Raw genomic sequence first — 285,919 nt, forward strand, 5'->3', positions numbered from 1 at the left:
CGTAAACCAGACACAGGACAAACACTGTGAGTTCACTTATATGAGGTACCTAGGATAAGCAAATTCTTCGGGAGGGAAAGTAGAGTTACCAAGAGCTGGGGGAAGGATTAAGATTTCTATTCAATGAGAATAAGCCACAGTATCCTGAGAGCCATATATTAAAAAGGAATTATAAACTTCTGGAGAAAAGGAGAGGAAGGAACGTTGGGGGCCCTGGCGATCCATTGCTTGGAGCTCGGCTTAGCCAGGCTGGGGGTCCTCCGGGGACCGGTGAATAGGCGCTCGGCTCTGAGGGCCGGCGGGGAGGGGAGAGCGGGCAGCTGGGACGCCAGCTGGCGAAGGTGGGGATTGGGCCCAGTTGCGTCTCACAGGGAGGAAGGGACGGGAGAACGGGGACCCCGCGGGGAGAGGGGTCAGGGTGGCGTGGGGAAGTGGTTGAGCTTCCCAGCCGAGTGTCGGGCGACAGCGGACGGGCGCAGCGAGGTGTAGCACCGCCGGCGCGACCCCGACCGCGACTTCAGCCTGCGCGGCTCCTTAGCCGCCTTCGCGTCAGAAGCGGCTGGCGAGGCCTGAGGCGGCTCCGCCTCTTGAGGGGTCGGCTGGCGCACTACTGTTTTGCTTTGATGGCTCCTGGAGCCCCGCGTGTTTATTTCCAAGTGTGTTTCCCTACCGGGGCGGGAGCTGGTGGCCGGCGCGCGTGTAGCCGCATGTCCACAGCGACGCGACCTGCAACTCCGCGGGCCCGCTACCAGCGCCCGCGCTCGTGTCTCGGCCACTCACCCGGCCGGAAGTCTTCCGCCCTGCGCCCGCGAGTCTGGGGTGGGTTTTCTCGGATTTAGGGAACATCACGGGGGTATTTTTTCTTCAGACCCAGATTCGGTTCCTGCTGGAACTTCCCGGCCCCGTGGGTCCCCGGGGACGTGGTGGAGATCAGTCGCCTCGATTGTAAGGACCTCTCGGCCTAGTCTCAGGGTATTAATTTGTTCCCACGTTCATTCTTTTACTTTGTCAAATTCCCTGCAGTCATTTGTGATGGTTGGTTTTTCCAATGAATGTTGGTCTGAGTCTTCACTGATTACCGGTTTCTAGCAAATCAATATTTCTATCTGGGTTTGTGCACTTTTGAAATAAGTATATTTCTGAGAGTAAAAATTGTAAGAGATAACTAATAGATCTGAACATCTTATACAATAAGGATTATAGAAGGTAAGAAGATGCTAAATTGTCACTAAAATAATTAGGTAAGGTGCAGGTCATTTCAACAATAACAAATTATGTAGTTACAGAAACAGTTTAAATATTTTAAGAGTGATTAGCTAGAGCAGAAGCAAGCACTTAAAAAAAGAAAACATAATTTTATACCACATGCTGAAACTAGAACTTTGTAAAGAGTAATCTAATGTGGAAACTTAGAAAATCTGACTCTAAACCTAAAACTTAAAATTAATTAATCCAAAATCTATCATCTCCTACAATAACAAACTCATATTGAAATATGGTAACGTCCCTTGTAGAACCTATGTTTAGAAAAATATATTTATTTACATAAGTCAAGTGCGGAATCCCACAGTCTTTTAGAACCTTCATGATTTGATTACGTGAATCCTGAATTAGGAAAACAAATCACATTTTTAAACTGAGTATTAAAGATTGGGGGGTAAAATTTTAAGCCTCAGAATTGACGGAAAATTATTTTTATTTAAAATTATTTTTATAAACTGAACATTGCTAATGTATTTATTCCACAGTGAATTGTTATGGACCATCTGCTATGTATCAGGCACTGTTCTGGGTTATAGGAATACATTAATGAGTAAAAAGTCCCTGCTTCCTCTACAGGGAGAAAGATAAACAACTGAACAGTTATAAATTAGTGCTGTGAAGAAAAATAATGCAAAGTATGGGGATGGAGTATTTTAGATAAAGGAGATTTTCTTTCGTAGGACTGCATCAGAACTAAAATATATACATAATGTTTTTATTCTGGACCCAAACAAGTTATATTCTCTTTTATGCCAGAACTAGGAGTCAAATCAAAAGTTCTCTTGAAAATATTTGCTGTTTATATAGGAGGTTTTTAGATTAATTTATGAAATAATTTTTTTCGGAAACATTTTTAATTTGCAGTTTTATTGTTTTGTTTGCAGCTTCTTTTAGAATAAAGAGTTCCAACATGTGTGTGTCAGCCTTAAGAGTTTCTACTTAAATTCTGAGGTACCATATAAAAGTGGTCTGGTATGTTTTAATTTGGAAAACGCTTTTTGTTGTTTACAATTATATAATTTTCCTAAGACTAGAAAGGGAATGTTTTATCAGTTACTTTTTGGATAATATAGAAACATGATTGGCATTTTTATTTATACTTTATCGGGTAATTGTTTTCAACTTCTGAAATTCTTTACTTAAATAAGTTGTTAGAGACTCCAGTTAGGAATTTCTGAGTGACTCCCTTCTGCCTCCCACCCTGTTATCCTAGGCTTCTATTGTCCACGTAATTAAATTGTTTTAGACATTTATATAACCATGCTAATTTGTTTCAACGTTACTGTTTCTTTTTGTTGGTGACTACGCGATTAATAAATTGAGAAAAATGAAGAGGACAACTAAGCTCAACAGGTGGAAAGGGGAAAAGCCCAATAACTAAACCAATGAAAAACCCCATAGTATTCTGATAAAGTAATAACAGTCCTAATGTAAACAAATTTAGCCTTCTTGTTAGTAGCATTTTGTCAAGGGGTGCATGTGGAAGCGTTCCGCTTTCCCCCACATACTTCCACATGTGTTTCACGATCACATCAGGGAGGACTCAAAATTGAAGGGACTGGACTTCGCTGGTGCAGCAATCAGTCAGTCAGTCAATAAATAGGTACATACTTACATATATACAAACAGACACACTGCTCTGACTTGGTAATACGGATTTCTCCACGAGATGGCGCTCATATAGTGTCTGATTTTAGTTTCCATCCTAAGGAAAGCTTTGCAATGTATTAACTATCACAGAATAAATAGAAATGTGATTTTATATTTTATGGTATGTGCGTCTGATTTCATGTTTTGTCATATAGAATCTTATATCACGTTTCAGAAATTAGAAAAAAGTTGAGATGTAGTGTTGATGTGCAGGGGGAAGAATTGCAATGTATGCATCTGTAGAAATAATTCTACTGTCTCCTGTTAAATTTGAGGCTTTGTTCAGCCCTAGATTTTTGCTATATTCCCAGGTAGCCAATGCTGAATGTTTTTATCCTTTACATTTAGATAACGTCTTTGGATGTAAAAATTATCTGTTTAAAGAGGAATGTAAACATATATATGTTATGTAATATAATGTAAACATACATATATATGTTAAACTAGTAAAGTTGTTTATTTTGATAAATTCAAACATATATAAAAATAAACATTGAGGAACTCCACGTCCGTATTACGTAGCTTTAGCAGTTATCAACTCATTGCCAATCTTGTTTATCAATAACACTCAACATTTCTCTCTTTATTTTGAAGCAAATCTACTCTATCCCTTGATTTTGAAGGAAATCCCTGCATATGTACACAGTATATTGTTAGAAACACACACATTCACAATAAAATGCACTATCCTAACGCAAAAATAATGGTATGAACAAAGTATTTTAGGAGCCCGAAAGGAGCCATTAATTCTGCTTTTGGGTAATTCAGAGAAACCTTTGAAGAAGAAATGGCATTTGACCTGTGCCATTAAGAATGGGTAGGAATTTGCCAGGTGGAGAATGGAAGAAAACACACTCTTAAGCATTGGTGCAGAATGAAGAGAGGGTTACATATGTGAATATGTATGAATGAGTGGAGAACAGAGAATAATGTATTTGAATATTTAAGCACTTTGGAGGAAGTTACAAAAGATGTTGCTGAAAGGCTATCTGTGGTTATTTTGGGAAATTAATGATTATAGTTTATGGATCCAGAAATTTTGTTTCTACATCTTTGTAAATAGAATATAAACTACTTTTTTGCGGGGTATTTTTTAGATTTGTGACAAAGTCCAGTTTTTAACAATGCTGAAATCAGATGACTCCTTGTTTTCCTTGGATAATTTGTTTTTTGAAAAAACAGATGAAGCTGAAAAGTAAGTCTGCTTTAAAGAATGATAACAGTATATTGCTTAGGGGTTTTTCATTTTTAAGGCATTTTAGTTTTCTCTCTGGTAAATTTATAAATAAAAAATGAGGGATCAACAGAATGACATTTCAGGTATATGCTTGGTAAACATGGAATTCAGATATAAGGGAGTAACAAGTTTAACATGTTACATGTTACAATTTTAAAAACAGTAGATTCTTGTCTATTTGACTTTCATTCATTTGCATTTCTGGTTTGTTCAAATTATTTTTGGCTAAAGTAAAGACTGAAGGTAATGGTCAGAGAGGAGCTCAGGACAAGGAGTGATGATGGCACCTTTTGGAAACAGAAAGGACAGTGTGCCAAAGGCCAAGTGTGATAGGCAGATTCAGTGCAGGCAGGACGTAGGGGTGGAAATAAAGATATGGTACCAAAGGAAATACGAATGGGGAATAGGGTGTCTGTTAAATACTGGCTTTTATGGATTTTCACATGTGAATCACTTTAATTCTAAGTTTTCTATGTATTTGTTCTATTTTATTACCTTTTTTAATGAAGCATTGAGTAACTTATTTACTGCTTCATTTATTCTTCCATTCATTCAAATATTAATTCAAATATTGACTGAATGCTGAAAGGGATATAAAAAGAGTGAAACAGACTTTTACTTTAAAAAACTTAAAGCCTATTTGAGGTTAAATACACATATAGAAAGGTCATTCATAAATAATGTGACCATGTAATTCAGACTGGGACACTTGAGAGTGAAAGAGTGCATCCAAATGAAGCAACAGGTGTTAATCAAGACCGGCCTGGGCAAATTTGGAACATATGGTTGCTCTTCTAACAATACAAAAAAAAAGTGCAAAGCAAATTATAAGTATATATACATGCAAAGAAATTTCAGATTTGGAGAGAGACTTGGGCCAGACTGTTTAGGTCAGGCTTTATGGTAGTTGGGGGAGACTTCAGGCTTTGAAGGACTGGATAATTCTTTTTTTTAAAAAAATATTTATTTATTTATTTGGTTGCACTGGGTCTTAGTTGCGGCAGGCAGGCTCCTTGATTGCGGCACGTGGGCTCCTTTGCTGTGGTATATGGACTCTTAGTTGCGGCATGCATGTGGGATCTAGTTCTCTGATTTTGTGAATGTAAGATTAGAAATGGATTTTGAATGAGCATATGCTCTGCTGCCTAAAACAATGCCTGGCACATTGTACTAAGTAAATAATTGTTGAATTGATTAATGAATGAAAAAAAACAGTTGAACTTCTATAGTTGGATATAGGGGTAGTGTCGGGTAGCCAAATAAAGAAAATAGTTTTGAACAAAGATAAGGAGGGACAGAATGTATTATCTGTTTGGTATACAAGTAGTTCACTTTCGTCTGTACTATAAGGGACATGTAGGAGAATTGAAACTGTAACGTGACCTAAGGCCTCTAGGACGTTTGGTGTTATTTAGAAGCCACTGAAGGATTTTGAATGGAATAACATGAAAACAATTCCAAATTAATGTGATAGGAGTATATGAGATATAGAGAGAAAGCCCAGAGGCGGTGAGGTCAATTAAAACACTATTGTTCTCAATCAGACATAAGTTGCTTAGAGCCTTGGTTAGGATAGTGCTAATGGAAATACAAGGAAGCGAGGTATTCAAGAAGCTTTATAAGGAAGATGCAATAAGAGACAGTATGTGTCTGGATATAGTGGGTAAAAGACTGTACTATGGTTTGGATTCTGAGTGATGGGGAGAATGATGACACCTCTGGAATATACGGAAATCAAGGAAGATTTGATTTTATGGGGAGTCTGAATAGAGAGCTAATGCTTTTTGTATCTTGTTAACATCTTTCTTGGATTTTCAGGAATAGTCTCTGTGCAGAAAAGAGTTAATATACCAGGCCCAAACCACTATCTTTGAAAAGGCCTAATTGTAAGGTTGGCCTCTGGCTGGAGTCTGGGAACTTGGATTTTAGGAAGATTCCTACCGTTAACTGATAAATTGGCTCACTGTGTAAAAACTGTTTATAAAAATAATGTGGCTTATAATGAACATCTGCTCTTCTGGGAATCTGGAATTTAGGTATGTGCCAGAGAGGGATGCCTACATGAGTAGCCCTCAGTAAAAACCCTGGGCATTAAGTCTCTGATGACTTCCCTTGTTGGCGACATTTCACGTGTGTTGTCACAACTTGTTGCTGGGGGAACTAAGCACATCTTGTGTTACTCTAGTGGGAGAGGACCTTTGGAAGCTTGTGCCTGGTTTCCCCTGGACTTCACCCCACAGTCATGAGTAGGACTATATGCTGAGTCCTGTAAGTCGTCCTAGGGAATCATTGACCCTGGCGGTGATCTTGGGGACTCTGTGACATAGTCCTAAATTTCAGTTGCTTTGGTGTATTGTCAGACAATCTGTCAGACATTGTCAGGTGATGTGTTGCAAATTTTTGATTTAGAAAATAGAGCTGTAGTAGCTATGTTTGAGGTGCTGTGAGAGGCAGAAAATTGAAAGACTGGGCCTCTCACTTCTGGGAGTTTAAATTCCTAAATAAAGAGAGAAGAAAAAAATCATAAAATCCTTGGGACTTAGCTTAGACAGTTTATGCGGTATTCTTCTCAACTTTATTTTGTTACCTAAGGCTTATCTTTTTCTTCTAATGAAGGACAAGCCAACTTTGGTTGGAAAGGAAACATTAAAACATTATATGTTAATAGGATCGCAGCTGAAAGATAAGGAACAGTAGTTAACAATGCAAACAGGGTGACAAAAATCTCATCAATTACTGTAGGTTTACAAAGTGATTGTCAGTTTCAACTGTTTTCTTGGATTTTCCGTGGTTATAGATGGTTCTGGACCAAGAATATTTGGGTTAAGACATTAATTAGTAATAATGTTTTAGGCGTACTCTAGAATACCAGTACTGGTGTCATTTACACACTTGTGACCCATGATTAGATGTCAGGTGTATCATCAGTACTTTGTTACTTGTATTGGTTAAGATGCTAAAGTTTCAGAATGATTTACTACTTTCTTTTTTACATTAGAGCAGATTTAAGATTCCTGTCACAAGCATTGGAATTGGAGAAAAGAAAATGGAGTTACAGCCATTATTTAGGTAGCATATCTCACATAGCAGTGTCATTAATCCCATGACACACAAGGAAAAAAAGAATGCTGCTATATAGGGATAAGTCAAAAGTCACCGCATAAAGGTAGTATATTAAGTTTAAGAGTCTGTAATTGAGTAATATTTCATTAATAAATACACTTTCTTTTTTTCTTAAATAAAATTATTTTATTTTTTATAGCTCTGAAAATTCACATTTTAAAAAACACATATGGGGAAGTATTACAAAACATTTAAGGTAGTCCATGATTACATTTATTTGTTCTTAGGCTGTGTAAATCTTTTTTTTTTGAATTTTTAAATTTTATTAATTTTTTTATACAGCAGGTTCTTATTCATCATCCATTTTATGCACATCAGTGTATACATGTCAATCCCAATCTCCCAGTTCATCCCACCACAACCCCCATCCCCCCGCCACTTTCCCCCCTTGGTGTCCATACGTTTATTCTCTACATCTGTGTCTCAATTTCTGCCCTGCAAACTGGTTCATCTGTACCATTTTTCTAGGTTCCACATATATATGTTAATATATGATATTTGTTTTTCTCTTTCTGACTTACTTCACTCTGTATGACAGTCTCTAGATTCATCCATGTCTCTACAAATGACCCAGTTTCATTCCTTTTTTATGGCCGTGTAATATTCCATTGTATATATTGACCACATCTTCTTTATCCATTCATCTGTCGATGGGCATTTAGATTGCTTCCATGACCTGGCTATTGTAAATAGTGCTGCAATGAACATTGGGGTGCATGTGTCTTTTTGAATTATGGTTTTCTCTGGGTATATGCCCAGTAGTGGGATTGCTGGGTCATAAAGTAATTTTATTTTTAGTTTTTTAAGAAAACTCCATACTGTTCTCCATAGTGGCTGTATCAATTTACATTCCCACCAACAGTGCAAGAGGGTTCCCTTTTCTCCACACCCTCTCCAGCATTTGTTGTTTGTAGATTTTCTGATGATGCCCATTCTAACTGGTGTGAGGTTATACCTCATTGTAGTTTTGATTTGCATTTCTCTAATAATTAGTGATGTTGAGCAGCTTTTCATATGCTTCTTGGCTATCTGTATGTCTTCTTTGGAGATATGTCTATTTAGGTCTTTGGCCCATTTATGGATTGGGTTGTTTGTTTTTTTAATATTGAGCTGCAGGAGCTGTTTATATATTTTGGAGATTAATCCTTTGTCCGTTGATTTTTTTGCAAATATTTTCTCCCATTCTGAGGGTTGTTTTTTCGTCCTGTTTATGGTTTCCTTTGCTGTGCAAAAGCATTTAAGTTTCATTAGATCCCATTTGTTTATTTTTGTTTTTATTTCCATTACTCTAGGAGGTGGATCAAAAAAGATCTTGCTGTGATTTGTGTCCGAGTATTCTTCCTGTGTATTCCTCTAAGAGTTTTATACTGTCCGGTCTTACACTTAGGTCTTTAATCCATTTTGAGTTTATTTTTGTGTAGGGTGTTAGGGAGTGTTGTAATTTCATTCTTTTACATGTAGCTGTCCAGTTTTCCCAGCACCACTTATTGAAGAGACTGTCTTTACTCTGTTGTATATCCTTGCATCCTTTGTCAAAGATTAGTTGACCATAGGTGCGTGGGTTTATCTCTGGGCTCTCTATCCTGTTCCATTGATCTATATTTCTGTTTTTGTGCCAGTACCATATTGTCTTGATTACTGTAGCTTTTTAGTATAGTCTAAAGTCAGGGAGTCTGATTCCTCCAGCTCCATTTTTTTTCCCTCAAGACTGCTTTGGCTATTCAGTGTCTTTTGTGTCTCCATACAAATTTTAAGATTTTTTGTTCTAGTTCTGTAAAAATGCCATTGGTAATTTGATAGGGATTGCATTGAATCTGTAGATTGCTTTGGGTAGTATAGTCGTTTTCACAATATTGATTCTTCCAATCCAAGAACATGGTATATCTCTCCATCTGTTTATATCATCTTTAATTTCTTTCATCAGTGTCTTATAATTTTCTGCATACAGGTCTTTTGACTCCCTAGGAAGGTTTATTCCTAGGTAGTTTATTTTTTTTTTGTTGCAATGGTAATTGGGAGTGTTTCCTTAATTTTTCTTTCAGATTTTTCATCATAGTGTATAGGAATGCAAGAGATTTCTGTGCATTAATTTTGTATCCTGCAACTTTACCAAATTCGTTGATTAGTTCTAGTATATTTCTGGTAGCATCTTTATGATTCTCTATGTATAGTATTATGTCATCTGCAAACAGTGACAGCTTTACATCTTCTTTTCCAGTTTGGATTCCTTTTATTTCTTTTTCTTCTCTTATTGCCGTGGCTAGGACTTCCAAAACTATGTTCAATAATAGCGGTGAGAGTGGACATCCTTGTCTTGTTCCTGATTTTAGAGGAAATGCTTTTAGTTTTTCTCCATTGAGAATGATGTTTGCTGTGGGTTTGTCGTATGTGGCCTTTATTATGTTGAGGTAGGTTCCCTCTGTGCCCATTTTCTGGAGAGTTTTTATCATAAATGGTGTTGAATTTTGTGAAAAGCTTTTTCTGCATCTATTGAGATGATCATATGGTTTTTCTTCTTCACTTTGTTAATGTGTGTATCACATTGATTGATTTGTGTGTATTGAGGAATACTTGCATCCCTGGGATAAATCCCACTTGATCGTGATGTGTGATCCTTTTAACGTGTTGTTGGATTCTCTTTGCTAGTATTTTGTTGAGGATTTTTTGCATCTATATTCATCAGTGATATTGGTCTGTAATTTTTTTGTAGTATCTTTGTCTGGTTTTGGTATCAAGGTGTCCTTCCTTGTCTCTTGTAACATTCTTTATTTTAAAGTCTGTTTTATCTGATATGAGTATTGCTACTCCACCTTAATTTTGATGTCCATTTGCATGGAATATCTTTTTCCATCCCCTCACTTTCAGTCTGTATGTGTTCCTAGGTCTGAAGTGGGTCTCTTGTAGACAGCATATGTATGGGTCTTGTTTTTGTATCTATTCAGCGAGCCTATATTTTTTGGTTGGAGCATTTAATCCATTCACGTTTAAGGTAATTATTGATATGTATGTCCCTATGGCCATTTTCTTAAATGTTTTGGGTTTGTTTTCGTAGGTCCTTTTCTTCTCGTGTTTCCCACTTAGAGTAGTTCCTTTAGCATTTGTTGTAGAGCTGGTTTGGTGGTGCTGAATTCTCTTAGCTTTTGCTTGTCTGTAAAGCTTTTGATTTCTCCATCGAATCTGAATGAGATCCTTGCCAGGTAGAGTAATCTTGGTTTTAGGTTCTTCCCTTTCATCACTTTAAATATGTCTTGCGACTCCCTTCTGGCTTATTAAGTTTCTGCTGGGAAATCAGCTGTTAACCTTATGGGAGTTCCTTTGCATGTTATTTATCATTTTTCCCTTGCTACTTTCAGTAATTTTTCTTTGTCTTTAATTTTTGCCAGTTTGATTACTGTGTGTCTTGGCATGTTTCTCCTTGGGTTTCTCCTGAATGGGACTCACTGCATTTCATGGACTTGGGTGGCTATTTCCTTTCCCAATTTAGGGAAGTTTCGACTATAATCACTTCAGATATTTTCTCAGATCCGTTCTCTGTCTCTTCTCTTTCTGGGACCCCTATAACGCAAATGTTGTGTTTAATGTTGTCTCAGAGGTCTCTTGGCTGTCTTCATTTCTTTTCATTCATTTTTCTTTGTTCTGCAGCAGTGAATTCCACCTTTCTGTCTTCCAGGTCACTTATCTGTTCTTCTGCCTTAGTTATTCTGCTATTGATTCCTTCTAGTGTATTTTTCATTTCAGTTATTGTATCTTTCATCTCTGTTTGTTTTTTCTTTAATTCTTCTAGTTCTTTGTTAAACATTTCTTGCATCTTCTCAATGTTTGCCTCCATTCTTTTTCCGAGGTCCTGGATCATCTTCACTATCATTTTTCTGAATTCTTTTTCTGGAAGGTTGCCTATCTCCACTTCATTTAGTTGTTTTTCTGGGGTTTTATCTTGTTACTTCATCTGGTACATATCCCTCTGCCTTTTCTTCTTGTCTGTCTTTCTGTGAATGTGGTTTTTGTTCCACAAGATTGTAGTTCTTCTTGCTTTAAGGCTGTCTGTAGTTCTTCAAGCCTGCAAGATTGTAATTCTTCTTGCTTCTGCTGTCTGCCTCTCAATAAATACATAGTTTCTGATGTTATATCTTTATTAACATATATTCATACTTTTATATTTTATATAGCCATCCAGACAATGAAAAATCTTTGGATTGGTTTCTGCCACCTGCTCCATTGATTTCGGAAATTCCAGATACTCAAGAATTAGAGGAAGAAATAGAAAGTCATAAACTGTTAGGTAAATTGTCACATATTTTTTGGGAAGCCAAACCCATTCAGTTTGTGTCAATGTAAAAAAATCTAATATTGAAATATTAATTCTTTTATTTTAATGGAATACAATGGAAGAGACCCATTCAAAATAGTGCTCAGCAAATCTTAAAATCTGAAACATTTTCCCTCTCCATACTTACATATACACACGTGTATATTATATGCATAAAATATACTATCACACACACCTGTCATATTGTTCTGTGAATTTGTTTCCTCTTACCATTAAAATGTCAGTGCTATTTAGCTTTTGCCTTACCCTTTACTAAAGGTAGGATCCTCTCATTTAGGAAACCACATTCATGAAATACATTCAGTGAAAAAAATAAGATGCAGATTATATATAGTTTGTTACCGTCTTTACAAAGCTAGAAAACAAGCACACTCAAACAGTATATGTGGTCTAATGTGATATTGTTGGTAAAACTGATTTTTAAATTGAGTGGTAGGTTCATGCATGTACATTTTATTATTAAGCTTCATAATTTTTATATATTTTATATATGAAAATACATGTTATATACTCTTGTATGTACGAAATAATATGTAGAATTATTACATATATAGAATATGATAATTCTCTTATATGTTATAATAGAACACACACACATATATAATATGTATTTGTAGTAGTATAGTATGTACACATAACTGATAAAGCAAATTTAAGCCCTAATGAGGCCTCCAGACTCCTTCCAAACCTTTCAAAGGTGCTTATAAAGTCTGTAGAGACACTTAAAATTCTTTCACCTTGATGAAAGCATTCCTTTGTCTTGATTTTTGAAGCAAGATTACAAATTTAAAAACATTGTGTCATGTATTTTAATACTGAATCTATTCAGTAACATTTTATATGATTGGTCACTGTATTGTGTATAAATTATTTATATAAATTTTTAAATCTTCATAATTATATAATTATATCATTTGTAGTAGATAAATACTTAAACATTATAATTATGGTTATTTCTGTGTGTCAGAAATTAAACCTATTTTATAATGTAGGTTTAATATAAATTTCAAATTTAATTTCATTAATTCTTAACTAATTTCTGAGTATCCTGTAGTGTTATGATATACCATAAGAGTAACAACTACCTGTATTTCAAAATCACATATAGTATTGCAGATTATCTTGTTGTTTTCATATTTACCTAGTAAGCTGTTTTGAAAAATTTTATTAAATTTTTCTATCATCATTTTGAAAATTTGTTTTCAAGGAGAACATGTAGTAATTAAAATATTCCATTTTTGTAGGTCAGAGAAAGAGGTCAAAAATGTTACCATCAAATTTGAAGATCACTAATGAAGACACAAATTATATTTCACAAACACAAAAATTCCAATTTGCTTTCCCTTCTAATGAATATGAAGAAGATGATCTAAGTTTTGGAGGGGCAGGTAACAAGGACTTACGTGTTGCTGGCAAGCTAACATATGGTTCTTCTCAGAAATGGAAAAATCACACTGGCACTGAGATAGCACTTGAGAAGAATGTTCCAGATGATACAAAGTTATTTAATTTTGCACAAGATAAAGGAGAGAGCATGTCAGCCTTCTGCAAGAGGTAATTAATTAAATGAAATAAATAATATTCAGTGATAAAGTTGAAAATTTATGTGTCTGTCCAGACGTATGAAGTATGGTAGAATCTGAATGAGAAAAATATCAACAACAAATAGAGTCTACCAGGGACTTCCCTGGTTGTCCAGTGGGTAAGATTCCGTGCTCCCAATGCAGGGGGCTGGGGTTCGATTCCTGGTTGGGGAACTAGATCCCGCATGCATGCTGCAACTAAGAGTTCACACGCTACAACTAAGAAGTCCACACGCCACAACTAAAAGATCCCTCACACTGCAACTAAAGATCCCGCATGCCCCAACTGAGACCCGGTGAAACCAAAATAAAAAAATAAATATTAAAAAGCAAACAGAAAAACAGAGTCTACTATGTACTAGACACTCTGTTAACTGTGGGATTCTAGCCATAGGTTCTTGCCTTCAGAGAACTTACAGTTTATTGAGGGAAAGGCAGATAGTAAATAAAAATAATTGATTGAATACTTTTTGCACCACAATTATTTTGATGAGATATATGGTTAGAGCAGAGGTTCTCATACTTTTTGTTTTCAGGACCCCTTTACCCTTAAAAATTACTGAGGATTCCCATAGAGCTTTTGCTTATTTGGGTTATATCTATTGATATTTAACCTTATTATAAATTAAAATTATGGAAAAAAATGTTATGGAAATTGTTTTGATCATATGAACTCTCTGAATCTTGACCATCGTTTGAGAACTACTGTTAATATGAGGTCCTAATCTGCTCTGCACAATCAGGGAAGACTTTCCTGAGGAAATGGTATTTAAGCTTAACATTAAGGAGGAATAGAATCAAGTTGAATGCAAATAAAGAAGGAGAGTGTGCCAGGCAGAAGGAATAGTATGTGCAAAAGTACTAAGGTAATGCAGAGCTTGGCTTATTCTTAGAAAGTTTTCTTTAGTTTAAAGTAAGAGAGAATGCTAAGATATAAGGTATGGAAGGGCCAAGTCATTCAGAGTCTTGTAGGCCATGAAACACTTTGTGCTTTTAAGGCAGTGCTTATTAAACTGTGGCCTGTGAACGCTCTGCATCAGAATAACCTGGAGTGCTTGTTAAAAATTTGGATTCCTGGGCTTCCCTGGTGGCGCAGTGGTTGAGAATCCGCCTGCCGATGCAGGAGACACGGGTTCGTGCCCCGGTCCGGGAAGACCCACATGCCGCGGAGCGGCTAGGCCCGTGAGCCATGGCCGCTGGGCCTGCGCGTCCGGAGCCTGTGTTCCGCAACGGGAGAGGCCACAACAGTGAGAGGCCCGCATACCGCAAAAAAAAAAAAAAAAAAAAAAAAAAAAAAAAAAAAAAAAAAAAAAATTTGGATTCCTGGTTTCTACCTTAGACCTATTGAATCACAGTCTGGATAAAGGTTGAAAGGTTGGGATGGGACCCAGGAATCCAAATTTTTAACAAATTTTCTAGATGATTGTTATGCACACTAAAGTTTGAGAACCTTAAACTTTAAACTTAAACCTTAAACCGTTGTTCTAAGGTCCTGGGTTTTAAGCAGAGGAATAAAATTAGATTTTCTTTTTAATTTAATGTTCATTTTGGCCCCAGTATGATAAATTAGAAGAGAGCTAGAATACATTGTGAAGGGTCACCTTAGGCTGTTTTATTAGTGTAGATGAGAGAGGATGGTAGCCTGACCTAGGACTGAGATAACAGGAATGAGAAAGTTCAAAGTTATTTAGGAGATAGAATTTCCACAGGACTTAAATGACATTTGGATACGAGACCTGACTCCTAGGTTTCTGGCTTGAGCCAGAATGATGAAGGATGATAGTGTTCTTTCATGATACAGAAAACTGTAAAGGAAGAATAGGGGAAGGTGGTGAGTACAGATTTGGACATGTTGATTTTGGGTACTTACAAATTGTCCAAATAGACAATTGGATGTATGGGTTAAGGATTCAGAAGAGATCTAGTTGACAGTTTTTGTTTTCTCTGTGACATAAGAGACCAAGTCATATGTGGAGTTTGAGGGGAAAAGTGGGGGTATTGAGCAACTATGAGAAGAGTGGAAGAAATTGTGGAGAATGGGAAAGCAACTAATTAGAATAATGGTAGGATTTTTGGACACTGTAAAGAGCCCAGTTGAGGTTGATGTCTATGAATTATAAAATAAATTTTATTAACATGAAATTCACATATCATAAAATTCATTATTTTGAAGTGTACAGTTTGTGGTTTTTCGTGTAGTCACAGAGTTGTGCAACCATCACTACTCTCCAATTTTAAAATATTTTTGCTGCCCCCAAAGAAACTCTATACTCATTAACAGTCCCTCCCCATTCCTCCTTCCCCCATCTAGCCCCTGACAACCACTAATCATTTTCTGTTTCTGTGGGTTTACCTATTCTAGACATTTCATGTAAGTGGAGTCATACAATATCTGACCTTTTGTGTCTGGCTTCTTTCACTTAGCATAACATTTTCAAGTTTCATCCATGTTATGTCATGTATCAGTATTTTATTCTTTTTTTATGGCCAAATAATATTTCATCGAATGGGTATATCACATTTTGTTTAATGATCTATCAATTGATGGACATTTGAGTTGTTTCCACTTTTTGGCTATTATGAATAATGTTGCTATGAACACTCATGTATACATTTTTGTGTGAATATATGCATTTGACCTTTGAACAACACAGAGGTTAGGGGTGTTGACTTCCTGAGAAGTCAAAAAATGAAGTATAACTTTATAGTTGGCCCTCTCTATCCGCAGTTCTTTATCAGTGGATTCAGCCAACCTCAGATCTTGTAGTACTGTAGTAGTATTTATTGAAGAAAAAAAATCCGAGTATAAGTGGACTGGTGCAGTTTAAACCTATGTTGTTCAAGGGTCAAATGTATTTTAATTCTTTTGGATTTATACTTAGAAGTGGAATTGCTGGGTCATACGGTAACTCTATATTTATCTTTTGTGAGAAACTGCCAAATTGTTTTACAAAGTAACTATACCACTGAACAATCCCACTAGTAATATATGAGGATTCCGATTTCTCCACGTCCTTGCCAGCACTTGTTGTCTGTCTTTTTTATTATAGCCATACTAGTGGGTGTGACATGTACCACTGTGGTTTTGATTTGCATATTCCTGCTGACTAAAGATGTTGGGCAACTTTTCATGTGATTATTGGTTATTTTTATATCTTCTTTGGAGTAATGTCTATTCAAATCCTTTGTCTGTTTTTTTAATTGCATTGTCTTTTTCTTGTTGAGTTGTAAGTGTTCTTTATTCTGGATAAAAATCCCTCATCAGTTATATGATTTACAAATATTTACTCACATTCTGTGTGTTGTTTTTCACTTTTTTGTTCGTATCCTTAGCAGCCCAAAAGTTTTTAATTTTAATGAAGTTAAGTCCAATTTTTCTAATTTGACTGGACTTTTGGTGTCCTATGTTGATTGGACTTTTGGTGTCCTATCTAAGAAACCATTGCCTAATCCAAGTTTGCAGAGACTTAATCCCACATTTTCTTCTAAGAGTTTTGTAAATTTAGCTCTTAAATTTAGATCTATGATCCGTTGTGAGTTAACTTTTCAATATGGTGCAAGGTAGGAGTCCAACTACATTCTTTCGCACATATATATCCAGTTGTTCCAGCACCATTTGTTAAAAAAACCATTTGTTAAAAAAAACACTTGTTAAAAAACAAAAACAAAAACTATTCTTTCCCCATGGAATGTCATGGCACCCTCACTGACAATCAGTCAACCATAAATGGAAGGTCTGGGGGTTTTCTTACACCATTCAATTATCTGATTCATCAACACCAACGGGTATCCAACAATTCAATTTTCATACTAGCTCCTGGAGTTAGCATCAGACCACATGGGCTAAGGGTTCAGTCCCTTGCCCTTCTTGAAATGCCAGCCACAAATAGGGTGCCAGGCTACTGACATTTCTGCCTTGCAGACTACAAATTTGGGAGTTCCCACTACCCCACATTAGGTGTAATAATTTGCTAGAATTACTCACAGAATTAGAAAAGTGCTTTACACCAGTTCATTATAAAGGATATAACTTAGGAACAGCCAAATGGAGGAGATGCATAAGTCAAGGTATGGAGAGGAAGAGTGTGCAGAGCTTCCATACCCTCTCTGAGTGTCACTCTCTCAGCACCTTGATGTGTTACCAGTCTAGAAGCTCTCCGAACCCCCTGTAATTTAGGAATTTTTCATTCACAGAGGTTTCATTATGTAAGCGTGATTGATTAAATCATTGGCTATTGGTGATTGAACTCAATCTCCAGCCTTTCTCCCCTCCTTGGATGTTGGGAGTGGAGCTGAAAATCTCAACCCTCTAATCAAGTTTAGTTCTTTGTGGTGATTGGTCCTCATCCTGAAACCGTCTAGGTGACAAGAGTCACCTCATTAGCATAAACTCAGGTATGATTGAAAGGGGCTTATTATGAATAACAAAAGATGCTTCTATCACTTCTATCAAGCAGGGAATTCCAAAGGTTTCAGGAGCTCTGTGCCAGGAACTGGGAACAAAAACCAAATATATATTTTCTATTATACCACATAAAGGTTTTTTTCCATGCTCTCAATTCTATTCTATTGATCTGTATGTCTGTCCTTATGCCTGGCATAAGGATATTTTTCACAATGGCATACCTACATTTTCTTGATTACTGTTGCTTTGTATTGATAGTAAAGTTTTACATCAGGAAGTGTGAGTCCTCCAACTTTGTTCCTTTTTTTTCAAGATTATTTTGCTATTCTGATTTATGTGCATTTTCATATGAATTTTAGGATAAGCTGGTCAATTTCTGCAGAGAAGCCAGCTGGGATTTTGATAAGGATTGTATTGAATCTGTAGGTAACCTGATGACTATTGCTGTCTTAATATCATTAAATCTTCCAATCTATGAACTGGGATATCTTTCCATTTATTTAGGTTTTCTTTAACTTCTTTCAAAGATGTTTTGTGGTTTTCTGTGGACAAGTCTTATACTTACTTTGTTAAATTTACTCATAAGTACTTTATTCTTTTTGATGTTATTGTAAATGGAATTTCAGATTGTCCATTGAAAGTGTATAGAAATACAGTTGATTTTTGTATATTGATTTTGTTTCTTCAGTCTTGCTAATGATGACATTGAATTTTAATATAACTCATCTACCTAACAGTTGTACTTTTTCCAGTAGTGTTCCACCACCCGGCTGCAATTATAAAAAACAATAGATAGTTAGATTCATCTAGAATTGCAAATTTGCAAGATAGTATGATAAAAGGCTAAAGGGGAAGAGGAGTTTAGAATAGTGGTAAGAGAGTGGTCGAAAGATAGGTCATGGTCTTAAGTTCATTAAAGGTACGTGAGAAAAATGAAGAGGAAGATGGTTTGGGAAAAAATAAGGAGATTAATTATAGTAATTTTGTTCTTTGACCTCATTGGTACCTTGAGCAAACAAGCTAAAAGGATAGGAGATTGTGTTCAGAGAATGATACGTCGGAATCGTTGATTTGAAAGGAGGAGCAGTTCTGGATAATGATAATGTCTAAGTTGAGAGAGTAGGTGACTGAGATCATGTGAGGGAGAAAGCCACTGAAGATAAAAGCCTAAGAAACTGAGAGGGTAGGATTTCGAATGGGTCGTCTACATGAATATTGAAGTAACCCAGATGATGGCAGAGTTTGGGATTGAGAGGAAAAGATTCTAAAGTGACCAGAGGTTGATATATATGCCATGAGGAGGGTTACAAGGTGGTATAGCTAGACAGCACACATACTTCTGTGAGAGAGTGGAAAAGTAATGATGTAGATTTGGGGTGGAGAAGACTCTCAACCATCAATACACTGGATGTGGGAGAGTTAGCAGTTTTTTCCACTTAAGAGTTTTTTAAGGAGCAAGAGTTTTCCAGGCAAATAAATATTTTTGTTAATACCAGGAAGTAAATATAAAATTCAGTAAAGAAGCTGAGGATATGGAGAGTGTGGAGTGGGAGTTCCAGAGGACCTAGGAAGAATCTGAGGTTCAGAGAATTTAGATAACTAGTATGTGGATAATATTTTTATGGTTTGGAAAACCTATTTCAAAGTCTAAAGTCATGCAGCTAGGAAGTGGAGGAGCTTTGGATTTATATCCAGGTTTGTCTGATTCCAAAGTCTGTCTTTTTAACTGATATCACAGCATGTAGCAAGGAGTCATCTTGTGGCATAAGTGTTTTCCTTGTCTTCAATACCATTTCATAATGGGATTCTGTTATATTATCTAAGACTAACCATCTGCTTTTGAATTTTCTGTCTTCAAAAACAGAACTGCTGGCATTGGAGGATGCAATTCCACAGTTTGTTCTAAAATACATTTCTCTCTCTAGTTTTTTGAAAGATTGGTCTTTCTCATACAAAAACCTGTCATTAAGATTAATAGTCAAAATAATTTAGAAAGTATTCTGTATTTGTACAGTACTTATTTGGGTGTCATTCCTTACAGAATTCTGTAAGACTGATAACCTGGCATCACCCTTTTACTTATTCTATAAGGTGCTAGTGTTGTATTAGGAACCCTATTGGTCACTTCTTTCCTTAGGGCTATTGTGAACAAATTACTTTGATGGGTTGTCTTTGAATCAGTCAAATATAGTAAATTATAATCATAAGATGGCCTTTTTTGTTTTCTAGAACTTTACAAAGAACTATTTCTTACACTAAAATGGTTATTGAACAGTGTTTGGAAAGTTGGTGCTCGATACTGACAAGAAGTCTCAGTACCTGTCCACATGGGCCTCTCTATCCTCTCTATAGGGTTGCTTCAGTGGTCTCATGATATAGTGGCTAGCTCCCCTTAGAGTGAGTGATCCAAGAGACCATGTGGAAGTGACAATCTTTTATGACCTAGCCTTAGATGTCACACGTTTGTCCTTCCACAGTACTCTGCTAGTCTCATAGACCAGTCCTGATTCAAGGAAGGTGACTAATAGTGAGCACCAGGAAACAGGGATCATTGGAACTGTCTCAGAGGCTGGCTACCACAGATGGATTTATCTGAGTGTTAGGAAAGTGAAAAGAAATAATTCAGTGGTAAATTTAGCAAATTATACTTTAGGAGAATGATTAGCTTTTGTGTTCTAATAAACCAAAATCTGTAGGTATTTTTAAAGGGACCAATTTTATGCTAGTTTTTCACATTCTAAGTATTACAAATGCAAATATGGTTTTTTTTTTGCAGATTATTTAAAATATCTGACAATATACATGGAAGTGCTTATTCCAATGACAGAGTAAACTTGGACTCTCATATTGGCACAGTGAAAATTGTCCAAATGGAAATGAGCAAAGGGAAATCATGGAAATATAGCAATAGTAAGAAGAAACCTCAATATTCAGACATTAATATGTTTAGAGCCAGTGATACTTTTTCTGCTTCTGAAATCAGAGAAGGCATAATCAAAGGACCATCTTTTTCAGTTGCCTCCCAGTCTCATGAAGTTCAAGGTAATTCCTTGCTTTTTCAGTTGGTTTTCTAAAAGTACAGTCTAGTCTGTATTTCTTAGCATAGGTAAGGATACAAAAATTTGAGTAGGCTGTCTCTCTATGTACAATTTCTTTACTATATTGCATTGTTTTTTTAAACTGTGATCTAATATTGTTTTAACTGTGCTCTCAATAAAAAGACAAATTTTACTAAAGTAGCTTTTATGGAAAAGGTTAAAAATATGCATAAGTATGTAGGTTTTTTTTTTAGGGGTAACAGAAAATGGTTTCAAATCCTTGAAGGCTGTCACAGAAATCCGTATCCTTTAAATTATTTTACTACAGCAGCATTATATTTGAAGTCATAATTTTAAAACATTTTGTTTCATTGTGTTTCTGTTTGTTTGTTTTGGTTGACAAAGAAGAAGAGGGAAAAGTGAATCTTTTGGGTCATGTAAGAGTCCCAATATGTGTGATAGTTAGTGCTACTGAAAGTGTGGTCTGTGGACTGGTACCGGTTGTGAACTGTTTGTTACCAGTCTGTGACAAGTACAGATATGAGATTTGTATTACTGAATGAACTGTGAGCATATTTACTTACAAATTGATACAGATAATTTCCTATATTTTGTGTAAGGACAGCTCATTGGTATAAACATGGGTAGGGGAAATGACTGAGAATGGGATGTTCTATGGACTGGGGACATTTTTACAAATCTAGTAATTTTTGAAAGAACCTAATTTGCAGATTATACCTATTTACATGTCTGGGTGTTTCCAACGTAATTATTTTGAGTATATATGTGTGTTCTGGAGGTAACATTCTCTTTGCTTCTTTGGTACTTTGTATATGTCTGTAACAGTGTACTTATTCTATTTTATTATAATTCATCAGCTGTTTCTGTAACTATTTCCCTATGACCTATGAACTCCTTGAAGGCAAGGACCAAGCCTTATGTATCTTCTTATCTCCAAATTCATTGAAAGCCATATAAAGAGGAGAAGTTGTTCTGGCAAAAGAGTAGCCATGAGCAAGGGCAAGGGTAAGAAAGTATGGAATATGTTTGGAAAGAACAAGCATTCCAGTTTGGGTGAAAAAAAGACATGATTAAAGGAGTTGTAGGGGGACTTCTCTGGTGGCGCAGTGGTTAAGAATCCGCCTGCCAATTCAGGGGACATGAGTTCAAGCCCTGGTCTGGGAAGATCCTACATGCCGCAGAGCAACTAAGCCCGTGTGCCACGACTACTGAACCTGCACTCTAGGGCCCATAAGCCACGACTACTGAGCCTGTGTGCCACAACTGCTGAAGCCTGCATGCCTAGAGCCCGTGCTCTGCAACAAGAGAAGCCACCATTATGAGAAACCTGCACACCACAATGAAGAGTAGCCCCCACTTGCTGCAACTAGCGATAGCCCACGCACAGCAACGAAGACCCAACGCAGCCAAAAAAATAAATTAAATAAAATAAATAATTTTTTAAAAAATGCAGTAAAAAGGAATTGTTTTTTTTTTTTTACAAAAAGGAGTAGAAGGAAATAATGATGGATAGGCATTTTAGGTTTTGATCATTTAATGCCATGAATACCAAGAAAAAGGTTTTATTTTTAATATATTTACTAAACCGTGAAGAGAAACCATGCAATATTTTTGAGCAGGTCAAGTTACATTACCTAAGCTATGCTTTAGGATTATGGAATTAGTGATTCAAAGCTGGGGAGGCTCTAGAATCCACAAAAGTTATGATCTAGTTGGCAAAACAGTGAATTCCAGATATGGGACCGTTGAGCTAGAGAAATCTAGGGATGAGTGATTCTAATCTTGGGTATTCTGGGGACTGGGAATTCTGAAGTATAGTTAGAAAATGTTTGCTTGACCACTTGTGAAAAACTGCCTCCAGTTCATATAACTGAACTGAATTAGAATGGGAAGAGGGGACAATAAAAGGATTATATATGATATAATAATGTCAGAAATGGCCAGCCATTAGTACTCCTCTTCATCATGGTGTCTCAATCTTGTTGCACTTCCTTCGCTCTGGTGATCTAAATAGTGTGGGAATGTAGGAAATAGGTTAGCAGTAAACAGTTAAAAGTAGTTTCATTATCTGTATGATGGGAAATTCTTATCCCATACCTAAACTTGCCACAGTGTGACTAATTTTTGAAGAGTTTTAAAGATTTTCTTGCTATCTTAGCATAGCTGAAGTGATTCTATTGTTTAGGTCTCTTTGTTAGCTAGACTACTGCCTACTCTTGTGTCCATTGATTTATTGTCCAAAAAATTCATTTGCTGTCAAACTTGATGAACTTGCTGTACTTTATTGTCTCCAAGTGTATATTTAAAGTGGAAGACTGAATGCTAGTCATGATAATTGGAGAGTTTGGGGATTACTTGAACTTATTTTCTGATTATTTTACAATATTTTACTGTATTTGAATCCTCAGGACAATAGAAGTTTGGTCAGATTGATCCTGCTACAGTACTGTTGTCATTTTCAGTTCTGCATACATTCTGCTCCTCCCGCCCCGCATCCTGTTATAACATGTAATTGCAGTGAGACTGCTGAGAATTTTTTGGACAAAAGGAAAAATTTGATATCAAGTGTTGATAATGATGATAAATGGTATACTTAGTAGCCGAGTTTTCTCATGAGCTAGAAACTGATTTTACATCTACTCTGAATCATAGATTCTTTTTTGTGAGCGTAAATTGATGTGGAATTACTTGATGAGAGAAAAACCAGCATGATGACCCACTTGTGGGCTTGTTACAAATAAATATTTTAAAGGAAGAGATATATTTTGAAGGAAAAATGAGATTCGTTCAAAAACTGATGGATTGACAAACGAAGTATTACATTTTTGTTTTGGAATGAGTATTCTGACACAGTGCACAATTGAAAGTAAAATGAAGGTTTATAAATTATCTGCTTGATTTAATAAATGCAAGCCTGTATTAATTGAGTTCTTAATGTGTGCCAGGCATTTGGGATGTGTCGGTTAGTAAAACAGACAATGAATTCTTGCCCTTGAGAAGTTAACATTCTTGGAATGGGGGTGGGGAAGAGGATAGATCAGAACAATTGTAACAGTATATAAATAAGTCATATAGTATTTTAGAAGGTGATGAGTAATATGAAAAATAAAAGTGGGGCAGAGTAAAGGAGATTAAATTGGGAATACTGGAATGGGGGCTGAGGATTAGAATTAAATAGAGTAATTAGGGTATGTCTTCTTTAGAAATTGAGATGTAAGCACATGAAGGAAGTGAAAGAGCCAAGGAAATATGGAGGGAAGAGCAATCTAGGCAGAGGGAAGGCTTTACAGCAAAAACATGGCTGATGTTTTTGAAAAACATAAAAGAGTCCAATAAAGCCAGAGGAAATGAGTCAGAAGCAAGAGTAGTAGGACATGAGGTCAGAAACACAAAGGTGGAGTGGGGAGGCAAGATTATGTAGGGCCTTGTGGCCATATACTTTGAGAGAAATGGGGGAATTTGAGCAGAGAAGTAATATGCTCTGATTTAACTTCTTTCAGGATCACTTAACACAATCCATCAATTTTTAAATATCTTCATAAAAATATAATTGCTTAAATAACTATGTATTTGTATTCTGAGATATATTATCTGTTTTATATCTCCTAATTGATTGTAACAGCCTCAGTTGCAGGAACTCATTTTCTTCTTTATTTACAACTTCCTGCAGCTTTCTGAATCTAGTATTCTACACAGTGTTTCATAAATGTAGTTGACAAATGTGACTCAGACTAATAAGAATCCATGCAAGTACAAATATCTCCCAAACTGGCAATAGACTCTTAACTTGGAGAGGGGAAAGTTTATTCTTTATATCTATTAATATTTTTGAGCTTTCTTAGAGGAAGGACGATTTAAGTCCTTGTTGAGCCAGTATGCTGATAATTGCAATTAAATCCACCACTTAGCACAGCGAAATTACCAAAAACAAAGGAATTCAGGGTTAGGTGACCAGCAGCAACACACATCAGCTAATGAAATATAATCAACAGTTAAAGAATGAAATTTGGAATTTTAAAGAAGAGATAAATATCAAATGATCTCATCAAGTTGAATAAGAAAAAAATACCACTCTGGAAAAGATAAACTACATTCTTAGTTCTGATATACTTTTACATATGTATTTGCATCTCTTCTATCAGATCTAATTGTCAAAGTATAACCCTTATATAACTTGTTTCTCCATAAGGACTTTACAAATATGGAAGGTGACTGGGGACTGGAATAATTTTAATTCCTTCCCCACCCCAGCTTTATTGAGGTATAATTGACAAATAAAATTATAATACATTTAAAGTGTTCAATATGATAGTTTGATAAATATATACATTACAAAATGTTCCCACCATCGAGTTAGTTAACACATCCATCACCTCACATATTTACCTGTTTTTTTTTTTTTTTATTTTTGGATGAGAACACTTAACACTTAAGTTCAGCTCTCTTAGCAAATTTCAGTTATACAATACAGTATTTTCAACTCTACTCACCATTTTATACATTAGATCCTCAGATCTTACTCATCTTATAGCTGAAAGTTTGCTCTCTTTTACCAGCCTCTGTCTCTCCCATAGCCCCAGCCCCTGATTCATTGTACTATTTTAATGTTTGACCTTTTTTTTTTTTTTTAAGATTCCACTTATAAGTGATATAATGCAGGATCTGTCTTTCTCTGTCTGGCTTAATTCACTTTGTATAATGCCCTCTAGTTTCATCCATGTTGTCATAAAAGGCATAATTTCCTTCTTTCTAAATGCTGAATAATATTCTGTTGTATACATATTTTCTTTATCCATTAATTTCTTAATGGTTATGTTGTTTCCATACTTTGGCTACTGTGAGTAGTGCTGAAATGAACGTGGCTATACAGATATTTCTTTGAGATACTGTTTTTGTTTCCTTTGGATATAATCCAGGGATTGCTGGACCATGTAGTACTTCTATTTCTAATTTTTTGAGGACATTCTGTAATGTTTTCCATAAGGACTGCACCAGTTTATATCCTTACCGGTAGTGTACAAGGGTTCCTTTCATCCATATCCTTGCCAGCATTTATCTCTTATCTTTTTGATTATAGCCATTCTAACAGGTGTTAGGTGCCAACTCACTGTGGTTTTGATTGGCATTTCCCTAATGATTACTGATGATAAGCACCTTTTCATATGCTGTTAGCCATTTGTATGTCTTCTTTGGGAAAATGTCTATTCAGGTCCTTTGCCTATTTTTAAACTGCGTTATTTGTTTTTTGAGTTTTATAAGTTCCTTGTATATTTTGGATATTAATGCCTTATTGGATGTTTGGTTTGCAAATATTTTCTCATATTCCATAGGTTACCTTTTCATTTTGTTGATGGTTTCTTCTGCAGTGCAAAAGCTTTGTAGTTTGATGTAGTCACACTTGTTTATTTTTGCATTTGTTGCCTTCACTTTTGGTTTCAAATCCAAAATATCATTGCTAAGACCAGTGTCAAGAAGCATTTCCTCTTTGTTTTCCTCTAGGACTTTTATGACTTCAAGTCTTATGTTTAAATCTTTAAACCATTTTGAGTTTATTTTTGTGTATGGTGTGAGATAGGGGTCCAGTTTCATTCTTTTGCATGTGGATATACAGTTTTCCCATCACCATTTACTGAAATGATTATGCTTCCCCAATTCTTGACTCCTTTGTTGAAAATTAATTGACCATATATGCATGGGTTTATTTCTGGGCTGGATATTTTGTTGCATTGATCTATGTGTCTGTTTTTAATGTCAGTACCATACTACTTTGATTACCATAGCTTTGTAATATAGTTTGAAATCAAGAAGTGTGTTACCTCCAGCTTTGTTCTTCTTTCTTAGTAATGCTTTAGCTGTTTTTTTTTTTTTTTTTGTGTGTGTGTGTGTGGTTTCATATGATTTTTAGGATTGTTTTTTCTATTTCTGTGAAGAATGCAATTGGAGTTTGTATAGGGATTGCATTGAATTTGTAGATCATTTAGGGTAGTGTGGACATTCAGCAATATTAATCCTTTGAATCCATGAATATGAAATATCTTTCCATTTATTTGTGTCTTCAATTTCTTTCATCAATGTCTTATAGTTTTCAGTTTACAGATCTTTTACATCCTTGGTTAAATTTATTCCTCAGTATTTATTCTTTTTGATGCTGTTGTTAATGAGATTATTTGCTTCATTTTTCTTTCTAATACTTCATTGTTAGTGTATAGAAATACAACTGATTTTTGTATATAGATTTTGTATTCTGCAACTTAACTAAATTTGTTTATTAATTGTAACAATTTTTAAAATTTGTTTATTTGTTTTGTTTTTTGGGTTTTTTTGGTCTGTGTGTGTGGAGTCTTGGGTTTTCTATATATAGTTTCTTGTCGCCTGCAAATAGAAGCAGTTATACTTCTTCATTTCCAATTTGGATTCCTTTTCTTTTTTTTTTTTTTTTTGGTCTGATTGCTGTGTCTAGGATATCTAATACTGTGCTAAATAAAAGTGGCAAGAATGGACATCCTTGTCTTGTTCCTGACCTCAGAGGAAAAACTCAGTTTTTCATAATTGGGTATGAATGTTAGCTGTGAGCTTGTTATATACAGCCTTTATTATGTTGAAGTGTATTCCTTCTGTACCCAGTTTCTTGAGAGTTTTTATCATGAAAAGATGATGTACTTTGTTATATGCTTTTTCCTCATCTATTGAGATATGATATTCTTTGCTTTGTTAAAGCAGTATATCACGTTGATTGATTTGTGGATGTTGAACCATCCTATATCCCAGGAATAAATTCCATTTGATCATGGTATGATCCTTTTATTTGTTGGGTAATTTTTGATTACTGATTCAATCTCCTTACTAGTAATTGATCTATTCAGATTTTCTATTCTTCATGATTCAGCCTTGAATCATGTTTCAGGTTCTTGTTTCTAGGAATTTTCCTTTTCTTCTAGATTATCTACTTTTTGGCATATAATTGTTCATAGTAGTCTCTTACGATCCTTAGTATTTCTGTCTTATCAGTTGTGTTTTCTCTTTCATTTCTGATTTTATTTATTTGAATCATCTCTACTTTTTTCTTAGTTATCTTAGCTAAAGTTTTGTCAATTTTGTTTATCTTTTCAAAAAGACCCAGCTCATCATTTCATTGATCTTTTCTGTTGTTTTTCTGGTCTCTTATTTATTTCTGCTCCAGTCTGTTATTTTTACCTTCTACTAACTGTGGGCTTATTTTGTTCCTCCTTTTCCAGTCCCTTGAGGTGTAAAGTTAGGTTGTTTATTTGTGATATTTCTTTTTTCTTCATTTTGGTACTTATCACTATAAACTTCCCTCTTAGAACAGCTTTTTATTGCATCCCAAAAGTTTTGGTATGTTGTGTTTCCATTTTCATTTGTCCCAACGTATGTTTTTGATTTCCCTTTTGATTTTTTCTTTGACCCTAATAGTTGTTCAGGAGCATGTTGTTTAGTCTCCATATATTTGTGAATTTTCCAGTTTTCTTCTTTTAATTGATTTTTAGTTTCATGCTATTGTGGTTGGAAAAGGTGCTTTATATGATTTTAGTCTTCTTTTAAAACTTAAGACTTGTTTTGTGCCTTAACACATGATATTTTCTGGAGAATGTTCCATGTGCACTTAAGAAGAATGTGTATTCTGTTGCTGCTGAAGGGAATGCTCTGTGTATATCTGTTAGAGCCATCTGGTGTAAGGTATAGTTTAAGTCTGATGTTTCCTTATTGATTTTCTTTCTGGATGATCTATCCATTATTGAAAGTGGGGTCTTGAAGCCCCCTACTATTATTGTATTGCTATCTATTTCTCTGTTCAGATCTGTTAATATTTGTTTTACATATTTAGGTGCTCCAATGTTGGTACATAAGTATTTACAGTTGCTGTATCCTCCCAATGAATTGACCCCTTTATCATTATATAATGACCTCTTTGTCTCTTATTACAGTTTTTGGCTTCAAGTCTATTTTGTCTGATGTAAGCAGAGCTACCTCTACTTTCTGCTGATTTCCACTTGTATAGAATATCTTTTTCCATCCCTTTACTTTGTGGGTCTGTAAAGCTGAAAGGGGTCTCATAGGCAGCAAATAATTTAGTCCTGTTTTTTAAAATCCATTCAGCCACTTTATGACTTTTGATTAGAAAATTTATTCCATTTACATTTAAAGTATTTATTGATAGGTTGGACTTATTATTATTGTCATTTTATTGTTTTCTGATGTTTTGTAGTTCTGTTGCTCCTTTCTTCTCCTCTTGCTCTTTTCCTTTGTGATTTGATGATTTTCTGTAGTGGTATGTTCTTACTCTTTTCTATTTATCTTTGTGTATCAACTGTAGAGTTTTGCTTTGTAGTTACCTTGAGACTCGCATAAAAAAATCTTACAGTTTTAACAGTCTCTTTTGAGCTGATAAAACAAATTTTGAATGCATACAAAAGCTCTACAATTTTACATTCACTTTCTCACATTTTATGTTTTTAATGTCACAATTTATATCTTTTAATATTGTGTCTCCATTAATAAATTACTATAGATACAGTACTTTTGTCTTTTAACATTTATACTACAGTTATAAGTGATTAACTACCACCATTACAATATTAGAGTATTCTGAATGCAACTATGTATCAACCTTTATCAGTGAGTTTTGTACTTTCATATGTTTTCCTGTTAACTAATTAGCATCCTTTCATTTCAGCTTGAAAGAACTTCCTTTAGCATTTCTTGTAAAGCTGGTCTAGTGGTGATGAACACTTTCAGTTTTTGTTTGTCTAGAAAACTCTTTATTTTTCCTTCAATTCTGAAGGACAGCTTTGCCAGGTAAAATATTCTTGGTTGGCAGTTTTTTCTTTCAGCACCCAGAATATATCATTCCACAGTCTGGCCTACAAGGTTTTTGCTGAAATATTCACTCAATCTTATGAGAATTCCTTTGTAGCAAGTTGCTTTTCTCTTGCTGCTTTTAAGGTTCTCTCTTTGTCTTTAACTTCTGCCAATTTAATTACTGTGAGTTTCAGTGTGGGTCTCTTGAGATTCACCTTCTTTAGTAATTTCTTGGATTTTTGGATCTGGATGTCTGTTTCTTTCCCCAGGCTAGGATAGTTTTCAGCCATTATTTCTTTAAATAAGCTTTCTTCCCCTTTATCTCTTTTTCTTCTGGAACCCTTATAATGTGTATATTGGTCCACTTGATGGTGTCCCATAAGTTCCTTAAGCTGATTTCACTCTTCTCACTCTTTTTTTTTTGTTTTGCTCCCATGATTGCATTAATTCCACTGCCCTGTCTTCAAGTTCACTGATCCTTTCTTTCAGTTGATCTGTCTTCTGTTGAAACCTTCTATTGAAATTTTCAGTTCAGTTATTATATTCATTAGCTCTATGATTTCTGTTTTTTACTTTTTAATATTTTATATGACTTTGTTGGAATTCTCACTTTGCTCATGCATTGCTTTCCTGACCTTGATGGGCATCTTTATGTGTTATTTTGAACTATCAGGTAAATTACTTGTCTCTGTTTCGTTAAATTCAGTTTCTGGAGATTTATTTATTTATTAAACATATTCCCCTGTTTCTTCATTTTCCTTGACTTTCTGTCTTGGTCTCTGAATGTTAGATAAAACAGGTACCTCCCCAGTCTTGAGAGACTGGTCTGGTATAAGAGATGAACCTTGTCAATCAACCTGGCCTGGGCTCCTAGTTACCTGTCAAACCTTTGTGATTGTCCAAGCCTCTGCCTTTGTTTTTAGTGGCTCACAGAAGTTAAGGGTGTGCCAAGATCCATCAGTGTCCCAAAGGGGAGGATTGCAGTCAGTCAGCACCAAGATGCAGGTTGATTACAAGCCAGAACCTCAGGCAGCAGCTGAGAAAGTATGCAATTAAATTCCTTTCAGGGAGAAACTGAAGATGGGCATTTTTGCCTGTCCCCTCTGCACTGAGCCTGGATGTATACCTGCTGGGGTAGTGGGATGTTCCTGTGCCCATTTAAAAGCTGCTTATTTTCTTTGCTTGTAAATGCAAGCCCTTTTGGCTTCCAGAACTGGGTGTTCTGAGAGCCCATCCCTCAGGCAGGAGCCTTAAAAATTGGGGCACTAGATGTGTGGTCCAAACCCTCTGCTCCTCAGGGAGGATCCGGGAGTTGGGGGTTTCTTCCCAATTGTATGGTGATGTGCCAGGAGTGGGATTTTTTTTTTTTTTTTTTTGCGGTATGCGGGCCTCTCACTGTTGTGGCCTCTCCCGTTGTGGAGCATAGGCTCCGGACACGCAGGCTCAGCGGCCATGGCTCACAGGCCCAGCCGCTCCATGGCATGTGGGATCTTCCCGGACCGGCACACGAACCCACGTCCCCTGCATCGGCAGGCGGACTCTCAACCACTGTGCCACCAGGGAAGCCCCAGGAGTGGGATTTATGGCAAGAGTTTCTCAGTCTTTCCCACCCATTTTGATGTAGGTATTTTCTCATTCATCTGTTGTAAAGGAATCATTCAGCTAGTTTGGGGATTTCTCTCATAGGGAATTGCTCCACGTGTAGCTGTTTGTTCAGTGGATCCATGGGACGATGGAAGTTCAGGAGCATCCTATGTTGCCATCTCGGTCCTTCCCTCTATATCTGTTAATTCCTTTCTTATGATAAAATAGCAAGTATTAAGTGTCATCATTAAATATTGTCAAAGTCAATATTAACTTAATTTTTAAATTGAGAGTAACCGATTTTTAAAATTCTGAAATATTTAACTCCTTAATGTTATTCTCAGCGGCAAAATTTAGAAGTATTTTCAAAGAATTCCCATATTTCAACTATATACAGTCCAAAGCCTTTGATGATGTAAGTATTTTGTTTAATTATTTACTTATCTGCCTTTTCTTACTAGATTGTATGCTCTCTAAGGGCAGAGACTAGATCACATTGATCGTTTTGTCTTCGGTGCTACACTGAGTTACTGGTACATTATTGGAGCTCAAAAAATGTTTGTTAAATGAATGCATGTAATTTTCATAGGTGGGTTGTTTATATTTATTAGATTTATAACAATTTTTCTGGAAGCTAAAGAAATTATTTTCTTCCAGGTCTATCTAGCATATTACTTTGACCAAACAAGATGATAAATTATTAATAGTTTTATTTTTTGAGGGTGATGGATCTAGAGCCAGTTTATAATTTTAATAAGTTTAGAGGTAAAGATGTTTGAACTATTATTCCATAGTCTTTTTAAGGCATATTTTCTAACAAATTGAGAATTGAAAATTTCTGTATATTCTATGGTTGATTAAATTTTATTTTTTAGCTTCTTTATACAGATAGGAATTTTGTGATTTGTGCTCCAACTGGTTCGGGGAAAACTGTATTGTTTGAGCTAGCTATAACAAGATTGTTAATGGAAGTACCATTGCCATGGTCGAACATTAAAATTGTTTACAGTAAGTATTTATATATTGAAAGAGTGATAATTATATAATAATGATAAACCATTGAGGTAAAAGTAAGAAATAAGTTCTAATTCAAGACATAAGAATTATTATTTGGTTTTCCATAATTTTAAAATAAAGACATGTCACATTTGGTCTTATCTGTTAACATTAAATTCAAAACACATTTCCCAGATTTATAAGTAAAAATAGTATTAGAATTGAGAATTTGGCCTTTACATGTTTATTTTTAAAAGGACAGGGAAGATGAACAAATAGAATCAAGCATTTTGTAATTTGAGAAATTTCCATAGGAACCTCTATTCTCTTTTTTTAGGTATATATTAAAATTTTTTTCTTCAAAGTAATTTATACACATGGTTAAAAAAATCAGTGATCACAAAGAGTGATAATTTCCACCTTACCTTTCTTCATTCTTAGTTACAATTTCCTGAGCAATCACTTCTTTTTCTATTTTTAGTTCTGTTTGATGATTACTTTTATAGTTCTAAATAATATGTTTATATTGTTAACTTTTAATTCATAAATACTAGGCAACACCTTGATGTGTGCTAACTTTATTAACTATTTGTGAAAATAATTTTTAAATTGCACTGATATTTAAAATAAATATCTTACATTGTTGCAGTGGCACCAATAAAAGCCCTGTGTAGTCAGCGTTTTGATGATTGGAAAGAAAAATTTGGACCAATAGGATTGAACTGTAAAGAACTCACTGGAGATACAGTAATGGATGACCTATTTGAGATTCAGCAAGCCCATATTATTATGACAACTCCAGTAGGTGTTGCGTATACTTTATAATTTCCTTGGTTTATCAGCAAATATCTCTTTCTCTTTACCGTGGAAAAAAGTTAAAAGAAAATACAAAGTAGAAGACTATATTTGCAATGTGAAGCAAACAAACAATACGTACTAGTATTCAGGGTACATACGGAATACTAACAAGTCAATTAAGCAAAAGACAACCAAATGGAGTAAATAGGCAAAAGATATGAATAGGCGGTTTGTTATTGTGGATGATTTGTAATCATACTTAATGCTTGTATTCTTTATCCAAATATTACGTATTGTGGCAGGAGGACCTTAGTAGAGCTTAGAAAGGGTAATTAGACTATACTTTTGAATATTTTTGATTAAACTTAAAAACTAAATGGGGGTTCAATTTTTAAAACACATGATTATCAAAATTCTTTAAAATTTTAAAAATCTTTAAGTATCTTTTGGGATACTTTTAAGACATCAACTAAAATATTGCCCATCATTCGTAACAAGTCATGTTAAAAATTTTATCAACATCTTAATAATACTTATTATAAATCCTTATCATGTTAAACCACTTGCATTTTTTCTCTAGGAAAAATGGGATAGCATGACTAGAAAATGGAGAGACAACTCTTTGGTCCAACTGGTTCGATTGTTTCTCATTGATGAGGTAGTGAACACGTTATTCACTTTCAGAGATAAACATGAAGAGATGATTTGAATGGATATAAAGAAACAAGACATTTTCAACCAAACTCTATGTTTGCTTTATCCCTTCAAGTGGAAAATGCTTATTTTCTTAAGGAAGAGTGTTCAATATTGTTTTACATTTTAATTGACTAGATAGATTTTTATTTTTATAGCTAATGAGTCTTATTTTTTTTCTCAGATACACGTTGTAAAAGATGAAAATCGTGGACCAACTCTTGAAGTTGTAGTCAGCAGAATGAAAACTGTGCAGTTTTTATCTCATGCTGTAGAAAATACCAGCAGTATTATTCCAATGAGATTTGTAGCTGTATCTGCAACAATTCCAAATGCTGAGGATGTAAGTTAGAATTTTAGTCTATCAGATTTTTTTTTATGACTTAGTGAAATATTTAATCTTAATGAAAAGTGAGGTTGTTTTTTTTTTCTGTAAATCACCTAACCAATTTAATAGGAAAGTTATATCATGGAAAGTTATGGTTAGATCTCATAGGTATGACAGCATTAAGGCCATAAAATTTGGTTGATTGGGTTTAATAAAATATGTTTGGTGCAAGTCTATTGTTTAATAGTATCTAAAAGTCATACTTTCATGGGTTTTAGACACTTCACAATATGAGGTGTTATGTTACCTCCAATTCTATGTGCCTGGAATTGTGGTAAGCACTAATGATAGATGCAAAAGTGAAAACATATAGACCCTGCTCTTGAAGAGGATGTCATGGTTAATAGGGTACATGAACATGTAAAGAAATAATTGTACAATATTATACTTTCTATAACAAACACATGTCCTAATTTTCTTCTTCAGTTTTTTGGCAAACTTGAAAAGTAGTACAATTTCACTCTGCTTTCTTACTCCTATTTACTTCTTAGCCTACTGTAATATGACTTTTCCCCCAGCTAATTCTTAGAAATTGTTTCCACAAAAGCTGCTGTACAGTATTCTCTAATCCAATGTAGAATTTTTTTTTTTTTTTTTTTTTGTGGTACGCGGGCCTCTCACTGTTGTGGCCTCTCCCGTTGTGGAGCGCAGGCTCCGGACGCACAGGCTCAGCGGCCATGGCTCACGGGCCCAGACGCTCCGCGGCATGTGGGATCTTCCCGGACCGGGGCATGAACCCGTGTCCCCTGCATCGGCAGGCGGACTCTCAACCACTGCGCCACCAGGGAAGCCCTCCAATGTAGAATTTTGCCTTTATCTTTAGTTTAGCATAGTTAATCCTTTTTGTTCTTAAAATGACAACTTGTTTTGTTTATATTCAAGAATAATAGAGAAAATTTTAAAGTATGTGTAAATAAAAAAGAAACAGCATTTGTCCTTCTAGATGTATTGATGGAATCATAATATACATACACTTTTATGATTTGCATGTTACCTACAAATGTTTCCATGTTATTAAATACTCTTCTTTAATACAATTTTTTTGTGGTTTTATTGTAATTTATTTAATACCTTAATGGTGGAAGATTGTTTCCATTTTTTGCTATTGTAAATAGTGCTGAAATTATATCTAAGAAAACATCACAAATATTTCCTTAGGATGGTCTGCTAAAGTAGAATAACTGAGTCAAAGGGTATATAGAACTCTAAGGACACAGTGCTTTCAATAAATGTTATATTCATTTATACCTCTAACATCAGCCATTTCTCTGTATTCTAATGCTGGATAGTATAGTAATGAAATTATTATTGTTATTATTACTTTTAAAAAGTTCTCAAATTTGTTATTTGAAATGGTACCTTATTTTGAAATTTTGTACTGCTTTGATTACTACCTAAGTAAATATTTTTAATATATTTGTCAACTATTTTAAGTTCTATTTTTGCAACCTGCAAGGTCATAGACTTAACCCTTTTTTCACATTGGGATACTATACTTATTGATTTGTAAGCAGTTACAAAATATCAATTCTCTGTAATTCTTGAAACTCTCTTCCCCTTTGTGATAATCACTACTTCTGTGAATGTTATCTCTCTGTCTCTTTCAACAAGTCTTCTACCTCAGTTTTCCCCTGAGTTAGGCCTTCATCCTTTGCCTTCTGCTCTGCTCAAACTGTAAATTCTTGTTCTCATCCCTACCCATGAGAGCCTTGAAAATGTTTTAATATTTCCTTCCTGTGCCATTAAAAACTCATTGATTTATCTTCCTGTCAAAGAAACAATCAGTTTCATAGCAGGGCAGGAAGCCTGATTACTAACCAGGCTATGTGAAGTTAAGGATTGCTCTCCACAACTCCAGAAATTAACTAAGGACTCTAGCATTGAGTCTGAAATGTGCTTTTGGCACTGCCATCTCTCAGTGTTTATTTGTTCTTTGTTTAAAAAAGTTGTCAGCCTTTGCCAATCTAAGCCAATCATTACTTTGCTACTCTTCAGCTAATATTTAGGATAACACAAAAGAAGTGTCAGCCATATCTGGGCACTGTTCTGAAAAATAGCAAAGAAGTCACAGTGCTAGTGAGAAATTTGACTTCTCTGTTGAAATTAATTTTACTTTAGACTCTTAGGAGAAAAATAAAACAAAATAATAATAATTAACTGGAGGTTTACCATGTTAAAAGTGGGTATAATCTTGAAACACTGTTATTGAAAATATTTACCAATATATCAATAGAACAGTGTCAGTAGAATATGTAATGTTGAAAAAGACTACTTGACTATTTTAAAACTTGACTTTAAAGTGAACTATAATTGGGCTTTTTAGCCATAAAACTTTACTAGAAAAAAATTTAATGTGTATGTTTTTGTCATTTAAAGATTGCAGAATGGCTTTCAGATGGTGAAAGATCTGCTGTATGTCTGAAAATGGATGAGAGACATAGACCAGTGAAACTTGAGAAAGTGGTCCTTGGATTTCCCTGCAGTAATAACCAAACTGAATTTAAGTTTGATTTAACCCTCAACTACAAAATTGCCAGTGTTATACAAACGTACTCTGATCAGAAACCCACGCTTGTGGTATGGTTTGTTGGTTGCTTATTTTTTAGTGTAATGTTCAGTTTTTAATATGATTAATACAAAAATTATTCATTCATTTTTAGTTTTGTGCAACAAGGAGAGGTGTGCAACAGGCTGCTTCTGTTCTTGTGAAAGATGCGAAATTTATTATGACTGTGGAACAGAAACAGAGGTATATTTTAAAATTTTTTCTTGGAGGTAGAAAGACTTTTAGGGATAAGATGAGAAAACTGGGTTGACCTTTTCAAGTTACTTGACCTCTCTAAGCCTCAGTTTCCTCATCTGTAAAATAAGGATAAAAGTAAGTTGGAAGATTAAGTAAGACAATGAATCTTGATGCAACTATGATCCTGTCTTCTTTATTTCATAGCCAGATTTGAAAGATTATTCATATTGCTGTCTTCAATTTTTTACTCACTTTCAATCCAGTATCTGTTGTAATCTTTTACTAAAGCTGATCTTGTTAATTGATCTCTCAGGAGCTTCTAACACATTTGACCACTCTCACCTAATTTAAAAATTCCAGACTCTGTGTTTCCATGATCATTTCTACTATGTTTCTTGCTATTTTGCTTTCTACTCATTCTCAGTCCCTTTTCACTTTATAATACCTGATTCTTAAATGTTAACATTCTAGGGGTTCTATCCAAGGTTCATTCTTTCTAATGCCACACTCCTAGGTATTTGAGTCTCATTATCACATGGGTTCAAAGAATATATGTATACACATATTTATATATGTCTGTGAATTTAGAAATTTACAGCTCCAACACAGACCTCCATTCTGAGCTCCAGGTCTACCGTCCAGCTTCCTGACATCTCCGATTGTATATCTGTGGGCATGTCAAACTCAGTCCAAAAGAGAACCTTGGTTCTTTCTCTCAAATCAGTTCCTCCTCCAGTGTTCCGCATCCTGATTATTTATCATCTCCCTAGTTGCTCATGCAGAAACCTGTCATTGACATCTCCTTCACCTTCTTCCCCATAGGCAATCAATTACCAAGTCCTGTCTATTCTTACTTATAAATATATCTCAAATATATAATTTTATCTTCATCAGCACTGCCACCTCCCCCATTCAAGTAATTATTAACCTCTTGCCTTTTATCTGATGACAACAAACACACTCTTATCCCACTTTAATCTGTTATATTCATAGCAGAGTGATTGTTTAAAATTACAAATCTAAACGTCATTTTTCTCCCTAAAACACTTCGATAGTTTCTTGTTGTCATTAGGCTAAAATCCTAAATACTTAATATCGCCTGCAGTACCCTGTATAATGTGTTCGGTGAATACACCAAACTGTTATCCTACACAGAGCTTTCCTGAATCATATTTTCCTTGCCCAGAATTGTTTTTTACCTCTTATTCATCCTTCAAGTCTCACCTTTAGTATCAGTTTCTTAAGAAGTTTTCCATGATTCTTAGTGTCCCTTTATTTGCTTTTACAGGCACCCTATATTTTTATTTCATAAAACTTACTGTAATTATAATAAATATGCTTTTGTTTAATTGTTATTTAATATCTGTTCTATTCCTTAGATTGTAAACATCTTGAGGAAAGAAGGACTCATGTCATCTTATTTACCCCTCAATCTTAGCAAGACTCAGCAGAGTGCCAGCACATGCTTACTACTAATATTAGCTTATTATTAATAACAACTTTTGGAAATAAATAAATAAGTTTAGTGGTAGACCTCAAACCAAAATTGGATTAGATCATTACATGTGGATACAAGCAGCTACTGATTTTTCTGACTAATTTTCTATGGCAGGGGATGTACTTTTCTTCACTTTGGATCAGATCAGCTTTCCAATTACAGTCTACCCTATGGCTACACCTCTGGTTACTTTTCAACCAAAGATGTGTACCAAACCTAGAGGATACCACTTTAGCTTTCTGACATTTCACTTTCTATCCACTAAAAGGGTGTATCTCTAGTCATTTAGTGCATTAAAGAATTACCTATGCAGCCACCTATCCATGCTGTATAAACTATTTTCATAATTTTACTTCTGCTTTAAGGATTTAACTTGATCTCCTTAGTTACTGCCATAAGATAAAAACTCTATGGTGCAGCTTTTGTTACAAACATCAGCAAAGTATGATTAAACAATAAGATACAGTAGAGAGCCAGAGAAAGAGAAACTGAAATAGAGCTTATAGCCAAAAAAGTACATGAGGTCTAAGAGGTAGACAGAAAGGGAAAATGTGAAATTAATGCTATCAAAATAACAATAACATAGATTTCTTTCTAGCTACCTCTTTGTTTTATACTCTAGAGACTATTTATCATATATCACAGTCAGTCTGTTACTCAGGAATAGATTGAGTAGATTCTCATTTGTATGTTCAGCTTTTACTTCATTCCCTGAGAAAAGCATTAGTGAAAAGGAGTGGAATACCATTTTGAGTTGCTATAGACTAGGGGAGGAGACCGCTGCTTATGTCAATTTCCCTTTAACCAGTCACATTCTAGCAGCTCCCACAAGATTTCTTTTTGCCCATAAACCCCAGATTCTGTTACTAAGATTTCTAAACTTGTCTAACATGCCCAACTTTTTGTGTACTCTGGTCTCTTTAGCTTTCTTTTCTTTCTTTCTTTTTTTTTTTTTTTTTTTTTTGGTACGCGGGCCTCTCCCGTTGTGGAGCACAGGCTCCGGACACGCAGGCTCAGCGGCCATGGCTCGCGGGTCTAGCTGCTCCACGGCATGTGGGATCTTCCCAGACCGGGGCACGAACCTATGTCCCCTGCATTGGCAGGCGGACTCTCAACCACTGCACCACCAGAGAAGCCCCTCTTTAGCTTTTTTAAAAATAATTTTTCTGTTGTATCATGCATTTAACTTTAAAAATATTTCTATATTTTGAAAAATTTTAGTTAACTTCAGGAAGTTAATTGGTAATATTCTCATAGTGAAAATGTTTCCTGAGCCTTTGGGGGTATTTCTCTCTCTTTTTTTTTTTGGTGATTTTATTTATAATTATTTATTTCTTTATTTTCCCCAGTGTTGTTGAGATATAATTGACATATAGCACTCTATAAGTTTAGGGTGTACAGAGTAAAGATTTGACTTACATATAGCATGAAATGATTACCACAATAAGTTTAGTGCATATTCATCATCCATACATATAGATACAAAATTAAAGAAATAGAAATGTTTTTCACTTGTGATGAGAACTGTTAGGCTTTACTCTCTTAACAACTTTTATATGTAACATGCAGTAGTGTTAATTATATTTATCATGGTGTACATTATATCCCTAGTACCTATTTATTTTATAACTGGAAGTTTGTGCCTTTTGATTCCTTCATCCAGTTGCCCCTCCCCATCCCCCAAACTCTCACCTCTGTTAACCACAAATCTGATCTCTTTTTCCATGAATTTGTTCGTTTTTGAAGTATAATTGACCTTCAACACTGTGTTAGTTCCTATTACACAACACAGTGATTTAGTATTTCCATACATTTCAAAATGATCACCATGATAAGTCTAGTTACAGTCTGTCACTATGCAAGGTATTACATAATTATTGACTATATTCCCACACTCTATATTTTGTACCCATGACTCATTTATTTCATAACTGGAAGTTTGTTCCTTTTAATCTCCCTCACCCATTTCTTTCCTCCACCCACCTCTCTCCCCTCTGGCAACCACCTGTTTGTTTTCTGTATCTATGACGCTGTTTTTATTTTATGTTTGTTCATTTGTTTTGTTTTTTAGATTCCACACGAGTGAAATCATATGATATTTGTCTTTCTCTGTCTGACTTATTTCACTTTAGCATAATACCCTGTAGGTTCATCCATGTTGTCACAAATGGCAAGATTTCATTCTTTTTTATGGCTGAGTAATATTTTATATACACACACACACACACACAAGTACCACATCTTCTTTATCCATTCATCTATTGTTGGACACTTAGGTTGCTTTCATATCATGGCTATTGTAAATAATGCTGCAATGAACATAGGAGTGTATATGTCTTTTTGAATTGGTGGTTTTGTTTTTGTTGGATAAATACCTAGGAGTGAAATTGCTGGATCATATGGTAGTTCTATTTTAAAATTTTTGTGGAATCTCCATACTGTTTTCCATAGTGGCTGCATTGATTTACATTCCCACCAATAGTGCATGAGGATTCCTTTTTCTCCACATCCTCACCAACACTTATTTGTTGTCTTTTTGATAATAGCCATTCTGACAGGTGTGAGGTTATATCTCATTGTGGTTTTGATTTCCATTTCCCTGATGATTAGTGATGTTGAGCACCTTTTCTTGTTCTGCTGTCCATTTGGTTGTAATCTTTGAAAAAAATGTCTATTCAGATCCTCTGCCCTTTTAAAAATTGGATTATTTAGGTTTTTTTTTCTTAGTTGTAAAATTAAGGACTTCTCAGTATGAAAGTTAGATATTCTCTACTTCTTAAAGATGGTTTTCAAAAAATGATGTTGTGAAAATATTTTGATATCTGTAATCTTCAAAATAATTAACTAATACACTAAGAGTTTTGATGTTAATGGGAATAACTCAATAATTTTGTGTTTTTTAAAATAGGTTACATAAGTGTGCATATTCCATAAGAGATTCAAAACTCAGAGGTAGGTTTAGAGATAATTTTTGAATAGTATTTTCAGCTATAGATAAAAAGAGCCAAATACTGATGAAATATCAACAGTACATAACAGATGATATATTTCTTTTATAGATTTCTTAATACATGGCGTTGCTTATCATCATGCTGGTATGGAGCTGTCAGATAGAAAAGTAGTTGAAGGAGCTTTTACTGTTGGAGATCTACCAGTTCTTTGTAAGTAAAATGTATTCTTGTGAATATTATAAGATCTTTTGGAAAAAGGAAAAGATCGGGTATTCTGACTTATTTCTGCTTTTCTTCCAAGAATCTAAAATTATATAACTATCCATACATATACGTGTTATAGTAAACTCTGGCAATTTTAGTTCTTTATCATCTTACTGAACATAGTGCAATTTGAAAAGTAAGAATTAGTAGCTTTTTCGTTTTAAGATATATTATTTTACATTGTAATGTTATTTTCTTTTTCCTTTTTATTCTAAATTTCCTATGTATGAGTTTTATTACATTTATAAGAATATATCTTTTATAAGAAAATATTTACTTGAAGCAATAAAGTTATATGACTTAAAAGTAATATTTCTTGGGCTTCCCTGGTGGCGCAGTGGTTGAGAATCCGCCTGCCGATGCAGGAGACACGGGTTCGTGCCCTGGTCCGGGAAGATCCCACATGCCGCGGAGCAACTAAGCCCGTGAGCCATGGCCGCTGAGCCTGTGCGTCCGGAGCCTGTGCTCCGCAACGTCAGAGGCCACAACAGTGAGAGGCCCGCATACCGCAAAAAAAAAAAAAAAAAAGTAATATTTCTTAATTTGATGCAGTTACTACCAGTACCTTAGCCATGGGAGTAAATTTGCCTGCTCACCTAGTAGTTATAAAATCTACAATGCATTATGCTGGAGGAATGTTTGAAGAGTACAGTGAAACAGATATTCTACAGATGATTGGTAGAGCTGGTCGACCTCAAGTAAGTGACAGTGTTTCACTTTTTGTAATTTATTTTAAAGACAAGATAAAAAGCAAAAAAAAAGTGTATTTTGTGTTAAACAAAAGATTAACATTTCATGTTTAGATTAGTTTAAAACATAAATGTAACTAAGAAAATCTACTTTAATGGAGGAGTAGAAGTAAAACAAGTCTCACCAAAGGAGATATACTCCCTTCATTCCCTCTAAGTTCCCACTGGTTGATGAATGGTTGGGTTGATAAATGGTTGGGTTTATTAATGTATATGCTGTTAGAGGGTTTTTTTGGTTTTGAGTTTTGTTGTTTCTGTTTGTTTTTTATTCTGAATAGGGATGCTACTGGCATTTTCGATGGGACACTTTTTCATTGTGTAGGACTGTCATACATTGCAGAACATGTACCATCCCTGGATCCTAGCACAAAATGCCAATAGTGGTCCCAAGATATTGTGACAATTAAAAATCAGCCCATACACATTACAAAACATGGCCTAATCTGACAAATTCTTGAATAAACAAGTCATTCATATAGGTTCTAAGGGAAAACTTAGGAAGAATATCTTTTCAAAGAATATCAAAATATTATGTCATACAAATTTATAATTATTATAGGATAAATTAGATTATATGTAAATTGCACCAAATCTTACAGCTTTTAACTAGTTACCTAAGTTTGTGTTGATTTTACTACTGCCAAAATTATGTTACATTGAAACCAAAGTGGTACTTTTACATCTATACTCTTGGAAGGTTTTTAAGTCAAATTTTCAGTTAACATTCAAATTCAGAAGCATTTTTAAGGCCTTTATGACCTGTTGTTTAAGACAGGGAACTGTTTAATATAAAATGAAAATCTTGAGTTATTGAAGAAGACTGGTATCAACATGTGCTTTTCTTTACTAAATTTCTCTGTTTTATTTTATTTTTTTTTCTTCCAGTTTGACACTACAGCTACTGCAGTTATTATGACTAGGTTAAGTACAAAAGAGAAGTATATTCAGATGCTAGCTTGTAGTGACACTGTAGAAAGCAGGTAACATGGAAAATATTCCTAAAAGATGTTAATATGTTAATGTTAATATAGGCTACATTTTTCCTTTTAATGTATTAGGGGATTTTCTAAGGCCATTTTCTTGAAACTTTTCAATAATCTAATTATAAAGTTTGTGTACTTTTAAGAAATTTAATAGTTAAAAAAGAGACAGTGTAATATCTTTGTTCAGCAATGCTTCTTAGCATGCAGTTGCATGTAACCTTGTTATAAAAGGCCAAATTATTAATGGGAGGAATGTAATTTTCACATCTTTTTACATCTTTAAAATTTGTATAATAGTAGGAGACAGGCAACCTGAGACTTTTTAATAAAGTGTTTGATTATAATACTTTTGGGGAAAATAGGATGTAATCCACTCCCCACCCTTTTTTTAATCAATAATGTCTTCTAGATCCATGGAGTAGAGAGAAATCTATAATCTTTTTAAAAGTTAAACTGACATTTTAAGGTTTTGTTATATTTTTGAAAATTAAGTTAACTTTCATGAATTATTAAAGTAACAATATTATTCAATTATATTATTGAATTATTGAAATATTATTCTAAACAAGGAAGAGTTGTATGGCACTGAAACATATATTACTAATGAAAAGTTTTTTTTTTCCATTAGTTTGCACAGACATCTTATTGAGCATTTAAATGCGGAGATAGTATTGCATACCATCACAGATGTGAATATTGCTTTGGAATGGATACGATCAACCTTGCTTTATATCAGAGCCTTGAAAAATCCATCTCATTATGGTTTGTTACTTTGATTTTGAAGAGTAGTAATTTTATCAAGCCAATTGGGCCTACTTTACACTAATAAGTCACACAATAGATTATAGAAACTAATAGGTAGCAGAAGTAAAAACAATTATAACAAATACAGTTAGAGCAAGAGTAGAGAAACGTGAGAAATCTTTATCTGTTTTACTTCTAGTCTTTTAATAAGGCTTGAAATGAACACCATTAAAAATAGATCTTTTAGAAAAAAATTATCTCAATAAAAATTTTTTAAATGCCTAAAATTATTTAAAATAAGTTAAAGTCAAAAAGAAGTTTTGAATTTTGTCTGAACTGGTGTTCAAATCAAAGTATATAGTAATACTGTTGCTGCTGGAATTTTCTTCTTCTAAAGCTAGCACACATATGGTTATGTTACTTCTAGAGGGTTCTTTCATGTGGTACATGTTATAAAATAAAAATGCTTGGGATTGCAGAATATCAAATTAAAACTTGATGTGTCATAATACCATTCTAATACACACAGGTTCAAAACTTTCACACCTCTAAGGAAAAACAATACATGTTGTATTCCTGGTCACTGTTGTACAATAAAATGAACAAGAGATAGCCAATTGATATTGAAAGGATTTCACAACAGTGGTTATTTTCTATAGATGTTTAAGCATTGTTTTAACTTTAAGCTACTTTTTTCTTCTATTTAAGATTGAGTTTGATTACTCTTTTCTAGTTAACTGGTATAAAGTGAGCCTATAAAGATGAATTCATCTCATTCTATTTTATTTTTAATAAATTGTCATAACTTATATAGGTTTTGCATCTGGATTGAGCAAAGATGGAATTGAATCAAAATTACAAGGTTAGATGCATTTCCTTCTAAAAAATTATATTTTATAAATTTTAATGAAAAAGTCTAGTTATGAAAGTAAGAATGTTCTGGTAAAGTATTTTTTAAAGTAACCTTGTTTGCAGAAAAGAAAATATGGATTTCTTTTTCACAGATAAATAAAGCTTGGCACATGTACTTTTTTTCTGAATTAATCTATTTATTAATTCTATCAGAATATCTTCCTCTGTATAACATGTTAACTTGGTTTGTTTTTATTTTAAAAATGATCCTGGTCTTTGGAAATGTTGCCTATAGATACTCAACTCTTTATGTTCCTTTTCTAGTTTAATTTTAATTGAAAATATAAGCCAAGCTTGATTATGGCCTTTTATCCTAATCTGTGCTAATGAAGTATTCCTATCAAATCTCAGTTTTAGTTTTCAGTTAATCACTCAGTATTTCATTACCTATCTTTTAAAATATCAAAAGATTGTTAAGCATTTGTTAGGAGTAGAAATTGCTGCCTCTTCATTGTATTGAGACTGTCTTCCAGGAAAAGAAAATATGTTAGAACCCTAAAAATATTTAGCCAATTTAAATTTATTCTCTACCTGGATATACACATATGGCAAATAAAAATGCAGAGATAAGGATGAAGCAGTAGAATTGTCTTTCTTAAAGAATAAATATATTGTTAAAACATGCTGATTAGCAATAGCTTATGTTCGTGATGCAGCTGTTGAGAAACAGATCTATAATATAGTTGTATTATTCTTTATGTATTGACCAAATTTGTAATGGAGTTTTAAAAGCATATATTTTTTATCATAATGATCAAATACACAAAATGAGACAGACCAAGAAATATCTTGCTATATTCTGGTAACTGTAAAGATTAAACTTTTCTTAAATGTTCTTAACAATTCATATTTGTCTTATTTTCAGTTATTATAAGTGGCTAAGTTTAGCCTATAAAGAATAGCCAAATTTATTATATAACTTGATAGAATGTTTTGGTTTCCTTGGAGGTCTGCCTTAAATTTCTTAGGACGAGTCTTTAGCATAGAATATGCTGTTTCCTAAATTTGGTTATACTTTCTTACTCAGTATCCTCCAGTAGCTGTCCCATCACTCTTAGAATAAAATGCAAACTTTCACCAGAACCCACAAAGTCCTATTTGGTATCCCCATGCCTATTTCTCTAACTTCATCTCTTGTCACTTTCCCCTAATTTATTCCACTCTGTCCAAATTGTCTATCTTTCTGTTCCTTAACCACATCAAGCTTGTTTGCACTTCAGGTCCTTGGCACTCTCTTTATTCTTGAAACACTTCTTGCATATTTTACGTGTCCTGAACCTTCATTTCATTCAGGTCTTTGTTTACATATCAACTCCTCAGAGAGACCTTCCTGGACTACCTTATTTAAACCCACATTTGCAGAGACAAAAGAAAAACAGTTTCCATATTGTTACTGCTGTTTTCCTGCTCTTGGAAAAGGTGATGTGTTTATTTTGAAAATTAGGATGACTACATCCTAGTAAGCTGTGTATCTGAAATACACTTAAGCTTAATTAAATAAAAGCTTAAAAAACTCTGTTATTCTTTAGTTCCTTTCTCAGCTTTATTTTCCTTCATAATACCTTTCTTTTTTTTAATTTTTATTTTATATTGGAGTATAGTTGAGTAACAATGTTGTGTTAGTTTCAGGTGTACAGCACACTGGTTCAGTTATACATATACATGTATCTATTCTTTTTCATATTCTTTTCCCATTTAGGTTATTACAGAATATTGAGCAAAGTTCCTTGTGCTATACAGTAGGTCCTTGTTGGTTATCTGTTTTAAATATAGTGGTGTGTACATGTCATTCCCAAACTCCCAATCTTTCCCTCCCTTGTAATGCTTTTCAATACCTGAAATTATATTATTTATTTGTTATTGATTGCTTTCTTCAGTAAAATACAAGTTTTATAGAGGAAGAACCTTGCCTTGTTCAATACTATAAACTTATTTAAGCTTAGAATAGTGCTCAGCATATAGTAAGCTTCTTGTTTGATTAACTTACTGAATATTAATTTTTTTGAAGTTGAAACTTGAGAGCATTGGTTTTTTTAAATTTAAGTGTAGTTGATTTACAATGTCGTGTCAGTTTCAGGTGTACAGTATAGTGATACAATTTTATATATATGTATATATTTTTTCAGATTCTTTTCCCTTATAGGTTATTACAAAATATTGAGTATAGTTTCCTGTGCTTATACAGTAGGTCCTTGTTGGTTATCTATTTTATGTATAGTAGTGTGTACATGTTAATTCCAACCTCCTAATTTATCCCTCCCCCTCTTTCCCCTTTGGTAACCATAAGTTTGTTTTCTATGTCTGTGAGTCTCTTCCTGTTTTGTAAATAAGTTCATTTGTATTATTTATTTATTTTTTAGATTCTACATATAAGTGATATCATGTGATATTTGTCTTTCTCTGTCTTGCTTACTTCACTTAGTATGATAATCTCTGGGTCCATCGCATCCATCCATCCATGTTGCCACAAATGGCATTATTTCATTCTTTTTTATGTCTGAGTAATATTCCATTTTGTGTGTGTGTGTGTGTGTGTGTGTGTGTGTGTGTGTGTGTATCACATCTTCTTTATCCATTCATCTGCTGATGGACATTTAGATTGCTTCCATGTCTTGATTATTGTAAATAGTGCTGCAGTAAACATTGGGGTGCATGTATCTTTTCAAATTATAGTTTTCTCTGGATTTATGCCCAGGAGTGGGATTGCAGGGTCATATGGTAACTCTGTTTTTAGTTTTTTAAGGAACCTCCATACTGTTCTCCCTAGTGGCTCTACCAATTTACATTCCCACCAACAGTGTAGGAAGGTTCCTTTTTCTCCACACCCTCTCCAGCATTTATTATGTGTAGACTTTTGTTGATGGCTGCTGAATGTTAATTTAATAGTGGGTAATTAAGAAAATTAGCAAAGACTTCAAAAGCCTTACTTAACCAAAGACTTAAAATTATCAAGCTGCCTTAGCAATGTTGCTTAAATTAAAGTATTTTTCAAAGAACCCTGCTTTCTAAGGGCTATGTTTTTGTGAGTGGCTATTCTATATAACATTGAATAGGTTGTGGTATTCCTACTTTCTGCTGTTAACTGCCTCCAGTCTCCTGGGCTTTTTTTTTTTTTTTAACATCTTTATTGGAGTATAATTGCTTTACAATGGTGTGTTAGTTTCTGCTTTATAACAGAGTGAATCAGTTATACATATACAAATGTTCCCATATCTCTTCCCTCTTGCGTCTCCCTCCCTCCCACCCTCCCTATCCCACCCCTCTAGGTGGTCACAAGCCACGGAGCTGATCTCCCTGTGCTATGCTGCTTCCCACTCGCTATCTATTTTACGTTTGGTAGTGCATATATGTCCATGCCACTCTCTCACTTTGTCATAGCTTACCCTTCCCCCTCCCAATATCCTCAAGTACATTCTCTAGTAGGTATGTGTCTTTATAGCAGGGAACAGAGAGAACACTGAATGCAACAGGTTACTACAATTGCTCTGATCCCCATCAATTAGTGAGAGTGAACTTACATTGCTTCCTATTCAGAGCTTCCTTCCAGGTGCACTAGTGTCATATTCAGAGATGCTGAAGTAAATACTAGAAACATCAGCTAAAATAGTCATAATGGTTACCTTAAGAGAGTGTGGCAAACTAGGAGGAGGGGAAAGACTGGTGTTTTTTGAAAAATCTCTGTAGAACTATTTCACTCTTTATACTTTGTGTATATATCTTAAAGCATTTTTAAAAAGAAAAACTACTGCCATATTGGAAGTCAAATGGCAAAACAGTTATTTAAACCTGGAGCAAGTCACTTAGCTTCTCTATTCTTTAATTTCCTAACTTGTATATGAAATAATATTAATACCCGCCATGTTGTGTTTTGAGGATTAAATGAGATAGTACAAATATATCATTTTAAAAGCTCCAAGTTGTAAATGTTATCACTTGAGTGTTATTTTTATTATTTGTATTATTTTTACTGTTATAAAATTTTTTCAGCATATTAGTCAGCTCTTTTGTTTAAATGAGTTGGTTTTTTTTTAACCACTTAAATAGGGACTACAGTTCTTCCCAGAACAATTACACAGAAATACACCTTCAGGATATTTTATAATAAATTCTATTTTGTGTTGCTTCTTTATTTTACTAAAGTAAAAAATATGTTTTCTGTAATTGAACAGAATTATGTTTGAAGAATCTGAATGATTTATCTTCTCTGGACCTGATAAAGATGGATGAAGATGTTAATTTCAAGCCAACTGGTAATTTTTCCATCATTGTTAGTAAATTTAACAATTACTTAAGGCTAAATTAAAAATTTTTTTCTACTAAAATTTAGATGATGGTTAAATTAAATTGTGTTTTCAGTTCTCAACAGGGTATCATCATTATTAGCATGGTCAATTTATACAAGTCCTATTTCTAAAATTATAGAGCTTCTTTTTGACAGGCACGGAATTTGTGTTCACTAACTCCTGTGACTTTTAGCAGAGGATTAAAATGCTCAAATCTTTGGGTTGCTTCAGTCCTGTCATAACTCTTGTAGCTATCCTTTTGCCAATTCTTAATTATTCAAACATTGCTTATCTGGATGGTTACTTAGGCTCCTTTTCTCTCTGTCTCTCTCTCTTTTTTTTTTTTTTTTTTTTTTTTTTTTTTTTTGCGGTATGCGGGCCTCTCCTGCATCGGCAGGCGGACTCTCAACCACTGCGCCACCAGGGAAGCCCTGTCTCTCTCTTTTTGATTCCATATAGGGTATAACAGAAGCAAGAAAGAATGTTTTGTAGTTTTTACCACTCATGATTAGAAGTTTCTTGGGGGAAAATATTGACTTCATTATAACAAATTAAACTTTTTAAGAAGAGATACTTTACTGAATAAAAATTGGGAAGTATAGGAAAGTTTAAAAAAAGCAGAATCTGACTATCTGTTAACATTTTATGTATCCTTCCATTTTTAAATGCATTTTCACATACTTGCAACTGTACTATAGAAATGTATGATTTTGTATTATGTTTTTATTTGTATTTTTTTTGTATAAGGTTTTTTGAAACAATTTACCTCCCTAACTCTCAGCCCTAGATTTATAACATTTTTTTCGTCTCCCATGGTTCTCATTCTGATAAACCTAATTTGTTTGTGAGAATTACCTTCTTTGTATTCTAGGATGTCTCACTAAAGGGGGCATGAGAATCACTAATATAACTTTTTCATCTATTCTTCAGATACTTTAATTCTCAAGAATCTTATTCCCACTATCATTCTTTCCCTGTGGAACTTCTTGAATCCACTGATAACATTCCTTCTGCCTTTAAACATACCTAATAAATGATATGTGTAATATTTGTCCTCTTTCTCAATCATCAGTGAATACTACCTGCTTAATTTTCTTCTTTTTAACATTCTTTTGATTCTCTTTCTGCTTCTTTAATCAATTTCTCTTTGCTGACCTTTTTTTGCTTTACTATGGGCTTCTTAAATATGCAGATGTTGGACCTTTATTCCCAGTTTATGATAATCTCTTTGAAAACATAATTTATCTTCACAGCTTAAGCTATGGTCATTATGTAAATGAACTGTAGTTTTGATCCTGGTTTCTCACCTTTGCTATGATATTTGAACATTAGTTTTCTATTGGAAATCTTTTCTTACATATATGACATGAAACTTGACATCCAGAGCATGTAACAGTTAATTTGACCTGGAATATTATACAGTGGAATGAACATAAAACTTGTGTTCCAAATGCCTGGATTTCAGTCCCAGTTCTGCCACTATGCTAGCTGTGACCTTATGCTCACTGAGCCTTAGTTTATTTATCTGTAAAACAAGAATATATTACATGTCCTACTTACCTTACTGGATTGTTGTGGTGATGAAATGGGATAATGAACATTTACAGCAAAAAAAGTTCCTCTGAAAACATGAGTCATTGCTCTTTTTTGTCCAAGGTTAGGAAAATGTATCTCTACTTGCCTCTTATTCTCAATAGTGTAACCAGTTTGTTAAGCCTATTATAAAATGTTTGATGTCTTTGGTTTCTCTTTCATTCTTCACTCATTTCATGTCCAGGCAGGAATGTCCAAAAGGACAATCCAATCTTGGAGCTGAAAATATTCCTTATCATGTAGCAGGGTAATGTTTCCTAAAGTGCGGTTGGGTTAACTACTTCCTCTCAAAGTCAACTGAGGGTGCTGTTATGTTAAAAATGAAATTAATGAACCCTACTCCAGACCTACAAACCTCACCTTCTAGGATTAAAACCTAGTAATTTAGATTTTAAGCTTGTTCCCTGGATGCTTCTTTTGCACATTAAAATTGAGACCTGCCTTGGGATTGATGTTTCAATAAATGGTATAGTGAAAATCTATTTAGATCTTCATGTCATACACCAATTTATCTTAGTGAGTGTTCTGGAGGTGGGGGGAGAGAGATTCCAAATTAAAATAGAGAATGCAGTTTTACTCTAAACTATCTTCTCTAGGAGATTCATGGGGTTCAGTAGCATATTAAAGGTGCTAAGAAGAAAGTTAGTAAAAAAAGAGCTGAAATTGATTAGCCTAAGATTTTTACATTCTTATTTGCCCACAGAAATCTTTTAAATGGAAATCCATTAATATTGCAAAGAGCACTAATGTTCTATCAGTGTTCAGTCTATCAATTTAAATGTTAATATCATCCAAAACACCTTTACAGACATACCCAGAATAATATTTGACCAAATATCTGGGGACCCTGTGGCCCAGTTAAGTTGACACATAAAATTAACCATCACAGCAGCTTAACATAAAATATACATTCTAGCTGAATGTAGCTGAGTTTTCAGAGGAATACAGTATTGTACATGATGCTGTTTTACCTGTTTCTCCTCTGGACCCAGGTTGGTCCTGTACTCTGCTTTGAAAGCACATATTATGCAATGCCCAATCATTGGACATTTTGTCCTTTGTCTTTTTTAACTCAGCAGCCTCAACTCTTGTTACACCTTACACCATCAAGCTACTTAAAACACACACACATAAAGTGTTACATACACGTATGTATATATAACTTTATGAGGAATTTAACATGTCTTTTTAACTGTGCTAGTATTTTTATTAGGATCATTTAGGTTAGTGCTCTTGTTATAAGGTTGTATGAATTTTTTAGTTGTTTGCCTCAATACTTTTTCCCATAAGCCTTGTTATTTTTGGTATGCAGTTTATAGAATACAAAATTTTATAGGAATGCATATACTATATATTTACAGGAGATAAATGTTTATGTAAATGTATAGGAATACTATATATTTATTTAAGGCTAAGAATTTTTATTAGCTCTGATTTGTAATAGTTTCATTATCAATCAGTTTGTTGTATTTTCTAATTTCCATTATTTTTTCTTTGACCTATGGATTATTTGGAAATCTAGTTCTTAATTTCTGTACATATGATGGTTTTCTAGTTATTTTTCTTTTCAGTTTTGTTGTTGTTGCTGTTGTTTTTGATATTTGATACAGTTGCTTTGTATCAGATAATATTTTCAGTATGATTTCAATCTTTTGAGAATTGTTGAGATTTGTTTTATGGCCCAGTATGTGGTTTTTATAAATATTTTGTGTGTGCTTATCCCTTTGGTTTTAAGCCCTCTCCCAGATAAATATCTTGTTAGTTCTTTGCTGCCTTATAAAAGATATTTCATGTTTCATTTATCTGACTTAGTTGCCCTCAGTAGGGCGGTTGGTTCATAATTACTTAGCCTGCTGTTAATGTAGATGGAAGCTCCTTACATATTATTTCTAATTAATTCTTTCTTTATGACCTCTTGTTCCTTTGTGTTACCATTACTTCTTTTATCTCTTTGAATATTTATTTATTTATTTATTTATTTATTATTTTATTTTGTGGTACACGAGCCTCTCACTGTTGTGGCCTCTCCCGTTGCGGAGCACAGGCTCCAGACGTGCAGGCTCAGTGGCCATGGCTCATGGGCCTAGCCGCTCCGCGGCATGTGGGATCTTCCCGGACCAGGGCACTCTGTGGCATGTGGGATCTTCCTGGATCGGGGCATGAACCCACATCCCCTGCATGAGCAGGCGGACTCTCAACCACTGTGCCACCAGGGAAGCCCTGAATATTTATTTTTTGTATTTAAATTTTTAGTCTGTATGTTCCAGTAATTCTGCTTCATATAGTTTTTGCTTTTTCAGTTTGTGGTTGTAATACTCAAGTATCTAGGTATTTTTATCTGTATGCTTGTGTTCTTGTCCGGGTTTTTAGCTATTCTGCCTGCTAATGTGTATAGAAGAAGGGCTCAAAAGGCCAAGTCTTAGTTTGTGCAAATTTATGAAGGATTAACAACCTTATGAAAATGGGCAGTAATTGCAAAAGGCATGGAAAGTCATTAAACTGGGATGCAAATCTTACTCTGTGAAGGAGAATGAAGGAAGGAAGGAGAAAAGGAAGGAAAGAGAGAAGGAAGGAGAATTTTATCTTGCAGTGCAGTCCTAAGACCATTTGGCAAAGTTGATGGGGAATCTTCAAGTCAAAGTTGCCCATCCAAAGAGTCCCTTGGGTTATAGGTCTTCCTTAATATTCCTGCCATGCTCAGTTATTTGTTTGTATCTCATGAGAACTGTGATCTTGGTGTGTACATAGTGATAGATTCAGAACATAGCAGCTGGGGCCATCCATCAGAGCACTTCTTGCAGTAGGATACGTGAGAGGTGCATTCTCATGACCTCTGCTTCCACTCCCCTTACCCCAACTCTATAACTTTTACTTTGAAATACCCTGTATTTGCTACTATGAGAACATTCATTTTTCAAAAGCTATATTGATAGCAAGTTGCCTCTTTATTTTCTCTCTTCACTTGCAAATTTAAAAAAATTCTTTCCATTCCTTCTGCCTTGACTCATTTTCTTTATAGCTTTCTTTCTAGTTTATTTTTATACCTTACCTAGGTAAGTTACCTTCGTCCTTACTAATAAGCCAGCAAATATCAAGCCTTTTCTCAAAACCTTTCATTTTCACTAGCAGGGAGATACCCTATATTAATTTATAAACATCTAGGATAAGAGGAGCATCTTTAAATATACCCTAAATATAACATATACTAGTTCCCTTGGTAACCATATTCTCGCTATCTCACCCTGCTCTTAGAATCTCCCTTTGATGAACCACTACATTACTCACGTTTTGGCTGAACATATTCACTAGACTCCTAATTGAGAAAGTGGCTATTCCTGAGTCTAAGTTCTGTCCACTGTACCTTATTCTTGATGCCTATAAGTGATGGAATGTCAGATTCTTTCCTCTTCAGCAAAACCTGTAACACATACTTAAATATTAGCCTTTTCCTTGAGCAACAGTATGCTGTTTTCCTCTTCTCAGCTGTTTTGTGTGTGTGTTCACAAGACTTGAAATTCTTTGTAATGTTCTTGACAACTTATAATTGAAGCCAGTAACCTTTTAAATGAATTACATTTTATCAATTACTTATCCTCACTCTACACATCCTCCTACCCACAGCCTACCTGATGTTTTATTTCCAAAACAATTTAGTTTCAAATTCCAATTTAATTGAAATATTGCTCAAGAATTTTAAGTGGTCCTCTGTTATTTTACAAATCAAAACCAAAATCCTTTATAGCATTTAAAGTCTATTTCAGGGCCTCTGTATTCTATCTTTCATCATGTTTTGATAATAAAAGTAGGCAACATTTATTTAATGTTGGGCACTATGCTAAGTACTATGCATATATTATTGCATTTAATCTTCTTCACAACAAACATATGAGATGCATACTTTTATTATTCCCACATTACATTAAGAAACTGGTAAACTAACCTGCACATGATCACCTAGTAAGTGGTGGCCCAAAGATTCTAAGCAGGTCAGTTTGGCCTGAATTTTAGTCTTATGTTTATCAAGCCATATCTCTCATTACATTATTCTAAAGATAGTCTTTTAAACTTTACTCTTTTGATAAACAAGTTTTGTTTTTTCCTGAGGTCATAATGGCTATATTTCCTTTCTGCCAAGGCCTATTGTTTGCTTTAAAATACTGCTCAAGACCCATTTTCTCTGGAAGGTAATGCCCCACAGACCATTCTCTTAGGCTTAATTTCCTCTGTACTTAAGTTTGTTTATGTAAACATTATCATTAACTGGATTTTGTACTCTAGTCTAGCTATTTCACGTGTGGCTATCTCCCTAGCTAACCTTTAGGTCTTCTAGATTTTTTGGTGTCTTTTATACCTGATGCTGTTAAAGACACAGCAGAGATGCTAAGGAAATGTTTGTTAAACTGATGAAAATTCAAGTTGTTTCAGCTGATGGGGAATGTTTATTTTTCCATCTTTTCCCACAGAGGCAGGAAGATTGATGGCTTGGTATTATATTACATTTGAGACAGTGAAGAAATTTTGTACAATCAGTGGAAAAGAAACTTTATTGGATCTGGTAAATTAATTTTCACAAGAAAATAAATATATAATGATACAGTATAAAATAATATTGGGGGAAATAATTTGTGTATCTCATACAATTTAAGAATAAATGAACAGAAAAGAAAGCATTTCTAATAGTGCTAATGTTTTTCCTCCTCATATGCCTTTGATTGTAAGATATAGAATAATACTCCTTAGAATATATTTCTAATTGTATCTCTGTGTTAGGGCTAAGAAAATTCATATACATACTCAAAGTCGGGATGGCAACTGCCTTTCAACTTATGTGATAATGCTGATTACCTTGGTAGTGGTTATCAAGTGTAATATGTTGAGAAAGAATGTGCTGAGAAAGATTCCAAGATGGTGTGGCATGGTATATTAGGAAAGTCTGCCATGAATGAGGGACACTGAAGGATGCATGTGCCTCCTACTTGCAACTCTTCCTTAAATCCTTTGCATCAGAATAATGATAACAGTAGAAAGAGAATAGTATTGGTGATAGACCAGGAAAAAGAACTGATTTTGGAGAAAATGGGAGTAAAAACAGGCTATACTAAGATATCACTAGTGGGGGCAACTTTGTAGCTATAGCAGTGAATAGAACCATAGTCATGTTTTTGGCATCTGGTAACTGTATTGGTCCTTTCTTCCATTACTGGGGATATGAACATGAAACATGACATTTATATTTATTCTCAAATCCAAACTATTTTTATTTAAAATACCTAAGTTGATTATTGTGATAAGGTTATTATACTAAAAATTGCACAAAAATTGACGAGAAGGCTTGTATTTTTCATGTAAATATTATTCTTTTTTAATTTATTGAAGTATAGTTGACTTACAATGTTGTGTTGAATATTATTCTTAACTGAGAAGAAATCAAGAATAGAAACTCCCTAATGTTAACATTAACTCATCTGATTTTGAGTTCAGTAAGTGTGAAAGAGAATTAGAAAAGGTGTTTCATTTTACAGGTGTGAGAAACCAAAGCAGAGTACTTTGCTCAAAGTCATCTGGCAGAATTAGGCTCTAGAATACAGATTTCTTACTACCTACAGCATTGTTTTCATTACAAAATAATCCTCAATAGGAACAATAATTTGCAAACTATAGAAGGGTGAATAATAATAGTAGTAATAGCGGTAATAATGAAATCTTCATTTATTGAGTGCTTATTATGTGTTAGGTGCTAGGCTGAATATTTTTAATTTTATCTTGTTAATCTTTACAATCTTACTGATATAGCACCAGTGTGTAACACAGTGTCTGACATATAACAAGTGTTTGTAAACTTTCGTTAGTGAATGAACGAATCCTTAAAGAAGCAAAATGTATAAGGCAGGTTTTTAACTCTATTATGCTAAATGTGATGTCCCAAGGCAGCAATAAAAATAAATAAATACAGAAAAATAAATGAGAGAAAAGAAGTAAGGAGTGAACATAACTAAATGAACAAATGCTGTAATTTTATAGGTCACAATGATAGCCAGCTGCAAGGAATTTCTAGATATACAATTAAGAATAAATGAAAAGAAAACACTGAATACTTTGAACAAAGATCCAAATCGGATAACTATCAGGTACAGAAATTAAATATGTTTTAAGGAATTTTAAAAAGGTTTCATTCAGTTAAAATAAATAATAATAATAAAAGTTTTGCCTTGTTTATTTACAGATTTCCAATGGGAGGAAGAATTAAAACAAGAGAAATGAAAGTAAATTGGTAAAGAAAATCAATTTTTAAATGTCTTAAAATACTGATTACCTGTCCCTGATTCATATTTATGAAGGCTTTTTTTAAACTTATTTTAAATGTTTTCCTTAATACAAAAAAGAACATATTTACATAAGAATGAGGAGTCAGAATGTAGGTGCGAATTTATTTTCCCAAAACTCTCAGACTTTAATTAAAAGAGATAATTTGTGAATTTTTAAATCAACAAACGTTGAGAGTATAATCTGTTGAGGGAAGTTAGACAATAGAAAGAAGATATGCTTCTCATCCACAGGGACTTTCAAGTTGGCTTGAATGAGAACCATGTGTATAAATATAATGGACAATTTGAAGACACATGCAGTAAATGTCTGTTGAATGATAGTGGTATTCTGAGAAAGACATACTAAATGCAATATCAGTGAAGGAATATATTTGTGACAATGGGATGACTGTTCTCCCCAGAAAGGGAAGTTTGTATAGAGGAGTAGTAACTGGAAGAGTAAACTAAAGTTACATTGTATTGTAATGACTTTACCCAGTTTCCAATCACAAATGCAAAGGTATTCTTTTCTGCTATGCCAAGTGCTTGGTTTTCTGAGTATTTAGGTCTTAGTGTTAAACCATTTGATGTAGACCATTTCAGGTAAAAATGATTTTTTTTATGTGGCTCAATAAAACCAGTTGGCCAAAGAATTTCCTTTTTCTGCATAGCTAAAGGAGGTCACTCGTTCTCTGGGATACTTCCTAATGTCTCATTGAATTTTATCTCCCAAATACCATGACATCTCAGAAACAAACTTCCACTGCTGTATACACCTCATCAGGCAGATCTAAAGCTTGGACAACAGAAGTTAATGTTCTGTTTCTTAGATGTTATTTCTTTAGAAATTTAAATATCCTTAGAGATCATATAGAACTTAGAGATCCTGTACCCAGGTCCTCTCATTTTACAAATGAAGTAAATGATGCCCAGATAAGTTGTGACTTGCTTGAGGTTATGTTGCTATACTGGGGGCTGATCTAGAACTAGAATCTAGATCTCTTGATTCTCACAATGTTTTTTCAATATACTCTGTTGTATCGACTACTGAGTCAAATTAAATCAAGGTATTTTTCCACAAGCATCTTGTTGGGAACACTCTGCAATTTTAATGCTTTCATTTACCTTACCTTGGATTGGGTCATACATTCTTTTGATTGTGACTGTCAGATTTTAAAATTGATGACTTTATAATTGTTTTTATATGTATCATAATTTAGCTTCCCATTATAATTTCCCACCTTTATGCAACTACTTGAGTGTGGCTAGGAAGAGTGAATGTGTGTGGGGTATTTTCTTAATCCAAAATGTACAGTCTATTGGTGGGTGATGATGGCTAATAGTTACTTTTATGTCTCTCTCATATTTCTGTTACTTTGCTGAATTTCAGATCAGTTCTTTTTCAGGTAGGTGTTAATCCTCTTAATTTAAAAATTTTATCCTTCAACTTTCTGCCCTTTAAGGCTGTTTTTAAATTTTTCATAATTCCTGGGTCTTTCATCTTCAACACTAGCTCTGTTTTCTTTAACTGGTATTTTTCAATGAACTTATAGGGTGTATTTCCAAGTCAGTGATTTCTTTTCACATTTGTTTGTTTCTTCTTATTATATAAGTAACGCATGGATTCATTTTTAAAGATTCAAAAATAAAATTTATAAAGCAAAAAGTCAGGTCTCCCTTGACCCCCAGAAGTAACTGTTATCAGTGGTTTGCTGTGGGTCCTTCCAATTTCCTTTCTATTTATTTAGTACATATATATGGGCTAATAAACATATGTTATGTCTACATATTTAAAAAGTCATACTATAATTATTGCTCCTGTCATGAAGTTCTTCTATATCAGTACATGTCAACCTCATTCATTTTGATACCAATGTTTTGTTGTTTTTTTTTTTTGCGGTACGCGGGCCTCTCACTGTTGTGGCCTCTTGCGTTGCGGAGCACAGGCTCCGGACACACAGGCTCAGTGGCCATGGCTTATGGGCCTAGCCACTCCGTGGCATGTGAGATCTTCCCAGACCGGGGCACGAACCCGTGTCCCCCGCATCGGCAGGCGGATCTCAACCACTGCACCACCAGAGAAGCCCCACCAATGTGTGTTTTAATAGCAGTGTATTCTATAGTATGAACATATTGTAATTTTTAACCACTCCTTTACTGATGAAGAGTTAGATGGCTTACAAACTTTTGTTATTACGAATAGTACTGAAATGAACTTCCTTTTATTTACACCATATTTTTCAAGAATTTCTGAGTGAAAAGGTATATACGTGAAAAGATTTAATATTTAATACCAAATTGCTTTCTAAAAAGCTTATCTTATTTAGTTTCCACCCACAGTGTAAAAAGAATGACCATTTCCATAAATCCTCCCAATACTTGTTTTTTTATCTTGAACTTTTGTCAATCTAATGAGTGAAAAATTTAAAAATTTTCAAATCCCTAATTATTAGGAGGGAATATACATATTCTTTGGTTTTATACAGAAATTTTAAATTGTTATAAAATCATACATGTCAGTCATGTCCTATGACTTCTAGGTTTTGTGTTTTGCTTATTTAGGAAGGCCTTTCCCATCCTGTATTTCTTTTTTTTTTTTCCATCCTGTATTTCTTAAGATTAGGTTCAACTACATAAAATGGTAATAAAGTGAATTAACAGTAGATTAAACTAAATAGGCTACTTTTCTCTCACAGAATATACAACTCAAGGTAGATAGTCTAAGGTAAATATAGTGGCTTCAAGGTGTCATGAATACTATGTTCCTATCTTTCTGCTCTGCTATGCCACACATGACTTCTATTTTAAGGTCACCTCTTCATCCAAAATTACTACTAGAGCTTCAGCCATTACACTTGAGTATCCTCTCTCTTTTCAGTAGGTTTCTTGGAAGTCCCAGATAACCCTTTCTCACCTAATACAGCTAAGTGCAAAAGAGACTGGGAAATGTCTTGTTGATAGTGTGCCTGTATTAAAATTAGGATTCTGCTATTAATAAGGAAGTAAAGAATGAATGTTGGGTAGGTAAAGCAGTCTCTGCCACATATCCTAAGATCATAGGACTTTTTCTATCGTTTCTTCTAATACATTAAAATCATTTTATTTTTACCTAAAGGCTTTTCATAGGCATCTGGAGTTAATTTTTATATGTGGTATGAGTTAAGAATTTAATTATATTTTGTCCCTGAAAGATAGTCAGGAGTGTTTGATAACTATGTTGTCTTTCTCTCTTTGCCTGTTGATTTGGAATGCCACCTTCTCATAAACTAAATTCCTAAGGATCTGATTCTGGACATTTACTGTTAGCCTGTTTATTTTGTTGCCATGACAATACCACATTGTTTTACTTGCTATTCTTCTATTGCATGTTTTGTTATCTGGTAAGGCAAGTCCGTTCTTACTGTTATTTAAAAAATGTTTTTGGATATTCCTGCGTTTTTCCTCCCTGTGAACTTTAGAATCAGTTTGTCAAGATTTATAAAAAGTCCTATTGAAGTTGGCTTTATAGATTAGTTTGTGGAAGAATTCTTCCTTTAACAGTTCTGAAATCTTTCTATCTAGAATATGGTATCTCTTTCCATCTATTCAGATCTTTATGTCTTTCTGTGATATTTTATAACTCATCATTTAGGTTTTATATTTCTTGATAGGTCTATTTCTTGGTATTTTATGGAGTTTGATATTGTGAGTCCTTCTTTACATTGCATACCATTAAATTTTATGGTCAGTTATTGATGGTATATAGGAAGGCTATCAATTTTTAAAATTTTGATTTTTTTATCTGGCTATCTCACTGAACTCTCTTAACAGTATGAGTTGTCCTTTAGTTGGTTTGCTGGGATTACCTAGATAGACAATCATATTATCTGTAAATAGTGATAGTTTTATCTCTTGATTTCTAATAGTTGCAACTCTATTTTTGTTAACTTCTTGTAGATAGAACCTTTAGTATATGTTCTCTAGTTTTAGCGAGAGCAAACATCTTTGTCTTGTTATTGTTTTTAATTGTCAAGTTTCCAGTGTTTCACCATCAGGGAATTTCTCACACTTTTTGGATTCGATTGTGGAATCATTAACCTCCTTCTCACTTATTTGTAAAAACAGATTTGAATTCAGAGAGAAGAGCGAGCAACCCATTTTAGCTCACCATTGTCTCTGGATCTAAAGTTGGGTGTCTCTAGGATTTCTTTCATTTTTTGTTCTTTGCAGGGTTACTAACTTTTTTTGAATCAATTTTTCTTACTTTATATGTTCCTGAGCTATTCATTTCACCCAGCTTGTCAGTTTTTATGGCATAAAGTATTTTGTTCTCTAATAAGTTAAAACTTTCCTCTAAATATATAATGTCTTTTCTAATATTATTTGTATCATCTCCTTTTTTCTTAATCAGATTTGCTAGAGGTTTCTATATTTTGATCTTTTCAGGCCATTTATTTTTGACTTATTGATCATGTTTAATAGTCCTATTAATTTTACATTTTTAATCTTTCTATTATTTTCTATTTCATTAATTTCCCATTTTTTCTTTATTTTTTTCCTTCTACTTCTTTTTGTAATCTTTTTAATTGTATTTTTCTCCATTTATTTTGTTTTTTAAAATTTTCTATAAAATATGTAAGACTACAAATTTTCCAGTGAATACCACTTTGACATTGTTCTATAGATTTTCTAAATCTATTGCTATTCTTTCTAAATAGTTTGTAATTTCAGTTTTAGTTTCCTTTTAAGAATTATTTAAAATTATGTTTAAAATTTTTTAAGTAATACTTTTAAAAAATTGTCATTCTTTTATTGTTAATTTCTAATTTTATTGAATTGTAACGAGAGAATGTGGCCTGTCAGAGTTCTGCTTTATGATAGATATTGTGGTTTTACTTGTGGCTTAATACATGGTTAATTTTTATCATTGTTCCATGTGGATGGTAAATGAATAAATGAATGATGTGTTCCTTAGGCACTAAATTGCATATTTTGCCATTAGGAAGAGTTTGCTAATTGTGTTACTCACAGTGAAGTATCACTCATTTTTCTTGTAAAGTTTTATTAATCAAGAGAGTAATTTATTGTTTTGGAAAAGGAAAATATATTGAAAATATAGCAAGATTATATAATGGATCTAAAGATGTAATGTCAGATAGTTCAAGGGAATATATATATACCACCAATATATTTGGAAAAGCAAACAGAAAAGGAACAAGTACATAGTAAACAGAAGAGTGACATATTGTCTAATCAGCTGTGGCTTGTGGAAATGACTATAAAAGTATAGGATGGATTATGCAATAAAGGAACAAATCATAAGGAAATTGTCTTCTTAGGATTGTACATAAAAGGAGTTCTACTTAACCTGTGTATTTAGACATTTGTTAGGTACTGCAGGCCTGTTGGCCCATTTGTCCATGTTGCCTTTCTTGTCCTGTCTCGTCGTTTCTGCTGATGGAAAGATGCAGGTTAGATGAGTCAACTAACTGTCCTATTGAATACTTTTTGCTTTTAATTCCGTTTTGTCTACTATTAATAATATTGCCATACTTGTTTTATTTCGTATATCATTTAATCTTTTTCTTCTTAACGTTTTCTTCATTTTATAATTTGTATAGATTGAATATAGTTAGATTTTATCACTCTTCTTTTTACCTGATCTCAGAATTCTTTTAATTGAGAATAAGTTCATTCACATTTATTATAATTACAGTAGTACCCCCCTTATCCACGGTTTTGCTTTCCATGGTTTCAGTTACCAGTGGTCAACTGTGGTCCGAAAATATTAAATGGAAAATTCCAGAAATAAACAATTCATAAGTTTAAAATTGTGCGCTGTTCTGAGTAGCAATTCATAAGTTTAAAATCTCATGTCATCCTGCTCTGTCCCACCTGGGACATGAATCATCCCTTTGTCCAGTGTATCCTGCCTGTTCTTCACTTAGTAGCCATCTCAGTTATCAGATGACAGTTGCCATATTGCCGTGCTTGTGTTCAACTAACCCTTATTTTACTTAACAATGGCCCTGCGGAATTAAAGAAACCTCAGCTAAAATTGGAATCAGGACAGACCTGTAGGGGAAGCTCTCACACTCTGCCATGTGTCGTCAATTGCTCCAAACAGAAAGAGGTATACACCTACCTCTCTGATAGGAAAATCCCTCTACTTTACTATCCAGCAGGAAAAAGAAAACTCCTCTCTGACCAGCCAGTCGGAGACTGTACCAGCCCAACTAATGAGAAGCCTGCATACTTTGTACTACCAGCTTCCTCCAATGGACTCTGGTTTTCACAGCCCCTCATATCTCGCCCCCTTTTCCCTGTAAAGCACATTCCGTGTTCTCTTGATTTGCCTATGCTTTGCCATAGTTTGCATATCCTGAATTGCAGTTCTTTTGGCTCTTCCTGAATAAACTTGCTTTTGCTATAAAGTTATAAAATAACTGGCTACTGTATTATTAAAGTTGACAGCTCCAAAGCGCAAGAGTAGTGATGCTGACGATTCAGATATGCCACAGAGAAGCTGTCAGGTCCTTCCTTTAAGTGAAAAGGTGAAAGTTCTAGATTTAATAAGTTCTAGATTTAATAATTTAGAGGTTGCTATGCTGGTTAATAAGAGGTTAATATGCTGAGGTTGCTAAGATCTACAGTACGAATGAGTCTTCTACCTGTGAAATTGTGAAGAAGGAAAAAGAAAGGAAACTGTAAAGAAGGAAAAAGAAATTTCATGCTGGTTTTGCTGTCACACCTCAAGCTGCAAAAGTTACAGCCACAGTGCATGTCAAGTGTTTAGTTAAGATGGAAAAGGCATTATATTTGTACAATAACATTATTCTGAGAGAGATAGAGACCACACTCACATGACACTTATTAACACTATATAATTGTTCTATTATATTATTAGTTATTGTTGTTATCTTTTAGTGTGCCTAATTTATAAGTTGAACTTTATTCTGGGTGTGTATAGGAAAAAATAGTATATGTAGAGTTTCATACTATCTTTGGTTTCAGACATCCACTGGGGAGTCTTGAAATGTATCTCCTGAGGATACTGTGTTTGGACTTAATCTTATTGTATGTTTTCTAATTTGCACGATTATTGCTTGTTTCTTTTTTCCTCACTTATTTCTTTTGCCTTTTCTGCCTCTTTTTGGATATGTCAAGTTTCGTTTGTTTTTGTTCTTCTAACGAGCTCTTCTTTTAAATTTTTATATTTTTTTAACCAATGTCTATAGAAAATGAACATTTAAAAACTTCCCATATGAGATAAAACTTTTATCATATTTTCAATTTCCTGTTGCCTCTTGCTCTCTCCCATGTTCAGATCATCTTAGATTTTAGTTCCAGATTGTTAAATTTAAAATATTTTGCTGCACATTAAAAATTGTAGACTTAACCTAATTTCTTTTTTTACTGATTGCTTTGCTTACTTTCTACTTTTTAAAATCTCTATCTTCCTTTTCCTTAGATATATAATTTATTTTTTTGGATACATTCTCAAATAATTTTCTGAGTCCTTCTGAGTCTTTGTAAGCCTGAAATGTATTTTGCCCTATCATTTGAATAAGTTTGGCTAAATCATTCTTCAGATGTTTATACTGCTCTTCTTGCATCCATTGTTGGTGATCTAATCTGTTTTCAGTACTTTTTTAAAAAAAATTAACTTATTTATTTATGGCTGCGTTGGGTCTAAGACACAGGCTTTCTCTAGTTCTGGTGAGTGGGACTACTCTTCCTTGCGGTGCACAGGCTTCTCATTGCAGTGGCTTCTCTTGTTGCAGAGCACAGTCTCTAGCCATGCGGGCTTCAGTAGTTGCAGCACGTGGGTTCAGTAGTTGTGGCTCATGGGCTCTAGAGCGCAGGCTCAGTAGTTGTGGCACACAGGCTTAGTTGCTCCGCGGCATGAGGGATCTTCCCGGACCAGGGCTCAAACCTATGTCCCCTGCATTGGCAGGTGGATTCTTAACCACTGCACCACCAGGGAAGTCCCCATGTTTTCAGTTCTTTATTAATAACTTCTTTCTTTATCTGATTTAGGAAATTCACCAGAAAGTCTGGGTGTGTCTTTATTCTTTATTTTGCACAGCATTCTGTGGACCCTCTTAATATGTAGACTTATATCTTTCTTCAGCTCTGGGAAATCTTCTTCTATAATTTAATTACTTCTTCTCTATTCTCTCTGTTCACTCTTGGAACTCCTACTGGATGAATGTTGGAACTTCTGACCATCTCCTCCACATATTATACTTATTCTTTCATATTTTTTATCTGTTTGTGCTTGGCTTTTAGGAGAATGCCTTAGCTCAGTTAGCCATCTCAGCTAACTTAGCTCATCTTCAGCTTTATCTATTGAGTTTTTTCAGTGATAAATTTTTTTTCTTTTTTTGCAATAAAGCATATCAGGGATTTATTAGAATTCTTCAAGGAACTCTAGGTGAAATTTTAAAGCATTGATATTTTGAAAGCTCCTACAACATTGCAAAGAAAATAACTGATAAAATTTGTACTTTACTGTATCTCCACTTGGCTTTCTAAAATATACACGGTATTTCTTTGTGTGTGTGTGTGTGTGTGTGTGTGTGATTTTAAAAGTTTCTTTTGACAGCAATACAAAACAAATCGCATGAGTAAGATTAAAGGTAAGGTCAGGGTTAAGAAATAAGTTTCTTTCTTTTAAAAAAATTTTTTTTTTTATTTTTAAAAATTTAATTTTTTTATACAGCAGGTTCTTATTAGTCATCAGTTTTATACACATAAGTGTATACATGTCAATCCCAATCTCCCAATTCATCACACCCCCACCCCCACCCCCACCCCCACCACTTTCCCCCCTTGGTGTCCATACGTTTGTTCTCTACATCTGTGTCTCTATTTCTGCCCTGCAGACTGGTTCATCTGTACCATTTTTCTAGGTTCCACATATATACGTTAATATACGATATTTGTTTTTCTCTTTCTGACTTACTTCACTCTGTATGACAATCTCTAGATCCATCCACGTCTCTACAAATGACCCAATTTCATCCCTTTTTATGGCTGAGTAATAGTCCATTGTATATATGTACCACATATTCTTTATCCATTTGTCTGTTGATGGGCATTTAGATTGCTTCCATGACCTGGCTATTGTAAATAGTGCTGCAATGTACATTGGAGTGCATGTGTCTTTTTGAATTATGGTTTTCTCAGAGTATATGCCCAGTAGTGGGAATGCTGGGTCATATGGCAATTCTATTTTTAGTTTTTTAAGGAACCTCCATACTGTTCTCCATAGTGGTTGTATCAATTTACATTCCCACCAACAGTGCAAGAGGGTTCCCTTTTCTCCACACCCTCTCCAGCATTTGTTGTCTGTAGATTTTCTGATGCCCATTCTAACTGGTGTGAGGTGATACCTCATTGTACTTTTGATTTGCATTTCTCTAATAACTAGTGATGTTGAGCAGCTTTTCATGTGCTTCTTGGCCATCTGTATGTCTTCTTTGGAGAAATGTTATACATGGTATTTCTAATCTCTCTGAAAAATTTTAAATTATATAAATCAATTATACTTATTTTGAAACTCTTTTTCTGTGCACTTAACTCTGTTTCCTCAATTGTTATTTCATTTATTAATATTGTGTCTTTTTAAATTTTTTTCTCAAATATTAGGTAGTTCTTCATTGTTTGCTTTTGTATTTGTAAATATATTTTTGCCTACCTATTCTGTTACTTACTATCTCTAATGACTGGGGAGAAGTAATTAGATTGACTGCCATAAAAGTGTGGAAATACCTTGCAATTTAAGAGTAAAGTCTTTCTACCTCTACTGGGGTTTTCGTTCCTACCTGTACAACTGTCCTGCCTCTCTGGCCTCAGTGTCTACACTCCCTGCTTTAGCTTCTCAATACATACCACAACTGCTTAATGTTTTCCACAAATGAGAGAGAGTGACAGGGGTAGACTAAACTACCTGCTCAGAATACAGCATTCCAGTGAATTGCTCCAACAAATACCCCAGGACCCTCTCTCCTTCTTGATCTATTAATTCTTTTGCATGTACTATGGATAATCTCCAGTTTTGTTTTTCTCATAGATTTGATCTTTTTCATAGACATGATTTCTAGCATTCAACTTTCTGGCCCACCAATGACATGCTTTCTTGCTTTCCTGTAGTTTTGTGGATGGAGACTAACACACAAAAACACACCTATATAGTTGTCCATCATTTTATGGAATTTGAAGAGGAGTTATATGTATAGAAGGCTCCATGTGCCACCCTGATTTTTTTCTTCATTTGATTCTTTGGGCATTCCTATTCTATGTTTAGGCAGAAAAAGATGACTTCAGAATAACTTTTTCTCCTCTCAAGAGAGTTGTACAGCTTTATAGTACATCTTTAACTCATCTTCATACGAAGGATTTCTACTCTTTCTATACCTTCCTTTACTAAGTTGGCCAGTATACAGAAGTCTTTTGGGAAGTTATGGTATCATTTTTATTAGTTGGCTAACTGTGGAAGCTGAGAGCAAGTTATAAATGCCTCAACCATTGATAATAATAATAGTAGTAACCATTTCTTGAATATTTGGTGAGTTCCAGGCACTGCATTAGATACTTTACAGGCATACCTTGGAAATATTGTGGGTTCAGTTCCAGACCACCACAATAACATAACTATCTCAATAAAGCAAGTCACACAATTTTTTTTCCCAGTCCAGTGCATATAAAAGTTATGTTTACACTAGACTGTAGTCTGTTAAGTGTGTAGTAGCACTGTCAAAAACACAGTGTACACACCTTAATTTAAAAATTCAAAACAATTACAACAGTAACATCAAAGATCACTGATCATAGATCACCATGAAAAATATAATAATAATGAAAAGGCTTGAAATATTTCAGCACTTAACAAAATATGACACAGAGACATGAAATGAGGAAATGCGTTGGAAAAATGGTGCTGATAGACTTGCTTGATGCAGGGTTGCCATAAATCTTCAGTTTGCAAAAACCCCACAATATCTGCAAAGTGCAATGAAGTGAAGTGCAATAAAATGTAGTATACTTGTACATACCTATAGCTGAAACTGCTGGCTGACTGTCCCAGTATTCTTAACCTTCACAGGGAAAAGATTACATTTCCCAGTCAACTTTATAGCTAAATAGTGCCCTGTGACTAAGTTTGTCCAATTAATGAGATGTAAGCAGAAGATATGTCTTCCTAGAAGGCTGCTTAAAGGAAATGGAGTCTGGTGGTAAACAGGGCATCAATTGTTGTCTCCCACCACTTCCTCCAGCATGTTGTATGGAGTGAATGTGTAATGGCTGGAAATCCAACAGTCATCTTAGACCATGAGATGGCCTGAGAATGGAAGCCATACATGGCAGAATAGAAATATAGTAGGATCCTAGGTCTCTGGTGATTCGTTGAACCACCATACCAAGCCCTAGACTGCCTAACTCTGGAGTTCTTTTACATAAGAGAAGAAACCATTTATATTTAAGCCTCTATAGTCTGGTCATGGTTGAACCTAATTCAAACTGCATCATTACTTTATTTCATTTAATCCTTACAATAACCCTGATTTAGTCATTACTTAACTATTATGCAAGTCTGACCCCATTAGTTGAGATGGCAGAGGTGCCATCTCACCTGAAGCTGTGAGACTTTTATTTCTACTGAGGATAAGCTCAGGCTGGCCTTATCTGGTGGAGAGAGACAGACAGCCCTGCCAAGGTTCTGTACCTACTAGAATAAATCCCTGTTCTCCCTTCCATTCCTGCTTATTGTCACTGAGTTCAAGCTCGTACTGCTTGCCACATGACAAGCCAGTAAAATGAGAGACAGGTGTTGGGGCAAGGAAAAGCCACTTATTTGGAAAGCCAGCAGACCAAGAAGATGGTGGACTCATGTCCCAAAGAACCATCTTACCCGAGTTAGAATTCAGGCTTCTTTTATACTAAAAGGGGAGAGGGTGTAGCTGGTTGTTGTTTCAGACTTGTTGGTGCCAGAATCCTTTGTTCTTGCAGCTGTCCACGTAGGTTTGGTCCCAATGTTCCTGTAAACCTCCAACATGACAATCAACAATCATTATTTTCTGTTCTGCAACTTTTTATCTTTATGTGAATGTAAACATGTTATACCTTTAAAGGTCAAGCCTTGGAGGCAGAGCATTGAGAAAGGGCTGTTATGTATGTTTGAAGCCATAGGCAACATTTTTACAAAGGTGCAGAACCAGCATGACTAAGTATAGGCAACAGAACACAAGGTTAGAGCTAAAGGAATAGATCCAATATGGAGTCAGGTTTGTTCTTCTCTGTTACATACTGCTTTTTGTGGTAAAGTTTCTGACAGGGAAGTATGATGTTGAAAAGTGTCCTATTTATTAAGGTATATTGATGTTAAACATAAATAAATATTACCTTAAAAGTCTTATTTTTACTCTATAATTTTTTATATATTCTGCATTTGTGAATTCCAGGATAGTTTCACAAGAAGTTTTATTTATCCAGCACTTGAAAGCACCCCATCCACATTTTCCCATCAGTTCCTTCTTTGTTAACAAACCATGTAACTTTATAACCATTTCTTTCTTTTTGTTTTAGTTTCCAACTTTCTTTAGTGCTAATCTTAATGCTAATAGGTTGTGAGATATGTTTTTTTAACTGAATGAAATATTCTTTAAATTCTATAGTGCTTTACAATTTTCAGAAGTTTCACACACATGATTTCATATAATCCCATAATCTATATTTCCCCACCCTTGTATTGCCCCTCCCCCTTCCCTCTTCCCATGGGTAACCACTAATTTGTTCTCTATATCTGTGAGTCTGCTTCTTTTTTTGCTTTATTCATTAGTTTGTTGTATTTTTTAGATTACACATGTAAGTGATATCATATAGTACTTGTCTTTCTCTGACTTATTTCACTTAGCATAATGCCCTCCAAGTCCATCCATGTTGCTGCAAATGGCAAAATTTCATTCTTTTTTATGGCTGGGTAGTAGTCTACTGTGTGTGTATGTATATATATATATACCACATCTTCTTTATCCATCTGTTGATGGACACTTAGGTTGCTTCCATACTTTGGCAATTGTGAATAATGTTGCTATGAACATGGGGTGTACAATCATTTCTAAATAGATGATATAAAATAGTTTTCAGAAGCATATGTTATAGCCAAAATCATTCTGTAGTTTCAGCTGTATGCACCCATTCTGTGAAGTTAGTTGCTTCTTTCTATTTTCATATATTGTTTGCCAAAACTAAACGATAAAATATAACTATTCTACCCTTTCTCTTTGTGTACCTGTTTTTGGTCTTACAAGAGATCCTCCCAGAGAGTAATACAAGTCTAATAATTTTAGTTAGAATCATAGAGGGACTTGCATATCAAGGTCCAGTTAGATAAACAGACGAAAGAGGTAGCAAAGACCTGGGAGATAGTAGGCACAATAGATGGTAACTTCTTTTCTTCCCTCGTTTCACCCCTCAAATTTTTTAGCCAAGCAACTACTTGTTGCTAATAATCAACTAATAAGCTACCAACCTTCAAATGTTGAACAGAATCTTCATCACTTAACAGTGTGCTTTTTACTCAGTAGGTACTTAATAAATATATGTTGATTATATAAATTGTGTTGTTTTCTATAATACCTATATATAGTAAAGCCCAAAGTCAGAGCTGCATTGGAGAAGAATATGATAACAAATTTTAGATGTGTTGAGATGAAAAAAAAACAGTCTAAGTGCAAGTGCCCTGTGATCATTTGAAATTTATCAATCTAGAGATTATAACAAAAATCTTGAGAAGAAATGAGATTTTTGAGAGAAAGAGAGGTTGAGTGAATAGAGAAGAGTAGAAAAATGAGAACTGACCTTTTAGAGGCTGGGAAGAGGAAGTCAACAGTGACTTGCAGTAATGATGATACAAGATACAGAGTCATGTAGTGTCACAGAAATCAAGGCAGAGAGGAATTTTAAGAAGAGATACTTCAGTCACTGATGTCAAACACTGTGAGATAGTAATTTTTAAAAAGAAATAATAAAATTTCTTCTTTCCCCAGTCTTATTCAGGCTCAGCTAGGATGCATTCCCATACATGACTTTGCTTTGACGCAAGATACCTCGAAGATTTTCAGAAATGGCTCGCGAATTACAAGATGTATGTTATAGGATTAATGGATTTTCAATATTTTTCCAGTAAAATAGTATATTAGATTTAATATTGGAAACTTTTTTTTAGGGTTGTCAGATTTTGTGGCTATTCAAGAAAAGTTTGCTGTACTGTTGAACAGTTTGATTTTAGCTAAGTGTTTTAGATGTAAACTTTGGGAAAACTCTCTGCATGTATCCAAACAGCTGGAAAAAATCGGTAGGTACTGAATACAGGTAGGCAATGTGTTAATGTCTGCAATTTATTTTGTATTTCACTGTTAGAAAAATTGTTCTAAGATGGTTATAGACCTTTAAGGAAAAATGTGTTCATGGGCCTAAATAAGTTACTATACTTTCCTTCTCTTGAAAATCTGATTTTCATATGCTTATGCTTAAAGGATTCTATTTGAAAACAATTTGGAAACCTAATAAAAATTAATGTTCTTATTTTTAAATTTGTTCTCAAACCAAGAGTGAAATTTTGTTTTAGTAATTAGGTAACTATGTGTTGTTCTCTCTTTTACTTTTATGACCGTTTTGTTTTGATCTCAATGACAAGGTACAGAGCTAGCAGTCCTGGTCATTCCTAATTCATTACAGAAAGTTGTCACTTATTTATATCTTAACTTTTTCCTCTTTTTTTTAGTAACATTTCAATATTAGTAATGATTTTCATAGAGATTCTATAGACAAGTTTCTTTCCTGTCTGTTGGGATCTAGCTCAGGATGTGAACTGAAAAACTACATGGTGCCATTTACAAAGACTGGGATATGCCTAAAGCACTTGGAATTTTTCACTTTGGTGTCTTTGGCTTTGTGACCCTGCTCCTTCTTAGATAGCTAGAACTCCAAAACGAGAGTTATTTCATGGCTGACAGTCTTATTAGCTTTATAATTTTATATGCATCTTGGGAACATTAAAAAATTAGGTAATGGGTCACTGGGGATTGTCTAATTATTCCTTAGAACAAAGATTTCCAACTATTTTGTGAGGAAGTTTGAAATTTGAAAGTTTGAAATTCTTGAAGTTTGAAATCAGTGGGGGAAATCAGTCAGAGAGCTGCCCAGTCCTGGGAACTGGGGTGAAAGCAAGGTCAAAGTAGAAGAAAGATTCCTGATTAAAGGCTCACCTTCCTATCAATACATAAGTCCTGGCAAACCAAGTGCCATGCCCATCCCACAGAGATAAGAGTTCTGAATTGGGAAGAAGGTTACATACAATATTTAGGAGATTTCAACTTACAGAAAAATTTGAAATTATATAGAATGATTATTAATAGTATAGCACTAAAACACTTATATTAGAAAAGTAGAAAGTTCTCAAGAGTGATTTCAGTTTCCATGTGATAAGATGAGAAAAAGAACAAATTAAACAAATTAAAGTGGGCAGAAGAAAAGAAATAATTTTAAAAGAGCATAAATAAATTGAAAACAGAAAAAATCAACAAAACAAAAAGGTGATTATTTTGAAATATCAATGAAATTGATAACACTCTAATCAGACTGATCAAACAATAAAGAGAAAAGACACAAATTTCCAAAAACAAAAATGAGATATAACTATAGTTCTTCTAGATGGCAAAATGATAGGGAATGTTATAAACATCTTATGTCAATAAATGCCACAACTTTGATGAAATGGGAAAATTCCTTAAAAAACACACACTGTCAGGGGTCCACTCAGGAAGAAATAGACACATGAGTAGGCTTATATTTATTAAAGAAATTAAATTTGTAGTTTAAAACCTTACAAAGAAAATCCCAGGCACAGAGGTTACACTGGTGAATTCTACTGAACCTTTAAATAAGAAGCAATATCAGTTCTACACAAACATTTTCAGAAAATTTAAAAGGGGGGGTAATACTTCCCAACTCATTCTATGAGGCCAACATTGCCTTGCTATCACAACCTGACAAAGACATTCAAGAAAAAGACAGACCAATATCCCTCAGTAATATAAATACAGTAAATCTTTATAAACTTTTAACAAATTGAACACAATGGTAGATAAAAGGGCTAACATGGCCAAATGTGGTTTATTCTAGCAATACAAGATTAGTTTACCACTTGATGTCAATCAATGTAATTCATCATATTAACAAACTAAAATAGACCATATGGTCATCTCAATAATGCCAAAAAAAGTTGACAAGATCCAAAATCCATTTCTAATAAAAACTCTCAACAAATTTAAAATAGAAGGAAATTTCTCAAATTGATAAAGGACATCTATGAAAAACCTACAGCTAACATCATATTTAATAGTGAGAGACTGAATGCTTTCCTTCTAAGATCAGGAACAAAAAAGATGCTCACTCTAACTACTTCCAGTAAACATTGTACTAGGGGTTCTAACCAGTACAGTAAAGCAAGGAAATGAAACTAAAAGCATACAGATTGGAGAGGAAAGAAGTAAAATGTTTTTATTCATACATGATCACATGATCATCTATGTAGAAAATTCCATGGAAGGTAGGAAATGTTTAGCATGGTTGAAGGATGTAAGGTCAATATATAAAAATTAATTTTATTTCTACATACTAGTAAGGAAAATCAGAAACTAAAATTAGAAAAACTATGCTATATTAGTTTTCTATTGCCATTGTAACAAATTACCACAAACTTTGTGGCTTAAAACAACACAAATTTATTATCTTAAAGTTCTGTAGATTAGAAATCTGATGTGGGTCTCACTGGGATAAAATCAAGGTTCGGCAAGGCTGTTTTCCTTTCTAGAAACACTAGGGATGAATCCATTTTCCTGCCTTCAACTTCTAGAGAATACTTGATTCCTTGATCATAGCCCTCTTCCTCTACCTTCAAAGTCAGCAGGTGATCTTGGATTTGGCAAAGAATTTCTTAGATACAACACAAAAGCATGAACTATAAAAGAAAATAAAGTGGATTTAATCAAAACTTAAAACGTTTGCTTTTCATAGAATACTATTAAAGGAGGAGGAGGAGAAAACAAGCCACTAGACTGGAAGAAAATATTTGCAAAACATATAACTGATGGAGGACTTGTACCTACAATGTATAAAAAATCCTTATAACTCAGTAATAAGAGAAACCACTGAATAAAACGATGAGCAAAAGATTCAAACAGACACATCACCAAAGAAGATATGTGTATGGCAGATAAGCACCTGAGAAGATGTTCAACATCATTAGTCATTAGAGAAATGCAAATTAAAATGACAGTGCAATACCAGTACACATCCACTAAAATAATTAATTTTTCTTTTTTTTTAAATTTATTTTTGGCTGTGTGCAGGCTTTCTCTAGTCATGGTGAGCAGGGGTACTCTTTGTTGTGTTGCGTGGGGTTCTCATTGTGGTAGCTTCTCTTGTTATGGAGCACAGGCTCTAGGTACATGGGCTTCAGTAGTTGCAGCGCATGGGCTTCAGTAGTTATGGTGCATGGGCTTCAGTAGTTGCAGCGTGTGGGCTCAGTCGTTGCAGCACGTGGGCTCTAGGACACGCAGGCCTCAGTAGTTGTGGAGTGCAGGCTTCAGTAGTTGTGGCTCATGGGCTCTAGAGAGCAGGCTCAGTAGTTGTGGCACATGGGCTTAGTTGCTCTGTGGCATGTGGGATCTTCCAGGACCAGGGGTCGAACCCATGTCCCCTAGCATTGGCAGATTTAACCACTGCGCCACCAGGGAAGTCACCACTAAAATGATTAAAACTTGACAGAGTGCTGGAGAGGATGTGGTTCAACTGGAACTCTCACTGTGGGAATGTAAAATGTTACAGCCACTTTGGAAAAGCATTTGATTGTTTCTTTAAAAGTTCATCTTAAACCTACCATGCAACCGGCCCTTTCATGCTTAAGTACCCAAAAGAAATAAAAGCATGTAGACACACAATTCTAATAACCAAGACATTTGAAAACAGCCTAAATATCCATGAACAGGCAAATGGAAAATAAATTGTGGTATATCCCATAGTAAGGATATATATACTCAGCAATAAAAAGGCATGAAGTGTTGATGCAAACAACAACATAGATGAATCTTACAATAATTATACAGAGTAGAAGAAGCCAGACTAAAAAGAAAACTATTTAATTCCATTTAAATAAAAGACTAGAAAATAGAATAGTGATAGAAAGCAGATCAGTGGTTGCTCGGGGACCGTGTGGGGAGGGGACAGAAGAGGTAGTGAAGAATTACAAAGAGGCACAAGGAAACTTTTAGAGGCAATAGAAATGTTTATTAGCTTGCTTGTGGTGATAGTTTCTCATACACACACACACATAAACAGACAAAATCACATGTCAAGTATATTGTATGTGAATTATACTTCAGTCAATAAAATTGTAAAAATAAATAAATAAATCCAAAGGAAACTATATTCACCCACCAAATGAGCAAAAACTAAGTCTTGTAGTGGAGATAGTATAAGGTTATGAATATTCTCATGCAGTGTTGGTTGGAGCCTAAGTCTCATGATATCTACCAATTAAAATGCACAATCTCTTTAAAACAGCAATTTCACTTTAACAATTAAATTTATAGAAATATTTCCACATGGATACAAATATAAACATTGTTTGTAATCGCATAATCTTAAATGTCCATCAATAGCAGAATGATTAAATGAAGTATGAATTATCCATTAAAAATGATTAATAAAATTTCACTATACTGGGAGAAGCCAGTCTTTCTGACTTTCTAGAATATTGTCAGTCTGGGCATCAGTTGCATTCTATCCCTTCCAAATTGTTGAACATGAACATGTTTTTCACACTTAGTACAGCTGAACAAAAAGAAACAAATATTGACCAGCAAAATTCATGTAATAGAAAAGTGAGAGAATCCAAACAAAAAAGAAATCTAAGTTCTTATTGAGCACCAGGAAAAAATAATGAATGCAAATTGATTTTCAACAATGTTTATAAACTAAAAATTAAAAATCAGGAAAGGTTATAAGGGAAAATGGAAATGAACATTAACGAATTAAGAATACTAGGAGTTGTGTCTAAAGATTGAGTAAGAGAAATTCTCAAGAATAGTTAAAGATATGAGTAAGGAAAGGAGTATCATACCCTCATCAGTAATATGTGTGCCTTAAACAAGGTGGTACTACTTTAGAATTTTATGCTTCTGACAATGTCTTCTATCTGGGGATTTGGTTAAATTCATTCATATGAGTGTAAGAATTAAAAGTTACAATTTCTCAAAGCATGAAGAAACAGAAAAGGTCCAAAGGTGGAAGAGCACTTGACGTATTTAAGGAGCAAAATTAAAGCCGGTGTGGCTGGAGAGTAGTCAGCAAGAGGGGAATGGTAGGAAATTAAATGGGAGAGGTAGGCTGTGTTCAAGTCATATAGGTAAGGGAGTTTGGCCATAGTAAGGAAATTGCCATTTTATTCTAAATGCAATGGAAAGGCATTGGAAATTTTAGGCAGAAGAGTAAAATTATCTGAATTAGTACAGAAACAGAGAGAGAACTCAATTTGAGTTCCTGTTTCTTTGAAAGTTCAACATAAACCTACCATGAACTCATTTCAAGACAAATGCTCAGAGAGCCATGGCTTCATGAAACAATATTTCCATCCCTGAATAATGTTGCCTTTTTTAAAAACACGAGTGTAACCATAGATGTTTCTTGGTACTTGCTCTATGACATAAAGTAAAACTAAGGGTTGAGACATCATGTGGACCAAAGAATTCCTCTTTCTTTTATAAAGCACATGAGTGTTTTATTTGAGTATGAAAAAATAAATATGAACAATCAAATAATGTCTCAGCCCAATTAATCCAATTGAGAACATTTTTTAACAACTTTAAAAATAAGTCATTAGTCTGGCTCTTTAAATTTTTCTTTTTTACTAATGTAGTTGTTAAATATTTAAGTGTAGATTTAGTTTTAAATGGATTGTTTAAAAACTATTTGATTAATTTTCCACAGGTGTAACATTATCAAATGCTATGGTAAATGCAGGTTTGACTACCTTTAAAAAGATAGAAGAAACAGATGCAAGGAAACTTGAACTGGTATTTAATATTTACTTATTCCTAATGTTACCTGAATTTTGTATAAATTCTAAAGCCTGACTTTTGTATCTTTATTTCTACCAAAAAATGATTTCCCTCTCATAGTCATATATATTTTTAACTTAAGATTTTAGGTAATAAGCATGTTAAAACTATTGACTCTAAAAAATATTTTACTAAAAGGGTTTTTAGTGTTGTAATAAGAACATAATGACATAAATATGTTTTTAGATTTTAAATAGACATCCCCCTTTTGGAACTCAGATAAAAGAAACAGTGATGTGTCTACCAAAATATGAACTTGAAGTGGAACAGGTAAATATTTTCTATTTTTCATATATTTTGATTTTCAGGAGTAAAGCTACCCATAACTGACTTGGAGGTGAGTATGAGTAGTAAGGTTATTTTTAACACTTTTTATGCCTATCCTTTTTTAAAGATTGCAAGATATAGTGATACCATGGCAGAAATATTAGTGACTGTTACATTAAGAAACTTTGAACAGCTACAAACTAAAAGAACAGCACCAGATTCTCACTACGTTACCTTAATCATAGGTGATGCAGATAATCAACTGGTTTCTAAGCACAAAATTATGTAAGTGTGAAATTTCTATTTGTTTTATTTCTAAGCATATACTATAAAAGAAAAATTCTGCTGAGGTTTTAAAAGAGTAATAAAATCATGGTGGGATCAATTAAATTACATTTTCCTGATTCTATAATGGGATAGTTTGTCTATTAAAGAAGATACTAATATTGGGTCTGTTTTAGATTATATTTAGTACTCAAATGAACAAAGTGTAAAGTCTGTCACCATGGTTTGAAACAAGTAATAGATGACCTTTAGGAGTAGCTCTAATTCACTGTTGCTGAACTTTCTTATTTTGTTGCTTTTCTCCTATCATTCATGACCTTACTACTCTTTGATTGCAAACTTTCTCCTACTTACTTCAAAATATATCTTCTATTTCCAAATTAAAATCTGACAAACTACTACCACCATTGTAGGATCCAGGCAACCAGATCCAATAGATAAAGGAGGTACCTTGCCTTATATCTAGTTCTCTACATATCATTCTATAATTTCTACTTCAGCCTTTTCTCCAATACTATTACATATTGATATTTTCTCCCAGGATGTCATAAGCGAACTCTAAAGATAATAGTTATAGCTACAGCTAATATTTTTTGAGCACTTAGTAGGTTCCAGGTATTGAATTGTTTAATCTTTGTATGAGATAGGTGCTATCATTATATATACTTTATAGAGGAGAAATTTGATACCAAGGTTATATAGGTAGTTTATAGCAAAAACTAGTTTTGAAGCCAAGCATTCTTACTCCAGAGCCTATACTCCTAGCATATAACTGTACCTGTAAGTTCAGGATGGCAGTGATTCTGAAATGGAAATCTCCTAATTTTTGCCAGTGTACTGGAATATGGCTTCCTAAAACATCCTGTGCAAGGTTCCTAATGGGACTGCAGTGACTGATAAGGATATCCTTTTCACTGATAATTACTCCCTTGCAACTAGCCATGATACACATACAGAGAATATATAATTATACAAATCTTTATTCTCTGTGACAACTAAATCTAATGACAGCCTTGACTATAGGAGGCTAAAATAAGTTCAATCACAAAATTGGTTGCTGGTGATGTGTTGTTATTAGATACAAACTATTTCATATCATTTAAAAAAATACTGTTGAAGTTCTCACAAATCCACATAACTTATGTATAGTCACTTTAAAGTGATAGTGATTTAAGGTCAAGGTCATAGGTTATTGATAACAATTATATATTCACACAGGTCTGAAATGATTCAGTGCAACTTAGAACCAGCTGTTGGGTGAACATATAGTTAAGAAAATTATGGTAACGATAGCTCCATTGACACTCCATTTCCCTATCCTCAGAACTTGGGGAAGGCAGTTTTCAGTAACTGACTTCAGTTTACTACCAGATAGGACCTATCTTAGAATCAGTTAGCCCTTGAACATTAATTTATTATTTCATTTCATTTAGTATTCAAGATCACTATTAAATGATGCATTATTCTTTTTCAGGGATTCTGTTTTGCTAAAAGCTGGAAATTGGGCTAAAAAGATTGATGTGAGGCGAGCTCTTAAATCTGAAGATCTTAGCATAAATCTAATTAGTTCTGAATATGGTAAGTTCATTGAAGTAATGAAGATATGAATGTAAAAAATATGATAACATTTAGGCTTCCCTAGTGGCACAGTGGTTGGGAGTCTGCCTGCCAATGCAGGGGACGCAGGTTTGTGCCCTGGTCTGGGAAGATCCCACATGCCGCGGTGTGGCTGGGCCCGTGAGCCATGGCCGCTGAGCCTACGCGTCTGGAGCCTGTGCTCTGCAAGGGGAGAGGCCACAACAGTGAGAGGCCCGCGTACCACAAAACAAAAAAAAACAGCAACAATATGATAGCGTTTAAAAATTATTTCCTTTATGTAAAACAGAAAAACAACATAAGCGATATTGTGTAAAAATAATTTATTTAAGTAAAATGAATAATTTTAAAGGAAGCTTCATATATTTGGATATGTAAAAGATAGCAGAGACTAGGATAATAAAATTAAAATTTTATCTGTTCATTTATAGACATTTTATTTTTAAGATAAATTTCAATTACTGTAGGAACATTGATTTTTATTTTTATGACAGATGTATAAATTTTCATTTGTTATACTTTTTAAAGTATCTTTAAAACATTTTTATTTCCTGGACTTGTTAAGACTTTCCAGTTCAAAAAGGTATAAAATATAACAGGTATAAAAACAAATAAATGGTCTCATGTGTATTTATATGACTTAAATAAGCATTTGTGTGCTATTTTTTTCTTTTTTCAGTTGGACTTGATATACAGCAGAAATTTACAGTCTTTTACTTAGGACCCAAGAGATTTGGAAATCAAATAATTATGCGAAAAAAACCAGAAACAGAGATGTCCCATTTTAAACATTCAATGGCAGGGCCCAGTAAAGGTAAATAGCTGTATTTAGTACTGTTTTGCATTAAAGCAAAGATATGGCTGAGGATAATATCATCAGTATAGTACTGCTTCATTCAGATTGTGGATACTCTGGAATTAGATGTTTAGACTTTCTAATAATTGCATTAATAATGTACAGTAGGAATTCTTAGTGTTAATATTTGTCAAAATTGGGGTGATTTTTGGAGCAAAGAATTATTTGACTAGTTTTTTATATGCATTGCCCCCTTTTCATACCCACTCCATTCTTATGGCCATGTCAGGGGGAGAGCAAGTGATGTACAAGAATTAATGGATTTGATAAGGCAAAGCAGGTGACAAACATTTTTTTAAAAAATTATGGGACATTCAAATAAAGACGAAAGTAGAAAGAGTGTATATTGAACCTACATGTACTCATCACCCACCTTAAACAATTATCAACTCAGGGCTAATATAGTTTCATCTATACCTCTGTTTAGATTCCCCCTTGTATTTTTTGAAGAAAATCAGATATATTATTTCCTCTGTAAATGTTTCAGTATATATTTGTAAATGGTAAGGATTTAAGAAAAAAAATACTGCATTACTCTTAGACATAAAAAGCTAATAGTAACTAATAATTATCCAATATTGAGTTAATGTTCAAACCGCTGATTACTCATAAATGTTGTAGATATATCATCTTGATACCATCTAGATATACCAGATTGGCTCCTGAATCCTTTTGCTATGTCCCTAGTAGTCTTGACAACTTCCTTGCTGTGTGAGGTGATATGATGTTCTAGGCTTACCTTTTATAATTCCAGACCCAGACCTATAATAAGCCTTTTTTCCAAAGATACCTGGTTTCTTTTCATGATAAATAGTTTTCTGTGTGCTTGAAGACCTCATTGCCATTGACTGATTATTATCTCTTGCCTTTTCCATGCACAGATTTAGGAAATATGTGATTTTTTTTCTTTTTAAAGATAAAATACATAATTGATTCAGAGTTAAATGTCCAAATCAAATTCAGGGCTATAGTATTTATCCTTAAACTAAATGATCTGTACTCAATAATATGTATCTCCTTTCTGCCATGCTGAGAGATTTGTTTTGCAATAACTGCAAAAATGATAGAATGTCACTATTTTTCATTTTTTTTAACATCTTTATTGGAGTATAATTGCTTTACAATGGTGTGTTAGTTTCTGCTTTATAACAAAGTGAGTCAGCTATACATATACATATATCCCCATATCTCCTCCCTGTTGTGTCTCCCTCCCACCCTCCCTATCACACCCCTCTAGATGGTCAAAAAGCACCGAACTGATCTCCCTGTGCTATGCGGCTGCTTCCCACTAGCTATCTATTTTACATTTATTGTATCTAAGTACATGTCACTCTCTCACTTTGTCCCAGCTTACCACTCCCACTTCCTGTGTCCTCAAGTCCATTCTCTACGTTTGTGTGTTTATTCCTATCCTGACCCTAGGTTCTTTAGGACCTTTTTTTTTTTTTTTTTACATTCCATATATATGTGTTAGCATACAGTATTTATTTTTCTCTTTCTGACTTACTTCACTCTGTATGACAGTCTCTAGGTCCATCCACCTTACTACCAATAACTCAATTTCATTTCTTTTTATGGCTGAGTAATATTCCATTGTATATATATGCCATATCTTCTTAATCCATTCATCTGTGGTGGACACTTAGGTTGCTTCCATGTCCTGACTATTCTAAATAGAGCTGCAATGAACATTGTGGTACATGACTCTTCTTGAATTATGTTTTTTTCAGGGTATATATGCCCAGTAGTGGGATTCCTGGGTCGTATGGTATTTCTATTTTTAGCTTTTTAAGGAACCTCTATACTGTTCTCCATAGTGACTGTATCAATTTACATTCCCACCAACAGTTCAAGAGTGTTCCCTTTTCTCCACACCCTCTCCAGCATTTATTTTTTGATGATGGCCATTCTGACTGGTGTGAGGTGACACCTCATTGCAGTTTTGATTTGCATTTCTCTAATGATTAGTGATGTGAAGCATCCTTTCATGTGTTTGTAGGCAACCTGTAAGTCTTCTTTGGAGAAATGTCTATTTAGGCCTTCTGCCCATTTTTGGATTGGGTTGTTTGTTTTTTTGACATCGAGCTGCATGAGCTGCTTGTAAATTTTGGAAATTAGTCTTTTCTCAGTTGCTTCATTTGGAAATATTTTCTCCCATTCTGAGGGTTGTCTTTTCGTCTTGTTTATGGTTTCCTTTGCTGTGCACAAGCTTTTAAGTTTCATTAGGTCCCATTTGTTTATTTTTGTTTTTATTTCCATTTCTCTAGGAGGTGGGTCAAAAAGGATCTTGCTGTGATTTATGTCATAGAGTGTTCTGCCTATCTTTTCCTCTAAGAGTTTTATAGTGTCAGGTCTTACATTTAGGTCTTTAATCCATTTTGAGTTTATTTTTGTGTATGGTGTTAGGGAGTGTTCTAATTTCATTCTTTTACATGTAGTGGTCCAGTTTTCCCAGCACCACTTATTGAAGAGGCTGTCTTTACTGTATATTCTTGCCTCCTTTATTAAAAATGAGGTGACTGTATGTGCGTGGGTTTATCTCTGAGCATTCTATCCTGTTCCGTTGATCTATATTTCTGTTTTTGTGCCAGTACTATACTGTCTTGCTTACTGTAGCTTTGTAGTATAGTCTGAAGTCAGGGAACCTGATTCCTCCAACTCCGTTTTTCTTTCTCAAGATTGCTTTGGCTATTCGGGGTCTTTTGTGTTTCCATACAAATTGTGAAATTTTTTCTTGTAGTTCTGTGAAAAATGCCAGTGGTAGTTTGATAGGGATTGCATTGAATCTGTAGATTGCTTTGGGCAGTATAGTCATTTTCACAATGTTGATTCTTCCAACCCAAGAACATGGTGTATCTCTACATCTGTTTGTATTATCTTTAATTTCTTTTATCAGTGTCTTATAGTTTTCTGCATACAGGTCTTTTGTCTCCTTAGGTTTATTCCTAGGTATTTTATTCTTTTGTTGCAATGGTAAATGGGAGTGTTTCCTTAATTTCTCTTTCAGATTTTTCATCATTAGTGTATAGGAATGCAAGAGATTTCTGGGCATTAATTTTGTATCCTTCTAGTTTACCAAATTCATTGATTAGCTCTAGTCGTTTTCTGGTAGCATCTTTAGGATTCTCTATGTATAGTATCATGTCATTGCAAACAGTGACAGCTTTACTTCTTCTTTTCTGATTTGGATTCCTTTTATTTCTTTTTCACTTTGAATGCTGTTGCTAAAACTTCCAAAACTATGTTGAATAATAGTGGTGAGAGTGGACAACTTTGTCTTGTTCCTGATCTTAGAGGAAATGTTTTCAGTTTTTCACCATTGAGAACAATGTTTGCTGTGGGTTTGTCGTATATGGCCTTTATTATGTAGAGGAAAGTTCCCTCTATGCCGACTTTTGAGTGGGTTTTTATCATAAATGGGTGTTGAATTTTGTGAAAAGCTTTTTCTGCATCTATTGAGATGATCATATGGTTTTTCTCCTTCAATTTGTTAATATGGTCTATCACATTGATTGATTTGCATATATTAAAGAATCCTTGCATTCCTGCGATAAACTCCACTTGACCATGGTGTGTGATCCTTTTAATGTGCTGTTGGCTTTTGTTTGCTAGTATTTTGTGGAGGATTTTTGCATCTATGTTCATCAGTGAAATTGGCCTGTAGTTTTCTTTCTTTTTTTTCTTTTTTTTTTTTTTTTTTGTGGCCTCTCCCATGGCGGAGCACAGGCTCTGGATGCACAGGCTCAGCGGCCATGGTCCACAGTCCCAGCCACTCTGCAGCATGTGGGATCCTCACGGACCAGAACATGAACCCGTGTCCCCTGCATCAGCAGGTGGACTCTCAACCACTGTGCCACCACGGAAGCCCTAGTTTTCTTTCTTTGTGACATCTTTGTCTGGTTTTAGTATCAGGGTGATGATGGCCTTATAGAATGAGTTTGGGAGTTTTCCCTCTCTGCTATATTTTGGAAGAGTTTGAGAAGGATAGGTGTTAACTCTTCTCTAAATGTTTGATATAATTCTCCTGTGAAGCCATCTGGTCTTGAGCTTTTGTTTGTTGGAATATTTTTGATTACAGTCTCAATTTCAGTGCTTGTGATTGGTCTGTTTATATTTTCTATTTCTTCCTGGGTTAGTCTCAGAAGGTTGTGCTTTTCTAAGAATTTGTCCATATTTTCCAGTTTGTCCATTTTATTGGCATATAGTTGCTTGTAGTAATCTCTCTTGATCCTTTGTATTTCTGCAGTGTCAGTTGTTACTTCTTTTTCATTTCTGGTTCTATTGATTTGAGACTTCTCCCTTTTTTTTTCTTGATGAATCTGGCTAATGGTTTATCAATTTTGTTTATCTTCTCAAAGAACCAGCTTTTAGTTTTATTGATCTTTGCTATTGTTTCCTTCATTTCGCTTTCATTTATTTCTGATCTGATCTTTATGATTTCTTTTCTCCTCACTTTGGGAATTTTTTTGTTCTTCTTCTTCTAATTGCTTTAGGTGTAAGGTTAGGTTGTTTATTTGAGTTATTTCTTGTTTCCTGAGGTAGGATTTTATTGCTATAAATTTCCCTCTTAGAACTGCTTTTGCTGCATCCCATAGGTTTTGGGTTGTCATGTTTTCATTGTCATTTGTTTCTAGTTATTTATGATTTCCTCTTTGATTTCTTCAGTGATCTCTTGGTTATTAAGTAGCGTATAGTTTAGCCTCCATGTGTTTCTATTTTTTACCAGTTTTTTCCTGTAATTGATATCTAGTCTCATAGCGTTGTGGTCGGAAAAGATACTTGGTATGATTTCAGTTTTCTTAACTTTACCAAGTGATTTGTGACCCAAGATATGGTCTATCCTGGGGAATATTTCATGAGCACTTGAAAAGAACGTGTATTCTGTTGTTTTTGCATGGAATGTCCTATAATTATCAATTTAGTACATCCTGTCTAATGTATCATTTAAAGCTTGTGTTTCCTTATTTATTTTCATTTTGGATGATCTGTCCATTGGTGAAAGTGGGGTGTTAAAGCCCCCTACTATGATTGTGTTACTGTTGATTTCCCCTTTTATGGCTGTTAGCATTTGCCTTATGTATTGAGGTGCTTCTGTGTTGGGTGCGTAAATATTTACAATTGTTATATCTTCTTCTTGGATTGATCCCTTTATCATTATGTAGTGTCCTTCTTTGTCTCTTGTAATAGTCTTTATTTTAAAGTCTATTTTGTCTGATATGAATATTGCTACTCCAGCTTTCTTTTGATTTCCTTTTGCATGGAATAGCTTTTTCCATCTCCTCACTTTCAGTCTGTATGTATCCCTAGGTCTGAAATGGGTCTCTTGTAGACTGTATATATATGGGTCTTGTCTTTGTATCTGTTCAGCCAGTCTGTGTCTTTTGGTTGGAACATTTAATCCATTTACATTTAAGGTAGTCATCAATATGTATGTTCCTATTACCATTTGTTTTGGGTTTGTTATTGCATGTCTTTTCCTTCTCTTGTGTTTCCTGCCTAGAGAAGTTCCTTTAGCATTTGTTGTAGAGCTGGTTTGGTGGTGCTGAACTCTGTCAGCTTTTGCTTGTCTGTAAAGGTTTTAATTTCTCCATCAAATCTGTATGAGATCCTTGCTGGGTAGAGTAATCTTGGTTGTAGGTTTTTCCCTTTCATCACTTTAAATATGTCTTGCCACTCCCATCTGGCTTGCAGAGTTTCTACTGAAAGATTAGCTCTTGGGTATTCCCTTGTATATTATTTGTTGTTTTCCCCTTGCTGCTTTTAATATTTGTTCTTTGTATTTAATTTTTGATAGTTGATTAATGTGTGTCTTGGCATGTTTCTCCTTGGATTTATCCTGTGTGGGACTCTCTGTGCTGCCTGGACTTGATTGACTATTTCCTTTCCCATATTAGGGAATTTTTCAACTATAATCTCTTCAAATATTTTCTCGGTCCCTTTCCTTTTCTATTCTTCTTCTGGGACCCTATAATTTGAATGTTGGTGCATTTAATGTTGTCCCAGAGGTCTCTGAGACTGTTCTCAATTCTTTTCATTCTTTTTCCTTTTTTTTTGCTCTGTGGTAGTGATTTCCACTATTTTATCTTCCAGGTCACTTATCCGTTCTGCCTCAGTTATTCTGTTATTGATTCCTTCTAGAGAATTTTTAATTTCATTTATTGTGCTGTTCATCATTGTTTGTTTGCTCTTTAGTTCTTCTAGATCTTTGTTATTTTCTCCATTCTATTTTCAAGATTTTGGATCATCTTTACTATCATTACTGTGAATTCTTTTTCAGGTAGACTGCCTATTTCCTCTTCACTTGTTTGGTCTGGTGCATTTTTACCTTGCTCCTTCATCTACTGTGTGTTTCTCTGTCTTCTCATTTTGCTTAACTTACTGTGTTTGTGGTCTCCTGTTTGCAGTCTGCAGGTTTGTAGTTCCCATTGTTTTTGGTGTCTGCCCCCAGTGGCTAAGGTTGGTTCAGTGGGTTGTGCAGGCTTCCTGGTGAAAGGGACTAGTGCCTGTGTTCTAGTGGATGAGGCTGGATCTTGTCTTTCTGGTAGGCAGGACTGCATCCGGTGTTGTGTTTTGGGGTGTTTGTGACCTTATTATTATTTTAGGTAGCCTTTCTGCTAATGCATGGGGTTGTGTTCCTGTCTTGATAGTTGTTTGGCATAGGGTGTCCAGCACTGTAGATCGCTGGTTGTTGATTGGAGCTATGTCTTAGTGTTGAGATAGAGACCTTTCGCCGTTTGATATTACGTGGAGCCGAGAGGTCTCTGGTGGATTAAAGTCCTGAACTCGGCTCTCCCTCCTCAGAGACACAGGCCTGACACCCAGCTGAGGCACCAAGACCCTGTCAGCCACATGGCCAGGTTCATGGGGAGTTTCTTGCCTTTTGGGAGTCTGAGATTCTGCCAGCGTTCAGTAGGTGTTCTGTGAGAGTTTTTCCACATGTAGTTGTATTTCTGATGTATTTGTTGGGAGGAAGGTGATCTCCACGTCTTACTCCTCTGCCATCTTGAAGGTCTCCCCACTAATTTTCTTTATCGTACATTATACACACAACAAAGTCTCAGGACAACAACACCAAAGTGCACTTTTTTTTTTTTTTTTGGTCACACTGTGCAGCTTGTGGGATCTTAGTTCCCTGACCAGGGATCGAACCCATGCCCCCTGCTGTGGAAGCACAGAATCCTAACCACTGGACTGCCATGGAATTCCCCAAAGTGCACTCTTAATGTCATTAATTAAAATAGTTTAAGGTTTTTATGGTAAATATTTTTATTCTTAGACTATATCTCACTAGGCATGTGTAATCAAATTACTGTGTTTTAACATCACTTGGAATAGATCTTCTGTGTGTGGGTATCCCACCAACTGGATACGCATGTACTATTTTATTTATTTTATTTTATTTTCTGTTGTTAGAATAGTTTTTAAGAATTAATTCTGATTGATAGTAATGTAAAACATTTGCATTGTTCCATAGCCAAATCTACAAAACAAACACTAAATGTTGTTAATACTTGAGGCATAGGCAGTCTACCATACAGCTTCGTTATTCACTTGGTTCTATTTTCACTGCTTTGTGAAAAGCCCAGTAAAGGGAGCAATTAAAAGGTACTGGGGAATGTGAGAGCAGCAGCTACCTACCAAAGTAATCTAAACAGTCACATTCTCTTAATAGTATAGGTAGTTATAATAAACAGTAATTGCAGTGAATGATGGCAAAAGAGGACATAAACAGTAATTGCAGTGAATGATGGCAAAAGAGGACATACAGAACTACTCTGTGAGCCGAGGAGCACTCATCCTCCTCTTTAAAGAATTCAGAGGAGCTTCCACTTCTGGGTAGGATGCAGTAATTTGGGGCAGGCCAATGCTCTGATAGCAGCAATTATAAAAGTCTACATAAGTTATAAAAATTGCAGTTTTTAGGACATCTATGAAAGCAAACTAAAGGGACTAAAATTCCAGAGAGGGAGAGCCATTCCAGGGCTGAGGAGTCAAGGATCCATAGGCTCTTAATTAAAAGGCCGGGTAAGCCATGCCTTACAAAGAATTTTATATGATCAGCTACTCACCATGTTTGCCTGACAGAGAAAAAAAGAAACCCTCTCTGGTGGAATATAACATAATCTGGAATCTGTAGATATGATGTCTGCCATACAATAAAAAATTATGAGACCTGCAAAGAGGAAGGGCCATATGACTCATAATTAACTATATAAGAAAATGAAGCAACTTTGATGATTCAAATGGTGGAGTTGTCATTTAAAGATTGTAAAACAACTATGATTAATATTTTCAAGAAAATAGAGGGAAAAAAAGACAAAATGAATGAAATTATGGAAATTTTAACCAGAAAATTGGAATCCATATAGAGATTTAAGTGAACTTCCTAGAACTGAAAAATAAAATATCTGAAGTGAAGAACTCTTTGGGTAGGTTTAATAATAGATTGGATATGGCCAAACACAGGATTTGTGAACTGTTAGACATATCAATAGAAAATATCTAAATGGAAGCCCAGAGATAAGAGAACAGAAAGAAAAGAAAAGAGCATAATACTCAAAGTGCTAACATATGTGTAAAGTCTGAGAAGCAGTGTAGAGAAAGAATGGGACAAATACAATATTTAAAGAGACGATGGCTGAGAACATTCCAAAATAATGAAAGACATCAACTCACAGAATTCAGAATTTCAGCAAACCCAAGCAGAGACAAGTACATAGAAAACCACACTGGGACACAGTATAGCAGAACTGCTGAAAATCTTAAAAAGTAAACACAGAAAAAGCACACACTACCCTCAAAGGGCAACAGTGAAACTGACAGCTAACTTCTCAGTAGTGATGATGGAAACCAGAAGATAATCGAATAATAGCTTCAGAATGTTGCCAGCCTAGATTTCCATGTGCAGTGAAAAATATCCTTCAAAAATGAAAGTGAAATAGAGACATTTTGAGAAAAAAAATAACTGAAGGAATTAATTATTACTGCTAAATTTATCAGCCAAATTTATTGGACTTGGTTCTTTGAAAAGATGAATAAATTTAAGAAGTCCCTACCAAGACTGATAAAGAAGAGATAAAACATGAATTAACAATATCAGACTTCCCTGGTGGCACGGTGGTTAAGACTCCGCCTGCCAATGCAGGGAACATGGGTTCAGGCTGTGGTCCGGGAGGATCCCCCGTGCCGCAGAGCAACTGGACCCATGTGCCACAACTGCTGAGCCTGCGCTCTAGAGCCTGTGAGGCACAACTGCTGAGCTGTGTGCCACAACTACTGAAGCCTGCGTGCCTGGAGCCCGTGCTCCGCAAGGGGAGAGGCCACTGCAGTGAGAGGCCTGCGCACTGCGGTGAGGAGTGGCCCCCACTTGCCACAGCTGGAGGGGGCCTGCATGCAGCAATGAAGACCCAATGCACCCCAAACTAAATAAAACTAATTAACTAATTTTAAAAAAATATCAAGAATGAAAAAGGTGATATAATTACAGATCCTACAGGCATAAAAAAGACCCCAACAAGATATTATGAATAACTTTATACCAATAAATTTGACATCATTTGGATAAAAAGGAACAAATACCTTGAGGAGAAATCTTACCAAAACTGACAGAAGAAATAAGAAATCTGAGTAGTCTTAACACTAATAATGAACTTGAAGCAATTAAAAAAAATATTTCCATAAAGAAACCCTGAGGCTTGGATAACTTCACTGGTAAAATTTCCCAAATATTTAGGAAGAAATAACATCAAGCTTACCCAAACTTTTCCAGAAAAAAAGAAAGAATATTTTCTAATGTTTTAATTTTTTTTGAAGGCCAGCATGACTTTGATTTCAAATCCTGACAAGGACATTAAAAGAAAGAGAAATTATTCATCAGTCTATTCATGAATATAAATCCAAATGTTCTTAACAAAATATTAGCAAGTGGAATCCAGCCACATATTTTAAAAGCATAATATAGCACAATTAAGTATGGCTTATTCCATACATGCAAGAGAGCCTTAGCATTTGGATAGCAAATGCTATCCAAATATGGATATGCATATGGATCAATATAATCCTTACATTAACAAGGCAAAGAAAAAAAGGAAAAAAAACTTGTGATCCTCTTGATAGATGTCAAAAATTCAATGTTAATTTTTCATTAAAAATATATAGCAAATGTCATACACAATAGTGAAATATTTTTAAACTTTCCTATTTAAATGGAGAATGATGAATGTTCTCTTTTACTATTCAGTACTTCTTTTCAACATTGTGCGAGAAGTCCTAGTCAGTACAATTATATAGAAAAAGAAATATAAGGGATAAGGATTAGGAAGAAAGAAATAAACTGTCATTACTTGAAAGCAACATGATTATGTACCTAGAAAATATAAAAGACTCTATGGACACACTATTAGAATTAATATATAAATTTAGAAACCACTGGATAAAGAGTCAATATTAAAAATTGTACAGTAACATCAAAAAAGAATAAAATACTTAATAAATTTAACAAAATAAGTGCAAGATGTGAACACTGCAAACTTCAAAACACCATTGTAAGAAATCAAAGAAGACCTAAATAAATGGAAAGATATGCCATGTTCATGGGTTGGAAGTCTGAATATCATTAAGGTGGCAACATTTCCCAAATTAATTCACAGATTCAATACAGTCCCTATCAAAATTACAGCTTTTTTTTTTGGCAGAAATTCACAAGCTGATTCTAAAATTCATATGCAAATGTAAGGGACTCAAAATAGCCAAATCAATCTTTTAAAAAAAGAACAAACATGGAGACTCACAATTCCTGATTTCAAAACTTACTATAAAACTACAGTAATCAAGGCAGTGTTGTACTGGCATACTAATATACATATAGATCAATAGAATATAATTGAAAGTACAGAAATAAATCCATACATCAATGGCCAATTGATTTTGAACAAAGATGCCAAAACAATTCAGTGGGGAAAGGATAGTATTTCAACAAATAGGGCTGGGCATCTGGATAGCCAGTTGAATTAGTTTGAACCTCTACTTCATACTGTATATAAAAATTTTCTCAAAGTGGATCAATGACCTAAAGATAAGAATTAAAACTGTAAAACTCTTAGAAGAGCACATGGGTGTATATTTTCTTGACATTGGATTAGTCAGTAGTTTATTAGATATGACTTCTGAAGCTCAAGCAACCAAAGAAAGAAAAACAGATGAATTGGACTTTATCAAGGTTAAAAATTTTTGTGCTTCAACTGACACTATCAAGAAAGTGAAAGACAACCCACAAGATGAGAAAATATTTGCAAATCATATATCTAATAAAGGACTAGAATCTAGTATATATAAAGAAATCTTACAACTCAACAACCCAATTAAAACTGGTCAAAGAATTTAAGTAGACATTTTTCAAAGAAGAGCTACAAATGGCCAATATACAACATGAAAAGATGTCCAACATCATTAATCAATACAGAAATTCAAATCAAAACCACAGTGTGGTATCACCCAGTAGGATGGCTTTAATAAAAAAGATGGACAGTAACAAGTGTTGGCAAAGATGCAGAGAAATTGAAACCCTCATGCTTTGGTAGTGGGGATATGAAATTGTGCAGCTGCTTTGGAAAACATTTTGTCAGTTCCTCAAGAAGTTAAACATAGAATTACCCAGGAATTCCTCCTCTAGGTATATATCCAAACAAATTGAAAAATATTCATACAAAAACTTGTACATGAATGTTTATAGCAGCATTATTCATAACAGCCAAAAAGTAGAAACAACCCAAATATCCATCAACTAATAGATAAGTAAAATCTGGTATATTCATTCAATGGAATATTATTCAGCCATAAAGATGAATAAACTACTGATACATGCTACAAATGGATGAACCTTGAAAACATTATGCTAATGAGAGAAGCCAGTCACAAAAGATCAGATATTGTATGATTCCATTTATGTGAATGTCTAGGATAGGCATATACATAATGACAGGAAGTAGATTAGTGATTCCAGGGGCAAAGGGTAGGAAGAAATGAGGAGTGACTACTAGTGGGTTCATGATTTCTTTTTGTGGTGATGACAGTGTTCTGGAATTAGGTAATTATGATGGTTGTACGACCTTGGAAATATACTAAAAACCCACTGAATCATGTACTTTAAAAAGGTCTTTGTGGTATGAATTCTATTTCAATTAAAAAATTTAAACAACTGTTGTATTACTACTTATCAGCAAAAAAATGATAGAAATCATAATTCTGAAAATACCATTTACAATAGCATTAGAAATCTCAAATATCTCGTAATACAGTAGCAAAAGATATGAAAGACCACACTACAGGAAAATTAGAAATCTCATGGTGTACATGTTTAGATATAAAAAAGGAAGAAGGTTTCTGCCTATCTTTCAATGACTCCCTTTTTCTTAGAACTGACTGCCACATCACAGAAGTAAGTTGTTTTGTCTTGTTTGTACTGCATTCTCCTCGGACCCCCGTTTTAGCCACTATTTTTCTGACAGCAAAATTATCAGGAACCAGGGTGACCTTCTTTCATTCAGTTCAAAGTCCAAATTCCTAGAAGAAAAGAAATACCTCAGTTTAAGAAAGACAATTTAGAATTAGCACTGCACTTTGAATATAAAATCAGAACTGTCGGTGGCCATCCTTTACCATGTACAGAAATAATCAAAGATAGCTGGACCATGTAAGAGAAGACTAAAGCAGAGGTATAGAAAAAAGCAAAGGTGAGAAGGCCAGAGCTGAAGTTCTGATGACTTTCCATTTCTTGGTTTCAGTCCCTCGAGATGCCTAGCTGCATTGCTGCTTTTGGATTCTGTGAGATAGCTATGTTCATGTAATACATTTCCACCACCCACCACATGGGTTTTTTTTAAATAGCTTGAATTGTTTCTGTTGCTTCCAACTGTAGTGAAAATTAGGATGTTTACTATACTTCCTACTAGCATGAGACTTTTATGAGAGCAAAAGTCCCCCACATTTTCAGCATAACCCTGTGGAAAACAGATAAAAGATGCTTCCTATCAGGCAAATGTTTTATTATACACATACCCCCTTCACATACATATATTATATATACAACCATCCCAAATCTTATGAACATTATGATTATATAATTCAGTTCTTATATGCAAATTCAAGTATCCCCAAATAAAGGTATATAATTATACCTTTATACATAACATACATACACTATCTGCACTTTCTTTCTCAGTAACTTACACAATGAAGGGGTCATAGATTTACCCTACTTAGGTTGTGACAACAGCCTTTTCAAAACAATACAAATTTCAGTTTTTCTGACCTCTTGTCAGACCATTTTATTAAATGATAAAAACTGATATTTAGTTCAGAGAATATAGTTGCTAAATGATTGTTTCCAAATGTGCTTGTAGGTTCAACAAATATTTTAATATTTTATATTGTCAAATTGTAGGACCATATTTAAAAACAGAAGTATGCACCTTAGAGTACAAATATAATTAGAAATTTTTTATGCTTCCTACAACTCTTTCAAAAAATTTTTTTTTAGTCTCTCACAGTTATAGTCCAAGAGATAAAATTTTTGGAAAAATATTTTTGCTATTTTTAAGATTAGGCAGTGTGAAAAATACACCTTTTTAGTTGTAAAAGTTTTTTTTAACTTTTATTTTTAGCATTTAAACTTATCCTTTAAATGCATTCTCAATAAGAAGTTGGGCTTTGTTTACTTTGAAGAAAATTTATTTGATATTAATAAGTTCATCTGCATTTGCTATGCCATTTTGAGTGTGAAAATTTGATGTACGTGAAGAATGCAAGGATAAAACCAGTGCCCGAGCACTTTGGAAGTGTGCACATTTAAATACTAGTCAAAAGGCAATCTGCTTTTCTTTGTACTCTTTGGTGTATACATGCATTAAATTGCAAAATCAAGGACTCCAATTCATTAGTGCTATCCTTTCTTGATAAATAACAAAATGATAGTGTAATATTTGACAAAAACATTGAAAGGAGATTTGCTTTCTCATTTAAAAAGTAAAATTATAAAGTGCATAAATATGATTAGCATATATCAGGAACTGCAAAATAAAAAGTAATATTCTTTAAAAAAATATTAATTCCAGTAACTTATGCATAGACCACATTATTTGAATTTATAGTTAGGATGTGAAGCTGTGTCAGTAATGCCTCCTATTTTTAATTTGTTTTTTTCTGGATTTTTTTTTAAGCAACTGACCCTTACCCCACTGGTCATTATGGATCCTATTAAAGTAATTTTAAGTATTTACTTCAAATACATTTCTAGTTCACATTAATGATTTATTTTGCTTTAAATACTTGGAAACTGGAACTTTAAAACCATGTAAATTAATATATTATGTGACAGAACTAAGAAAATATGTGCATTTCAGATTATGATAGTGATGGAGTATGGGATCTGTTAATTTTATACCTAAGTGTACAGTTTAGGTCAGTTTTCTCCCAGAACCTGTTTTTTCCAATTGACAATCTCTGTAAACTTGTGTTTGTTAATAAGACAAATTCAGACAGTTTTCAGGACCTAGGGAGTGGAGTTGGGGTGAAGGAGCACTTATATTTTCTAAGTATCGTTTCTAACGGAAATATAGTAGAAGTTTTTGTCACTTAGGTAGTAATAGCCGTATGCTAGTATTCTGTAAACAAGCATGTATATAGTTCTAATTCCTAGCAAGACTTGCCAACACTGCCTTGAAATTTTGGGGTGTCCCCAGAATCTCTATAATTAGATTTCCAGATCCTAGTTAGTTTCCACCACTGGGAACAAATGTGTATATTCATTGTGCACCATCTTGTGGTAATGTTTAGAAGTTCATCTATTAGAAATTGTTGGATAGGGGACAAAGTGACTCCTTATCACTTACTTCAAAACAACAACCTTCAAGGCGTTTCCTCCTATTCTTCCCACCCCACAAACAGTAGATTCCTTCCCTAATTAAATTAAATGCATTATATGGGGAGAACTAAGGCAGCTAGTATAATTAGTAAAGCAGGGTGGTTGAGAGATCAGGCTCTGGAATTAGACCACCTGAATTAGAATCTCAAATTTGCTACTTATTATTTCATAGTTTTGAACATGTTACTTAACCTCTTTATGAATTAATTTTCTCATCTGTGGAGATATAATAGGACTGCTCTATAGGCAGACAACCAAGGATGAAGAGACATTTGAGGAAAATTTGGAACATGTGAAAGAAAGCCCAAAATAAGTAAACAGAAAGTGGATGAAAGAACAACAGGATAATTCAGAGATGTAATAAAATGTAATATAAACTAATCAGTAACATCAGAGAAATTAAAGACTAAATTGAAACCATAAAACAGAATAGCATGCTGTGAAAAAGAGAACAATTAAAGAAGAAGAGTGAGCACAGGGAAGTAAAAATTATGATTCAAAAAAAAAAAAAATAGCTTAGCTGGAGGGCCAGAAAATAAAATAAGTATAATCTGAATGGAAGCAAAAAGACAAGGAGACAGAAAACATGAGACAAGAGGGCAATCTGGGGTCTGATACCTGACTAATAAAGTTCCAGAAAGACAGAACAAACAAATCAGAATAAATAATTTGAGAAGATTCACTAGACTTAAAGTGAGATATATATCTGCATATCAAAAAGGCTTACTTAGTGCTGGTTAGGATGAATGAAAGTAGATCTACAAAGGAAGCAACGTTTCAGAACATCATAGATAGAGAGAAAATCATAAATGCTTCCAAGGAACAAAAATTGAAGTAGTTTTAATGTTTTTATCAACAACACTGGATGGTAGAAGACAGTGGACTTAAAAATCCAGGGGGAAAATGATTTCCAACCCCATGTTCTATACCCAAGAAAACTATTAATTAAATGTGAAAGTAAAATAAAGACATCTTAATACATTCAAGGATTCAGAAAGTTTAACTCTCATACATTCTTTCTCAGGCAGTTGTTCTAGGATAAGCACAGTCAAACAAAGCAGTTAACCAATAAAGAAAAAGCCAAAGAATCCAGCAATAGTGGATTCATCCCAGAAGCTTAATGAAAGGAGGTTCCAGGATGACAACTATAGCACAGGCCTAGATTGCATTGGGAGGAAGATGGAGGGCTCAAGAAAGGAGATATATATTGGGGGAGTAAATGGGTGAGGTGTTTTCATATAGTTGCCTTTATCTTTGAAATATTGAATGAACTAAAGAAATTTTAGGTAGATATAGCTAGACTAAAAGGAAGGCAGTAAAACTTCAGGGAAAATAATATGTTGCTCAAGAAAGAAAAGCACTCCACTTGATTCTGCATTAAAAATATTTTTACCTTCTATGTATCTCTCAAATTAGTCCATTCTCTTTAAATCTACTAATACTACCACTCTACACTGTTACTGTAATTTTCTTTAATCTGCTCCGTCCTCTCTCAAATCCATTCTCCTACAGTAGCCTCTTAACTAGTTTTCTTGCATTTACTCTGTCCTCTCTCAAATCTGTTCTCCATACTACACTCCATAGATTGCTTTTTTCAAAATGCAAATTCAGTTATGTCCCTTCTTTGGTTAAAACACTTCAGTGGCTCCCCATAGCTCTTAGAATAAAAGATCCACATCATTAACATCCCCTACAAGTTTCCATACTATCACTTAGTCAATCAGTTCCTAAATAGCAGTGGGGTGCCAGCTGCTATGTAGTCTTGCCTCACCTCCATAGGATTGACTGGTAAGGACACAAGAGACCCAAATATATTTAGACAGTTTATTACTTACACAGACAGCAAAACATGATCAGCATGGTATCAGCTGCATGCATCCATAATCCCAGAGGATGACACTGAACTGGAGGGACCAGATGACGAGAATGATGGGTTGCTTTGTTTTTGAGGAGTCAACTCTAGGCTGCAGCTAAGCAACTTTATAGCCTACAGCTGTACCTGAAAGGGTCAAGGTGGAAAGTCCTATGCCTTATTAGAACCAGGAGACAGATGAGAAACTGCCTCATGGCAGCCTTATTCAGGATAGGCAACTTCCTACATGCTAAGGAGGAAGATGAGAAATAGCCTTTAACAGTTCCTCGCAAGACTGCCTATGTTGACATGTCCCAGGGAGGATCAGAGGGCATTCTGTAACTAACTGAGTCTTGCCTAGGTGGAGACATGCAATCACCAGGGTGCCATGGTGGAGCTGTTTCCCTAGGAATATAGGCTGATCTTTCTACCACTATAGTCTCATCTCATGCACTCTCATTTTCTGAGCATCAGCCACATTGACCTTCTTTTAATTTCTCCACGTGCCATGCTTTCTCTTGTTTAAAGCTTTTTAATATGCTATCCCTTTCTTTCTCCTACCCCTTTGCCTTGTTAATGCCATTCTTTTTTCAGTCCTCAGTCCAATTATCACTTCCTTAAGAAAGTCTTTCAAGACATCCCCGACCAGGACCATTCCCCCTGTTATATAGCATTGTGCCCCTCTCCTTCATAGCACTCAGAACAATTTTATATTTACTTGTATAATCTTTAATTAATGTAACAGTAGAGATAATATACTAATATATTAGTTTATTACTTAATTTTAAAATGCTATCACATACGTAATTTCATTTTATCTTTTTACCTCTGAGGTAACTAAACAGGTAGTTTTTTTTTTTAAATAAATAAATTTATTTATTTATTTATTTTTGGCTGCTTTGGGTCTTCATTTCTGCTCGCGGGCTTTCTCTAGTTGGGGCGAGTGGAGGCTACTCTTTGTTGCGGTGCGCGGGCGGTGGCTTCTCTTGTTGTGGAGCACGGGCTCTAGGTGCACAGGCTTCAGTAGTTGCAGCACACGGGCTCAGTAGTTGTGGCGCACGGGCTTAGCTGCTCCGCAGCATGTGGGATTTTTCCAGCCCAGGGCTCAAACCCGTGTCCCCTGCATTGGCAGGCGGATTCTTAACCACTGCACCACCAGGGAAGTCCAAAACAGGTAGTATTATTTTTAATTTATTTTTAATTTTAATTTTTATTTTTTTTTTGCGGTATGCGGGCCTCTCTCTGTTGTGGCCTCTCCCATTTCAGAGCACAGGCTCCGGACGCGCAGGCCCAGCTGCCATGGCTCATGGGCCCAGCCGCTCCGCGGCACGCGGGATCCTCCCGGACCGGGGCACGAACCCGCGTCCCCTGCATCGGCAGGCGGACTCTCAACCACTGCACCACCAGGGAAGCCCGGTAGTATTATTTTTAATCCCTGTTGTTGTTTTTAACAGAGAACAATCCATATTAGAACTCATGTTTTCTTACTCTAGCTTAGGGTCCCCTGTACTTCACCACTGTGTTTTTCATGTAAATACATTAAATATAAAGCAGCATACAGTAGGTGAGAGGGGCAAAGAAAATGCCATAAAGGCTTGAAGGAGAGAGAAATCACTTCCAATTTAGGTGATCAGTATAGATCTCCATGATAGACGTGCCGTTTGAGTTGGTCTTGAAAGCTGATAGATAGGCTTCTGGTAGACAAAGGGTCTTCTAAGACAAGAGGTAATATCAAAGGTACAGTCATAGAAAGGCTTGGGACTATTTGAACACTAATGGCAAGTGAATGTATTCTTTTGGATGTAGGGTTAATAAGGGTGCTAGAAGGGAGGCTAGAATTACATTGTGGAGGACCTTAAATGTGGAATTAATTTTGTTGGCAGCAGGAAGTAACTAACGTTTCTAAGTGGGCAAATGATCTGATCAGAGTTGAATTTTGGGAGGATTAATTAAGCAACAGCATATAGATAAATTGTAGCATGGTAGGACTGGATTCAAGGAAAACAGAGATCATGAACTGGGGCAAAACTTCTCAACCAGTAAGCCGTGACATACCTTGTAAAGTATAACGTTGAAACCTTTCAGAGAAGGATCACTAGGAGCATACCTGTATTTGAGGAAAGTTAGGTATTTTTTAATTTGCTGCAGCAAAGGAGAGCACAGCACCTGCAGAACTGTGGGTCATCTCAGGGAATTGGGTGGAGCCTATTATAGGAGTTCAGCTTGTGCCAGGTGATTCTTAGAAGGGTTTGGGAGAAGCAGAGGTCAATTCTAGATTGGGTGCTATCAGCACGTGGGAAATTGGATATTTTGGTATATCTTATCTTGGAGATGGGAGAATTAAAAAAATAGTAGTCATTTGTGTTAGCCAGAAGAGGGAGATGTTTAGTTATTTTTGTGATTCTTCAGCATCCTTGTCTCTACTTTCAGAAATAATTACACACTAGTCTTATATCTGTCTTCTACTACGATCATAGAGTGGCCTTATCTGAGTATTGTTTATATTCTGCCGAAATTGTTTATGTTCAGTTGGGAACACTATGGTTCAGCTGTCAGCTACCAGCTGCCAGGGATATTTTATTACTTTTTCAGTACCCAGTACATTGATCTGCTCAGCTCTCAAGGCATCTAACCAGTTGCCTCATATGGTGAACAGCCTTATTCATTTACCCCTAGGTGCTATACGTATATTATCATTGTTTAGATGTGCCATGCCTTGAAAAAGTTCATTGAGCAACACACTGAAAATGAAGAGTAAAGGACCAAGAAAGATTACAAAGGTTTTCAAAGCTCTTCACTACCTCCAACATTTCTAATTCATTTAAAATCTGTGCTCCAGCAAAAATAAACTGATTTGTTTCTTTAGTCTGTGGTTTGCTGCCTTTGGATATTATGCTCTCTTCCTGGAACATATTCCTCTGGTCCCCTTCTCATGTCCAGATCCTGTCTGTCCTTCAAGGACCACTTCAAATGTCTCTCTCTTCTCCCATGTTACTCAGAGAGTTAAAATCAAGAAAAAAACCTACTTAAATATAATAAATGAAGAATAGATTATATATTTGGATATATTAATTCTAGCTTAGAAGGGTCAAGCTGGAAGCAATCTCTCCTTTCTATGAATTCATATAGCAAATTTGTTTATATCCCTAAAGCACTTATTTCTAACATTTATTAAATATGCATGGTATCCTATCTACTAGCTGCTGTCAGTGGTACCATCAAAATGCCATGAGGTTTCCTTCTTTCCAGGTTCTTCAGGCTTAAGTATAAAGTAGAAAAAAAAGTTTCAAAACTCCACCCTCATTCTTATCTCATTCAGCAGGAGTTAACTGATGTTCAGTGATATTTGGTTCTGTTTATATCAGGGAGGTTAAGAGAAGCTTATAGGTGACTCAGTGCTCCTTGTGAAAAGCTGGGATGGGCCTCATAGTGGGCAGGGACTGATTGTTATCAGAATATTTTTTTAAAAATACATATTAAAGGGGTTAACTTTTGAGGGAGTGTGAAAATCATAATCTTTTTGTACTGCCAGAAAGGACAGAGCTGGATAAAAATTAATTATAATTAGTCACATTAATAGATGTAGTGAAAAAGAGGCTTTCTTTTCTTATATTAATTTAGGAATGACTGCCTGCAAAAAACCTGGGAACCGAGAATGTAAACATCACTGTAAAAATAAACATACATGTGGACATGACTGCTGTGAGTTCCATAAAACAAGTTTATTTCAGGTTTTAAAAATTGAAAGGTCATTGAAGAATAATAATATCCTAATTATCTATGTATGATATTTATATTATGCAGCTTATAACTCAAATAATTTTCTTTCTTTTGTGGTTAACAGTTTTAAAAAGTAAATATTAGATTAGAAATTTTGAAGAAATTTGGCTTTTTATGAACAATACATAAAGTTTAACTTAAAGAATCTAGAATTTCTTTTCATAGGTAAAAATGGAGTTGCACAGAAGTCAGAAATGAAAGAGTCAGCAGTTTCTTCATATTTATCTGATTTAAGAAACAGAAATGCCATTTCATCTCTTCCTCCAGTAAAACGTCTAAAGGTTAGTTTTAATAACATTTATCCCTTGTTCTGTAATTAAATGTATATGAATATCCCTTTATTCTGGGTATCAATTAGGTAGGTATCCGCAGAGTACTTTATTTTTTTTTTTATTATTATTTTTTTTTTTTGCGGTATGCGGGCCTCTCACTGTTGTGGCCTCTCCCGTTGCGGAGCACAGGCTCCGGACGCGCAGGCCTCGCGGCCATGGCTCACGGGCTTAGTTGCTCCGCGGCATGTGGGATCTTCCCGGACCAGGGCACGAACCCGTGTCTCCTGCATCGGCAGGCGGATTCTCAACCACTGCGCCACCAGGGAAGCCCCGCAGAGTACTTTAGAGTTACATAAAGGCTTGAGTAGGAAAATGACTATTATTCATAATACTGTTTCTATAAGAAAAGATACTATAGTTTTTAATAATTAATCTATAAATACACTTTTGGCACATAGGGGCATAGTTATACATCCCTTTGCTTCATTAGCCTCTTTTTTTTTTTAAACCAGAGAAGAGGGATATGTAGCTTGCTTTGCTTCAGCAATTGAAACTAGAAACTCTTGCCCTTTTGTGTCTCCATCTGTGGTGGACTGCGCTGGAAAGTCTGAAGTTGATTTTGATTGATGCACATAGATGAGTACTGAGCAAGAGTCTCCCTTTCAAGTGATGAAGAAATGGGAGTCCCTACTGGTTGATAGGCTAGGCACTAGCAGACTTACTCTAGGCCTAAGTCATCATATCCATGGCAAAATAATAGATGAGGCCACAAAACAGAGCCAAGAAAATGGCAGAGTGCCTGATTCTTTTCTAGGTTTTTTTTTTTAACATTTTTATTGGAGTATAATTGCTTTACAATAGTGTGTTAGTTTCTGCTTTATAACAAAGTGAATCAGCTATACATATACATATCCCCATATCTCCTCCCTCTTGAGTCTCCCTCCCACCCTCCCTATCCCACCCCGTAGGTGGTCACAAAGCACTGAGCTGATCTCCCTGTGCTATGCGGCTGCTTCCCACTAGCTATCTATTTTACACTTGGTAGTATATATAAGTCCCTGCCACTCTCTCACTTCATCCCCGCTTACCCTTCCCCCTCCCTGTGTCCTCAAGTCCATTCTCCACATCTCCGTCTTTATTCCTGTCCTGCCCCTAGGTTCTTCATAACCATTTTTTTCTTTCTTTCTTTCTTTTTTTAGATTCCATATATATGTGTTAGCATACGGTATTTGTTTTTCTCTTTCTGACTTACTTCACTCTGTATGACAGACTCTAGGTCCAACCACCTCACTACAAATAACTCAATTTCATTTCTTTTTATGGCTGAGTAATATTCCATTGTATATATGAGCCATGTCTTCTTTATCCATTCATCTGTCATTGAACACTTAGGTTGCTTCCATGTCCTTGCTATTGTAAATAGAGCTGCAATGAACATTGTGGTACATGACTCTTTTGGAATTATGGTTTTCTGAGGGTATACACAATGCCAAATAGTGGGATTACTGGGTCGCGTCGTAGTTCTATTTTTAAATTTTTAAGGAACCTCCATACTGTTCTCTATGGTGGCTATATCAATTTACATTCCCTCCAACAGTGCAAGGGGGTTCCCTTTTCTCGACACCCTCTCCAGCATTTATTGTTTGTAGATTTTTTTGATGATGGCCATTCTGACTGGTGTGAGGTAATACCTCATTGAACTTTTGATGTGCATTTCTGTAATGATTAGTGATGCAGAGCATCCTTTCATGTGTTTGTTGGCAATCTGTATATCTTCTTTGGAGAAATGTCTATTTAGATCTTGTGCCCGTTTTTGGATTGGGTTGTTTATTTTTTGATATTGAGTTTCATGAGCTGCTTGTAAATTTTGGAGATTAATCGTTTGTCAGTTGCTTCATTTGCAAATATTTTCTCCCATTCTGAGGGTTGTTTTTTTGTCTTGTTTATGGTTTCCTTTGCTGTGCAAAAGCTTTTTTTTTTTTTTTTTTTTTTTTGCGGGCCTCTCACTGTTGTGGCCTCTCCCACTGCGGAGCACAGGCTCCGGACGCCCAGGCTCAGCGGCCATGGCTCACGGGCCCAGCCGCTCAGCAGCATGTGGGATCTTCCCGGACCGGGGCATGAACCCATGTCCCCTGCATCGGCAGGTGGACTCTCAACCACTGCGCCACCAGGAAAGCCCTGCAAAAGCTTTTAAATTTCATTAGGTCCCATTTATTTATTTTTGTTTTTATTTCCATTTCTCTAGGAGGTGGGTCAAAAAGGATCTTGCAGTGATTTATGTCATAGAGTGTTCTGCCTATGTTTTCCTCTAAGGATTTTATAGTGTCTTTAATTTAGTTCTTTATTTAGGTCTTTAATCCATTTTGAGTTTATTATTGTGTATGGCATTAGGGAGTGTTCTAATTTCATTCTTTTACATGTAGCTGTCCAGTTTTCCCAGCACCACTTATTGAAGAGGCTGTCTTTTCTCCATTGTATATTCTTGCCTCCTGTATCAAAAATAAGGTGACCATATGTGCATGGGTTTATCTCTGGGCTTTGTATCCTGTTCCATTGAACTATATTTCTGTTTCTGTGCTAGTACCATATTGTCTTGATTACTGTAGCTTTGTAGTATAGTCTGAAGTCAGGGAGCCTGATTCCTCCAGCTCCATTTTTCTTTCTCAGGATTGCTTTGGCTTATCGGGGTCTTTTTTGTTTCCATACAAATTGTGAAATTTTTGGTTCTAGTTCTGTGAGAAATGCCATTGGTACTTTCATAGGGATTGAATTGAATCTGTAGATTGCTTTGGGTAGTAGAGTCATTTTCACAATGTTGATTCTTCCAACCCCAGAACATGGCATATCTCTCCATCTATTTGTATCAACTTTAATTTCTTTCATTAGTGTCTTATAGTTTTCTGCATATAGGTCCATGTCTCCTTTGGTAGGTTTATTCCTAGGTATTTTATTCATTTTGTTACAATGGTAAATGGGAGTGTTTCCTTAATTTCTCTTTCAGAGTTTTCATCATTAGTGTATAGGAAGACAAGAAATTTCTGTACATTAATTTTATACCTGGCTACTTTACTAAAAATTCATTGATTAGCTCTAGTAGTTTTGTGATAGAGTCTTTAGGATTCTCTATGTGTAGTATCATGTCATCTGCAAACAGTGACAGCTTTACTTCTTCTTTTCTGATTTAGATTACTTTTATTTCTTTTTCTTCTCTGATTGCTGTGGCTAAGACTTCCAAAACTATGTTGAATAATAGTGGTGAGAGAGGACAACCTTGTCTTGTTCCTGATCTTACTGGAAATGGTCTAAGTTTTTCACAATTGAGATTGATGTTGGCTGTGGGTTGGTCATATATGGCCTTTATTATATAGAGGTAAGTTCCTTCTATGCCTACTTTCTGCAGGGTTTTTATCATAAATGGGTGTTGAATTTTGTCAAAATCTTTTTCTGCATCTATTGAGATGATCCTATGGTTTTTCTCCTTCAATTTGTTAATATAGTGTATCACGTTGATTGATATGCATATATTGAAGTATCCTTGCATTCCTGGGATAAACCCCACTTGATCATGGTGTATGATCCTTTTAATGTGCTGTTGGATACTGTTTGCTAGTATTTTGTTGAGGATTTTTGCATCTATGTTCATCAGTGATATTGGCCTGTAGTTTTCTTTCTTTGTGACATCTTTGTCTGGTTTTGGTATCAGGGTGATGGTGGCCTCATAGAATGAGTTTGGGAGTGTTCCTTCCTCTGCTAAATTTTGGAAGAGTTTGAGAAGGATAGGTGTTAGCTCTTCTCTAAATGTTTGATAGAATTCTCCTGTGAAGGCATCTGGTCCTGGGCTTTTGTTTGTTGGAAGATTTTTAATCACAGTCTCAATTTCAGTGCTTGTGATTGGTCTGTTCATATTTTCTATTTCTTCCTGGTTCAGTCTCAGAAGGTTGTGCTTTTCTAAGAATTTGTCCGTGTCTTCCAGGTTGTCCATTTTATTGGCATAGAGTTGCTTGTAGTAATCTCTCTTGATCCTTTGTATTTCTGCAGTGTCAGTTGTTACTTGTCCTTTTTCATGTCTGATTCTATTGATTTGAGTCTTTTCCCTTTTTTTTTTTGATGAGTCTGGCTAATGGTTTATCAATTTTGTTTATCTTCTCAAAGAACCAGCTTTTAGTTTTATTGATCTTTGCTATTGTTTTCTTCATTTGTTTTTCATTTATTTCTGATCAGATCTTCATAATTTCTGTTCTTCTGCTAACTTTGGGGGTTTTTTGTTCTTCTTTCTCTAATTGCATTAGGTGTAAGATTAGGTCGTTTATTTGAGATGTTTCCTGAGGTAGGATTTTATTGCTATAAATTTCCCTCTTAGAACTGCTTTTGCTGCATCCCATAGGTTTTGGGTCATCGTGTTTTCATTGTCATTTGTTTCTAGGTATTTTTTGATTTCCTCTTTGATTTCTTCAGTGATCTCTTGGTTATTAAGTAGTGTATTGTTTAGTCTCCATGTGTTTGTATTTTTTACCAATTTTTTCCTGTAATTGATATCTAGTCTCATAGCTTTGTGGTCGGAAAAGATACTTGATATGATTTCAATTTTCTTAACTTTACCAAGGCTTGATTTGTGACCCAAGATATGATCTATCCTGGAGAATGTTCCATGACCACTTGAGAAGAAGTGTATTGAGAAGAAGTGTATTCTGTTGTTTTTTTATGGAATGTCCTATAAATCTCAATTTAGTCCATCCTGTTTAACGTATCATTTACATCTTGTCTTTCCTTATTTATTTTCATTTTGGATGATCTGTCCATTGGTGAAAGTGAGGTGTTAAAGTCCCCTACTATGATTGTGTTACTGTCCATTTCCCCTTTTATGGCTGTTAGTATTTGCCATATGTATTGAGGTGCTCCTATGTTGGGTGCATAAATATTTACAATTGTTATATCTTCTTGCATTGATCCCTTGATCATTATGTAGTGTCCTTCTTTGTCTCTTGTAATACTTTTTATTTTAAAGTCTATTTTGTCTGATATGAGAATTGCTACTCCAGCTTTCTTTTGATTTCCATTTACATGGAATATCTTTTTCCATCCCCTCACTTTCAGTCTGTATGTGTTGCTATGTCTGAAGTGGGTCTCTTGTAGACAGCATATATATAGGTCTTATTTTTGTATCCATTCAGCCATTGTATGTCTTTTGGTTGGAGCATTGAATCCATTTACATTTAAGGTAATTATCAATATGTGTGTTCCTATTACCATTTTCTTAATTGTTTTGGTTTTGTTATTGTAGGTCTTTTCCTTCTCTTGTGTTTCCTGGCTAGAGAAGTTCCTTTAGCATTTGTTGTAAAGCTGGTTTGGCGGTGCTGAATTCTCTTAGCTTTTGTTTGTCTATAAAGTTTTTAATTTCTCTGTCAAAGCTGAATGAGATCCTTGCTGGGTAGAGTAATCTTGGTTGTAAGTTTTTCCCTTTCATCACTTTAAATATGTCTTGCCACTCCCTTCTGACTTGCAGAGTTTTTGCTGAAAGATCAGCTGTTAACCTTATAAGGATTCCCTTGTATGTTGTTTTTCCCTTGCTGCTTTTCATATTTGTTCTTTGTATTTAATTTTTGATAGTTTGATTAATATGTGTCTTGGCGTGTTTCTCCTTGGATTTATCCTGTATGTGACTGTCTGTGCTTCCTGGACTTGATTGACTATTTCCTTTCCCATTTTAGGGAAATTTTCAAGTATAATCTCTTCAAATATTTTCTCAATCCCTTTCTTTTTCTCTTCTTCTGGGACCCCTATAATTCGAATGTTGGTGCGTTTTATGTTGTCCCAGAGGTCTCTGAGACTGTCCTTAAATCTTTTTTCTTTATTCTGCTCTGTGGTAGTTATTTCCACTATTTTATCTTCCAGGTCACTTATCCGTTCTTCTGCCTCAGTTATTCTGCTACTGATCCCTTCTAGAGAATTTTTAATCTCATTTATTGTATTGTTCATCACTGTTTGTTTTCTCTTTAGTTCTTTAGGTCCTTTTTAAATGTTTCTTGTATTTTCTGAATTCTATTTCCAAGATTTTGGATCATCTTGAGTATCATTACTCTGAATTCTTTTTCAGGTAGACTGCCTATTTCCTCTTCATTTGTTAGGTCTGATGGGTTTTTGCCTTGCTCCTTCATCTGCTGTGTGTTTCTCTGTCTTCTCATTTTGCTTAACTTACTGTGTTTGGGGTCTCCTTCTCACAGGCTGCAGATTTGTAGTACCGGTTGTTTTTGGTGTCTGCCCCCAGTGGCTATGGTTGGTTCAGTGGGTTGTGTCAGCTTCCTGGTGGAGGGGACTAGTGCCTGTGTTCTGGTGGATGAGGCTGGATATTGTCTTTCTGGTGGGTAGGACCGTGTCTGTTGGTGTGTTTTGGGGTGTCGATGACCTTATGATTTTAGGCAGCCTCTCTGCTAAGGGGTTGGGTTTTGTTCCTGTCTTGCTAGTTGTTTGGCATAGGGTGTCCAGCACTGTAGCTTGCTTGTCGTTGAGTGGAGCTGGGCTTTAGCGTTGAGATGGAGATCTCTGGAAGAGCTTTTGCCATTAGATATTATGTGGAGCTGAGAGGTCTCTGGTGGACCAATGTCCAGAAGTCAGCTGTCCCACCTCAGAGGCACAGGCTGACACCCGGCCAGAGCACCAAGACCCTCTCAGCCATAGAGCTCAGAAAAAAAGGAAGAAGAAAAGAAAGAAAGGAAGAAAAAAGTAAAATAGTTATTAAAATAAGAAATAATTATTAAAAATAACAAAATTGGGGGGCTTCCCTGGTGGCGCAGTGGTTGAGAGTCCGCCTGCCGATGCATGGGACACGGGTTCATGCCCCGGTCCGGGAGGATCCCACATGCCACAGAGCAGCTGGGCCCGTGAGCCATGGCCGCTGAGCCTGCGCATCTGGAGCCTGTGCTCTGCAACGGGAGAGGCCACAACAGTGAGAGGCCCATGTACTGTAAAAAAATAAATAAAAATAAAAATAAAGTTTAAAGTAATAAAAAAGTAAAAGAAATAAAAGAAAGAAAGAAAGAGGAGATCAACGAAACCAAAATACAAATCCACCAATGATTACAAGCGCTAAAAGCTATACTAAAAAAGAAAAAAACAAAAAACAAACAAAAAAACCCAGACAGGCAGAACCCTAGGACAAATGGTGAAAGCAAAGCTATACAGACAACATCACACAAAGAAGCATACACATGCACACTCACAAAAAGAGAAAAAGGAAAAATACATATATATCTTTGTTCCCAAAGTCCATGGCCTCAATTTTGGGATGATTCGTTGTGTCTTCAGGTATTCCACAGATGCAAGGTACATCAAGTTGATTGTGGAGATTTAATCCCCTGCTCCTGAGGCTGCTGGGAGAGATTTCCCTTTCTCTTCTTTGTTCGCACAGCTCCCAGGGTTCATCTTTGGATTTGGCCCCACCTCTGCATAAAGGTCGCCTGAGGGCATCTGTTCTTTACTCAGACAGGACGGGGTTAAAGGAGAGGCTGATTCGGGGGCTCTGGCTCACTCAGGGCATGGGAAGGAGGGGTATGGAATGCGGGGCGAGCCTGCAGCAGCAGAGGCCAACATGATGTTGCAACAGCCTGAGGCATGCTGTGCATTCTCCCAGGGAAGTTGGCCCTGGATCACAGGACCCTGGTAGTGGTGGGCTGCACAGGCTCCCGGAGGGGAGGTGTGGATAGTGACCTGTGCTTGTACACAGGCTTCCTGGTTGCTGCAGCAGCAGCAGCCTTAGTATTTTATGCCGGTCTCATGTGTCTGCAGTAATAGCCTCAGCTCGTGCCTGTCTCTGGAGCTCGTTAAAGTGGTGTTCTGAATCCCCTCTCCTCACGAACCCCGAAACAATGGTCTCTTGCCTCTTAGGCAGTTCCAGACTTTTTCCTGAACTCCCTCATGGCTAGCTGTGGTGCACTAGCCCCCTTCAGGCTGTGTTCATGCAGCCAACGCCAGTCCTCTCCTTGGGACCTGACCTCCGAGGCCCAAGCCTCAGCTCCCAGCCCCCACCCTCCCCGGTGCGTGAGCAGACAAGCCTCCCAGGCTGGTGAGTGCTGGTCAGCACCGAACCTCTGTGCGGGAATCTCTCCACTTTGCCCTCCGCAACCCTGTTGCTGCGCTCTCCTCTGTGGCCCTGAAGCTCCCCCCATACCACCACCCCCAGTCTCCTGCAGTGAAGGGTCTTCCTACTATGTGGAAACTTTTCCTCCTTCACAGCTCCCTCCCAGTGGTGCAGGTCCTGTCCCTATTCTTTTGTCTCTGTTTTTTCTTTTTTCTTTTGCCCCACCCAGGTACGTGGGGAGTTTCTTGCCTTTTGGGAAGTTTGAGGTCTTCTGCCAATGCTCAGTAGGTGTTCTATAGGGGTTGTTCCACATGTAGATGTATTTCTGATGTATTTGTGGGGAAGAAGGTGATCTCCAAGTCTTACTCTTCTGCCATCTCGAAGGTCTCCTCTCTAGGTCTTTTATAAGAAAGAAGATTCTCAGTCATGAGGCTAAAACAAGGAGAATATTGGGAAACATGGAGAGGTTTACAGTTTGAAATGGCAACCACCTTTTCTGAGACAATTATTTTTTAGTATCCCAAGCTTTTCCTACCTTCTTTTTGTACTTATTCCATATCATCCATCCCTCACTTCCTCTCTCCCTCCCTCCTTCCCTTCCTTCCTTCCTTCCTTTCATCCTTTCCTTTCCTTCCTTCCTTCCTTATTCATTGAGCACCAAGAATGTGCCAAGCAAGGTGTGGAAGATCCAGTGATAAGACCCTTTTAGTTCCAGACCTCATAAAACTTACAGTTGAGTGAAGGATACAAATAAGTAAATAGGCCTTTTCAATACAGTGTGATGAGTGATTCCATGACAGAAGTGTAAGATAACTTGAACTTATATAGAAAATGCATTCACTCCACATTTGATAGGCCAGGAAAGGATTCCTAATAAACATGATTGAGACCTGAAGGATATATGGGTATAAACAAGTATGGAGAGGTGAGTACCAGAGTGGTGGTAAAGAGGGATAGAAAAGCATTTCAGATATAGAGAATATGCAGTGGTTCAGAGCTAAGAGATAGAGATCTTTTTAAAAACTGAAGTAATACGGTATATATGGAGTTCTTTTACAAGTAGGAGGGTGGAGAAAGATAAGGCTGAAGAAATAGGAGCTAGATCATGAAAACATTTTTGCTATTTTAAGGATTTGGATTTTATCCTGAAAGTACTGGGAAATCACTGAAGGGCTTTAATCAGTGGCATGATTGGAACCACATTTTATAAATTTCACTCTGGATGCAATGTAGAGAATGCATTAGAGGATAATAGAAAAGGAACATAAGCACTCATTAGGGAGATTTTGCAGTAGTCCAGGCAAGACGATGGCCTAGTCTAGTGTAGTGGCAGTAGCAATGGAGAGAAGTGGCTGGGTTTAAGATATTTTTCAGAGGTAGAAACAACTACCTTGTTACTTATTGGTTATAAGGGGTGAAGTAGCAGGAATAAAGATGATGCCCTTCTGGCTTGAGCAACTGGGAAAAAAGTGGGGCCTCACTAGGGTAGAAACTCTAAATGGAAAACAAGTTTGGAGGAGTAGAGACATGATAAGTTAATTTGGGAAATACTGAATTTAGAGGCCTACAAGATGTCTAGGTAAAGATGTTCTATAGACAGTTGGATAATAGCTTTTTGAAAGTCAGGAGAGAGCTGAGCTAGAAAATCAAGAAAGAGAGCTAAGGGCTTCCCTGGTGGCACAGTGGTTGAGAGTCCGCCTGCCGATGCAGGGGATACGGGTTCGTGTCCCGGTCCGGGAAGATCCCACATGCTGCGGAGCGGCTGGGCCCGTGAGCCATGGCCGCTGAGCCTGTGCGTACAGAGCCTGTGCTCCGCAACGGGAGAGGCCACGACAGTAAGAGGCCCGTGTACAGGAAAAAAAAAAAAAAAAAAAGAAAGAGAGCTAAGCTCAAATCTACAAAGAGCTATAGATTTGAGAGTCATTCATGTGTAGATGGTAATTGAAGCCATGGGAGTAAATGAGATCTATGATTGAGAATGAGTGAGAGTGAGAAGAGAAGAAGGCATTGTGAGGAAGAACCATGAAGAATATCAGCATTTAAGAAGGGCCTGAGAAGGAGATTTGAGTTGAAAACTAGCTTGAGTTTCTCACAATTTATTGGTTTGGGGACTATATGTATCAGTAGGAATTTTGCTGTTTGGCTTATTTGTTAAAAGGCGTATTGATATGAAATTGATAGTTGAACTTGTTAATTTTTCATTAATAGATGCAGATGAATAAATCTCAAAGTGTGGACTTTAAAGAGTTTGGTTTTACTCCAAAACCTTCTCTTCCCAGTATATCAAGGTACAAATATAATGTTAATATCTGAGGTAAAATATTCATCATAAACTCTCTGTTCCTCCCAATAGTCATTTATTCAGAGAAAGATGGTTACTGGCTCCTTTGAATCACAGTAATCATTTAGTTCCATAATGAGGTAATTACATTGGGAGAGTTTTGTTATCTTTTACACCTCAAATTTACTTAGAACTCTGCAGTCATAAGGATACTTTAACATTGATCTAATCTACTCTTTCCTGGAAAACTATCCATCCTATGTGTCATGCCCCCAGGCTCTCTCTGCCTTCTAAACTTAACAGATGACAAGAGTATACTTTAAAAAGAGAAGTCACGTTGGTGTATAAAGTCTAATATTTTCCATTTAGGGGCCCACTCTATATTAATAATACCTCAGATTTGTAAAATACTTTATATTTTAAAAATTGCACTTTTGTTCATTCTTTCTTTTGACCTTAACAACAACCTGGCTCATAAACCAAGGTATTTTTATCCTGTTACGTAGATGAAATAACCAAAGCTCATATTCAGAGGGCCCTAGATGATAACTCAGCATTCTTTTCCTATTATGATACCTAAAAGGTAACAGTATATGTAATTTCCCTTCCAGATAAGGGTATTCTATATGCTGGGATGACATTTAATATACTTAACAACCAGTACAGAACAGCCGCTGACCAATCAGAATAGATGCCAACACTACTTCAAGTGATCCTAACTTTTGTTATCTAACTGAAAGAAGCATTACAAATAAATTTTTAAGGCTACACACAAATAGCAGAAATCTACCCAATGGGGGAATGTAAAGATGACTAAGTGACCTAAGTAGTTGTCACTTCCATTAAACACCTATTTTTTTACCTTTTACTACTCAGGCTAGTACAGTTTATCATAGAAGTGTTGAGTGGCTGAACCAATTTTTTCCGATTTATATGAATAAGTAGTTTTCAAAGTCAGATTAATTTTAATATTTTCTTTAACATTTTTATGGTTTTATTTATCTTTATAAAGGTCAGAATATTTAAACATACCCGAATTGCCTATAATGGAGCAGAGGTATCAGCATGAGATCTACACAAAAGGTCAACAACCAGAACCATCTGCATATCAAGACAAAGGTAAATTACTGTTGATATTGACTTGAGAGAGAAAATGATTTCTCACTACTTTGGATTGACAAGCAATGTTATTGAAAAACCAAAATCTAAAATTATGATTATTAGCTTGGCAACATTTTTCTCTTCAATTATTGAAGCAGTTTCAAATTCTTAGGTCTGTTATTTCAGATCTTGTTGTGTCTATCATAGATTCCTAAAAAATCTTTTCCTACATAGCACTGACTATTTTAATTTAAAGATAATATGAGGAAAAGCTGAGAATATAAGGGATCTTAGGATATGCAAAGTGTTAAAATGCTGAACTATTACTTTTATATGTCTTTAGACTTATTTGAAATAATTTTTTATTTATAAAATTAGTCCATTTTACAAAATAGCTGTGTGACCTTGGGAAAATTATTTAACCTCTCTGGGCGTTAGCCTTGTCTTTAAAATTAAGGGATTAAATTGGGTGACCTTTAATATCTCTCCATTTCTTAAACCTATGATTCTTACAATCTCTATGATATGTGAGACTATAACCTAGTTTGTGGGATATAGCTGGTTTGTAATATAGATTTTGCTTTTTATCTGTGTCTGTCATTAAATTAAAGAGATAATGCATATAAATTCTTCAACTTTGGGCCTGGTTCATCATTTCTCCAAGTCCTGCCATTAATAGCACCATTTCTCTGGGTCATGCTACTATACTAATAGCAGTCTGTTAAAATGTGTGAGAAATAATTCTGGCCACAGAGTTGTTTGTTCAAGTGGCTGTATGTAGAAATGGTAAACTTGGGATTTTCTAAAAACAATTTCATGTGTGTGTTGTTTTTGACTTCTATTGCCACTCTTTCCTTCATTCTTTCACTCTATTGCTTTCTCTGGCCATAATTTAAGATCTTAGGTAGGCAAGGGCTGGAGTACCCATCACCCCTTATGACACCGTGGCAGCCATTAGGCCCAATATCAGATCAAGAAAAATCCCCTGATCTTACCTAGACTATCAGAACGTTTATCCAGTTTGTTCAAAGCCTGAAAATATTACAACATGAATAGAAGGTGTAAGAGTGTCAACCCTCTTATTTTTATCTCTCTTTAACCTGTAACCTTCTAACTTATTCCTTGTATGGCTGCTCTATTCCCTGCCCTTCTCCACACCAGTTTTTCCTTCCCTCTGTCTACTTTCATGTTGTCTTTACATAGTTTTTCTACTTTTATTTCTTTCCCACCTACTATTCCAAATGTGATTTGTATTATGATATAAAAGTCTCATCTAGATACTTTAAACCCCAATAATAACTGTATCCCTCTTTTACTGAAAGCCCCCCCACCTTTTTTAAAGAAGCTGTGTAATATAGTAGTTCAGCTTACAGGATCTAGAGATTATCTGTCTAGGTTTAAATCCTAGCTCATTTAGTAGTTGTATGACTTTTCATAGTACACTTACCCAGTTCATCTCAATTCCCTCATCTGGTTATATTTTAGGGATTTTAGGGTTAAATGAGATAATGTATGTAAAGCTCTTAGCATAGTATCTGTTACTGTTATTAATAGTAATTGAGTATATTCATTATACTTTTTACACATTAGTCTTTGGTGGCAAAACATACTTTAAATGTATTCAAATACTGCTCTTAAGAATGTTTTAAGAAAAACATGGCAATTTTTATCATCTGTATTCCAGGTGCAAAAAGAGAAGAAGAAAAAATGTAAGAAATTATGAGAAAGCATGTTGAATTGTAAAATTTAAATTGTAAGGGACCTTTGTGCAATTTCTCATTTTACAATGAAAGAAGCCAAGACTCGGAGATTAAATGACTTGCCCAAAATCACATATCTAATTAATAGCAGGGCTAGAAATAGATTCCATATCTCTTGATTCCCAGGCAATGCCATTTCTATAAAATGAAATTGACTTTTAGTTATCAGTGGAGAATTGAAAATCAAACCTGTAATATATGAACTCTTTCAACTTTCACCCCCCCCAACTATTATATTTCTCTGTTTCTGCACCCATCCTTAACTCTCTATTTATTTTGAAAGAAGAATTATCTTTTCTTCTATTCAAAGTTTATCTCTCCACCTATAATTGTAATCTTTCTAATTCTGCCCCCCTCTGGGTCTTTAGGAGACCAGCTATCTCTCTCCTTTTGCCCTTACTTTCAGTATCTTCTCCCTGTGGCCTTTTTCTTTTCAGCATATAAATATGCCCAAGTCTCTTCCTTCTTTAGCTGCCAGTCCCCATCTAGCCAGATGGTCTTCTTCTCTTTAATTTCCACTGCACTTTGTACCTACTTCTCTTTTCAGGACATAGCATACTGTGTATGTGTATCAAGGCACAAAAGTAGAATAATGTGTACTGGAGTTGTAGGTACAGTTGAAGGATAGAGAAGGATTTGGATAGTGAAGATAAGGATAGAGGTTATTTAAAGTGAAGGAAACTCACTTTAAATTTTACTGGAGCATTTTACTGGAGCAAGCTTGTACTAGCTTGTGAGATGATTATTAAATTTTGGAGAATCTTTCAGGCATTATTAAAGTTTAATTATATAAACTTTCAATTAAATTATATTAAACACAAAGACTATAAATATTAAAAACTAACCATTTCCTAATTATTCTACTACATTTTACTGTTATCTGTATTCTTGAGATTATTTGCATCTATATTTGTATCTGTATGATGGAAATACTGTATAAAGGGGTGCTACTGTGCATTTCTTCCCAACTTTGCATTCAGTTATGTCACATTGGTAGCTTGAAATCAGTAATGGTGCGAGTACTTATAGAATGGAAATCAGCAAACACTACATATCAGGGCTTAACTTATTGTTTTGTTTATTGTTTATACTTAAGAAAGTGATGGAGGAAATGATAGTATGCAGATTTAATTTATCAGTGTGTCATGTCTGTAGCCCTTACATTGTGGATAGCAAGAAAAATTGAAGGAATATTCTTCTGGCATTTGAAAATTATTATCTAATTCAACAAGGAAATTGCTTAAGGCTATGGGTGAATGAGTGAAGTCCCAACATATGTCTTCATTGATTTACCTTTATTAAAGTCAACAAAAATATCAAACAACATTCGAATTGACAAATGAATGTGAGAACTACATTCATTTATCAATTGCAACCATAGGTTGATACAGATAAAAGAGTTTGGCAAAGTTCAATGAAAATGTTCAGTGATAATCAATTAGATATATGGAATTTACAGTTAAGCATGCTATATATTTTATCATTATTTGTAAATTGTGTGCTATACATCCTTTAAATATAATACATATATATGCATAAAATTTTTTGGAGAAGCAAATTATTAAATATTTATGAACCACTGCTATGGAAAACTGCACAAGTAAAGGCATTTAGTCCCCATAACAATCATATGTATTAGGTACTATTATTTATTTATTTATTTATTTATTTGATTGTGTTGGGTCTTAGTTGCGGCAGGCAGGCTCCTTAGTTGTGGCTTGCCGGCTCCTTAGTTGTGGCACGCGAACTCTTAGTTGCGGCATGCATGTGGCATCTAGTTCGTGGACCAGGGATTGAACCCGGGCCCCCTGCATTGGGAGCGGGGAGTCTTAACCACCATGCCACCAGGGAAGTTCCATGTTAGGTACTATTATTATCCCCATTTTGCAGAGGAGAAAACTAGGCTCAGAGTTTAAATTCGTTGTCTAAGATCATCCAACTAGTAAATGATAGAGGTGGAATTTTCACCCAGGTAGTCTGGCTCTAAACCCAGGCTATAAACAATGGATAACACTGAGGATATTTTAGCAGGAGAAAAATAACGATATATTTTCATAACAATACTCAAAATTAACTACTTGTAGGGAGAAGAGATGGGGGAGGAAGCCCATTTTAGAAGCTATTACAATCCAATCTTGGAGTAAGATTATTCTTATGTAGGAATTAAGAGAGAAAATTAATTCTGTCTAGAAGAATACCTTGAAAATTAAATTTAGTGCAGCAATCACTACATGTAATACAGTAAATAGAATTGTTAAATACAATACTCAGCAATGCTTTAGAACACTACTACTCAAGACCTCTGTTTATTAGTTGAAAGATGTGTTTGATATGTCAATAGATAATGATGCTTAAGGTTTAAAAAGTGCCTATACTCATTTATACATACACATGACAGATTTTTCTAGACGGACCTATTCTACAACTTCAAATGAGAAAGCCCCTCAAACAATGCTGTTCAACAAAAATCTTAATGCATCTGAAAACCAGAATTTGACAGATGTGGTTAAAAGTAATTCTTCATTTTCAGAAGTTTTGAATGTGAACTTTGAGTTGGGAAATGAAGTTTGGGATGATTTTGATGATGAAAGCTTAATAGAAGTTACTAGCTTTTCAGCTGATACCGAGAAGACAAAAACATCAGGTAAATAGCATGAAATATATTTCATTTGTATGTATGTATTTTTGTATACATGTGTGTATTGTATTTGAAATATATTTAGAATGAAATAATTTCATGAGAAATTATTTGAATATTTTTTAGTTAAGCTTTTGGGACTAATTTTCTTTGTCTTTTTTGTGTGCTTGCTTAATTAGTTTCAGTTTGTTAAGATTATGATTTTTAGCAAAAGTAATTTTGACCCTCCCACAAATAACATTTCCTATCCCTAAGGACAGAGGTCAAGGTTATTCCATGATGACGATATAGCAAATGAGCTTTTTCTATTCTATTGCTCCTTATCTTGTTAAAGGCTCTATTCAAATTCAGATTGTTTATCGAATTTTCCCTCATAAAGCAGACTATCCTGCTCTCCATTTTAAGATCTCACGTAGTCTGGTAATGTTTGTGAAAAACAAAAATGTTCAAATTTTTAAAATATTATTTTTTCACATGCTAGCAAAGAACATAAAAAGATAATTGTTATTTCTAGTAGAAATATTGACTTTTCAGGTATAATATTAGTTTCTCTTGTATTAGATATTGTGTTTAAATCATATACAATCCAAAAATAATGGGACTAGGCCTTTGAGTTACTGGTGAATTCACTCTATTTCACCAAAACAGAGAAGTGAAAATCTTGTTAAGTATAAGACAAGATAGGGAGATGGAGATACTCTTTCCCAGGATGGCTAACAGATGGAAATCAGTCCCTTGCAGACCATTGAAAATATTGAATGAACTTTGACTTGATCATTTACATGGCTTAAAAATAAATAAATAAATAAATAAATAAATAAATAAATAAATAAATAAATAAATGATAGTGGTTGGGGACCTTTTAATATAGTGACTAATAAGCTAACCTATGTGTTTTGTAGTTTTACTCTCAATTAGCTTCGCTCCTTTGTTTTGTCTATGCACATTAAATTTTATTATTGAGAAGAATTTTTCATTCTCTCCTTAACTAGATCATATCTATTTGGAGAGATATTCTACTCTAGAATAGAATACAGATATTCTATTCAATTTATTTCAAAATGTTATCTCTTTACCTAGGATTTGGAAACACTTTGAGTTCAAGAACCAGGGCAAGTAAGCTACCCATCCAAGAATCAAAAAGCAAATTCCAAACAGAAATGTCAAACAGGCAAGTTTTAGAACTTTATTTTCAAATACCTACAACTTTATATCCTCCTGACATGTAAGTGGAGATGGGGATCAAGTCATTAGATGTCAGAGAAGCAATAGGGTATTAGCCAACTTAAAGCCTCTTAATCTTAGAGCTGTGTTTCTCAAAGTGCTGTTGTCAGACCACCCAAAAATCAAAATTACCCAGGGGTGCACAATAAAAATGCACATTCCTGGGCCCCATGCTAGACTTACTGAATCATGGTCTCTGGGGCTGGAGCTGAGGAATCTTCACTTTTTATAAGATGTGAAAACTGAATAGGAGTTTGACAGGTAGAAAAGAGGAGACTAAGGCATTCCAGGTAGAAGAGTACATGTAAAGGAATAAGGCTTGAAAAGGCATCCTATGCTCAAGGGTCAGTACAGTGTGGTCTATGTAGCCATACAATTAAGGCTGAGATTGCTGAGGTCTGTGAGGGGCCATGAATGCCATATTTAGATACCTGTGCTGTATCCAGTAGGTCAGGGGTCACAAGCTCAAACTGCCTTTGGGATTTCATGGGCCAAGGTTAACTGTAGAGTGTCCCATCTAAACGGAATAACAACTACTCAGCTCCAACCAGTTGTTGCTGTACAGGAAATGTGAGTCAAGTGTTGTCAAATATCCTGATTTTTCAAAAAAGCTAAGATCTAAAATTTATGTGACATCTCCTGACTTTGAAATTTTTCTAACATCTTTATTGGAGTATAATTGCTTTACAATGGTGTGTTAGTTTCTGGTTTTATAACAAAGTGAATCAGTTATACATATATATATGTCCCATATCTCTTCCCTCTTGCATCTCCGTCCCTCCCACCCTCCCTATCTCACCCCTCTAGATGGTCACAGAGCACCGAGCTGATCTCCCTGTGCTATGCGGCAGCTTCCCACTAGCTATCTGTTTTACATCTGGTAGTGTATATATGTCCATGCCACTCTCTCACTTGGTCCCAGCTTACCCATCTCCCTCTGCATGTCCTCAAGTCCATTCTCTAGTAGGTCTGCATCTTTATTCCATCTTGCCCCTAGGTTCTTCATGACCATTTTTTTTTTAGATTCCATAAATATGTGTTAGCATACAGTATTTGTTTTTCTCTTTCTGACTTACTTCACTCTGTATGACAGTCTCTGGGTCCATCCACTTCACTACAAATAACTCAGTTCCCTTCCTTTTTATGGCTGAGTAATATCCCATTGCATATATGTGCCACACCTTCTTTATCCATTCATCTATTGATGGACACTTTGGTTGCTTCCATGTCCTGGCTACTGTAAACAGAGCTGCAATGAACATTTTGGTACATGACTCTTTTTGAATTATGGTTTATTCAGGGTATATACCCAGTAGTGAGATTGCTGAGTCATATGGTAGTTCTATATTTAGTTTTTTAAGGAACGTCCATACTGCTCTCCACAGTGGCTGTATCAATTTACATTCCAACCAACAGTACAAGAGGGTTCCCTTTTCTGCACACCCTGTCCAGCATTTATTGTTTGTATATTTTTTGATGATCACCATTCTGACCGGCGTGAGATGATATCTCATTGTAGTTTTGATTTGCATTTCTCTAATGATTAATGATGTTGAGCATTCTTTCATGTGTCTGTTGGGAATCTTTATATCTTCTTTGGAGAAATGTCTGTTTAGGTCTTCTGCCCATTTTTGGATTGGGTTGATTGTTTTTTTTATGATGAGCTGCATAAGCTGCTTGTAAAATTTGGAGATTAATCCTTTGTCAGTTACTTCATTTGCAGATATTTCTCCCATTCTGAGGGTTGTCTGTTCATCTTGTTTATGGTTTCCTTTGCTGTGCAAAATCTTTTAAGTTTCATTAGGTCCCATTTGTTTATTTTTATTTTTATTTCCATTTCTCTAGGAGATGGGTCAAAAAGGATCTTGCTGTGATTTATGTCATAGAGTGTTCTGCCTATGTTTTCCTCCAAGATTTTGATGGTGTCTGGCTTTACATTTAGGTCTTTAATCCATTTTGAGTTTATTTTTGTGTATGGTGTTAGGGAGTGTTCTAATTTCATTCTTTTACATGTAGCTGTCCAGTTACCCCAGCACCACTTATTGAAGAGGCTGTCTTTTCTCCACTGTATATTCTTGCCTCCTTTATGAAAGATAAGGTGACCATATGTGTGTGGGTTTATCTCTGGGCTTTCTATCCTGTTCCACTCATCTATATTTCTGTTTTTGTGCCAGTACCATACTGTCTTGATTACTGTAGCTTTGTAGTATAGTCTGAAGTCAGGGAGCCTGTTTCCTCCAGCTCCGTTTTTCTGTCTCAAGATTGCTTTGGCTATTCAGGGTCATTTGTGTTTCCACACAAATTTTGAAATTTTTTGCTGTAGTTCTGTGAAAAATGCCAGCTGTAGCTTGATACGGATTTCATTGAATCTGTAGATTCCTTTGTGTAGTAGAGTCATTTTCACAATGTTGACTCTTCTGATCCAAGAACACGGTATATCTCACCATCTGTTTGTATCATCTTTAATTTCTTTCACCAGTGTCTTATAGTTTTCTGCATACAGGTCTTTTGTCTCCTTAGGTAGGTTTATTCCTTGGTATTTTATTCTTTTTGTTTCAGTGGTAAATGGGAGTGTTTCCTTAATTTCTCTTTCAGATTTTTCATCATTAGTGTATAAGAATGCAAGAGATTTCTGTGCATTAATTTTGTACCCTTCTAGTTTACCAAATTCATTGATTAGCTCTGGTAGTTTTCTGGTAGCATCTTTAGGATTCTCTGTATTTCGTATCATGTCATCTGCAAACAGTGACAGCAATAGTTCTTCTTTTCCAATTTGGATTCCTTTTATTTCTTTTTCTTCTCTGATTGCTGTGGCTAAAACTTCCAATACTATGTTGAATAATAGTGGTGAGAGTCGGCAACCTTGGTCTTGTTCCTGATCTTAGAGGAAATGGTTTCAGTTTTTCACCATTGAGGATGATGTTGGCTGTGGGTTTGTCATATATGGCCTTTATTATGTTGAGGAAAGTTCCCTCTATGCCGACTTTCTGGTGAGTTTTTATCATAAATGGGTGTTGAAATTTGTCGAAAGCTTTCTCTGCATCTATTGAGATGATCATATGGTTTTTCTCCTTCAATTTGTTAATACGGTGTATCACGTTGACTGATTTGCATATATTGAAGAATCCTTGCATTCCTGGGGTAAACCCCACTTGATCATAGTGTATTATCCTTTCAATATGCTCTTGGATTCTGTTTGCTGGTATTTTGTTGAGGAGTGTTGCATCTATGTTCATCAGTGATATTGGCCTGTAGTTTTCTTTCTTTGTGAACATCCTTGTCTGGTTATGGTACCGGAGTGATGGTGGCCTCGTAGAATGAGTTTGGGAGTGTTCCTCCCACTGCTATATTTTGGAAGAGTTTGAGAAAGATAGGTGTTAGCTCTTCTCTAAATGTTTGATAGAATTCTCCTGTGAAGGCATCTGGTCCTGGGCTTTTGTTTGTTGGAAAATTTTTAATCACTGTTTCAATTTCAGTGCTTGTGATTGGTCTGTTCATATTTTCTATTTCTTCCTGGTTCAGTCTCGGAAGGTTGTGCCTTTCTAAGAATTTGTTCATTTCTTCTAGGCTGTCCATTTTATTGGCATAGAGTTGCTTGTAGTAATCTCTCATGATCCTTTGTATTTCTGCAGTGTCAGTTGTTATTTGTCCTTTTTCATTTCTAATTCTATGATTTGTGTCTTCTCCCTTTTTTTCTTGATAAGTCTGGCTAATGTTTTATCAATTTTGTTTATCTTCTCAAAGAAGCAGCTTTTAGTTTTATTGATTTTTGCTATCATTTCCTTTGTTTCTTTTTCATTTATTTCTGATTTGATCTTTATGATTTCTTTCTCTGCTAACTTTGGGGGTTTTTTGTGCTTTCTCTAATTGCTTTAGGTGTAAGGTTAGGTTGTCTATTTGAGATGTTTCTTGTTTCTTAAGGTAAGATTGTATTGCTATAAACTTTCCTCTTAGAACTGCTTTTGTTGCATCCCTTAGGTTTTGGGTCATCGTGTTTTCATTGTCATTTGTTTCTAGGTATTTTTTGATTTCCTCTTTGATTTCTTCAGTGATCTCTTGGTTATTAAGTAGTGTGTTGTTTAGCCTCCATGTCTTTGTATTTCTTACAGATTTTTTCCTATAATTGATATCTAGTCTCATAGCTTTGTGGTCAGAAAGGTTACTTGATACAATTTCAATTTTATTAAATTTACCAAGGCTTGATTTTGTGACCCAAGATATGATCTGTCCTGGAGAATGTTCCATGAGCACTTGAGAGCAATGTGTATTCCATTGTTTTTGGATGGAATGTCCTATAAATATCAATTAAGTCCATCTTGTTTAATTTATCATTTAAAGCTTGTGTTTCCTTATTTATTTTCATTTTAGATGATGTCCATTGGTGAAAGTGAGGTCTTAAAGTACCCTACTATGATTGTGTTACTGTCGATTTCCCCTTTTATGGCTGTTAGTATTTGCTGTATGTATTGAGGTGCTCCTATGTTGGGTGCATAAATATTTACAATTGTTATATATTCTTCTTGGATTGATCCCTTGATCATTATGTAGTGTCCTTCTTTGTCTCTTGTAATAGTCTTTAAAGTCTGTTTTGTCTGATATGAGAATTGCTACTCCAGCTTTCTTTTGATTTCCATTTGCATGGAATATCTTTTTCCATCCCCTCAACTTTCAGTGTGTATGTGTTCCTAGGTTTGAAGTGTGTCTCTTGTAGACAGCATATATAGGGCCTTGTTTTTGTATCCATTCAGCCAATCTATGTCTTTTGGTTGGAGCATTTATTCCTTTACATTTAAGGTAATTATTGATACATATGTTCCTATTACGATTTTCTTAATTGTTTTGGGTTTACTATTGTATGTCTTTTCCTTCTCTTGTGTTTCCTGCCTGGACTAGTTCCTTTAGCATTTGTTGTAGAGCTGGTTTGGTGGTGCTGAATTCTCTCAGCTTTTGCTTGTCTGTAAAGGTTTTAATTTCTCCATCAAATCTGAATGAGATCCTTGCTGGGTAGAGTAATCTTGGTTGTAAGTTTTTCTCCTTTATCACTTTAAATATGTCCTGCCACTCCCTTCTGGCTTGCAGAGTTTCTGCTGAAAGTTCAGCTGTTAACCTTATGGGGATTCCCTTATGTGTTATTTGCTGTTTTTTCCTTGCTGCTTTTAATATTTTAATATTTGTTCTTTGTATTTAATTTTTGATAGTTTGATTAATATGTGTCTTGGTGTGTTTCTCCTTGGATTTATCCTGTATGTTACTGTCTGTGCTTCCTGGACTTGATTGTCTATTTCCTTTCCCATTTTAGGGAAATTTTCAAGTATAATCTCTTCAAATATTTTCTCAATCCCTTTCTTTTTCTCTTCTTCTGGGACCCCTATAATTTGAATGTTGGTGTGTTTTATGTTGTCCCAGAGGTCTCTGAGACTGTCCTCAATTTTTTTCATTCTTTTTTCTTTATTCTGCTCTGTGGTAGTTATTTCCACTATTTTATCTTCCAGGTCACTTATCCGTTCTTCTGCCTCAGTTATTCTGCTACTGATCCCTTCTAGAGAATTTTTAATCTCATTTATTGTGTTGTTCATCACTGTTTGTTTTCTCTTTAGTTCTTTAGGTCCTTTTTAAATGTTTCTTGTATTTTCTGAATTCTATTTCCAAGATTTTGGATCATCTTGAGTATCATTACTCTGAATTCTTTTTCAGGTAGACTGCCTATTTCCTCTTCATTTGTTAGGTCTGATGGGTTTTTGCTTTGCTCCTTCATCTGCTGTGTGTTTCTCTGTCTTCTCATTTTGCTTAACTTACTGTGTTTGGGGTCTCCTTTTCACAGGCTGCAGGCTTGTAGTTCCTGTTGTTTTTTGGTGTCTGTCCCCAGTGGCTAAGGTTGGTTCAGTGGGTTGTGTCAGCTTCCTGGTGGAGGGGACTAGTGCCTGTGTTCTGGTGGCTGAGGCTGGATCTTGTCTTTCTGTTGAGCAGCTCCATGTCTGGTGGTGTGTTTTGGGATGTCTGTGGCCTTATTATGATTTTAGGTAGCCTCTCTGCTAATAGATGGGGTTTTGTTCCTGTCTTGCTAGTTGTTTGGCATAGGGTGTCCAGCATTGTAGCTTGCTGGTTGTTGAGTGGAGCTGGGTCTTGGCGTTGAGATGGAGATCTTTGGGAGATTTTCACCATCTGATATTACTTGGAGCTGGGAGGTCTCTTGTGGAGCAATGTCCTGAACTCGGCTCTCCCACCTTGGTGGCACAGCCCTGACACCTGGCTGGAGCAACAAGAGCCTGTCCTCCACATGGCTCAGAATAAAAGGGAGGAAAAAAAGAAAGAAAGAAATAAGATAAAATAAAATAAAGTTATTAAAATTAAAAATAATTATTAAGAAAAAAATTTTAAGTATTAAAAAAAAATAAAAATGGACAGACAGAACCCCAAGACAAATGGGAAAAGCAAAGCTATACAGACAAAATTACACACAGAAGCATAAACATCCACACTCACAAAAAGAGAAAATGGGAAAAATATATATATATCGTTGCTCCCAAAGTCCACCTCCTCAATTTGGGATGATTCGTTGTCTATTCAGGTATTCCACAGACGCAGGATACATGAAGTTGATTGTGGAGATTTAATCTGCTGCTCCTGAGGCTGCTGGGAGAGATTTCCCTTTCTCTTTATTCACACAGCTCCTGGGGTTCAGCTTTGGATTTGGACCTGCCTCTGCATGTAGGTTCCCTGAGGGCAGCTGTTCTTGGCTCAGACAGGACGGGGTTAAAGGAGTAGCTGATTCGGAGGCTCTGGCTCACTCAGGCCGGAGGGAGGGAGGGATGCGGGGCGAGCTTGCGTTGGCAGAGGCCGGTGTGACGTTGCAGCAGCCTGAGGAGCGCCGTGCATTCTCCCGGGGAAGTTGTCCCTGGATCATGGGACCCTGGCAGTGGTGGGCTGCACAGCCTCCCGGGAGGAGACGTGTGGAGAGTGACCTGTGCTTGCACACAGGCTTCTTGGTGGCGCAGCAGCAGCCTTAGTGTCTCATGCCCATCTCTGGGGTCCGTGCTGATAGCCGCGGCTCGTGCCTGTCTCTGGAGCTCCTTTAAGCGCTGCTCTTAATCCCCTCTCCTCGTGCACCAGGAAGCAAAGAGGCAAGAAAAAGTCTCTTGTCTCTTTGGCAGTTCCAGACCTTTTCCTGGACTCCCTCCCGGCTAACCATGGCTCACTAGCCCTCTCAGGCTGTGTTCATGCAGCCAACCCCTAGTCCTCTCCCTGGATTCCAACCTCCGACGTGGAGCCTCAGCTCCCAGCCCCCACCCTCCCCGGCAGGTGAGGAGACAAGCCTCTCAGGCTGGTGAGTGCAGGTTGGCACTGATCCTCTGTGCGGGAATCTTTCCGCTTTGCCCTCCGCACCACTGTTACTGCGCTCTCCTCCGTGGCTCCGAAGCTTCCCCCGCTCTGACACTCGCAGTCTCTGCCCGCAAAGGTGCTTCCTAGTGTGTAGAAACCTTTCCTCCTTCACAGCTCCCTCCCACTGGTGCAGGTCCCATCCCTATTCTTTTGTCTCTGTTTTTTCTTTTTCCTCTTGCCCCACCCAGGTACGTGAGGAGTTTCTTGCCTTTTGGGAGGTCTGAGGTCTTCTGCCAGCATTCAGTAGGTGTTCTGTAGGAATTGTTCCACATGTAGATGTATTTCTGATGTATTTGTGGGGAGGAAGGTGATCTCCGCGTCTTACTCTTCCACCATCTTGAAGCTCTCCAGACTTTTAAATTTTGACAACTAATTTTTTTAAATGTGATATGGTCTGCAGCAGGCTCTCTCCAAAAAATAATAATAATGCTTGTAGACCGTATGTACCCTAGAGGCCTCTAGTTTTTGATCTCCATAGTAAGCAGTGAGGGCCCATCCAAAATATTTAAGCACAGTTTATATAACTTAATCAGAAAAAATCATTCTAGCAGTGATATCTAGAATGATTTGTAGAGGGTGGGAACAGCAGGGACATGGTGAGCAATGAGAAAGGCAGGCTATGATGAGGCCTCAACTAGGGCAGAGGTGATAGATACTGAGAGGTAGAATTAGATTTTTGAAATATTTCATAGATAACACAGATTAGATTTAGCAATTGCTAGAATATGGTACTAAAGGAAGAGGGAAGAATAAATGGCAAGTGGGTAGATTGAGGAATTATCTGAGAATATAGAACATAGACGTTTGGGAAAAAAACAATAATAATTTTAGAAGTGTTCAACTTAAAGTATCATTTAAATTTTATTTTTTATACAGCAAGTTCTTATTATAAAATACTAATATGCATTTTATACATATTAGTGTATATATGTCAATTCCAATCTCCCAATTCATAACACCAGCACCACCTCCCATCCCCACAACTTACAGTATCTTTGTAGAAATGTAAAATGCATTTGGATATTGGACCTGATTAGAGCTCAAGGGAGAGAAATTATAGCCAGAGCCAAAACTTTCCCACAGAGAAGAAACATTGGTAACTTTTTGTTCATGGTCCAATTTTCTACTTAAGGATTATTTATGTCTCCTGCTTTTAAAAAGTTATAAATTTGTGGTGTCTTTTGATATTTTTGCTATTATTTAGTCATTTTACTGAATATTAGTATCAACATCACAGAATCATAGATTTCAGAGAATTCCAGAGTTGAAGCAGGCTTAACTTAAATATCATTTAGTCTCCCCACCACTGGATCCTTGAATAACCATTCAACAGCACTGGCAAGTAATCATGCTATTTCTACCAAGACAACTCCAGTGTCCAGGAGCTTATTCACTCTTCAGTGCTTGTTCCATGTTTGGATCTCTCAGATCACCACTCAATAGCTTTTAAAAATATTTGCCTAAAATTTGTCTTTTTATCATTTCCATTCATTGCTTCTAACTCTGAGTCATACGGAATAAACAGAAACATCAAAGTGGAACAAAGCTGGGGGTATAGAGAAAATAGGCAAATCACAAGTAGGAAGATAGCAAGGCATATGAACAGTTTTGTGCACCACACTTTTAGAAAACTACAAATAATTTTGGGAGAGTTTAGAAGTGACCAACAGAATATAAGTGGGTTTAAAAAGGAGTCCTATCAAGAAACCTCTGAGAAAACGGTGCCAGAAGTTGCTGCTAAGAAGAAGGCCTGTGGGATCTGAGGGTCTGAGATGAAAAGGAAACACATGCTTTTCCTTTCATACCCTTTTTACTATTTTAATTCCTTGCCATTAATCAGAGATAAAGAGATTCAGTTCTTATCAATATATGTGATTCTTCCCTACCCATATCTACTGTTTATTGCTCCTTGTATGACTGTCACATTTTAGCTTGTGTCAGCTTAAATTGTCTTCTCCTCATAGCGGCATCCTGACCACCTTTTTAAAGTGGGTTTGTGCCTCCACACTGTTATTTCCTATAATATTACTTATTTCATTTCTTTCATATAACTTCAGGATGTATAATTATATTTATTGTTTATTCATTGTCTGTCCATCTATAGATGATAACCACCTGAGGATGTGTTTACTATTTCATACTTAGCTCCTAGTATAATGTCTGGCATACAGTAGTGAATAATAAATGTTTTTTAATGAATTAATTTAATACAAAAGATTAAAAGTGAATTCAAGTATACAGTTATACATGAACAAATAGTTAGAGATGTCTGTCTACAGTGAGACCAGAAAGGGAAAGGAGACTAAAAGTTAAACAAGTGGGATTTAGAAAAGATTTACAAACAGCTAAATGATAGATGATTAAGCATAAGACAATTTCAATGAAAATTGTTGAATGATTATTTCTGTAGGCCTTTAAAAGTAGTATTCTTATTTTATTTGGACTATATAAGTTGTTGTTTTGTCTAAAAGAAAGGAGATACACCAAGTTCTCCATGAGTCTAAGAAATGGAGCATCAATTTTGGGGTTGATAAATATGATAAACTCTAATCATATTTTCCAAAGGATCACTGTTGATCTAAATTAGAATGGTTTGTTTCTCTTATTTGCTGTATTTTATAAATAATTCATTTTGATTTTTAGTTTTGTTTCATCACATGAGAAGCCAGATATTTATTTATCAGATTCTGCTATGTCCAAGTTTGCTGCATCCTCCATGACAAAATTACCTCAACAAGCTGGAAATGCAAGTATTATAAGAAGCACTTCTTTGTTTTTCTTTTAAATACCACCTGAATAGTTAAATATTCAATGATTGCTAATTTTTTTAACCTCAAAATATAGGTCCATTTACAAGAAATAAAACAACAAAGTCTGTCGCCAGAGATTGAAAGGCTGTGCTTTACTCACTCTGAAAAAATATCAAGCTCTTCAAATTTTGTTAAGAAAGTGGATTGCTTTATTAGAAACAGTGAACATAAAAAGGAGATTGATTTCAGGTAAGAACTTTAAAAATATTTTGAAACTACACTACTAAAAACTTTTTACAAAGAAGTTCAGTATTCCTTTTCCCTTGTTTCATTTTAAAGATCAGGACCTAAATGTTTTATTTACTTAAAGACATTAAAATTTTAGACCACTGGTGAGCTAAGCTCCTTAAGATAATTCAAAATATCAAATATCTCAATTTTTGAGAACCCATATATTTGATGCTAGTAATTAAAACATTATATTATGTTGATAAACTTTTTTTTACTGATTTGAATACACTATGTTGATAATATGAAGTGTAAGGTCACTTGAGAAATGAGATCAGCTAATTTTTTTAACATTCAAGTTGTATTTTAGCCACTAACTTCTGTTACAATTCTACAGATTCAAAGAGAAAGTCAGACTAAGTCTAATCAGTGCCCCAACTGCTGGTCATTTTTATGGGTAACTCTAGCAGTTTCCCTCTCCTTGAATAGTCAAGGTTTATAGACCTGTTGACACTGATTAAATGGCATTACTTTCCAGTATGTTTAAAGAAATACCTAAGATACTTGTCTCTACCTTTCACAGTTTATGAACTCTAATTTGCCCCAGACTTTCTACAAGGTTATGCACATTGAAGTTTGTTTAATAAATTAACCTCTCAGCAATCTTCAAGTTTATCCATTTTATATTTATTATTATATTATTTATTGTAAATTTTAAAATAAATTGTGCTACAAAAATAGTTATTTTTACGTTTGCTTTTTCCTCCAGTTGGTTTCATCCTGATGATGAAGCTGATGAAATGAAGTCTCTTCTGGGAATATTTGATGGTATTTTCTAAAACAATCAGACAAAAATTCTTTTTATATTAATAAGAAAAAGTATTAAAGACACCTAATCACAATGCATGATTTTTATTTTTAAAAAGTAGTTCATACTTGTTCAGATTTTTTTTCTCTTGGATTTGACTAGCTTTGTTGACTCTTTTGCAACAAAATATTTCGACTGATTTTTTTTCCCCATCATATTGTAACTTCATGAAAAGCACTTTTGCAATGGCTTTGTTTCATAAGTTGATAATCATTTCATTTAGAAATAATTATTGGTTACTAATTGGTTTTTGACGGGAACCAATTTTATATTTTCTTAACAAGAAGAAATGTATTCTGTGAAAGCAAAATGATGGTAGGTCAGTGAATCTATTTACTCTATCGATTTTTCACCATTATTGTTTTGTTTTACTAAAGATTTTTAAGAATCCAGTGGCTGTCTGAACCTATTGTTATATCATTTCAAGCAACAATAAATGAAACAATATAGACTGTTTAACTTGTTTCTCAATGTGACAAATTCTAAAACTTTGTTATGTTGACTTTTACTATAGCAAAAGCTATTTTCCAGTGAGATATATCTCAAATTTCTTTACTGTTAAGTAGTATATAGGCACTGTAAGCAATGTTTGTTTTTTTATAGTTGGGTTTTGCTTTCTAATCCAGTCTGACCATCTTTGACTATTTAGATCATTTACATTTTTAAAATTTTCCCATGAATCCATAAGTATGGGTTAATTTTATCTTTTTTCATATTAGTTACTTATTTTATACATATTAGTGTATATATGTCATCCCTATCTCCCAATTTATCCCATTACCACCACCACCCACCTCCCACTTTCCACCATTGGTGTCCATATGTTTGTTCTCTACATCAGTGTCTCTATTTCTGCCTTGCAAACTGGTTCATCAGTACCATTTTTCTAGATTCCACATATATGCATTAATATACAATATTTGTTTTTCTCTTTCTGACTTACTTCACTCTGTATGACAGTCTCTAGGTCCATCCACATCTCTACAAATGCCCCAATTTCATTCGTTTTTATGGGTCAGTAATATTCCATTGTATATATGTACCACATCTTCTTTATCCATTCGTCTGTCGATGAGCATTTAGGTTGCTTCCATGACCTGGCTATTGTAAATAGTGCTGCAATGAACATTGGGATGCCTGTGTCTTTTTGAATTACGGTTTTCTCTGGGTATATGCCCAGTAGTGGAATTGCTGGGTCATATAGTAACTCTATTTTTGGTTTTTTTAAGAAGCTGCATACTGTTCTCCATAGTGGCTGTTTCAATTTACATTCCCACCAACAGTGCAAAAGGGTTCCCTTTTCTCCACACCCTCTCCAGCGTTTGTTGTTTGTAGATTTTCTGATGATGCCCATTCTAACTGGTGTGAGGTGATACCTTATTGTAGCTTTGATTTGCATTTCTCTAATAATTAGTGATATTGAGCAACTTTTCATGTGCTTCTTGGCCATCTGCATGTCTTCTTTGGAGAAATGTCTATTTAGGTCTTGTGCCCATTTTTTGATTGGGTTGTTTGTTTTATTAATATTGAGCTGCATGAACTGTTTATATAATTTGGAGATTAATCCTTTGTCTCTTGATTCATTTGCAAATATTTTCTCCCATTCTGAGGGTTGTTTTTTCGTCCTGTTTATAGTTTCCTTTGCGTGCAAAAGCTTTTAAGTTTCATTAGGTCCCATTTGTTTATTTTTGTTTTTATTTCCGTTACTCTAGGAGGTGGATCAAAAAAGATCTTGCTGTGATTTTTGTCAAAAATGTTCTTCCTATGTTTTCCTCTAAGAGTTTTATAGTGTCCGGTCTTACACTTAGGTCTTTAATCCATTTTGAGTTTATTTTTGTGTATAGTGTTAGGGAGTGTTCTAATTTCATTCTTCTACATGTAGCTGTCCCGTTTTCCCAGCACCACTTACTGAAGAGACTGTCTTTTCTCCATTGTATATCCTTCCATCCTTTGTCATAGATTAGTTGACCATAGGTGTGTGCATTTATCTCTGGGCTTTCTATCCTGTTCCATTGATCTATATTTCTGTTTTTGGGGCCAGTACCATATTGTTTCGATTACAGTAGCTTTGTAATATAGTCTGAAGTCAGTGAGTCTGATTCCTGCAGCTCTGTTTTTTTCCTCAAGATTGCTCTGACTACTCAGGGTCTTTTATGTTTCCGTACAAATTTGAAGATTTTTTGTTCTAGTTCTGTAAAAAATGCCATTGGTAATTTGATAGGGATTGCATTGAATCTGTAGATTACTTTGGGTAGTATAGTCATTTTCACAATATTCGTTCTTCCAATCCAAGAACATGGCATATCTCTCCATCAGTTTGTGTCATCTTTGATTTCTTTCATCAGTGTTTTATACTTTTCTGAGTACAGGTCTTTTGTCTCCCTAGGTAGGTTTATTCCTAGGTATTTTATTCTTTTTGTTGCAATGGTGAATGGGATAGTTTCCTTAATTTCTCTTTCTGATCTTTTGTTGTTAGTGTATAGGAATGCAAGAGATTTCTGTGCATTAATTTTATATCCTGCGACTTTACCAAATTCATTGATTAGTTCTAGTAATTTTCTGGTGGCATCTTTAGGATTCTCTATGTATAGTATCATGTCATCTGCAAACAGTGACAGTTTTACTTCTTTTTTTCCAATTTGGATTCCTGTTATTTCTTTTTCTTCTCTGACTGCTGTGGCTAGGACTTCCAAAACTATGTTGAATAATAGTGGCGAGACTGGACGTCCTTGTCTTGTTCCTGATCTTAGAGGAAATGGTTTCAGTTTTTCACCATTGAGAATGATGTTTACTGTAAGTTTGTCATATATGACCTTTATTATGTTGAGGTAGGTTCCTTCTATGCTCACTTTCTGAAGAGTTTTTATCATATATGGGTGTTGAATTTTGTCAAAAGCTTTTTCTGCATCTATTGAGATGATCATATGGCTTTTATTCTTCAATTTATCAATATGGTGTATCACATTGATTGATTTGCATATACTGAAGAATCCTTGCATCCCTGGGGTAAATCCACTTGATTGTGGTATATAATCCTTTTAATGTGTTGTTGAATTCTGTCTGCTAGTACTTTGTTGAGAATTTTTGTGTCTATGTTCATCAGTGATATTGGTTTTTAATTTTCTTTTTTTGTAGTGTCTTTGACTGGTTTTGGTATCAGGGTGATAGTGGCCTCGTAGAATGAGTTTGAGAGTGTTCCTTCCTCTGCAAATTTTTGTAAGAGTTTGAGAAGGATGGGTGTTAGCTCTTCTTTAAATGTTTGATAGAATTCACCTGTGAAGCCATCTGGTCCTGGGCTTTTGTTTGTTGGGAGATTTTTAATCCCAGTTTCAATTTCACTAGTTGTGATTCATCTGTTCATATTTTCTGTTTCTTCCTGGTTCAGTCTTGGAAGATTTTACCTTTCTAAGAATTTCTCCATTTCTTCCAGGTTGTCCATTTTATTGCCATAGAGTTGCTTGTAGTAGTCTCTTATGATGCTTTGTATTTCTGCAGTGTCCATTGTGACTTCTCCTTTTTCATTTCTAATTTTATTGATTTGAATCCCTCTCCATGTTTTTCTTGATGAGTCTGGCTAAAGGTTTATCAATTGTGTTTATCTTCTCAAGGAACCAAGTTTTAGTTTTATTGATCTTTGCTATTGTTTTCTTTGTTTCTATTTATTTCTGCTCTGGTCTTTATGATTTCTTTCCCTCTACTAACTTTGGATTTTGTTTGTTCTTCTTTCTCTAGTTTCTTTAGGTGCAAGTTTAGACTGTTTATTTGAGATTTCCATGTTTCTTGAGGTAGGTTTGTATTGCTATAGACTTCCCTCTTACAACTGCTTTAGCTGCATCCCACAGGTTTTGGATCATTGTGTGTTTGTTGTCATTTGTCTCTAGGTATTTTTTAATTTCCTCTTTGATTTATTTTGTGTGTGTGTGTGTGTGTGTGGTACGTGGTCCTCTCACTGCTGTGGCCTCTCCCATTGAGGAGCACAGGCTCTGGACGTGCAGGCTCAGCGGCCATGACTCACGGGCCCAGCTGCTGAGCAGCATGTGGGATCCTCCCTGACCGGGACACGAACCCGTGTCCCCCGCATCGGCAGGCGGACTCTTAACCACTGCGCCACCAGGGAAGCCCTCCTCTCTGTTTTCGTAAGTGATCTCTTAGTTATTTAGTAAAGTATTGTTTAGCCTCCATGTGTTTGTGTTTTTTCCCCTGTAATTTATTTCTAATCTCATAGTGTTGTGGTCGGAAAAGATGCTTGATATGATTTCAGTTTTCTTAAATGTACCGAGGGTTGATTTGTGACCCAAGATGTGATCTATCCTGGAGAATGTTGCATGTTCTTCTTCACTTGAGAAGAAAGTATAATTTGCTGTTTGGGGATGGAATGTCCTATAAATATCAATTAAACCTATCTGGTCTATTGTGTCATTTAAAGCTTGTGTTTTCTTATTAGTTTTCTGTCTGGATGATCTGTCCATTGGTGTAAGTGAGGTGTTAAATTCCCCCACTATTATTGTGTTACTGTCAATTTTCTCTTTTATAGCTGTTAGCATTTGCCTTATGTATTGAGGTGCTTCTACGTTGGGTGCATATATATTTATAACTGCTAGATCTTCTTTGATTGATCCCTTGATCATATGTAGTGTCCTTCCTTGTCTCTTGCAACATTATTTATTTTAAAGTCTATTTTATTTGATATGAGTTTTGCTACTCCAGCTTTCTTTTGACTTCCATTTGCATGGAAAATCTTTTTCCATCCCCTCACTTTTGGTCTGTATGTGTTCCTAGGTCTGAAGTGGGTCTCTTGTGGACAGCATATATATGGGTCTTGTTTTTGTATCCATTCAGCAAGCCTGTGTCTTTTGGTTAGAGCATTTAATCCATTCACATTTAAGGTAATTATTGATATGTGTGTTCCTATTTTCATTTTCTTAATTGTTTTGGGTTTGTTTTTACAGATCCTTTTCTTCTCTTTTGTTTCCCACTTAGAGAAGTTCCTTTAGCATTTGCTGTAGAGCTGGTTTGGTGGTGCTGAATTCTCTTAGCTTTTGCTTGTCTGTAAAGGTTTTAATTTCTCTGTCAAATCTGGATGAGATCCTTGCTGAATACAGTAATCTTGGTTGTAGGTTCTTCCCTTTCATCACTTTAAATATATCATGCCATTCCCTTTTGGCCTGTAGATTTTCTGATGAGAAATCAGCTGTTAACCTTATGGGAGTTCCCTTGTATGTTATTTGTTGTTTTTCCCTTGTTGCTTTTAATAATTTTTCTTTGTCTTTAATGTTTGTCAATTTGATTACTGTGTGTCTTGGTGTGTTTCTCCTTGGGTTTATCCTGCCTTGGACTCTGCACTTCCTGGCCTTCGGTGGCTATTTCCTTTCCCATGTTAGGGAAGTTTTCAACTATAACCTCTTCAAATATTGTCTCAGGTCCTTTTTCTCTCTCTTCTCTTCTGGGACCCCTATAATGCAAATGTTGGTGTGTTTAATGTTTTCCCAGAGTCTCTAAAGCTGTCTTCATGTCTTTTCATTCTTTTTTCTTTGTTCTTTTTGATGGCAATGAATTCCACCATTCTGTCTTCCAGGTCACATATCCATTCTTCTGCCTCAGTTATTCTGCTATTGATTCCTTCTAGTGTATTTTTCATTTCAGTTATTGAATTGTTCATCTCTGTTTGTTTGTTCTTTCATTCTTCTAGGTGTTTGTTCTTTCATTCTTCTAGGTCTTTGTTAAACATTTCTTGCATCTTCTCCATCTTAGCCTCCATTCTTTTTCTGAGGTCCTGGATCATCTTCACTATCATTATTCTGAATTATTTTTCTGCAAGGTTGCCTATCTCCACTTCATTTAATTATTTATCTGGGGTTTTATCTTGTTCCTTCATCTGGTACATAGTCCTCTTCCTTTTCATTTTGTCTGTCTTTCTGTGAATGTGGTTTTTGCTCCACAGGCTGCAGGATTGTAGCTCTTCTTGCTTCTGCTGTCTGCCTTCTGGTGGATGAGGCTATTTAAGAGGCTTGTGCAAGCTTCCTGATGTGAGGGACTGGGTGGTGGGTAGAGGTGGGTGTTGCTCTGGTGGGCAGAGCTCAGTAAAACTTTAATCCACTTGTCTGCTGATGGGTGGGGCTGGGTTCCCTCCCTGTTGGTTGTTTGGCCTGAGGCCACCCAACACTGGAGGCTGTGGGCTCTTTGGTGGGGCTAATGGGGGACTCCAGGAGGGCTCGTGCCAAGGAGTACTTCCCAGAACTTTTTCTGCCAGTGTCCTTGATCCCAGGCTGAGCCACAGCCACCCCCACCTCTGCAGACCCTCCAATACTAGCAGGTAAGTCTGGTTCAGTCTCTTACGGGGTCACTGCCTCTTCCCCCTGGGTCCTGATGTGCACACTACTTTGTGTGTGCCCTCCAAGAGTGGAGTCTCTGTTTTCCCCAGTCCTGTAGAAGTCCTGCAATCAAATCCCACTAGCCTTCAAAGCCTGATTCTCTGGGAATTCCTCCTCCTGTTGCCAGACCTCCAGGTCGGGAAGCCTGACGTGCGGCTCAGAACCTTCACTCCAGTGGGTAGACTTCTGTGGTATAATTGTTCTCCAGTTTGTGAGTCACCCACCCAGTGGTTATGGGATTTGATTTTACTGTGATTGCGCCCCTTCTACCATCTCACTGTGGCTTCTCCTTTGTTTTTGGATGTGAGGTATCTTTTTTGGTGAGTTCCAGTGTCTTTCTATGGAAGATTGTTCAGCAGTTAGTTGTGATTCTGGTTCTCTCACAAGAGGGAGTGAGTGCACGTTCTTCTACTCTGCTATCATGTACCAATCTCAGCAATGTTTATTATCTAATTTATTTATAGATACAGTGTGAAGTTGAAGCCACTTAAGATATTTTAGGAATTTTTCTTTAGATATAAAAGTCTTAGAGACAAGAGAAGCAAAGAAAAAGATGAGGTTGTTTGTTATTATTAGTAAATATTTATGAGGCATCATATGTATTAAACTTAGAACAAATCTAAGAGGCTTTGTCTCTGTTGAAAAATAAGAGCAACCAGCCCTTATTTTAGTCATCTTTACAATTGGTGTTTCTTCATCTGAATCAATCATACTACAACCTTTAAAGGTTATTAAACATTATTAAAATGAAAAATTGGTACACTACAATCTGCTCATCTAGCATACATAGACTTTGATACTAAGGAAATAACAATTTAGCTCAGTAAGACTTATTGTGATCTGCTAAGTGAAAAGTACTGTGCTTGGTAATTCAAAGGACACCAGTGATGAAAACACTGTTTTTGCTCTCATAGAGCTTTCTCTACATTCTGGTAGAGAAATTAAGACCTATAATAAAGCAATAATAAAATAGAGAATACATTAGAGAAGTAGTTCTCAAGTTTTAGTGTGTGTTGGAATACTCTAGAGAGTATGTCTGAAAACAGATTGCTGGGCATAATACCCAGTTTCTGACTCAATAGTCTGGAGTGGGGGCTGAGAATTTGCATTTCTAACAAATTTCCAAGTGATGCTGATGCTGCTGTTCCAGGGATCACACTTTGAGGATCACTGCAATAGAAATTTAAAGAATTATGGGAGTTCATAAGAGGGAGAATATAATCCTGACTGTGGGGTCAGGGAAGCCTTTACAGAGAAGTTAAAATTTGAGCTGAGCCTTGAAAGATGAATAAGATTTTGATGGGAAAATACATGAGAAAAGGACATTGTAGGCAGAGGGGACAGCTTGAGCAAAGCTCCGAGGGAGGAAAGTATCTATCTGGGGCATAATGAATAGATAATTCTAAACATAGGTTAATGTTGTAGGAGATGTTTGAACTGTACCTAAGGTCACTCTGTGGAGGACTTTAGATGTTAAAATAAGAAACCTGAGCTTTACTCAGCAAACTAATGTTTCCCAAACTTGCCTCATCATAGAAAACATATGGATAATATGTTAAGTATACAAACTCCCAGACTTCATCTCAGAGCTACTGACTCAGAATCTCCAGTGGACAAAACTGGGAGTTCTATAGTTTTAACAAGCACTCTAGGTCATTCTTTATGATCAGGCCAATTTTAGAAACACTTGGGTAGATAATTTACCATTTGCACAAGTGCTTACCTGGAAAATTACATGTATGTTAAATGTATTAATTGAAAATCCTGTTACGTATACTGATCACTTAAAGGAGTAGTCACTGGGTATTCTTTCCATGAAGTGAATAGTAACCCTAAGTTTTCCTATTTATTAGTTATGTTCTAAGTATATTGGGTTTATTTATTCTTATAGAATGAACCATACAACAGAGCTTTCACAAAAATCTTCATTGGGTTAAATTTTTTCAGAAGTTGTTTTCAATTAAAAATGTCCTTGGGGGCTTCCCTGGTGGCGCAGTGGTTGAGAGTCCACCTGCTGATGCAGGGGACGCGAGTTCGTGCCCTGGTCCGGGAGGACCCCACGTGCCGCGGAGCGGCTGGGCCCGTGAGCCATGGCCGCTGAGCCTGCGCTTCCGGAGCCTGTGCTCCACAACGGGAGAGGCCACAACAGTGAGAGGCCCGCCTAGCACACACACACACAAAAATGTCCTTAATTGGCTGTATTTTTCTCATCCATGATGTTAGCATAATGGCAGCTACCTCATAGGTATGGAGTGAGAATTTAATAAGCCACTGCATAGGAAGTTTTTAGTTTAAGGACTGATACATAGTATGTGCTCAGTGAATGGTACCTGTTTGTGCTAAAAACAGTGTCCTTAATGGCACTTTAAATAACCCATTGGGAAGGGGTGAAATAATACAATATTCAGTTGTCATATTTGAGTTGCATTAAATTGCATAGGACTTGAAAAATGAACTCTTGACTTCCACAGATTATCATCCATAGAAAAACATTAATCTTAGACCTCCCTCCTACATATACTTCCTCATGCTTTTAAATAGGTCCCCTCCACTCCCATTCCCTCCTTGGCAACACTCTTAGTTGGTTTATGGTCAGAGCATACAAATATATTTTAATATTACCTTAAGTAAAATGTAATTATAAAATAAATCTTCGATGTATTCTATTATAATACATTCTAAAGCCAAATCCAAATGATTGCTGGATTATTCACTCTTTTAGGTTTTGGCACAATTTACTTCTTAGTAGATTATGCAGCATCCCTTACCAAGATCTCATTTCTAAAAAATGAGAACAACACAACAAGCACAGTAGAGAACCACTCTCTGAGGACCCCAACCGAGGGGGAGAGCATTGGATAAATGGATAATAACATTTACGTTTGCATCCTAGATAATAACAGGTATGTATAGGGAACGCACCAGTGAGGAGGAAGTCAGGGCAAAGAGGAGTAAACTAAGCTAAGCTTAGAATTAAGCTAAGTAAGTAAGCTAAGAATTTAGTGTGAGTTTTGGTTAGTTAGTAGAACAAACAAAACAAAAAGGAAAATGCTGGCACTTCTTGTCTTTTGGCATTTCAACTCCTGGCTGCCAGTAGTTAAAGATCTTACTACTCAGTCTGATCCAAAGACCAGTAACAAAGGAGATAGATCCCTGGGAGTTGGTTAGAAGGTCTTAGGCCTGACTCCAGACCTTCTGAGTCAGAATCTGCATTTTAACAAGATCCGCATGTGAGTATGTGCACGTTAAAGTGTGAGAAGCACTTGTTTTTGTTGGAAAGGAAAGGAAAGGGACGATATCAGACTTTTAAGAGAATCTATTCCAGAAGACAAGTATAAAAGAGTAATGATGATTACTTGGTTTTCTGCACATATATTTCCTATTTTAAATGTAACATGGTGGTATAGCTATTGTTTAATGCCTTTCAGTATAGGTTGTTTTCTTCACAAACTGTGTAAATTATCTTTATAATTCTCATACATCAACTGGGTATTTTGTTATGTAGCTTGAGAGGCACTTAGATGCTCTGTAGAGTTTTGTTTTAATTAACGTAATAAAATCAGATAATTCAAAAGAGTAGTCTTTGTCTTTCTTACTTTCACATTTCAATTCAGAAACCTTTCCTTAAACTAACACATGCCTTAAAAATCCCTACATACTTCAGCAAAACAAAACAAAATAATCCAAACCCTGTATAGCATTCTGAAAGATTTAGAAAAGTGTGCATAAACCTACAGTCACGAATTATATGTTGTAGCTATAAAATGTTTTATTAAAAGAGGAATTAAAATTCAGCTGACATTAGCATTTTGCCTGAAATATACCTCCTCATGACAGTTAGATGGCTTCAATCCTTTAAAAAAACACACACATGGGATTTCCCTGGTGGTCCAGTGGTTAAGACTTTGCCTTCCAATGCAGGGGGTGCAGGTTCGACCCCTGGTTGGGGAGCTAAGATCCCACATGTCTCATGGCCTAAAAACCAAAACATAAAACAGTAGCGATATTGTAACAAATTCAATAAAATCTTTGAAAGTGGTCCACATCAAAAAAAAATCTTAAAACTACACACATGATAAAGTCACCTTTTTTTTTTTACTTTCCAAATTGATGTTTGGAAACTTAACTTTTTACCATTTATAATTTTTTAAAGCTAATTTTACTGCAATATTTTTTTCTCATTTCAAGTTTATTAAAACTTTAGCAAAGCAAATTATCCAGGTTACAGATTATCAAATATCAATTCAACTAAGTCCACATTAAAAAGAAAAAAAAGTCAAAAACCTAAAAACAATGAAAAGATGAAAACAACTTAAAGGATATTCATCAGCAAGTCTCCAAACTTAAAAATTGAGACAGAATGGAAATTGATTTGCACAACTCACTGATCCACTTTTGTCTTCATTTGTCCTAGGGCTTGATTCATATTTTTTATTTTTGTCACGTACATGGTCATTTTCTTGACCATTTGATTTTTGGTTTTCCGTTTCCACTGAGGTTCTGGTCTTCCCATGCTCCTGATTAGGAATCTGTTCAAGTATAGGAGGATCTCGTCTGGATGGACAATAGACTGGGGTCGTACTTCAAGATTTTTCAGCCTCATTTCACTAGATGCACTTTTCTTTCATGCTTCCTTTTTTGTGTTTTCAGGAATTTTTCCTATGTTTCTTTTTTCTTTTTAAAAATTTCTCTTCAGAAGCACTTTCAGAATCAGAAGAATCAGAAGAGGACTGAGAATCTCTTCTGAGTCACGGGACGATGAGGATGGTGATGATGACTTATGCCTTTTCTTCATTTTAGTTGGGAATTAGCTCTCTGCAACTGAATATATGCACCTCAGAAAATGGTTTGCTAGCTGCATCTGTTTTCTGATTTTCTCTCTCTCACAACTTCTTGACCAGAAATCACTTTCCCCAAAACAACATGATGCCCATATAAATGAGGAGTTGGTTTCACTGTTAGGAAGATCTGTGAACTGTTTGTATCCTTTGCTTTCTTTGTTGGTCATTGATAAGAGAAATTCTCTCTTATATTTAATAGCAAAACTCTCGTCCAGAATATCCTCCATTTATAGATTCCCCTCCTCCATTTCCTTCACTGAAGTCAACACCTCGAACCATAAAATTTATGACAATCCTGTGAAAAAGACAATTCTTAAAACATAATGGCTTCTGAGTTGATTTCTCTGTCCCCTTTTCACTGGCACAAAGACAATAAATGTTCTCCCATGTTTGGGGGCCCACATCAGAAAATAATTCAAAGACAACTCTTCCAGCAGGTTGTTTGTTTGTTTTTTTTTTTTCAGTACGCGGGCCTCTCACTGCTGTGGCCTCTCCCGTTGCAGAGCACAGGCTCCGGACGCACAGGCTCAGCGGCCATGGCTCACGGGCCCAGCTGCTCTGTGGCACGTGGGATCTTCCCAGACGGGGGCACAAACTCATGTCCCCTTTATTGGCAGGCGGACTCTCAACCACTGCGCCACCAGGGAAGCCCCAGCAGGTTGATTATTAATGGTGATGTCAGAAAGAAAACATTGAGGATGCTGAAGCTTTATCCCTATGGCTCCAATACTTCAATCTTTAAATAAAGAAAAATCAAGGAAAACTGATCCAAAAATCTTTTGGCTCCTGTACCAGTACACTCTCGTCTTCCTGGGGTCCTGTCCTTTAAAGTGTTTCAAGTCTACTACTGCCAGAAAAGGCTCTGAAGCCTACTACTACAATCTTTTTTACTGACTAATTTGCTACAAGAGTTTTATTTAAAAAAATAATTTTTAAGCTTTTTTTATCTGATATATTTTTTAAATAGGGAAATAATTGAATGGTGCAATGAAAAAAACGTTAAGATTCTAACTCAAAGTTTTGATTTGCAGAAGGGAAAACTGAGCCCCCCCAAAAATACTAAATAACTTGCACATAATTTCTCAGCTAATAATTGGTAGAACCAGAAATGAGCCTAGATTGGTTCCATACTTTTCCTACTTCAGTTCTAACATTAAGGGTTATATCTCATGCTCAGTTTTGTAAACGTTTTTTATTTGTTTGGTAAACTTTTAATCTTTTGATTAGAAATGTAAAATGTACTTCACTCTCTTCTTCCTTAAATGTATTAAGAAAGTATTTTCTACCTATGAACCATAATAACTCAATTCCAAACAAATTTACTCATAGTTGTTGCTACACTTGTATTTTTGAAATCTTCTACACATATATTGTAGTATATGGTGTATGTAGATTAGAATGCTCTTGCTATGCATTACTGTTTTTAAAAAGGCAAATACCTTATTGTTCTTTCATTCAACGTAGTGATTAAACAATTGCTATACTACCTATTGTATCATGAACTAGTCCTAGAAAGATAAATATGACCACGCCATGTTTCAAAGGGCTCATAGATGATCCAGGTAACAGGGATCAAAATTCAACAAAAATATATGACCCTTTAACGTTATCAAGGTTTTTTTAAAATAAACACCATCACCATCAAATAATATTATTAAATGTCTCTGACTTCAAGGTTTTTCTAGACTCTACATAAGATTTATAGTGTCTGGACTTTTCTTAAGGAGGTAATATGCAGGCATAGTCAAATTTTACAAAAAGGAAAGCTACACATTCTTTTGGATAGCAAATTATAAATAAAAAATGTGAAGCTAAAGGCTGGAATAAATTTAGAGAGTAACAAGAGATCACTGAGGAACATACTGACAAACAGGTTAAAGAAGGAGAAAAAGAAGCAAGGAGAGAGAGTAAAGAAAAGAAGCATCCTCATCTGGCATACTAGTGTTAGAATCATTATATGCATAAAATTTATGTAATAATTATAAAGGAAATTATAAAATCAAGTACTTAATCAATAGTATATAAGATAACCCATGTTTTTAACCAAAGACAAATATTTTAGTTGGGAGACTTTTTAATTCATTATGGAGAGTATTTAAAATGTAAGTTTAGATGAAAATGATAAAACATACATCCCTCCCTACTTCAGTGTATTCTGCTGTATTGAACTATTGTGTTTGGTTGGCTGGTTGGTTGATTTTGTTTGCTGTTGCTCCCTCATTGAAGCAACTAGACTATGAAGTAGATATTCCTCAAGGGAGATGTCAAATCCTTGATTTTTTTAATTTCAAAAGTCAAAATCCTGACTTGAGATGAAAGAATTGGAAAAATACCTGATGAGTCAAAACCTTTTTCCCTGTCCCCAAGACTGAAGACTCTCTAGACTTCTAGAGAAGGAGAGAAGTCAGAGGAAAAGTAAAGATGCTAGGTACCTGAAAAAGGACCTGTGCCCAGCTTTCTCCTGGATTCATCTGAAGTAGGGTGTGGTAAGGTTTAGGGAATAATAGAACAGTCACCTCTGCATAATTTTGGAGATTCAAGAGCAGAAAGAATGTCACTTTTCCTACTTCCTTTGAGAATGTGATAAGACCCCACAGTCAATGGTGTGGGAGCAGTAGAGTAGCAATGGCAATGTGGTGTGTTAGAGTTGGAAAGGGGGACTGAGATAAGCTCACAGAGTCCCTTTGTGCCCCAGGATAGCATGGGGCACAGCAGAAGCATTTTCTATGAGCCAGAGGCTAGAAGGGGATGGAGTAGGGCCTTTTAGTGCCCCATTCATTTTTCCACTCTCCCAACAGTCACATCCCAACAGTTGTGATGTCCAACACAAGGAGGACACGGACATAAACCTTGTACATCAGGACCAGGATGTACACCTTACCAGATAGTAGCATAGAGAGAGGATGACAACTGACAACAAGTAACAGCCCCCTGGAACATGTATGCAGTGTAAGGGGAGGGAAAGCTTGAGTTGATTGTGATTGTTTTTCCAACATCTAGTGGAAGGGGGGCTTGAAAGAAAAATTAAAACTTAACATTTCTTGCATCCTTGAGCTAATGGACCGAGGTTTGTACCCACTATGTTATTAATAGTGATAGATTTGTGCAAGGTCTCATTTCTTAATATTATTAGTAACAATGTCTTCTTCAGATTCAATATGATCTATCAAAAACATTACAAAACACTAATCTCAATTGCTATAAAAATTCAGATCTGAATCTCAGGTGGATGCTCAAATGTTAAACATACGTTCTTTTTTTACTTCCTGCATAAGGCCATCGGGCACATAGTACATGGATGGCATATTTAGCTTAATCCTTAAAATAGTCCTATGAGGTAAATTCTCTTGTTATGTATATATTTTATACATGAGGAAGCTAAATAAATTGCAAGAGGTCAAAAAGCTTGAACTTTGTGCAATCCAAGAATCCTTTGCGTAAACATTATGCCATTCTGTTTAGAAATGAGTGAAACACTGATCTTTATAGCTGCATAAAATCATCAAAATCCATGTTTTTCCTAATCTTTAGAGTTTCTGTGTTAGAGAATTTAAGGCAAATTCAAGAGGGCTCTTAGCCAAGGCACCTCCTACATTCTCAGTGGCCAGTTTAACTCTAGTTTCCAGAGAAGCAAGACTGCTGTGACCTTCTCCCTGGAGAACCTGGTCATTTTGCTGGGCTGTTCCCCTTTGCAGATCACCTGTCAACATTAGTAGACATCTCTTCTTCCCAACTGGCCCTGAGCCCTCAGGTCATTATTTTGTTTCTTGGTTCTCACACTTAAAGTTCTGTACTTTAACCTGCTTTTTGTCCTGCCTCCAGATCCCTGAAGACTATTAGTTTGTCTTTCCTAGGTCAGTGACTTCATTTTGAAACCCAATATTTTGGAGAGAGAGAGAAATAAAAAGCCTGTGTTCAACAAAATCCTTTTCGTAAAGGCAACTTGGTTTTGTCTGCTAGTGGTATGTCATAAAGCTTCTCTCTGCTGCCAGTGAAAACTAACCTTAAAAAGAAAGAGAAGAAACCCAGTTCTTTGTGACCTTTTCCAGGATCGTAGGAGTTAAGTAACATCTTCTTGAAATATGATTCTCATCTTGCCACTTTCCACCATAACAAATAGTTATATGTGACTTTTTTCCACATCTCTCATCTAGAAATATATTGTTTTGAAGAAAAGTTTGAAAGTTAAACACAATCTTACTGAGAGTATTTGACATGTATCTTATAAAAATATGATTGAACAAAGTTATTCTTAAAGTTCTATTTTTATCCTTAAAGTTTAAAGAAAGGAAAGGGATTATCAGTTATTATTAGATTTTTATGTTAAAAATTGTGAACTTTCAATATATAAATTTCAAGTTTTTCACAATAGGCTTTATTACTTCCTCTGATTGTCTTTTCATTTTCCTGTGCTGTCCATCAACCGTGTCCTATCCTTCTGGGATATTCCTCAATTTCTGTTTGCGTTACAATGTCATATTTCTTTTATTTTAAATGATTTTAATTTCATTTTTAATATATAGTGAGAATACACTGTAATAAGTTCATTTCACTACTTTTCACTTTCAAAATAACTTTGTCTTTTGAAATTTTTGCCTCCTAAAATAAATCATTTTAGAGTCTTCATAGAGAGAAATATTCTCTTTTCTCTTTGAATTTTCCATATTTATAGAGAAGAGTTCCATATGTCCAAACACTTTTCTAAAGTAGGGGTGTTTAGAAAAATAGAATCTTCAGTGTAATAAATATTTCTCCAGTTGTATATTTCATTTACAAAATTATGTAAAGCAATTTATGCTCTTATGTTAGAAGAAATAATTTTCTTTCTTTTTTCTTCACAATAAAAAGAGCTTTACTGGATTTTTTTTCTGAGTATGAAAGTAGCATATGCATATTTACAGTGCCTGTACTACAAAAATAGTTCAGCAATAGACTAGTACACAAACAACAGAGGCCTAGAAAAACAGTACTAGGTGAAAAATGTTAAGGAATAGAATATGAAATTAAGTAAATGTAAAATATCTGAACAAAAAACAAGAAAATATATTTTGTAGAAATATATGCAAACTCAAACTAAAAAGATTTACATCAAATGCATTAGAGTTGTTGTCAGTGGGGGGTGGTTTGGGTGATCTAAATGGGAAATGTGGATAAAAATAAAATTTCAGATGATACAGAAATGTACAAAGAAGTTAAAATCGCCCTCAATCCCACCGCTTGATGATAATCACTGTTTGCGTATTTTGGAATACAGTCATCCAGATATACACATACACACACACACACACACACACACACACACACACACACACACCTTAAAGTGGGATTATAATCTGTTTTTTAATCTTTCATTTAGTAATACAATATAAATGTTATACATAATAATTTTTCATGTAGTACAAGCATGGATGTGCATAACATTTAATGATTACTGATATATATTTAGATCGTTTCCAGTTTTTTTAATAACTAGTATTACAATGAGCATTCTTAAGCATACATCTTTATCTATTTGCCTTTTAAATTATTGAAACACATTGTTGTCAAATTGCCCTCCAGAAACTCCATTTTTACATTCCCAATATGAAACTTTCTGATTCTTGTAGGAACCTAAAACTTCTGTAAAATAAACCAACAGAAACAAAGTTATCTCCATATTCCAGGTCACCGAAATGTCCAGATCTTAGCAATAGAGTAAATTTGCTCACAGAATCCTTTCTGTTCTGTGGAAGATCAAAGACTACACAACATGTTAATGTCAGGGCACAACCGACAATTTAGCACTGACTTCTGATCTAAACATCAGGAATTGAGTGAACTACAGCAAGAGAAAACAGCAAGGGATGCACCTAGAACTATCACTAATGCCATTTGTATGTATTCGTTTAAGTAGTACCTCAACTTTTTTGCACTTGTATATGTATCAGAATTCTGAAATTTAGAAAAAACAAATTAAACCCTTTAATTACTAGGGGTGGGACTTTTGTTCTAAGTAACTGTGAGTTTTCTATTTTTGAACCTGATTCCTAAAGTGCCTTTAAAATTTTCTTGAAGGTTCTGACTTCATTAGTAACCTTATGTCCCAAACAGTCCGGTGAGTTTTCTAACACAGCTTTCAAAGGAGACAGCAATTCTAGTGCCCCCTCCCGCACTGGGGCAGCCTGGTGGGGTGGGCGAAGCCAAGCTGGAGCCAGTCAGACGCTGGGCTTCCTGCAAAACTCCATGCTGCGGGACCTTAGGCTCCTCACTAAGGTCCTCTGTCTCAGTTTCCTCAACTGTTATATGGACATAGGATATCCACTTGACTATCTCCAGTATCTAGAGCAAATATTTCAACAAACACCTGTGTAGTGAGTTAACTCATGGTAACGATTAGGAATAACAAATGTGAAATGTCTAGAACCTAGCAAATACTCATTGAGCAGCAGCTATTGTCAATATTAGGATAAAATATGGGGATGTTGTTGAAGGAGAGAAGCAGAGCGTAAAATAATTCAGATAGTCCTGTCGGCAAGTGGGAGTCCCAGTTTAGGTGCTGGGGCCAGTGTGAGTCTAAAAATTTGGGAATTCCTATTGACCGGTTAGAAAAAGAGAGGGAGTTGCTCTGAGTTAGGCTCAGCATTCAGGGCTACCAACAGCTTCTCTGAATGGAAAATACCCATGTGGCTTTTAACAGTGTGTGAATGTGAATAATCAATTCATCAAGGTAAAGTCCTTAAGCTTTTTCTACCCAGTGTCATTGCTACACCCAAACCACATTGCAGAAAGAATTACTAAATGCATGTTTTCTTAATGCTACTATGTGGCAGGAATTTAAGTTGATAATCTCTTTTCAAGGCACATCTTTATTAAAAGGGAATTATTCAAAGCCATCTGACTGGTAATTACTACATAAAGGCTAATTGACCTAATTAATCTAATATGGGTCAATGGCTTTATAATACCCAAAGAAGAGCATTTTCAAATGAGAAAAAAAGAAACTCCGAAAGGAATTTCTTTAAGTGAACATCCTTAAATTTAGTGAGTCTGATTTATTTCTTGCACACAGATGTTATATTGCTGCATATTATATTGCTAGAGTGGCTGAGCTGGGATAAAGAGAGATAGAGAGCCTAATTCACTGAGAATACTGAGGAATATTCTGTTCATCACTCAGGGGAAGGCACTATATAAATTACATTTAAACAATACTGCCTCTTTCTGATAACATAGCACTGAAAAAAGAATTCAATGTGACAAGAAGTCAAATTTACTATCATACTGTTTTGATTGTCTTGGTGATGTGATAAAGTGCATGCTGATACCTGCTTTTTATTTGATTAACTTTGTCTTCTCTGAATGCCACCTTGTCCCGTTTGAAGTATTGACTGTAAAACATAAACCAGTACTGATAATATCTGGACCCCATGATTGAGGAAAGAATGTATAATCCACAACTGTGGTAGACAAAATAAGGCCCTCACAGATGTCCACATTTTAATCCCCCACATCTGTGAATATGTCAGTAACATGACAAAAGGGACTTTGCAGATGTGAAGTTAGGGATCTTGAGGTGGAGAAATTATCCTGGATTACCTGGGTGAGCCCATTCTGAAAGTGAAAGACCACTTCCATTTACAAGTGTCCGTATAAATGAAAGAGGGAGGCAGGAGAGTCAGAGTCAGAGGAGATGTGAGGGTGGAAGCAGAGCTCAGACAGAGAAAGAGAGAGGGGGACAGATTTGAAGATACCACAGTGTAGCTTCTATGATCGAGAAAGGAGTCACAAGTCAAGGAAAGGAATGCACGTGGCCTCTAGAAGCTGGAAAAGGCAAGGATATGGATTCTCCCCTAGAACCTCCAGAAGGAATGCAGCCTTGGTTTTTGAAATCAGGCAACCTTGATTTTAGCCCAGTAGCCCAGTGAGACTGGTTGTTTTTTTTTGACCTCTGATCTCCAGACCTGTAAGTAATAAATCTGTATTGTTTTAAGCCACTAAATTTGTGATCATTTGTTACAGCAGCAATAGAATCTAGTGTACCACCTTTTGCCTCATGGCACAGAACCACACGGCTGTCATTTTCATTGAATCAAAATGACTTTCCCATGCCTGTAATCCAAGACAGGGAGGGCCTGCAGCAGAAGCTCACTTTGCTCCTGTTTATTTTCAGACCTTTTGAGAAATGGAGTGTTAGTATGGGTTCCTAAGTATGGGAAGAAAACAGTGAGCTAATTTCCCTCTCCCAGGTTTTTGAAACCCAAAAACATTTTCTAAAAAGATATTCACAACTATACACAATGTCTTTTAATCAGTTTGGCCTCTGTCCTGTACTCAAAATTAAACAAGAGTAAACCACCTGGAGGATGAGAATGTTCACAAAACCTTTAGAAAGTGGTTAAGTGTTTTCACCGGGGTCACAAGCTTCAGCTACACCCTTGGGCTGATAGTGTAGGCTGGGAAGGAGCTTGGGGCAGCTGATCAAAATCTCTCATGGGTGGGGGGTAGGGCAAGGAGTTGAATGATGATAGTTTAACAGCCACTGTGCTAAGGCACACTTACATCACATTAAGGAACACTTGCATTAACGTATTATCCCATTCTTACCATCCCTATTTTCAATGGAGGAAATTAAAGCTTGAGAAATGGCACCATCTCCACATCGCCTACAGATTTTATGCACTCCAAGTGTGAGCTGTTAACGGCTACTCTACAGCCCTTCTCCACATGAGAAGCTCAATGGCTGACAGCCAAGAAAGTTTTCTGTATGACAGAGTCATGGCATATTTATTGTTTTCTTGATATTCTAAGTGCACTACCCCAGCAGATTCCTTAGAATGCAGGAAGGTTTTGCTAGAGGAAAAACATATATCACATACAACACCAGGTGAAGTTCTATTGCCAAATACAGTCAGAGAATGGGCCGACTGTGAGTGCAAACCTGGCTTCTCTGAGAAGTGTACTAGCTCTTACAGCCCCAATGGGAAAGTTTGCTAACTGATGTCATGATAGTGACTCCATCAGAAGTAAGGCAAACAATGAAAATGATTAAGTGCACAATTTGATTCTGACTATTACAGTGGTTCCACCAAGGAAGAAAAACTGGAGGAATCCAATGAGATCAATTAGATTGACAATAAGCTTTCTGATGAACATGGATGAAAGTTGAATGGGATGGCACATACCCAAGATTTGGAGTAGCTCAAGTCTTGGAGGAAGACTAATATTGGAACCAGACAAAAATAGTAAAGAAAATAAGAAATTCAGAATAGGAAGAATTCTGAGAAGGGAACGGCCCATGGCTTGAAAATAATGATGCTAGGTTGCCATGTAACAGCAATGAGGAAGCAGAACCTCTCCACTCCTGTTGTACTACCTTTAAATATTTTTCTGGGTAAGAAGACTGCTCATCAGACTTGACTGGAAAGGGTGTTAATGAATATTGATGAGATGGAATTGGAGCCCCAGTTTATTCAAGACTCCACATCTGAACCACTGCATTCCAAGGGAAGGTAATATAGTATGTTGATTAGGAAAACAGGCTTTGAAGTCAGACCTAGAGTCCACTTTGTTTTCCTAGCAAGTTACTTAACAGATTTAAATTTCAGTTTCTTCACTTCTAAAATCGGGATAATGGTATATACCTCATAGGACTAGGGTGACAATTCAATGTAATCCACTTTAACACAGCACCTGGCACATAATAAATGCTCGATGTACAGTAGCTGTTCATTTTATCATTATTATTTTATAGACTAGTTGAAATGACATCAGAAATCTTTAAGAAATTGTAAAGAATAAATGTGAAAAAGTAAATAGTCAATAAAACTAGGACTAATTAAATTAAAGATAGTTTTAAAGAGTTTGCAAAGTAAACAGTGATCTCTAGGAATAGTGTAGGTTCAGTAAGAATAAAGCCGTATCAGTCTAAATGCATCTCACTTTTTCTAAAGGGCTATATACTGGAAATCAGAGGAATTTTATAGACAGAGTATTGGGACTTCAGTATGACCAAGAATTCAAGATATCCTTATGAAAGAACTGTGGGCTGGTTGTATTAGGTAAGAGGATTTTTAACTTGTTGAATGATACAAACAATGCTAGTTAAGAAATATTATAAATTCAGAGGAAGTTTTCCAGGAGGAATAAATTAGAGATTGATCCCTCAGCCCTAAAATGTTCAACATTTTCACTAATGACTTTTATGCTAATATCTGCAGCTTCGTGATCAATGAAAGAATGCGGAGTTACAAAATTAGAATTCAAAAAAATTCTCATATGACTGAAACAAAAGACCAAATCAAACAATACAAAATTTGCCTACAAAAAAATCTAGTCCTTTACTTTAGTCCAATATTAAACTTTATAAGCAAGTATGGGGTACATGTCTTAGCAGCTTGTATTTCTTACAAATAGGTTTTATTCAAAAGCATATTACAGTGCAAGGATTTGAAAAGAAATAGTGTGTGGTTGGTGGTAAACAACTTCTCTGCATCTCCACTGATGAGCCCTTCTCAGACTAATGTGTATATTGCCTTACCTGGGGGTCTTGTTATAATGCAGATTCTGATTCAGTAGGTCTGGGGTGGAGCCCAAGATTCTCAGTTTCTAAGCTCTCAGGTGATGATGATGATGATGATGATAATGATGATGGTGACGATGACCCAAATCCACAGTTTGAAAAGTAAGGGAGTAATAGATTTTAAATTGCAATGGAATGGATACAGGGCAGCAGTGGTTCACCACATGGGTTGCTCACTAGAATCATCAAAATACTGACATCTGGGCCTGATCAAGACCAACTAAATGAGAATCTCTGGAGATGAGGTTTGAGCACCGACATGTTTTTCAGCTTTCCAGTGATTCTTATTCTCTAGATTGACTAGTTGATATATCTCAGAAGTTTTATAACTAAGAAGCTTATTTTTTATAAAAAATATATATATATGTAACTAAGAAGTTATATATAACTAAGTTTTATACATATATAAAACTAAGAAGCTTTGTAATTTATATATACATATATAAATTATAAAACTTCTTAGGTATCACTATTTATATATGTATGAGTTACATATATAATTAGCATATAAATAATTTCTGGGGGCAAATTTCCATTAAAACTATATATGTAAATACCTGTTTATATATATATGCAGGTGTTAGAGGAGCTCCTAAATTACTCTGTACTATAATTGTAAACATACTTGGCAAATCTAATTTATGGTTAAAAAATATGTCATTCCAATATTTGTAATAACCTGTAAGGGAAAATAATCTGAAAAACAAAATAGATATATATGTATGTATAACTGAATCACTTAGCTGTACATCTGAAACTAACACAACATTGTAAATCAAGTATACTTCAATAAAAATTTTTAAAAATGTCATTCCAAATGTGAAAACTTACATGATAATATTAGACAATGGTTCTTGTCCTTCATTGTATTAAAAATAAACCAATGTGTACCACCTTATACCTATTAGGATGGCTGCTATCTAAAGAAAAGAAAAAAACCAGAAAATAAGACTTGTTGATAATGTGGAGAAAGTGGAACCCTTGTGCACTGTTGGTGGAAATGTAAAATGGTGCAGCCACTGTGAGAAACAGTATGGGAGTTCCTCAAAAATTAACCATAGAATTACCATGTGATCCAGCAATTCCACTTCTGGGTATATAACCAAAATAATTGAAAGCAGGGTCTTGAAGATATATATTCATACTCATAAATAGAATATATTCCTATTTTCCTATTCATATAAATTATGGCATTATTCACAATAGCCAGAAGGTAGAAGGAACCCAGGTATTCATCAACCCATAAATGGATAACCAAAAATGATTTATAGATACAATGAAATATTATTAACCTAAAAAGGAAGGAAACTCTGACATACATTGCAACATGAATGAACCTTGAGGACATTATGCAAACTGTAATAAGCCAGACACAAAAGGATAAATACTGTATGATTCCACTTATATATCTAAAGTAGTCAAATTCATAGAGACAGAAGATAGGATGGTGGTTGCCACGGTCTGGAGGGAGGAGGGGAATAAGACATTATTGTTTAATGGGTACAGAGTTTCAGTGATGCAAAATGAAAAGAGTTATGGAAATGGATGCTGATAAAGGTTGTAGAATAATGTGCTATTTAATAGTACTGACCTGTACAATTTAAAATGGTTAAGATGATAAGATGATAAATGTTATATGTATTTCACCACAATTTTTTAAAAAAGTAAGCCAATGTAAAATCTTAAATATACCAAGAGCAACTTGTACCATAATGTTATATAGAGGCATAATAATAGATTATTATTACTTGGTATTCTTTATCTTTTACAATTTTGTTACTGATAGTAATATTGTGAGATGCACAGGACAGACATGATCTCTATTTTTAAAATGAAAGAAACTGAGGCTCAGAGAGATGAGCTTAGAGCCCAGGATTCCTGACTCAAGGACCAGGTATCACTTCTTTCCAACTCATCCCTGGCCACACTTTGGTCCTAGTGGTTGGAATTTTAGGTGTGTATGTGTGTGTGTGTGTATGAGATTTCAGTTATTAACATTAATATTGTACTTGGATGTTTTTGCAGTTATAAACATCTCTGATAGGTCGATGTGGTAGAGGTGTTTGTCTCTTTGCCAAGCTGGTGACAATTTAATGATAGTACTGTCAACCAGTGTCTTCAATGATTATACACATTTATTAGACAGTATAATCATCTCTACTACGTCAGTTGCTCACACACCAGAAATGAAGCTCCAGGAATAGTCTATTACTCTGACAGGGATAATAGGTCATTATTACCAAATCAGCAGCACAGTGCTTTAAAAATAAATGACCCTGGGCTTCCCTGGTGGTGCAGTGGTTGAGAGTCCACCTGCCGATGCAGGGGACACGGGTTCGTGCCCCGGTCCGGGAAGATCCCACATGCCGCAGAGCGGCTAGGCCCGTGAGCCATGGCTGCTGAGCCTGCGTGTCTGGAGCCTGTGCTCCGCATCGGCAGAGGCCGATGCGTACGGCAAAAAAAAAAAAAAAAGACCCTGACTCCCATCAGTATTTATTTTTCATAAGTGCCTCAGATTTGTCTTAGTATCTAACAGCACGAAAAAATTATCCCTTAATATTCTTCTATTTTTTTTTTGCATGTCTTAAGTGGTCTTAAATGGTAAATGGAACGTTTCTGTTGACCCCAATATAGAAGCCTGGGTGGTTTTATAGGAGCATTAATAGAAAATAGGTAGAATTCATCTTATATGCACACCAAATGCATATAGTCTTTTCCTTTTCCATCCAATTCTGTTGACAAATAAGAGCCAGCTAGGAAGATGGGAGTGGGAGGGGAAAAGGAGAAATACTATGTACTTATCCCATGAATTAAGGTGATTTTTTTCCAGTGATATATATCAGGAATAAAAATGATTTGGCACCTTACTTTTCTTTTTTTAACATCTTTATTGGAGTATAATTGCTTTACAATGCTGTGTTAGTTTCTGTTTATAACATAGTGAATCAGCTATACATTTACATATATCCCCATATCCCCTCCCTCTTGAGCCTCCCTCCCACCCTCCCTATCCCACCCCTCTAGGTGGTCACAAAGCATGGAGCTGATCTCCCTTTGCTATGTGGCTGCTTCCCACTAGCTAGCTATTTTACATTTGGTAGTATATATGAGTCCGTGCCACTCTCTCACTTCGTCCCAGCTTACCCTTCTCCCTCCGAATGTCCTCAAGTCCATTCTCTACGTCTGCATCTTTATTCCTATCCTGCCCCTAGGTTCTTCATAACCATTTTTTTTTTGATTCTGTATAAATGTGTTAGCATACAGTATTTGTTTTTCTCTTCTGACTTAACTTCACTTTGTATGACAGTCTCTAGGTCCATCCACCTCACTACAAATAACTCAATTTCATTTCTTTTTATGGCTGAGTAATATTCCATTGTATATATGTGCCACATCTTTATCCATTCATCTGTCGATGGACACTTAGGTTGCTTCCATGTCCTGACTATTATAAATAGAGCTGCAATGAACATTCTGGTACATGACTCTTTTTGAATTATGGTTTTTGCAGGGTATATGCCCAGTAGTGGGATTGCTGGGTCATATGGTAGTTCTATTTTTAGTTTTTTTTTTACCTTTCTCCCAAGCTTTTATTAAAATACTCATAAAGATTTTTTAAAAAGACAAGACTGCACAGACCAATTACTAAGCATACAGAAACATGATATTCAAACATCATTAAAATGACAGAAATCTTTTAAGATCTGCTTCCCATCTCAGTCTAAATCAAGGATCTGGCATTGTCCTCAAGGAACTAACCACAAATAACTCAGTGCATGCCTAATAGCTTTCTTTGTGTTCTCTTTGTTGGTCCAGCTACTTGCTTTATAATTCTTCCTTACCTGAATGACATTATTAGCAATAGAAAACACACAAATATTACCGTAGTAATTAGCTAATTATTAAAAGCTGATTATCAGCTATATTTATCGTATAATTTAATTTCATCTGTGTCTTTGTAATTTTACTTTTACATACAAAATTTACCACCAAATATGTATCTCTGGCTCCCTAATATATAAAATACTTGTGGAAGAAAAAACATTTGATGACGTACATAAAATCACAAACACAGTAATTGGACCATAGTTAACACTAATTCAGAACAGAGGAATTTATGCTCATTTATAAGTGATTATATAAAGGAAGAGAAAATGGGTTAGGTAACAAAATGATACTAAATTTTTTATATGAACAAATTACATGAATCCCAAGTTCTTAAAAAAGTTTATGTTCTATTTTCAGTTTTTTAAGGAACCTCCATACTCTTCTCCATAGTGGCTGTATCAATTTACATTCCCACCAACAGTGCAAGAGGGTTCCCTTTTCTCCACACCCTTTCCAGCATTTATTTTCTGGTGATGGCCATTCTGACTGGTGTGAGGTAACACCTCATTGCAGTTTTCATTTGCATTTCTCTAATGATTAGTGATGTGGAGCATTCTTTCGTGTGTTTGTTGGCAATCTGTATGTCTTCTTTGGAGAAATGTCTGTTTAGGTCTTCTGTCCATTTTTGGATTGGGTTGTTTGTTTTTTTGACATTGAGCTGCATGAGCTGCTTGTAAATTTTGGAAATTAGTCTTTTCTCAGTCGCTTCATTTGGAAATGTTTTCTCCCATTCTGAGGGTTGTCTTTCAGTCTTATTTATGGTTTCCTTTGCTGTGCAAAAGCTTTTAAGTTTCATTAGGCCCCATTTTGTTTATTTTTGTTTTTATTTCCATTTCTCTAGGAGGTGGGTCAAAAAGGATCTTGCTGTGATTTATGTCATAGAGTGTTCTGCCTATCTTTTCCTCTAAGAGTTTTATAGTGTCAGGTCTTACATTTAGGTCTTTAATCCATTTTGAGTTTATTTTTGTTTATGGTGTTAGGGAGTGTTCTAATTTCATTCCTTTACATGTACCTGTCCACTTTTCCCAGCACCACTTATTGAAGAGGCTGTCTTTTCTCCACTGTATATTCTTGCCTCCTTTATCAAAAATGAGGTAACCATATGTGCGTGGGTTTATCTCTGAGCTTTCTATCCTGTTCCATTGATCTATATTTCTGTTTTTGTGCCAGTACCATACTGTCTTGCTTACTGTACCTTTGTAGTATAGTCTGAAGTCAGGGAGCCTGATTTCTCCAATTCCATTTTTCTTTCTCAAGATTGCTTTGGCTATTCAGGGCTTTTTTTGTATCCATGCAACTTGTGAAATTTTTGGTTCTAGTTCTGTGAAGAATGCCATTGGTAGTTTGATACGGATTGCATTGAATCTGTAGATTGCTTTGGGTAGCATAGTCATTTCCACAACATTGATTCTTCCAATCCAAGAATGGTATATCTCTCCATCTATTTGTATCATCTTTAATTTCTTCCATCAGTGTCTTATAGTTTTCTACGTGCAGGTCTTTTGTCTCCTTAGGTAGATTTATTTCTAGGTATTTTATTCTTTTTGTTGCAATGGTAAATGGGAGTGTTTCCTTAACTTCTCTTTCAGATTTTTCATCATTAGTGTATAGGAATGCAAGAGATTTCTGTGCATTAATTTTGTATCCTGCTACTTTACCAAATTCACTGATTAGCTCTAGTAGTTTTCTGGTAGTGTCTTTAGGATTCTCTCTATATAGTATCATGTCATCTGCAATCAGTGACAGCTTTACTTCTTTTCAAATTTGGATTCCTTTTATTTCCTTTTCTTCTCTGATTGCTGTGGCTAAGACTTCCAAAACTATGTTGAATAATAGTGGTGAGAGTGGGCAACCTTGGTCTTGTTCCTGATCTTAGAGGAAATGGTTTCAGTTTTTCACCATTGAGAATGATGTTGGCTGTGGGTTTGTCATATATGGCCTTTATAATGTTGAGGTAAGTTCCCTCTATGCCTACTTTCTGGAGAGTTTTTATCATAAATGGGTGTTGAATTTTGTCAAAAGCTTTTTGTGCATCTATTGAGATCATCATATGTTTTTTATCCTTCATTTTGTTAATATGGTGTATCACATTGATTGATTTGCATATACTGAAGAATCCTTGCATCCTGGGATAAACCCTGCCTGATCATGGTATATGATCCTTTTAATGTGCTGTTGGATACTGTTTGCTAGTATTTTGTTGAGGATTTTTGCATCTATGTTCATCAATGATATTGGCCTGTAGTTTTCTTCCTTTGTGACATCTTTGTCTGGTTTTGGTATCAGGGTGATGGTGGCCTCGTAGAATGAGTTTGGGAGTGTTCCTCCCTCTGCTATATTTTGGAAGAGTTTGAGAAGGATAGGTGTTAGATCTTCTCTAAATGTTTGATAGAATTCTCCTGTGAAGCCATCTGGTCCTGGGCTTTTGTTTGTTGGAAGATTTTGAATCACAGTCTCAATTTCAGTGCTTGCAATTGGTCTGTTTATATTTTCTATTGCTTCCTGGTTCAGTCTCAGAAGGTTGTGCTTTTCTAAGAATTTGTCCGTGTCTTCCAGGTTGTCCATTTTAATGGCATGCAGTTGCTTGTAGTAATCTCACATGATCCTTTGTATTTCTGCAGTGTCAGTTGTTACTTCTCCTTTTTCATTTCTAATTCTATTGATTTGAGTCTTCCTTTTTTTCTTGATGAGTCTGGCTAATGGTTTATCAATTCTGTTTATTTTCTCAAAGAACCAGCTTTTAGTTTTATTGATCTTTGCTATCATTTCCTTCATTTCTTTTTCATTTATTTCTGATCTGATCTTTATTATTTCTTTTCTTGTGCTACATTTGGGGGTTTTTTATACTCCTTTCTCTAAGTGCTTTAGGTGTAAGGTTAGGTTGTTTATTTGAGATATTTCTTGATTCTTGAGGTAGGATTGTATTGTTATAAACTTCCCTCTTAGAACTGCTTTTGCTGCATCCCATAGGTTTTGGGTCGTCGTGTTTTCATTGTCATTTGTTTCTAGGTATTTTTTTATTTCATCTTTGATTTCTTCAGTGATCTCATGGTTATTAAGTAGTGTATTGTTTAGCCTCCATGTGTTTGTATTTTTTACTGATTTTTTCCATTGATATCTAGCCTCATAGTGCTGTGGTTGGGAAAGATACTTGATAAGATTTCAATTTTCTTAACTTTGCCGAGGCTTGATTTGTGACCCAAGATATGATGTATCCTGGAGAATGTCCCATGAGCACTTGAAAAGGATCTGTATTCTGTTGTTTTTGAATGGAATGTCCTATAAATATCAATTTAGTCCATCCTGTTTAATGTATCATTTAAAGCTTGTGTTTCCTTATTTATTTTCATTTTGGATGATCTGTCCATTGGTGAAAGTGGGGTGTTAAAGCCCCCTCCTATGATTGTGTTACTGTCAATTTCCCCTCTTATGGCTGTTGTCATTTGCCTTATGTATTGAGGTGCTCTTATGTTGAGTGCATTAATATTTACAATTGTTATATCTTCTTCTTGGCTTGATCATTATGTAGTGTCCTTCTTTGTCTCTTGTAATAGTCTTTGTTTTAAAGTCTATTTTGTCTGATATGAGAACTGCTACTCCAGCGTTCTTTTGATTTCCATTTGCATGGAATATCTTTTTCTATCCCCTCACTTTCAGTCTGTATGTGTCCCTAGGTCTGAAGTGGGTCTCTTGTAGTCAGCATATATATGGGTCTTGTTTTCGTATCCATTTAGCCAGTCTATGTCTTTTGGTTGGAGCATTTAATCCATTTATACTTAAGGTAATTATCGATATGTATGTTCCTATTACCATTTTCTTAATTGTTTTGGGTTTGTTATTGTAGGTCTTTTCCTTCTATTGTGTTCCCTGGCTAGAGAAGTTCCTTTAGCATTTGTTGTAAAGCTGGTTTGGTGGTGCTGAATTCTCTTAGCTTTTGCTTGTCTGTAAAGCTTTTAATTTCTCCGTCAAATCTGAATGAGATCCTTGCTGGGTAATCTTGGTTGTAGGTTTTCTTCTACATCACTTTAAATGTGTCCTGCCACTCCCTTCTGGCTTGCAGAATTTCTGCTGAAAGTTCAGCTGTTAACCTTATAGGAATTCCCTATGTGTTATTTGTTGTTTTCCCCTTGCTGCTTTTAATATTTGGGTATTTTAATATTTAATATTTGTTCTTTGTTTTTAATTTTTGATAGTTTGATTAATATGTGTTTGGCATGTTTCTCCTTGGATTTATTCTGTATGGGACTCTGTGTTTCCTGGACTTGATTAACTATTTCCTTTCCCATATTAGGGATGTTTTCAAGTATAATCTCTTCAAATATTTTCTCAGTCCCTTTCTTTTTCTCTTCTTTTTCTGGGACCCCTATAATTCGAATGTTGGTGTGTTTAGTGTTGTCCGAGAGGTCTCTGAGACTGTCCTCAATTCTTTTCATTCTTTTTTCTTTATTCTGCTCTGCATTAAAATTTCCACTATTTTATCTTGCAGGTCACTTATCCATTCTTCTGCCTCATTTATTCTGCTATTGATTCCTTCTAGAGAATTTTTAATTCCATTTATTGCGTTGTTCATCATTGTTTACTCTTTACTTCTTCTAGGTCCTTGTTAAATGTGTCTGGTATTTTCTCCATTCTATTTCCAAGATTTGATCATCTTTCGTATTATTACTCTGAATGCTTTTTCAGGTAGACTGCGTATTTCCTATTCATTTGTTTGGTCTGGTGGATTTTTACCTTGCTCCTTCATCTGCTGTGTGTTTCTGTGTCTTCTCATTTGCTTAACTTACTGTATTTGGGTCTCCTTTTCACAGGCTGCAGGTTCATAGTTCCTGTTGTTTTTGGTGTCTGCCCCCAGTGGCTAAGGTTGTTTCAGTGGGTTGTGTGGCTTCCTGGGGGAGGGAACTGGTGCCTGTGTTCTGGTTGATGAGGCTGCATCTTGTCTTTCTGGTGGGCAGCTCTGCATCTGGTCATGTGTTTTGGGGTGTCTGTGACCTTATTATGATTTTAGGCAGCCTCTCTGATAATGAGTTTTGTTGTGTTCCTGTCTTGCTAGTTGTTTGGCATCAGTGTCCAGCACTGTAGCTTGCTGGTCATTGAATGGAGCTGGGTCTTAGCGTTGAGATGGAGACCTCTGGTAGAGCTTTTGCCGTTTGATATTACATGGAGCCGGGAGTTCTCTGGTGGACAAATGTCCTAAACTCGGCTCTCCAACCTCAGAGGCTCAGGCCTGACACCCGGCTGGAGCAACAAGACTCTGTCAGCCACACGGCTCAGAAGTAATGGAGAAAAAAAAGAAGGAAAGCAGAAAATAAAATAAAATAAAAGTTATTAAAATAAAAAATAATTATTAAAAATAAAAAAAATTTTTAAAGTAATAAAGAAAAAGAAAGAGGAGAGCAACCAAACCAAAAAACAAATCCACCAATGATAACAAGCGCTAAAAGCTATACTAAAAAAGAAAAAACAAAAAACAAACAAAAAAACCAGACAGACAGAACCCTAGGACAAATGGTGAAAGCAAAGCTATACAGACAAAATCACACAAAGAAGCATACAGATACACACTCACAAAAAGAGAAAAAGGAAAAGAATATATATATATCTTTGCTCCCAAAGTCCACAGCCTCAATTTTAGGATGATTCGTTGTGTATTCAGGTATTCCACAGATGCAGGGTACATCAAGTTGATTGTGGAGATTTAATCCGCTGCTCCTGAGGCTGCTGGGAGAGATTTCTCTTTCTCTTCTTTGTTCGCACACAGCTCCTGGGGTTCATCTTTGGATTTGGCCTCGCCTCTGCGTAAAGGTCACCTGAGGGCGTCTGTTCTTCACTCGGACAGGACGGGGTTAAAGGAGCAGCTGATTTGGGGGCTCTGGCTCACTCAGGCCGTGGGGAGGGAGGGGTACGGAATGCGGGGCGAGCCTGTGGCGGCAGAGGCCAGTGTGACGTTGCAGCAGCCTGAGGTGCGCCGTGCGTTCTCCCGGTAAAGTTGTCCCTGGATCATGGGACCCTGGCAGTGGCGGGCTGCATAGGCTCCCGAGAGGGGAGGTGTGGAGAGTGACCTGTGCTTGCACACAGGCTTCTTGGTGGCTGCAGCAGCAGCCTTAGCGTCTCATGCCCGTCTCTGGGGTCCGCACTGATAACCATGGATCGCACCCATCTCTGGAGCTTGTTTAAGCGGTGCTCTGAATCCCCTCTCATTGCGCACCCCAAAACAGTGGTCTCTTGCCTCTTCGGCAGCTCCAGACTTTTTCCTGGACTCCCTCCTGGCTGGCTGTGGTGCACTAACCCCTTCAGGCTGTGTTCACGCAGCCGAACCCCAGTCCTCTCCCTGGGATCCGACCTCTGAAGCCCGAGCCTCAGCTCCAGCGCCCGCCCGCACCAGTGGGTGAGCAGACAAGCCTCTCGGTCTGGTGAGTGCTGGTCGGCACCGGTCCTTTGCGGGAATCTCTCCGCTTTACCCTCCGCACCCTGTTGCTGTGCTCTCCTCCGTGGCTCCGAAGCTTCCCCCCCTCCGCCCCCTGCAGTCTCCGCCAGTGAAGGGGCTTCTGGTGTGTGGAAACCTTTCCTCCTTCACAGCTCCCTCCCACTGGTGCAGGTCCCATCCCTATTCTTTTGTCTCTGTTTATTCTCTTTTCTTTTGCCCTACCCAGGTACGTGGGGAGTTTCTTGCCTTTTGGGAGGTCTGAGGTCTTCTGCCAGCATTCAGTAGGTGTTCTGTAGGAGTTGTTCCACATGTAGATGTATTTCTGTTGTATTTGTGGGGAGGAAGGCGATCTCCACTTCTTACTCCTCCCCCATCTTGAAGGTCTCCCCTAAGGTGAGTTTTTAACGTTCTTTTAATGCTGTTTGATTGGGCCGTCAGAGTGTACAAACAGTTCCCAAATGCTGTCCCTTCCCTATGTAGAGTGTTTTAAAGGGAAACTCATAACTCATGAAAGGAAAAATTCCCCTCCACTTGCGGAGGCATTCCCCTCCTCCTCGTGGACAGGGCAGCCTGGAGGGGCAGAGGGGTCTTCCTGGGGCTGGACACCTGTTCTTACCACCTGGCAGGAGACTCTGCTCAGAGAGCAGTCCCCCTTTGTACTATAGGCTGGATTAAATCACAACCCAGCTGGAGACTGGCGATACCCACAGCTGCGGTGGCAAGAAGGTGCCAGGAAGGACGAGAGCGTTTGTTTCCCAAGGAGGGAAGGAGCGAGCTGGCTGGGTGAGGAGTCCTGTTTCTTTGATAACTGAGAACCGTCCTCTTAGAGATGGCCACTCGCTTTCAAAACAAAAAGAAGCTTGTAACTGTAAAAGGCTATGATGAGTTTCCTGCTCCCCCACCTTTTAGAGGCAAAACCTATTTATGAAGCTTTATTAAGTGCAAATAAGCCCCTCAGCTTCAAAGGAGAAGCAGCAGCTGCTGAAGATGTGGTCATTTGCATATAAATGACATAATTTCAACTCAGAGAAGAATATTGAAAAATATACATGTCGACAATGGAATCCTGATAGATTCACACATATTAAGGTCAGATATTGTAATTTTTAAGGCTGCTGCATGCTGATGACTGCATCCCACCACACATTCAATTCTGTTTGGGTTATATGAATTTTATCTTCTATGAAATGGAAGATTTTTATTATGAATTAATTAGACTACATTATTTTTTCTAAACATGAGAACATTTAGGTCAATAAGCTAAATGCTCTACAAATGCATAGGCTGTGTGACAGCCAAAGTTACCAACTTCAAACTTGGTTTTCTGTACAGCTAACAAAGAGGGTTGTATGCCCAGGGGTCTCCTGGGGAAGAGACAGTGGTGCTTTCTCTGCTTTTATTCTGTCCTCTACAGGGTCAACCTTCCTTTGAAGGGTGAAAGGAAGCTCCAGTTTCCATATTCTAAAAAGTTTTTCCAACAGCCTGGCTAAAAGATTAGTGGAGAAATTACTGTGACCTAGAGATCCCTGAAAATTTGCCAAGTACCCACCATATGCCCTTGCCCCATGGCCTGTGGCTTAAGGGTCACAGCTGGTGAGAAACAGATCCTGGAATCATCTGCCCTGCTTCCAGGCAAGTGTCCCGCATGCTCTCTGGAGGAAGGAGATGGGTTCCTTTGAGATTTGCCCCAAATTTTGGCCCTGCATCAGTCTAGTGCTTATCGGCTCCTTCCCCACCTGCAAAATAGAGCTTGTTTAGAAACTGCTTGCTGTATATGGGCTGCTGGGAAGGCCAGAGAAAAAGATAGTAGCACCTTCAGCTTGCCAGCCAGTCCACAGTCCCCTCAGGGAGGACATCTTCCTGTAAATGATGATCCCTTAAGGGGTAACTTCAGATTCTCTTATAGAAAAGTAGTATCTTGTGATCCTTTAAGTAACAGACTTTATTCATATCGATTCAGCCTTTGATCATTGCATTATTTATTCATTAAATAAGTCAGGTAACTAATTCTCAACATATTTTTAAAACTTACAAGTTAATATTTATTGGATGAGAAAAGTCCTTGGTATACACATCCTTTTTAAAAGAGAGAAGGATGACTAATAAATAATTAAATAGCTAGCAGGGAAAAAGAAAAATTTAGAAACTCACCATAGAGATATTTTTCATAGAGAACTTTAGAGCCTTTAGAGAACTCTATTATGCTAACTTGAAAAAAGAATCTCAATGTTGATTTGCTGAAGTATTCGATATATTCCTCGTAAAGAGGTATATATAAAGCTTTGGGTTTTTTTTTTTGGCTGCATGGCACGGCTTGTGGGATCACAGTCCCCGACCAGGGATTGAACCCGGGCCATGGCAGTGAAAGCCCAGAATCCTAACCACTAGGCCACCAGGGAACTCCCCAAATCTTTAGGTTTGATAAAGATTTTAAAACTATAAATTCTAAAAAGCTTAGTCCTGGTAATTGATCAGATTATACACATAGAAGATGATTATATTATCCAAAGTTTGACATCCCAGGATTAGAGAAGGGTGATTAAACCACCCAAGGGTAGATCCAGGTATTGTGAGTCCTGAAGCGTATTCAATTTGGAGGACTCTCTTTAAGAAAAAAAAAAAAAAAAAAAATCACTGATACAAAATTGAGTACAAAGTGAATATTTAAGTGGAGAGAAAAACACAACAAATTATAAATTTAAAAAAGGAACACATTGTAAGCCTTACAAAAGCCACAAAACTAACCTACGTTAATTGATTAACTGGCTACAACTCTATGACACTTTCCCTACAATTGACTACCTACCTGTTCAGTCTATCCTTTAATGTGGTTGATAAAAATCCATTTTTTATTAATGATAGTTTTTAAAAGTTTACTTCATCTTTACAATATGTTATATATAATGTCATGTAAAGTTTTAGGATCATTATCAAACTGGTGAAAGCCTCTACTTCTTTCATACATGAGCTGTGAAATGTCAGGGAATTTTAAGTTTTCCTGTAGAGCAACTGATCCTAAATACTTTCACATGTTCCTGCCACCTTGGGCCACAGAACACATTGGTTTCTATTGCAATGTGCTCTTGGGCACTGCACTGTTGTGTCGCTGAAACAGTGTTTATAGAAGGTGTCCCTATATCAAGACAGTTAGCATTAATCTTGACTACACACAGAATTGACCGTAAAAGAGATAATTAAATGTACTTCCAATTCAACTGACCTGGGTGAAGGGAAAGAATCTATTAGAAGAGCTCTGCGGGGCAGAAGTCGAGACACAAATGTAGAGAACAAACGTATGGACACCAAGGGGCGAAAGCAGGGTGGTGGTGGTGGTAGTGTGATGAATTGGGAGATTGGGATTGACATGTATACACTTATGTGTATAAAATGGATGACTAATAAGAACCTGCAGTATAATAAAACAAACAAACAACAAAACAACTAATACTAAACTTTCTTTGGGTTATTTGTATGGAAATATGTTAATGTTTCAGACATTACATGAAATTTCTAAAAATCTTATATGTTCTGGTATAATGTTATAAGTCATAATTCTAGTTATTACTTTAAAATGTATATCTCAGAAATAACTAAATTTCCTTGTCAATTGCATTTTTATGAACTTTCATCAAATCTTTAACCGTGGTCATTTTTAAGTCTTTTGTCACCCAGACAGTTCTGGGTGTACTCTGATGCTTTTGCAAAAATGTTCCTATAAAAGGGTTTCATCTTCAAGGAATTCATGGAAAAGACTCTGACAAGTACAGGTTTCTGGTAACCGACTATACTGCTGAACTGAATGAATAAGCATTTTCAGAACTCTAATGGAAAACTGATGAATTCATAAAAGTGCTAACAAAAGATCAAGATGAAAAAATAATTAATTACATGGGACTGAGTGAACTGATGAGCATGATTATAATTTTTGTGACTTTCTGTTTGAATAAAAAAAAGAAATCCCCTCCCTCCCCCCTAAAAAGGAGAGCTCTGCAGAAAGCTTTCTAGGCCCTTGCTGCCTTTGGTCAGTCTGGTGGTTCTTATACACCTAGTCGTGGCTGATTTTCAAGGCACATTTTCTGGGATGAGAGGAGAGGGGCTGTAAAAGCAGAAGACAGGTGAACATTTTCCCTCTGGTAGCACAAGCCCCTGAAAATTAAAAATATAAATGCTATTCCCTAAGTTCACAAAAACAATACCCTCCAGACTCCCTCCTACCAGCATTCTCTGTATGCCAATTCAGTTCTTCCAGAGTAGAATTTAAACCAGAAAATGCCACGAGAAATAGAAAGTTAAGAGCCCAGGTGGATGCAATTCTCTCTGGGGTGTGATTGACTGAACACATCCAATTCTCTGGTGGATCAATGGTCATCATCTTTCGGCAGAGCTTTGCTAAAAGCAGCACCTCCCAGAGATGCCAGAGAGGAAATGGACACTTTGATCTGTCCTAGACAGAAGAGGAAGTGGGTAGTTTAGATTGCTGAAAAACAGTTTGAGGTGAGCTTCTAGTTCCATAGAAATTCATCTGTGCCTCTAGATAGCACATAAGCCTATTGGAAAGCTTCTTCAATTCAAGCAGTTAATAATTTATCAAGTCTTGTAGCTTAAGGGATACAATTTTCAAAATTATTGTACTGAGGGAATCATAAATCCCACCAAGAGGAAGGTTGTAGTCCAGATATTTTATTTTAGATTTCCATCCAGGGTGCATTATGACACTCCACATGAAAGTCAAATCGTCCATGTAAAACGGTTTCCAGGTGATAAGTTTACCCCAAGGGGTCCAGTAAAGTAATACATTCAGAGTTATATCTGACTTTCACAATCTATAAAGACTAGTTATCAATTTTTTGAAAGATTTGATAAGCAGGAAGAAAAAAATAGCTTATGGATGCTGACATTTGTCTCATTAATGGGAGCAGCATAAGAAGTACAAGCTCCTTCTGGATTTGGCTGTAAATACACCACTGACATACATTTTGGAAAGTTGCTGTTTTGTGCTGGTGGGAATGTATTTGTCTAACCTTGCCCTGACTCTAATAGACATAAGGAAGCAGTGATATTACTGTCAGCCACATTCAGCTTTTTAAAACAGGGGCACCTGCTCTGCCAATATCTGCCGGGTTCCAGCCCACTGCATATTAAATATTATGTTCAAGCAACACTATCTGGCCTAGTGGAAGTTTTATTAGGAAATAATTCTCCTGTTTCTCTTGGTGAAGGGAAGGAAAAAAACCCACTTCACCCAAAAGGATTCCAAGGAATAATTAATGTTTCTTCCATCCTCAGAATAGGAATGCTGCTGCCTTCTCTAGTGATTCATGTGGAAGACACAACCCCACATGGCAAGGGCAGAACTAATCAACATACTAGAAACAGGCAAGAGGCGCAAGTACTAATTAATCACCAGTTTGAGTGTCGCCTGTCATTGCATCATTCTTTGTACTGTAAGGCAATATTTCCATAACTTACTCCCTTGTCACCAGGGAAAGAGAACTAGATTTTTTTTTTTTTCTGGAAGATTGATAGGTTTGCTGAAGATGCTTATTAAAACAATAATAGTAATAACCAAGTGCTGAATTTTGCTTGGCTTTGGTTAAACTCTCTAGTTTAAAGTGAATTCCCTTGAGGATGCTGACTGCCCAAACTGCAGGAGAAATTCTTTGAGCATCATCGCTTGAGCTCATGGGGTGAAATACAAGACATGGGTGGGTACACTGTTCACTCGTGCAGAACTTATGACTAAACCCATTCTTCAAAAACTCACCGTGCACTTGAACAGAAGTATACTGCAGGGATACTTCATTTATCTAGCTAGCACCATCCGGAAGTGGGTTGTTTTCCCTAAAAGTAAATCGTTCCCAAATGATATTTAAATTTTAATCCATTCAGTGTAAGCACATTGCATTTTAGCATTTCTACGATAATTGCATACTTGCCTACCTTTTATTTATTTTTTATTTTTTTAACATCTTTATTGGAGTAGAATTGTTTTACAATGGTGTGTTAGTTTCTGCTTTATAACAGAGTGAATCAGCTATGCATATACATACATCCCCATATCTCCTCCCTCTGGCATCTCCCTCCCACCCTCCCTATCCCACCCCTCTAGGGGGTCACAAAGCATGGAGCTGATCTCCCTGTGCTATGCAGCTGCTTCCCACTAGCTATCTGTTTTACATTTGGTAGTATATATAAGTCCATGCCACTCTCTCACTTCATCCCAGCTTACCCTTCCCCCTCCCCGTGTCCTCAAGTCCATTCTCTACGTCTGTGTCTTTATTCCTATCCTGCCCCTAGGTTCTTCAGAACCTCCCCCCTTTTTTTTTAGATTCCATATATATGTGTTAGCATATGGTATTTGTTTTTCTCTTTCTAACTTACATCATTCTGTATGACAGACACTGGGTCCATCTACCTCACTACAAATAACTCAATTTTGTTTCTTTTTATGGCTGAGTAATATTCCATTGTATATATGTGCTACATCTTCTTTATCCATTCATCTGTCAGTGGACACTTAGATTGCTTCCATGTCCTGGCTATTGTAAATAGAGCTGCAATGAACATTGTGGTACATGACTCTTTTTGAATTATGGTTTTCTCAGGGTATATGCCCAGTAGTGGGATTGCTGTGTCGTATGGTAGTTCTATTTTTAGTTTTTTAAGGAACCTCCATACTGTTCTCCATAGTGGCTGTATCAGTTTACAATGGAGCAAAGACAGCCTCTTCAATAAGTGGTGCTGGGAAAACTGGACCACTACATGTAAAAGAATGAAATTAGAACACTCCCTAACACCATACAGAAAAATAAACTCAAAATGGATTAAAGACCTAAATGTAAGGCCAGGCACTATAAAACTCTTAGAGGAAAACATAGGCAGAACACTCTATGACATAAATCACAGCAAGATCCTTTTTGACCCACCTCCTAGAGAAATTGAAATAAAAACAAAAATAAACAAATTGGACCTAATGAAACTTAAAAGCTTGTGCACAGCAAAGGAAACCATAAACAAATTGAAAAGACAACCCTCAGCATGGGAGAAAATATTTGCAAACGAAGCAACTGACAAAAGATTAATCGTCAAAATTTACAGGCAGCTCATGCAGCTCAATATCAAATAAACAAACAACCCAATCCAAAAATGGGCAGAAGACCTAAATAGACATTTCTCCAAAGAAGATGTACAGATTGCCAACAAACACATGAAAGGATGCTCCACATCGCTAATTAGAGAAATGCAAATCAAAACTGCAATGAGGTATCACCTCGAATGGCCATCATCAAAAAATCTACAAACAATAAATGCTGGAGAGGGTGTGGAGAAAAGGGAACCCTCTTGCACCGTTGGTGGGAATTGCCTACCTTTTAGATTTGAGTGAACACCTACTTTTTCTTTGTGAAAATGAATTCTTGTTACTGGTCACCACCCAGCAGTGGCTGCTCGGTCTGCTGGGCCACATATGGCTCTTCGTCTGTGGCTTTCAGCCTCCTCCTTTGCTTGAACATTTCCTTCTCCCGCTCACCCACTGTGTGCCGCCCTGTAAATCCCCCTCACCACTTCTAATCAGACAAGGCAGGATTTTGCAGGTGAGACAGAGCACGGGTTTTGGAGCCTAACATTTTAGGGTGAATTCCAGCTCCACCACTTACTTCCTGTGTGAACTTGAACAATTAATTTCCTCAGTTTTCTCACTTATAAAATTGAGAAGAAATACTTGTCTAGGGTTGTTGTGAGATGGAAGGATGTGGGTACAGAACTTGGCACAGACTTCTGCGGGCCGCAGCTTACCACGAGGTATCCCGAAAAGTGAGGTGTTTCTAAGAGAGGACCTGGGGCTTTGTAGCAGATCAGTGGACAGTCGGGGGGATGTTTTCACTCACTATGTGTTCATTGCTGGTCACTGGAGTGCTGACCTTTCCAGCACCTCACCCCCAAAGACATGGACACACAGACCATTGCTGTGCCAGGTGATTTAAAGCAGCACCATCCAGCATCCTCTTTGTGCCTTTTTTGTTCATCTATCTATATAAATAAAGTTAAGTTTTTGGTTTTTTTCTATTTCCCATTACATGGGAAGGATTGAGCAGATTTCACCAGACTTGAAGGCCTGACTTTGCATATGGGCTGTATAGAATGCCAGGTCAGTTGTCCTCAGACTTGAGCTGCACCAGTATTGCCTGAAAGGCTCATTAAAACACAGATTCCTGGGCCTCACTCACAAGGTTTCTGATTCAGTAGGTCTGGGGTGGGACATGAGATGCACCTGCCTAACCACTTCCCAAGTAAAGCTGATGCTGACGTGGCTGGTCTATGGACCATGCTCTGAGAACCTCTGCCTTGGGTGAGCCAAAGTAGAGTGGGTGGTGTTGATCCGCAATCAGCCAACCACACACACTTCTCCTCTATGGGCTAACAATTCTCCAGAGACAGCTGGAAAGCCACCTAGTCCTCCTAAAGCAGCAGTCCCCAACCTTTTTGGCACCAGGGACCAGTTTCTTTTTTTTTTTTTGCAGTACGCGGGCCTCTCTCTGTTGTGGCCTCTCTTGTTGCGGAGCACAGGCTCCGGACATGCAGGCTCAGCGGCCACGGCTCACGGGCCCAGCCGCTCCGCGGCATGTGGGATCCTCCCGCACCGGGGCACAAACCCACGTCCCCTGCATCGGCAGGCGGACTCTCAACCACTGTGCCACCAGGGAAGCCCAAGGGGCCAGTTTCGTGGAAGACAATTTTTCCATGGACGGGGAGGGGCGGGAGGTGGGGGATGGTTCAGGCGGTAATGCGAGCGATGGGGAGCCATGGGGGGTGATGGGGAGTGGCAGACAAGCTTCGCTTGCTTGCCCGCCGCTCACCTCCTGCTGTGCAGCCCGGTTCCTAACAGGCCGAGGACCAGTACCAGTCCCTGGCCTGGGGGTTGGGGACCCCAGTACTAAAGTAAAGCCTGCTCTTAGAAGCAAGTGGTTTTTTGCAACTTGATCCCTGAAAAGAGTATGACAGAGGTGAGGTGCAAGGCAGATTTTCTTGTAGCTTTAATTCCTTTCCACACCCCATTGTCTAGTGAATGCAAATACCTGAGGCAGTGCCTTACGTTCTCTTATTTCCTCCCCTAAATCCACAGTGGCTGAAAAAGTTCGGGGTTTGAGTGGGGGTTGTGGTCTGAATTATTAGCTCTTGGATAAGGTGAGACCCATTCAAATTGTTCTTAATTTCCCACTGCACACTTGAGTTGAGAAGGAAGCAATTTTGTCACTATTTGCAAGTCAGAAATAGTGCTCACAAAATATTTAATTGAGATAACGCAAATCACATGTCCAAAATCCAAATCACACATACTTAATTGAAATGGAAATAGCTGTGTGAGACCTGGTCTCAGTGTCCTGACATTGCAGGTGAGGGTGTTTCTGGGAACTCTGCCAGACCCAAAGAGGAGAGCTATAGTCACGGGCCAGGCTTATCCTACTTGTGTCTGTGTGAGGCCTGAGGAGAAAAGTGGGGCAGTGAGAAATCCTGGGTTAGAGTGCGGATGGTCAGTGTGAGAGAAGCCAAGGAACTGTTAGGAACAGGGATAACGAATTTTCAAATTAAATGTGTGATGTATTGTTGTATAACCCCTAATTTTAGAATGAGCCTGCTGCAGTCACTACTCTGTATTACCAGGGCTCACAGGGGTGGTCTCCATGGGACGAGAGAGGGGAGTAGCCCAAGAGGGGAGCAGCCCACATATCAGGTGAAGCGATGGCAGGCCTGGGAGGTTAGTGAGAGAGGCGACTCAGCAGAGGCCCAGGGATTTGCAGAGATCCTCTGGGGCAGTCACTGGACTTCCCATAGCTTGTGGCCCCAAGACTTGAGGTGTTTTCATTTAAACAGTAAAGAAAAAAGTGGCCTAGCAAGGGGACACCCAAGTGACAGATTCCTGGGTAACCTGAGGTTATAGGAAGATTCTGAAATCAACAACTCTGGTTGGTTTTGCCCCATTCCTTTTTCAGACTTCTCCAATCTAAAGATAGTGTGTTCATTGCAACAATATTTCCAAGTGGCTGCTGGGGCCTGGCCGTGTGCCAGATGCTGAGGAAACCTTGGGGACCATAATGCAGGCCTTCATCTCTAGGAGCTTGTTTTCTTGGTTCCCCCCCATGTCTTCTTTTCCTCCAAAGCCCAGTTCCATCACATCTGCAGTGCAATTCCACCTTCCTCTTCTGTGCTCTCACCAATGACCCACTCCCAAAGCCTGGGGTATTCACCCATTTATTAAACAACTGTGTGCCAGGCACTGTTTGGGGCAACGGGGGACTCAGTAGTGAAGAAAAGAGACAAAAATCTCTTGCCTTCTTGAAAGAGACAATCAATAGGATAAAATAAAGCAAAGACACAATTTGTAAAACTTCAGTAAGTTAGGCAGTGATGAAGAAAAAATGAAGCAGGGAGGGGAATAGAAGGAGTCTGGAGTGGGGTTTAATGGACCAGCCAGGGCAGGGGCTCTTTGAGAAGGTCTGAACTTAGCCAGGGAGAAAAGGCAAGTACAGAAGCCTGAGGTAGAAGCTCACTCCTGGAGCCTGAGGAAGAGTGGGGGGGCAGGCCACAGTGGCAGAAGGTAGAAGCCGATGCAGGAGGGAAAAGCAGGAGATGAGGTCGAGTGGGGCAGGCTGGGAAGAGACCGGGTATGTCTTGCAGCACCTAGTAAGGCCCTGGCTTTGCTCTGCACCATGTGGGAAGTCATAGTAGGGTTCTGAGCTGAGGGGTGGCCCAGCATGTCTTAGTTTTAGCAGGGTCACGCTGGCTGCAGTGTGGGGAATGGGCTGAAGGAGAGCAAGTGAGAATAATTAGGAGGCTATGGCAGAATCTAGGCAAAAAATGACGGTGGCCTGAACCAGTCTGTGATGGTGGAGATGGTGAGAAGTGGTCAAATCCAGGATGTATTTTTAAGGTAGAGCCAACAGGATTTGTTGACAGATTATGAGATACGAGAGAAAGAAAGAACCCAAAGAACCTCAATAGATATTTTTCCAAAGAGGATGTACAAAAGACCAACAGGTACATGACAAGGTGCTCGATATCACTAATCATCCGGGAAATGCAAATCAAAACCACAATTACCTATCACCACACACCTGTCAGAATGGCTATCATCAAAAAGTCAAGAAGTAACAAGTGTTGGCAAGGATGTGAAGAAAAGGGAAACTTGTGCACTTGGTGGGAACGTAAATTGGTGCAGCCACTCTAGAAAACAGTATGGAAATTCTTCAAGAAATTAAAAATAGAACTACCATGTGATCCAGCTATTCCACTTCTAGGTAGATATCCGAGGGAAATGAAATCACTATCTTGAAAGGATATCCGTATCCCTGTGTTTGTTGCAGCATTATTTACAATCGCCAAGACATGGAAACAATCTAAATGTCCACCAATAAATGAATGGTTAAAGAGAATTTGGTATATTTTCAGACGTAATGGAATATTAGTCAGCCATGAGAAAGAAGGAAATCCTGCCATTTGCAACAACATGGGTGGAACTTGAGGGCATTATGCTAAGTGAAACAGGACAGACGAAGACAAATACTGTATGATCTCCCTTATATGTGGAATCTGAAAGAAAAATCAAACTCATAGAAACGGAGAGTACATAGGTGGTTGCCCAGGCGGAAGAGTGGGGGAAATGGGAGAAGGTGGTCAAAGGGTACAAACTTCCAGTTATAGAATGAGTAAGTTCTGGTTGTGCTAATGTACAGCATGGTGACTCTGTTAATAATACCATATTATATACTTGAAAGTTGCTGAGAGTAGAACTTAAAAGTTCTCACCACAGAAGAAAAAGGTAACTATGTAAGGTGATGGATGTGTAATCATTTCCTAAAATATACATTTATCAAATCATCACGTTGTACACCTTTAACTTACACACTGTTACATGTCAATTATATCTCACTAAAGGTGGGAGGAGAAGGACCTAAAGATGACAAGTGTCTTGACCTGAGCAATTAGAAGAAAGGGTCACTATTTATTAAAACAGAGGAGACTGCAGGAGGAGCAGATGGGAAGATTTTGAGCTTGATTTTGGACCAGTTAGAGATTGAGAAGCCCATTAAACATCTAAGTGGAGATGTCAAATAGCCAAGTGGATATGTGACTGGAGCTCAGGAGAGAAGTCCAGATTTAAATTTGGGAGTAATTGTAATGACCCACCACGGACTTAAGCTGGGAAAAGAGGACATGAGGGGTTTGAGAGTCAGTGAAAGGGGGAAAGGATCAGTTGATTTGGAGCCGGGGAGCCACTACCACATAGAGCCACAGGAGAAGCAATGTACTCGGAAGAGCAAGTGTCAGCACGAAGTAAGGAGCATTCAGAAAAGAAGCGGAGGATCAAATAGAGGGATATTGCTGCCAACTGACTGAATTCCAGGGAGCACAGAGGAAGAGCTTCAGGGGAAAAGGAAAGGTGGGAGACGGGGTCAGAAAATGTGACGTACTGGACTTAATGTGCATGAAGTGTCCAGGGGATGAGGAACGATCGCTGAGTTTCGGGCCTCTCTTGGGGAAAGAGGTAAACAGGGATAAAGCTGGGCGGAGACCCGACTGCTGTTCCCAAGGCCCGAGGGAGAGGCGTGGATGTGAGTGCGCATGCGCACGGGGAGGGGCGTGGCCAGGAGCGTCCTCCTTGCTCCCGAGCTCCCTTCGTCCCAGTTCGTTTCAACTCTTACGCTGCGCAGGCAGGTTGTATTCGTTCCATCTCAGCCTCCGGTCGGGGCTCTTTTCCTGCTGGACCGGTTGACTGCAGGCTCCCCAGGCGTCTGTCTGAGCTGGGGCTCCTCTTCCACCTGCCCTGCTTTGGAAACACCAACCTTATAAAGATTCACACAGGCACTGCGCTCTAGCCTTCTTCAAGATCCCAAAAGTAAAGATGCATTTGGGACTCGAAGGATTGCCCAGTGTGTTCCCGAACCAAGCTCATCTTTCATAATCTGTAACATTTCTGTCAACATATCCTTTCTCTCATGTCCACGCCCTTAACCAGCCATAAATGATGCCAGACTTTTTAAGGCCAGTGTTTTGCGTTCCTTATTTTTAATTTTTAAAAAGAGTTAAAGTCAACTTTCTTCTTTGTGGCCTTTTTTCTTTTTTAATTCCTTTATGTCTATAAGATTGATGCTTTCTGTGATAAAAAGGCTTCCCTTGTCCTCTTCTAGCACTTGGAATCATTTATTTTCCAACAATTTCTCTGGGGGCCTTCTCCTATCTGAGGACAGTGGTCTGACCACAGCCTTTCAACCGCCTGGGGTTTCCACCCTCTTGCCCACATTGTCTGTACTCCTCTTCCTGACCACCGACTTGGTACTGGCTCTCCAGGACTGCGTGGTCTTTGAGCTATACAAGATGCAAAAAAGTCACCCAGCAGAAGAAAGAAATGAGAAGACGGAGTTTGATTTACTGCACACCCAAGAATGAGGGTGAACAGAAAAGACTCATTGCACGGGACTCTGTCATATCTAAAATACAAGGGCAATTAGAAGGACAGAGAGAAGAGACCCCTTCAGTGGCCTGGTTATTCTCTCTAGAGATGCAGTCTTTTTTAGTTATTATTTACAGCTCTGCCAACAGTTTTCCTGTCAGAGATTCCAGGGTGGAATGAAACTAATAATTATCAAATGTTCATTAGCAGCTACCACAAAGTTGGCTCAGAGCAAGTGATTGCTGGGTTCTGGTTTTTAGTTTTCTTCTAACACATGAACACAGAATTTGGTCATCCTGACCAGCAGGCAGCTGGGCCTGCACCTGGCTTCTGCCACGCTCTTCAGAAAGCATCTGTTACAGATCACGGAGGAATACATCTCTCACGATGTGCTGTGCATTGTTTCCTCACTTTGGTCACATCCCCTTTTTAATTATGATGACGACCCAAAGCTTGAGGAACTTTGGAAATTACCCACCTGCCTCTGCGTGTGTGCGCAAGTGTATGTGTGCTCTCCAAGAAAAGAAAAACCATCCTTTGCTTTTTAAATTATCTTGTCATGCTATTCCTTAAGAACATAACCTGGGCAAAAGGCATGAGAGATGGCTATATGTAGGGTTTTTTAATAAATAAAATGATATATAGGTATAAAAATAAAGTTAATAGAATAGACAAAACCAAATTTTAAATTGTTTTAACCACCATTTATTTAATGCCTAGATGTTGTAGGCATTTTATATATAAGAACTTGCTTAAGCTATATAATAGCCCTGAGTAGGTAGTAGGCATTATTAACCTCATTTTATACATAAGGCAAAAAAACTTGCTAAAGAATATGCAGTTAATAAAAGACATAACAGACGTTTGAACCCAACTCTGACTTACTCTGAAGTCTATGTTTATTCCTCTACATCATGATGACTTTGAAAGATACCATATGGCCTACCTAGAAGGTGAAAATGTCCTTTGCCTCAAGAATAACCAATACAAATTTACTAAGTACTGGCTGGATGGGAGCACTTCACACATTCAAATGGGATGGAAGTTAATTCTCCTGAGTCACAGTTGAATAGCAGCCAGGAAAGTGGCATGTCTTTTACTATATCAAGCTTGCTTCTCAGGTAGCAAGAGATGAAACTGCTGATATTGTTTGTCTGAAGGAGGCAGAAAAGAACTAGATATCTTCTACACAGGGAAAGAGCGGACTTGGGTTGTGTATCTGCTGTGATATAAATTGTGATGTTACCTGAAACTGTGTCTCCATCTCAGCCTAGCAGGCAATCCTAGCTGAACTGTATTCTGGCTGGAACACACAAACACACTCCTCTTCAGGCTTCACCTGCCCCTCGCTGGTGCTGGTGCAGATCAGGAGTGGTCAGCAAAGCCCTCCAAGGGTTTCCATTCACTCCAATGTCTGGGATTAGTATCATCAGTTACAGCAAGCTATTCCTGTCCTCTCTCTGGAAGTTTGAAAGGGCCACTGCCACATCTGGTCAAAGTAACTTTGCTTTTCCTTGATGGAATCTTTCTTAGAATATTTTCTTTTCTTGCAGAGTTCTACTAGATTTCAGATAGCTTCAGAACAAAACTAGAAATAAATGTAGATAGATAAATAGGTAGATATTGTTATAGAGATAATATATTAATAACTACATATTTAGTAATTATTGGTTGTAATTATTAATTATTATCTATGTTATATAGCTATACTAGATAATATTATATATCATATAACTATATATTATATATAACTAGCTATATAGATAGATATAGAGAGGAATATATAGGATAGATATATAGATACAGATATATATCCTTTCTCCTTCATTGTTTTAAATAATATAATATAGAAATATTTCTGGCTTAGGATACCACATCTATATAACTGTACCTATATCTATAACTATATCTACATATCTATATCTATATCATATCTATATATTCCTCTCTTGAGAGACACTAGTCTCCTCTCCTGTTGTCCTTGCTGACAAACACTTTGCCTTCCTGCATTAAACACATAAGTGTGCAACTTAGACCCTATTGTTCTTGCTGGGCCCAGACAAGACTGTGGGAAAGCCAGGCTATTTGGTCACTCTAGGGGTCTTTCCAAGGCCACTGCCACTGAACTTCTTTGGGCAACAACCCCAGGTCTTATCCTGGTCTCAATAACAAGCCAAAAGCAAAGAGGTGACTCAGAGGCAGAGAAAAATGTGTGCCAGGATCCTGAAATGTGTCCTGCTATTGGCCATCTTTCCTTGAAAGAAGCCACCAGCAATTAAATAGCAAACAAAAGAGAGATCATGCACATGCACATCCCCGCCCTGCCCAGGGTTCTGGAAGAGAGACCCCAAGGGGAAAATAAAATTTAGGAGGTTTGTTGAACCCACTGTAGAGCAGATCCAGAATTTAAATTGATTCCATAATTTATTGCATTTTAATTAGCAATCACAGGAGACCAAGTATTGTTTACTCTCTTGTTATAAGAGCTCTAGCTGGAAACAAATACCAGAGAGTCTTAATAAGGATGAGTTATATTCACTGTTTTCCATTTTACAGTCTTGTTATAATCATCACAAGAAGAGATTCATTTAGTGCTCATCTGTTCTTGGTATGACATTTGTTGACCACTAGGGTGACATAAAATCAGGACATACCCCATAAGCCAAGAAAGAGCCTCCTCACCTCCACCCCACCCCATGTTTATGCCTTCATTGTTTTCAATCATATAATTTAATGTGGAAATACTTCTGGCTTAGATTAGATGACGTGAGTTCGCATGTGCCATCGTCACCCAAAATGCATCTAAATGACTGCTCTTGGTTATTTATTTAGGGCAGAATAATGCTACAAACAGCAGACAGCTGTATTTATATGTACCACTCCAACGTGGAAAGAGCCACGTAGACAGCCGAGAAGCTGTCAATCCGTGGCAGCTTACACCCGGCGGCCTATTAGGCCCCCATCTGATGGGTTACCACACTTGTTTTGTTTCATTCCATTATTTTTGTTAGCTTCTAGAATATCAATTATTTTTAATGACATTTCCCCAGGGTCAGAGCTTTGGGGGTTTCTAAAGAGCTCTTGCTATTATTACTCAAGCAGGAAGAACCCTAAGCTTCTCTACTTGTGGGATGGGATTCTGGTACAATGTTATTTCTTTGAGAGCATGCTGGGTCCTCACTGGGAACATTATAAAGTGCTTTAAATACCACTGCATATTATTACAGTGATTCACATCAGTCAACCAGCTCTGCCTCTTGGATCAGACACCCCGGCAGGTAATCGAGCTCATTATCTCAATTCTAAAGGATATTTCATTAAACTAAGTGGGAGGACTTGATTCCAAAGGCCACTTTCAAAAAAGGCATGTTTTGTGTAGTCTGAATACACATACCCTTTTGAGGCCTTTTCATTCAAAATGGACCTTCTTCCCCAAAAGTAGGTGAAGTAGGTCCCATTATTTACCCTGCTTTTTCTCTTTTAACCCAGTTTTTCCACCCAGGCACAGAGGCACCAAGCCGGTGCTCGGGTTTTAATTAAACCTTGTTCCCTGTTAAAAAGCTCCTATTGTTCCTTTCATTTAAATAGGATTCTTCTTAGATCTTTAACAAGACCACAGAGGAGTAATAAATCTAAGTAATTGTCCTTATTAAGAGGAGATTATTCTCACAAGACTGTAACAGTCACCAAAGTAACTAAAGCCATTTCCAGGTAGCAGTTAGAGAATCCTCCTCCTACCCAAATACAGAAATGCCTCGTTAGTCACTTTCTTTGCATCTCAAATTAAATTAGATGGCATTCTGTTTATTTTTCATTTCTTTTGCTAACAGAAGGAGATTTTTCCCTTTGATGATATTAATCAGGAAACCTCAAGTCCAACTGCACTGAGTTCATGGGATGGAGGTGACCTCTCCCCCCCTTCCTCCCTCCCTCCCTTCTTTCCTCCCTCCCTTCTTTCCCTTCCTTCTTTCCTTTCTTCCTTCCTCCCTTCCTTCCTTCCTTCCTTCCTTCCTTCCTTCCTTCCTTCCTTCCTTCCTTCCTTCCTTCCTTCCTTCCTTCCCTCCTTCCTTCCTTCCTTCCTTCATTTCTTTCACAGCTGTTGCCTGGATCCCTGCTGTGCTAGGCACTCTGCTAGGCACTAGTGGTTCAAAGATGACAGACATAGTCCCTTGAATGGTATATTAACCAGTCATCTAATACTTACCAACCATCTTCCATCTTTACAGTGCAGGACACTGTAGTAGGTGCTGAGTTTTCAGAGGGAAAAAAAGCCAGACATAGTCCCTGCCTTCTTAAAACTTGAAATGTTGCAAGAATATAGACATTAACCCAACAATTCCATAATTGGTTAACTGCAACCATGGCAAAAAGTTATGAGAGGACAGGGTGCCATGTGAGCATATTGCAGGGAGTTAGAAGCAGTCCCTTCAGAATTATCCACTTAGTTTATTCTATTACATATGACCGGACATCTGCTTTCTTATCCCACAAAACTGACTAAGAAACTTTCTCATTTCCCGAGTTCCTACGAAGGCAGTGACTCCTGATGTTTTCAATTTTTATTTAAAACCCATGTCCTAAATTGGCCTCCCTTGGTTAGAGAAAGCTAACTTAACATGTGTAGATTTGTCAAAGAAAAAAAATGACAGCAAACTCAAGAACCCATCAAAGCTTTATTTCAGAAGTATACACATGTAGGCATGCATGTGTACATGGGAGCCTGCCAAAAAACACATGCCCTATAAAGCTTGGGGAGGGGGCTTTACACCAAAAAGGAGAAAGTATTGGTTGTCAACCTTATTGGCTTCAGTCTTTGTTTTCAGATCTGGAGGACATAGCTTACATCAGCTCGGCTCTTATACTGAGCTGTGAGTATACTGTGATTTCTTTTTTGGGAATTGCTAATAAGAACTGATAAGTTTGTTGCCTCCAAAATTGCCAGTAATATAGAAATTTGGGGTGTTACGTGAAAAATTCATTCCTGGTGCGCTAAAGAGAAGCAACCTAGAGCTGTGCAGAGATGGGGATTGAAAGCTTATAATTTGAAACAGAAAATACCTATCATATGACCAAAAAAAAAAAAAAAAAACCAACGCTCTCTTTCACTCACCCAACAAGTCAAAATGTTTTCTTGAAAAACAAGATCATCAGTCCATCTGCAAGGAAGCCTTGACTTGTGGCCACCACTACCTTTGCGGGTTGTCCAGGGGCTGGTCTAGATTTCAACCTTGCAGACTCAGAACTTTAGCAACACACCAGGAGCAGATCCATTTTTTAAAAATAATAGATAAAGATTCATTAGCCAATAGTGAGGCTGAAGAATAAAAGCAATATACCAGGGTGCTAATTGGCATCAAGAAGTAACTGTCCTAGGGACCAAAATGCACAAAAGTCTACAAAAGCACTACATTCTTTTTCTGAAGGCAGACACTGCATATTCATCAGAAGATTGCCTGCGGGTAGAGGGAGGGTTATGGAATCAGAACAACAGTGCTAAATGACTTGGATGTTTAGTGAAAGCAAACTAATATAAACTGATGCTTCCATCGAAAACTAACCAGGACTAGTTGGAACATTAGAACTCAACTGGCCTCAACCCTGTGTGTTCATCTTCATATTACGGACGCCTTTGCCAAGGGGGCCCAGTGACTCAGTTCGTTGGGCTGGACCTCCTTTAACCTCCTTTAATCTTCCCCAAACAGCACTTTGCTATTTGCTATTCACAGTAAAGTAACTGAGAGAGCAGCCACATGAGAGCTTTTTGGGGTCTTATATATAAGGCTACTTTCTCATTACCAAGGGATCATTTTCTCTTTCTTTCTTTCTTTCCTTCCTTCTTTCTTTCTTTCACTGCACCACCACACAGCTTGAAGAATCTTGATCCCTGGACCAAGTATTGAACCCGGGCACTCTACAGTGAACACATGGGCTCCTAACTACTGGACTGCCAGCGAATTCCTACCAAGGGATAATTTTTTTAGGAAAAAAATCCTCATCTTATATTTGAGCATATATGATAGGCATTTTAAATTAAGAATCAATAATTAAGTATATTCCATATACCCTTAGAAAACCATAATTCAAAAAGAGTCATGTACCACGATGTTCATTGCATCTCTATTTACAATAGCCAGGACATGGAAGCAACCTAAGTGTCCATCGACAGATGAATGGATAAAGAAGATGTGGCACATATATACACTGGAATATTACTCAACCATAAAAAGAAACGAAATTGAGTTGTTTATAGTGAGGTGGATGGACCAAGAGTCTGTCATACAGAGTGATATAAGTCAGGAAGAGAAAAACAATACCATATGCTAACACATATATATGGAATCTAAAAAAAAAAAAGTTCTGATGAACCTAGGGGCAGGGCAGGAATAAAGATGCAGATGTAGAGAATGGACTTGAGGACGCGGGGAGGGGGAAGGGTAAGCTGGGACGAAGTGAGAGAGTGGCATGAATTTATATATACTACTACATGTAAAATAGATAGCTAGTGGGAAGCAGCCACATAGCACAGGGAGATCAGCTCCATGCTTTGTGACCACCTAGAGGGGTGGGATAGGCAGGGTGGGAGGGAGATGCAAGAGGGAGGAGATATGGGGATGTATGTATATGTATAGCTGATTCACTTTGTTATAAAGCAGAAACTAACACACCATTGTAAAGCAATTATACTCCAATAAAAATGTTAAAATAATAATAAAGTATATTCCAGAATCATGACTTCTATAGGGTAAGATTCCATTCCATGGTTTCCTATTGCCTCCAAAAAGCTTGGTTTTTGGAAAAAAAGCAAGATAGTACAGTATTGGCCATCTGGAAGAAATGGAGGAAAAGGGGTCTTAAAAACAGTTGAAATAGGTAAAAAGGAGAAAATAGAAGGACACTGAAGACAAACGTAACTATTTCATCATTTCGGGAACCAGTCCCAATTCCTTTGCTTATGCCATCAGCACATGCCCCAGATTTTCTCTTTTTCTAGGCTTCCAGGGCTGACTAGCTGCTCTTCTAATGGACATATTCTTCCTTTGTATATGTCACACTTTCTCTGAATTGCTAGCGGGGCTTTACAGACTCCTGAGACATTTTGTCTCCTTTGACTTTGCTTCTCTCTGATGTTGATCTTACTGCTTGGTTCTCAAAGGGCAATCTTATTTCCTGGTTCTCGGGGAAGTGGGTGCGGTGAGGGAGTGCCCTATTGAAGCCCCAAGTACACAAATAAAGGCATTATCTTCATAGCATATTTAAAACTATCAGCATTAACACGGTTTGGACTTTGGCAGGTACCACAGTGCACGTGTGTGAGAAGACACACACCCAACCCTCCTCTTTTGTGGACTCTACCTTGAAATTCTCTAATGAGAATATTCCTTTGAATGAAGGTATGATTACCTGAAGTAACAAAGAGGGAAATTTGCATTTTCTCTAAACTTAATAGAGTTCATTAATATAACTTTTTTAGGACAACTTAGCACAACAGATTTTCAATGACAAATATTTGCAGATAATGAATAGAAAACTATCAAGTGCTTTAGATCTAACCATGTATTCCCAATTAGGAAGAGAACAATGTTTTTCAAACTTAAGATTGGGTCCCAGAAAAATAGGATGGATTTGTCTTTCTTACTAGTTTCCCATATAGAATCCTTGCTGCGTATATAGTTGCACTTCTTGTATTATCCCTTTCTTGAAAAGCAAAAAGGCTGTCTACTGTGAGCTGCCTGTCCTAACACATAGGGCTGTCCTGTGACTCGGGTCAGGAGGTGAGCTACTTAGAACACTTGTGTTCAAGGGTCTCTGGTTTAATGACTATGGATATAGAAGAAGAAAAGCCTAGTAGATGGGATATAAAAATTTTAGGAAGTTGGGGCTTCCCTGGTGGCGCGGTGATTGAGAATCCGCCTGCCGATGCAGGAGACACGGGTTCGTGCCCCGGTCCGGGAAGATCCCACATGCCGCGGAGCAACTGGGCCCGTGAGCCATGGCCGCTGAGCCTGCGCGTCCGGAGCCTGTGCTCTGCAACGGGAGAGGCCACAACAGTGAGAAGCCCGCGTACCGCAAAAAAAAAAAAAAAAAAAAAAAAAAAAAAAAAAAAAAAAAATTTTAGGAAGAATGAAAATGACCTTTTAGTTTCAAAATCATCCCCAGTGGAAATGGCTCCCTTACTGTGTTACTGTGTGTGGCAGATACACAGGTGTAAATTCCATTTTAGGGCCTGACCCCTAAAATGCCCAGCAAGCTCTTCCATGGTCCCTGGCTTCACTATCTCTGTGCCTGGAGCAATGGACTCCGAGAGGTCAGAGCTGGACCCTTGAACTCATGACACAGAGTCACCCGACCAGTGACATTCACATTGAACTTTGTGTGGATGGAGCCTAGCTCTCATTGTGTTAAGGCACTGAGATTCTTAGAGTTGTCTGTTACCCACTTAATCCAGCCTAGCCTGACTGCAGGAAGCAGGCTAGCCTAGGGAGGAAGATGCTGCCAGCACTCATGGATTTCATCCTCAGGTGCGTCTGTTCCTTTCGACATGATATATGAACATGGGATGGACCTACCACCCAGGACATTTGTAAATTATTTTTTTAATCAAATCAATATTTCATATAGAAAAGCCCATCAGACCTCCTATTGTACCCAAACTCACCTGGGGCCTCTTCTAGGTAGATGCTTGAAGACTGGGTCTGAGCCAAGCTTGAACCCAAGTGTAAGCCAGTGCCTGGCACACACCAGAATCTCCACTGCAAACATTGATTGAACATCTGGGTCCTGAGGGACAAGCAAGAAACAAAGTCCAGGGTTCGGATCTGGCACAAAATATAGTGGAGCAGGAAGGAGCAATCTGAGAATACAGAGGCTGGGCAGGGCCAGGGCTGCTGGCATTGGCTGGGAAGGTCTGCATATTGTGCTGAGCTGCCCAGAGGGTTTTTTTGTTTTTTAAGTCCCATTTTAGGTTCATAGCAAAATTAAGCAGAAAGCACATGCCGTTTCCATATACCTAGTGTCCCCACACCTGCATAGCTTCCCCCTTTATCAACCTTCCCCTCCAGACTGATACATTTGTTCTAATTGATGAACCCCACATTCCACATCCTTATCACCCAAAGTCCATAGATTACATTACGGTTCACTCTTGGTGTTGTACATTCTATAGGTTTTGAAAGGTGTAGAGTGATGTGTATTCACAATTATAGTATCAAACATATTATTTCACTGCCCTAAAAATCAGAGGTATGTTTTTACAGTGGACACAAATAAACAGCTCTGTCCACAGCCTTCTCTTAGGAGGCATTTTCCCAGCACACAGCCAAAAGGCCCCGAGAATTCTTCAGGTATCCATGTGGGAGAGAAAAGCCCATGTAGGATCCTGGAAGATGTGAATGGAGCTTGTGGCTCCATATTCTCTGGAGTTTAGCCTGAGAAAATAATAAGAATCCTATAGGATCAGTGATCTCACTCATTCAGACTACAGTAAATCTCTTCTATATTACTGCTCAGCCTCTGAGAATATTACGTTGGGTCTCATTTTATTAAAGAATGTCGTGCATACCCACAAGTAGCTATTTAATTTTTAGCTGCAAGATACAATTTTGAAAAACCATTATCTAGAAAGTGCAATAATCAAACAATGTAATCATGAATGTTAAACCTTCTTGAAATATTATTTTAAATGCTTGCCAGCTGGAATCAAGAGTTGACAAGAAAGTGTGTGACTTGGTTGGCTTTCTAATTTGTCAAAGCATCTACGCTTTCCAATGAGTTATATTTGTTAAAATATGTTGTTTCTCTGCATGATTGCTTTGAAACTATCAAAGAATGCAAAATCCTTAAAGAAAGAAGGCAGATTTGCATTTTCTATTCGTTCCAGCCTAGGATTTAGTATTAAATCACTCTAAGAGACACAATTGAAGAATCATTTCTTGGAGGAGCCAGAAGGTCCACATACATCACCATTTGCCTCTGAGCTTTCTGGCTGCTCTGTGAGACTTGTAAATTTTGTGACATATGGAAAATATCAGAAAACCCACAGCATGTGTTAAGAGGGCCCAGAAAGCAGGACTCATACTGTCATGAAACATCCCTGGTGATTCTTCCCATCACCCACCCCTGAATCTCTACAGAAAGGTCCACCTGGGTGTTTGGCCAGTGGCTGGGAAGCTCAGTGGCTGATCCAGCTGTTTGGTATGTATGTCCACCTTCTCCACTCACAGGAGGTCCAGCAGGGCTGTGGGTCACAGTGCAGTGCCCCAGGAAGGAAGTCCTTTTTCAAGGCTCTGAACTTTGGTACATGCAACCTCCCCTGTGTAACACCCTTCTGTCTCAGTGAATTCCCCATTCTGTTCCCACACACTTCCTACCTACCCTCTCTTAGCACTTGTTTCATTGTGCTGTAACTTACATGTCTGTCTTTACTATCAGGCATTGAACTTACAGAGGCCAGGGCCTAAACCTTATTTTCTTTGGATGCCCTGAACTTAGCAGGTACCCGAAGAGATGAGTGGATGGATATGCCCACCTGTTTGGGGAGTCTAGGGATGGAGCAGGGTTGATCTTAGCTCCTGGCTTCTCTTATTCACACTAGCTTCATGGCCTTTGGCAGGTACCTTGCTATGCCTCAGTTTCTTTATCTATAAAATAGGAAGGATAATGGTGCTTACTTCATAAGATTGTACATATTGAATGATTTATATGTATATTATGCTTAAAATTATATATTGGGGCTTCCCTGCTATGCCTCAGTTTCTTTATCTATAAAATAGGAAGGATAATGGTGCTTACTTCATAAGATTGTACATATTGAATTATTTATACATATATTATACTTAAAATGATATATTGGGGCTTCCCTGCTATGCCTCAGTTTCTTTATCTATAAAATAGGAAGGATAATGGTGCTTACTTCATAAGTTTGTACATATTGAGTGATTTATACATATATTATATTTAAAATGATATATTGGGGCTTCCCTGGTGGTCCAGTGGTTAAGGCTCCGAGCTTCCACTGCAGGGTATGTGGGTTCGATCCCTGGTCAGGGAAGTTCCGCATACTGGGAGGTGTGGCCAAAAAAAGAAAAGAAAAGAAAAGTGATATCTTGCACTAGTAGATCTTAGCTAACAAAGTGAGCTCTCAAAAAAAATGTAAGCTCTCCTTATCAGTCATAATAACGTCATTCCAAATGGCCCAACTCCATTGACCACGCTGCAACAGCTCAGGTCTCCATGTGAGTAAGAGAGGGTGACTGGATTTCTGGGAGGAGTGATTTGCTGGGGGTCTCAGGGATTCCAGGAAAGAGAAACGGGGAATTTTTTTCTTCCTGGAGCGAGCTTTCTTTAACTGTTTGAATGACCAAATAGTGGTGCTTAATCAACGTCTACCCCAAGAGAGGAAGACTAGAAACACGACCTTCTCTCCTCCCAGCACTGCTTCTAAGGGGTCCTTGGATGGACCCTGAGAAGGGTGGTGAAGTGCGGGCCTGACCTTGGCCAGCACTTCAGGCTCTAATGTCCCTGAAATTCCAAGGATCCAAGAAGGGCTCTGAAGGGAAGTGGGGAATGATGGCCCATGAAAGCAACGAGCTCACGCTGTGGGAAGCAGGGGGGTTGCCCTGACCACCAGCTGGGGTTAGTTAGTGACTCAGAGGCAGAACCTATCAAACCTCAAACATTTCTAGGCAAAAGGAAAAGGGGGTGTTTGGAGGAAAGGGAGTGGGCACAGACTGGGGTTGGAGAGAGGTGAAAATTCATCCTAGGCACAGGGGCAGTTCTCTCCATCCTCTGACCTGCATGGCCCTCTGGGCAGTGGCTGGAAATGGGGACAGCAGGGAATGGAGACTAAGGACCAGCCGCCTCAGAGCTGTTTTCACTAGAGATTCTCCTGAAATTGAGAGCCCACGCCCACAGGGAAGAAACTCTGCGATGCGGGTCCTGAGTCCATAGACAGGTACCCCAGGAGTGAGTCCCAGCTCTCTGTCCACTTGTTTGGGGCATTTGAGTGGCCATTTAGCTTTGCTGAGCCTCGCCCTCTCCTCCTATAAAATGGAGTTAATATACCTCCCTCGCAGAGCCATTGTCCGTCTCTAATGAAATAAGGCTTGTGATGTGTTCTGAGAGCTGTAACATGATAGATTAAAAGCAGGCATTTTATTCACCATAATCAGTATTTAAGATGGTTTAAAGACTCCTGGGTAGGTAGAAGTGAGCCAGGTTTGGTCTTTGGAGGCCAGCAGCCTTGGTGGCAATGGAGAGAGGGTCCCACCAGCGTGGATACCCCTTTCCAAACTGGCCTCTCTCCCTCCTTCTTCCTCCAGAGGCTGGAGAAGACTGGCAGTATAGGATGGTGGTTGAGGGTCTGGGGGACCAGATTGCCTGCCTTTGAATCCTGGCTTGGTCGCTGAGTAGCTTCACGGCCTTAGGCAAACCACCTAACCTTTCTACACTTCAGTTTCCTCATCTGTAAAATGGAGATGATAGTGGTGTGTGTACCTCATAGGATGTTGTAAACATTGAATTACATATGATAATTAATAATACATTATTATACTTAAAATTATAGCTAGTAAAGTGAGCTCTCAAAAAATGGGAGCCTTCCTTAATAGCCATGGTAATGTCATTCCAAGTGGCCTGACTCTGTTGACCTCCCTGCTCATTCAAAGAACACCAGGACCTTTCCACCTTGGCAAATCAGCCAGGAAACTGAGAAAAAAAAAAAAAAAAAAAAAAAAAAAAAACACATTAGAAATCTCCGCAAAAAATGAAAATGCGTTTTCTTGGGGGACAGAAGATGGGGAGGTTGCAGACCATGGGCAGCTTGTATGATTTACTCAGAACCCCGTACATCCAAAATCTGGGGCTGTTCCTAACGATCCAATCTGACTTCCTATAACAGGAAGCTCAGATTCTCCACCAATCTGATCAGTGGGACCAACTCTCTTCTGTTCCTCAAATGCTATTTCCAGCGATGAATCATACACTTTAGGACTGGAAGGGATCCCAGAAGATCACTCAGGCCAATGGGATGGAAGGATTCCTGGGGAAAAAGATAATTGACGGAGGAAGTTCAGTTCTCGAGTGGAAAACCACTATCTGCCTCCTAGAGCAGAAAACGGCCCTCCCTGCTGCTGAGGAAGGGATGAGAACGCATTCCAGCAGTTCCATCAACCCCCTTGAGCACCTGCCTCAGTCCTGTGCCATCCAGAATTGCACAGTTCTGGAGACGGGGGCACATGGCTAGCAGATCATTGCAACACCACGTGGTTAGAGCCATTTTGTGGGTTTTCGCCCTGTGTGGTGTTTGAGCCAAGGGCAAGGGCACCATGCAGCCCTGGGGGCGTCTGCAGAAGGTGCTTTGGAGGAGTTGGTGATACTTGAGATAACTCTGTGAATGAGGAAGAGGAGTAAACTCAGGTGAGAAAAATGGAAAGACCCTCCCATCAGAGTGAAGAGATGAATAGGCAGATCAGTGCGGTTGGAGGCTAAAGTGCCAGAGATATTAGAGGCCGATGAGGCTGGGGAGACTGGGGGCCAGAGGGGTCAGGGCCTCGTGTGCCATGTTGAGGACTTGTGCTTGGAGAACGGGAGCCATCAGTCGCATTTTCAGTAGAGGAATGTGCAGTGAAATGTGTGCAGCCTGGAGACGCCATTCAGCGGCTGGCTGGGTGGAGGGTGGATCGGTGTGGGAAGGCCTGAAGGAGGTTGTTGGGTTTGCTACCTTGAGGCTTGGTCCCTGGTTACTGGTGAGCTCTAGGACTTCTCAGAGACCTAGGGTACCAGAGTCCCGCTGACATTCCATGTGTGGCCACCAAACATCCACCCACCTCCCATGTTAACTCTTCTTACTCACTCAGGTATTTCCCTCACCCCAACATAGCCCATGTACTTCTGGGGAAACTTGGCGGCTCTCCTAGGGCATGAAACTCAGGCTCCAGTGGATGAGCACAACTCCATCCCCCGGTCACTGTGTTTGCTTTCAGAAAGGGCAAGTGATTCAATTCAGGCTGCTGAGACCCAAGGCAGCGTCTGGGGGAGAGTGTGGGGCGGGGGTGGGAGGCACTCCAGAAGGTGAAACATGCAGAGATGAGGCCTGGAACTGTTGTGACTGTTTTCCAGCGGGAGGGAAGGCAGTCCTAGGACAAAGCTGGCCGTGGGCAGCGGAAAACGTCAGGAAAACAGACCCAAGGCCCTAATGATGGGATGAAACCAGATCAAACCAGACCTGAAGCATATATCCCTCTCCCCAGAGCATTTCCCTGGACTTTTCAATTACATATGCCAATAAATTCCCTTTGTTTTCTAAACTTTTTTTTTTTTTCTTGCTCTCGAAAGCTCAGAGCTCAGGGGCAATAACCTAGGGCATAGTGGCCAGAACTGACCATGTCTCAACAAGTAAAAAGAATCACTACGAGGTTTTCCTGACATCATTTTTTTTAAAACAAAAATTGTTTTAAAGCCGTTTTACATAGCTCTCTGCTGGCTGAAACTTACCTCTCCAATCGTCTTCTTTTCTGGGTCCCTTTAACGCAGTGGTGTGCTGCCACCTTCTGGTCATAATACAGAAGAACGTACCCCAGAACGTAGATTGAGACTGTCAATGCTGGAAAAGTCCTTAGAGACCAGCGTGGGGAATAAAGGGGAAATTCATTTTCTGCTAATAGATATTTCTGAGCTGTTTGAATTTTGATTAGCATGCATTATTTTTTTCATCAGAAAAAAATATACATTCACTTTGGGAAATATAGTATCTCATATCTTGTGATGTTTATTACTCTTGGCTATTTACATCAATACCTGCTATTTCCTTGAAAAGTTCCAGGGCAGCCAGCCCATTTGAAGCTTGTTGGATCTTGTAGGCAGAAGGTAGATCCTAGTTCAGTGTCTTTCTATTCAGGAAGCACTGATCAAGCTCTCCAAACATTCTCCATAGAGTCTCTCTCTCTGGGCTTGAGGCAAGAAGCAGCCACAGACAGCCCCCCACCTCCCCAACCCTGTGAAGGATGGGATTTGATAGCTGCTCACTCTAAAAATTCTCTTTGCAAATCCTTTTTGCCTTTTCTTAGTGGCTAAGGAATTTAAGAGTTGTCTTCCCTGTTCTTGATACGACTTTGAAATTTCTGCACAGTGGCCCCTTTGGAATTTAGCATCAGTTGTAGTCATACCCCAAACAAAACAGAGATAGTAAGAATCCGATCGTAAATGCTGTTACAAATTCCCTCCTGGCCTCGACTGGAGGTGGACCTGACCAGGATCAGGATGCTCTCAGCCGCTGAAGCCCACCAGTAGGTGGCGCCCGAAACAGCCTTATTGCCAGGGCTCCTGCCTAGGACTGAGGGGTTGAGCTTGGAGCCGGTGCCCCCCACCCCATCCCCTTTCCACCTTAAGCCTGTCCGTGTTCTCACCCAGCGGTTACCTGGGCTTTGGCTTCTCTTCCCCAGTTAGCCCTGAAATTCACAGCGTCCCTGTTAACCTGCCCAGGATCTTTTCCCTTGTTACCCTAAACCCAGCCCCTTCACCACTGGCTGGGACTGACGTGGCCGGACATTTCCGTGGTGGACTTCCAAAGCCATATTCTGCTCTGCATTCGGGCACCTTATATGACCGTGTCCTCTTGTACCAAGCTTGGATTTTGCAGGTCCCTTTGGACACGACACCCTGGACTGTCAACCAGCCTCATAGGAGTTCACCCTATGGCCCAGTTAGTTTTCCCTGAACCCTTCCCAGCTGGTCCAGGAACCGCTTCCTTCCTTGAGGGTAGTGTTGAGGCTGCTCCAACGCATGTGCATTTATATCCAGGAGGCTGCAAGGCCCAATATATTCTGGTCCCCTCCCAACCTCATCTCTTGCCTTTCTTTCCCCAACCTTCCCCACTGACCACACTGACCTTCCTCCTTTCCTCAGACAGATGTGTTCAAAGCTGCAGGAAAATAAGCTCACACCTGCCTCAGGCTCTTTACACCTCTTTCCCCTCTGCCTTCTGCACTCCAGCTCATGCCCACGTCAGGTCTCAGCTCAGATATCACCTCCTCAGAGAAGCCTTCCCTGACTATTTTATCTAGATTAGTGACCACCATCACACTCTATGCTCCTCTCCCGTTTTCTTCATATTCTTGTCACTCTCTGAAAATTTCATATATAATTTTTGTTTGCTTGTGTATTATCTAGTCAGATAATAAACTCTACCTAGAATGAGCTCCTTGAGGACAGGGAGTTCACCTGTCTTGTTCACTGGTGTGTCCCCAACATCTAAAACAGAACACGGCCTGTAAAACGACTGCATCACTATGCCGTGCACGTGAAACTAATTTAATATTGTAAATCAACTGTACTTCAATAAAAAATCTTGATTTAAAAAATTTTTTTAATAAAAATAAAACAGGGCATGACACTCATAGGGACTCACTCAATTAATGTTTGTTGAACGAATGACGTGTGCCCCAGGCCACCCTGGCTGAGTGTCACAGCCCCTGCATCTACAGTTGGGTTCATTTGCCTAAAACAGTGCCGCACACCCTGCATCCAATTACATTTCTTAGTCTCCGCCCCATGCATGTTGGTAGAACCTCCAGTCACCGTTGGAAGCCGCCCTTCCCGCTATTTCAAGAGTCTTCAACTTGAGCCCACTTGGCTGCCGGGCGGTGACTGACATCTTCCTCTAGTCCAATTGTGGGAGGGGTGTCCGTTGCTGAGGTCGCTCAGACCCACAAGCCCCATGCAGGTACCCAGGCCCTGCCACAGCTGCCGCCTCCCTCAGATGTCCCTCCACATTGTGTGATGTCACCCTTTCACTGTGCCACAGCTGGCCGCTGAGGGCTCCATGATATTGGCAGCCACTCTCCCCTGCCCTGTGTTAACCTTTTCTATGTGGCCAGTGGGACCTTCCCCATTTTCTCCATCTCTCATCCTTTAGGAATCAGCATTCATGACTGCTATGGACTGAGTGTTTGTGTCCCCCAAAATGCATATGTTGAAATCCTAACCCCCAGAAGTGATGGTATTGGGAGGTGGGGTCTTTGGGAAGTGATTAGGTCGCGATGGTGGAGCCTCACGAATGGAATTAGTGCTCTAGTAAAAGAGACCCCACCAAGCTTCCTCACCCCTTCTGCCACGTGAGGACACAAGAAGTCTGTGACCTGGAAAAGGGCCCTCACCCGGCCACACTGGCACCCTGATCTCAGACTTCCAGCCTTCAGTACTGTGAGAAATACATTTCTGCTGTTTACGAGCCATCCAGTCTGTGGTATTTGGATATAGCAGCTCGAACACACTAAGACAATGAGCTCTGTGAAACTGCCATGCATTTGGAGCAGGAGACGTGCAGGATGCTTACTTGCATGGAGAGAGGCACCTGTGCCTTGGTCCTGAGCCCCCCTCGCCCAGCCTCCTCAGCACTCCTGCCTCCCAAGCCCCATTGATCTCTGCTGGCTAATTACACCAGGGCTCTTGAACTCCCGTCTGCCGTGAGCTCTGGAGTCAGTGTTTGTGGGCTCAAAACCTGGCTTCTCCACTCTGTGGTGCTGTGTGACCTAGGGCAAGGTGCTGACCTCTCTGAGCCTCTGCCACCTCTTCTGTAAAATGAGGTTGTTAATAATATCTGTCCCATAGGGTTGCCGTGAGGCTCAAATGAAATAGCCAGAGAACACAAAGCCCTTTCTAAAGTGCCTGGCAGGGAGTTATCATCTATCAACCGCAAAAGCCTAGGCTGCTCCCAACATTACTCTCATCTCCGAGTAGAAGCTACATTGAAGACAGGAACTAATTTTCCTCAACTTTCTATTCCCAGCACCTAGGATGGTGCTGCATGCACAGTGGGTGCTCAGATATTTGCTGAGTTGAAGTATTTGATAGCACTAAATTTTCTCTTCTCATTTAGGTTTTTTCTTTGTTAAGGATAAAAATTATATGCTTTTTTTTTACAGCTTGACTTTTTTATTGTTGTGCAATATAAATAACATAAAATTTACCATTTTAACCGTCTTTAACTGTACAGTCAATGGCATTAAGTACATTCACATTGTTATGCAACCATGTGGTGTTTTTCTTTTAACCCTAGCAGCCAGCATGGGGCCAAGACTGGAAGCTTAGTCTACATAGACTCAGTGGATATGAATAAAGGAGCCTCCACCAGCAGACTGGCTCCTTTCAAGTAGGGACTGTGTCTGCCCCCCAGCACTCAGCACAGTCCCTTGACATAGTAGGTGCTCAATAAACGTAAAATGAGCCACCAGGAGATGATGCAAACTGGTGGGAAAACAAAAGAGGGCCTTAAGACATGCTGCTTAGGGCTCACAAAATTGTTTTTGTTTTTAGTTTTTAATAAGCTGTTTTGAATAAGTTGCAGTCTCACACACATACACACAAATCCATACTATGGAGTGAAAAAATGGAAGGCTCTGGTAACTTTAGACCTGAGTTCTCAGATGGCAGCGCCCTCTTTTGCTGAGGGATGCTGCCCCTGTGGACGGGCTGTGTGGTCTCCAGGCCACTGCTTTCCTGTAATTACTGCCCGGCTCCCTCAGGCATCTGAGTTTGAGACCCCTGCATTAGAGTTAGGCAAAAGGGGCTTGAGACTCACTTCCTCAACTTAATAGTGTCAGTCAGCCCTTTGAACCTCCACATCCTCATCTGTAGAATGGGAAAGACAGCAACGTCTTCCCCAGGTTTTTCTGAAGAGTATTACAGGATAACATATAGGAGAGTGTGTAAGAAAATGTGAAGGCTGCTATACAAACAACAGCCGTATATCACGGGCCTGCTGCTTCCCAGTCTTTCGTGCTCACGTTGAGGATGTATGGGTTTGCTTGCCATTTGGCACCTCCAGGTTTTTGCACATCAAATACTCAACTGGGAGGACACCAGCATCTGGAAAAGCTAGGGCACTATCTGTCAGCACACTGCAGCTGACAGATACCCCCATCACCTGTCAGTCATCTCAAGCCTTCGCCAAGTCCCTGCCGGTGGGGGGGGGTGGTGGTGGCAGGGGGACGCAGTTGAGAGTAAGTCATGCGGGCACATGCCTGCTCTCCAGCATCATCCATCCAAGACCCTTCAACACACTGGACAGCGGCCCAACAGGCATCTGACCCCACGTTACACATCAGTGCAGAAATGTATTGCCTATTCATCACATCTTAAAACAAGCTCCTAGGATGGGGTTTTGGGCATCAGAGCACCATCAGTTTCCCTTCCCTTCCTTTAGAGCTGGGGCTTGGTTTCTGAGGTGTCTTTGCAGACACAAAGCCTAGAGGAAATAAGAGCACTTTCCCTTTAAGTCCTTTTGACAAACCCCTGTCTCACCATTCACCTCAAAACTCAGGTCAAGGACTAGTATGGAGGTTCCTTAAAAAACTCAAAATAGAACTACCATATGACCCAGCAATCCCACTACTGGGCATATACCCTGAGAAAACCATCATTCAAAAAGAGACATGTACCACAATGTTCATTGCAGTACTATTTACAATAGCCAGGACATGGAAGCAACCTAAGTGTCCATCAACAGATGAATGGATAAAGAAGATGTGGCCCATATATACAATGGAATATTACTCAGCCATAAAAAGAAACGAAATTGAGTTATTTGTAGTGAGGTGGATGGACCTAGAGTCTGTCATACAGAGTGAAGTAAGTCAGAAGGAGAAAAACAAATACCGTATGCTAACACATACATATGGAATCTAAAAAAAAAAAAAAGGTTCTGATGAACCTAGGGGCAGGACAGGAAAAAAGACGCAGACACAGAGAATGGACTTGAGGACATGGGGAGGGGGAAGGGTAAGCTGGGACAAAGCCAGGGAGTAGCAATGACATATATACACTACCAAATGTAAAACAGATAGCTAGTGGGAAGCAACCTCATAGCACAGGGAGATCAGCTCGGTGCTTTGTGACCACCTAGAGGGGTGGGATAAGGAGGGTGGGAGGGAGATACAAGAGGGAGGAGATATGGGGATATATGTAAATGTATAGCTGATTCACTTTGTTATACAGCAGAAAATAACATAACATTGTAAAGCAATTATACTACAATAAAGATGTTAAAAAAAACAAAAACCTCAGGTCAACTGTGTTTCATTAGGAGCATCTTGATACTGAAAAAGAATTCAAGACAGGCAATAAATAGAAAGGTAAGTCAGGTGATACGATTTTGAAACAAAACAAGTTTGCACAGTAACTTGTTCCAGATTGCCTTACAGTCTTGCTTGGCAGGTAGAGATTTATTCCTGATAGCAAACCAGATGTCACACTTGCTCTTCTAAGACATTTGCTTTTATCTCCAGCAGTTCCTGATGGAATAGATAAAAAAAAAAACACTAGAGCCTTGTTTAAGCATCCTGACACCGGAGAGGATCAGATCATCTGAGAGTTTCCAATCTAGGTCTTAACAGCTTTCAAAAAATCAAACACGTTAAAACAAAACAAAACAATGCAAAACAAAGGCACTGAGAGGCAGTTGAGTATTTTGCAAGCCTTTGTGTAAGAGAGATAAGTGCCTGTGGTGCAAGAACCACCTACAATAAGAGATGTGTGGTTTGGCTCTTCTAGAAGAAAACAAGGCCTCCAGAAATTGGCTACTGGCATCATAGAAAAAACACGGAGTCATTTGACAACACATCATTGTAACAAGGAATCCGGAAACTCCTCTGAGACTCTTTCTTAGCCAGGAGTGGCAGCCTTCTCCCACACCAGGGAGCAGCACCCTGCCCTGGTTTTTTCTGCATCTCCCTTCCCTTCTCTCCAGTACAGTCTCGGTGGGACTTTCTGGGTTAGCAAGTGCAAGTGCTCAGGTTCTCTGGCAAGTCATACAAACTCGCTGCAAACTGGTGTAAGCAGAGCAGCACAGCCCTCAGAACCTCAAGAGCGCTAAGCCACCAACCTTCTCTCCAGACCTCTGTCATTAACAGGAACCAGCTCCCACCTCCTGGTCCCAGAGCCTCTTAGCTCTAGATCTTGAGAGAGACCGTCCTTCCTGCTCGGACAGCTCAGTGCAGGCAGGAGGGTCTCCTGTGACCGCGGTGTCCAGTCTCACCCTGACATCGGCAGGTGCACAGTGTAGTGGCCGTGGGCTGGCCAGACACTCTGCCAGGAATCTGACACTACCTGACTCGGTTTTGATCAGTGGCTGTGGGGGAAGTTCTTTGGAGAGTGACTCCCAAAGGAGATGCATTATTTATAGGGGATGGGGATTGCATGGTGAAATTAGGCGCTGTGCTTGGGAGGGGGTTGTTTGTTTTCGATTGCTGACAGATGTAATGAATTACCACAAACTCAGTGGCTGAAAACAATACACATGTGCCATCTTACAGGTCTGTAGGTAGGAAGTCTGACAACAGGGCTCACTGGGCTAAGATCAAGGCATCGTCAGGGCTGAGGTCCTTCTGCAGGAGAATCTGTTTCCTTGCCTTTTCCAGCACCTGAGGCCACTGGCATTTCCTGACTTGTGGCCCCTTCTCCGTCTTCAAAGCCAGCAATGTTGCTTGCTCTGACCGCTATTCTGTCATCACAACTTTCTCTCATGACCTCAGAGGGAAAGTTTCTCCACTTGTAAGGACTCGTGTGATTAGATTGGGCCCATCTGGATAATTCAGGGTCATCTCCCCATCTCACCATCCTTAAGCTTAATCCTATCTGCAAAGTCCTTTGGTATGGGTTGAACTGTGTCTCCCAGATTCAAACGTTGAAGTCTTCAACCGCAGAATGTGAACTTCTTTGAAAATAGGGTCACTGTAAATATAATCAACAAAGATTAGGTTCTTAGGGCAGGCCTCACTCCAGTATGACTGATTTCCTTATTAAAAGGGGAAATTTGGACACAGACACAGACACACGTAGAAGGAAGGTGATGTGAAGAAATACAGGGAGAAGACAGCCATCCACAAGCCAAGGAGAGAGGCCTGGAACAGCAGAGACTTTCCTCACTTCCCTCAGGAGACCCAACCCTGCTGACATCTTGATTTTGAACTTGTGGCCTTCAGAACCGTGAGAGACTAAATTTCTGCATTTGAGCCACCCAGTTTGTGGTACTTTGTTACAGCAACCCTAGCAAACCAATATATCCCTTCTGCCATGTAAGGTAACATATTCACTGGTCCTGGGGATTAAGACATGGACATCTTTGGGAGGTCATTGTCCTGCTAACCACAGGTTTAATCAGTGGATCCCAGTCAAATATTATTTACTTGACTTTATCTTGGGCCTGTGCTCGGTGGCTCCTATACCATAAATGAAATAATGCACTGGACCACAGGCTTGTTGCTCAGAAACATCCCTGCAAGCATGAGTGGAAACTCGAAACATTTGGGCTTTGCACTGGAATGCTGTCCAGCTTCAGACACACTACTTTTTGTGGGCTACATGCAAAGGTGCTGGAATTTATTGCCATTTTTGAGGGGGAGACATTGTGTTTGCAGAATTTAGTGAACTGGACATTATTAGCTATTTTCTTAGAACAAATAAAAACACATAGCTGTGATGCCAGCAAAATGGTGAAGTAGGAGTTTTCTCCTGTAGTCCCCCTAAAGAACAGCAATTTTGACAATCACCCATGGAGGAGAGTGCCTTTGTGGCCATCTATGAGACCAGTGGAGAAGTTCCACGTGGCACTGGAGCAAAACCAAATCCAACACTGGACACACTGAAGAGGGAAAGAGGAACAGTTTCCCTTTACACACGTTATCTTTTCCCCAAGGTAGCACAGCTCAATGCAAGAGAGAACTTCTCACGGGGGAGAGTGTCTGAGGGAACATCTGGCTTCCCCAGCTGTGTGGAAAGCTGCAAAAGGGGCCCCCTTCTGTCTCACCCCATCCAGAAGCTGGAGGTGTGCTGCATGGCATGGGGGTAGGAGGGCCCTGGGAGAAGCAGACAGGGCTCTCAGAGGGCATCACAGGGACATGGATCCTACTAACTGCTTCACGGAATCCACCAGGAAGCCTGCCCACGAGCTGCTGGGGACACCTCACCTGCAGGTCCCCCCAGCTGGCTCACAGACACCCTGACTGCTCCATTTGCCTCCCCCCCACACACCCCTGCCCCGTGTCTGACTCCCTGTGTGTACCCTAAGGTGGCAAGTATGAGCCTTTGCAGAGGGCTGGTGAGCATGCCCAGAAAAGCAGCCTGCGAGATTCAGGGAAAGAACACCAACTCAAGTATCAGTACCACACTAAGGAAAGCATATGGCCGTCAGCATATGGCCTGGTTTTGCACGGTTGAGAGAAGATTTCCCCCCAAAGAGGGAACCAGAGGTGTGAAGCAGGTTTATCCATAGAAAAGATCTGAGATAATAAGGGTTGGCAAGGATGTGGAGAAAAGAGAACCCTTGTGTACTTTTGGTGAGAATGGAAATCGGTACAGCCATTACAGAAAACGGTATGGAGGTTCCTCAAAAAATTTAAAAATAGAACTACCATATGATCCAGCAATTCCACTTCTAGGTGTAAATATGAAGAAAATATTTTTCAGTGTCTCAAAGAGATACCTGTACTCTCGTGTCCTTTGCAACAGGGGTCCCCAGCCCCTGGGCCACGGACCAGTAGTGGTCCTTGTCCTGTTAGGAACTGGGCTACACAGCAGGAGGTGGGTGGTGGGCTAGCGAGCGAGCGAAGCTTCATCTGTATTTACAGCCGCTCCCCGTCTCTGGCATTACTGCCTGAGCTCCACCTCAAATCAGCAGCGGCATTAGATTCTCATAGGAGCGCGAACCCTCCTGTGAACTGCACATGCGAGGGCTGTAGGTTGCACGCTCCCTATGAGAATCTAATGCCTGATGATCTGAGGGGGAGCTGAGGCTGTGATGTTAGTGCTGGGGAGTGGCTGCAAATACCGATTATCATTAGCAGAGAGGTTTGACTGCACAGAGACCATAATAAATCAATTGCTTGCAGACTCATATCAAAACCCTATCAGTGAGTGGCAGGTGAAAACAAGCTCAGGGCTCCCACTGATTCTGCATTATGGTGCGTGGTCTAATTATTTCATTATATATTACAATGTAATAATAGTAGAAATAAAGTGCACAATAAATATAGTGCACTTGAATCATCACGAAACCATCCCCCCTCCCATGGTCTGTGGAAAAATTGTCTTCCATGAAACTGGTCCCTGGTGCCAGAAAGGTTGGGGACCACTGCTTTGCAACATCATTCACAATAGCTAAGATATGGAAACAATCTAAATGTCTGAGAAAGGATGAATGAACGGGTAAAGAAGAGGTGATGTGTATGTATCTTGGCTGTGAGAAAGAAGGAAATACTGCCATTCCCAATAACACGGACAAACCAAGAGGACATTATGCTATAAGTGAAATAAGCCAGAGAAAGACAAACACTGTATGGTTTCATTCATACATGGAATCTAAAAGAAAAGCCAAACTCTGGAAACAGAGAGTAGAATGGTGGTTACCGGGGGCCAGTGGCAGGGAGATAGGGAGATGCTTGTAATAGGGTACAAGGGTATAAGATGAACAAGCTCTGGGCATCTAATGTACAACATGGCAACTATAGTTCGTAATTCTGTGTTGTGTACTTGAAAGTTGCTAAGAGAGTAGACCTTAAGTGTTGCCACCACACAAAAAAGGTAACTATGTGAGGGATGGATGTGTTAATGAACCTAATTGTGGTAATCATTTCACAAATATACATATGTCAAATCATCATGTTGTACACCTTAAAATATACAGTTTTGTCAGTCATACCTCAATATAGCTGAAAAAAGGTTATAAAAATCTTGAAATCTGAGTAATTAGTTATGAGGATTCACTGCTTTCCTCTCTATTTTATCTGTTTATGAAAACAGAGTTTTTAAAATGTGTAAACATTAAAAAGGCAACCAAAAAACTGTATACACTATGTGACCCTCCAATGTGAGTTCACCGTGAGAGAAGTGGCTTCCCCTACATAAGAGTGAGCAAGCGCCCCTCACGGCTCTTCAAAGCCATCCCACCCCCTACACGTGGGCCACACAGAGCCCAGCAAGGACCCTCTCCCCTGCAGATCACTGGGGCTGCTTGTTGGTTTAAGCCAGATGCCAGAGAGCAGTAACTGAACTCAAATAATACTAGGTGAGACATGCAAACAACAGATTAACCAGAAAAGTAAATCTGTGACTAATAATACAATAACAGGTTCATGCTCACTGCAAAAACGTGTTCACCTTCTCCATTTCACCCTAAGCACATCCTTATCTTCTTTGATTTGGACCCTACAACATTCCTATTTGGTTCCCTGCTTTGATCTCTTCCTGCTTTCCATCATCTAGCTGTTGCATTTATAATCAGGGAAAAGAAGAGTAAAACACAAGCCCACACACAGACACACACAGATCTGATAGTGTTATTTGCCTGCTTAGGCTTTTAAGTGCCAGCCGTCCCCCATTACCCATAAAGCCTACGTTTCTGACTGCAGCATACAAGGCCCATTCCAAATGGGTCCAGCCTCCTTTTCCAACGTCATCTTTCACTGTGCAACACCGGGAGAGTCTATCCCAGTGTTTCTCAAACTCTGGTCACTCCACACTAGAATTAGCATTCTGGAGTCCTTGTGAAAAATCCCTGCCCTACTGACTCAGTCTTAACAAGCACCGGAAGCAATTTTTATGTGCACATATCTGGAAGTCGCTAATCTAAGGTCACTGTACTTTTTCCCTCTGACTCACACACCCTTCTCCTCCTTGTCCACTTCCTCTTTGGAGGCATTGTTCATATAGCACCTTCTCCTTCTCAAGCCCAATAAATTGCTGCCCTCTCTCTATTCCCTCAGCACTTTATACAGACCGCCATAATACAGCTTTGTTTTACAGCTGTTCACTGAGATCTGTCTCTCCTGCTGGATTACAAATTCCTTGTCATTAGGAACCATGTCTTGTTCATCTTCCTCTACCTAAGTAACTAAATAGTTTCTCTGTTTCTGCAACGGGAAGTGTGTATCTGACCATGTTTCCCTTTTCCCTTAGCCACTTAACGCACTTGGAGTCAAATTCACAGCTCAGAATCACAATTACAAAGGCTGTCACTGGCCATGTATCTGTGTTCTCTTTTTCCCCTGGATGTGACCTATTTTAATTTATATTTGCCTTACCCAGAGTTTTAAAAACCTGTATTTGGCCATTTTATTTTACAGATTTCTGCTACAAGCTGCCTCAGATCCTTTCTGGAACAAGACGAGAGAGAGATATTACTGAGATTATTCATCTCAGTATTCCTACCATCCAGGACAGCACCTGGCAGATAGAGAATACTCAATAACTTTTTGTTAAATTTAATCAAAGAAATAAAGTTATGTGGATTCTGTGACAGCTATTTGACTCGTCACTTTAGAAGACTTTCTTGCTTACTTCTGGTTTTTATCACATTGCTCAAGAGCTAATGCTGCTGGGAGAGGGTCTGACCGACCAGGTCCTGTTATGACACAAAATTCACTTAATTTCAGTGACCCAGTTAGTTCAATTTTCCACCTTGGTCTATGTGCGACCTATTTTAGGAACTCAGGCTACTCATCAACACTGTAATCTAGGATTAATCTTAAAAGATGGCGAACAGGTAGAAATCTGCCAGGAATTTGGGAAGGGAAATAAGGATAATGTGTCTCAGTGAACAGGGAGAGAGTTGTTCAGAAGAGGTTGCACAGGATGGGGCCAAGGACGGCACAGGGCACGCTGAGGAGGGGGGCGCAGAGAAGGGAAGGCACCTCAGGAAACAGCGGTCCAGCAAGTGTGGGGAGCCATGGGGAGGAGCCAGCAGACTCCTGGTTCCCAAAGACACACCCCCGGAGTGTCCCCGGGTGCTGCTGGAAAGCAGAGAGTTAAAGATGTCAACATCAAACATTAAACTATGAAGAGATAAGGGAAACATCTTGAGAAAGGAAAAATGTCACTTTTCATATTCATTTTAAAACATTTACATCCTAATGTTCCATTAAGAAAAGCCATGTTTTCCATCCTCACACATTATATCCTAAGAAATGGCAGCAGCACCCAAGTCTCTGTAAATTGGAGATTTTTTTCCCCTAGGAAACACCGGAACATGTGTGGTCTTGACTTTCCGTTGTCACCTCAACTTTCTAAACAAGTCCCTCATGCTTCCAGTTAGCTATTTTCAAAACATCATTCAATTGGAATTTTTTCCTTTGAAGAAAAATAAAGGGAAGCTAACTTATCATTTGTTACACAGCCAACGATGTATAAAACCACACGTCTCATTTAAATTTTCTTTCAACATCTTTGTTTCAATCAATTCGTTGTCTTTTCTCCATGAAAACCTAGAGGATCTGAGATCATTCTTTGAACACCATAAAAGAAAGGTATTGATATTAAATAGAATAAAAACGGAGAGTGTGTCGAAATGAATTTGCTTACATTGTTACCATGTGCAGTAAGATGCAACAGATATCCTGGTCCATTAACATAAAATATGGCTGTTTCCCCCCAAATGAAATTAACAGAGGAAACATGAGTTAGAGTTGGGGATATCTGGTGTGTTTATGCTGTCCTCCGTCAGTGAACTATTAGTGCCGGCTGAGAGTTTGGTCTCAGCCTCAAAGGATTAGGTGTTAATGGTGGGGCAGTCACACTGTCAGCTGAGGCAAGGGGGCCTGGTTAACCTGCGGTCTGAGGGTCAACTGGCAGGTTATGTCAGATTGGGAGCAAGGTCAGGGATTATGTGCCAGCCCCGCTAGGTCAGAGGCCTCCTGCTCAGCTGCAGTTGAGCTAAGAGTCAGGCAAGTTTCTAGTTGGTCATCCCCAGCCCCAGCTAGGGGCACCAATCCCCTTGTTCTGAACCCGTGAATCACACCATGTGTTCAGGTGAGCAGTCAATTCAGAGGGACCCGGTGCTTGGCGTGAAGTTAATCTGGCTTCTGTAAGCCTGCGGATGGCGGTGGGGAAGACTCTCTGTGCCCAAAAGGCGGTCTAAGCATTCTTCCAATCCTTCTGCAATTCCCCCAATTTCTGAAATCTTATAACTGCTTCTATTTCCTCTGCAATGCTGTAGTTTCCCGCCTGCGACCTCAGCTCCTTTAGTGGAAGTCCTGACACCTTGTCGGACTTGGGCCAGCCCCATCCCAGGGCCTGCACTCTGACTTGTTGAAAAACATGCACCACCCTCCACCCCACATTCCAAAATGGCGGCCTGTCTGGTTCATCCTTGCTGTAGTCTGAATCCCTAATAATTCCCTTCCATGCTGTCTTATGTCTCAGAACTACTGTTCTGATGTCAGAATCATAAGATGGGAATGGCACAGCGTTCCTAGGTGGACAGCTCAAAATGTGGGGCTGTTGACACTCTGGGGCCACTGGTGATGAGGGGCAGATAAGAGCTGATAAATATGTGTTTCTTTCTTTCATCCCCCATGGACGTTCTGAAACACATTTTGTATGGATCCTCAGAAAATTCTGCAGGGTCGCCCAATTGCCTATGCCACGGTCAACTCAACAACACATCCTTATGTTGGCTTTCCTTCCTTCTCTGTTGCTTTTCTCTCACTCCTGCCCCCTGGGACCACATTCTCAAGTAAACTACCTGTATGTAAGCCTTTGTCTCAGGCTCTGATTTTAAGGGAACCCAGGCAGGTGGACAGAAAAGAAATGACCATTTCTCGAGAAAACCACTCCACTCAGTTATATACTGCTCCCTGCTAGTGACCACAGTGATTTTTCTCTCTGTCTCTGTTCAATTTTTTTTCATCCTGGAGACATGATGGAGTGGATCCTGAACGTTCTTCTCCTTTCGAAGTCACTACAGACTAAAATGTCCTGAAAATATTAGGAGGGAAATCTGACTGTGGCAGAACGCAGCCAACATCTCAGACAAAGCCTTAGTAAGGGCGAGGCTTCCATAAGGCAGATGAAGATATCAATTTAGACGAAAGATGAGAGCTTTTCCTGCTACAATGATAAAATAATTATTTTGGGAAGAAGATTCTCTCAGGACTGACAAAGCACACAAAGATCATTGCTCATCACATAACTGCAGGCATCTGGGCTGGAGCTGCAAGTCTATCTCTAACCTTCTCCCACCGGGAGTCTCCACACCTCTCTCCTGGTAGCAATCAAGGTTCCAGACTCCTTGTTCCTTAAACAATTGTTACTTTTAATCAACGCTGTCTCCTCTTCTCCCCACATACACTCTCAGTGGGGAGGTCAGTGTTATCACTGTCAGTCTGAAGATGTGCCAGAGGAAATCAGGAAGATGAAACAAATCAAGAGAATCCCCATTGCAACCACAATTTGCATCTCATCTCAGCAGCAGAGGTGTGCAGTGGACATCCCTGAGTGCCGTACTTGAATTCCTCCCAACTTCTTGAGCATAACTGAGGAGTTTGCCAGCCTCTTCCCAAGATCTGAAATAAGATTTATTCATTTGCCCAGATGCTTATTTAGAGGTGATTTTATATGGAGACTTTCTGCTAAAATAGGCTTTATCCTTTCAGTTATTTTCATTATGGTGACCATTATTTGCTTTTGGATGAAATTGTTTATCCTCTAATTCTAAGAATCCCAGACTTTAATGAACTTATGTTACCACAAAAAAGACGCTTCCTTTTTTTTTGCAAAATTTTATAATAATCTAATGATAGCTCAAGAGTACCCTAAATCACTGCAGCCATAATCATCTCAATGGTCATTATACTGCATTAACCTAACCTCAAAACCAGACAAAGACATTACAAGAGAAGGAAACCACAGACCCATATCCCTCCCTCAGGAACATCATGCAAAAATCCTTAACAAAATTGATAACATGTCATAACCAAGTGAGGTTTATTCCAGAAATGTGAGGTTACTTTCACATGAAAAAAAATCAATTAATATAATTTATCATAATAACAAACTAAAACAAAAATACATATGCTCATCACAATAAATATTAAAAAAGCATTTGACAAAATTCAACACCCATTCATGATTTTATTTTTTATTTTTTTGCGGTACGCGGGCCTCTCACTGTCGTGGCCTCTCCCGTTGCGGAGCACAGGCTCCGGATGTGCAGGCTCAGTGGCCATGGCTCACGTGCCCAGCCAATCTGCGGCATGTGGGATCTTCCCGGATTGGGGCACAAACCCGTGTCCCCTGCATTGGCAGGCGGACTCTCAACCACTGCGCCACCAGGGAAGCTCCATTCATGATTTTTAAAATATATTTTCTAGCAAAGAAGGAGTGGAAGAGAACGTTCTCAACCTGATAATGAGGTTATTATCTCAAAAAAAATTAATCCTAATATAATGCCTAATGGTAAAAGAGTGTATGTTTTCCCACTAAGATTAGAAACAAGGAAAGTTTGTCAGCTCTCACCACTTCTATTCAGGATTGTTTTGGAGATCTTAGAGTAATAAAATAAGAAAAAGAAATAAAATGTGCAGATTGTAAAAAAATAACTAAAGCTGTCTCTGTTTGCAAAACTGTCCCTAACCATTCACGATAGATGAACCTTAGAAATCTGCAAACTAGATAGATAGTTCTTGCAAATCTACAAAATAGATTACTAGAACTAATAAGTGAGTCTAGCAAGGCTGCAGGATACAAGGCCACTATACAAAAATCAATTGTTTTTCTCTATGCTAGCAATAAACAATCAAAAAATTGAAATTAATAAAACAATATCATTTAGAATCCTATCAAAAATATGAAATACTTAGAGATAAATTTAACAAACTAAATATAAGTCCAGGTCAATGAAAACCATATATCATTGTTGAGAGAAATTAAATAAGTGGAGAGATACACCATATTAATGGATTAAAAGATTTAATATTGAACATTCTTCCCAAATTAATCAACTGATTTACTGTAATCTCGTTAAAATACCATCAGCCTCTTTTGTAGAAAGTGACAAGCTGATTCTTAAATTTATATGGAAATAAGACTTCCCTGGTGGTGCAGTCGTTAAGAATCTGCCTGCCAATGCAGGGGACACAGGTTTGAGCTCTTGTCTGGGAAGATCCCACATGCCGCGGAACAACTAAGCCCATGCGCAGCAACTACTGAGCCTGCATGCTAGAGCCTGCGAGCCACAGCCACTGAGCCCACGTGCCACAACTACTGATGCCTATGCACCTAGAGCCCATACTCCGCAACAAGAGAAGCCACCACAATGAGAAGCCTGTGCACTGCAATGGAGTAACCCCCTCTTTCTGCAACTAGAGAAAGCCCACACGCAGAAACGAAGACCCAATGCAGCCAAAAATAAATTAATTAATTAAAAAAAATTTATATGGAAATATAAAGGGCCTAGAAATAGCCAAAACAATTTTGAAAAAGAAGAACAAATTTGCAAGACTTATATGACCTGATATTAAGATTTACTATGAAACTACAATTACCAAGACACTGTGGTATTAGCATAGACACATAGCTCAATGCAATAGAACAGAGTCTAGAAATAGACCCATAAACATAGGGTCAATTAATTTTTGATGGGGATACTAATGGCATTCAATACAGAAAGGATAATCTTTTCAATAAATGATGCTGTGGGGATAAAAAGAAAAGAAAAAGAGAAAGGAAGGAAAGAACAGGAAAGGAAAAAGAAAAAGATTTTGACAATTACATCATACGATATAAAAAATTAACTTGAAATGGATAATAGACCAAAAGGTAAGAAGTAAAACTATAAAAATTCTGGAAACAAGCATAGGATGATATCTGAATGACCTTGGGGTTGGAAGATATTTCTTAAGTATCTTTGTGTTTGTTACTCAAAAAACACAAAATAAGGGAAATAGATGGGGGAAAAAATCAATAAATTGGACTTCACCCAAATTAAAAATGTTTGCTCTTCAAAAGGCATTAAGAAAATGAAAAGGCAAGTCATAGATAAGAGAAGTATTTATAAATCATATGTCCAACAGACATATCTGTTATACTTAAAGAATTTCTACAGTAGTGTCTTAGTCTATTCCAGCTGCCATAACGAAATACCACAGACTTAAACACAGAAATTTATTTTCTCACTATTCTAGAGGCTAGAAGTCCAAGATCAAGGTGCCAGAATATTGGGTTTTGGTGAGAGATGTCTGCCTGGCTTGCAGAGGGCCCTGTGCCCTCACATGGCAGGAAGAAAGAGATGAAGCTCTCTGGTGTATCTTCTTATAAGGGCACTAATGCCATCATGAGGGCCCCACCTTCATGGCTTCATCTAAACCTAATAGCCTCCCAAAGGCCCCATATCCAAACACCATCACACTAGGTGTTTGGTTTTCAATATATGAACTGGGGTGGGGGGGACACAATTCAGTCCATATCAAGTAGGAAAACAAACAACCCAATTAAAAATGCAGAGACATGGTATCTCATTGTGGTTTTGATTTGCATGCACGACTACAAATGATTTTGAGAATATATTCCTGCGTTCACTCACCATTCCTGTTTCCTTTTCTAATGCCTTTAATGGGATGTGTTGCTTTTCTTTTTGTTATTGATTTGTAGATGCTCTTTATATTTTTTGGATGCTAGTTCTTATTATTTGTATGTCCTGAAAATATCTTCTCCTGTTATGCAGTTTGTCTTTTCAGCTTTATAATATTTTAGTGGAAAGTAGTCCTTAATATAATCTAACATACTAAAATTTTTCTTTATGATTTCTCGTTTTTATCATATTTATAATTTAAAATTCCCTATTCCAATGATGTAAGATGTTATTCTGATTTCTTTTAAAAATTGAAGTATTATCTTTCATTTTTAAGCCATAAAAAATGGGGAGAAAGATTTGAACAGTCACCCCACCAAGAAGATAATATAGATGGCAAATGAGTGCATGAAAAGATGTTCTGCATCATTAGACATAGGAAATTCACACTAAAACCAAAATAAGACACAACTACAAACTACAGAATGGCTGTAATAAATAAGAGAGATAGTATCACGTTCTGGGAGGATGCGGAGAGACTAGAACCCTCATACATTCCTGGTGGGAATGTAAAATGGCACAGCCAATTTGGAAAACCATTTGGCAATTGCTTTAAAAGTTAAGTATTGACTTACCGTATGGACCAGCAATTCCACTTCTAGATATTTACCAAAGAGAAATGAAAGCACATGCCCATCCAAAGATTTGTACATGAATGGTCACAGTAGCATTATTCATAATGGCCAAAAACGTAGAAACAACCAAATGTCCATGAACTTGTGAATGGATAAACAAATTGTAGTATACGCCTATATTGGAGTACTATTTAGCAATAACAAGGAACAAGTTACTGATAAGTGCAAAAACATGAATGAACATCAAAAGCATTATGCTATGTGAAAGAAATCAAACACAACTGACAGCATACGTATGAGTGCAATTACATGAAATTGTTGAAAGGGAAAACCTGATCAAAAGCTGTTGCCAGGGGCTAGAGAGTGGTAACCAGGTATTAACTGCAAAGGGGCACAAAGAAACTTTGGGGAATGATGAAACTCTTCTTTACCATGATTGTGGTAATTACATGACTATATACATGTATTTTTGTGAAAAGCTATCAAATCGCCCAGCTAAAATTGATGAATTTTATTGTATTTAAATTATACATCAATAAATCTGACAGAAGAAGACGTGGGGTGGGTGGGGAGGAAGTAAAGGAGGAGGAGGATGGCAATAACATCATCACCCACTGTCACCATCATCACCAAGTAGGAATGTTACTATACCTGAATTCAAGACTTTCTGTAGTAATCAAGACGGTGTAATTTTTGTGAACAGATAGACCTGGAGATCAATGGACCAGGGTGCCTGGCTACCAGGAGGAGCTCTTTACCACCACGCCTACAGAGGGTGGTGGCGCATGTCATGGACCACTAAGCACTCTGTGTTCATTTCTTTTCTCTTTCTTAAATGGGGAATGAGGGACCTAATCATCATACCACTAACAGAATAAAGGTCAGCAAATCTTAACTAGAAGGATACACAGATTATCCAGTTTACCATGCAGGAATCCTGCACATCTAGAGCTGTTACGGTATAAGTGTACAATGTGGAGAGTCTTCCTGAGAATGGGAACTTAATTCATAGGGATGTAGAGCTAAGAAATTAAAGGGAGGGACAGAGCCTCTTGTGTGATATTGGGCTCGTGGATCTAGCTATACCTGAAGCCAACTCTCCTTGGACTGCTTAATTATTTGAACTAATAAATTCCCATTTCTGTGTAAGCAAGTTTGAGTTGGGTTTCTGTTCCTTGTAACAGAAAGAGTCCTGAGTAAGGTACATGTGTACTCTGGGGTGATACTAGAGAGAAGCACTGGCTTATGCACATACTAACTGGCTGCCCTAGGGCAGGCCTTTTAAAAGCTCTTTGCCCAGCTTTCTGATCTCTAAGTAGAAGTAGTTGGAATGGGACAAGAGTTTTTCAGAAGACTTGCACAAATCTAAGGAACCACAGTGACCTCAATAGGAAATGAGGAAAAGGCATAGCAAGGGACCCCAGCTTCTGTCTCAACTAAACCAGAAGTAAACCCTCCTTTAAAAAGAAATGTTTTAGATACTGGAATTACACAGAGTTTGATTTGAAAAAAAAATTCCTTTGTTTAAAAAAGTGCAAAAGTCTATGATCTCCTCTAGTTCCCAAAATTCCAATATTGTCTGTTGATTTCTGACAGGCAGTGTAGCATAGAGCCTTGCATTACAGCACGTCAGACTCCGTAGAGTCTGAATCCAGCTCCATCCCTTACTAATTGTATCAACTCCGGCAAGCTTCTCTGTTGCTTGGTTTCTTTTTTTTTTTGCAGTACGCGGGCCTCTCACTGATGTGGCCTCACCCGTTGTGGAGCACAGGCTCCGAACGCACAGGCTCAGCGGCCATGGCTCACGGGCCCAGTCGCTCCGCGGCTTGTGGGATCCTCCTGGACCAGGGCATGAACCCACGTCCCCTGCATCGGCAGGCAGACTCTCAGCCACTGCGCCACCAGGGAAGCCCTTGGTTTCTTCATCAGTAAAATAGGGACAATGATAATACCTACTCCAAAGTGCTGTTGTAAGGGTTAATTGACAATATGTGAAAAACCCTTCCGAAAATGTCTGGCACATGGCATGTGCCCAATAACTGTTAGCAGTGATGATGATGATGACAGGCCTGGGAGACCACAGTGAATCTGGTTTGGCTTCATCAGCTCACCCAAGGAGTAAGCTGGAAAAAGAACGGAGACCTAAGTAAGGTCACCTGCTTATTTCCTGTAATTGTGTCAACAGGTTGCGGGAGTGAAAGCTTTGGTCTCTGTTCTGTTTTCTGAATGTAATCATCCTTTCAACTAATGACTATTCAAATGATAATTTTTTGTGTGTGGTTTAAATAAAATTTTTCCTGACTATATTAATAGTATACATGCATTGATGAAAATTAGGAAAATTAATAAAAAACATTAAAGCATTTGTAAACCTACCACCAAAAGACAAATGCTATTAACATTTGATTATTGCATACGGTCTTTGATTTGGAGTAATTTCTTCCAGGTTTTCTTCTAAAGCATTTAAAAATGTGTATAAATACATACCCAAAACTTTACATATATGTATGTATATGTGCGTGTTTGTGTGTGTGTCATTTTATGTCCTTTTCTCAAATAAGGTTATATTATGAATAATTTCTCATGAATTAAATATCCTTTGAAAACATTTTTCTGACTTCTTAATAATTCATCACATGAATTATATACCATAATTTATTTGATAAGTTCCCTATAATTGGATCTTTCAGTAGTTTTACTTTGGATTTAATATAAATAATGCTGTGATAAATATATCTGATTAGGATTGTATTCCCAGAGGTGGAATTTCTGAGTCAAAGCATGTGATCACATATAAGGCTCCTGATACATATCGTCAAATAGTCTTCCAGAAAGTTTGCACCAACTTACATATTGACCAGCCCCGAGGGTCTGTAAACATCAGTCATTAGAAGATGTAACTGCTGATTTTCATTATAGGAACTACAGTTAGGGAATCAAGCTCTGGAGTATATTACCCTTGTTTGAGAGAGTGGACTAAATTTAAAGTTTATGAAACTAAGCTTTTTATGGCCTAAATCAGATCACATATTTCTTTCTAGACCCCTTAAAGTTTACAAACTTATAGGACCATAAGTCCATCACACCACACAGTGACTCAGTCTTTTTAAGCCACAATGTTTACTAACTAAAAAATAAAGAAAAATTTATTATTATTATTATTATTTTAACTGCAACTTCATAGTCAAGCTTTTCATGCCATGCTTCATGAAGGGCAAACACCCCATCACTTCAATATTGTGGTCAAAGGGTTTCCATGTATCACACGATGCTGACTTCACTCTGGTCCTTGAACAATTAATGCTCTCTGGTTTACAGCAGCAGCCTGTGGTTCATTAGACATGAACATTTGAATTTAAGTGTGAAAGACAATATGAAAATATTCCTTAAACATCTTTTCTTCAAGCCCTGGGAACTTAAAGTAGGAAAGTATTCCAAGGGGGCAATACTGTGATTGGAATACTGAGTTGTGAAAAGCAAAATGGCATCATCTAGAATTTAAAATAATTTTTTTTAAGGCCTCAATTTCAGTTCCCTAGAGCCATGGCTGTGTGCTGACTGACATTCTGCTTCTCCATGAGACCTGAATGTGCAGCTGATGTGATCATTTCCTGGCCTCCTTTTTCTCAGTGTGTCTTTACTAGTATTAACAGTATTTATAACCCAAAGGAAACCAACAGAGAAGTGAATCTGATCATGTCCCATCCCTCACCCTGCTTAAGGATCTCTTCCAAACCTCAGTGTGACAAGCAGATCCCTGACAATCTGGATCCTACTGTTCCAACCCCACAGCCTGCCATCCCCCCCTCATGCTTCTTGCTAGTCATACTGGTCTTCCCACATCCTCTGGACCCACCTTGACCATCCATGCCTCTACACCTGGAGCAGCTGTGTCCCCTAGAAGAATCCTGTCCCCTGTGTGACCTGGTAAATTCTAGTCATAAGTAAGATTTTCCCACACAGCTCCAATTCATACATACTGAGACCAAGATTTACACGTTGTTAGAAATTCCTTCAAGTTCCCTCAAGTAATGGGAGTTGTTAGTCACATATCTATCACTATTACATGAAGGTTATAGACAGGTAAAGAAGCTCATGGAAGCCAGGAGCAGCCCCTTTTCAAGATCCGAGACAGGCCTCGGATCCCCTGTTCAGTCACAAGAGTCGAAGGTCTTCATTCTCACGCTCTGTTGCTATGGTGATTCCTACTCTCACCAGCTCACCACTAAAAATGTTAGTTCATTTTTCTTCCCTGGGCAGCAAGGGAAGTTTCCCGGGCAGAGCTTCCCAGACAAGACCATCTCACAGGTGTGTATCCATCCCCTGGACAGCTTCTTTGGTGGCCACTCCAGCCTGGTCCAGTCCAGTGGCCACCTTTGTTTCAACCCAGCTTTAGAGTCAGCTTTCTGCAGCAGGGAACTGTGGGAGGGCCGTTGTCCTTATCAAAGGATACAGAGCAAGCTTGGCATCTTTCCAGATAGCTCTGATACACAAAATTCCTAGGTTTGGTCCTAAAACTCTTATTTTTGTGAGTAGAAGATTTAGGACCATAGTTCTAATTTGCTTCACATATTATAAAAGAGAGGATTTATAGTGTGATCTCCAAGTACTGTCCTAGAGCAAAATCAGAGAGAGAATTTGGGAAATTTGTTTTACTTATTCCTAGAACAATAAGGGACACATGTGCAAAAGAAAATATGCTATCATTTTTTCCATTCACAATTATCTTAGAGGTTTCTACCTGTTGGGTCTTTGTAAATTAATCCTTCTTAAGCCTGTCCTTAGAGGCTTTGTTACACTGTGCTTGGAATGACTACTGAAGATCTTACATTCAGCATAGTAATGCATGGATATATAATTATTTGTCCCTCTCTTACTCTGTGAGGCTTCCGGATTCCCTCAGCCGTCATACCCGGGAAACAGAGCAATGATTCTGAACTCTGACCTCTCCCTTCTCCCCAGGTTCCTTCAGACCAAAGGAGTCAGTCTTAAGCTGCATCTGAGGCTTTTCTACTGACTGAGAGCCCTCTGAGGTTTGACTCCTTCTGCTGAGGGTCTAACCACCGAATTTTGCCAACCCTTGGACTAAAAGGGAGAAATTCCTAAGGAAGGAATACCTGACTCCAAGAAACAGCCTGGGGGGAGAGCAGAAGCCTGGCCCCAGATACCCCTTTGAATTCGTCCCTTTGAAAATTCATTTCTTTGTTTTCTCTCTCTCTTTTTTTTTTTTTGCAGTAAGTAAAACATATTTATTCCTTTTTAATTATACAGGTAAAACAACTGTATCATAACAAAACAACATCAAGTACAACAGAAATATAAAAAGTAAAATTCTGTACCCAGTAATTTATTTTTTTATATATATATATATATATATATATATATATAACAACTTTATTGAGATAAACTTCACATACCATACATTTCACCCAAAGTGTATAATTTTTTTTCACTTCTTTGTTTTCTTCTTCATATTGCCAAGTCATGCCCATGTGTATGTTTGGGGAGATGGGGAGGGGTGGGAGGAGGTTAGAGGGTGCCAGGACTGGAGCATAAATGCATTGAGGGCAGACCTCTGTCTACCCATATGCCTCTCTCCCACAGCAAGTGCTCAACAAAGGTTTTTGACCTGTACCAAGTTTCAAGCACACAGATTTAAGAGCAACAACTTGTTGTGTGATTACCAGTGCCAGGCACTGTGATCCATGCGTTGTAAAAATTATCTCTAATTCTTATAAGAACTCTCTTTGGTAGGTGAATCATTATTCCCATTGTATAGACAAGGAAACTGAGGCCCAAAGTAGTGAAGGGACTTGGAAAAAGTCATTGAACCAGTTTAAGTGACTGAACCATATAGTTTGTGTAGTGTGCTGAGCTGCAGAGCCAGCACATAAGTCAAACTCCAGGAAAAGGAGGGGAAGGGCAGCTGGCATCTCCTTCCAAGCGCTTAGCAAAATGCATTTCCCAGCCAAGTCTCTGCTCAGGCAGAGAGACAATTGTGTCATCATCAGAGAGGAAGGAATCATTGACCTCCTTTTCAGACTCTCAGCTCTCTGAGACCATTTAGTCCATTAGGAAGTGAGGGGTAAGGCCCAGACTAGGACCGGCTCTCCTGACTGCCTATCTGTGCTTTACCCAGCCTGCAGAGACCAGCAAAAGATTAGAAAAACTCACTGTATCCATCAGAAGAGGCAAGCTGCTACGATCACACCATAAGTATCAGTAGCTTGAAGCAATAAGAATGTCTTTCTCAGCTTTGTCACAATCCAGTGTAGGTAGGAGGTGGGCCTTCCCTCTTCCCTCTGGGCTGGCCCTCTTTCAGGCTCTTCATGTCCTTGGTGTTCTCTCCATTCAGCCAGCAAATGAAAAGGAACAAAGCTTGCACCTAGGAGGGTTTAGCAGGCCAGGATGGAAAGTGGCCCACCTCACTTCCATTGTCCAGAATTCAATCAGGTGGCCACAACTAACTGCACAGGGGCTGGGGGGCTGGGAAATGTAGTCTGACTGTGTGCTCAGAAAAAGAGCACTCATCGACACTTATGGGTTCTAGAAGTCTCCTCTGAGAACAGCAAGTATCACGGGGCCAGTTCTCATTTTTGTCCTGAATTTACCAAGGGCGCTTGAACTCTAGACCCCTATAACATACAATATTTATATTATAACATACTAAATATATTTTACTTTGAGGTCACTGCAATTAGCATGCTTGCAGACAGGGGTGGAAAGGAAGGGGACAGTGCCAGTTTCAAGCAGCTAAAAAATTTTCTGTAGCTCTTCAGGGCTTCTTATTCTATTTTTGTTGTTGTTTGGGTTTTAATTTGTTTTGCTTTGGTTTTTTGTTCTGCTAACATTTATTGTGTATTGGGCTTCCCTGGTGGTGCAGTGGTTGAGAGTCCACCTGCTGATGCAGGGGGCACGGGTTCGTGCCCCGGTCTGGGAAGATCCCACATGCCTCAGAGCGGCTGGAGCCTGTGCTCCGCAAAGGGAGAGGCCACAACAGTGAGAGGCCCGCGTACCGCGAAAAAAAAAAAAAAAAAAAAAAATCAAAAAACATTTATTGTGTATTTACTGCATGCCAACTGCTGTCCATGTGTTATCTTTGTTAGTCCTCATGGCAACCCTGGGAGGTGGGTACTAATATCCTCTGCATTTTACACATGTGAACATGGAAACTTAACCTGGTTAAGAGACTGACCAAGGTCATAAAGCCAGTAGGTGTGAGAGTTGAGATTCTAACCTGGGTCTCTCTCTGTCACTCCAGATCCTATGCCATCCACTCCATTGAGCTCTGGCTGGCAAGTTTCTGGCCATAGATGGAACCCACTCCAAGCCTGGGATGGTTTTCTGAAGTCTGTGCACCTCTGCCATGCAAATCCCATTTGTTGACGCACAGAGGTCACCATATATCGTCCCTCTATTGATGAAAGCTGCTGGGGCATACAGGCTCTTACAAATGTTCTAACCAGGGGAGGGGATGTCAGTGTTGCAGCAAGTCTTCCTTGAGTACAAAACAAGTGCTTTCATGTTCCTACATTTAGGTCCACATTTTAAAGACTAATCTTGCCCCAGATGAATTAATTTATGTTCAGCCCAATATCTCCTAAAAAATTTTAATTCAGTGGTATATTTCAAAAGGAATACTGTAGCAGCTCTCTTAAACCACCATGGTTACAGGATAGTCAGATCTTTCCTTACATGCTTTTAAATACTTAGAATGCCCTGGGAGTGAAGCACTGGATCAATTAGGGCAAACTGACTAAAGGTTAATTTAACAGAGCCCTGAGCAGATGCTCTGCCTGTCCTTGAGCTCGATGGTCTAGCAAGCTGAGCTACTTTGACTGTGTAAACACCATTAAAACTATAACTGGACCTGGGTGGTGTATAGTCCCACCATTAGAGAGTAGATTAAAGAACCCTATTAGAGGTAAACCATTGGGTGGGAGAGTGGGGAGAAGTGGGAGAGGAGTGTTGTTGAGCTATTGAACTCTAACTGAACTATAAACAAGGGTTTATTATAAGCACTGCTCCCAGAACCCTCAGCACGTGACCCCCCCGGGGAGTTTCACCATAACAGGAATTTAATCACACACCTGTCTTTCTAGGGCATCATGCCCCTCTACTTGCCTCTAGTTCAAGTAACTGAAAGATGTGAAGAACAGATTTTGAGACGATGGTGCTTTAAAGCTGGATTATGCAAGGAGCACTCAAGCAGCACAAGCCTGAGACCACTCCGAGGTGGTCCCATGGCTCAGGAGTCAGGCGTGGAGCTGCTTCCAATCCCATGCATGCTTCTCTTGCAGCGACAGCCATCATGGCAACCAACAGCCATACGGTAATTTCTCAGGGATGCATTACATGGTTTTTGACTTATTCTCATGGAGATAGGGGGAGCCCCTTGAGCACCTGAGTGCCCCCCTCATTGTCTGGCTCAGTGGTTCTGTATCCTGGCTGCGTATCAGAATCACCTGGGGACCTCCTCAGAATACTGATGCCTGGGGTCCTCCCTAGAGAGATGGTATTTTTCACAAGGTCCCTGGGAGGACCTAATGTACAGCACTGGTTGAGAACCATGGGAGTGGCCCCAACCCTTCTCCAGCGAGGTGGAGTGGTTTGGCCCTGGACATCTTGGATATAAAAAATAGAAAGGAGATGGGTCTACGAGCTGCTAACTGTGGCCAAGAGCAGCTGTTAGGCTGTGCCTAAACCTCCTCCTGGACAGGGAAGATGGTGGGGCATATAATTCTTGGTGGTCAGCTCCCAACTCAAGTTCTTTGCCTTTCCTTCTTCCTGCCACATTGCTTTATTTCTTCCCACATGACAATTTAATGAACATTCATTGAATGTTTTCTGTATGCCAGGTGCTGGGCTGGGCACTATAGACAGAAAGAAAGGAAGAGAAAGACATGATGCTTATCCTCATAGAACTTACCAACCTTCGCAGGGGAAGCAAATGCATTAGTACAGAAATCAATTTCCTACTTATTAACAGTTCTTATTAAAGGTTCAATGGGATGAGATAAAAACATAGAACTGCATAACATTTTCACATATTGTTAGTGCTTTTCCCCATTATAGAGGTAATTAAGAATTGTCAGTGTCCCTTCCCCAGACCCATTCTCTCTCATGCACACACGTGTACACATACACACACACACACACACGCACGATTTTTTCAGAAACAGGAAAGAGCTGAGCATAGATACCAGTCACAGGCCTGCTATCTTTATAATATGGAATCTGTTTGTGGGAAAACCTGGGTGAGTGAAAGTTTAATCAAGGTCTGGGAGTCATTCTAGTTGGTCCCAAATCAACAGGAGCCTCCATCAGGCCTTTTCACATGCTTTTTCAGAACCCCATGTTTACTCAGTCAACAAAGATTTGAGTCCTAGTATGTACCAGACACCATGCCAGACACTGAAAATGTAATAGTGAGACCGTAAAACCCATCCCAATGCTACCTGTGCTTAAAATCTAGAAAGGAAGATAGATGTCAATGTAAGATTACTATTGTGGTACGTGAAGATGTACATGAGGTATGCGGGAATGTCTAAAGGGGAATAGACTTAGGAAGTCAAAGAAGGATCCCTAAGAGCTTGGTCATGAACCTGGGCATCATATCTACAATGATAAAGAGGTGGGGGAGGGGCTACATTCCAGCCAGAAGGAAAAGTAGGAGTGAATTAGTGAGCACAGGCTGGATTGTAGGGCTCAAAGTGAGGTCCTCAGAACACTGTGTGTACCAGAGATCCTTCCAGAGATTCTTTAAGGTCAACATTATTTTTATAATTATTACTAAGATTTCATTGCCCCTTTTCAGCTGGAATGACATTTGCACTGATGATACAAAAGCACTGGTGAGTAGCATTGCTGAGGCCTTAGCACAAACGAAGGCAGTGGCATCAGACTGTACTCGTAGACACTGTACTCTTTTTCCATACACTTGCAGGGGGGAAAAAGTCAGTTTTACTTAGAAACGCCTTTAATTAAGCAGTAAAAGTTATTTCTTTTATTAAATCACTACCCTTGAGTACACAGCTTTTCAATATTCTCTGTGACAAATGGGAAGTATGCACAAAGCACTTCTACTGCATACAGAAATGTGATGGTTGTCTGGAGGGAAAGCAGTTGTTTGATTTTTTTGAGTTGTAAATGGAACTAGCTGCTTTTATCATGGAACACAGTTTTTACTTGAAAAAAACTACTGACAAACTATGGTTATTCCATCTTGGGTTCTTGGTAGATAAATATTTTTTTAAGAATGCATAAAGTGAACCTGTCACTTCAAGGAAAATAACTGACAGTGTTTGTTGCCAAAGATAAAAATTCAAGCTTTCAAACAAAAATTAGAATTATAGAAAACTTGCAGCCATTATTATGAGCTTGACAGCTTCCTAATACTTAAAGACTCCAGTGAGATGGATGATGATACTAATTAATGTGATTTTAAAATATATTATATAATGAAATATGTCAACATTTGGAAGATCTGTATAGCTCAGTGAACCAATCTTTTCCAAGTTACCAATGCATGAGGTCACAAAATCACACATGGGTAAATAAAGGATCCATTCAAAGTGCAAGAGAGCCTAATGGACTTTAATGTAACAGCGTATGAAAAGTTCATTGGTATGATTTCAGATTCCATATTGTAGCTAGCTTTTAAAAAACTACCACTTGTCAAGTTTTGATGTGGCATCCAAAAAGAATATTCACAATCAGCAGAAAAGACTATTTAACTACATTATCTGTGTGCAGCCAGATTTTCTTCACACACCTCAACACAAAAACAGAACAGATTGCAATTAATTAAATGCAGGAGCAATATGAGAATCTAGCCATCTTCAATTAATCCAGAGATCTGCAAAAATGTAAAACACTATCATTCTCACTAGTTTGTTTTGGAAGCTAGCTCTTTTTCATGAAATGTGATATTTATATTAAGTAATGGTTTTATTATTTTTACTTTAAAAGGAATTAATAGGTACACATTTAAAAGTTTTTCTCAGTTTTAAAAGTCCCAGTTTTAATCTCTGATATGGAAATATTGCTGGATATTATCCACATAAGTAAAAGCTCTTTAGGATTAGCAGTAATTTTTTAAGAGTTTAAAGAGGTCCTGAGACTCAAATGTTTGGGAACTGCTAGACTAAATTATTTTGTGGTAACAAAATTGTTTTGAATCTCAGTGGCTAAACAGAACAAATGTTTATTTCCCTGACATCCACAGACAATCAGGCAGCTCTCTAAAGACAGCTGTTCTCCATGTGCTGACTCAGCAATCAGGTTACTTCATCCTGTGGTTCTGCTGTCTCAACATATGGCCTCCATGATTGCAGCTGTAGAAGAGAAGGCTGGAAGATGGCACATCAGCTCCTAAATCTGCTACGTGTCACTTCAACTCACAGCTCACTCAGCAGAACTGGTCACACGGCCCCACCCAACTGCAAGTGGGCTGGGAAATGTGAGAAAGTTTGTGAATATCTGGTGAGCAGCAAATAACTCTTTACACTGCAGTACAAAGAGCTTGTGCTTTAGAACTTGTGGTGAGAAACTGAAACTCTGTTGGAAGAACTGATGGAGCACATAAAGTGAGGTGAAGCATAATGCAAGAAAAGGCAGGGGAGACTTGTAGGGGCCAGACTGTGCAGGCTGGCCTCATAAACCATGGTAAAGACTGTGGTCCTTTTCAGAGCAACGGGAAGACAGTGGATGTTTTGTTTCATTTATTAATTTACTTATTTGGCCGTGCCCCATGGCTTGCAGGAGTTCCCCGACCAGGGATTGAACCCGTGCCCTCTCGGCAGTGAAAATGGGAGTCCTAACCGTTGTACCTACCGCCAGGGAATTTCCTACGGGGTGGATGTTTTAAACCACAGGTGATAACAATCAGTTTTATCTGTTGATGAGCCACTATAGCTGTGGAAGGAAGTGAATGTAGGGGGACAGGAGTGGAAGCAGCAAGGTGCTGTGCTGATGAATCCATCTTTGGGGAAAAACAAAAGCCTTGATTTGTGGCACTTGACAATTTCTGCAGTGTAAATTCCCCCATCAAGGCCAGTTTCAAGCTTACCAGTTTGATGTCGCTGAACACAGCGTTAGGACCGAGCCATGCACAATCAACTCTTGTGCGCCATCAGAGCAGGTTTCAGTGCACTGAGACAAGAAAGGTAGTTAGGAGGCTAGTCCAGACAAAAGATGATGGTAGTCTGAACTTTCCTCTCCTTTGATCACAGCTGGAGCTAGCCCCACGTTCTATGCACGTCAGTGACTGAAACACCCTGCCTCCACCACCAAATGTCAGCAAGGCTTTCCAACTATTACTATGACACATGAGGGTGAGGGATGTGGCTATCTTACCCCAGCCCTCCACAGTCTTGCCTCTGGTACAAAAATGTGGACCTAGATCCTTTCACTATCTTCTCAGAGCCATGTTTGCAAACACCCTCAGATATTCTGGCATAGCATTGCTCCCCAGCTGTTCCAAGGGGGGCGGGGAGCCCAGGAAGCTGCCAGAAGGGCCCTGCTTGGGTTTTCAGCCTCCCTTGATTTACATGAAATGATTCACAAGAATCCAAATAGTTACAGTCTACGACTATAGGTTACAAGAAAAGCCTTCGCAAGCTTGTGAACAGGGTGAATACTTGGCTTTTGCTGGCTAACTCAGAAGGAAACCAGCCAGATGCCTGTCTTACAAGAAGGCAGATGGAGTGAGAGTGAGACTCCCACCCCAGGGCAAATCTCACGGAAGTTACCAGTTACCGAGGCTGGCAGCGTCAGCCAGACATGCTGCTCCTCTACCCAAGCTTGGGCTTAGCAAGCTCACCCAGACTCTTTTTCCTTCTCCCTTCTCCTCTGCTTAAGTTTCCAGAGCAGAATAACAGCTTGTGTGCACCGGAAGTGATGCCCGGGGTGCTGCTATTTAAATAACTCTGCCTCTAAACACAACAGGTGTTGCTCACAGCCTAGCTCTCAAATTTTAACTGCTTTTGGTTTTTTTTTTTTTTTTTTTCCCTCTAGAGGGCCATATGGATTTTTTTATTTAAAGAGCCTGCCTAGCTCAAATAATAATCCTCTCCTTCCCTTTCTCCCTCCCTCCCTCCCTCCCTTCCTTCCTCTCAGTTTCTCTTTTCTCTTTTCTCTTCATATAAAGCCACAGGCTGAAGTCTTCCTCAGCAGCTTCACCCATTCCCCCCCACCCCGATGGTTCTGGAAGTTACTGACCCATGAGCAGAGTGGCACGCCACTGTGCTGGCTCCAAAGTTCTCTTCTCCTGGTTCTACCTGCTGGACAAACCTCCCAAGAGGAGTTAGGGACTCCAACCAAGTTCAGTCGTAATTTCTGCACCCCCATTAATGGTCTTGCATAAAACCCAAGTCACCAGACACTGAAGTATTCAAAGAAAGGCAACAAAGGTAGATGTGGTAGGCAGATAGGGAAGAAAATGTCACAAAAATCTGGGTGCCACCAAATGCTAACATTCTCTCTTGAGAAAAATTAGAAGTTTGAGACTGAATAGCATGGACTTAAAATTTTCTATTTTAGAAATTTCAGCTTTTATTCCCAAATTCACTGAAACCACTAACCAAGTAGAAGACCTGAAAGCAAAAGAGGGTACACTTCTTTATTTTGCTGCAGTTGCTTAATCCAAATATTCCTGTAGATGTAGGCACTAATCCTGTGTGACTAGATTAAGAGATCGACTTCTTATACAGCTAAGTAAGAACAGTTTTTAGAAAAATGATCTCTTATCACCATCTTTTGGTGAAATAAAGGACATTTTAACATCAAATATTGCAATGAATTTAGCATGATGAAAACTCACTATACTGTCTTTTTTCGCCTAGAAAAGGACAGGTGGAAATTACAGCCCACTTAACAGCATTTGAGAACCCAAATCTCAGTGTATCCAACACCATCTAAGAGAAGGAGATGGTATATTTGGTAGGTAACCCCACTGGACCTGTGGAGAAACGAAGTCTCAGAGGGGTCAAACAACTAGCCAAAGTCACATAGCTAGTAATGTCAGAGCTAAAATTCAAACCCAAGATGCAACTCTTTCCATGAAAAAAGGAGGGGTAACAGTAGATACTCCCAGCCCAAATATTGAATAAATTTTATTAGACCTATTCTTCCTGCTCGATAATTCTCTGCCTATCAGGAAATTTTCCTACTATGTTTTTGATTTCACAAGAAGGCCTCCTACCAGGTAAAGAGATTCTGGAATAGACTGTGTCCGCCTTGTAAATTATTAGCTTCCTTGATTACAAATCAACTTCAGCAAAGTCTGGTTATCATAAATCGATTTTCTGAGGACTTTGAGGCTCGGCTGGGGAAGTGAAGAATGGGTTGTGGAGTTTTTAGACCTGAAAAACCTGATTTTCCAGCCCTAGAACTCAGAGGCAAGGAACATGCTGACAAGCACTAACTGCTGTGGGGAACAATCTGGTCAGCCTGTCACCAAGTGGGGTGCACCCTCCACCTGCCAGCCGGATGGGTCTCCAGTGAGTCATCTCGGCCAGGTGATGCTGGTACTGACTATGACCTTGGGCATGTCACTACACCCTCAGCTGACCTGCAGTTTCTTCATCTCTGGATGGCAGGGATTTGGATAAAATTATCTTGAGGGCTTCTTCAAGGTTGGCAGACGAAAACAACAGCAGCAACCAATGACTGTCACAGGATATTTTCTGCTGCAACTGGGGGGATCAAGCATTTCTCCTCTCAGGCTACACACAATCTGGGAACCAGGCAAGCCTTCTTTCCTTTATTGTTTTTTTTCCTGTGTCCTCCAATTTCACCAGTCCTCAGCAAGACAAATAGTGGGCCAGCCAAAGCGACTTCTCTTTGAGGAGATCACGTGCTTGACTGAAGTGAGGAAATGGCTGTAATTCACGTAGTCAGCAGTGCACTCACTAAGTGGTAACATTATCAAGGGCCTATGTGTACTGCTTGATCACCTCCACTCATTTAAAAGTGTGACCTCAGCTCACAGCCCCAAAATGTCCCCAGAAGGGACATGTTTCACACCCAGTTGGTCAGCTACTATTACCACACAGCTTCAGGCCTCTTCCTCCTCTTGCACACCATGGGCTTGGGCCTTGAGGTGACTCACAGCCAATCAGGAGCGTGCCAACATTCCCAGGGGAAGTGGCCTCTGGATGCTCCCAAGCTCCCAATCTCAGCACTGGAACAAGGCCAGATGGGCTCTACTGCAGCAGCACAGCAGGGCAGGGGGAAGGACCTACCCTAACCCAGCTTGGCTGGGGTCCAGTATCCCTCCAATAGTTATATCACCTTGGTCTCTAACTTCCTGTATCCAGAGAGGGCCAGTAGGGGCAGATGCCATTAACTCATTTGCCTCCAACCTCTCTTCCTTTCTCTCCCTTCCTCCTGCTCTCAGGCAGGGTATGTGGACTGGGGGGTGGGGCAGGCCAAGTTAATCCCCCACTACCCCAGCGTTGGTGTAATGAGTAATTCCATGGGAGGGGAACTGGGTAACGGAGGGAGAGAAGAAGAGCTATTTTTCACAACATATCCTTTTGTATAGTTTGAATATTATACCAAGAGCATGAAATGTTGTTCAATAAAATAAGTTTTTTTAAAAAGAATTTAAATAATGTTTAAAATCATCTGACAGGGGCCTAATTCTGTTTTCTGTTAGGGAAATCTTGGTGTTCTTTTTGTTTTTGTTTTTTGTCTTTTAATGTGTATCAGATACCATCACTAAGTTTCTGGTCAAAAATATTCTTTCTGTATCCATCTAAAGTCACTTTTGGTGGTCTGCCTTGAAGCCACTGAGCATGTCAAAAAAAGAAGAGAGTTTGGAGAGTTGAAAAGAAGGTAGGATTTAAAGTAAGGCCAGGGCTTCCCTGGTGGCGCAGTGGTTGAGAGTCCGCCTGCCGATGCAGGGGACACGGGTTCGTGCCCCGGTCCGGGAAGATCCCACATGCCGCAGAGCTGCTGGGCCCGTGAGCCATGGCCACTGAGCCTGCATGTCTGGAGCCTGTGCTCCGCAACGGGAGAGGCCACAACAGTGAGAGGCCCGTGTACCACAAAAATAAATAAATAAATAAATAAAATAAAGTAAGGCCAACTTAAGTTTGAGTCCTGGTTCTACCATTTACTGGCTTGAGCAGGATTCTCAAGTTCTCTAAGGCTCAGTTTCTTCATCTCTCTAAAAGAAAATCAAATCAAATTAACCTCTTTACCATAAATCATAGCAGTTTAGAACATATTCTTTGGAATTAGGTTCAATTCCTGCAACTGTCACATCCTGTTTCATCTCTCGAAGCTTATTTCATCATCTGTAAAATGGAGATAATAATAGTGTTGGCCTGATTAAGTTGTGAGTTTTAAATAAGATGATGCATGGAAAGTCCTCAGCAAAGTAACCTACACAGGGGAATAGTCACTAAATTGTTGCTCTTCCTATCAGGATGTTTTTGTGAGAATGAAGTAAGATAAAGTACCTGGTCCTCAAAAATACACATGTGTATTTTTAACATTTATTTTCCCTCAGGTTCTTTTCTGTGTGTGGAGAAATTCTCTGCTATCTGTCCTTTTAAACTGCTCTCTGTATCCATGAATTCACTCCTTTTTGTCTGCTCATTACAATGCTCTTCTGTGAAGAAATCAATTGGAATGACAAAGAAGAACTCAAAACTTCTCTCAAGTAGGAAGATTCTTTGAACTTTCATCAATCCATGCATCCATCCATCTATCCATCCATCCATCCATCCATCCACTGAAAATGCTAGGTCTTGGGATTGCAGAATTGACCAGCCCAGATGTGGTTCTTCCCCTCAGATGTGAGGAAGTGGACTCTATAAGGAAGTCAGATGTGAGGAAGGCATAAACCCAGACCTCTGTTGGGCTGAAACTTCTTTGCATTCCCACACTTAGATGCTTGTAAGAAATTTGTATGTGCTCACCAAATACCCCCAAAGTTTGGGCTGAGTGTATCCAGGAAAAACTCTAGCTGAATGAATTATAGTTCCACAAACAACTGATGGAGGGACAGCCCCTTTAATGCCATGCATGCATTTAAGAATCAATCTTAAACTGTGGTAAATGATGCCATTCCCTCAGACTCTATATAACATACAACAACTTACTGGTTTTTCAGGCTTTGTGGGCCTGAATGAAAGTGCCAAAGAAAAGTCCAGAACTTTTCAGGCTTCCTTTACTCTCAGGCAAATGTTCACCTTGTAGGGATACTTGAGACTGAATGTGGCCAAGCAGGCTAATGGGTTTGGAAATAGCAAAGGGCCATCTGAATACAAGGCATGGTTGCCACTACTGCAGCAGCCAGTGAGAGGGGGAAGACAGCCCAGAGCTTCTGGCGGCTTCAGTCTGGGTTTGTATGACTGGAGCTGGATGGAGTTACATCTCATCCACTCAATCAATCAACAGTGACAGAGCATCCCCTAAATACCAGGTGCTGGGATACGGCCCTGAACAACATCACAGATGAGACTCTCCAGCCAGAAGGAAGTGAGGCCCTAAAGCAAGGATGCAGGGCAGTCTGACAAAGCAGAGGGGCTTGGCCTGTGCTGCTGAACTTACCCAAAGTGAACTTGGATAAGGTCTTCCTATGTCTATAGCTGTGCTGCCCTGATTGTTCAGAGTTGGTCAGAAAGGCAGCTTGGTGGAAAAAAAGGACACAGGGAGCCAGGGAAACACCGGATCCGGTTGCAGCACCTCATGACACATTAGTGCACATGTCTAGATCTCAGATTTCTCAGTCATTAAGGGAAGGATTTTGAAAAAAGAAAAAAAGGATGTCTAAAGACACTCCAGTTCCAACAGAAGGTTTGATCCAGGAATCAGGGAACAGGCTCTGCACGTGGGCCCTTCCCACCACTCCGACATTTACCTGACTGGCTCTGGCTGTGACACAGCACTGCCCCAGAGTGAGAACACTGAGGTCACCTGCTTCCGGTCGTGTCTTTCATCCCAGTATTACTGAATGTCAGTTGGGGGTCTCCTTGGCCCTCAAAATCCAGGTAAAATTGTATAGTGTCTGCTACATATGTCATGCCCCAAATCCCAGGAGCTGTGAAAGTTGAAAGTCCTCCTGAATATATCTGAGAGTCCAGGGGAGTGGTGGAGTGATGTTCCTCTTCTTAGCTCTCTGGCTCCTGAACTTGAGGTGCCAGTCAGGGGATTCTTCCCCATTTCCCAGGTTTGCCTTTGCCACTGCAGATACCACATTGTAATATGTGTGCCTAGGAGTGACCCTCCCCCACCCCCGACTCCAAGGGGAAGGATTTTGTCCTATTCCTTTTTTTCCTTCCTCTAGTCCTGATCTAAACTTGGCATCTAATAGGAGTTCAAAATTATTGGATGAATAAATAGAAGGAAGGAAGGAATGGTGTCAAAGTGTCACTGAGATCACTTCAAATGACAAGTCAAGGCCAGTCCAGGAGAAAAATGTGTCAAAGTCAATACATGGTGCTTCTCATGCAGGGTCATCCCTGCCCTGCCTGCTTCTGGTAACTTTCAGAATTCCAGTCCAACCACAAACTGCTGAGGCACTAACTGGCAATGACGTTGTTGTTGGTAGAACCTCAACATCTTTGCTCCCCTGGCTCAGCTTGTTTGCTTTAAGAGCCTTCTCCACCTCCTCCCCGCCCTTCCAACCAGATCAGGTAATACTGCTCTACAAGGCCATCCCCACCCGATCCAATCCCTACCTAACCAGATCCCGCACTGATGGCAGGAGCTCTCCAGCTGGGCTCACTTAACCCTTCGTAAGAACTGGCTTCCGGAAGTGATCGCTCTGCAGCTCTTTTGTTTGCTTCTCTGTCTAGCCCACTAGACGGTGAGCGTTTTTTGTAACTCCTCCCCCACCCCCCGGGCCTCGCTCAATGCTGAAAACATAGGAAGCCTCGATAAATGTTTGCAAAATGAATGAGAAAAACAGAGTATGGGTGCAGTTATTTTGAGGTTCAGTGAGCAAAGACAGCAGAAATGCTTATGGCAAACAAAAGGGGGAGTCAAAACTTTTTTTAACTGGAGGAAAGGCAGAGTGTTCGTTCCACATTACTGAGTAGATAAGTCATTTGGCAAAGCATGCTGACGGAGAACTGGGTTCGCTACACCCCAACTCAATGTTTTCTCATCGTGTCTTTATCATCTCTGTCACATTGTTTTTGTTTGTGTTTTTGCAGCCTTTAGGGAATTACAACATCAGTTCATTGCGTGCTGGGTTTCACACTTCTCCCCCCTTCCCATCAAGAGCGTACCATGAGGCACATACAATAATTGCTTTTTATAAATCCAAGAATGTAAATTATGTTTTGTTTTGCAAACTCCATGATACGCCTTGGAGGTAACTGGAAACACCTGGGGATATTTCAAAATCAGACCTAAGAATGGCCTCTTCACCATGTGCTCAGCAGGGCTCCCACAGTTAAGAAAGAATATGCAGCTCCCTGCTTGCAGTTTTCTTCTTTAGATGTGCTTCTGTTCTTGTGCTTAGAATTTGTGTTTAATTCAGCTGGAACCTAGGGACCAGTGGCAGGATGGTCCATATTATTGAGGAGTCCAAAACCTAGGCAGAAGTAAGCACTTCCCTTCAAATAGTCCATTAATTTAGGCAAAGAGTTTTGACTTCAATTATCAAAATAATCGTATTCTATATATGACTTTGCATAGACCTGTGGTGTCCAAAACTAACTACTAGTCACTTATGACTACTGAGCACTTGAAATGTGGCTAGACTGAATTTTGAAGACTTAGTACCAAAAAAAATCACAATTTTAACATTGATCACATATTAAAATAGTAATATTTTAATGTATTAGTTAAATATATTGAATACTATATTATTAAAATTAATTACACCTGTTTCTTTTACCTTTTTTTTTAACGTAGCTACTAGAAAACTTTATATTACGCGTATGGATTGCATTAAATGTCTACTGGACAGCTCTAGTGCAGACAATGCCTGTACATACTCAGTAGACAATGAAAGCAAAATATCATAAAGATTGGATCACTAACAGAGTGAAAGGAGAATTTATTCCAGGGGGAAAAGGATAGTGTATTTTAGACAAAAGCAAAATTTTGCTTAAGTATAAATTCTGCCATGATTTCCATCTCACAGTACAATCCACCAATGAGTTAATGCTCAGAGTTTATAATGGATGGAAATCACTCTATATTATAGCATTTGTGGGCAAAGTAAAGACATCAAACTGCCATTTCCTCCTGAATGAAACACTGTACTTAAACCTTTGGACTGTCATGACTGCTTTATGCATTTTCCTCCATCATCTCTGGACTGTGAGCTCCTTGAGAACAGAGACCTTGTGTTAGTCATCTGTTAGAGTGACCAACCATCCTGGTATCCCCAGAATTGAGCGGTTTCTGGGGTGTGGGACTTACAGTGTTAAGACTAAGACAGTCCTAGACAAACAAGATCTGGTTGGTCACCCTAGTGGGAAAAAAAATCCCCCAAACCCTTCAATATTCCCTCTGGTTGATGTGTGATAAGTGTTCAATAAATGTTAAACTCATACTGAAAGCTGTGAACTTGTGCTGAACGTTTTCCCATTTGTGTACAGACACCCCTGATAGAGTCAAAGTGCCTTCTAAATTAAGGAAGGATTAGTATGAGGTGTTTTTTAAAACATAAAGATTGGCTACGGCATTTGAGATTCCCTTCCCAGCATCAGCACTGCAAGAACTATCTTTGGTCCCTGTCAATGGAACTTTCATGCTCCTCTCCTTAGCTCCAACCCCACCAACTCCACCACAGCCCCCATCTGCCCCTGCTGACTTAGGGGGCCTTCACCATTGCCAGGGATCCTACTCAGGTCCCCTTCACTACTTCTGACAAGGGGAGACAGCTAGTTGCCTGAGCTGAAGCAGTTCCAATGTATATTGTCTACCAGGCAAGTACATTATAGTTGTGTGTTTGGGGTGGGGAAGGAGTGAGGGAGATATGGGATAGACTGAGGAGCTAAAGGTAAGAAAGAAGAATTCCTGGATCTGTTACTGGCTTCATCCAGGAAAAATATTACTATATGTGGTACCTGGACTCTGTGACCCCAGCTCAGAAACTTCCACAACAGAGGCAAGGCCATGGAGTGGTTAAGAGCCTGGGTTTCAGATTAACAGTCCTAGGTTTAAATCCGGCTCTGTAAGTTAATGAACTTCTCTAGGCTCAGTTTCTTATCTGTATGTGGTAACAAGAATACTAACCTCACTGGCTTATTCTAAAGAGTAAATGGATTGATGGATATAAAGTGATTTGTCCAATTCCTGGTGCATAGGAAGTACTGAATGTAAGTGCTAACCATAATTATCCTGTCATTCAAGGCCAAGAGAAAAAGTTGGTACAAGGAAAGAGCATGGACTTTAGAGTAAGATCTGGAAATATTTCAGTTCAGATCCATACAATTGTGATCTTAGATGAGTAATTTAATCTCTCTGTGCTTCAGTTTACCTATTTGTAAGGTAGAACTCCATCTTGTAGCACTGCTGTGAAAATTAAATGGGACATAATAAGTATGGTGCCCAGCACACAGTGATCAATCAAGATAACTGGTAAAATCTTTTCTGTATTCAACTTATCTCTTTCTTCAATCTAAGTCTGAGAGACCCAGTGAATTTCCTGTCTTCCAGTGCACCTCTCATCCCCAGCTCCCATGTCTAGGCTCCTACTATCTCATCTCTAGAAACTGACCCTGAAATGTTAAAATCCTGCCTAGCACTCAAGATCCAGCTTGAACCCAACTCCTCAAATGTTCTTTCCTCTCCCAGGCAAAGAAGGCAGCTCTCCCCTTAGTCAATTGTCTCCTCATTTAACCCACTGCAATGAGTCAAGTTCCATTTCCCTTGGACAAAGTATTTAAAGTACACCAATAATTCTTAGAAAATGGAAACATAGAGAAAAATAAAGATAATACAGTGAGTTTCAAAAATTAATTCACATAGCCTTTCTCTTTTTTGAAATTAGTGCTAACGTGTTTTTAGGGACTTCCCTGTTGGCGGAGTGGTTAAGAATCTGCCTGCCAATGCAGGGGACACGGGCTCAATCCCTGGTCCGGGAAGATCCCACATGCCACAGAGCATCTAAGCCCATGTACCACAACTACTGATCCTGCGCTCTAGAGCCCGCGAGCCACAACTACTGAGCCCACGTGCCATAACTACTGAAGCCCATGAACCTAGAACCCGTGCTCCGCAACAGGAGAAGCCACTGAGATGAGAAGCCTGTGCACAGCAAGGAAAGGTAGCCCCCGCTCGCCCCGACCAGAGAAAGCCCATGCGCAGCAATGAAGACCCAATGCAGCCAAAAATAAATAAATAAAATAAATTTATTTTAAAAAATAGTGTTTTTAATTTTATATAAGCATGGTGATGATAGATGATAGTTGCGATTTTTCAATGTCCTTACTTGGCAAAATTAAACATAAGCAACGCTGGGACTTCCCTGGTGGTGCAGTGGATAAGAATCCACCTGCCAATGCAGGGGACATGGGTTTGGGAAGATCCCACATGCTGCGCGGAGCAACCAAGGCTGTGTGCCACAACTACTGAGCCCGTGTGCCTAGAGCCCACGCACCGCAACAAAGAGTAGCCCCCGCTCACCCCAAGTAGAGAAAGCCCGCATGCAGCAACAAAGACCCAGTACAACTAAAAATTAAAATTAAAATTAAAAACAAAAAGTAAGCAGCCCTATGTTGATTGACAAAATGTGTTTGGTTTTGTCTATTTTTTTTCCTATTTTATTGACTGGCAAAAACCAAAAAGTCTAGGAACTACTTTACAGTGTACAGGAGAGAGAAAGGAGATAAAGGAGATGGAGAAAGAGAGATGTAATAGGGGCTGGTCAGAATTTGGAGGCTCCATGTGGCCACCTTCTGCTGATTGAATGGGTTCCTCAATGATTCTGTCTAGGTGCTAATTAGGCACACACACAAAACAGTCTACAGTTAAGAGTACAGTCGGCCCTCTGTATCCGTGGGTTCTGCATTGCATCACGGATTCAATCAACCACAGATTGAAAATATTTGAAAACAAATCCAGAAAGTTCTAAAAAGCAAAACTTGAATTTGCCAGCATATGGGCAACTATTTATATAGCATTTACATTGTATTAGGCATTTAAGTAACCTAGAAATGACAAAGTATACGGGAGGATGTGTGTAGATTATATGCAAATATTACATCATTTTATATAAGGGCTTGAGCACACAGATTTTGGTATATGTGTGTGGGGGGGGGTCCTAGAATCAATCCCTGCAGATACTGAGGGACAACTGTACATCCTTTTGCTAGAATCAATGAATGATCATCTCTTTCTAACTCCAAGTTACAGGAGGTAAGACTGGCTCCACCAGCTCTAAAGCAATGATTTTCAGACTTCAAGGTGCATCACAAATGCCTGAAAAGTTAAACTCTGGAGTCCAGGGCCCACCCACAGAAACTCTGAGTCAGTCCTTTTGGGGCATCTGCATTTTAAACAAGCCTCCTGGAAATTGCTGATGCAGATAGTCCTCAGGCCAGCCAGACACTGCAAACGCAAATACTGACCATTCTGCTCTCTTCTGTGAATCCAGAGGCAGCCTGGCCCCTAACCTCCATCTTTCCCAGCCTCAGTCTTGATATTGCACCTGCTTTCACATTTGTGCAACTCTCAGGTGTCCCTAACACTTTTTTTCTTGGAGGCTTAGTAATGAAAAGGCTCTGATGTTTCTAGAAAGGTAAGTTCTTCTAAATCAAAGTGAGGTCTTACTTCAGGTTTTGGCCACCCATTTAAAAGTCACAAGTATCCTGAGTATCTCTAGGTCCTGAGACAGAGCAGTATACCAGCCACCCCCCCATCACTGCTTCCAGCACACCTGTAATGAGTGGCAAATGCTTCCTTCCCATCTGCACCACTGATGCTGCCGGAGAAGCAACAGTACTTAGCAGCTGGCTCATGATCCGCTTTCTGAATTCAGTACCCCAGAGGCCACAGGAAAGAAAACGTGACTAAGAGAAGCTACCTACTCTGGTCAACTTAAAAAAAAGCAGAGGGAAAAGCTAATGTGGAAACTGGCTCTTTGGTTTTATTAAAAATCACTAATTTCTCTGACTTCACCTTTAGCCTGTGCTCATGCCATGTATCCATTTTCTTGTTTTAATCACCACTTAGTATGGCTGTCACTTTAATTGGCAAAACTCCTGACCAATATTCATGCACATAGCCCCAAAGAAAGGGAAAAGAACCTTTCCTGGGGGCCCTCTCCGGCAGCCTGAATTCTGTTTATCAGAACCATAGGAGCATGTGTGTATGTATAACTGATTTAGTTTGTTGTAGAGGGAAAACTAACACACTATTGTAAAACAATTATACTCCAATAAAGATGTTAAAAAAAAAATAAAAAAATTAAAATAAATAAATAAATAAATAAATAAATAAATAAATAAATAATAAAAAAAAAAAAGAACCATAAGGCTTTTGAAAAGACTTCACAGGTGGAAAAAACTCGCAAAGAGATTGATTTACAGAGTGCCAGCTAGGACCCAACCACATTCGTCAAAGACTTGAGTTTCTGGAGGGGTGAATTTTCGGGGCCTAGGAATAAAGTCTAGATTTGGTGAGTTTAGGAAGGGTAGGTGAAGCAAAGAATTTCTTTGCTTTACACACAGCCTAACTGAAGCGTGTGGAGGGGTGTTCATTCCTGTGTTGAAAGAACGGAGAGGGGCCATATTTTGCTTTTTAATTTTAATTTCTTTTTGGTGCAGGGCAGATGGACTGTTGATTGACAGTAAATAAATCCTTGGGAAAACCAAGCTCTCTAGCACGGGGGAGGGGGTGGTGATGGAGGGAGCCGGGGGGGGGTGGATGGAGGGAAGTGGTTTGTGCGTATGGAACAGATAACTTTTTAAGGAAAGGAGAATTAAAAACAAGAACCTCAGGACATTTAACAACTGTGACATCTTATTCTTGCATTATGTGATTAGTGGGGATTTTCTGCTAAAAGCAAGAACCCAGTCTAGTGTTACTGTCTCACTCCCCATTGCTTTCCTCTCGTTTCAAATCTCATGTCTCTTCCACGATTTTCATTTGGTTAATGTTGGACAAATCTGGAGTGTGAAAAAGTTTTCTGATACATGGCAAGCTCTACACAACCGTCCTCTAAAGAACAGGAACTGTCAAATTCAGCTTTTATAAAATCCAAAAGCCCAATTAGAAGCATTCAAAAGTAGATCCATAACAGACTTTGCAACCAACTGCAGTGGTCTAATCAACCAACCGAGTGGCTGAGGCTCAGGAGAGCCAGTTGGTGGCAGAACAGCGTGGGCTCCAGCACAGGCCTCTGCAGGAAACGCCAAGCTACACCACACCACGTGATCTCTGCTGGCTTTCAGTGACTCATAATTGTGAACCAAGCAAATGCTATGCTTTGCCGCAAACATTACAAATCACCTGAGGGAGAAGCTGTTTTTCAAAAGGAAAAAAATCTTTCCTTGGGCTTTCTGGAGCTAGAAGGAAAGGAAATTCTAAACTGAAGCCCAGCATAGGGAAGGTTTAGCCTCCTAAAAGTTCACCTTGGGGGTTCCAGACATAGGAGATAACTTGAGAAGGCTGAAAAGATCACACACAGTAGTCTCAAGAATTATGATCCCATGGAAAGAGTGATGGGCTTTGGAGCCAATTCCAAAGTGCAGATTTTAGTTCTGGTCCAGTTACTTGTGTATAGTTTGACCTGGGACAAAGTATTCAAGTTCTTGAAATCTCAGTTCTTTTACTTTATTTCTTGCAGGCTTGTTGTACTTATACTACACTGAAATCTGCATCCTTGCATATATAACAGCTCAGTAAGTGCTCTTTTCCTTTCCCTTCTCCCTCTGCCTGCCTCCCACCTTCCATCAACCTACTTGGTCCAACTGAAACGTCTCACCACTGCTGTGCCTACTTGCCTCAGGAATTTATTTCAGAATGTCATAGGGGTGTAATTTGCGGAAATCGGCTAACATCAAGGAATTTCCTTACCAAACACCTTGGCAAGGCTTGCAAGCTCTGAGGGCAGCTGTTCAAGGTGGTGACCATAATTTGCACCTGATCTAAAGTATTTCACCACCCGAGAAACTGCCTCACGGTCTCAGTCCAGGTCCAGCTGGAAACAAGAGAAGGTGGGTCCCCAGCGAGTCTGTAGTCAGAGGGTGGAGAGTCAGTCCAGAGAGAGCAGCAGATGAGGCAATGGGGAGAGGGTTGACCCCAGAGGAGGTAGGGAGAAACCCAAGCCAGGAGGTGAGCCAACAGGAAGGACATGTTGATTTTAGAGGAAGAGTGAAGTCAAGGGAGGGGAGACTCTAAAGACATCTCCAGGAATTCTGTTGCAGGGACTTGAGGGCAGCAATCTTATTAGCAGTATGTATTGATAAAGTTAATTCATATATGGAGACCCACTAAATGGAGGCTGCCCCAGTGGCCCAGTCCACGTCACAAATCTAAACCTAAATCAGCCTGTATTTACAGGAAACACCTGTCAAGGAAACCTAACAAAGACCAATCGCAGTCCTCCAACTCTGCTTTAGCTAGAGTTGACTTAGAAAATAGACTTGCTAGCTAGAAAATAGTTGACCTAGAAAATAGACTTGCTGGCCTTATAAGGAAATCCCTGGCCTCCTAGCCAGTCATGCTCTGTTTCCTGTCTGCTTCTTCTACCCACTCTTGCCCAAAATCCCTTGGGAAGAGTATTCCACTGCTTGTAAGGCACTGTACTCCCCCAATCCATGGATTGTTTTCCTTTGAATAAAGGACATCAACTTTGTAAGTTGTTTTGTCATTTGGCATATAAAAATGGGGCAAAAATGTCAATTAGACCCAACAAAGATGATGAGAGAATGAATGATGGAGTTTAAGGGAAGAAAGTGACTGAAGCCTCCTCTCCCGAGTCTTTCCTGAAAAGAGGGCAAAACACAGCAGCTGCTAAGACAGAGACTTGGGAAAATGAGTCTGTGCAGTAGAAGAGAGGTGGGGCAGGGGATGGGGTCCAGAGCACAGGGAGAAATTCGGCCTAAGAAGCTGTATTTTTTAAAGCTTCCCCATGGATTCAGTTTGGGAGCTTCTGCATCAGTGGCATCCCGTTTTGCATGAAACTGAGCCAGTGCACCATCTGCCTGGTCTCCAGGCCTTCTCTCATTGTTATGTAAAGCCCATGTTCGAGCTCACGGCTTTTTCTTATGCAGGGACATTAAGAAGTGCGAGTAGCATTGACATATATACACTACTAAATGTAAAATAGATAGCTAGTGGGAAGCAGCAGCATAGCACAGGGAGATCAGCTCGGTGCTTTGTGACCACCTAGAGGGGTGGGATAGGGAGGGTGGGAGGGAGACTCAAGAGGGAGGGGATATGGGGACATATGTATGCATACGGCTGATTCACTTTGTTGTACAACAGAAACTAACACAGTGTTGTGAAGCAATTATACTCCAATAAAGATCTATTTTTTTTTTTTGAAAAAAGAAGGCATTATAGGCACAATTCCTAAGGACCTATAAAAATATTTTAGCTCTGAAAAAAAATTGGCTGTAGAATAGGAAAAGAAAATTGGCAAAATTAAAATTAATAGATGTTTAAATGCCTGCCAAATTTAACTTTCTGTCAACTACTCAAATATAACTCAACTCATATTTTGTTGCACATAAATTATAGCCAAATATTTAAACTCTGTTCCACTCTATACAATGGGTATGTAATAATAGCACTTTTCTCATAGGTATATTTTTAATGCTCACTTGACATTGGTGGGAATAAATGTGATGTTACATGTAAAGCACTATAGAAAGGCCCCAGTACACTGTATGCCAGTGCAGTGTTATAAATGATGTTGTTAATGATAACGAAGATGATGATGATAATGACGATAAAAGCATACATTTGCCATGTAGTACATTGAAGAACTCTTAGTGTACTAGGCACTTACCACATTGATATTCCTTTCTCTAAAATATACTGGTATGTCAGTCCAAAGCCAAACTGTGGCTCTCTATAAAGAGGCTCCCACCTGTGTGTCCCCGTAAGGCCGATGAAGACGAGTCATAGTGCTTTCAAATCACAAAGTGTGCCCCAAACTTTCACATCCAGAATTTTCTTTATTCCTTATTGCTGCCCTTGGTGGTAGGCAGCAAGGGTGGAACATCATGCTTACTTGTGTGCTTGCTCTGTGATTTCGAACAAGTCCTTTAACCTTTTTGGGCTCAGTCTGCTCACCAGTGAATAAGGAGAGAATTCCTGCTTTGTGGAATCTACAGCCTTGTGGGAATCAAAAGGGAGGCAGTATGTCAAAGTGCTAAACCACAATGCCCACATACAAATATCTGATCTGCCCTTATTCTGGGAGATAAGGAAACTAACATCTACAGAAATGACCTGACATGTGCACAATCCCTCAAGTGGGAGAGGCAGCACAGGAAACTGGGTCAGTGTGCCTTCCTTTACACAGCACAGCTTCCTGAACTGCTAACATTCCCTGCAGGCCCTTCACCACAGAGGAAAAGAAAGGAAAGACTCAGGTCACACAGACCCCTGCGGTCAGGGCTTTGTAAAGAAGATTTAGCCAATAGATCACTGCATCCTGGCCTCACAGGTCAGGCCACCACCCTTCTGTGGGAAGCATGGCTTCCTGTATCAGCCATGGTGCCAAGCGAAAGCCCTTCGGGGATATTTAACTCTTTGCTACACCCCAATTTATACGGGGGTTATAAGGTGCATACAGTGGAGCCTAAGGTTCCTGCTCATGCACTTGCAGCCTTCATGAGTTGGAGAATTCATTTCTGCTTGAATTCAAGATGACAGTAGCTACCATTTTTTGAGTGTTTCTTATCGATATTTTCCCCACATCATCTCATTCAGTTCTCACTATGGCCCTCTGAGGATGGAGGTGCTATTAATATTCTCATCCTCAGGTTTGAGAAAACTTAGGCCCTTACAGGTTAGGTAACACTTCAAAGGACGTGCAACCATGTAGGTTGTCTGAGAAGCCAGCGCTCTTAACCACCTCAGTGCTTTACAAGGAATGGCCTGCAGACCACATATGTCAAAATGTGTCCACTCCCTCCTTCTCCCCCAACAGTAACCTACTGAATCAGATGGCGGTGGGTGGGAACAGTGGGAGCCCAGGAGTCTGCATTTCAATTAGCTCCACAGTTGATTCCCACGGATGTCCAAGTTTGAGAACCAAGGCTACACTCCCTAACCTTTCAGCTGCATTTTGTCAAAAGACAGGCAAGGAAGGGAGCAGTTCAGTTTTCAATTCCAAATGCATCTTTGGCATCATTGTGGGCAGAAAAAGCCAAGTCTCTTTCCCCTCAAAATTTGCTGAATAACCTACACAGCTTCTCTTTAGCAGGTCTGAGAGGGACAAGGTTGCTCCTGTTGATTGACAGGGATTTTAGCATGAATATTTAATGGGCAGGGCAGCTGGCATACTTGGCTAATGTAATACTTCAAGCTCTACTTTCATACTGAAGGGATTTGCCCTCCCTTAATGCATGTCTACATCCTGTCCCAGTCCTTCCAACAGCATTTTCCACACAGATAATGCCAGTTCAGGGAGCCTCTTTTTCCCAGCTCTCAGTTTAAGATAGCACTTACTCTTACCTTGAGATAAGGTTTTTTTGTGCTGATGAAATGCCACTGGGCATTGTCTTGATTTTCATCATTTCCTGTCCAGACCCTCCAGGCCCTCTTGGTTATAACCCATTGACAGAATTGGCTTGGCTGACATCATTCAGGAGAATCATTCACGCCTTTCATTCTAACTCTTTTCCTCTCTCTCTCTCTCTCTCTCTCTCTCTCTCTCTCTCTCTCTCTCTCTGCCTCTACCTCTCTCTATATCCCTCCTTTCAGTCTCTGATGTTTCCCAACTTACAAAATATTCGGGTCCAATATTGTACTTGGGGTTTGTTTAAGCCAATTAGGGGGACAATTACATTTAATGGTGAAAGATGAAATAATTTCCTCCTTAGATCAGGAACAAAGCAAGTTCTCCCTTTACCACTTAAATAAATAAATAAATGCATTCATATTGGAAAGGAATAGGTAAAACTGTCTTCATTCACAGATGATACAATATGGTATGTAAAAAATCTCAAAGAATCTACAACAAACTATCAGAGCTAATAAACAGTTTGAGTTAGGTCACAAGATATAAGAACCATGCACAAAAACCAATTATATTTCTATACGTTAACATCAAACAATCCAAAAATAAAGTAAAAAATTCCATTCACAATAGCACCAAAAATATATGTAGCAATAAATTTAATAAAAGATGTGGAAGACAAACACTAAAAACAACAAAATATAGATGAGACACGTTAAAGAAGATCTAAAATGGAAAACCATTCCACTTCCATGAAAGGAAAACTCAATATTGTTAAGATGACAGTTCTGCCACAAATTGATCTGTAAATTCAACATCCCTATCAAAATCCCCACGGACTTTTTGTATATATTGACAGATTGATCCTAAAGTTTATATGGAAATGCAAAGGAACTAGAATAGCCAAAACAAATTTTAAAAAGAGAACAAATGTGGAGGACTTACACCACTCAATGTCAAAGTGTATTATAAAACCACAGTAGTCAAGACAGTGTAGTATTGGTGCAGGGAATGGCATGTAGATCAATGGAACGGGATCCAGAGTCTGGAAATAAACCTCACATTTAAGGTGAACTGATTTTTAACAAAGGTGCAAAAACAATTCAAAAGCAAACTGTAGCCCTTCCAACAAATAAGTGTTGGAATTGGATATCTATGTGCAGATAAATTAACTTACTTCACAAAATACAAAAAAAAAAAAAAATTGTGTGAAATACCTCAATATAGGATCACAGACCTAAATATAATAGCTAAAATTATAAAATTTTCAGAAGAAAATATAGGAGAAAATCTTTGTGACTTTGGATGAGGCAAAGATTTCTTAGCTACAATGCCAAAAGCAAACTCATTTTTGCTTTGATAAATTGCAAAAATGATAAATTGATAAATTGCACTTCACCAAAATGGAAAACTTTGCCACTTCAAAAAACACCATTAATCTGCTAAGGCACTTGTATCTAGAATATAAAACAACTCTTATAACTCAATAGTAAAAAACAAGGAAATTAGAAAATGGGCAGGGAATTTCAATGAATGTTTTCCCCAAGATATACAAATGGTGAATACACAAATGAAGAGTTGCTCAGCACCATTAGTCATTGGGAAAATGCAAACTGAAACCACAGTAAGATGCCAAATTTACATCTGCTAGAATGACTAAAACTGAAAAGAGAGATAATTGAAAGTGTCCGTGAGAAAGTAGAACAATTGGAACACACTTATACTGCCAGTGGGAATGTAAAATGGTACGGACACTTTGGAAAACTATTTGGCAGTTCTTCAAAATGTCAAATATAGTTATCATATTGACCCAGCAGTTTCACTCTTAGATATCTACACAAGATAAATGAGGATATACATCCACACAAAAACTTCTATATGAATGTTCATAGCAGCATTATTTATAATAGCCAAAAAAGTAGAAACAACCCAAATGTACATCAACTGATGAATGGATAGACAAAATGTGACATAGCTATGTAATGGAATATTACCAACAATAAAAAAAGAATGAAGTACTGATATATGTTACAACATGGATGAACTTCTAAAACATTATACTAGGTGAAAGAAGTCAGTCACAAAAGACCACATAGTGTATGACCAATTTATATGAAATGTCCAGAATAGGTAAGTCTTTATTTTATTTTATTATTTTTTTTGTGGTACGCGGGCCTCTCACTGTTGTGGCCTCTCCCGTTGCGGAGCACAGGCTCCGGACGCACATGCTCAGCGGCCATGGCTCACGGGCCCAGCTGCTCCGCAGCACGTGGGATCTTCCCGGACCCGGGCACGAACCCGTGTTCCCTGCATCGGCAGGTGGATTCTCAACCACTGCGCCACCAGGGAAGCCCTAGGTAAGTCTTTAGAGACAGGAAGTAGATTCCTAATTGCCAGGGGGTAGGCTGAGGGCAGAATGAAGAATGACTACTAAAGGGTACAATGCTTCTTTTGAGGATGATGAAAATGTTCTAAAGAAGAGTACAATGATATTGCACAAATCTGTGAGTATACTAAAAGCTATTGAAGTGTACACTTTAGACAAGTGAACTTTATGGTAAGTAAATTATGTCTCAATAAAATTTTTTATGAAAAACTGATAACAAGAGAAACAGCACACACTGTTAAGAAAATGAAGACAAGTTGGGAGAAAATATTTGCAAATCACGTATACGATGAAGAACTTGCATCTAGAATATATGAAGAACATTTATAACTCAATAATAAAAAGACAGGCTTCCCTGGTGGCGCAGTGGTTGAGAATCTGCCTGCTAATGCAGGGGACACGGGTTCGAGCCCTGGTCTGGGAGGATCCCACATGCCGCAGAGCAGCTAGGCCCGTGAGCCACAACTACTGAGCCTGCGCGTCTGGAGCCTGTGCTCCGCAACGAGAGGCCGTGACAGTGAGAGGCCTGTGCACCGCGATGAAGAATGGCCCCCGCTCGCCGCAACCAGAGAAAGCCCTCGCACAGAAAAGAAGACCCAACACAGCAAAAATAAATAACTTAATTAATAAACTCCTACCCCCAACATCTTCTTAAAAAATAATAATAGTAATAAAAAGACAAATGATCCAATTATAAAATGGGAAAACGATTTAAGAAGACATTTCATGAAGGAAAATATACAAATTGTTAAAATCACGTGAAAAGGACTTCCCTGGTGGCCCAGTGGTTGCGAGTCCGCCTGCCGCTGTAGGGGATACGGTTTAGTGCCCCCGTCCGGGAAGATCCCACATGCCTCTGTGGAGCGGCTGGGCCTGTAAGCCATGGACGCTAAGCCTGTGCGTCCGGAGCCTGTGCTCCGCAATGGGAGAGGCCACAGCAATGAGAGGCCCGCATCCCACACACACAAAAAATAATAATAAAATCACGTGAAAAGATGCTTAACAGCATCAGGCATTAGCGAGATGTAAATTAAAAGTACAATGAGATACCACTTCATATCTACTAGGATGGCTACTATCAAAAAGATTATACTCAGTGTTGGGAAGGATATGTAGAAATTGGAACACTCAAACTTTCCTTATGCGAATGTAAGATGGTACAGCCAATTTAGAAACAGTTTGGCAGTTTCTTAAAAAGTTTAACATAAAGTTATACAGTCCAGCAGTTCCGCTCCTAAGAATCTAGAGAAATGGAAACATATATTCACACAAAATCATGCCTGTGAATCATAGCAGCTTTATCTGAGCCAAAAACTGGAAACACGGACTTCCCTGGTGGTGTGGTGGTTAAGACTCCATCAGGGAATTAAGGTCTTGTATGCCTCGTGGCGCAGCCAAAAAAAAAAAACAACTGGAAATAATCCAAATATCAACTGATGAAGGATAAATAAAATGTGATATACTACACAAATTTTTTTCTTTCTTTATATAAGCAATATTTTATTTCTATGAAATATTATTTAGGAAAGGAAGGAAGGAAGAAAGGAAAAGAAAGGAGGGGGGGAGGGAAGGAGGGAGAAAGGAAGGAAAGGAGGGGGAAAGAAAAAAGAAGCTACTGAAGAAACTACTGATATATTGTTTGGAGACAATTCTCCATGAGCTGAGGCACTGATTGCCTTTGTTCCAGACCATCTCTTCAAGGATCATTGTTTAGCAAACAGCTCTGAAAGATTGAGATAGTGCCTCACCCTGGAGCGGAGGAATGATTTGCTTGATGTCCAGTTTAATAAAGACAATGTTTCCCTCCAGGACAAAAGTTGAGTTGGTTTGCTTGCAGCCCATTACAAAAAAACTAGGTTTCCTAAGCTTAGGATTCCTCAGTTTTGACATAAACCCTCTGCCTGTGTAGCATCCATCTGGGCCCCCTTGCATCATCCCTGTGGGACCGGAGAGGCACAGGGAATCAGCACAAACACGAAGCTCGTGTTGCCTGCTAGGCCGTGAGTAATGAAGTCCTTTCTCCCTGACCCAGGAGCCTCATGTCTTCAGTCAGCAGCCATGAAACTGCGGCAGGCTAACTTGTTAGCTTGCAATCAGGGTAAAATTTCAGACTTTTCATAGTTCTTGACATACAAACTACACATGGATGAACCTCAAAAATATTATGATAAGCAAAAGAAACCAGACACAAAATACTACCTACTATATGATTCCATTACATGAAATAACCAGAAAAGGTAAATTTATAGAGACAGAGCGGATCAGTGGTTCTCTTGGGCTGAGAGTGGAGCAGAGACTGATTACAGTGAACGTGAAGAAAGTTTTGGGGATGATAGAAATACTCAAACTGGTTTGTGGTAATAGTTACATTTACTAAACATCATTAAACTGTACACTTACAATGGGTGAATATTTATGGCATGCAAATGATACCTCAATAAAGCTGTTTAAAAAATACAATAAGATACTACCTTCACACTCACTGGAATGGCTAAAATTTAAAAGACTAGCAACAGTATGGTTGGCAAGAATGTAAAGCCATGGGAACACTTATGCTTTGCTGGCAGGAGTGTAAAATGGTGCAACCACTTCAAAAAAACATTTGGCAGTTTCTTGAAAAGTTGACATACGTCAACCCTATGAGCCAGTAATTCTGTTTCCTGGGTTTTTACCCATAAGAAATGCAAATATCTGACCATAAAAGATATGTACCTGAATGTTTATGGGAACTTCATTCATAATTAGTCTAAATTGGAAACCTACCCAAATGTTCCTGAACAGGTAAAGGGATGACCAAATAGTGGTATATTCACACAATGAAATACTATGCCACCTCCTCCACCAAAATACTGATATATGCAGCAACATGGACGAATCTCACAGCTATTATACCGAGTGAAAGAAAACAGTTACAAAGAACATACAAAGAAGTATAGTTCTGTTCATATGAAGTTCTAGAACAGGTAAAATCAACCTTCAGTCATAGGAATCAGATTAATAGTTGTGGGGCATGATGGCAGAAGGAAGGGCCACATGGGAACCTTCTGGGGACCTGCAGATGTTTTATATCTTGTTTACCATGGTGGGTACACAGTATATACATTTATCAAAAATCATCAACCTGTGTGCTTAACATGTGTGAATTTTATTGAATACAAATTATACATTAATAAAGTAGAGTTTTTAAAAATGAACTTATTGGGCTTCCTGGTGGCGCAGTGGGACATGGGTTCGAGCCCTGGTCTGGGAGGATCCCACATGCCACAGAGCAACTGGGCCCGTGAGCCACAACTACTGAGCCTGCGCTTCTGGAGCTTGTGCTCCGCAACAAAGGAGGCTGCAACAGTGAGAGGCCCGCGCACCGCAATGAAGAGTGGCCCCCGCTTGCCACAACTAGAGAAAGCCCACGCACAGAAACGAAGACACAACACAGCCAAAAATAAATAAATTTAAAAAAAATTTTTTTTAAAGAATAGAATAAAAAAAAAAATGAACTCATTACCTTCCTTCCAAATCGCCTCGCTCCATCATGGACAATAATATCTTCCAAGTTAACCAGGTTAAAAATCTTAAAGGTTTTGTTGATTTTTCTCTCTTTCTTATCTTCCAGATCCAGTTGGCCACAGGTCCAGTGGGTTTTCCCTTGGAAATCTCCCCATTTATTACTACCTTCTCCCCTGTACTCTACATCTGCTGTTTTCATCTGTCTTGCACAGACAAAAGCAGTGGCAAAGTGAGGAGGAGAGAGAGGAGGAAGAGGAGGGGGAGGAGGAGAACTTATAACAATGAATTCCTTGTTTGTTATTGTTTCCTGTGGGGCATAGAATTTAAGTTTTGTGTTGTGTTTCTGTTATTTGCAACCATCACAGAGACAAAATAATGTGGCGATTAATAGCCTGGACTCTGGAGCCAGAATGACAAGGCTCCAGTGAATCCTGGATCTACACTTATTAACTATGTGACTTTGGGCAAGTTTCTTAATCCTTCTGAACCTCAGTTTTCTCATTATTTCTATACTACTACTGCTAATAAAACCACCACACACTACAAAGCCTTTTCTACTCTCTGAGCATTTTTTTGCCATTACATAATTAAATATTAGAAAACAAACAAACTAAAAAGAACAATGTATTAGATGCTATAATAGAGGTAGTGACAGAGTGGGAGAATTGGAGAGGAGCACCACCCAGTTAGACAAACTTCAAAGTTTAGGGCACAGCCCCCAAGACTGGCCTCATCGACTCCAAGTTCCCCAAATCACCTTCAGGTTCTATAATTCGTTAGAATGGCTCAGAACTCACAGAAAGCTATTATTCTCATGGTTAGAGTTTAATTACAGGGAAAGGATCTAGATAAAATCAACCAAAAGAAGAGACACATAGGGCAGAGCCTGAGAGGGTTTCAAATGTGAAGTTTCCACTGCCTACTCCTCTTGAGGTCAGGATGCATACTCACCCAACATCAGTGTATGACAACCTACATGGAGTATTGCCAACCAGGGAAGCCCACCTGAGCTTCAGTGTCCAGAGTTTTCATTGGAGCTTCACTATATAGGCATGATTAGTGAACACAGTCTCAATGATACTGCATGATCCAAAGTCCTGACCCTAAGTCACATGGTTGTGACTCCTAAGTCACATGTTTCTCCTGTGACCAGACCTTACACTAAGGTTGTTAGATATGGTCAGACTTACCCTAAAGCCTGGTGTGGCCAGCTCCTGCTCTAAACAAACACACTGCTATGACAGAGTGCCTCCCAGAAGCTGAGGGCAAAGGCCAAACTTTGTCTTTGTATAAAACCAAATTCCTTAGTACACATGACCTAACCCTATGGAGATTTGTGAGTCAGCTAGGGTTTAAGGTTAGGACTGAGATAAGTTGAAGTCTTATTGAAGTCTATGGAAAAATCAGGCAAAATCCACACTGGATTGATTTGTTATATATTTATACATATATATATTTTAAAAACATACTCTTACATATTTCAATATTAATGGCAATAATTTTTACCCCTAGACCTTTGTGTTATCCTGGCCACCTCTTTCTTCTTTTTCCTGTTACCTGCTTATGAATATTTCATGTTTTCCAAAGTTAGAAGGTTTTTAAGGATTGAAAGAAAAACCTGAACTGAGGGTTAAACACATACAGTTTACTTGGAAGAAAGTAAAAGAATGGCCAAAATCAGGTTCAGAAATGTCTCGTTTTTAGTAATCTATGCTTTAGTCTATACTGCTGTAGATAATTGAGAGTTGTCCAAGATTGGTTTTTGGAGACTCTTAATTTTACCTGATTTTTAAAAGATAGTCATTTAGCAAAAGAAGTTTCCAAATAATTCCTCCTTTCAGCAGTAATAGGCAAGAAAAGAAGATTAAATTCTTGAACTATTTACTTAGATGAACAGAAATACCCGTTTTTGAAATAATGGATATGCAAGATTTAGCCATTAAAGGGTTAGGGTAAAATGAAAATCCTCTCAGTAACAGTTGAAATCTGAGAAAATCTTTCAAGGAAATTAAACACTTGATCAAAAAGCAGAAAGGGTTATTGGTGAGAGCTGAGATTAAACAGCAGAGTTGTCTGAGAAGAGGCCTCAATTATAAGAAGCAGACAGTTAATAATATCCTCTCAGGGATCTGCTTTTCCTCAAGACGTATCTTTGGGGAAATGCAATAGTTTCATTTTCTTTTTGTTAAGATAGAAAAAAGTGCCTTACCTTTGAAAAATGTGAAGAAAACTTTAAAATTCTGAAAAGCATCAGAACCACAAAAGGAAGAATTTAGAAGTATGCTTCCAGTATAATATAAGAGAAAGTACCACCCTAAATCAGGGTCTAAGACATTTTAAAAGTATACTTCCATTAAATTTAGTTCTGTAAACTGAAATACAGAAACAAATCAAAAGCAAGATAATAGTGATTCACACTTCTTGCGTGAAACTAGCTAAGCACTTTTATCATTTGAACACTTCGGCTCATAAGAAGACACAAACCCCGAAAATGAGTCAGTTATTTGAATCCTATCTTTGTTAGTAACTCTTCACATGGCCCTGAGGAAAGAGAACCATTTTCCTATGCTGCATTTCTCTACTGGAAAGAATGAGAATACTTTACAGTCATAATGTTACCATCATTTACCATCACCTACCATCATCATCCTCAACACAACTACCACATACTAAGTGCCAACTATGTGCCGGCAGTATACCATATACTTTCCACAGGTATTTAATTCTCATAAATGCACTAAAGTTTAAAGAATTATTATCCCCACTTTATAGAAAAATCAAGCACTCAGAGAATTCACAGAGTCAGGAAGCAACAGAGTTAAATTAAAACCTACTTCCGTGGGCCTCTAAACGTCCCCACTCTTTATCCCTGCTCCTGCAGTTCAATGGTTTAGCGGTTCCCATGAGCTATCATATCTGTACTGCAGCCGGTGTTCGGGACTGGTACTCACCATGCTTGTGCTCAGGGTTAACGCAGTGCTGGGAAGGACAGAAAGGGCTCTGCCATGTCTGTGGGCCTAAGGTAGAAAGAAGATGAGTCACCACAGCTCGATGGGGAATGGGCAGTGTGAAGCAGATCATCTTAACCAGGTTGTGAAGTTAATTCTGATGCATCTGGGTCCCAGCAGCAGGCTGACCAGCCCCTGAGCTGGGCTGAATGAACCACTTGATTCCGAGCCAACTCTCTCTCACGCTCTATCCCAACACTACATGTCAATAATAGGTCCTTGATACCTCATAAAATTCAAAGTTCTTTCTAATATTATTTCAAGTCCAGCATGCCTTCTATTATAGCATACTCCCTCTCAGGTAAGTGTAAACAAATATTTCATTGATGTATTTAGTCAGAAGTCTTTTGGTTGCAGGAGACAAACCCCCCCTTTTTGCCTAAGAAGACAGAAAATCTATCGACTCACATAGCTAAATCGTGAAAAGGGCAGGATACAGCCGGCCTGAGGAAAGATTGGATCCAAAGGCTCCAGCACCATCAGAGTTGGCTCTCTATTTCTTCAAGTGTGGCTTCAGGCTCACACTCTCAGAGGGCTGCAACCAGAAGGGAGATAGTGTGTGAATCTCTATAGCTCCACTCTGAAAATCCTGGGAGGGAGTTGTGATGTTTCAACTTGGGTCATGTGCTAACCTCTTGAACCAATCGCTGGGGCTAGGGATAAAATCATATAAGAAGAAAGCCATTCAGATCAGAGGATTAGAGTGCAGGAAAGAGGGGGAGGTTCCCCCAAAGAAGGGGATGACACCAACGTGGACATCAGAATTATTGGCAGCGTCTCCAGTCCTAGTCTATCAAAGGGTCGTATCTGGAGCAGGTTTTAAGCACTAAAGTCAGCCTGAAGGTGGAACATTGCATAACTCAAAGTTATCCTTGAAAATTTTCTAAAATGGGTACATAGGGGGAGAAAAGAGGAAGAGGGCTGGCGAGGCAGGGGCCGAAAGAGTGGCTGGCAGCCGGGCGCCCCGCGAACAGAGCGAGCGTAGGAAAGCGAGCGAATTGGAGTAGGGGAGACGGAGGCTGACCGGTAGCCAGGCAGGCAGACCAGACGCACCCACGGACAGACAGCCCGAGAAGGCGCCGGAGAACGTCGCGCTGGTTCCTCCCGCCTTTCACTTTCAAGGCCAGGATTTTGCTCCGTGGAGCCCGAGAGAGAATGCTGGGACTTCAGCGTAAGCTAAGATTTCTCAGCTAGGGAAGGAAGATCAGCTCAGTCCTGAGAAGGGAGGAAGCAAGCACCCCTGTCCCCATGCCTGCTTCCTTCTCTCCCGTACCATACTTGGGCGCCAAACCCAGCCCTTCCCTAACCACTCGACTTCCTCTTCTCCTTTCTAGCATGGTGGCTATATGGACAGTCTGACAGAACAGAGACTGGCATCTCCCAATCTGCCGGCCCCCATCTGGAACACTACAGTGTTCTGCATTGCACCATGACCCTGGACGTGCAAACTGTCGTCGTTTTTGCCGTGATCGTAGTCCTGCTTATCAATGTCAAACTCATGTTTTTCCTGGGAACGCGCTGGATGGAGTCCAGTCTCCTGAATTATTGCAAAATCTTGCTTTGATTTCAACCAGAGAACCCCCAGGGGAAAAATAAATAAATAAATCAAGAGAGATGGACAGTCAGAGACAGGGAAAGAGAGAGAAAGAGCAAGTGTTCTTACCCGGGAAGGAAAATATTTTAATGAGCTTCAACATGGCCTCCCTGTGATATATACGACGTTGGTATATTATCTCTCCTGAAATCTTTTGTTATGTCTCGTCTTTTAAGTATGTTGAGTAAAATTGTTGAGTAAAATTGCTTATTGCTTGAGTAAAATTGTTGATAAAGAAAAAATCAATCAATAATCAATTAATTAAATGGGTATATAGCCCTAATTCTAAGTCACAATATAGATTGAAAAACACAGTGCTTGATTAAAGAAAAGAACGAAGTAAGTGTCTACAGCTGATATCTGGGCATTCAAATGAGCTTGCTTTTAAGACAGTAATCACATCCTTCCCAAGAATAGGAGATTCAGGGAAGATTCTAAATGTGCCCTTTTTAACCACAGGGTGCACTCTATTTTTTTTAATATAAATTTATTTATTTGTTTGTTTATATTTTTGGCTGTATTGGGTCTTTGTTGCTGTGCGCGGGCTTTTCTCTAGTTGCGGTGAGCAGGGACTACTCTTCCTTGTGGTGCGCGGGCTTCTCATTGCGGTGGCTTCTCTTGTTGCAGAGCATGGGCTCTAGATACACGGGCTTCAGTAGTTGTGGTGCCGGGGCTTAGTTGCGGCCCACGGGCTTAGTTGCTCTGCGGCATGTGGGATCTTCCCGGACCAGGGCTCGAACCCGTGTCCCCTGCATTGGCAGGCGGATTCTTAACCACTGCGCCACCAGGGAAGTCCCTATTTATTTATTTATTTATTTATTTATTTATTTAAATAGGAAGCTTCTATTACTTTAGTGCATCCCAATAAAATAATTTGTTGTGACAAAAGAGATGTGTGAAAGTACATAGCACAGGCTCTGGTCATAGAAGGTACTCAATAAATGTCTGCTGGATTGAAATCCAAATCTTTCTTGAAAGTAGAGAAGTTTTTTGTTTGGGCTGGCATTTCATCTTGTTGCCCCTCCAAACAGCAACCATTTCCTGCTGATTTGGGCTTAGTCTCCTGAAGGTCAGTGAAATCACATATTATAGACGTTTCTTACAGCATGGGTTTTGTGCCAGGAGAGGCAGCTTGCAGGGTATGAAATGCGTTAGGATTGCTTGAGGAATCTGAGTTCTCTGCCAAAATTAGCCACGAAACTTTAAGCCTCAGTTTCCTCATTGGCAAAAGTGGGATGCTAATACCTCCCTACCAATAGAGCTGTTGGAGAGGGATTAAATTAGATAACATATAGCTAACAAGCTAGCTCATATTAAGCACTGAAATAATGGAATTTCTTTCCTTTAGGAATTACATTGTGCCAGGCCTCAGGACACCAATTCCCAAAGAGAGTCTGAAATGCCCACTGACACATCTGGCATGAAATGGTTAAAGCAGCAACTTCTGACAAAACCAGCAAGATGCCACGCAGTTTTTCATTGCCCTTTACTTTGGCAGGCAGCTATCTTCTCTCTGTTTCTATCAAGTTGCCAAATTATTGTTTTCAAACATATTGAATTGTGCCTAGTGAGAATAAAAAACATTTTTTTGATTTGGATTTATATGTGTGCATGTGATGTGATGTTGGTGAGGATAGTTATTGAGTTAGGAAAGCATGTGCTTTTAAAAAGCGTTCTGGACACATTGCTGACTGTTACACGTATTCATCTTTTCATTCATTTATACTTTACAACTTGTTATAGAAATAATTTTTTTAATGTTTTACTGCTGGCAGTTGAATTTCTTCTTTTCCCAGCACTGATATTAGCCTATTTAACCTTTCCTGATTGATTGCTCCAAGTTAATTAACTATAATTCATTACAGAGTAGCTTGTGTGTATATGTTTAATACATGTTATGGTTATACCTTCCTGGTATCGTTAGTACCCTTTTGGCCCACAGAAACCCAGATGTGGCACAAATATTCATAGCACATGGCCCCTGGAAAATGCCTGGCCTAAAGATCTAAGCCAACATGGGATTAATTTGATGTAATTCAATCTCTTGGAAACATTGTCTAATACAATTGCCTTAACATTATATTACTGATTGGTTAATTTGGAAAGAAATGATTTTTTTAATAAGTGTAAATTAGAATCCTGTGCTGATTTTGCAGAAGAGATTAGGTTATTCATTTCATTTTAATGGCCTTCCAGGACTCTAGTTCAATTGTTGGTGAGATACAGGGCTACCCAATAAATTGACACCCAGGCTTAATGAGTTTCTTGGGGGAAATTATTACTAGATGGCATAGACCTAAGCAGCAACACTTATTTTAAAAAAACATATATCATGTGGTACTTATTTTCTTGGGCCATGCATTTCATATCATTGTACAACTCTGGGGTACACATTCTCTAGAACAAATGGAACATTCGTGATTGTTAAATACACGAAAACACCTACACACTAGAGCAAGGTCCAGCATGGGTCTCCAAACTCTACCTAGAAGATGGCTTAGCACATACCCATGAAATCAGTTATCCCAAATGAACATAGACCCAGTGGATCTACATACACTGGAATGCAGGACAAGCACGTGAAGATATATTGATAACTTTAATAGGAGACATGAAATTTGACGAGGCTATGACCTAGCCACTCAGTATACTAGATCCTACCACCTCTTTGCCTTGTTCATGTTTCTAATCAGAGCAGTAGCAAGTGACATAATTTATTTGTTTACTGGGAGGAGAGTGAGAAAGTGCAGCATTCCTGGAAGAGAGACCAGCATATACATGTGTGTGTGTTTCTAAAGAGGGCGAGGTTACCAAACATAAAGTCAAGTTCAGGACATTAAAAAAGAAATTATTACCAGCTTCTGTTTTTATTATTTTAAAAAGAAAGCTATGGGGACGAGAGAAGATGAGAGCAAACAACAATTGAATGCTAGTATTCTTCTGAGTCCTATTGTATATTTATGTTTTTTTTTTTTTTTTTTTTTTTTTTTTTTGCGGTATGTGGGCCTCTCACTGTTGTGGCCTCTCCCATTGCGGAGCACAGGCTCCGGACGCGCAGGCCCAGCGGCCACAGCTCACGGGCCCAGCCGCTCCGCGGCATGTGGGATCTTCCCGGACCAGAGCACGAACCCGTGTTTCCTGCATCGGCAGGCGGATTCTCAACCACTGCGCCACCAGGGAAGCCCTATTTATGTTTTAATCTCATCAAATCATCATGACTAGCTGGGAAGTACCTATCATTATCCTACTTTTGAAGAGAAGAAAACAGAGGTTCAGTGACTTGCCCAAGGTCCCCCAATTTGTAAGTGTCAGGGCTGGGATTTGAACCTGGGCCTGGCCCAGTTCTTTTTTTTTTTTTTTAAATTAAGATGTAATTCACATAAAACACACATATAACGCCCGTGTAAGTTTAAGGTGTATAACATGTTGATTTGATACATTTATGTACTGCAATATAATTACCACTGTAGTGTAGTTAGCTAACACGTCTATCGTGTCACAAAATTATCATTTCTTTTTCTTTTTTTTTTTTGGTGAGAAAAATTAAGATTAGTTTCTTAGCATCTTTGAAGTTTATGGTACAATATTATTGAGTATAGTCACTGTGCTGTACATTAGATCTCCAGACTTATTTATCTACTGGTTGCAAGTTCATACCCTTAAAGAACATCTCCTCCATTCCCCAACACCCCAGCCCCTAGTAACCACCATTCTACCCTCTGATTCTGTGAGTTGGCTTTTTAGGATTCCATCTATAAGTGAGATCATGCAGAATTTGTTTTTCTTATTCTGACTTTCTCACTTAGTATAATGCCCTCAAGGTCCATCCATGTTGTTGTAAGTGGTAGGATTTCCCTCTTTCTTGTGACCGAATAATATTCCATTGTATATATATATATATATATATATATATACACACACACACACCACATCTTCTTTATCCATTCATCCACTGATGGACACTTAGGTTGTTTCCATATCTTGGCAATTATGAGTAATGCTGCAATAAACATGAGAATGCAGATATCTTTTCAACAACCCATTTTTATTTCCTTTGGATATATTCCCCAAAGTAGGATCGCTAGATCGTATGGTAGGCAGGACTTTTGCAAAAAAGGAGATGTTGATAATGTAGCTACTCTCTGAAATATTTTCTTTGAAAAGAGTGAAAATGCTGCCTGCTGAGGTAAATCACACCAAACATGATTCTGAATCACACCCAGTCATGATTATAAAAGCCAAGATGATGCCACTAACGTGTTAGCTCTTTTGTGGAAAGTGATTTTCCAACACCAGAAAAGTGTACTGAATAGAATTGAAGTGAAATTATTCCTGTACTCTGTGCAAAGAAAGATTTTTGTTTAAGTTTCTTTAGTAAACTATTTGATAGAAGGAACTGAGGTACAGCATTTATTCCTATTGTACAATTTTAGAACTGAAGAAGAGCTTCCATCGCCCAACTATCTCCCTGCCAACATAAGACAAAACACAGTGCAGGGAAACTGTGAACAGCAAGATTCTCAGCTGGTTTTGCCTCCGTAGAGGTGACTTTCTTCTGACATTATCCAGGGGGCCCAGGTCTCCTGCCCCTGGGTCCACAATCACTCTCCCTGCTCTTCTCCTGCAGCACCTGTCCTCTGTGACAACCTATTCCATCAGACATTTAAAAGCTATTTATAGTGTAGTGAGAGAAAACTCAGGGTCACAAAATAGATACAAGCTTGATAACCACTCTAATATTGAATCGTTTGACCCTTCCCCAGAGGCAAGCTTTTCTCAACCACTTCTAGCCTTCTTTTCTAGTGAACTCAGGTTTCCTCTACCAGGCCCAGAGTCCCTGGCCCTGGGGAAAGCAATCTTGTCATTTATATCTCAGCTCTCTCTCTGCCCCCAACCCCACCCAATCTATTAGCGTAGGCCATTTCAAGCTGGTTTCCCACAACCAGTGGTATGTTGGAGCCAGCTCATGCTGTCTTGAGAGAGCTGATTGTAAACGTCTCAGGAAATTTGCAAGCCAGATATGGTTATTGTTAAAAATTAAATTATATACACTTACTATTAAGAAAATTATATAAAAACAAAGGTAATAAATAATCAAAACTCATCACTTCTTTATTTTACTACATTTCACAATTTTCTATGCGATTAAGGTTATTTACATCTATTGTATTTGTATGACAGGAATACTACATATCAGCGTGCCACTGGGCATCTCTTCCCAAGTCTGAGTTCAATGACATCACATTGGTAGCTTGAAGTCTGACATGGTGGGAGTATTTACACCACTGCTGCAAATCAGGGTTCCTCCTACTGTACCCCCTAAAAGCAGTTGCGAAGTCTTTACCAGCACAACGTTATGCAATGCAGTGGGAAAACCCAGCTATTCGCTTTATAGCGTGTGAACGACAGAGCCCTACATTTTGCTACCAGTATAAATTCAGAGTGCTCAGTTTCAGTGGGGCCCTCAGTGCTGCTCTAACATCTTATGTTTCTCTGGTCAGTTTTCTCCTCCATGCACTAGACTTTTCTTTTTCTTACTTTCTCCACTTCCTTCCAACATCTAACACTCCCCCTCCTTCCTCCTAAAAGACAACTTAAAATCCTACTTCACAGAGAAAACAGAAGCCATCCAAGAAGTACTTGTTTAACTTCCTGGTTCCAAATTTAAGTAAACCTGTGTGTGCACCCTGGCTTTTCCTCTTATAGGAAAATAGGTATCCCTCCCTCTAAGGCTTATCTTTCCACCCGAACCCTGGTTCCAGCTTCTTCTGCCTCTTAAGGAACTTCCTTCTCTTCATCATCTTGTCTTCTGTGTCTTGTACTTTCCATTCTCTGTTGTCTCATCTCCATCCAGTATTTTAACTCCTATAGTTTTGTCCTATCTAAGCAAACATTCTCAACTTCATGTCCTTCTATAGCTACTGCCTTACCTCTTCCCTTTCCTTCATAGCCAGACTTGAAAACATTTGTCCAAACTCTTCTAGTCTACTTCCTTTTCTCCTTCTCTCAACCTGTTGCAAACCAGTTTCCTTTTCAGTTCCACTGAAATGCTGTTGCTAAGGCCACCAGTGGCCTTCAAGTTACTAAGTTAAATGGGAAGTTCTCAGTCTTTTATTTTACTTGATTTCTCTATAACATTTGAATTGGGTTGATGCTCTAGAACATTTTGATCACTCCCTCTTTGAAATTCCTTCCCTTGATCTCTAGGACATCACCCTGCACTGCTTTCCCTCATGCTTCTATAGCCACTACCTCTCAATCTTCTTTGCACTTTCTTTTCCTCTTTCTTTGGGGGTAAGGGAAGGATCTAGAAAACCAAATTTCCTTGATAAAAGCTGGCACTGATTTTTCTATATTACTTTTCTCCTTACTGTGATTAGTTGCAGCAGCAAACCAACCACCAGCTCTTCCAGACACAACTTGATAGGAGGAGGAGAAAAAAAATTCTAAAGTGTGTCTGTATTATTAGGAAGTAGTGGAAGCAAGGAAGGAAACCAACACTTATTGATATTTATTGTTAAATGTCAGGCATTATGTTAGACATGTTCATATATGTTATTCTACTCAATATTCACAGTTATACTGTAAGGTAAATATTATCAATCCCATTTTACAGATGACAGAATTGTTTATTTTCTTTTAAAATTAATCCTACCTTGTTGTTGTTGTTGTTTTTGTTGGCCACGCCGCATGGATGGTGGGATCTTAGTTCCCCAACCAGGGATTGAACCCTCAACACGGCACTGAGAGCGCCGAGTCCTAACCACGGGACTGCCCGGGAATTCCCCCTACTTTTCTTTTCTTTTTTTTGATAAAATTGTTTAAACATCCCATAACCACTGAGCTAGTAATTAGCAGTGGCAGAATTTAAACCTGCTTTTTTTGACTCCCAGGACAGAGCTCTTTCCAGGGATAGCATACCTGATCTGATCCATTCTTAGTTTATAGGGATTCTGTGGGAAACAACTAAATGTTTCTTTTGAGTGTGCTAACTTTGGGGAGAAATGTCCTATACTTGTTCGGAAGCAATGGGTTCTGTAGCCTGACTGGATGGCCTCCAGGCAAGACTTCCCAGCATGGCAATAACTCACAAAAGACTTCACAGGCAGGTTATTTTTGGCCCTCCTGGCTGAAGAGCTCTATTCTTGCTAGTGCAGCAAGAAACAATTTCTAGGAGACAGACTTATAACACTGAATCAAAAGACTGGTATATAGAACAATGCAAATTTATATAAAAATCAAAATTCTGGTATCCATACACTAATATATCCCAAGCCTATGAAATATTTCTATGAAAAGTAATTGTTTTTTTTGTTTTTTTTGCAAAGTAAGTTTTTAATCAGCAGGTTACTGAGCAAGAAATTGAGCAGGAATCAGAGCCAGGTGAGCTAAATTGATTATCTTTCTTGCTGGTGCAATTGAACTACCATCTTGCCTGTTAGAAGGGAGGGTGAAGAAACAATGTCAGGTACCCTCTACCCTGGTTTAGGCTGGAGACCTCCTGGCAGGTTCCCACTCTCTGAGCCTCCAGGTTGACCATACATCCCCTTTCTGCTTACATAATGTAATAGTTTTGTACCACTCAGGTGATATAAATTTGGGCTGAAAAACAGCACAAATGCTAGCTGTGGCAAAAAGTTTCATAGAAATATCCTCCTCTCCTCCCCAGCCTCCCAGAACAGGGGTGACTTTCCTTGTTTTCTCTAGTGGTAAGGGTTTCGGGTGTTGCTTCTGGGTCATCGTACTCTGGGGTCTAGCCCCTTTGGGTCCCAGCTTTACTGGGAGATGGTTTACCATTTAGACTGCCTAGCTTGAGTGTCTTATAAGCTGAAACTATGAAAATAGACTCTCAATTTCCCCCTTTGAGCAAATACCCTCAGACCAAAAATAGCTTTGGCTCTCAGCTACAATCCGGATTCCTACCTTCACTTGGATTTTGGCCTGCCAATTTCTTACCTAATGATAAGATGCTTTAAGAAGGTATTTAAAAACATATTTTACCCAGTATTTTTCAGTGTTTTTAGCAGGAGGATTAGTTCAAATAACCTATCCTCATAGTTCTAATATTAACATGTAATAAGTACTCAATAAAAAGTCACTGATATCTTGTCCAAATGGACTGGGGAGATCTATGAAGATATGCTCAGTCAAATGTGAGCACCACAGAATTGGGACTTGCTCAATAGTGTTTCTGAAAGTGTGCTCTTGCACTGTCTGCATCCTTTGCTGGAAATGCAGATTCTGGACCTCGTCCTAGGCCTACTGATTAGAATTTGGGAGATTCTGCATTTTTATAAGACTGGCAGGTAATTCCTATGAGCACTGAAGTTTAGAACAACTGAACTAAGGCACGGTTCTAAATTAGATCTCATACATTCTCAGAAATGTCTCTTTTTCTAAAACCTTCTCACCTGGAATATGCATTAGCAAAGTACTCATTTATAAGAGAGATTATTTCTCAGCACATCTTTTCATTTTCTTTATATTTTTAATACATATTCATAACAGATTCTTAGTGACATACTTAAATTACCATAAGGAGTATATAAAACATTAAAAATCCTAAGAAGGCTTGACAGCATAGCCTTCATAAAAAATATAGAAACTGGAATCCAGTTATCAGTTGGATGGGAGAATTTAGACCACCAACTATAATTTAAATCACAAACCTCATATTCCTAATCAGCATAAGCCTTTTCACAGCTGCAATGAAGTAAAACAAAAATTAAAAACAAAACAAAACAAAGGGCACTTTCTTGATACATGAAAGCATTATATAGTATATGGATTATATTTTTCTGTAATAGTGTTTTCCTTTGTTTATTTAATGCCACAAATATAATTTCTTTATCTGAAGTCTTATCAAAAATTCATATTCATATAACCTTTGATTCCAGCGGAAGTCAGACTTCAGAAAGAACTACAAAAAATGGTAATTTATTATAGAAGTATTCTTATTAGCACATACTTTTTTTTCCTCTTAGTATTTGGAAATTCATGTGGATAGATACATGATAACATAGCATAGAAATATTATGGTAGGATTTGGGAAGCAGTATATGGGTGTTCACTGTAATATTCTTTCAACTTTGTTTTGTGTTTGAAAATTTTCACCAAATTTTTATGATAAAAGGCTTATAGCCACATATAGTTAGTCCCTGCATATTGGTCAGTGGCAGATCCACCACAGCCCTGCAGTGCCACACTGCTTCCTCTCCCTAGAGCATCCTTCCCCTCCCTTGTTCACTTGACGAAAGTCTACACTTTGTTCAAGATTCAATTCAAAGATCAGGACTTTTCTGATACCCCCCACTCACCCAACACAGATCTGGTCATGGCTTCATTCTTCTGTACTGCACCTTATACACCCCCACATACTTGGCCTAAATCAACACATTATTCTCTTACAGTTTTAGAGGTCAGAAGTCCAAAATGAGTTTCACTGAGTCAAAATCAAGGTGTTGGCAGAGCTAGTTCTTTCCAGAGGCTCCAGTGGAGAATCCATTGCTTTGCCTTTTTTCAGCTTCTAGTGGTCCCCAATATTCCTTGGCTTGTGGCCTCTTTCTCCATCTCCAAAGTGCATCACTCCAATCTCTGCTTTCAGAATCACATTGCCTTCTCTGTGCAGTAAAATCTTCCTCTTCCTTCCTCTTATAATTATTAGGACACTTATGAATATTACATTTAGAGCTCAAAGGGGTAATCTAGGATAATGTCCCCATCTCAAAATTCTTAACTAATCATATATGCAAAGTCCTTTATAAGATAACAGTCACAGGTTCAGGGGGTTAGAACTCTGATGTCTTTTTTCAGCCTACCAAACTGATTTTTTTGGTGTAAAAATTAAACATACATAAGGAAACACAAGTTTTAAGTGATACATTAAACAAGATGGACTTAATTGATTTATAGGACATTCCATCCAAAAACAACAGAATACGCATTTTTCTCAAGTGCTCATGGAACATTCTCCAGGATAGATCATATTTTGGGTCACAAATTAAGACTTTGTAAATTTAAGAAAAGTGAAATCATATCAAGAATCTTTTCCAACCACAACGTTATGAGACTAGATATCAATTACAGGAAAAGATCTGTAAAAAATACAAACACATGGAGGCTAAACAATACACTACTTAATAACGAAGTGATCACTGACGAAATCAAAGAGGAAATCAAAAAATACCTAGAAACAAATGACCATGGAGACACGATGACCGAAAACCTATGGGATGCAGCAAAAGCAGTTCTAAGAGGGAAGTTTATAGCAATACAATCTTAACTTAAGAAATAGGAAACATCTCAAATAAACAACCTAACCTTTCACCTAAAGCAATTAGAAAAAGAAGAACAAAAAAACCCCAAATTTAGCAGAAGGAAAGAAATCATAAAGATCAGATCAGAAAAAAATGAAAAAGAAATGAAGGAAGTGATAGCAAAGATCAATAAAACTAAAAGATTGTTCTCTGAGAAGATAAACAAAATTGATAAACCATTAGCCAGACTCATCAAGAAAAAAGGGAGAAGACTCAAATCAATAGAGTTAGAAATGAAAAAGGACAAGTAACAACTGATACTGCAAAAAGACAAAAGATTAGGAGAGATTACTACAAGCAACTCTATGCCAATAAAATGGACAACCTGCAAGAAATGGACAAATTCTTAGAAATACACAACCTGCCAAGACCGAACCAGGAAGAAATAGAAAATATGAACAGAACTATCACAAGCACTGAACTTGAAACTGTGATTAAAAATCTTCCAACAAACAAAAGCCCAGGACCAGATGGCTTCACAGGCAAATTCTATCAAACATTTAGAGAAGAGCTAACACCTATCCATCTCAAACTCTTCCAAAAGATAGCAGAGGAAAGAACACTGCCAAACTCATTTTATGAGGCCACCATCACCCTGTTACCAAAACCAGACAAAGACGTCACAAAGAAAGAAAACTACAGACCAACATCACTGATGAACATAGATGCAAAAATCCTCAACAAAATACTAGCAAACAGAATCGGACAACACATTAAAAGGATCATACACCATGATCAAGTGGGATTTATTCCAGGAATGCAAGGATCTTCAATATATGCAAATCAATCAACGTGATACACCATATCAACAACTGAAGGAGAAAAACCATATGATCATCTCCATAGATGCAGAAAAAGCTTTTTACAAAATTCAACACCCATTTATGATAAAAACCCTACAGAAAGTCGGCATAGAGGGAACTTTCCTCATCATAATAAAGGCCATATATGACAAACCCACAGCCAACATTATCCTCAATGGTGAAAAACTGAAACCATTCCCACTAAGATCAAGAACAAGACAAGGTTGCTCACTCTCACCACTCTTATTCAACCTAGTTTTGGAAGTTCTAGCCACAGCAATCAGAGGAGAAAAAGAAATAAAAGGAATCCAAATACGAAAAGAAGAAGAAAAGCTATCACTGTTTGCAGATGACATGATACTATACATAGAGAATCCTAAAGATGCTACCAGAAAACTACTAGAGGTAATCAATGAATTTGGTAAAGTAGCAGGATACAAAATTAATGCACAGAAATCTTTGGCATTCTTATACACTAATGATGAAAAATCTGAGAGTGAAATTAAGAAAACACTCCCATTTACCATTGCAACAAAAAGAATAAAATATCTAGGAATAAACCTACCTAGGGAGACAAAAGACCTGTATGCAGAAAATTATAAGACACTGATGAAAGAAATTAAAGATGATACAATAGATAGAGAGATATACCATGTTCTTGGATTGGAAGAATAAACATTGTGAAAATGACTATACTACCCAAAGCAAACTACAGATTCAATGCAATCCCTATCAAAGTACCACTGGCATTTTTTACAGAACTAGAACAAAACATTTCACAATTTGTATGGAAACACAAAAGACCCTGAATAGCCAAAGCAATCTATTTGTGTGTGTGTGTGTGTGTGTGTGTGTGTGTGTGTGTGTGTGTGGTATGCGGGCCTCTCACTGCTGTGGTCTCTCCCACTGCAGAGTACAGGTTCCGGACGCACAGACTCAGCAGCCATGGCTCACGGCCTCAGCCGCTCCACGGCACATGGGATCCTCCCAGACTGGGGCACGAACCCGCATCCCCTGCATCAGCAGGTGGACTCCCAACTACTGTGCCATGAGGGAAGCCCCAAAGCAATCTTAAGAACGAAAAATGGAGCTGGAGGAATCAGGCTCCCTGACTTCAGACTATACTACAAAGCTACCATAATCAAGACAGTATGGTACTGGCACAAAAACAGAAATATAGATCAATGGAACAGGATAGAAAGTCCAGAGATAAACCCACACACATATAGTCACCTTATCTTTCATAAAGGAGGCAAGAATATACAGTGGAGAAAAGACAGCCTCTTCAATAAGTGGTGCTGGGAAAACTGGACAGGCACATGTAAAAGAATGAAATTAGAATACTCCCTAACACCATACACAAAAATAAACTCAAAATGGGTTAAAGACTTAAATGTAAGGCCAGACACTATCAAACTCTTAGAGGAAAACATAGGCAGAACACTCTATGACATAAATCACAGCAAGATCCTTTTTGATCCACCTCCTACAGAAATGGAAATAAAAACAAAAATAAAGAAATGGGACCTAACGAAACTTAAAAGCTTTGCACAGCAAAGGATACCATAAACAAGACCAAAAGACAACCCTCAGAATGGGAGAAAATAGTTGCAAATGAAGCAACTGACAAAGGATTAATCTCCAAAATTTATAAGCAACCCATGCAGCTCAATAACAAAAAAACAAAAAACCCAATCCAAAAATGGGCAGAAGACCTAAATAGACATTCTCCAAAGAAGATATACAGATTGCCAACAAACACATGAAAGAATGCTCAACATCATTAATCATTAGAGAAATGCAAATCAAAACTACAATGAGATATCATCTCACACTGGTCAGAATGGCCATCATCAAAAAATCTAGAAACAGTAAATGCTGGAGAGGGTGTGGAGAAAAAGGAACACTCTTGCACTGTTGGTGGGAATATAAATTGATACAGCCACTATGGAGAACAGTATGGAGGTTCCTTAAAAAACTACAAATAAAACTACCATACGACCCAGCAATCCCACTACTGGGCATATACCCAGAGAAAACCATAATTCAAAAAGAGTCATGTACCAAAATTCATTGCAGCTCTGTTTACAATAGCCAGGACATGGAAGCAATCTAAGTGTCCATCAACAGATGAATGGATAAAGAAGATGTGGCACATATATACAATGGAATATTACTCAACCATAAAACGAAACGAAACTGAGATATTTGTAGTGAGGTGGATGGACCTGGAGTCTGTCATATAGAGTGAAGTAAGTCAGAAGGAGAAAAACAAATACCGTAGGCTAACACATATATATGGAATCTAAGGAAAAAAAATTGTCATGAAGAGACTAGAGGTAGGACGGGATTAAAACACAGACCTACTAAAGCATGGACTTGAGGATATGCAGAGGGGCAAGGGTAAGCTGTGACGAAGTGAGAGAGTGGCATGCACATACATACACTACCAAACGTAGGGTGGATAGCTAGTGGGAAGCAGTCACATGGCACAGGGAGATCAGCTAGGTGGTATGTGACCACCTAGAGGGGTGGGATAGGGAGGGCGGGAGGGAGGGAGATGCCAGAGGGAAGAGATATGGGAACATATGTATATGTATAACTGATTCACTTTGTTGTAAAGCAGAAACTAGCACACCATTGTAAAGCAATTATACTTCAATAAAGATGTTAAAAAAATTAAACATACAGGTGTGGTTAATTTATTCTGAAAGTCTACGTTGTTCTTACTTTTCAATATTCTTTTCTTTTTTTCTTGGTACAAGTATTTACTGTATGAACAAATAATGTAAACATTACAAACAAAAAAATATGAGACTGAGTCAAATGGATATGCATATATTTCAGAATATTTTGTAGATGGGAATATCGTGAGCCTGAAAATACAGAATTTTAGAATCAGGGTGTATATTAGACCATTATCCTTCCCATTTCCCCACAAACGTACACAAAGTATTGCCCCCCCTTCACAGGCTCAGACCCTACATCCATATTTATCCTATGGAATTTCACCCACATTGATAGGATGAGGAATAGACACATCAAGCTGGACTAATCAGATTCTTTCTTCCAAGGAATTTGGAATTTTACATTCAGAGATGATAATGCTAACCAATGTTGGCTAGCACCTGAACTTAGGTAGCAATCCCTTGGCACACATATGAAAAAGCAGAGAAACGGGTCTATAGAAAAAGAAGAATAGAACAAAAGTACAGAGAAAGTGATGAGAGAACATGTGGTCCACAGAGAAAGAAATGAATAGAGCACGTGGTTCTGGGCTCTTTCCAGGTTCTAGTTCTTCATGAAGTGCAATGGTACATTGTACACCTCAGTTTCTTGAGGTAGTCCTCTAGTCTTACAACTCTCTCCACGTTCTTCTCTTTCTCTTTTCTTTTTCCTTCTTTTTTCCTTTTTTTTTTCTTGCTTCAGCTATTTTGAGTGTATATCTGTTATTTGTAGTGAAAATATTCATTATTAAGACAGGGTAGGGCTTCCCTGGTGGCGCAGTGGTTGAGAATCCGCCTGCAGATGCAGGAGACACGGGTTCGTGCCCTGGTCCGGGAAGATCCCACATGCCGTGGAGCAACTAAGCCCGTGAGCCATGGCCGCTAGGCCTGCGCGTCCGGAGCCTGTGCTCCGCAATGGGAGAGGCCACAACAGTGAGAGGCCCGCATACCACCAAAAAAAAAAAAAAAAAAAAAGACAGGGTAGAATCTTTACTGATGCACCCTATTCTGATATTAGAACAGGGACAATGGTTGTAGATTTATGCTTCAAAACGTAGAAATTTCTTGTACGTAGGTTCTTACCTTTAATGAAAAACTAATCCATGTTTGAAGGGCTTTTCTTTTTTTTTTTTGAGGGTAAAACTATTTTATGATGAATTTCTAGGTAAAATTGCACATTTGAGGGATAAAGGATCCCAGTTTATAGGAAAATTCTTTTTGCTACTTTTAAAATCTTCTGATACTGTATTTTTCACTCTGAACATATATCTACAGGTTATGCTGTTAAAACAACCCATTTGTCTATAGCTAAGTGGGTTTTTGTTTTCCTTTGCTCTTAAAAAAATGAATTTAGATTTGAAACAATCTGAATTTTGATGCTTTCTTTCTACCTAGAGATTGCTTCAAAGTTTAGCTGTCAGTGGAAAAGCATTCTCTAATTTTTATCTCTTCATTTTGACTTTCATGAAAGATAATATTTTGAAATTGTTTTCTGCTTTGAACACTAATTAGGCACAAAGGACAACTGAATTATTCCCTCAAATATTAACCTTTATACTTGTAATTTATTATTAAAAAAATGAGTTTCCCTGTCTGGAAAACAAAGTGGGATCTCAGGTTTGTCCCATAAAGCTTTACGGGGTTTAAATTAAAAAAAGGGAGAGCAAACAAAACTTGAGATTTTAAAATTTCTTTATTTTTGCTACTTTCCCAAAGGCTTGTATAATGTAGAACCCTCCTAGATAGTTGATAGACCAATATAAAACTACTGATTATTTACTATTTTTGACTTATAAAAATGGTGATTTCATATTGTTCAATCTAAAAGTTTCCTCATTTAATCATGTATAATTTTGGTCTGTTTGAGAAATACTTTCCATTGTTTTGTTTGTTTTATCTATCTGTTCTTGGACATTTTCTGTTTGGTGAAATGTTCATGGCTATCAAATGTAGTTTTTGTTTTTAGCGGTAAAATGAACAAGTTATTTCTGTTTCTCTTTTATATTATAAAATAATTTTTTAAAATGTAGACCATATGTGCTTGTGTAGATTAAATTCTAAGAGATTACTTTTGTTTTAAAACCTTTCTCCTTAAACAGTCCTCCTATTTTTGCTTCCTTCTCTATGCTTGAATGAGGGACATCTGTTTCTGTTTTTAGTGTTCTTTTGTTACAGGATGAAGTGGAATATCAAAGCTCTCCTCCTTCAACAAGGAAAGAATGCTTTTGTTTTGTTTTTTATTTCCTTTTATTTATTTTCATTGGTTTAAGAATTACAAATATTGTACAAAAAGGATGAACTGCTCCCTGAAAATATTCAAACAATAGGAAGCACAAAGTGAAAGCCCCTCTTCCATCTGCTTTGTTTCTACTCCCTAAGGGGTAACCACTGGTAATAGTTGGTGTGTATCCTTCCAAACATTTTCCTATGCATATACATACAGTGCATATATGAAAGTATGTATGTATGTGTATATCTGTATCATTAGAAATGAGATCAAACTAAAAAGATCATTACTAACCTGTTTTTTCACCCATTAATAAGTAGTGAAAACACTTCCAGGTTAGTACACACAGATCTACATTTATCACCTACGATTGTATGAATGTGGCATAATTTATTCAACCACTCCCCACTGATGGAGATTTAGATAATTTCCAATATTTTGCTATAACAGCAAATGCTGCAAGGAACATTGAGATACGTCACTTTTCTTTCTGTAGCATAGATTCCAAGAGATGGATTTAACTGAGTTAACAGTCTATATACTTAAAACTTTTCAAAGGTGCTGCCAAATTGCTCTCCAAGGAGGAAATTGTACCAGTTTAAACTGCTCTCAGCACTGTATGAAAGTACTCTTTTCCTTCTACTGTTGCTTTTATTGGAAATTATCAATCTTCAACATTTTTACTAGCCTGATAGGTACAAATTTATATCTCACAGTAATTTTTCTATATTATTTTCCTAATCACTAGTGAGATTAAGCATTTTGACAGTATATTTGTTGATCGTTTGTATTTTTCCTCTATAAATTGCCTGTTCATAACCTGTATTAGTTATCTCTTGCTGCATAGCAAATTACCACAAATTTAATGGCTTAAACAACACACATTTATCATCTCATAGTTTCTGTTGGTCAGAGTCTGGCACAGCTTAGGTGAGTCTTTTGCTTTAGGTTTCTCACAAGACTATGGTTTCATTTGAAAGTTTAACTAAGGAAGGATCCACTTCCAAGCTCCTGTGGTTGTTGGCAGAATTCAGTTCCTCAGGGGCTGTTGGACTGAGGGTCTCAGTTCCTTGCCTACTGTTGGCCAGGAGCCACTCTCAGTTCCTTACCATGTGGGCCTCTCCAACATGGCAGCTCAATTCATCAAAGTGTGCAAGTTGAGAGGCAACAGACAGCTAGCAAGACAGAGGTCACAATCTTATGTAACCTAATCACAGAAGTGACCTCCCATTGTCATTGCTGAATTTACTGGATCCTGGCTACATGTAAGAGATTACACAAGAGGTGTGAAAATCAGGAGACAGGGATAACTGGAGATCATTTTAGAGTCTTCCCACCACATATCTTTTGCCCTTTTTTCCAGTAGGACTGTTTGTCTTTTATTTATTGATTTTCCAGAGCTCTTTATATACTATAGATATAATTGTGTGGTGGTGGTAGTAGAGATAGTGGTGTGTGTGTGTGTGTATGTGTGTGTCGAGAGAGAGAGAGAATATTTTCTTCCATGCTTAGTGATTTAACTTTTATTTAGTTACTCTTGTCAATCTTTTCCTTTATAATTTCTGAATTCTGTTTCTTCTTTAAGAAGTTCATACTGTCCCCATACTTTTTAAAAATTATATTTTCTTGGGCTTCCCTGGTGGCGCAGTGGTTGAGAATCCGCCTGCCGATGCAGGGGACGCGGGTTCGTGCCCTGGTCTGGGAAGATCCCACATGCCGCGGAGCGGCTAGGTCCGTGATCCATGGCTGCTAAGCCTGCGCGTCCGGAGCCTGTGCTCCGCAACGGGGAAGGCCACAACAGTGAGAGGCCCGCCTACCACAAAAAAAAAAAAAAAAAAAAAAAAAAATTATATTTTCTTATAATACTTTTTATTTTTGTTAAAAGTATATTTAGATCCTTAAGTCAAGTGGAATTGATTTTTGTATATGTAAGTGAAAAATCTACTTTGCCAAAAGAATGATCAATTTACCTAGCACCATTTATCAAACAGTTCATTTATTTGATTTTTAAGAATTAAATGCTTTCTAAAGGTTTGTATATATATGCCTAATTTATTCATATAATGGGATGATATACTAGCAGCTTCTGAGTTTTTTTTTTTCAGAGATGTCCTCTACTGTTCACACTAAGTACTTTCAACCATTTAACTAAAGATATTTTGGAAAGATAATGGATCTGGGTTATTCTGTCTCTGATAGTTACATCTATGAACCTGGGGTAAGTTATATCTGCTTTTCTTCTACCTCTGCATAGTTCCACATGTACCTCTTTTGGGCACTTATTTGCAGTTGTTAATTATTTGTGTAATTAATGTCCGTCTCCTCCCACTAAACAATAAGTTCCAGACTAGCTACCTCTTGGATTTTGGTTTATCCTTGAGTTCCCAGTTCTTAGCTCAGGGCTCAGCACATAGTAGGTGCTCAAAAATGATTTGTTTGGTAAATGTATGCATGAATATATTAATGAATGAGTGAATGTCATTTAACTTCTTTGGACCACCAATCTGTCATCTGTAAAATGAAGAAATCAGGGCAGATTAATTCATTCATCCATTCAAAAACTTTTTATGTGCCCACTAAATGATCTGTAGTTCCCTTCAGAGAGACAAAATACAGTGGGAAAAAAATCCCTAGTGCAAGTGTTATATTTGTTTATATCTATCTATCTATCTATCCATTTATCTCTCTCCTTTCTATGTACAAAAGTTCTTTTTTCCTATAAATGTTAGTTACCATTGAGCTATTAGTTACCATTACCCCTATAATGTTGAATAAATTAATAAATGTGCAGAAATATTTTAATCTTAATAAGTTCTACTATGAGTAGTATTATAATTGTTGATTTTTTTGAAATGTTTCCATTTATATTTGAGGAAGTTTTATTGATTTATGAATGTAGTTGGGTTAGCTTTATATCTTTTTCTTTTTTTACTGCAAACTCTTTTCATGTTTTCTTTGTAAATGAAGCTGATAACATGAATATGAGATATAAAGTGTTTATATTTGTTGTGTCTCATTTATTTCTTTTTCATTCTGCAGTTCTGTAATAGGAGCTACAGAGTGTTACATTTTAGTTTCTGCAGGCTACTGCTTGCTCTTTTTCTTTAGTTTACTATACTTTAGTGCAAATGTATTTTGCTTCCTCAAATAGAAAAATTTTAAAGAAAAAATGTTTTTCACTCCATATAAGGAAGGTTTGCTGTTGTTGCTGTTTCATTTATTAAAGCTACTTTATTCATCTAGTATTTTTCAATTTTTCAATATTAACAGACAACAGTATTTCTTAAAGTCTTCCAGTAGGTTTACGGTATTTATTATTTACTTATTTTGGAATTGATATTTGAGTGACATTTTTAAATTTATGAAAACTATCTGATGTGGATAAGTACATTCATTTCAAGATAATTTATCAATAAAATTCAGCAAGAAAAGTCTTAAACAATGATCTATAAAAAAACAGCAATATTTTCACCTGTTATTCTTCACGTATTAAAAATGCTGTCATAGGGCTTCCCTGGTGGCGCAGTGGTTGCGAGTCCACCTGCTGATGCAGGGGACACGGGTTCATGCCCCAGTCCGGGAGGATCCCACGTGCCACGGAGCGGCTGGGCCCGTGAGCCATGGCCGCTGAGCCTGCGCGTCCAGAGCCTGTGCTCCGCAACAGGAGAGGCCACATCAGTGAGAGGCCCGCGTACCGCAAAAAAAAAAAAAAAAAGCTGTCATAAACAATTTTTCCAGAATTTTCTAATGATCTTTCAATAACTGAAAACTATTCAGTACTTGAGCACTTGTTTTCTATAAGATTATATATTTAGTATTGATGATGAAGGACAAATTAAATGACCCTTTCTTATAAGTATCTTAAACAAGTGGAAAAGAACAGTTGAGAATGATTTTGACCCATTGACCTCTGCAGCCCACACACCACACTCTCACTGCATCTCTTTCTTCCATGATAAACTACCAGTGTCAGCAATATTCTGAAGAGCTCAGAGCACTTCTTTGAGAGCAGCCCCTGACATGCCTATGACACATTTACCTATAACTAGTAGCTATAGGAGAAATCCATTCTCTTTTAAGATTATATGGTACAGATAAAAAATAAACTATTTTCAAAAGTGTTGTTGATTTTTTTCTGATAATAAAGATAATGCCCACAGATACCTAAACAGATGGAGAGCTATACAATGTTCAAGAATTGGAAGACTAAATGTTGTTGAGATGGCAATTCTTTCCAAACTGATTTATAGATTCCATGAAATACTTAACAAAATCTCAGGAGGCTCTTTTTTTTTAGTAGAAATTGAAGCTGATCCTAAAATTTATGTGAAATTGCAAAGAAACTAGAATAGCCAAAACAATTTTGAAAAAGAAAAAACATGCTGGAGGACTTTCACACCTTATTTCAGGTGATACTATAAAGCTATAGTAATCAAAACAATCAGGTTTTGGCAGAAGAATAGACATACAGATCAATGAAACAAAATAGAAAGTCCAGAATTAGACCTAAGATTAATTGATTTTTTTTACAAAGGTGTTGAGCTAAATCTGCAGGAAATACTTTTTTTTTCAAATAATTGTACTAGTATAATTGGACATCTTTATGCAAACAAAACAAAACTTGGTCCTTACCTCACTCATACACAAAAAATTAGCTCAAAATATATCAGTCTATAATATATAATAGACATAAATGTAAGAGCTAAAGCTATGGAACTTTTAGAAGAAAACATGGGAAAAAAATTGTAACCTTGGGTAAGCGATAATTTCTTAGGTGTGACACAAAAAGCACAAATAATAAAATTTTTAAATTGATAAATTTCACTTTATCAAAATTTTAAAATTTTGCTCTTCTCAGGACACCATTTAAAAAATAAAAAGACAAACCATAGACTGAGAGAAATTATTTGCAAGACATATTTCATATAGGAGTTATATCCAGAATACATAAAGAATTCTAACAACTCAACAACTAAGACAACTCAACACAATACATTGGCAAAATATTTGAATAGTCACTTCACTCAAGAAGATGTACAGATTAAATAAGCACATGAAAAGATGCCCAGCACAATTAGTCATTAGATAAGTGCAAATTAATATCACAGTGATGTACTGCTACACACTCATTAGAATGGCTGAAATAGAAGACTGACAATACAAAGTGTTGTATTGGATTTGAAAAAACTGGAACCCTCACATATTGTTACAGCCACTTTGGAACAATTTAGCAGTTTATATAAAGTTACCATATAAACCAGAAAATCCACTTCTATGTATCTACTCCAAATAAATGAATATATATGCCCTCACAAAATTCTTTTTATAACAGCCCAAAACTGAGAATAACCCAACTGTCCATCAACTTGCAATGTAATATATACATTACAACATCAAATGTAATATATAAACAAACTATGGTATAGCCATACAATAGATAAATAAAACAACTCAGCAATACAAAGGAACAAACTATATATTTAACATAGATGAATCTCACAAATATCATACTAATTGAAATAAGCCATAGACAAAAGATTATTTATTGTAAGATGCCATTTATATGAAAATTTAGAGAGGGCAAAACTGTAGAAAGTAGATTTGTAATTTTCTGGGGCTGACAGTGGGAGAGGAAGTTGATACAAATGGGCACAATGGAACTTTTTCTAGAGAGAAAAGTGTTCTAAAACTTGGTTGTAGTGATGTTTGTGAAACTATATAAAATTTTTAAAACCCATTCAATTGTATATTTAGCATAGATAAATGTTGTGGTATGCAAATTATACCTCCACAAAGTGGTTAAAAATAAAGCACAAACAGTTAAAAGAAGTAACAAATTGTGAGAAAATATTTACAATATACAATCAACAGAAGATTAATATCCACAAAACATAAAAACTTCTTTAAAATAATAACAAATAAAATATCTAGACTATTTAGAAATTAGATCTAAAGGGTAAAAATCACTGTCATACTACTATGAACATGTTATCACATTTCCTTCCAGACTTTTTAAATGCAAATTTTAACATAGTCGAAATTATAATTTTGTAAGCCAGATATATTTTGGGAAGTCTGAACGTTTTTTAAAATTATTTGATGAGGAGTTCCATACAATCAACTAATTATAACACTAAAAGAGAGGAGCTCTGGCTAATAATAATGGGTAAGAAAACACATTTTGTTAGTATGGAATGAAGTGAGTAACAAATATATATTTCTTCTCACTACCACGCCTCTCTCTTTGTGACAGTAGTTAGAGCTTAACCTAAGAAATGCTATTAGGCTTCTCTTTCTCTGGTCCATTTAACCGTTAATATAGAAGTAGGAAGTCAAAGGATCTTGAGTCCTTATTTTGTTTCAGGAATTGTGTTGATGGATACAGCTGAGGATTCAGCAGTGACCAAGAAGTGACAGCCTTTCAGTCTCTCTATCTGGATGGAAGAACCTACGCGTCCATCAAAACATAAATGGATAAAGACAATGCGTTATATACATAATGGAATGTACTCAGCCATTAAAAAAAAAGAAATTTTTCCATTTGCAATAACATGGAAGGACTTGGATGGTATTGAGCTAAATGAAATAAGTCAGACAGAGAAAAGGCAAACACTGTATGACACTGCACTTACATGTGGAATCTAAAAAATACAACAAACTAGTGAATATAACAGAAAAGAAACAGATTCATAGACATGGAGAACAAACTGGTGGTTACTAGAGAGAGAAGGGGGGAGGGGCAATATAGGGGTAGGGGATTAAGAGGTACAAACTATCATGTATAAGATAAGCTATAAGGATACATTGTACAACATAGGAAATATAGCCAATATTTTATAATAACCTAAGTGGAATATAACCTTGAAAAATTATGAATCACTACATTGTACACCTATAACTTATATGATATTGCACATCAAATATACTTCAATTAAAAAAAATAAGGTCTCGGGCTTCCCTGGTGGCGCAGTGGTTGGGAGTCCGCCTGCCGATGCAGGGGATGGGGGTTCGTGCCCCGGTCTGGGAGGATCCCGCGTGCCGCGGGGCGGCTGGTCCCGTGGGCCGGCTGGTCCCGTGGGCCATGGCCACTGAGCCTGAGCTCCGCAACAGGAGAGGCCGCGGCGGTGAGAGGCCCGCGTGCCGCGAAAAAAAAAAAAAAGACGATTAAAAAAAAAAATAAGGTCTCTATCTGGAGGCAAAACCAGCATTATACAAATAATTATAAATAATTAAACCATTACAAGATATGAGATTAAATCAGAATCCTGTGTTCATTTGTCAATGCCCAAAGTATAAGCCCACCCTTGGCCTTGTATCTTTTATGTACCATTTTCCTCATAATGTTATGTATTTTCTTGCCCCTCATTCAGCCCCTCCCTCATTGCTCATCTTCTAAACCCTTCCTCTCTGACCTCTGGATCTGTTCTAGTATCAGCAAACTGGCCTACATTCTCAGACTTATCCTCCTCAAACTGGCTATTTAACATTGTAGTTCATTGAAGCTCAGGTCTAACCTCCTTCCCTTCTCTATAATACACCCCCAATTGAGTTCATCCTAACCCATGATGGTGATCTACTTGCTGATAGCTCCCAAATTTCTATCTCCAGCCCAGGCTGCATCCTTGAGCCCCAGATCTGTATATACAATTGCCAACTTGACATTGCCACATCACATCTTAAAGTTATCTCAAACTCAACGTGTCCCAAATTCTGAATTTGTGAGTTCTGACTGCCTCATTTGAAAAAAAGAAAAAGGAAGGAGGGAAGAGAATGACACCATAATCCATGCAGTTGTATAAGCTGGAAATCTAGAAGTCATCACTGTTCATTGTCTCCTCCCTCCTCCAATCCCCATCTGAGCTCTGAATAAATTAGCAAGTAAATTAAGAGTGAGGAAAATACAGATCAATGTGTCAGTTTTCCTACTGATGAAGGCCAGGTTGAATAATGTAAGGCACGTGTATGGCAAAAATGAGTTTCCTAACTCCGAACCCCAGCTTTAGGAGGATTTACCTACGCTGTCTCTGGTAGCACCAGACCACCAGAGCCCTCTGCTTACAAGGACAGGCTCTTTATCAAAAAACTTGACCCCTCTGCAGACCCCAGAGCACATGCGCCCTGTAGGTGGGCCAGTCTTAAAGGGAAGAGAGGAAGGGCTGAATCTTGCGAGCCCAGTTACTCTCCCAAACTCATCAATCATGCGAAAGGAGTATGAGATGAGGCGAGAAGCCAGGAAATTTTAAGGAAAATGCTTCTTCATGAAAACCAGAGCAGGGAGGCATCACTCTCCTAATACGATGCAATATCAAAGCCTATTGATTTCATGTCCAAAATATCTCTGACAACATTACCTTCTCTCCATTTCTATTACCACCTCCCTGATCCAAGCTAACATCATCTCTCAACACGACCTCTGCAATAGCCTTCTTACCATTTCAACTACTGGAAACAACCATTCTCTCCTATTTCCTAGCTGTTCTCCACACATCATACACAGTGATTTTCACAATGCAAATTTGGTCATATTTTTTTTCTTCCCGTCCCTTCTTCTTTCCCCCTTATCCATGGCTTTTGGGCCCAGAGTGAGGGCTTGTGAAGGTTTCAGTGAGGAAGTGACTTCTAAGTGAGACCTTAAGAATGACTAAGTATAGTTAGGTGAAAAGAAGGAGAGCAAAGCATTCCAGGCACAGGGAACAAGTGGGAAAACGTATGAGGTAAGCAACAGCCTGGATAGAGTTGTCCTGGGAAAAGAAAGTTTTAGAATGACTGGAAATAGGAAAGTGATAAGCAGACAGCTTGGTAAAGAGTTTGGAAGTTTTCCTAAGGGCAGTGGAAAGGCTTTGAAGGGTTTTAAATAAGGTATTAGTGACCTGGATGGATTTGCATTTTCTGGCTGCTGTGTGGACACTGGATTAGGTGGGAAAGCAGTAGACTAAATGTGAGGAGACAATACAAAAGTCAAGGTGGACCATGGTGGTGGCAATGAAGATCGTGAAACAGACATGAGACATCCATATCTAAGAGGTAGAAGGAAGAGATTTGATGACATGATGATTGAGGTGGAGTCAGGAAAGACTGCCAGGTTTTTAACTTGGACGGCACTCGAGCAGATGATGGTACACTTACTGGGAGAGGAGCACTGAAAGGGGCTTTGGAAAGGAGTCAAGCTAGTTTGGGACATTCTAATTTTGAGGTGTTCTTAAGACAACCAAGTGAAGACATTCACTAAATAACTGGAAGTATGAGTCAGCTGGAAATAGGAGGAGTTTGTAAGAGAGACCTGATGGATATAAAAATTTGGGAGTCGTCATTTTCATAGTAACTTAAACCCTCCTAAAATTATTGATAATGAATGAGATGCTTAAGGAGAGCATATGGAATATGAAAAGCATCTCAGACAATCTTGAGTAACTCCAACATATAATGGTAAAGGAGAAAGACCCTACAAAGGAGACTGAGATGGATCTGCCAGAGACAATGAGGAAAAATCAGGAGAGTGCAGTGTCACAGAAGTCAAAGGAACACAGTGTTTTTAGGATGAAGTAACTTCTTATATCAACGGTCCAATTTCTACCATCTACATCTCAGTTTCTAGGAAGAAATGGATCTAAAACATTTTCACACACTGAGCCTTTTTTGTTCTATCTTCCAGGAATGTTCTCCTTCCTTTTTCTGCTTTTGGAAAAAGAAAAAAAAAAAATGGAGATTTTTTTCTTTTACTTTTTTTTTTAGGGCACCTTTCACAATTTACTAGTCAGTTGCTTCCATGATTATCTTCCCTGTTTCATCATGACCAGCACAATATCTGACACACAGTGGGAGTTCAATGAATGTTAGCTGAATGAATGAAGAGTGAATCAATAGGTATAAATAATATTAAGAATATCTATCATTATTGAATATTTACTATTTCTGGGCACCTGTGCTAGTGCTTGATTTATAATAACTCTTTTAAGCCTTATAAAAACCCTATGAGGATGTGTAATTATTCCCATTTTGTAGATGAGGAAACTGAGGCGAAGAGAGAAAAGTAACTTCTCCAAAGTCACATAGTTATTAAGTTGCAGAGCTGCAATTCACAAACAAGTCTGCCTGATTCCAAAGTCCATTCTTTTAACTGCCATCTCTCCCAAGAGAAGTAAACATTCACATTTTACAGACATCTGTGGAAGAGACATTTTTGAACTGGCAGCTTTCCCAATTCATCTCAAATCATAGCACATAAGCAATAGCCTGCTCTTACTCCAAGAATGCTTTACTCTGAGTCCCCAATGAGTTGCCCTCCCTACCTTCAAAACAATAAGTTTTTCCTTCATTCCCTCACCTAAGGCTGCATGCTTGATTAAACTCTGGCTTTCTAAGCAGGAGGTCTCTCTTGGGATCAATACCCTAATTCTATTTTTCCCTTCCTTACAGTTCTTATCTCACTGGATTCATGGGAATACCTAAGAATCCTTGGCTTGAAGTGCCCAGAGTGGTTTCCTAGTTTTGGACTGTAGTCAGCATTCTGGTATGTGAGCTTTATGAGGACAGGGACCTTGTTAATCTTGTTCATAGAATCATGCCCAGTGTCATGAACAAGTGTGATTCCCAGCATCCAGTAGGAACATGATAGATAAAAGTTGATTGAATCAGTCTGATGGTACAGCCCCCAAACTGGCTGACTATCTCAGCAAGATAGACATGCTGTGCTCGGACGCTTTACAGAGAGTAAAATCATAAACTCATGGATGCCAAGTACCTATCAAAAGCTCAACTGAGAAAAACCATTTTCATGAAGGTTTGCATGAACGTTCTGTTGGTCAATCCTTCTAGACACAAAAGGAATGAGTGAGGTGAGAAGAGTAAGTTGTCTTTGGGAGTAGGGGAAATTCTTCACAAGTCACTATAGATAATTCACAAAAGTAATCTGTCTTAAGAATGACTTAAAGTTATTTATATAAGTATTCTCTGATGATTTATCTAAATAAAAATACACACATGGTAATAAGCTCTAAGAATTTCCTATCTCAACAGTTAAGGCTCCAAAAAGCTGGGGGAAATTATGAATTCCCAAACAAATCTTTTTCATTGGGGGGAGGGGGCTTGATCAAATTACAAAAAAATTCATGGATCTTCTCTTATTTTTGGTGCTCATTTCAGCAGTTTCTTCTGGCAACATGCTTGCAGGCAATAGTTGGCTAGATGTAACCTTTATACTTGATTATGAATAGTGATCATCCTGGACTCTCCAGCAAGATTTCTTATCATGGATGGCTACATGGAAAATAAAATGCATTGACCTGTGATTTAGGCAAATATCTTGCACATGATCACTTTTCCTATTAAAAAAATCCATTATTACCCATAGGGAAAGAGAGATTAATACTTTATCTCTTAAGGGACCTTGCAGGCAGAGTCCCCTTTTTCCATTTTGTTACTTAGGAAAATTTCTTTGTCACAGAAAGCTTCCCTCGGGGGCTATTACAAGACCATTTTGTTCTTCTGCACAATTCAAAAATTGTTGCTTTTTTGGTACTAGTGCTTCTTTGCAACATTTTTTTCTTATTAGTCAGGTTGGCTATCACTGCTCTTTTCCAAAGCCCTCTGCCAAACTCATCAATTTCTATTCCCAACCCTCAGGGATCTGTTTTTCCCCTTTTCACTAAAAGAAACATCCCTTATGCATTTGTGCATATTTTTTATTTTAAAGTTTTGGATCACAACCACAGTAGAGGAAAGAACATGCATATATCTTTTTTAGACCCCATTGCCCCCCTTTTATTACTGTTTAGCTGTCTCTTCTGGTGGTGTTCTCACAGACTGAATATTGACAGTCAGCTAGATGACACTGTATGCTGGCTTCTGGCCCAAAATTGTAATCTCATATGGAATTTCTTACACTATTCAAAACAGACTTAGAAAGGTAGAAAAAAACCTTGTACTTTTCTATCTTCCCTTAAAGCAAAAATAATGTGATGCTCCATATATATATGGAATGCTCAACATTCCATATATATAAATACACACTTGTGTGTATTTAACTTTTTTCATCCGGTAGATCTCTTTTAAAAGGATAGAGAAATAATGTTACTTCCATTTGATGTAGTAGTGCCACATTATTTAATATGTAAAGATTTCTTAATAATCTGTTATCCAAACTGAGTGAGACAAGCAGTTTAGGCTTCATCTTTTATGGAAGGTCATTGTGAAGGTTTATTGAATTTTAAGGGAAAAAATTACCTAAAGCTCTCACTGACAGTGTACTAGACGGTTGTGCTCATTTCCTTTTGCCCTTGGGTCCCTAGTTATAGATTTTAGGAATTCAGTGTTGGCCACATACTTTTCCCAGTTCACAATACACACTCGAAAGGAGGAATATAACATGGGTCCAGTACGAAAATAGAACATGCAATGGAGCCACTTTGACGATGGGTGGCCAAGTGATCTGTATGAGTCCGAGGGGTGACCTATACTTGGAAAGTGTCTGGTGCCGTGATGTCCGCAATGGATCAGGGTGGAGCCTGGAAGAGCAAGTTGCTTATTTAGGCATGGAAGCCTGAAAGCAGGGACCATATATATTTAGACTACTGTGTATTCAGTGCCATTAGCACCTGACACCTGAGTCAAAGGGGCTCAATAGATATTTATTGGATGAATGAATGAATAAATGAAAAAAAGTCTCGACATGTCTGGCAAAATGGCAAAGCAGATGCCGTAGAAATCTGAGCGTTCAAAAGATTAAAGAAGCTTCTCGAGTATAAGACGTGTTCAAAGAAGTGAGAGGACTGACCCTCCCTTCATTTGAACTGCAGATTTATGCTAGAGAAAATTACATAATGATACAGAAGTGGTGTCACTATGGATTCTTGGTTTCCAATATCAAGAAAAACCCCAATGCTGCCCAAATGCAAAGGGTTGGGCCTGACCACTCTCTGCAGCAGCTGTTTCAAAGTTGCTCCACTACCCACAAGCCTTCTGCCTACCTCCTTCAGATCACTTTGTGCAGAAAGAAAGACTGCTGCCAATTTTATGGAGAAAACAGACAGCACCTAAGCAAAAGAAATAATCTCATCTGCCTGACACCCCATGTAGAAACACGTCAAATAGAAGTGTTACCTCTCCTTGTCCAAGTCTAATCTTAGTACCGTACTATTCTACCCCTTCAAGGAGCTCACTCTTTCCATTATGGCTCTCTTTTAAAAAATTTTAAAAGAGTTTTATTAAAGTTCTTTATCGAAACTCTTTCATTGAAACAAACTGTGTATATTTAAAGCGTACAGCTTGATGAAGTTTTACATATAGCTATACCTCAGAAGATACCATTACAATCAAGATAATGAAAATACCTTCATCCCCAAACATATCTTTGTGGCCCTCTGTAATCCCATACCCCCACTCCTGTCTCTTCTTCCTACTCCACAATAGGCAACCATTGATCTGTTTTTTTTGGGGGGGGACCACTGTAGGTTAATTTGCATTTTCTAGAGTTTCATATAAAGAGAATCATACAGTAAGTATTCCTTTTGGGGGCTGGCCTTCCTTATATATTCATCTACTGATGGGCATTTGGAGTGTTTCCAGTTTTAGGCTGTTATAAATAAAGCTGCTATGAACATTCTTGTACAAGTCTTTGTGTGGATGTATATTTCTTTTATCTTGGGTAAATACCCAGAAGTGAAAGGGATAAATCATATTTTTTAACATTTTAAAGAAACCGCCAAGCTTTTTTCCAAGGTTGTTGTACCATTTTACATTTCCACAAACAGTGTAGTAGAGTTCCAGTTTCTATACAACCTGCCGAATACTTGGCATGGTCAGTCTCGCTAATTTTAGCCATTCTCACAGGTGTGTAGTGATAGTTCACTGTGGTTTTAATTTGCATTTCCCTGATGGTTAATGAGCATTTTTCTGTGCTTATTTGACATCAGTATATCTTCTTTGGTGAAGTATTTAATTATTTTGCCCAGTTATCACCAGGTTATTTGCTTAATTATTGAGTTTTGAGAATTCTTTATATGGATATAAGTTCTTTATCAATTACATGATTTTCAGGTAATTTCTCCCATCTGTGGGTTGTCTTTTCATTCTCTTAACAGAGTCTTTTGGAGAGTGAAAAAATTTTTAACTTTGATGAAGTCCATTTTATCAAGTTTTTCTTTCATGAATCATGATTTTACTGTCATATTCCAGAAAACTTTGCCCAACAGTAGCTCCCAAAGTTCTTCTCCTAAAAGTTTTTCAGATTATATTTTATATTATTTCTATGATTCATCTTGAGTTAATTTTTATATATGGATCAAAGTTTGATTTTTTCCATATGGATAATCAATTTTTCCAGTATCATTTGTTGAAAAGACTACTCTTTCTCCGCTGAATTACCTTTTCAGCTTGGCCAAAAAATTAATTGACCTTGCATTTGTGGGTCTATATTTTGGACCCTCTATTCTCTTCCATTGATCTATTTGTCTATTATAATGCCACAGTGTCTTGAGTACTATTTTCCATGACAGTTATGTCATAGACCACTTGCCAGCCTACGAATTGGTTTTCTTTGGATCAGGTTCCCATCCATGATCCAGTCAGCTGCAGCTGAGTGTTAGTGGGAGGAGGCTTGCAAAGTACAAAGCAGGGCTGCTAACGACCACCTCTTCATGTGGGCTGAGAGCAGGGCAGTTTTCTTTAACATATGCCGTGCTTATGCAGGCATCGGGGTCTATCCTCAAAACATTCCAGTCTCTCTCTGCATCCACTTTTACTCCCTTCAGTAAATTTCTCACACTGTAGATCTTTCTAAAATGCAAATCTGATCATATAATTTATTTTGAAAAAAATCCATCAATGGTTTCCCATTGTCTTCAGGATAAAGTCCAAGTTCTTGTCCTTTGACATCCAAGTACTGCTTCCCCTTCCACTTTCAATACTTACTACTCTCCACTCTCCACTAGTGTGCTATATGCTTGCCATATGAATTACTTACAATTCTCTAAACATGCCACACACTCCTGCTCTTCTTAGGCTTTTTTCATGTTGCTCCCTCTGCATAGGATACTTTCTCTCAATTCCTTCCCCCCAGCTAGCTTTTATAAGTTTTTAGATCCCAGTTTAGATATAATATCAGCTCAGTTCAATAAATATTTATTAAGCAACTAATATGACTTAAGAACTATATTATGAGTAAGGAATATAATATGAACATCTAATACACCCTCATGTTCTATATAGTCTAGAGGAGGAGGTGGACATTAAACAAGTAATTATAGTTAAATCCAAATCTACAATGATGTAGAAAATAACATATAAGAAAATCATATTCCTGATAATGCAAAACCATCTATAATGATTCCAGCCATTAATTCTGTCCTCTGCCCCGTTCCCATTTTCCAATGCAGTGAGCTAAAGTTTTTGACTTGGGATGGACAGAGGCAGGGTGAAATGGAAGAAGTGGGATTCTGCATTCCCAGAATAATTCTGCATTATTCTCCCAACCCAATCTTCTTGGATTAGGCAGATGAAATGGATACCAAGTAACTGGAATTTGTGGTATGATCCTGGAATTCCCGGCTAGTCATAGGACCTAGAATCATTCCCAGCATGTTTAAGCTGGAACAGTCAAGTACCAGCAGATTGCTCCAAACTCTAACCAGGAGACCAGGATAGATTCTGATTACACAGCCAGACCCCTGGAACTCTAGCAAGCAAACTATGTAGGCTTACTCCAGTGATTTCGTAAACCTCCTAATATGACCTTGTGATTTATGAAACTGAATTTTTGGGCCTGATTTGTTCAGTTGGTAGTGGGTTTTACCATACACATAAGACCAGTATAACAAAGGGAAAACATGTGTACTAGATGTGGGTGTGAGGTAAGGGGGCGGGGGAAAGCCTCTCTGAGGGATACTTAACTGAAACTTGAAGAATGTAGCCCAGATGGAGTAGGAAGATGGCCCTAGGCAGAGAAAGTCTTCTCCAGGAAGCCTTCCTTGGTCCCCCAGACTAACTTAGGTCCTCCTCCGTGTTTCCAAGGCCCTCCTGGTACTTACTCCTATCTAACGCTTATCACACATGTAACAATCGTCTTTTTCTTTCTTTATCTCCCTCCATTAGACTGTAAGCTCCTTGAGGGCAACAACTTAATATTTAGGACCCAGTAGCCTATAAATGCCCTTTGTGTGAAGTAGGAAGGAGGAATTCCAGAAAGACCCTCTCTGGGCAGAGAGATTGAAAAAGGTGATACTCTGTGCAGAAGAATTGGACATAGGCTGATGCAGGCCCACAAATACAAGAACTGCTTCACAAGAAAAGGCACTTGGTGGGAAGAAAATGGCATCCTTTCCTAAAGAAAAATTTAGCCCTGCACTAAGGGGCATGATTTGGTGAGTAGAGAACAGCCTGGATTTTAGCTTCTATGTACGTGCTTGGCTGAGAGTCTGTGCAGAGCACAAACTCCACAACTATACATAGTGACCGTGGATTTTTCACTACAGTCTCTGCAGTGACTAGTAAAGGGCCTGACATACAACAGGTAAATATTTAAAATGTAGTCCATAAAAATAAAAGCTTAGACTAGGGCCCTCAGTACTGCCTTAGTACCAACCAATATATATTCCAGATGCACATTATCAGCTATGACTATGGAGGTGCCTGGCAAAAAATGATAGTGCCATGTGGAAGGCAGTCATTTCCAGCAGAAGGGCTCACCAGTAGCTGCTGAAGATACTTTGTCATATCAGAGGAGTAATGAGGTAGCTGGTAGGACCTGTTTCTGAGTATACATGAGACTCTTTCAAGGAACTTTGCAGGGGTTTTAAGGGTCCTGCAGTAAAAAGTGGTGACAAGCCCAGCGAAGGTTACTTCCAGGTTATTTTAGGAGGAAAGAATGCACTTGTGTGTGAACTATCCTCCAATGTTCTGTATCCCTTGGGAACTTCAGCGTGATCAGAGTATGAACTGAGGAGGTTAAACTTTGACATAGTTTTTGAACTTAGGCTGTGAGCTATGATATACTGGGGCAACAACTAAGTTTGTGAAAGTGGATTTACCAAAACAGAATTAGGGGAATTTCTAAAGAGTGTCAGGCAGTTATTCTAAGATATCACTCATTGAAAGGTGTGCCATTATTACATGTACCCCTCAGCAAGAAAAAAATGCCAGTTACAAACTATGATTTTTAAAACACATCTCGATTTCAGAGATGTTACAATAATTTTTTAAAAAGTGTTACAGAATTGATGAAATATAGATTATAAAATGCTTCATATTTTTATGCTTCTAATATATTGCTATATATCTTTAAGGAAAATACCATTTATTTCCCTGTGAGAGCAAACTAACGGTTCAAGTTCCCTTGACAGGTACATCTTCATGGCAGAGTACAGTTTGCTATCAAAGTTTCATAACACCATCTGTTAAGATCATTTTCATATAATTCCATGCTCATTGAACAAGTAATTGGTGTTCCTGGAACCCTTTTCTACAGGGGAAAGAATATGTTGACCAATCTGCCTGAGTATTCCATTATGCTTGGCAGTCCCAACTTTTACTGTAAATTAATATATCACCATGTGATTTATACATTCGTCTTTTATATGTTTCATGCATCCGAGCTTGATCAATTCTAGTCTGATTCTCAACCTGCAAAGCTAAGAGCTAAACTCTAGAGGAAATGACTCCATAGCATTATCACCACATGAGGCACTAGTTGAACAATAAACTGACCTCTTCCTTTGTCAACTTTAAAATACAAATAGCACTTTGAGCATGTGACTTTTGATCTATTCGACCATAAAATATTTGAGAGCTGAGTGTGTTCTATTTATATGCAAATCTTCCACAGGGCTCAGTGTAATGCTTGGAATATTGTAGGTACCGCATGAATATTAGAAGAGAGGATGGCTCTACATCTCAGGGCATCTTTCAGGTATGCCTGGAGACCACAGCCATTCTATGTTGAGGGTGAAGTATGGCACTCAGGAACGAATCTGAATGAGAATTTGTAAGGGAGATTTTTATGCTTTGCAATAAAAAGAGAAATGGATAAGAAAAATAAAGATACTATCATGTTATATTTTTAGACCTGTATTTCTACTTTGAACGAAATGTTTCCTAAATCTAATTTTTACAGGTTGCAACCACCATTCTTTCCCTTCTTACAACATATTTAGAAAATTTAAGTAAATGATACATGATAGAGATTTTAATGTTCATTTTGAAGACATTTAATTTCATTTACAATTAAACTAGAAATACCAAAGTTCAATTTCTAATTATTGCCATGTGGCTAAAGGAACACATTTGTACAATTACATCTCTCAGTTATTGATTACAAAGGAAATCAATACATATAATGCAATACTTTGGCTTACTATTTTATGTTCATTTTCTTTAGTAAAACACATGGGATGGCTGAAATTACAGATGCCTTTTTTCCTTGGATGGATCTCAAGCAAATATTCTGGAACATCTGGAATCTTTCACTCTAGAAAAAATAAACAATAAAGACATTTCTCAAGTTTAATGTGGGTGAAAGTTTGATGAAGGCCTAGAGAGGGTTTTCTTCTAACCAGGAGAAGGCTGGCTAGTTAGTTGCCAAGAATCCTTAAGCAGTGGCATCTACCTATAGTGTGAGATTAGTCTCTCAACCTTGTAAGTCTAGTCAATTGATATTGTCAGGTTTCCACGGTTGCTCAGACCGTTGCTATTTCCCCTTCTTTTCTTTTCATTTTTTCCTGAACTCACTGCAGTGGGCTGAGCCACTCCTCTGACCTTGCTCTTACCAAGGTCACCAATGATCTTGCACACCCAGTGCACTCCACTTACTTCTATAACCTCCCTGCTGCATTTACTCAGGATGTGCAGAGACCCTGCTTTGTGCTCACCAGTCCCATTTCCTTTTCCTCCAGGGCCTATAGCCCAACTACATTTCCCAGCCTTTGCCTGCACTTAAGTGGAGCCACGTGACTAGATGCTGACTAACAGAAAGTGAGAAGTGATGTGTGCCACTTCTGGGCTTGGCCACTTCAACTTACTGCACTCACGATTCTCCATGTATGCTGTCACTCTTTCCAGGGGATCCAGTAGAAGACACTAAGACCTTAGGGGATGGCAAAGCCAGATGACAGAAGGACCCTAGGTACTTGAGTAACTGCTTTGAGGCTTCCCCTCCCCTTCCCACTAACTTCAGTGGAGTGTGATGTGAATAAGAAGTGAAATTTTACTGTGTTAAGCCATTGATATTTCAAGTTATTTGTCATAGTAGTTAAGCTGTTACCAATACTTCCTTGGCTTCTGTGAGGCTGCACTCTTGCCTAAATCTCCTCATATCCCTCTGTCCCTCCATTTTTAAATTTTCTTGGCCTGCTCTACTCGTTCCTTAAATATTTATTTTTAATCTTTTTCCCTAGCCCACTGTTTTCTTTCTTTACATATGTTCTGTGAACAAGTCCACACTCATGGTCTACTTCTGATATGCTGATGAGTTAGAGTAGTAAATGTGTTCCTAAATATTGGATATAATTTTTACTAAATATTTGTATACGAAACTTATTTTGTATCATGCTTTATGAAATTTTGTTTCAATGATTTTGAAATCTTTATTATCTATTTCCTCATCTCCCCCATTCCCTGGTAAATTGAGGGTTGATTATATCTTTTTGTCTAGTTCTTTTATTGGACTATAAAAGCTCCTCATCTACTCAACTAATATTTATTGAATATGTGCAAGGAACTGTCTTATTCTTTTTTATTTTCGCTGACAGTACCTAGTACAGTGCCTTGCACGGTATAGGCAATTGGTGAATGTTGGTTGAATAGAACAAAATTATTTACTGCATACTTTACATGTAAAAGTCTCTGTGCTGGGGTTACTGTGAGACAAAAATAAATAAAAGCCTTGATCTCTGTTTACTCTCTTCACCTCTCTCTATGCCAAACATCCTCTGACCTCCACCCTAATTAACACACATCATAATATTTGAAATTCCACAAATGAGACTGTCTTACGATTTTGGTACTCAGAGGTGGGTCCTCTTCGGGTGAGGCCCTAAGATAAATCCAAACTTGGACTTTATTACTAGAATAGTAGATTTTTATTTTAATTGAAGTATAGTTGATTTACAATGTTGTGTTAATTTCTGCTGTAACTAGGATAGTAGATTAATCAATGTTTCTTTTTCTTCTTTTTGCCTGCAATTCAGAAGTATTGGAATGTGGAGAATTAACCATTTTTATCCAACATGAAATTGCATTTTCTTTTTGATCAGGTCATTTGAGACCACAGCTTACTTTGTATCTTTTATTGGGTAATCCCATTCACTGGAATAACTAATAGATTCATATACTGTGCTAATAATGTCAAGTTTTAACACTTTAACAACAGCCAGTCTGGCTTTTTCTTTCTTTCCTTTTTGTTTTCAAAGATTCTTCCCTGGGTCAGAGTATTCTTTTATTACAGTGAGTAGATGTGCTTTGTGAAATTTCTCCAGGGGTCAAACTGTTTTCCACATCTTGATTTTCATTCTCAACTGCATTTTCCTTTTAATGTCTTTAAATATTTTGGCTTTGAGCCACATAATTTGTCTTTGGATTTTTTTAGTTGCCTGCATTTTTTTTTCTTTTTTCTTTTTTTTTGCATTACCTTATTCAAGATTTCTGCCCTTTTCAAGGTTTCTCCCTTGAGATACTCATAGGTTTTTGACATCTATTTTGTTTATAAAGAATTTCATCAACCATTACTACTATTACCATTACTTACACTACTATTTCTATATTACAGTTTAGTTGCTTAATTCTTGTATAAACAAACAATTTCATTAGTGAGACAAGTTCCTGATCATGGTTGAGTTCTATTTGCTGGTGGTGTGATCTGATGCACATCAGTCAGTCAGTGGTGTACACTCACAACAGAGTTTTTGTTTTTGTTGGTAACTGCTTTTGTAGTGATAAGAATTTACATAGTACATTATAATTTTATTTATTGTAAGTCCAATAGTAAACTGAGAATGTCCAGTTTTAATGGATTCTACAGATGAAATAACCCAAAAGACAACCCCCCAAAATTGGCTGAAAATTTATATATATTTGATTGTTTACCCATTTGTGTAAATGAAGAAGAAAATTTTGTATTTTGAAAGAGTCCAAAGAGCTGTGTGACGTTGAGAAGATTACCTAACCTCTCTTTGCCTCATTAGGTTTTAGGTTTTAATGAAATTGAATGAGTTAGAACAATGCTTGGTAAATAGTAAGCACTCAAAAGTGTTAGCTATTATTATTAACTATTTCAGCAAGTATAAATACCTGTCGTTTGGAATCTATGTTTGCTGATAATGATGATGAAGTCACCATCCTATAGTAAAGGGAATGTTTCTTATTCTTGTCAAATACGTGCAATTACAGTGTATTCCTCTGAATGCCAATGACATCTTGAGGGTTTGGAAAAGCAGAGTTTTACGATAGCTGCTAAATTAACTAATGAAAACTTTTTTTTTTTTTAAATGAGAACCCAGAGATTCAGAACAGCCAAAGAACTTATTAAGGCAGGACTAGTAGATTCCTCAGGAAATTTTGATTCATGTCAAACATGTTAGGAACTTTTATGTTTGCTCAGTTCAAAAGCAACGAGAATAGCTCCTAATCAATGTTTCTCAAAGTGTGGTCTGTGAAACTCTGTCCTCAGACTCTGAGGTGGATAGTTGTTTAAAAGTTTTCTAGGGGTTCCCTGGTGGCGCAGTGGTTGAGAGTCTGCCTGCTGATGCAGGGCACACGACACGGGTTCGTGACCCAGTCCAGGAGGATCCCACATGCCGCAGAGTGGCTGGGCCCGTGAGCCATGGACGCTGAGCCTGCGCGTCCGGAGCCTAGTTTTCTAGAACTCTCTCGGGACCTACTAATTCTTTTAAGGGTAACCAGCATACCGGGTGCTTCTTATATAACTTTAATTCGGAGACCCACAACACATTCAGTAATGCAGGGAGAAAGTATGTTCACAGAATAAAATTGGACCAAACCCAGAACACCTTTT

General features: G+C 38.0%; 1 protein-coding gene and 1 pseudogene across 11 annotated transcripts; one reads left to right on the forward strand and one right to left on the reverse strand.

Moving 5' to 3' along the window:
• Nucleotides 1-296: 296 nt before the first annotated feature.
• On the forward strand, nucleotides 297-129,705 carry HFM1 (helicase for meiosis 1). 11 transcript variants are annotated; one of them, XM_067042873.1, is made up of 39 exons: nucleotides 307-341; nucleotides 4,011-4,108; nucleotides 11,440-11,552; nucleotides 12,845-13,154; nucleotides 20,365-20,630; nucleotides 20,881-20,928; nucleotides 31,393-31,463; nucleotides 31,924-32,056; nucleotides 32,694-32,845; nucleotides 33,423-33,500; nucleotides 33,720-33,878; nucleotides 36,300-36,500; nucleotides 36,584-36,672; nucleotides 41,073-41,116; nucleotides 41,224-41,325; nucleotides 41,932-42,077; nucleotides 43,014-43,108; nucleotides 43,740-43,873; nucleotides 44,670-44,717; nucleotides 48,937-49,017; nucleotides 55,107-55,198; nucleotides 56,665-56,771; nucleotides 56,867-56,914; nucleotides 70,982-71,079; nucleotides 71,161-71,289; nucleotides 76,986-77,071; nucleotides 77,303-77,386; nucleotides 77,511-77,668; nucleotides 79,143-79,246; nucleotides 79,944-80,078; nucleotides 100,514-100,594; nucleotides 100,838-100,953; nucleotides 111,227-111,306; nucleotides 112,312-112,418; nucleotides 116,559-116,804; nucleotides 117,879-117,969; nucleotides 128,046-128,148; nucleotides 128,247-128,401; nucleotides 129,150-129,705. In XM_067042873.1, exons 2-39 carry the CDS (start codon nucleotides 4,038-4,040, stop codon nucleotides 129,217-129,219), a joined length of 4,431 nt encoding a protein of 1,476 aa, XP_066898974.1. In that variant the 5' UTR covers nucleotides 307-341; nucleotides 4,011-4,037; the 3' UTR covers nucleotides 129,220-129,705. The 11 variants fall into 11 exon arrangements, 9 of the variants coding, with proteins under 9 accessions (XP_066899004.1, XP_066899011.1, XP_066899014.1 ...); XM_067042889.1 differs by having other exon boundaries at nucleotides 116,691-116,804; XM_067042883.1 differs by having other exon boundaries at nucleotides 43,014-43,048.
• A 10,295-nt stretch (nucleotides 129,706-140,000) lies between these two features.
• Nucleotides 140,001-173,950, reverse strand: LOC136793559 (peptidyl-prolyl cis-trans isomerase G-like; annotated as a pseudogene).
• Nucleotides 173,951-285,919: the final 111,969 nt, after the last annotated feature.

The sequence above is a fragment of the Kogia breviceps genome, chromosome 1 (genome assembly GCF_026419965.1).
Source record: "Kogia breviceps isolate mKogBre1 chromosome 1, mKogBre1 haplotype 1, whole genome shotgun sequence".
NCBI lineage: Eukaryota > Metazoa > Chordata > Mammalia > Artiodactyla > Physeteridae > Kogia > Kogia breviceps.

Coding starts and splice junctions, on each gene's coding strand:
- HFM1 (XM_067042873.1), top strand. CDS start 4,038: ATGCTGAAATCAGATGACTCCTTGTTTTCCTTGGATAATTTGTTTTTT. Junction 31,464..31,923: donor AGTCCAAAGCCTTTGATGAT/GTAAGTATTTTG, acceptor TTTATTTTTTAG/CTTCTTTATACAGATAGGAA. Junction 117,970..128,045: donor CAAACAGAAATGTCAAACAG/GCAAGTTTTAGA, acceptor TTTGATTTTTAG/TTTTGTTTCATCACATGAGA.